General features: G+C 42.3%; 1 protein-coding gene and 1 non-coding gene across 6 annotated transcripts; both read left to right on the plus strand.

Annotated features, from left to right (window-relative positions):
- The first annotated feature begins 17,392 nt into the window (after window positions 1-17,392).
- Window positions 17,393-221,327, plus strand: LOC140731238 (SH2 domain-containing protein 3C-like). 5 transcript variants are annotated; one of them, XM_073052766.1, is made up of 14 exons: window positions 17,393-17,594; window positions 28,718-28,807; window positions 64,963-65,040; window positions 109,299-109,983; window positions 137,686-137,725; window positions 193,838-193,966; window positions 197,931-198,379; window positions 200,227-200,351; window positions 201,295-201,959; window positions 203,931-204,046; window positions 209,287-209,458; window positions 214,284-214,395; window positions 215,243-215,449; window positions 218,730-221,327. In XM_073052766.1, exons 2-14 carry the CDS (start codon window positions 28,765-28,767, stop codon window positions 218,903-218,905), a joined length of 2,997 nt encoding a protein of 998 aa, XP_072908867.1. In that variant the 5' UTR covers window positions 17,393-17,594; window positions 28,718-28,764; the 3' UTR covers window positions 218,906-221,327. The 5 variants fall into 5 exon arrangements, with proteins under 5 accessions (XP_072908867.1, XP_072908868.1, XP_072908869.1 ...); XM_073052767.1 differs by lacking the exons at window positions 17,393-17,594; window positions 28,718-28,807 and having other exon boundaries at window positions 64,763-65,040; XM_073052768.1 differs by lacking the exons at window positions 17,393-17,594; window positions 28,718-28,807; window positions 64,963-65,040; window positions 109,299-109,983 and adding an exon at window positions 120,798-120,980.
- LOC140731303 (U6 spliceosomal RNA) lies at window positions 187,395-187,501 on the plus strand. The gene has a single exon (XR_012099779.1). It is a non-coding gene; the product is annotated as a U6 spliceosomal RNA (small nuclear RNA).
- Window positions 221,328-265,278: the final 43,951 nt, after the last annotated feature.

The raw sequence follows: 265,278 nt of genomic DNA on the forward strand, positions 1-265,278 counted from the left end.
ATGGCGTAATTTTGCTTCAATGTCTTATGGTTTTATGGTCTCTGATGCAATTAAGTCAATCTGATTATAATCTAACATCCTGCCTTTACACCACAGAGTCATGGTATCATAGAACTCTGCTGCACAGAAGCAGGGCCTTTAAAACTACTGGCCAGGTACATCAATTAAAACTCAGGTTACCAACTGACAGCCAATGGATATGATGATAACTCTTTCAAAATAACACCGTGCTAGAGTATTCAGTATCAGTCAAAAGAAGGAAAGTGAAGGAGAAAACTAATTGAAAGAGACAACCAGACATAAGAATATTTTGAATACTAAAAGACATATGACATCTCATATTAATAAACAGCTATCTACATTATATTAAAAATAGAAGCAACCCTCATAGCCTCTCCATGTATCCTTTAAACTCAAACATCTGACAAAGTCTGAAATGTTCAGATTTATCAGCTGAACAAATATAGTGATAGGGACACAACTGGGACTTTCAAACATTGCTTCTCTTCCTGCCCCCTGCCTTGCTTTGGCATGGATTCCATATGATTTCCAGTGGGAGCACACTCACATGATAGAAATGTTTGTAATCAGACAGAATTAGTAAAGTCACTGAGGAAAAATGGCAAGAATGGCAGAAAGGCTGGGAATTGAGGCACAAAATGGAGCTTGACTTTGCATTTGGCTCTCAGGTAAGTGCTAAACACAAGAGATTTTGCAGATGCTGGAAATCCAGAGAAGGACATGCAAAATTGCTGGCAGTCCTGATGAATGCTGTCTGACCTGCTGAGTTCTTCCAGCATTTTGTGTGTGTTACTCAGGTAAGTGATGCATTTCTTGAACAGCCCTGGGCTTAGTTACTGTAACCAAGAACCTTCAAACCTAGTACAGCAAAATTAGAAAACAGTCACACTGGTCAACCTGTGAAGAGCACCTTATATTGTGCTCGTTTCCACTACTTTCTGGCTCTTCTCCCCTAACAATGCAGGATTGTGCTGGGAAAGGACCACAAATAATCATAGTTTTAATACTAGATGTTTAAAATCCAAATCCCAAAGGACTTCAAGGCGATATTTTCTTAATGAGTGGAAGACTCTTTAAGGCTTTATTCAAATTTCTGATCCAGATTTTGGATCTGGAGACAAAAATGATAGTATCCTCTCATTTTGTCAACCATCTTGCTATCTTAATAACTTTGTAAAGTACTGAAAGCTCAAAACAGCACTACACCCCAAACAGGAAGAGCTTGTGCATGTTGGATTCCAAGAACCCTGTCAGTTGATTGTTATCTGCATATTTCAATACCTTTGATAGATTCAACTTCAAACAGTTTCATTTCTGGTATGCATAGAAATTATGTTTCATCTCATTCGTGCTGCCTTCTCTGTTATTTTTTTCAGTAGTACACACTAGTCATTTAGTCTTTGTGACCTCATTGATCAAATATCAATCACCAATCTTTGCTATTTACTGAACTTTTAAAAAATATCTGTTCCATCTATTTCTCATGAAAAGTTAATTTTATTTCTGTTTCTGCTCTCCTAGTCTTCTTGGGTTCACTATCAGCCCATGTTTGTCCATCTCTCTAACCTTCTACATGGATACCACTGGCAGTTTAGCTCTCGATAGACTAGGACATCACATCATCGCAGGAGGAATTCTCTTGGAAGGATGAGGGTCAGAAATAGATTTGGGAAGCAAGAGTTTCTTTATCAAAGAATTTAGGCTTGGGGGGGGAGGGGAAGGTAATATTCCAGACAAACTGAAGTAAATTTTCAAATTAGTGTTTCAAGTTTAGAATTGTTCAACTGTGGTCCAAGGGCCAAATGTTCAACATTAGGAGATGAGAAGAAAATTAAGGGAGGAAATATAAATGGCTTTTAGATGAAGAGAGAAAGGGGTTTCTAGAGAGGAGACAGAGTGCAGAATATTTCAAGCATTAGCTGGAGTCCATCAATCTATGGTGCAGTTTAACCTGATGACCTTGTAGCTTGTATGGAAAACTAAGCATGTGTGAAATAGGTGCTGACTAAGTTTTCTTCTTAGGGAGTCTCTCAGGATTGCTTCTACTCCAGATCTGAGGAATGGAAGGTGCATGTGTGAAAATTCTTATAACTTGAGTGGCTGATGCTACTGCACAATCTTAACAGTATGAAGTCTTCGTCCAATGCGAGGAAGTCCAGGGCAGTCGATGGCCAGGCTTAGCTGCACACATGTAACATATGCATTCATGCCTGTTTTGAGGTTTTCTTCCTCAGCCCCCCCCCCCCCCACCCTGATGCCTTGCCTCATTCTGTCCCCATTCTTTAGTCTCCCTGCTTCTGTTCTCATTCCTGTAACCGGCTCCCCATAAGTTCACATCCTACCTCCACTTCAACTTGGCTCCTTCCCCTTTTAGCCCCTTTCCTCTCAATTATCCCTCTCTCCTCAGTCCCATTCCCCTCCAACACTCTGGCTGCTTACTCTTTCCAAAAGGAAGAATGACCACTCACCAATGTTGCTCTCCGATCACTGAGCAACCTTCTGTCCATTTCTATTCTCACCCTTCTCTCTAATGCCAGCTACTGTGCAAACCCCAGGAAAATCTCCAGCTGCCAACCAAACGGTGCATGCAGACAGATTGCCAGGTCCTAGAGTGTGACTTTCCAGCAGATTTCAGCAGAGTTCATCCTGTGGGATCTCACTCAGCCACCACCACCACTCAACTGTACAGCAATTCCAAACCAGTTAACCGGTGGTCAACTGGTCACTTTATGAAGGATCTCACCCACCCTGCTTATGGACTCTTTGTCCCACTCTCATCAGGGAAGAGACCATGCAATGCCCACACCAGGACCACCAGACTCATAAACAGCTACTTGCTCCAAGCCATCAAGCCAATCAAGAACTCCATCCATTAACACGCCCCACCAATCCCCACCACCACTACATACACATCACCTCACCTTATGTACCTACAATCAGTATATCTATTTAAGTTAATTGTACATTATGTTTTGTAGGATTTCTTTTATATTTATAATTATTGTTTTTCTATTGTGTTCTTTATGTTTATTTGGTTTTAAATGCTGCATTGGATCTAGAGTAACAATCATTTCCTTCCCCTTTACACTTGTGTACAGAAGAATGACAATAAACGATCTTAGTGCTTACAACGTTACAAGATTGTACACCAAGAGGACTGGTTTACAATTCAACCCTTTTTTCTCCCCCTCTGATCACAAGTAGCTCCTTCCCCTCAACAGCTTTCCTGTACAATAATCAAACTTCAGTTCAAAGTAAATTTTATTATCAAAGTACATATATATCACTGTATGCAACCCTGAGATTCCTTTTCTTGCGGGCATACTCAGCAAATCGATAGAATAGTAACTGTAACAGGATGAATGAAAGTTCAACCAGGGTGCAGAAGACAACAAAGTATGCAAATGAAAATATAAGTAAATAGCAATAAATAATGAGTACAAGAGATAAAGAGTTCTTAAAGTGAGAGCATTGGTTGTAGGAACGTCTCAATAATGGGGCAAGTGAGTGTAGTTGTCACCTTTTATTCAAGAGCCTGATGATTGAGGGGTAGTAACTGTTCTTGAATTGGGTGCTGTGAGTCCTGAGTCTCCTGTACCTTCTACCTGATGGCAGCAGCAAGAAGAGAGCATGACCTAGGTGCTGGGGATCTTTGATGCAATCATGAAGAAGGCACATCAGCAGCACCATTTTATTAGGAGTTTGAGGGAATATGGCAAGACTCCTGCTGATGTCCGGTGGAGAGCATTCTGACTGGTTGCATCACCACCTGGTAAGGAGGCTCCAAGGCACAGGATCGAATAAAGCTCCAGAGTGTTGTAGATTCAGCCAACTCCATCACAGGCACAACCATCAAGGACATCTTTAAGAGACGGTGCCTCGAGAAGGCAGCATCTGTCATTGTGGACCCACAGCACCCGAGATATGCCCTCCTCTCCATCAGGGATGAAGTACAGTAGCTTGAAGACCCACATTCAATGTTTTAGGAACAGCTTCTTCCCCTCCATCATCAGATACCGGAATGGTCCAGTGATATATTTTTGCCATATATAGCACTGATAAACCTGATTCTGATTTTAGAAAATGATCAATTTGTTTTTTTACCCTGCACTTTACCTCCTTCCATCATCTCCTCACTTCTCTTTTGAAGATGCAATATTCTCACGGGGATCATTTCCATAGGGTCAGATCACAAGTCTGACCACTGTTTGCAATTTCAGCTTTCTGCTCTGCTCGGGTGGCAGAGCTGAAACCCTTCATAAGGGTAGAAGATGAGAAGGATGAGAGTGAACTTTCTAAGAATCTAACATTCTCACAAATTCATCTCCACAGTTAGGTTACAACTTGCTGTGGGTAGCAGAATGAAACCTCCTCCATGGTTGGACTCCAACTAGATGACTCTTTAGTCTGGCCCAGAGAACAACCTTATAATATTTACTTCAGGAATGTAAGTGGATAAATATTTGGATAGAGAGTTTAAACACTGATAGCTTATCAGTATTTATCAGATTGGCAGAACCCTGTGTGATACCACAGGGAAGAAGAGTCACGACTGAGACAGAATAAAATATGCTTCGTAAAAGATTCCTTTTACAGGCATTTGCATTCCGTGCATCCGTGCCCATTGACCTGGGCTCAGTTCTTTTATTCTAGTTCATACTCAACCAACACCCCGGGATGCACAAAACCCTTCCTGGGTTCGCCAACTTGATGCTGATCTCACGTGATTCTTCTGAGGGCGCAGCTCCCACTCCCCACCCTTCCAGCCCACCTTCACGAAATATTACCCATGTCTGGAAATGTAAAGCTGCAGAAAGGCAGTTGCTTGCAAAACCTCATTTAAAATCAGTTCAAATAGACTTGGACTTGGACTGCAGTCGTACTGGGCGAACTTGCGAGCAGTCGAAGACTCCTCACTGTCTAGCATTGAAATTAGACCATAAGCCATAGGAACAGAATCAGGCCATTTTGGCCCCTCGAGTCTGCTCCTCCACTCCATGATGGCTGATTTATCATCCCTCTCAACCCCATTCCCCTGTCTTCTCCCCTTAATCTTTGATGCTTTCATGAATCAAGAGACTATCAACCTCCACTTTGAATATACCCAATGATTTGGCCTCCACAGCCATTTGTGGCAATGAGTTCCACAGATTCACCATCCTCTGGCTGAAGAAATCCCTCCTCACCTCTATTCTAAGTGGATGTCCTTCTATTCTGAGGCTGTGCCCTTTGGTCCTAGACTGGCCCAGCGGGAATTTGAGGGAGTGATGCAGGCAGGCTTCCTGCCTGCTGCCAGTTTTTAGCAGAGAATTCCTGAAAGGCGTGTCAGTAAGTTAAATCATTGTGTTACGCCAGTCCAGCAGGAAGGAATGTCAGGGTGGGAGGGGTTGGGGGGAAACCCACAGCCTGCCCTATCCGATGTGATTCAAACCTCAGAATAGCCGTTCCCCATTTCCACTCTGTCCCAATAAGGGCAGGGCTTGACAGTAGAGATGAAATAACCATGTTTGTAAGAACTCGATCTGCAGTGAATGAACAACATACATCAACAGTCTGAAAGGAGCAAACAAGTAATGCTGAATGTGATCAGAATCAGAATCAGGTTTAATATAGCTTGTATATGTCATGAAATGTGTTGTTTTGTGGCAGCAGTACATTGCAACACACAATAAGAAAAGCTGTAAATTACAGTGAGAAGTATACAGAGTCATAGAGAAGCACAGCACAGAAACAAGCCCTTTGGCCCATCTAGTCCATGCTGAAATAATTTAAACTGCCTACTCCCATCAACTGGCAGTGGGACCATAGCCGTCCATTCCCCTACCATTCATGTAGCTATCCAAACTTCTCTTAAGCATTGAAATCGAGCTCGCGTACACCACTTGTACTGGCAACTCATTCCACACGCTCACGACCCTCTGAGGGAAGAAGTTTTCCCCTCTATTTCCTTAAACTTCTCACCTTTCACTCTTAACCTATGACCTCTAGTCATAGTCCCACCCAACCTCAAGTGCCTGCTTGCATATATATAGTAAAAAGTTAAATTAAAAAAGGAGTGCAAAAAGAAAAAAAAAGTAATGTTCATGGATTTAGGTTTTCAAAAGTAACTTTTATGATATACAGGGTATTACAATTCTTCTTGCATTTTTGTGCACTATTAACTGATTGGATTAAAATTGATATGTGTGTTTTACAGTATGCTTTGTATTTCTGAAGTTATAATTATATTTAAATCAACTTATTTTAGTGCTGGAGACTCTTTTGGAAGAGGACAGCGAGGCTTTGAGAAGAAGTGTGGCGGCGGCCATTTTCAAATTGCTTCTCAGATCGGAGTTCTGAGAGGCGGGACTGCGCAGGCGCGTGAAGGAGGCCTGGGAAGGAGGGAAGATATAAAAAGAACGCAGCCTTAAGCAGTGGGCAGCTTCGTTTGCAGGCAGCGGAGTGAGCCGGGAGCAGAGTGTAGGGCTTGGGCTCAGAGGGCTTAGGCGGAAGAGGGCACAGTAGGCTTATCTTTTAGTTCTTGTTATTTTCAGTTATTCAGGAAGTATGAGTGTGAGGGCAGCTTGTTGTTCTCGTTGTCGGATGTGGGAGGTCCTGGAGTCTCCGAGCCTCCCGGACGTCCACATCTGCGCCAGGTGTGTCGAACTGCAGCTCCTGAGGGACCGAGTTAGGGAACTGGAGCAGCAGCTCGATGACCTTCGCCTGGTCAGGGAGAGTGAGGAGGTGATAGAGAGGAGTTACAGGCAGGTGGTCACTCCGGGGCCACGGGAGGCAGATAGGTGGGTCACGGTCAGGAAGGGGAAGGGGCAGGTACTAGAGAGTACCCCAGTGGCTGTACCCCTTGACAATAAGTACTCATGTTTGAGTACTGTTGGGGGGACAGCCTACCTGGAGGAAGTGACAGTGGCCGGGCCTCCAGCACAGAGGACTGCCCTGTAGCTCAGAAGGGTAGGGATAGAAGAAAGAGGACCATAGTAATAGGGGACTCGATAGTCAGGGGTTCAGACAGGCGGTTCTGTGGAGGTGATCGGGAGTCCTGGATGGTAGTTTGCCTCCCTGGTGCCAGGGTCCGGGACGTTTCTGATCGCGTCCAAGATATCCTGAAGTGGGAGGGTGAGGAGTTAGAGGTCGTGGTACATGTAGGTACCAATGACATAGGTAGGAAAGGGGAAGAGGTCCTGAAACAAGAGTATAGGGAGTTAGGAAGGCAGTTAAGAAGAAGGACCGCAAAGGTAGTAATCTCGGGATTACTGCCTGTGCCACATGACAGTGAGAGTAGGAATGGAATTAGGTGGAGGATGAATGCGTGGTTAAGGGATTGGAGCAGGGGGCAGGGATTCAAGTTTCTGGATCATTGGGACCTCTTCTGGGGCAGGCGTGACCTGTTCAAGAAGGACGGGTTACACTTGAATCCTGGGGGGACCAATATCCTAGCGGGGAGGTTTGCTAGGGCTACAGGACAGACTTTAAACTAGTAAGATGGGGGGGCGGAAATCAATTTGAGGAAACTATGGGAGAGGAGGTTAGTTCACCAGTAGAGCAAGTAAGTAGACAGTGTGTGAGGGAGGAAAGGCAGGTGATGGAGAAGGGATGCGCTCAGCCCGAAGTTGTAGGGGAGAAGAAAGAAAAGGATAATAAATTTGAATGCATTGCTAGGGATGAAAAGAGAGGAGGAGGTGGAGAGTATCTTAAATGTATCTATTTTAATGCTAGGAGCATTGTAAGAAAGGTGGATGAGCTTAAAGTGTGGATTGATACCTGGAATTATGATGTTGTAGCTATTAGTGAAACATGGTTGCAGGAAGGGTGTGATTGGCAACTAAATATTCCTGGATTTAGTTGCTTCAGGTGTGATAGAGTAGGAGGGGCCAGAGGAGGAGGTGTTGCATTGCTTGTCCGAGAAAATCTTATGGCGGTGCTTTGGAAGGATAGATTACAGAGCTCCTCTAGGGAGGCTATTTGGGTGGAATTGAGGAATGGGAAAGGTGTAGTAACACTGATAGGAGTGTATTATAGGCCACCTAATGGGGAGCGTGAGTTGGAAGAGCAAATGTGTAAGGAGATAGCAGATATTTGTAGTAAACACAAGGTGGTGATTGTGGGAGATTTTAATTTTCCGCACATAGATTGGGAAGCTCATTCTGTAAAAGGGCTGGATGGTTTAGAGTTTGTGAAATGTGTGCAGGATAGCTTTTTGCAACAATACATAGAAGTACCGACTAGAGATGGGGCAGTGTTGGATCTCCTGTTAGGGAATGCGATAGGTCAGCTGACAGATGTATGTGTTGGGGAGCACTTCGGGTCCAGTGATCACAATAGCATTAGCTTCAATATAATTATGGAGAAGGACAGGACTGGACCTAGAGTTGAGATTTTTGATTGGAGAAAGGCTAACTTTGAGGAGATGTGCAGGGATTTAGAGAGAGTGGATTGGGTCAAGTTGTTTTATGGGAAGGATGTAATAGAGAAATGGAGGTCATTTAAGGGTGAAATTATGAGGGTACAGAATCTTTATATTCCTGTTCGGTTGAAAGGAAAGGTTAAAGGTTTGAAAGCGCCATGGTTTTCAAGGGATATTAGAAACTTGGTTCGAAAAAAGAGGGATGTCTACAATAGATATAGGCAGCATGGAGTAAAGGAATTGCTCGAGGAATATAAAGAATGTAAAAGGAAACTTAAGAAAGAGATTAGAAAAGCTAAAAGAAGTTACGAGTTTGGTTTGGCAAATAAGGTGGAAGTAAATCCGAAAGGCTTCTACAGTTATATTAAAAGCAAGAGGATAGTGAGGGATAAAATTGGTCCCTTAGAGAATCAGGGTGGTCAGCTATGTGTGGAGCCGAGGGAGATGGGAGAGATTTTGAACGATTTCTTCTCTTCGGTATTCACTAAGGAGAAGGATATTGAATGGTGTAAGGTGTGGGAAACAAGTAAGGAAGTTATGGAACCTATGACAATTAAAGAGGTGAAAGTACTGGCGCTTTTAAGAAATTTAAAAGTGGATAAATCTCCGGGTCCTGACTGGATATTCCCCAGGACCTTGAGGGAAGTTTGTGTAGAGATAGCAGGAGCTCTGACGGAGATCTTTCAGATGTCATTAGAAACGGGGATTGTGCCAGAGGATTGGCGTATTGCTCATGTGGTTCCATTGTTTAAAAAGGGTTCTAGAAGTAAGCCTGGCAATTATAGACCTGTCAGTTTGACATCAGTGGTGGGTAAATTAATGGAAAGTATTCTTAGAGATAGTATTTATAATTATCTGGATAAACAGGATCTGATTAGGAGTAGCCAGCATGGATTTGTGCGTGGAAGGTCATGTTTGACAAACCTTATTGAATTTTTTGAAGTAGTTACGAGGAATGTTGACGAGGGTAAGGCAGTGGATGTGGTCTATATGGACTTCAGCAAGGCCTTTGACAAAGTTCCACATGGAAGGTTAGTTAAGAAGGTTCAGTCGTTAGGTATTAATGCTGGAGTAATAAAATGGATTCAACAGTGGCTAGATGGGAGATGCCAGAGAGTAGTGGTGGATAATTGTTTATCGGGATGGAGGCCGGTGACTAGCGGGGTGCCTCAGGGATCTGTTTTGGGCCCAATGTTGTTTGTAATATACATAAATGATCTGGATGATGGGGTGGTAAATTGGATTAGTAAGTATGCTGATGATACTAAGGTAGGAGGTGTTGTGGATAATGAGGTGGGTTTTCAAAGCTTGCAGGGAGATTTATGCCGGTTAGAAGAATGGGCTGAACGTTGGCAGATGGAGTTTAATGCTGAGAAGTGTGAGGTTCTACATTTTGGCAGGAATAATCCAAATAGAACATACAGGGTAAATGGTAGGGCATTGAGGAATGCAGTGGAACAGAGAGATCTAGGAATAACAGTGCATAGTTCCCTGAAGGTGGAGTCTCATGTAGATAGGGTGGTGAAGAAGGCTTTTGGAACGCTGGCCTTTATAAATCAGAGCATTGAGTACAGAAGTTGGGATGTAATGTTAAAATTGTACAAGGCATTGGTAAGGCCAAATTTGGAATATTGTGTACAGTTCTGGTCACCGAATTATAGGAAAGATATCAATAAATTAGAGAGAGTGCAGAGACGATTTACTAGGATGTTACCTGGGTTTCAGCACTTAGGTTACAGAGAAAGGTTGAACAAGTTAGGTCTCTATTCATTGGAGCGTAGAAGGTTGAGGGGGGATTTGATCGAGGTATTTAAAATGTTGAGAGGGATAGATAGAGTTGACGTGAATAGGCTGTTTCCATTGAGAGTAGGGGAGATTCAAACGAGAGGACATGATTTGAGAGTTAGGGGGCAAAAGTTTAAGGGAAACACGAGGGGGTATTTCTTTACTCAGAGTGTGATAGCTGTGTGGAATGAGCTTCCTGTAGAAGTAGTAGAGGCCAGTTCAGTTGTGTCATTTAAGGTAAAATTGGATAGGTATATGGACAGGAAAGGAGTGGAGGGTTATGGGCTGAGTGCGGGTAGGTGGGACTAGGTGAGATTAAGAGTTCAGCATGGACTAGGAGGACCGGAATGGCCTGTTTCCGTGCTGTGATTGTTATATGGTTATATATGGTTATAAGTAAGTAGGTATCTAAAATTAGATAAAGAAAAGATAATAATACTGTGGGAAGGTAATATCATCCTCTATTCATGGAGCTCCATATATTTTAGGTCGATCATCCAGGGAGTATTGGAGGCTGCGCGTCCTCAAGGCGATGAATCTGTGGAATTGATTGCCATAGATGCCTGTGCAGCCTAAGTCATTGGGTATATTTAGAGCAGAGGCTGGTATGATAAGGGTGTCAAACGTGACGGGAAGAAGGCAGGAGAATGGGGTTGAGAGGAAAAATGAATCAGCCATGATGAAATGGCAGAGCAGAATTGAAGGGTCAAATGGCCTAATTCTATTCCTATGTCTTGTAGTCTTAATCCTTATGTTATAAACTTTGCTGGATGATGAATTCAAAGTGCCAGTCTGAATGGAGACTTATCATGTTCCTGGACATGTATTCTCTGCTTGCTCGAACAACTCATGATTCTAATTTTGCAATACATGATAAATGTTGTTCAAACTTTGAAACCATACAAGCATGAACTGGTCACCTTACTTTGCCTTGGTCCCATTTAAAACCCCTTTCTAAATGTTTTTTCCCCCAACTTCAGTCTCTCTCCTGATTTATCCAGGGAGAGAACTTCAAGTTACCCATTCTAAAAGTTTGAGTTGAGCAGTCACTTTCAAGATATAATTCAACTGTAGATTTGTGATTCAACCACTAGTTTCCAGCAACACTGACTAATTCCAGTAAGTCCTGAGTCACAAGGCTTGTCTTGGCCACTAACATGGAAGGTCAATCTAAATTTTCCTCTATGAAGTGAGAGAAAGCTAGAATTGCTATTGTTTTCTATTCAATGATTACTGTTGGAAAATCTGTGGTATAGAGATATTAAGATTAAGCTTGCCTGATATGTCCATTGATTGGATTGTCTACCAAAATTAATTTTGCAGATCAAATGAAATAAACAATGGCCAATTGGGTGAGACATTCAGGGGCAACTGGAACCAATTGTAACTGTACAATGTATCTTCTCTGACAAATGTTACCTTGTGGTCGTGGAGAACCTCGTGAGTTCCTGAGGTCCCAAGAGTTTAGCCATCTGGTGCTTAGCTTTTGGTAGAGTCACCCATGGCAGTAAAGGCAAGGGGGGGAGCACAGGGAAGGGTGATCCAATCAAGGCCTCAATGGTGGAGCTGGCAGAAGATGAAAAATCACAATGGCAGTGAAGATGGAGGAAGGCTGCAGCACTGAAGGGTCTCCAGTCCATGCATTCCATGTCACTGGGCCAAGGACCGTTATGGTGACTATGCATCAACCTCCCCACGTTAAACAAAGTCACACACGTGCTCTCCATTAAGGGAATCCACCCTAACATCTCGGATTATGTGAATTCTGGATCGGCCACCACAGCTACCTGAAATCTCACCAATAGACAACCCCTCAGGAGAACATCATGCTCATCTCGAGTGATCGCACAGAATAGAGAGGAGAAAGTCTGGGATATGACATGGGATTTAAAAAAAAGAAAGACGGAAGTTAAAACTATGAACTTATAACCAATTGAGACACCTCAGGCAAATTAATAGGTAGCTTTCTGACTAATTACTGCTACAGAGTCCTATGTAAATGCTAATTACCACATTTTATTCAGCAGGCAGCCATGTAATGAGCATGAGAACTGAGGTGTTCATTTAAACACTTTCCTTGTGGATGTGTTACACTTTGGCTATGATAACCTGAGGCTAATTAACTCATGAAGGAGTATTAATTAAAGAGTAGAAGAATTTAACAACTGGAATTGTTAAACTTACTAATGAGAAGCTTAGACACATCCTGAAGATTTGGCTGATAGCTCAGGAGGTGGTGGGTGGGAAATTGCATTGGTGGTGGCATTGATGGTGATGGGGTTGTTGATTGAACATCTGACATTTGCACAGAAAGGGCACAAGACTGATCCACTCCCTACGATAAGTTAACTGACCTCAATGAACACAGCAAATGAAGAATTCAAAAATCTTCTCAGTTCCCTCGACTTCTCTAGAGCGTAGGAGAATGAGGGGAGATTTGATAGAGGTGTACAAAATTATGAGATAAGGTAAATGTCAGCCAGTTTTTTCCACTGAGGTTGGGTGAGACTAGAACTAGAGGTCCTAGGTGAAGAGTGAAAGCTGAAATATTTAAAGGGAACTTCTTCACTCAGAGGGTGGTGAGAATGTGGAGCAACCTGCCAGCATAAGTGGTGAATGTGGATTTGGGCAGCATGGTAGTGCAGTGTGGTTAGCACAATGCTTTACGGTACAGGCAGCTGGGGCTCAATTCCTGCTGCTGCCTGTAAGGAGTTTGTACATTCTCCCTGTGACCATGTGGATTTCCTCCGGGTGCTCCGGTTTCCTCCCACAGTCCAAAGACGTACCAATTGGTAGGTTAATCGGTCACTGTGAATTGTCCCATGGTTAGGTTAGCATTAAAGTTGGGGGACTGCTGGGCAGCATGTCTCAAGGGACCATTAGGGCCTAGTCGTGCTGTATCTCAATAAATATATAAATAAATAAGTTTCTCATTTAGAAACATAGAAAACCTACAGCACAATACAGGCCCTTCGGCCCACAAGGTTGTGCCGAACATGTCCCTACCCGAGAAATTACTAGGCTTACCTATAGTCCTCTATTTTTCTAAGCTCCATGTACCTATCTAAAAGTCTCTTAAAAGACCCTATCGTATCTGCCTTCATCACCTTTGCCGGCATCCCATTCCACGCACTCAACACACTCTGAGTAAAAAACTTACCCCTGACATCTCCTCTGTACCTACTCCCCAAGCACCTTAAAACTGTGCCCTATCGTGTTAGCCATTTCAACCCTGGGAAAAAGCCTCTGACTATCCACACGATCAATGCCTCTCATCACCTTGTACACCTCTATCAGGGCACCTCTCATCCTTCTTCACTCCAAGGTGAAAAGGCCAAGTTCACTCAACCTATCCTCATAGGACATGCTCCCCAATCCAGGCAACATTCTTGTAAATTTCCTCTGCACCCTTTCTATGGCTTCCACATCCTTCCTGTAGTGAGACGACCAAAACTGAGCACAGTACTCCAAGTGGAGTCTGACCAGGGTCCTATATAGCTGCAACATTACCTCTCGGCTCCTAAATTCAATTCCACGATTGATGAAGGCCAATACACCATACGCCTTCTTAACCACTGAGTCAACCTGCACAGCTGCTTTGAGCGTCCTATGGACTCGTACCCCAAGATCCCTCTGATCCTCCACACTGCCAGGACTCTTACCATTAATACTATATTCTGCCATCATATTTGACCTACCAAAATGAACCACTTCACACTTATCTGGGTTGAACTCCATCTCAAATTTAAGATAAATTTGGATAAGTACATAGGTGGAGAGGTGTGAAGAGCTATGGTTTAGGTGTGGGTTGATGGGATTAGGCAGAGTATTAGTTTAGCACAGACTAGATGGGTGAAAGGGTTTGCTTCTATGCTGTAGTGCTCTATAACAAGAAACTAGGTAAAAGCTCCACTTTTAGAATTCTCCCCGGAATTCTTACTTACGGATGCAGGTAAGGGCATGATTGGGTTTGGTTGTTCATGCTGTCTCCTGCCAAGCTTCACAAGAGTATAATGGATCTTTGGATGAGAAGCAGCCATAGACATTACCTTATTTGGAGACCATAGTCCTGGGATTCCTCAGGACTTGATCCTACGGCTTATGTTGGAGACGGGATGGGGAATGAGCACTCAACTAGTTGGGAGGAACTGCTCAGATGGAAATTCATCTATTTTCCTAGGGAGTCCATATCTTTTCAATCCCATTACCCTTGCCTTGCAAGAGACCAACAATGGCTGTGCCATTTGTGCAGTAGCTCTTAGAAATAAAAATGAGTCCTGGTGCATCCAAGTCACCACCATATTAGAGTCATAGAGGTGTACAAAATTATGAACAGTGTGGATAGGGTAAATTTTTGTTTGCATAGTAGGGGAATTAAAGTTTATGGGGAAAAGGCAGGTCGGTGGAGATGAATCCATGGCCAGATCAGCCATGATCTTATTGAATGGCAGAGCAGGCTTGATGGGCCAGATGGCCGACTCCTGCTCCTATTTCTTATGTTCTTATGAAAGCAGGCTTTTTCCACTGAGGTTGGATGAAACTAGAATTATAGTTCTAGAATGAAAACCATTCTGCGCAGAATTATTAATCTGCCTAGTCCCAGTGGCCTTCAACTGGAATATAGGTCACCATAACCCTCCCATTGATGTACTTACCCAAATTTCTCTTAAGTGTTGAAATTGAGCTACTTGCTACTTACTCGAAATACACCACTTGCAGTGGCAGCTTATTCCACATGCTCATGACCTTCTCAGTGAAGATCCCTTCATGCTCCCTATTAACATTTCACCTTTAACCCTTAACTCAGCATTAAGTTCCTTGGCATAAAATTCACCAAGGATCTCATGTGGTCTGGACATACTGGCTGTGTGGTGAAAAAGGCACAACAGTGCCTCTTTCACCTCAGACAGTTGAAGAAGTTTGGTATGGCCCCCCCAAATTCTAAGAACTTTCTACAGGGGCACAATTGAGAGCATGCTGACTGGCTGCATCACTGCCTGGCATGGGAACTGTACTTCCCTCAATCGCAGGATTCTGCAGAGAGTGGTGTGGACAGCCCAGCGCATCTGTAGATGTGAACTTCCCACTATTCAGGACATTTACAAAGACAGGTGTGTAAAAAGGGCCTGAAGGATCATTGGGGACCTGAGTCACCCCAACCGCAATCTATGCCAGCTGCTACCATCCAGGAAATGGTACCGCAGCATAAAAGCCAGAGCCAACAGGCTCCGGGACAGCTTCTTCCACCAGACCATCAGACTGCTTAATTCATGCTGATGTAACTGTATTTCTATGTCATATTGATTATCCTGTTGTAGATAGTATTTATAAATTACTATAATTGCACATCGCACATTTGAACAGAGATGTAACGTAAAGATTTTTACTTCTCATGTATATGAAGGATGTAAGTAATAAAGTCAATTCAATTCAATGAACTCTAGTTCTAGTCTTCCCCAACCTCAGTGATAAAAGCCTGCTTGCATTTACCCTATCCACACTCCACATAATTTTGTATACCTCTATCAAATCCCTCCCATTATCTTACACTGCAGGAAATAAGGTTTCCTGACATTCCCACGTGTTCCACAGGAGATGGAAGTGGAGCGGAGGCAGATGTTGGTGGCAAAACCCACCGAAATCCTCAAGGTATTGTGCGTTTCATTTTACTCAGAAGGTGAAAAGAAAATAAATTAGCAAAAATGCACTGATCCTTGAAGTCACAACATCCATTCTGAGGGATAAGCAATTCTTGTCTTCATGTTGGTGGTATTACTTACTTTGAACTAGTTATATTAGAGCAGCAAGAGTCAGAAATAATATAAATCCCCAATTTATGAAAAAATAGAGAAAGTAGACTTCTATTCAATTGATGCTAGATTGTCACCAACATTAGCCATTCTAACCTTTCCTTTACTGGCATTATCATTAATATTGTCACCAGTGACCTATGGCTGTGATAGCTAACCTCACCAACAATTTCTGTTATCTGAAGACTGCCTTTAGGAGGCCTGTACAAGAGAGCATTCATCCAGGATGTGGTAACCTGACTAAACAGAAAACTGGTAGAGCTCGTGTAGGTAGAAAAGCAGCCCTGAAAAATACTATATCAATATAATGGTTTAGGAAGAATTACTGTTCTTGGGTACATGACCAAAGTTTAAAGAAACTTGAAACAACTTAATTGATTTCTCATCAGAGTAGGTACAGAGGAGGCACAAAAGTGGAAATTCATGTTCAGAAATTTCCAGTTTTTGGTTTATCAACCTTGACATCAGTTGTCTTCATTTATCAAGTGATTTTCTCTGCCCAAGCCTACTGAACTGTGCTACCAAAAAACTTCAGAAGTTCTTAAATCTTTAGCAGTACAAGGTAAAGAAAAATCCAGTCCTGAAGAAAGGTCTTGGCCCAATATGTCAGCTGTTTACTCTTTCCCATAGATGCTGTCTGACCTGCTGAGTTCCTCTATAATTTTGTGTACGTTGCTTTGGATTTCCAGCATCTTCAGCCTTCCTCATCTTTAAAAAAAAAATTCTTGCTTCTCTAATCTTTCAGCACAAACTTAGAATGTTTCCCTCTGCTAAAATAGATGGGTCTACACTGCCAGTCTTGGTTTGTTTCGTCGGATTTCCAGAGGTTGCACTGTTCATTGTATTTCTGATTGTAAATATAAAGTGGAGGCAGAAGTTAAAATTTTACTGTTGGTTCTGGTTATTTCCACACCTTAATCTTTATGCCATTTATTTGCCTGCACAAACCTGGGTTATATTCTCATGGAAGAAAAGAAATACAGATTTACACACTGGGATTGCAAAGTCTGCACTTCCAAGAAAAAGACAGCTTTCTTGCAGTCCTGACTTATTTTTTTGTCACCACTAAATCTAATTCCTTCGTTTCGAAATAATTTCTTTCATGGGAATAAAGAGCCCAATTCAGGACAGAAATGGACATCCATCCCACCCCTCCCCATCCTTCCAAAATTACTATCTATATCTGATTGGCTGGATGGCCAGTTGCTTTAAAAATGTTGGTCCCTCCTTTACCCACAACAAGCCTTTACTGTGTGAGCTGTCCTCGGCTCCAGTCTGGTCTTGTCCCCTCTGACTGCAACATTCTATCTGGCTCCCTTCGGCATTCTTCTCATCACTTGACCTCTGCCCCTTGCAACGTCCAGAGTTCCTGCGGAGTGGCAGTGAGGGTCGGCTTATTCAGAGCTGAGACAAAGCACCCACTGTCCGTATCTGTCTGAGATACTCCAGTCACCTGAGAGCTGACTCTGCTAAACAGTGCAACCAGTTTTTAAGACAAGCAGAGAAGCTGGATGATTTTGAAAGCAACGGCACGGAGGAATTTGCTCCGCACCTGGGGCACGGAACCACAATCACAGGTACATTTAAGTAACCAACATCAATAGGTATAAACTAGCAACAAGCTGTAGAGTTTAATCTTTCTTTTAAAAATATTGTAAATGGTTTGTATGTCTCTCATGATATGTTCAACTAGTTTTAAGGGATGTAATCAATATTTATCTAACAAATCAATTTGAAGGCGATATAATTTTACTAAGTCAGCACTGGGAGAGCTGCTTCATTGATGAATAGGAATAAAGGGTGATCTATCTACCCAAGGCTCTCCTAATCATTAGGCCACAAGGGTCTCCTGATTTACTTTATTTTAATTATTTTTAAGTTGCTCTAATCTTCATCTGAAGGTACTGAGTCAACCTTATGTGAGGTGGCATGACTGTCAATGAAAGCCCACTCACTAAGGTCCCAGTTTCCACAATGTCAAACCCTGGCAACACTCAGAAATAAATTTTTACCAGTTGCTTACTGCATTGGATATGAGGGTTGTCTAACGATACGCTGCAGCTCCAGCCGTTCCTTGGATGAATTACAGGTTCGTTCTCAGTGCATTTTAAATGGAAATCAATACAGTTTATAGTAAAAAGGGGGCTCCCTGCTTTATGAGCCGAGTTCATGTACAGCTTCATATTGGATCCATTATGTGACAAATACTGCGCTATTGTTTCGTTATTCTGCCCCTAGTTGCAGTACATTAGGCTTAGTTGTAAGAAATTCAGCAGCTCCAATACTTCCTGTCATCTAATGGAGAAACACTTTCCCACATACAGTACCCACTATTCTTAAAGGAACAGTTGGACCATTGAAGAGCATGATTACTGGGATATATATATTACATAAGAACACTTAAGATCAGGGACAGGCCATGAGGTCCAATTATTCCTCTCTGTCTGATCTCTAAATCTGTGTTCTCCTTTGAATCCAGCTGCTTTTAGAATTTGCTAGCTTATTGCATCACTTTATTATCTGTGTGCAAAATAAAATTCCTCTTCTTAGAGTCATAGATTCATACAGCATAGAAAAGCCCTTAGGCCCATCTAGTCTGTGCCAAACTATTATTCTGAGTCGTCTCATTGACCCACACCCGGACTATAGCCTTCCATACCCCTCCCATCCACGTACCTATCCAACTTTCTCTTACATGTGTTGAAATTGAACCCGCATTCACTACTTCTACTGGCAGCTCATTCCACACTCTCAACACCTGAGTGAAGAAGATTGTCCTCATGTTTCCCTTAAACACTTCACCTTTCACCCTTAGTCCATGACCTCTGGTTGCAGTCTCACACAGCCTCAATGGAAAAAGCCTGCTTGCATTTACCCTATCTACACTCCTTAAAATTTTGTGTATCTCTTGTTCCTTGTTCCAAAATTTACATATTTTAGCTTGAGTCATTTGGTATCAGAATCCTCCATAATCTTTAATGCTCCATTCGGATCACCTCACTTTTCTTCCTTAACCTTGCTTTCTAATGACATTAATATCTAAATCTAGGAATACTTCCATTACTCAGCTCTATGTCCACCAAAGCCAAGCATGTCACTCCTAGTCAAAGATTTCCCAGATCTATTTACAGTACTTAAGGCACACCAGGTGACAACAATTTTCAATGTTTCATATAGCCAACTACTTTGTGAACTTAAACAACTGTTGTCATTCAGTACATACAGTATATATATCCAGATCATGCCTAACCTCAGGGGAATGCCAAAAAGAGAAGGGAGACTGTGAGCCTGATTATATTTTGTTTGCATCAATTTTCAGACAACTGTTTGTGTTTTTTCCCCTGCAAAACAAATGTGACAATACTTTCCCAATGTTTATTTGTGCTGAAATCTATTCAGACAACTTGAGGTCCTGGAATAGAATAAGTTACAAGATACCCTAATAATGGTTTGCAAGATGGCATGAGTGTATTCAATAAAAATCTAACATCTAAGTCAGCCTCAAAGAGCACCACAACCTTGTCGTTGGGTTTGGAGGCTTGCGTGCTTCAATGACCCAGAGATGGTGGCTGGAGTCAGGGCTTTATGCTTTTGCTCTTGGTAGGTTCACCCATGTCAAACAGGTCAAAGGGTAGAGGCCAGACTAAGAGTGGTCCACCAGTCCTCCAGGTTCAGGGGTTCAGCTCAGGGCTAACAACCCTGACTGGTAAAACAAAATTGTTATGGAAACAGCAATTTAAAACCTTTTATATCTGCGTGTGACGGTATTCCTGGGACTTGCATGACTGACAGTAATGAAAATGGAGAGGGAACTACTGACATGACGAAGGAAGCCCTGAACACCACCAGAGATGGAGAACCTTCATTGCTGCCCAAAACACCAGCGGCGTAACGGGCAGTAAATAATCTAAGTCAGACATTAGGACATCCCAAAATTATGATATAGGATGTACGTTCTGAGGGTTGTCTAAAAAGATAAAAATAAAAGGTTTACAGGGAATTTCAGAGCTTTCCAGAGTTTTGCACCCAATTTAGGGAAATAGGGAAATTAGGATCTTGTACCTGAAGACACAATGCCATTAATGAAGCAATTAAGATCATGGATCCCACAGAGTGCCAGTTTGGGAGGATGGAGTAGAGTATCGTCTATATTTCTGACTGGGTCAGAAACTACTTATGTCAGATTTTAATTCATTAGCAAAAGATCTGGAGAGAAGAGAATTCATTTCATTCTGACTTGTCGGGATCCAGTATACTTGTCCAGAAAAGACAATTGGATCTGCTGTCAGGGTCACAGGCAAATTAGATCTGAAATTGGTTCGATAGCAAGAAGTGGAAGGCAATGGTTGGCAGGGTTTTTTGTGACGGTAATGTTGCTTCCAGTATGATTCCAGGAAGCTTAGTACTTGTTCTCATGCTATTGGCAACATATAGTCATAATGTAGGCTGAAATATAGAGGAAGAGCAAAGAATGATTTAAAACAAATAGTCTGTATGTTTGATGATGGTGGGGGGGGTGGTACTTTAAACTGCTGGAGAACATTGGTGGTCTAGTCAGTTGGGCGCAAAAGTGGCAAATGGGATTCAATCTGGAGTTGTCTGAGATGGTGAATTTGCAGAGGGCGCAGCAAGGCAAAGGAATATACAGCATAATAAGTGGAAAGATACTGAGAGGTGTGGATAAACAGAGATACTTTGGAGTAGATGTCCACAGATCCTTCGTTAACAGGACAAATCAATATGATGTTTAAAAAGGCATATTGGATCCTTTCTTTAATGAACTGAGGCAAAGAATACAATGACATGGGAATTAAGCAGATAAACTAATTAGGCCCCAGATCAAATTTCACATATATTTGTAATTACTGCATTATAGAAATTATTTGATTGAGCCAGAGAAGGTGCAAAGGGCCTTTACAAGGATGTTACCAGAACCAGAAAGATGTTTCTTTCATGACCAACAAGTGCAAAATTGGACAGCATAGGGTTCTTCAGAAGGAACAGAGAAATCTAAGGTAGGGAGGTGAGCTTTAATAGAGATTTTCAAAATAATAGAAAGGGCAATATGGAAAGACCTATTTTTCTTATTAGCAGAAAGATCAAAAATCATTGAATACAATTGCTAATAATTGGTGGAAGGATTAGATGGGAAAATATTTTCACCCTTTGGGATGGCAGAAGTCTGCACCCCACTGCCTAAAAAAGATGACTGATATAGAAAGCTTCATCACATTGAATGTGTTCTTGAAGAATCCTGACCCGTGGGAACACAGAACTAGCTCTCAAAGTAGGGATTAGCCTGACTAGCACTTCTCCAATGGTCAATAGACTTGATGGGCTGAATGGCAGTTTTGTGTTGTCTGCTTTCTGCTGAAAAACAGATTTGCAAGCCTGGACCCTGACAGTGGTGCAGCATGGTAGTGTTGTGGTTAGCACTAAACTTTATACAGTACAGACAACCTGGGTTCAATTCCTGCTGCTGCCTGCAAGGAGTTGGAACATTCTCCCCGTGAGCATATGGGTTTCCTCCGGGTGCTCCGGTTTCCTCCCACAGTCCAAAGACGTACCGGTTGGTAGATTAATTGGTCACTATAAATTGTCCCGTGATTAGGCTAGGATTGAATTGGAGGATGCTGGGTGGCATGGCTCAAGGGGCTGGAAAGGCCGATTCCACAATGTATTTCAATAAATAAAAAGAAATAAGTAAGTGACTTCCTGACCAGGAAGTTTCCATGATTCCCTGAAAATGTTGTTTTGCTGGTTATGTGGCCAGAGGTTTGGGGAAAGGTAACAGTAAGGTGGTACCTGAACCATCTGCAATCAGCATTGGTGAAACCCTTCATGCAGGACACCTGCCTATTCCCTTGTGGTTGTGATGCTGTCTGTAATAATTATAGTTTAGCGTCTACAGAGGACCCTCAGGCTTTCATTTCCCCTGATTCATACATTTGTGTAATATGTGTTTAAAAGCAGTCACGCAGCTGCATTAAAATTTTGCAGGAATGAACTTTACATAATAAACATTAAACAGGGGAAATGAAACCTCCTTTTAAATCTTGAGCATTAATGCACAAGTTTACTTATTCAAAGCAATTTCTGACCATTTGAGTTCGGATAAGAACTCTGAATGGAATTTATCCCTGGACTGGTATTGCATAAACAGAAAATGTGGTCATTATCACATTGGTACTTGTGAAATCTATTTATGCACAAATTGACTCTGGTGTTTCTACCTGTGTCTGCACTGCATTACAACTGAAAGCACTTTGCAACATCTTGAACCTGTGAAAGGCACTGTGCAAACAGAAATGCTTTCTTGCTTTTAATTCTATATGTTGCTTTTTTTCTCCATGGCTTTTACAAGCTCTTTCCTAAAAGAGACCAAAGTATGTGCATTTCTGACAAGCCTAACTTCCAGCACAGCACTGTAATATTTTAATTGAATGCCTGTATACTATCGCCACAGCTGGGAAGAGCATTAACTTGCTGTGTGGCATCTTTTGTATATTTTAAGTCAGAGGTGTTGGTGCTGTGTGTAAAGAAATAAAAGCAGTGGGAACGTGCCCCCTCCAAGGGCTCAGAAGTGAGTTCACAGATCTGTACAATTTAGCCTTTGTGGCCTGAAAGCCTCAGTTAGTTTATGGGGCTGTTGTGCCCTTTCTGTTCTGAACTACCCATTGGTTGTCTTGGTAGTTCATTCTGAAAAGATGGATTGCACTGGTGCTGTGTGTCTGAGAGCTCTCATGGCCACCTTATCCTTATGCAGTGAATTTGGCTTCTTCCCCCTTATTTCTCAGTCCTGATGAAGGGGTCTTGGTCTGAATTATATTCCTTCCCATAGATGCTGCCTGACCCGCGGAGCTCCTCCAGCATTTTAAAGTTTTATTTTATTTATGATACTGTGTGGAGCAGGCCCTTCTGGCCTAAGGAGCCACACTGCCCAGTAACCCTAGCCCACTCACAGAACAATTGTACAATGACCAACTAACCTACTAATCGGTATGCATTTGGAATGTGGGAGGAAACTGGGGCAGCAGGAAGAAACCCATGTGCTCACAGGAAGGATGTATGATCTTTCTTACAAAGCGTCGGAACTGAAGTGCAAACTCTGACACCCTGAGCTGTAATAGTGTTGCGCTAACCTCTACACTACATGGCACCCTTGGGTGCGTGGCTCTGGATTTCCAGCATCTGCCGAATCTCTTGTGTTCATTACAGTACTTTTGTCCACTTTTTTTATAAGTAAAATTTATTATTGAAATATCAAATAAAGAAAACATCACTGGAAAATAACCTCCATTGCCTGACAACGAGTGGAAATCCAGAGACTCAAGTTGACTGTGATTCATAAGACATAGGAGAAGATTTGGACATCAGTCTGTTCTGACCTAAAAAGCCTCTGTTCTTCTTGCTGCCCCCTTCTTAATTCTTCGCTCATCATTCCCAGTTCCACAGAGAAGCAGCTGCTCATTTGAATACTTGGAAATTTGGGTCCGAAGTGTCTCAAGATCAGCTACAGTGGTGAAGCGTCCAGCTTCTCACAGGGGACGGCGTTGCAAAAAGCCTGCCTGCCGAATGTGGCTTATATCCAGATCCTTAATGTCAACAGAATTAGAGACCAGGGAGCGAAACTAATGCCATCCAAGTTAAATTTCTGTTCCACAAATGTCAGTTTTGGTATCTCAGCTGCAGTTCAAGTGGGATAACAATGAGATTACTCAGACTGTGTGTAACAAATTACATGTAACAGTGCTCAGTGCCTTGTGTAAGCCTTTGTTTATAAGGATAATGGGACAATGCTTGCATGATCTGCAAGTTGCTGGGTTGGTTTGTTGTAAATGTTAGTCACAGATTAAAGCCAGGATTGCACATGGATCATTTTACATTCAAGCCTCTCCGCGTGGGTGGATATTCCCACACTCGGGTCACTGCAGCCTCAGAGTTATGTAAACGACGGCTTCCCATATTTCCCACAATCGGAGAACAATTTTAACTTCTTATTTATATTTTAGATCCCAGCTGTTTCCAACTTTGCCCCACAGTGGCCACAACAGACTTATCGCCTCATGAGCGGCACTCAGGAGACATTCGATACAACAGCTAACCTAAAAGGCAGGAGCTGGGAACAATCTCAATGAGGAATTCTGGAAGTAGCGCCACATGACCCGTTCTGTCCTGCTCCAGAGAAGAAGAGCATGGATGTTTTCCAGAGCAGGACTAAATCAGTTTCTGTTCATTCTTAGTTGCCAAAACTAGTTGGAGATATTCCTAGAATTTTGATCATATGGTATTCTGATCCCAGTGCTTTCTATTCACAGACTATCAGATCATGTGATGTCTGCAAGTTTCTTTGCATTAACCTTATAAACATTAGTTCAGTATCATTGTAGGTTTCCCACCAGTACTATTAAAGGCAAACTTGACCTGCTATTTCAAAGTTCAATGTATATTTATTATCAAAGTATGTATACTTTATACAAGTTTAAGATTTGTCTCCTTCCTGGCAGCTACAAAACAAAGAAACCCAATAGAACCTATTAAAACAAACCAAGACCATCAAACACCCAATGTACAGAAAAAAACCCAGAAATTGCATAAACAATAAAGTAAGCAGATAGCTTTCAGAACTGAAGCCTCTCAAGATATAATTCAAAATCTTTCCGCTTTTCCCAACAAGTTTTCTACAGTGAATCCTGATCTCCCTGTTTCCCTGTAAATCACCACAGGTACAGTCTTACATCATTGATCCACTGACAGGGTCCCAGGTTGTGAGTACTTGCTGCTCTCCTGGTTCTCTAGCTAATACCTAAGCACTTACCATTCAAAGTTCAAAGTAAATTTATTATCAAAGTACATATATGTCACCATATACAACCCACATTTTCTTGTGGGCATTCACAATAGAACAAAAATACAATAGGATTAATGAAAAACTTCACATAAGCTAAGACTGACAAACAACCAACATGCAAATAAAAAGATACAAATAAATAAATAAATAGTTAGTTAGATAGATAGGTAAATGAATGAATGATTAGTTAATTAAGTAATGCTGAGAATATGAGTCCTTGGAAATGAGTGTATAGGTTGTGGAATCAGTTCAGCATTGAGGTGAGTGAAGTTATTCACGCTGGTTCAGGACCCTGGTGGTTAAAGGGTCTCACATCACCATGTTCCTGAATTTGGTGATGTGAGACCTCAGGCTCCTGAATTTCTTTCCGATGGTAGCAGTGAGAATTCAGTCTCCTTGCCTCTTCCTGCTGGAATCCACAACCTATGGCAGAGAGGGGAGTGATGCCCCAAAGCCAGTAGTTTCCTGTGGTGATGGACAGTGGAGTCACAAAGTTGGAGAGAAGGGGAGGGGGGATGCTCTTTCAGTATCAAATATAAAGAATGAAATGTGCCCAGTATCGTTGACCCATTCTGAAGACTTAAGGAAATCAACAAGGGCAGGGAGCCTGTATTCACTCCCATTTTGCAGAGTTGAGATGAGCTCCCATTTATTCTCAATCAAGTTTATCGTAGCCACACAGCAAGGCAACGGGCATTTCAAAGAAACATAACTCTGAGACCACAATGACCTAAATGTGGGAACTGGTCCCTGTGACCAAGATGCCGTTCCAAGCTGGTCCCATTTGTTTATGTTTAGTTCATATCCTTCTAAATCTTGTAAATCTTTTCTATCTTTTAAATATTGCAATCATACACACCTCTATAACTTTCTCAGGCAGCTTGTTCCACACTGCTTCTATCCCACTGTTAAAGATAACTGAAGAGACTCCTAGTACAATAAGATGAAATCTTGACCTCATAGTCTACCTTTTCATGATCTCCAGTGGGCCGAGGGTTTATCCTTTTACCACCCACTGGATCACTTGGTCTGGTCCGTAATATCAGGATTGGCAGTAAGAAGGCATGGGCAACTGTTCGGAAGCTCAACTCAGACAATGGACCACCACAGAGAATTGCTGCCATAACACCCAATCAGGTTGCCCACCAACTAATACTAAATGGTCGACCAGATAACAAGGAACGGAGGCAAAAGAAAAAGCAACATCAGGAGATGGAGTCAGCTCTCACAAATGGGAATAACAACTTCCCAACTTTCACCCTAGAAGAATTAAAGGATGAAGTATCACAGCTAAAATCCAACAAAGCTGCTGGCATAGATGGGATTCTTAATGAATTCCTTAAACACCTTGGACCTAAAGCACTCCACTGGCTTCTGTCCCTTTTTAACTGTTGCCTAAGATCATTAAAAATACCTAAAAAGTGGAGAAGAGCCAAAGTTGTTGCTGTCCTAAAACCCAATAAAGACGCCAACATTCCTAAAAATTATAGACCGATTCCCTTGCTCTGCACCCTCTATAAACTCTACGAGAGACTCATATGGAAAAGAATATCCTTAGTCGAAGATCTTCTAACACCAGACCAAGTTGGGTTCAGCCAAGGCCGCTCTTGCTGCAGTCAAGTCCTGAACTTAACCCAGTTTATTGAGGATTGCTTTGAAATGCGACAAATTACAGGGGCAGTATTCGTAGGACACTGTGAATCACAGAGGCCTTCTACTGAAATTATCTAAAATGTTAAAGAATGAAACCACTGACAAAGTAATAAGAAACCTCCTAGAAAATCATAGATTTTATGGAGAAATGAATGGAACTAAGAGTAGGTGGTATCCACAAAAGCACGGACTACCACAGGGAGAGAACCTGGCACCTTTACTATTTAATGTTGACACAAATGACCAACCAACCTTTCCTAACACACGCAGGTTTATCTATGCAGATGACCTATGCAGAGCAACACAAACTAACTCCTTCCAGGAAGTTGAAGTACAACTTACAGCAGTCCTCGAAACAATGAAGTAGTATTATGAAAAATGGTCTCTGAACCCAAATCCATCAAAAACTCAAGTGTGTGCATTCCATCTGAGGGATCGAGAAGCAGCTCAGAAACTCAAGATCTTCTGGTGTGCGAAGGAGCTTGAACACCATCCAAGTCCAGTTTACCTGGGAGTGACACTGGATAGGATGCTCTCATTTGCCACCCCCATCCAAAAACTCCAAGGGAAAGTTGGCTCTCTCAATTCTCTCTTGAAAAAATTAGCAGGCACGAAATGGGGAGCCAATGCTCACACACTTACATCAACTGCCCTAGCACTCTGCTATGCACCTACTGTGCACCTGTGTGGGGCAGATCAGCCTATGTGAAGAAAATAGACCCATTGCCTGCCGAATAATCACGGGCACACTGCGTCCCACACCCACTTACATCATTTACAGACTTGCAGGCATTGCTCCCCCAGAGATCCGAAGACAACACTACAACAAAATTTGAAAAAGTTAAACAGAACTCGGATCCACAGCACCCACTACATCATCGTGTGCCAGTTTCCAACCGCCTAAAATCGAGGAAAAGCTTTGCTACAGTGGAGGAACTACTGCACGGAACATCCCCCCAAACATACAAGGTTGACCTCTGGCAACAAACAGGAGCCAGAACCCCACCAAACAATACAGTGCAAAACCCCACAGAAATGTTGCCAGACGGGACACTGCTTGACCGACGGAAGTGGTGCACTCTCAACAGAGCGAGAGTGGAAGTTTGTAGGACGAGAGACAATATGGTGAAGTGGGGTTTAAAGACCAGCAAATCCTGTGAGTGTGGCGAAAGGGTGCAGAACTTTGAACAGGTTCTGCACAACTCCCCGCTCTCACCTGATTTAGCTGACACTGACCAGCTCAACATTAACCAAACAACACTAGAGTGGCTGGCTGTCTGGTGTGACAAGCTATGATGATGATAGTGTACCTCATTATGGCCTTGCCCCCTCACTGTCTGCTTGCACTGCACTTTCTCTGTGATACTTTATTTTGCATCCTGTTATTGCTTTCCCTTCCAGGTGTTCCCAATCCTTTTTATGCCTTGGACCGACACCATTAAGCAAAGGGTCTGTGGACCCCAGGCTGGAAACCCCTTATACAAACCTCAGTGCGCTGTTGTAATGACATGATGGATGGCATACTAAACAACATTTTTCTCTGCACCTCGTTATTGGATTGGAATTAGTCTACATGCGATAATAATAAGCCAAAATACCAATTTGCCCTCAGTGTGAAAAACTTCCCCTAAGGCCCCTTTTAAATCTTTCCCTCTCACCTTTACTCCTTGTCCTTGAGTTTTAGGTTTTTCTACCCTGGGAAAAAGACTGTGATCACCTAATTTATCAGCGCCTTTCAAAACTTTATGTACCTTTAGAAGGTTAACTCTCAACTTCCTACACTCCAGAGAAAACAAGTCCCAGCCTATTCATCCTTAACCTTATCACTCAAGCTCTACAGTCCTGGTGACATCTTTGTGAATGTTTTCTGCACCCTCTCTAACTTAATCACATTCTACAGCTGGGTAACCAGAACTGTGCACAATACCCAGTGTGTTTCTGTTCAAAGCTGCTCCCATTCACATGCACCAGATGGGCTGCCAGTACACTACACTTAATGCATTTTGCAGATTTTACATCCCACCAAGAACTTAGTGGGGTGATTACTTTTAGAAAAGTCTATGGCACTAGCACTCTGGAAGTGTGCAGGCACTTCTCACAATGAAAATATTTTGCCGTTGCTGGGTTGGGAATACTGTTGTCAACATCTTACAAGGATCTAATAATACAAGTTTCTTCAATTTGTTGCCTTCACAGACAACCTGCGCTGCCAATTTCTAAGAATCAGACAACATCCCTCAGCTATGTCCAGTGTTCAAATCTATCCCAGGCGTGACAAATATAGAGGTAAGCAAGTACCAGGGAATGGGGTCAGGATAATTCAGTGTTTTTAAACAACACAAGTTTCTCATAATGAGGCCAAGATGTAATTGTAAATGGTTAATGTACCTAAAATAATGTAAGATAGGATTCAAATCTGAATAAAAGGGCAGTAAATTTAACCTATTTGTGAGACAGAGATTGCATTTTTTAATAATGTGTTTCTTATCTCTAATGACAGAACAGGCAGTGACTAATGAAACACTATATGAAGGCCTTCCTGAAGAAGGTCCCGGCCTGAAACGTTGGCTGTTTATTAATTTCCATAGATGCTGTCCGGCCTGCTGATTTCCTCCAGTATTCTGTGCGTGTTGCTACTTTAGACCGCCAGACATGCATCAGTTAAAAAAAAACAGTAGGTGTACACACACATTTGCAGAAAGGATAATACAATAGATTCCAGTTAATCAGGACCAGTACATTTTGGCCCAATTAAGTGGCTGCCCCAATTGGCTGAACTTCCATGGAAATAGTTAAAAAGGTATAAAAAAGACAAACTGCAATTATATATTCAAATAAAATACAGAACAAATTAGAACATGATCAAAACTACTACAGAACTATAAAACCATGTATTAGTTCATAATTGTTATCAATGGAGGAATTCATCCAGTGCACCTGTATGCTGCCACATTGAGTGTCTGTAAATGAACAAAATCAGCACAGATAATGGACTGCCTTCATACGATGCTATTGACAATTGCACCCTCCGAATCTTCATTTTCATTGTAACATTCAAGATGATTGTGGACACCTTCAAATTCTCCACTGTTCCTAACTTGTTGAAGGAGTGAAATCGTTTAATTTTCCTTCTCAGCCGTTTCTGGCATTTCCAAGCCTCAATTCCTGAAACCGCAGAGAGTAAAACAGTACTGAATTGTCTAACTGCTTATTTCTCAACAACTATCAGTGACCAAAACCACTGCTTTTTGAACACAAAGGGCACACAACTGATGCTATTTAAAAACTGTTCTCTCCAGGCAAAGTGTTGTATCTAGTGGTCACACAAGTGCACATGCCTGATGCTAGTTAGAAACTGTTCATCAACATTCTCCTGTCCCAATTAAATAGCACAATGTCCCAAATAAACAAAGGGAATCCCAGCTGTTTTTTTTAAATTAGTTTTTGTTTTTTGAGTTGTCTCAAATAAGCAGCTGCCCCAATTAACTGGAAACCACTGTATATGGAGGAGGGAGTAGGGTTCAGAATGGAGGAACTTAGGAAATAGGATTATTCAAGAACACGAAGAAATACGATATCTTGTTCACATGATGCAAAGAGGGTTTCAAAAGGAATTCCAGGGACAAGTAAAGGAAATGGATTTTAACTATAATAAGCCAACATGACCAAGGTAGGCTTGGGATTCAGTTCCATGAGGTGAAAATAAGTTATGGCTCAACATCAGTCTTAAAATTTCCTTTCACCGTACTTTGTCAGTGGTGTCTACCTACCTTTGGCATTGTGCTTGCACCAGTTGGGAAGGGTAAATCACTGAAGGGACCTAAAATGGGTGTTAAATATGTAGAACTATTGCTCATTCCAATGCTTTGCCAAGGATGACTGAAAAATGAGGCATCACTATTGTGTGGGAGGCAATGCCATTGAGCTGGACCCAAGAAGGATTCACTTTCTACTCCTGTGATCAGCTGAGCTGTGTACAAAATCTCTGCAGTTCCTTGTGGTCACGGACAGAGTAGTTGCTGTACAAAGCCATGATGTGTCCGGATAGGATGCTTTCTCTGGTGCATCAATTAAAATTGGTGAGGGAATATGCCAAATTTCTTTAGCCTCCTAAGTAGAGGTGCTGGTGAGCTCTCTTGACTTTGGTGTTAATGTGATTGGATCAGGACAGGCTACTGGTGATGTTCACTCCAGGGGACCTGAAACTCAACCCTATGCAATGTGCTGGCATTGGAAAGAGTCCAGAGGAGGATCACAAAAATGATCCCGGGAATGAAAGGTTTAACTCAGGAGAGGCATTTGACAGCTCTGGTCCTGTACTTGCTGAAGTTTAGAAGAATGAAGAGGAATCTCATTGAAACCTATCGAATATTGAAAGGCCTAGATAGAGTGGATGTGGAGAGGATGCTTCCTATAATGGGGGAGTCTTGGGCCAGAGGGCAATGCTTCAGAATACAGGAACGTCCATTTAAACTGGAGATGAGGAGGAATTTCTTTATCCAGAGGGTGATGAATCTGTAGAATTCTTTGCTATAGACAGCTGTGGAGGCCAAGTTATTGGGTATATTTAGAGCAGAGGTTGATAGATTCTTGGTTAGTCAGGATGTCAAAGGTTACAGGGAGAAGGCAGGAAAATGGGGTCGAGAGGGATAATAAATCAGCCATGATGGAATGGGGAAGCAGACTTGATGGGCTGAATGGCCTAATTCTGCTCCTATATCTTATGGTCCTTCAACTTCAGTGTAATTTGTTGTCACAACACTATGTCATGAGGCTCTCTACCTCCTTTCTGGACTCTGACTCATCATTATTTGAGATATACCCCACTATGGTAGTATCATCTGCAAACTTGTAGATCAAATTCAAGCAAAATTTGACCACACAGTTATAAGTGTACAGGGAGTAGGAGGGCTGAGGAAGCAACCATGTACAGTACCATTGTTGAGGATAATCGTGATTACTGATTGCAGTCTGTTGGTCACAAAGTCAAGGATCCAATTGCAAAGGAAATTTTTGAATTCCAGGTTTAGGAATTTGGAGATGAGTTTGCTTGGAATTATATTACTGAGGGCAGAGCTGTAGATGTCTTATCTGTTTAGATAGTCCAGAGATGAGCGAAGAGCCGGGGAAACTGCATTCACTGTAGACCTTTATCGGTCGTAGTGAATTGCAGTAGGCTGAAGAGGCTGGAGTTAATCTGTGCCTTGACCAGCCTCCTGAAGCACTTCATGATGGATGTCAGAGCCACCAGGCAGTAATCATTAAGCCATGTTACCTTGTTTTGCTTAGGTACAGGGATGATAGAGTCCTTCTTAAAGCAGGTGGGAATCTTGGATTGAAGCAGGGAGAGGTTAAAATATCTGCAAATACTCCCACCAACTATTCTGCACAGGATCTAAGAACACCGCCGGGGCAACATCTAGGCCAATTGCTTTCCGCAGGTTCCTGCTCGGGAAGACTGATCATACATCCGCGATGATCACTGTGCATTAATAAGCACAATTTAGCTGTCAAGTTTCCTGTGTTACAACAATACTATCATCAAACAAATAACTGTTTAAATTCAAGAGAATCTGCAGATACTGGAAAACTTGAGCAACATGCACAAAATGCTGGAGGAACTCAGCAAGTCAGGCAGTATCTAATGGGGAGAATAAACCAGTCAGCATTTTGGGCCTAGACACTTCATCCAGTCTCAATGAAGGGTCTTGGTCCAAAACATCGATTGTTTATTCCCCCCTATAGATGCCGCCTGATTTGCTGAATTCTTCCAGCATTTTGTGCTTGTTGCTCGGTTTAAACTGTTTTGGAAATTCCAAGTTCCTGAGAGGTTTTTATAAAATTAAGTCTTCTCTTCTGCAAGCTATCCACTTGTGCTTTGGCTTCTGCTTGCTTTAAAAGAATGCCCAGCCATGCACAGAGGTGACAGGCAGGAGCTCACCTGACCTGCTCTTAGCAGAGAGGAGACCCATAAACCGACACAATGACAATTACATCTGTCATGTAGACAGTTTACCGAGCACTCATTCAAGAGCTTTGATGAAGATTTAAAGGGCTATGTGTAACTTGAATAAAGTGCAAACTTTCACACGGGGACACACTCCTGCCACTGGAACAGAGACCTGGAAACAAGGGATGGGGGTGGAAAGGGAATATTGGAGGTGACGGTGGTGGTTGGAGGGAAGTATTTAACTAAGCAAGGAGACAGATGATATACAGTACAAAAGTTTATTTAATTAAGGTATTAAGTTGTAACTCATGCAGGTTGGTTTGAGTGGAAAGTGTGCCAAATTGATATTGACGATGATAGATAGAACAGATGCTACAACACATGTTTTTTCTCTACCTCTGTGCAGTATTTTTAGTTCTCCACCCATTAGCACTTTTCAGAAAGAATAGAAGCAACTTTGGATTTTCATAGCAAAGTATCAAATTTTCACTGTTTTATGATCACTGGTTTAATGGTAAACCATATTCTCTCACTTTACCATATTTACTGCACCATCTGGGCCATCCTCTCTTCTTACTCCTGTCATTGGGCAGGAGGTACAGGAGCCTTAGGTCCCACAGCACCAGGTTCAGAAACAGTTACTACCCTACACCACTGGCCTAGACAACTTCACTCAGCACAACTCTGAAATGATTCTACACCTACAGATGCACCTTCAAGGACTCTACAACTTAAGTACTCAGTACTTTTTATTTACACAATTAGTCTTCTTTTGCACATTGGTTGTTTGACATTTATGTATATTTTTGTGTAAATTTTATTTATTTTTCTGTACAACCTGCAAGAAAATGAATCTCAAGGTGCGTAGTAACATTTACGCTCAGTGGCCACTTTAACGCAAATATCTAATCAGCCAATCAGGTGGCAGCAACTCAATGCATAAAAGCATGCAGACATGGTCCAGAGGTTCAGTTGTTCAGACCAAACATCAGAATGGGGAAGAAATGTGATCTAAGTGACTTTGACCATGGAATGATTGTTGGTGCCAGACAGTATGGTTTGCGTGTCTCAGAAACTGCTGATCTCCTGGGATCTTTACACACAACTGACTCTAGAGCTGGGGTTCCCAACCTTTTTATGCCATGGACCCCTACCATTAACTGAGGAACCCCACTCTAGAGTTTATAGAGAATGGTGCGAAAAACAAAAAAAAAATCCAGTGAGCAATTCTGTGGATGAAATTTTTGGTTTGAATTGTTGTTCACTTCAATTATTTGCACGATTTGTGTTTTTTCTTCCTCCTCTTGCGTATCAACTGTTGGTCTTTTATCTTTACTTTTTTTTTTAATTGGGTTCTTTCGGGTTTCTTGCTTTGTCGCTACCTGTGAGCAAACAAATCTCAAGGTTGATAATAATTGTACTTTGTATCTTTGAAAATGCCTTGTTAATGAAAGAGGTCAGAGGAGAAAGGCCAGACTAGTTCAAGTTGACTGTAAGACAACATTAACTCAAATAACCACTTGCTGCAACAGTGGCGTGTGGATGAGCATCTCTGAATGCCCAATGCATCAGACCTAGAAGTGGTTGGGGCAACAGCAGCAGAAGACCATGAATATACACACAATAGCCAGTTTATTGGGTACAGGAGATATCTAATAGAGTGGCTAGCGAGTATATAATTTGTTAATAAATTTACTTTGACTTTGATATTTTGTGTTTAAGTGAAGCAGGATTTCTCACCACAGTTAGATCCCATAAACAGCTAATGTTCAGGATTGTGCTACCGGCAATGCAATTGAAGCAGCAAAGATGGTCAAAACCTCTCGAGCATTCCCGATATTCTTGACATACTGCTTGCAGTTTTGAACAGACGGATGGGGTCATCAAACTAAAGACTCACTCACAATGTAGCCAGCTCAGACAATGCACTTTTCTCTCAGTATTACCCTAGCTCAGAGATCCCTACACCATGCTCTGTTTCACTTTAGAGATTTGGTTTGTTCTCCATTCCAAAAATAAAAGGAGGATGAAAGTTATTTACCTTCCAATTTTACCTTGCACTTCTGTGCCGTACGGTGACCATACAATGGTAAATCTAAAATTCTAAATTATATAATCAAACCAGGGGTGTGCATATAAACTCACAGTGTTCCAATTCAGAGGTGAAAATGTCACAAACCAGCCAAACTGTAACTGTTTAATGACGTGCTGAGTCATACAAACCAGCCAGGTCTGATTTAGCTCCTGCGTACAAATAAACGTCTGGTCATACTTGAGGTCACGGCAGAAAGAATTAAAGAGTGCTGTTGCCAGGTATGTGTGAGGGAGAATACGTTACAGATGTGTTGGGAAATAAAGGGCTCACCCATCAGTGGATCCAATAGCCTCTTTGTGTCCCATAAGGTTACAGATGGTTTCTCCACCCCAGAGCGAGTGAGAGGTTTTCCAGTTCGAACACTGAGCTGCGACTCTCTGTTGGAAATCAGTGGAATGCGTGCTGACCACCCATTCCTTTATAGCCAGACAGTATTTGTTGCAACACCACTCAACAGAATACTGGAGGAAGACCAGCATTTATGGAATTCTGTCCCAGTTTCTTTAGAAGAGAACAAATACTGGAGAATGGACAAATCCTACCCGTGGACCTACTTACACAGAGAGAGGAAGAGGGTGTAGGAGGGGTGTAATGAAAGGAAAAGGTGAGGGTTTACAACTTCCAGATTTAATCGCCATTTAATTATGATCACTTTCTCTACGGGTCGTAGTGTTTTTACGAGATAGGTTATTGTAGAGATAAAAATCCCTGTAAGAAATGGCACAATTTTTAGCAACACTCTTCATCTGTCGGGATACAATTCATTGGCTAATAAAGCAGAGAGCAAATGAAACTGCGCAGACCTGGAGCACTGGCTAAAGTAAACCTTCCGATGGAAAATGCTCATTCTTTCCTTTCCTTTGTTTCTGCAGCATTTAGACGTTCACGTGTTCTTGATTAGTTCCAGCCACAGGGCGCTGTCCTTTGACAGGCTTGCCAAGCGCTGTAATGAAACACAGAAACTTTTAACTGGGCTTTGTCATCTCCTCACAACCAGTACACAACGTGCCATATCATTGTTTAAAAGGAATAGAAATGGAGAGGGCTTTTAAATTTCAGATGGCAATTTGTATTTGGTACCACAATAAGCCATCTGGGCTGGGGTAGTAGTAATTGGAGAGAGCAAGAAAGGGAGGGGGTAGTTAGTGAGCATGTTTCCAACTCCTTATCCTTATTCAGCCACCCTTCTAAAGTGGTGCAGTGTGCAAAGGGAGGATTATTGTCCAGGTCAGGGCAAGGCCTTCAGGAAATTGTCATCCAAAGCAACCTACTTGTTTCACTCACATATCTCTGCCTTCTGCATGTAATCGTGCAGAAATCATGTGCTAGTTCCAAAGATGTGCTGAAACTCAAACTTCGCCACGTAACCTACCGTTGGAGTGGGTGGTCTTTTTGAAAATCACTGCTTCAAATCGAGCAGATCCCCCCCCCCCAACCCCTTGAGTGATGGGGGGATGATTTCAGAGATTACCGTGTATCCGATGCATTAATGAGCCCTTGGAGATGGCATTGTCAACATTCAGATCCCAACCAAAACTGTGAAGTTGATTTAAAAGGTCCTTTAAATTTCATTCACCAAATTAAGGCCTGCTCCTGCATTCAAGGCCTGGGTTGCCAGAGCAACAGAAATTCCATGTGACACCCTGATTGATGTCATTCCAAAGGCTTCTGCACTGAGGACAGTTCCAAAATTTCTCAAAATAGTGCCTACAGAGTTGATGGAGATCATTGTTAGCAATTACTGTTTAGAAATAAAATTATCACAAAGCTCTTGGAAATTTATATTGCTCAAAAAACCTACAGGTCCAATGTTTCAGATTTAGGAGTTTTTCACTGTGTGGTTACATTATCCAAAAGACATCCCTCCCACTCCCCGCCCCTCGCAAGCTCAAACAAGAAAATATTATTTGGGTGACTGTGGAATTAGATTTCAGACAGATTGAAATCTTGAAAGCTTTTCCAACGGCACCCATCCAATAGGTGTAAAACCATAGACTTGACAATTCAGTCAATATAGTTGAAGAAGCTTTAAGAACATGAACTGACCATGTAGAATTAGATCCATAATGGCCTTCAAGGGTAAACACAATAGTGTCATGTCCTTCAGAGATTGGGAAGCAGAACTATGTTGATCCATATCCCAATAAAGAACACCAACTTGCATTATGAAAGGATGCTTGCATTTATGTAGCACCTTTCACATACTCAGGGGATCCCACTTAACCTATGACCTCCATCCAATGAAAAACTTCTGTTTACTGTTGTAGAATGCAAATACTTATCACTTAAGAAGAATTCTTAGGGCCCTATATCGGGTGATTAATGAACAAAATTTGACTCTTATGTCTAAGAATATTAGGACAGTCGACCTTAAGCTTCTGGTTTCAATAAGGCAGACAACTTTTGGGAGGAAATTGTAGATCAGCAGCTGCAGGCAGGGCTGCTAGTGGTGGAGGTCAGAAGTGGAGAAGCACAGAAAAACAAACGGGGGGGGTGTTAGAGGAGAAAGGGCAAAAGCAGAACGTACAAGGAGTGTCTCCAATGACAGCAGAATGCACTGATATGTTTGAGATTATTGTCTCTGGAGATCTATTGACCAGTTCTGCAGAGCCTTCCCAAAACTATGTTGAAAAACTGCAGTTCTGCTACTCAAGAGATCAATTGATGCTGACAAAGCATATGAGAATGCCTCTCAGGTGAAGCACTGTTATTTCTTCACCAAATGTGTGAAAAACCACTATTTGTAGCAATTTCTTGTTTTTATCTACCTGTATATTAATGATTCAGAATCAGATGCAGTTACAGATTAATTTATTGTCATGTACAATTTGTCATGTGAAATTTCTTGCCCGCAGAGTAAACATTATATGTGGTGTTAAATAGAACAATAATTACAAGAACAAACACGAAACAGCAGTATGGTGCAAAGATTATAGTGCATGGTGGAGTAGTGGTTAGCATAACACTTTACAGTACCAAGGACCTGGGTTCAATTCCCGTCGCTGCCTGTAACAAGTTTGTACATTCTCCCTGTGACTGTGTGGGTTTCCTCTGCTGTTCTGGTTTCCTCCGACAGTCCAAAAGACGTTCTAGTTTGCAGGTTAATTGGCCATTGTAAACTGTCCCGTGATTAGGCTAGGATTAAAGTTTGCTGGGCAGCATGGTTCAAGGGGCCAGAAGGCCCTATTCTGCACTCTATCTCAATAGAATAAAACAAAACTTTAAAAAAATGCATAAAAACAATAGTTTCTAGATTTGAAGACAACTCAAAACAGAGTAGTATTGTAAACTTAGAAGAGCATAGTGATAAATTGCAGCAGGATTATATTTATAGGCTTGTTGAAAGGGCAAATGAGTGGCAGATGAAGTTTATTACAAAGAAACGTGAGGTGATTCTTCTTTGTAAAAAAAACAATAAGGAGATTGATCAGAGAATAAAGGACACTATTTCTAAAAGGAGTACAGAAGGAGAGGGGCCGGGGCAGGGTAGGTGTGCAAAATTGTTGAAAGCAACAGGGCAGCCTAAGTAAATGATAAATTAGGAATCAGAAATTCATGCAAAATTGCTGGAGGAACTCAACAAATCAGGAGCACATATGGTGGAGAATAAACAGTTGATGTTTCCAGCCGAGACCTAAGCATATCAAGCTTTATCAGAAGAGGTCTTGAGTATAAAAGTAGGGGAATTATGTAAACCTCAGCTGTTTTTGAATCTGGAAAATCATGTCATAGGAAAGATTTGATAGCAACAGAGAAAGTCCAGAAATATTTGTAAGAATGGTTCCTGGGGTGAAGAACAGCAGCAAAGGAGATATCAGAGAGGCAAGGGCTGGCTGAGGGAAGATTTTACGTGCTGAGGTGAGAATGGATAGAAGTATATAAAATGATTAGGAGTCTGGACTAGTGGATAGTGGAAAGATGTTCTCATTGTTGACAAGGTCAAAGGCCAGGCATCATAGTACAATGTAAAAGGGTGGAGAAGCATGAGGAAAAATTACTTCATGCAGAAAATACATGGACTCTGGCATGTCCTGCCTGCAGATGAGTTGGGTGCAGACTCCACTTACAGCAAACTGGAAATGGATGAGTAAATAATTGGCAAAACTTACAGGACTACTGAGAAGGAGATGATCAGTTGATACACAAAGTTGATGTGGTGGAGAGCTGGTGCAGGCAGGACGTGCTGAATAGCTTCCTTGTATGCTGTAAGCATTCTTCAATTCAATGATTTAATATATAAGGGAAACCCTTTATGACAATTCACATCCAGCCTCTGAAGCTTCATGGATCTCAAAATTCAAAGTAAACTTATTATCAAAGTACATCTATGTTACCATTCATTGTCTTGCGGGCATACACAGTAAATCCAACAACCATAATAGAATCGATGGAAGACCACACCAACAGGGCGGACAACCAGTGTGCAAAAGACAACAAACTGCAAGCACAAAAAGAAAGAAATAATAATAATAATAATAAATAAGCATTAAATATCAAGAACGAGATAAAGAAAGTGAGTCCATAGGTTGTGCAAACAGTTTAATGATGGGGCAAGTGAAGTTAAGTGGAATTATTACTTTTGGTTCAAGGGCCTAATGGTTGAAGGGTAATAACTGTTTCTGAACCTGTGTGAGTCCTGATGCTCCTGTACCTTCTTCCTGATGGCAGTGGTGAAAAGAAAGCATGACCTTGGTGGTGGGAGTCCTGATATTATTGGATGCTAGTTTCCTGCAACAACCGTGTAGATGTTGCTCACTGGTGGGGAGGGCTTTACCCATGATAGAATGGGCCATATCCACTACTTTTTGTAGGATTTTCTTTTCAAGGCCATTGGTGTTTCCATACCAGCTAGTGAATATACTCTGCAACACACATCTATATAAGTTTGTCAAAGTTTTAGATGTCATGTCAAATCTTTGCAAACTCTTTAGGAAGTAGAGATGCTACCATGCTTTCTTTGTAATTGCACTGAGGAATTTAGTTGCTGACCCTCTCCACCTCTGATACCCTGATGACGACTGGCTCATGGGTCTCTGGTTTCTCCTCCTGAAGTCAATAATCAGCTCCTTGGTCTTGTTGACATTGAGTAAGAGGTTGTGGCACCACTCAGCTAGATTTTCAATATGCAGATTCATCACCACCATTGATTTGGCATACACAGTGGTGCCCTCAGCAGACATGAATATGGCATTGGAGCTGTGCTTCACACAATCATAGGTGCAAAACGAGTAGATCAGGAGGTTAAGCACACAGCCTTGTGGTGCACCTGTGCTGATGGAGATTGTGGAGAAGTTTTTGCCAATTTGAACAGATTAGGGTCTGCCAGTGAGGAAATCGAGGATTCAATTGCACAAGGAGGTATTGGAAACAAGGTCTTGAAGCTTATTGATTAGTTTTGAGGGATGATAACATTGAATGCTGAGCTGCAGTCGATAAAACAAATGTATGCATCTGGACATCTCAATCACTACAGGAGTGAAGAGACAAAAGAGATGGCATCTGCTGTGGACCCTGTTGCTCTGGTGGGCAAATTGGAGTGAATCCAAGTCACTTCTCAGGCAGGAGTTGATGTGTTTCATCACCAACCTCTCAAAACACTTCATCACAGTGGATGTAAGTGTTACTGGAGGATAGTTGTTGAGGCAGATTACTATGTTCTTCTTAGGCACCAGTACAATTGAAGCCTGCTTGAAGCAGGTGGGTACCTCAAACTGCTGAAGTGAGAGGTTAAAGACCTCAGTGAACATTCTAACCAGTTGATCAGCACAGGTCTTCAGTGCCCCATCCGGGCCGGATGCTTTGTGTCAGTTTACCCTTGGGGGCTGTGGGAGTTTGTGATGCTTCCTCCATGTTTTGATGGTCAAAGCGAGCATAGAAAGCATTGAGCTCATCAGGGAGCGAAGGCCTGTTAACACCAATTCACTTGATTTCACTTTGCAAGAGGTGATAGCATTCAACCCTGTATTGATCACTGATTCAATGATCCTCCATTGATTAAAGTTTGGTCCGAAATTGCCACTTCTGGCTTAACATGGCTTTCTGGAGATCATACCTGGACCTCTTGTAACTTTCTTGATTGCCAGATTTGAGTGCATCTGAACTGGCCCTCAGCAGATTATGGATCTCGTGCTTCATCCTGGGCTTCTGGTTGGGGAATGATATTTTGGGGACATACTTATCTACAACTGTTTTTATAAAGTCCATGACAACCATGGTGTATCCATTCTGATCCACAGTTGAGTCCATGAACACACCTCAGTCCACTGACTTGAAGCAATCTTGTAGCATTCTCTGACTTCTCTGATTCCTGTGTCCAACTCTTTGTTGTCCTAATCTCTGGAGATTTGCTCTTCAGCCTCTGCTTGTATGCAGTTAGAAGAAGAATAGCTAACTGATCTGACTTACTGAAATACAGTCTGGGCCTGGAATGGTAGATATTTGTTATCTTAGTATAACAGTGGTCTAGTGTGTTGGGATCTCTGGTACTACAGGTCCTATGCTGATGGTAATTGGACAGGGATTTCTTCAAAAAAACAATTGAAATCCTCAACTATGATATAAAATGCATTGGAATGGACTGTTTATTGTTTGGTGACGGCATCATGGAGTATCTCAAGTGCTTGATTATCGTTGGTCATTGGTAGTGTGTAAACTGTGGTCAGGATCATGGAGGAAAACTCCCTTGGTAAATAGAATGGATGGCATTTGATCATTGGGTGTTCAAGGTTGGGGGGACTTGTGTATGACAAAACCACCACATCAGAAAATCATAGAGAGTTTATCATTAAACACACACCTCCATCTTCTGTCTTTTCCAAATCAGCGGTTCAGTCCAACCTGTGTAACTGGAAGCCTTTGGGTCTGATCACTGTATCTGGCATGCTGGGAGTTAGCCATGTGTCGCTAAAACACAGAGCACAACAATTTCTCATTTCCCCTTGATACAGTAATCTTGCCCTGTGGTCCTTAATTTTGTTTTCCAGTGACTGCACATTTACTAACAAGATACTGGGTAGAGGGGGTTTCCTTCCACTTTGTTTCAGCCTGGCTTGGAGTCTCCCCTCCTACTTCGCTTTCAGCCATGGCAATGAAACTTCATCTGTATCTGCTTGCATGAGAGTTAAGTCTACTGGAACTCCAATGGAATATTCATGAAAAGAGACCTTTGGTACTTCTAAAGAGCAAACATGAGGAAATCTGCAGATGCTGGAAATTCAAACAGCAACACACACAAAATGCTGGTAGAACACAGCAGGCTAGGCAGCATCTATAGGGAGAAGCGCTGTCGATGTTTCGGGCCGAGACCCTTCATCGTCGACAGCGCTTCTCCCTATAGATGCTGCCTAGCCTGCTGTGTTCTACCAGCATTTTGTGTGTGTTGCTCTTTGGTACTTCTGTTGCTTCTTCAAGACAGTGTTAGGAGAAGATACTTCTTGTCTTCCTTTTTACAAGACAAGTGATGGACTGGGGAAATATTGGTGAGATGCAGGACCAGGGATGAGAAAATTCCAGGGGGTCAAGGCTCAGGGCCTTGATGACAACTCACTTACCAGATGTGGCCTACACCAAGAGATAATCAACCTCCACAAAGCCACATTTGGGCAACAGGAAAAGGTTTTGGCTAGGAGGTCCTTTGAAGTCCTCATCTGCCATTACTCAGACATCTAGGTTCAAATAGGACACCATTTGGCAGTCAACAGCACAGGGGAAAGAATTAGCACAGAGTTCCACTGTCTTGCTCCAAAATCATCTCTATCTATTCCATATTATTATAAGGATCTTTTTAGAGATACAGCACAGTAACAGGCCTTTCTGGCCCAACAATTCTGAACTGCCCAATTATACCATGTGACCAATTCCTGGAAAAAAAACCGTGTGGTGTACAAATGAAGAATTGAGGCACAGGATGTTTGAGTACAAATAACACGACAACTTTATCAATCTTCTAGACTACAGTATGTTTAATTCCTCTTATACTGTGTTGTGGTATCAAATTAACTCATTTGAACATGAGGTTAAGGAAACATCTGTTTATTGAGACAGGCAGATCTTAACGGAAACTGAAAGCTCGATACAGCAATGTTGTAACCAGGAACTATGTGTAATTGTGTTTCAACAATCTTATAGCAGCAGTTACCTTTCCTCTCCTGCAAGACGTGATGTAACGCTAAACATTCTTGTAGTGATGAGGCACCATTTTGTTAATTTGGTTTCCTGCAGATGGGGTGGGACAATATCACATGGGAGCAGAATTAGGCCATTCGGCTCACTGAGGCTGATCTATTATCCCTCTCAACCCCATTCTCCTGCCTTCTCCTCGAAACCTTTGATACCCTTGATCTGCTTTAAATGTACTCCTTGACATGACCTTCACTGCCATCTGTGGCAATGAATTCCACAAATTCACCACCTTCAGGCTAAAAATATTCCTCCTCATCTCTGCTCAAAAGGGACGTCCTTGTATTCTGAGGCTGTCCTTCTAGTTTCCCCACTACAGGAAACATTCTTTCCACATCCATTCTATCTAGGCCTTTCAATATTCAATAGGACAAATATCTAAGCAATGCCATTTCTCCGAACACCACTCCCATTCCCTCAACTAACTGTTGGTCAGGTCAGTACTGGCACTGTGTGACTCCTCATGCTATAATCAGTTCACGAGATTGGTTAAAAGCAGCACCATTTTCCTAATCTGGGTGGAGTGCAGAGATTGGAATTAATTTGGTTTCACTCTCACTCATCTTTCTCAAAAAATTACTCTTTGCCTTCCCAAAAAGTTTTGTAGTGTTGATCTTTCCTGATGTAAATGTCTTTAGATTCCTCGAGTTGTGAGTATCTGTGATGTTCCCTCAGTCTGGGTGGCAGGCAACTCAGAAAGTACAGTGGTTTAATTAAATAAATATTTGTCAGGTAACTAGCAGGGAAAACCAACAATATGTGGTGGTAAATTTACATAAATATCTTGATGAAAGAGGACATCAATAACTTCATGAAAACTACATGGAACCAAAAGTCCATTGAATCAGAATAAGGTTTAATATCACCAGCATATGTCATGAAACTTCTTGTTATGCAACAGCAGTACATTGCAATACATTGTAATAAAAACTGTAAATTACAGTAAGAAGTATATATACATTTTTAAAAAGTTAAATGAAATTAGTAGTGCAAAAAAGAAAGAAAAGTAAAAGTAGTGAAATAGTATTCATGGGTTCAATGTCCATTCAGAAAGCGGATGGCAGAGGGGAAGAAGTTGTTAAGGGTGTGTCTTTAGACTCCTGTACCTCCACCCTGATGGTAGCAATGAGAAAAGGGCATGTCCTGGGTAATGGAGGTCATAGAAACATAGAAAATCTACAGCACGATACAGACCCTTCATCCCACAATGCTGTGCCGAACATGTACTTACTTTAGAAATTACCTAGGGTTACCCATAGCCCTCTATTTTTCTAAGCTCCATTTACCTATCCAGGAGTCTCTTAAAAGACCCTATCGTATCCACCTCCACCACCATCGATGGCAGCCCATTCCATGCACCCACCACTCTCTGCATCTCCTCTATACCTACTTCTGAGCACCTTAAAACTGTGCCTTCTCATGTTAGCCATTTCAGCCCTGGGAAAAAGCCTCCGACTATCCACACAATCAATGCCTCTCATTATCTTATACACCTCTGTCTGGTCACCTCTCATCCTCCGTTGCTCCAAGGAGAAAAGGCCAAGTTCACTCAACCTGTTCTCATAAGGCATGCTCCCCAATCCAGGCAACATCCTTGTAAATCTCCTCTGCACCATTTCTATAGTTTCCACATCCTTCCTGTAGTGAGGTGACCAGAACTGAGCACAGTACTCCAAGTGGGGTCTGACCAGGGTCCTATACAGCTGTAACATTACCTCTCAGCTCTTAAGCTCAATTCCATGGTTGATGAAGGCCAATGCACTGTATGCCTTCTTAACCACAGACTCGGATCCCAAGATCCCTCTGATCCTCCACACTGCCAAGAGTTTTACCATTAATACTACATTCTGCCATCATATTTGACATACCAAAATGAACCACCTCACACTTCTCTGGGTTGAACTCCATCTGCCACTTCTCAGCCCAGTTTTGCATCCTGTCGATGTCCCACTGTAACCTCTGACAGCCCTCCACACTATCCACAACACCCCCAACCTTTGTGTCATCGGCAAATTTACTAACCCATACCTCCACTTCCTCATCCAGGTCATTTATAAAAGTCACGAAGGGAAGGAGCCCCAGAACAGACCCCTGAGGCACACCACTGATCACCGACCTCCATGCAGAATATGACCCGTCTACAACCACACTTTGCCTTCTGGTGGCAAGCCAATTCTGGATCCACAAAGCAAGGTCCCCTTGGATCCCATGCCTCCTTACTTTCTCAATAAGCCTTGCATGGGGGACCTCATCAAATGCCTTGCTGAAATCCATATACACTACACCTACTGCTCTACCTTCATCAACGTGTTTAGTCACATCATCAAAAAAATTCAATCAGGCTCGTAAGGCACAACCTGCCTTTGACAAAGCCATGCTGACTATTCCTAATCATATTATGCCTCTCCAAATGTTCATAAATCCTGCCTCTCAGGATGTTCTCCATCAACTTACCAACCACTGAAGAAAGACTCACTGGTCCTTAATGATGGATGCTGCCTTTTTGAGGCATCACTCCTTGAAGATGTCCTCGATACCCATGATAGAGCTGATTGAATTCACAACTTTCTGCAGCTTATTTTGATCCTGTGCAGTGCCCCCCCCCCCCCATTCCAGACAGTAATGCAGTCAGTTAGAATGCTCACCATTATACATTTGTAGGAAGTTGGGAGTGTCTTTGGTGAAAGTGGTGAATTAAAAGAAATCAATATTAATGAATATAGTGCTGGAGAAATTGATAGTATTGGCAGCTGCAAAAACCCAGGTTTGGTAATCAGTATTCCAAACAGCCAGGGAAATAGTGAACGTTTTGGGTTTTCCAAATTCCACATCTTCCAAATTCTTTCTAATGTAGAACGGCTCCTTCAGAACTGGAGAATGGAAAATATAACTGCTTAAAAAAAAGGAGAGTCAGAAACAGGGGGAACTATAGACAAGTTATCTTAACATCAGTAGAAAATGCTGGGTGTGACAGCAAGATATTTAGGAATTATCAACAGGATGAGAAAACATCAACAGGATTTATGAAAGGAAATGTAGTTTTACGAATCTACTGGCTTTTTTTTTGAGGGTGTAACTGGGAGAATAGATAAGCCTGAACCAGTGGGGTATATTTGGTATTTCAGAAAGTCTTTTCAAAGCTCTACATAATAGTGGTAATTTTAAGTATATGGCATTGCAAGTAATATTTGGCCATGGATGGAAAATTAGGGACATAGAGTCATAGAGAAATACAGCACAGAAACAGGCCCTTCAGCCCATCTAGTCCATGCAAAAATCACTTAAACTGTCTATGCCCAACAACCTGCACCGGGATCATAGTCCTCCATGCCCCTACTATCCATGCACCTATCCAAACCTCTTAAACATTGAAATCAAGCTTGCATGCACCATTTGTACTGGCAGCTCATTCCACACTCTCAAGACCCTCTGAGTGAAGAATTTTCCCCTCATGTTCTGCTTAAACTTCTCAACTTTCACCCTTTACCCATGAATTCTGGTTGTCCCACCCAACCTCAGTGGAAAAAGCCTGCTTGCATTTATCCTATCTATACCACTCTTAATTTTGTATAGTTCTATCAAATCTCCTAGCTTCTGTTTAGAGCCTTTTTTAAAAGGCAGAACAACATTGGCTATCCTCCAATCCTCTGGAATCTTTCCTGTCGCTAAGGATAATTCAAGTATCTCTGCTAGGCCCCAACAAATTCTACACTTGTCTCCCTTTGGGTCCGAGGGAACACCTTGTCAGGCCCTGGGGATTTATCCACCCTGATTTGTCTCAGGGTGGAAAAAACCTCCTCCTCTATAATCTGTACAGGATCCATTAAGTTTATGCTGCTTTTTGCCTCACTTCTATAGACTCTGCATCCGTCTTCTGAGTAAGTATAGTGCAAGGAATTCATTTAAGATCTCCCCCAGGCGTTTTGGCTCCACACATGGGTTACCATTCTAGTCTTCCAGAGGACCAATTTTGTCCCTAGCAACCCTTTTGCTCTTAACATATCTGTAGAATTCCTTAGGATTCTCCTTCACCTTGTCTGCTAGAACAACTTCATGCCTTCTTTTAACTTTCCTGATATATTTTTATATGTTCATTTGTATTTCTTATACTCCATAAGCACCTAATTTATTCCTGCTTGCCTGTACCTGCTATGCACCTCTGATTTCCCTTAACCAGGGCTTCAATATCTCTTGAAAACCAAGGTTTCCTACATTTGTTACTTTACCTTTTATTCTGACAGGCACATACAAGCTTTGTGCTCTCAAAATTTCACTTTTGAGGGCCTCCCACCTACCAAATATACCTTTAACAGAAAACAGCCTGTCCCAATCCACACTTGCCAGATCCTTTCTGATACCATCAACACTGGTCTTCCTCCAATTTAGAATCTCAACCCCAGACCAGATCTATCGTTTTGCATATTTACTTTGAAACTAATGGCATGGGAAATGAAGTATAACATGATCACTGTGAAGTCATCCAATCTGGTAGGAAAAAATTAGAAAAGCATGAGTAATTATCTGAGTGGAGAATCACTAGGAAATTTGATGTTTTTGTACTTCTATCAAGTGCAGATGCAGCAAGATATTACGAATACTAGGCCAAGGATGTCTAATTATAATTATACAGGGATATGTTTCTACCACATCTGGAATGATGGGTGTAGTCCCGAGTCTCAAACCCTTTAAAAAAAGACACAATTGCCTTAGAGGGAGTGCAACAAAGATTCTCCAGACTAATTCCTGGTTTAGCAATTCTATCATATGAGGAGAGACGGGGCTTATGTGGCTTGTATTTACAAGAGTTTAGACCAGGGGTTCCCAACCTTTTTTATGCCAAGGACCCATACCATTAACCAAGGGTTCTGTGGACCTCAGGATGGGAATCCCTGGTTTAGAAGAATGAATGGAAATCGCTTTAAAATAAAACAAAGTTCCTGATTTGAAAGGCTGAATAGAAGGAGAATTTCTCCTGGCTGGTGAGCAGAATCAAAGGTGACAGTTTCATGGGCAACACACGCAAAATGCTGGAGGAACTCAGTAAATCAGGCACCATCAATGCAGGGGAATAAGGAGTTCCTCCAGCAGTTTGTGGGTGTTGCTGAAGATTTCCAGCATCTGCAGAATCTCTTGTGCTCACAGATTCTGGAATATTTAGGACTGAGATTTAGGGAGAATTTCTGCACTCTAAAGCTGTGAACCTGTGGAATTCTCTATGAGAGAAGGTTGTGGAGACAATGTCCCTGAATATATTTAAGCAGAAGAATCTCTAGACACAAAAGGAAGCAAGAGGTATTTGTTGAGTCCAGAATATGGAACTGAGATCAATAGGGGTGGGGTGGGGGCATAGGTTTCAACGAGGGAACTGAAGTTTCCCATTGAATACAAAGAAGTTTTGAAGCTATTAGGCAAGTGCAATGAGTGAATGGGCAAATCTACAGCAGATGCAGCATAACGCAAATAAATATGAACTAACCATCATCATATTGAATGGAGGAGCAGGCACTTGGGATTGAATTTCTTCTCTCCTGCAATTTTAAAAAATGGTTCTATTTAATGGGTGGATCTTGACAAAAGTGTTAAGAATAACGCTCCGCTGATCCCTGGCAGATGCACATCCACTTGAAATGCAGAACTGGGCAGTCTCAATAATTTCACAAGGTACAATCCCTGATTCAGTCATTTCTATTACAACATGTAGTGGTTAGGTTCCTTTTCATTAACTCTCAAGGTTGTGTTACAGGATGAATGTAATGTTTCAGTGCACAAGTCAAAACATTTTAACATGTGAAAAGGATATTGCTTATGCTGTGGGTTTTACAACAATCACTTGTCAATGCTTTAAACACTCCAAACATGGTGAATAAAAATCATGTCACATTGCACCTTGCACATTAGGAAATCCAAAATCCTATTTGTATAATCTTCTTATTTGTATTCAAAGTGAATTAATGATTTAAAAAATGGGTCAAAGGATTTACAAAATGCAACAGTTTAAATTATGGCTTCCAACATTCCTCATCCAAATATAATGCAGCCAGGTTTAGTATTACTTTGAGAAATAATTGTACTTGGCTTTGCTGGACTCATTGCTCAATAAGTTGGCTTTTTGTTAAAAAAACACTCTTACTTGCTACTTCAGTTTTACTTTTTCCTGCTTCCTCTTCAGAATGTGGGAGTGAGTGGAAATTCACTAGAATTCAGTAGGAGATGGGCCAGAGAGCACAGAGCCTTTCATAACTTTTTGGCAGGCTGCAATCTTTTAGGCACTCAGCAAGGGTCAATAAAAAGCGAGTTGTAAATAGAGCGGCAATTGTTGGAGTGGTCAGGCTTTGGCTCGACAGGCTTGGACGAGAACACATGCAGGTGAGAACTTAGAGGTATAAAAAGTGCCCAGACAGTGGAATGCTCCTCCTGTAAAATATGGGATTTCAGGGCACCTAATGGTCTCTATGATGACTACACCCGCAGGAAGTGCACTCAACTTCAGCTGCTGACTGACAAGGTCAAGAAATGAGCCAGAGCTGGATGTACTTAGAGATGAGACTTTTACTGAAGTAGTCACACCTAGAATGCAGACTTCAGATCATATGAGAGACAACCCGGAGAAGTAAGGGGAGTAAGCAATCAGTGCAAGGATGCCCTGTGGCCATTCCCCTCAGCAACAAGTAAATCAATTTGGATACTGCTGGGTGGTGGGGGGGGGGGGGGGGGGAGGACACAGCAGCACCTATTCAAGCGGCACTGTGGCTGGTTCCGAGGTTCACAGGGAAGGGTAACATCATGCAGAGTGATAGTGATAGGAGATTTGATAGATGGGGGAAGGGCAGCAGATTCTGTGGCTGTGAAGGAGAAGCCAGGATGGTGTATTACCTCTGTGGTGCTAGGGTCGAGGTTATTGCAAAGCAGCTGCAGAAGCTTCTCAAGAGGGAGGGTGAGCAGCCAGAGGTCGTGGTGCACATTGGCATCAATGACATAGGTAGAAAGAAGGAAGAGGTACTGTAAAGAGAATATAGGGATTTAGAGAAGAGGCTGATGAAGGCAACTTCTTAGGTAGTAATCTCTAGATTACCCCCAGTACCACCTGCTAGTCAGGGTGGGAAAATGGTGATAGTACAGATGAATGAATGGCTGAGAAAGTGGTGCAGGGGCAAGGTTTCAGATTTCTGGATCATTGGGATCTCTTCTGGGGTATGTATGACCTGTGCAAAAAGGATGGATTACACCTGAACCCGAGTGGGACTGATATTCCAGCAGGCAGATTTGCTAGAGTTGTTGTGGAGGATTAAAGTTAATTTGGCAAGAGGATGGGAGCCGGAGTGATAGTGCTGACGATGGGGCAATTGGTATACAAGTCGGTACATTGTGTAGTGAGACTGTGAGGAAGGACAGGCAGATGACAGGGCAAATTTGTAGTTAGTAGAATGAGGTGAAGTATTACATGGAGACAAAATTGAAAAGGGTGATAAATACAGGCCTGAAGGTGTTAAGTTTGAATACATGCAGTATATGGAATAAGGTAGATGATTTTGTAGTGTAGTAAGAGATGGCAAGTATAGCATTGTGAGTTATGGCTAAAAGATGATCATAGTTGGGAGACTAACATCCAAGGATACATACTGTATTGAAAGGACCAGATAGGTAGGCACAGGGGGTGCAGTAGCTATGTTGGTAAAAAAAAATCAAATCCTTAGGAAGAGGTGACATAGGATCAGAAGATTTAGAGTTCTTGTGGGTAGAGTTAAGAAACTGCAAGAGTAAAAAGACCCTGATGGGAGTTATATACAGGCCTCTGAACAGTAGCCAGGATGTGGGATATAAATTACAATAGAAGCAAGAAAAGGCAAGTCAAAAGGGCAATGTTACGATAGTCATAGGGGATTTCAATACGCAGGTAGATTGGGAAAAATCAGGATTCTGCTGGATCCCGAGAGATAATTTGTAGAATGCCAACGAGATTACTTTTTTACAGCAGTTTATGGTTGAGCCCACTAGGGAAAAGGCAATTCTGAATTAGATGTGTAATGAACCAGATTTGGTTAAGGAGCTTAAGGTACAGGAACCATTAAGAGCTATTGACCATAATATGATAGACTTCACTCTGCTGTTTAAGAAGAAGAAGCTAGAGTCAAATGTATCAGTATTACAGTGGAGTAAAGGGAATTATAGAGGCATGAGAGAGGAGCTGGCCAAAATTGATTGGAAGGGGACACTAGCAGGGACGCCGGCAGAGCACCACTGGCTGGAGTTTCTGGGGGCAATTTGTAAGGTGCAGATAGATACATCCCAAAGAAGAAGTATTATAAAGGGAGGATGAGGCAACCGTGACAGACAAGGGAAGTCAAAGACAGTGTGAAAGCAAATGAGAGGGGATACAATACAGTATAGCAAAAGTTAGTGGGAAGTTTGAGGATTGGGAAGCTCTTAAAAACATAAAGATAGAAAAGTTGAAATATGAAGGTAAGTTAGCCAATAACATCAAAGGGAATACTAAAAGTTTTTTCAGATATATAAAGAGTAAAAGGGAGGTGAGAGTGGATATTGAACAATTGGAAAATGATGCTGGTGTGTTAGTAATGGGGACAAAAAAATGGCGGACAAACTTAAGAAGTACTTTGTGTCAGTCTTCACTGTAGAAGACACTGGCAGTGGGCCAGAAGTTTGAGAGTGTCATGGGCAGAAGTTAGTATAGTTGTGATTACTAAGGAGAAGGTGCCTGAGAAGTTGAAAGGTCTGTAGATAGAAAAGTCACCTGCAGCAGGTGGACTATACCCCAGAGTTCTGAAAGAGGTAGCTAAAAAAATTGTGTAGGCATTAGTAATGATATTTCACTACTAATTGTGTAGGCATTAGTAATGATATTTCACTACTAATTGTGTAGGCATTAGTAATGAACCTAGATTCAGGAATGGTTCCGGAGGATTGGAAAAATGCAAATGTCACCCCACTTTTTAAGAAGGGAGAGAGGCAGATGAAAGGAAATTATAGGCCAGTTAGCAAGACTTCAGTGGTTGGGAAGATGTTGGAGTCTATTATTAAGGATGAAGTTTCAGGGTACTTGGAGGTGCATGATAAAGTAGACCAAAGTCAGCATGGTTTCCTTCAGGGGAAATCTTGCCTGACAAATCCATTGGAATTCTTTGAGAGAAAAACAAGCAAGATAGACAAAAGTTATTTGGATTTTCAGGAGGCCTTTGACAAGGTGAGGCTGCTTATAGAGGTAAGACCCCATGGTATTACAGGAAAGATACTAGCACGGATAGAAGATTGCCTGACTGGCAGGAGGCAAAGAGTGGGAATAAAGGGGACCTTTTATGGTTGGCTGATGGTGACTAGTGGTGTTCTGCAGTTGCCAGTATTGGAAACACTTCTTTTCATGCTATATACCAACAATTTGGATGACAGAATTGATGACTTTACAGCCACCTTTGCAAGTAATACAAAGATAGGTGGAGGGGCAGGCAGTATTGAGGAAGTTAGGTGTCTGCAGAAGGACTTAGTGTGCAGGATTCCCTAAAGTTTCAGATTGAGTTGGTGATGAGGAAGGTAAGTGCAGTGTTAGCATTCATTTCAAAAGAATTAGAATATAAGAGCGATGATGTGATGCTAAGGCTTTATAAGGCATTGGTCAGATTACACTTGGAGTATTGTGAGCAATTGTAGGCCCCTTATCTTAGAAAATATGTGCTGGCAATGGAGAGAGTCCAAAGACGGTTCACAAGAATGATTTCTGGAATTAAAGGGTTCATCTAGGAGGAGCATTTCATGGCTCTGGGCCTGTACTTGCTGGAGTTTAGAAGAATGGGGGTGGGGAATCTCATTGAAACCTATTAAATACTGAAAGGCCTACATAGAGCGGATGTGGAGGTGGTGTTTCCTATAGTGGGGAGTCTAGGACCAAAGGGCAGAGCCACAGAATAGGGGTTATCCATTTAGAACAGAGATGAGGAGGAATTTCTTTAGCCAGAGGGTGGTGAACCTGTGGAATCCATGGACAAGTCACTGAGTATATGTAAAGCAGAAGTTGATAGGTTCTTGATTAGTCAGGGAATCAAAGTTTATGGGGAGAAGGCAGGAGAATGGGGTTGAGAGGGATAATAAATCAGTGATGATGGAATGGCAGAGCAGACTTGATTGGCCGGGTGGCCTAATTCTGCTCCTATGTCTTATGGTATAAGCACAAGAGATTCTGCAGATGCTGGAAATCCAGAGTCAGACACACACACATACACAATTCTGGAAGAACTCAGCAGGTTAGGCAGCATCTATAGAGGGAAATTAACAGTTGACATTTCAGGGTGAAACTCTTTTGGCCTGAATCATTGTTTATTTCCCGCTATAGATGCTGCCTGACTGGTTGAGTAGAAAGTGGGTATTCTGTAGCAATATTGGAGAATACTTTGGGCTGAGATTCTCTCCCCTGAGTGCTTGCTTGTCTGCTGGTTTCTACAGTGCCATTGGCAAGGAGCAGGGACCAGGCTCCTACTGTGCTCTCAGTCTTGAGATGCTGTGATCAGTCTTTCTTGCAAATTACACTGATATCTCTTCTCTCAGGGCTTGGAGCTGAAACCCATTCAGGATTATCCTGAAGATTCCAAAATTAAGCATGATGCTGTTGGCCACTACCTGAAGCAACACAGGGGAAAACTGATGAGGACCTTAAGTTTATGTCCTTTTCCATGGAAAATGTTAACTGAACAAAGAGACTCTTTGAATTACAGAATGCTATATTGCAGCGGCAGGCTGCTTAGCTTAATGAGTACGCCCTGAGTTTTTGAAAGATCAATAATTGTACAGAATGCAATAGCTTTACTAGCAGTCAAAGTAAAGGTCCCATTGACCATGTAAAGATTAGATAAGTTTTATGTGTCACATATACATCGATACAGTGAAATGCATTGTTTTGCGGTCCAAGATGTGCCTGGGCAGCCCACAAGTGTCATCACATTTCCAGCACCCACATAGTATGCCTACAACTTGCTAACCCTCACCTGCAAGTCTTTGGAACTTGGGAGGAATCAGGAGCTCCCAGAGAAAACCCACACTGTCACAGTGGAATGAACAAACCCCTCACAGAAAGCATCATTTGTAAGACCTCGATCTTCCAGTTGGTGCTGTAAAGTATTTTGCTAACCGCTGCACTTCCAGAGTTTAATAACTCTACAAAAGCCCAGTTCCCTTTAGAAGGTTGTTTTTGCCTCTTATTTGTGCCACCACAGTTAATTGTTCTGAAAAATAATTACCATCGTGTTCTTTCCTTATGTCTTCCATTCCATGCCCTCAGGTTACCCTCTGTTCAGCCACTGCAACAACCTCTCTTACTTTTATGTAAATCTCTCATTGACCAAATAGATTTTCAAATGTCCCCTTGGCCCTCTCTGCTCCATGGAAAATAGACCTAACTTCCCAGGTCTTGCCATCCATGGTATTCATTCTGAAACTGTTGTAATGAACCTCCTCTGTATCCTCTAAAGAATTAACATACTTTCCGTTGTGGTAGCTGGAATGGGACACAACACTCCAGCTGGGGCTGAAATAATATGTAATAGGGTTCAGCAGAACTTCCTGGCCATTGTACACCGAGCATCTATTTGTAAACCCCAGGCTCCCTTAAACTTTATTAGTGCTTTGGTACCCTGTTCTGCCACTCTCTAAAGATGTGTGCAGAAACTCACTGAGGCACTGTACGTATATTCTTACACCCATGCAAATCTGATCGCTAAGACTTATCAATTGGGTAACAAAGAATCTGTCTACCTTCCAGTCAGTGTGGGAATTTAATTTATGGGAAGGTAGAGTTGGGGGATTATTGTGCAAGCCTGGGCACGGGTTGGTTCAAGGTCATGTGATGAATCTTCAGGATCCATCCAAGACTCAGGGGTTCCCAACCTCGGATCCACAGACTCTTTGCTTAATGATGTAGGTCCATGGCATAAAAAAGTTGGTCCAAGTAGAGTTGGCAATCCAATGTCAGGCAATGGTGACGATTAGAACAGGTGATGCATCTCAATAGCCATGTACTTTGCAGAAGTGTTTTAATATCTTCCGTCCTGTTTCTCCATTTCACATGAATCTCCAGCAATGTCATCGGCCATCAGACGCCGACTGACACCACAGATCACCTGTCTATTATCAAATTGCTGTTTCTGGATGCAATATTTTTCTTGAAGAGACTGAACTTTATAAGAGCTTCCCAGACTTTAAGTCTACTTGTGATAACACACTATTTAAATAATGCCTTGTTTCTGCCCAACCCTGCCCCACTGAACTCAGATGATTGTGTAACAATCCTTTACATGGATTTACCTATCACACCCCCCCCCCCACAACCGTCAACTCCAGATCCACCCAAACCCCACCCTTGAATACTGGCTATCCCCTCTCTTTCTTTCCAGTCCTGAAGGAGGACCTCAGCCCAGAATATTGATTGTCTCTTTCCCTCCATAAAAGCTGCCTGACTGCTGAGTTCCTCCAGCATATTGTGTGTTACTTCAGACTTCCAGCAGTTACAGACTCCATTGTCTCCATTTACACAATAAGACCATAAGATATAGGAGCAGAATTAGTCCATTTGGCCCATTGAATCTGCTCTGCCATTTTATCACAGTTGATCTATTTTCCCTTTCAGTCCCAGACTCCTGCCTTCTCCCCACATCCCTTTGTGCCCTGCCTAATGACGAATCTATCAACCTCTGGCTTAAATATATCCAACGGCTTGGTCTCCACAGCTGCCTGTGGTAACAAATTCCACAGATTCACCACTGTCTCGATAAAGTAAGTCCTCCTCATCTCCATTCTAGAAGGATGCTCCTTATTCTGAGGCTGTGTCTTCTGGTCTTAGACTCCCCCTCCATAGAAAATATCCTCCCTACATCCAGTCTATCAAGGCCTTTCAACACTCGATAGCTCTCAATGAGGTCACCCCATATATATCTGAATTCCAGTGAGTAGAGGCCCAGAGCCATCAAATGCTCCTCATACGACACCTTTCAATCCTGGTATCATTTTTGTGAACCTCCTTTGAACCCTCCCTTAACTGCATGTGTTCCTTATTTATTATTTCATTGGAAGGTTAATTGGACAGTTTACCAGTAGTTAAACAATAGGAATGTTTATTTCTGATGAATCTTTGTGTTTGAAAATGGACCATAGCCATGATTTGTCCTGGACAGATCTGATTTGGTACCAGGAGGGGAATATTGTATCTAACTGCAATGATATTTAAATTGAATAAAACCTTCTGAAAAGAATGTAAGCGTTTGTCCTTGGATAAGTTTTGGCATTCTTCTATCAGATACTGAATGAATTAAATCCACTGAATGAAGGCATTCATAACCATAAACAAATTGCTACTAATTTGGAATAGACTTGATGCTAAATTGACACTAATTATTCAGGAGAATGGCAAGGATCCATGCAAATGGATCAAAGCATTTTTGTCTGAAGCACAAAGCTGAGGCAGCAATTGAGGTGATCTAATTTGAATCAAAACAGTACTTAATCCAATTTATGCCACAGTCGCTGCTACAGCTTGGGGCTCTCTGGAGTCCACAGTTCAATTCCAGTGCTGTAAGCAGTCTGTACGTCCTCCCCATGGAATGTGCGGGCTTTCCCCACGAACTCGGTTTCCTCCCACAACTCAACGGTGCACTGGGTGGATTAACTGGTCATTGTAAATTATCCTGTGATTAGTTCAGGGTTAATCGGTGTTGTCAGGAGTTTCACAGCTTGGCTCAAAGGGCCGGATCGCAAAATGAAGTAAAATAAAATAACAAATAATTTAAATACATCATTTCCTCTTATCATTACATATCGAAAGCAACACATCACCAGTAATAAGATCATTAAAATATGATTACAATATGATAAATGGAACCCTTGAAGTACTGAGGATATTTTAAATATAGCTTGAATTAATAACTGCAAAAGGTTCCCTATCACGTTGTGTCCAGAGCCAATCTTCATGGTGTGCTTAAAATGTTACGATGCACAGCAATCAGAGCAAATCTCCTTGTCGCATTTACAATGTCCCGTTACAAATGTTTGCAGTGATGTTTACAATGCTATGAAACAGTGACTAGAGCAGGGCTTCCCAATCTGGGGTCCACGGACCCTCAGTTAATGGTAGTAGTCCGTGGCACAAAAAGGTTTGGGAACATCTGGACTAGAATCAGGTTTATTATCATCGGCATGTGTTGTGAAACTTGTTAACTTAGCAGCAGTAGTATAGTACAATACATAATATAGAAAGAATAAATAAATAAATAAATAACTCTATGTATGTATGTATATTGAATAGAATCATAGAAAAACTACAGCACAATACAGGCCCTTCAGCCCACAATGCTGTGCCGAACATGTACTTTAGAAATTACCTAGGGTTACCCATAGCCCTCTATTTTTCTGAGCTTCGTGTACCTATCCAGGAGTCTCTTAAAAACCCTATCGTATTCGCCTCCACCACCATCGCTGGCAGCCCATTCCACCACTCTCTGCGTAAAAAACTTACCCCTGCCATCTCCTCTGTAGCTACTTCCAAGCACCTTAAAACTGTGCTCTCTCATGATAGCCATTTCAGCCCTGGGAAAAAGCCTCTGACTTTCCACACGATCAACACGAATAGATTAAAAATAGCACAAAAACAGAAATAATATACATTAAAAAAGTAAGGCAGAGTTCATGGGTTCAATGTCCATTTAAGAATCATATAGCAGAGGGGAAGAAGCTATTCCTGAATCGCTCAGTGCGTGTCTTCAGGCTTCCGTACTTCCTTCCTGACACTAACAATGAGAATGGGGTTTCTTAATAATGGATGTCACCTTTCTGAGCACTGCTTCTTGAAGATGTCTTGGATACTATGCACATTAACACCCAAGATGGAGTCGACTAATTTTACAACTTTATGTAGCTTCTTTCAGTCTAGTGCAGTAGCCCCCCACCCCCCATAACTGAGAGTGATGCAGCCTGTTAGAATGCTCTGCATGATACATCTATAGACGTTTTCGTGTGTTTTCGTTGACAAACCAAATCTCTTCAAGGTCCTAACAAAATATAGCCGCTGTCATGCCTCCTTTACAGCTGCATCTACATGTTAGGTTCAGGTAAGATCTTCAGAGATTTTGACACCCAGGAACTTGAAACTGCTCACTCTCTCCACTTCTGAGGCCTCTATGAGGATTGGTTCGTGTCCCCTTGTCTTACCCTTCCTGAAGTCCACAATTAACTCTTTTGTCTTACTGACATTGAGTGCAAGGTTGTTACTGCAACACCACTCAGCTAGCTGGTATATCTGGCTCCTGTACGCCCTCTCATCTCCATCTAAGATTCTACCAACAATGGTTGTATCATCAGCAAATTTATAGATGGTGAAACCCCTTTATACTGGGCATCTCTAGAAACATAGCTGGTTAACCCCTCGCTAATAAGCCAATCGACTCAGCAGTGAGAAAACCACCTTTCTCGAACTCCGTATGTCTAGGGTCAAGACATACCCTCGATGCATTCTAGGGTTTGGAATGCCCCTAAACCCTCTCAGCTGGCATCTGTACTCAGTACATAAGGGAATTGGAGGCTTGCAAAGGCCAACACAGGTGCTTTAGCCAGCAGCTCCTTCAGCAACTCTTCACATTTTACATCACATCTTGCTCCAAAAGTCTCTGAAGGGCTAACATAAGCTTCACTATTGTCTCCTTTTGTCCTCCTCACTTTCTTTCCCAAGGGAGGGTAACTACATAGAAGCTGAATCAAAGGGTGGCTTACTTCACAAACCTCTGGTAGTACCCACAGAATCCAAGGAACAAGTGCAGAGCACTCATATTCTTAGACCTTGGCCATGTGGTCATGCCTCTATCTTGGATGGATCTGTAGCTGCTCCATCTCATGAGACTATGTGCCTGACGTAGTTGACAAGATTTCTTGCAGAACTGGCACTTCTCCAGTGACAGTTTTAATTCTTTAGCTTTTAGGTGGTCTAACGCCTTCGGTAGCCTTGTCTCCTGCTTTTCCAGGTTGGACCCGAACACTATAAGATCATCCAGGTACACCAATACCTCAAGCAAGTTCATGTCTCCAACAGTTTTCTCCATGACACATTGGAAAGTAGCTGGTGCTAATCATTGAAATTTTTCCTGAAAGGGGTGTGCTCTATCACTTGGATGGTGTGGTAAGTACTCTTGGAAACAACCCATGTCAAACTCGTCAGTAGAAAAGACATCCTCAAATTTTAATGTCTTCTCTGTGAGTCTCTCCTTTTCCAACGCTTGGGTACCGGGAAGTCACCAAAGTTGAATGACTTGGCTGTCAATTTTCCTGATCCAGAAGATTGTCTCTCCCCCAGCTAGACATTATGGTCACGGGGAAAAGATGTACTATCGGCATCCTTTGCCTGAGGGTGACCTCCCTCTCCGAGGTGTTCCTAACAATCACTGTCATCCTGTTTACCTACATAGCTGACGGTTTCTGCAGTTCAGGCCTCACCAGTACCCCAGCAGGTACGTGTGACTGCTCTTTGTGGTCCCCCAGAGCATCCACCAGGAGGGCCTCAGTATCAGGCGTTTTAGGAAATTTGGAAATTTAGGAAATCCTGTCACCCTAGCTACTTCCCCAGGCTGTAACACGACAGGTTTGGGCTGGCTGTACCACACAGTTCCTCGTTTGTGATCATCAGCCAGCCTTGGACATGCACACATTTTCTCAAAAACAGCTCTGAACACTGGGTGAATGGACAAGGTTTTCAGAAAACTCTCTCCAATTCTCCCCTTGCAGGTTCCCACTAGCCTTTTCACAATAGGAGTGAATGGAGGCTTCACCCTCCTCAGCCGAGTCCAGATAAACCAACACCAACATATCAAGGACCTCAGCTACTCCAAAACTCGTTTTGGAAAAAATCTGTTTCCAAAAACTCCAGCTTCAACAACAAGTAACCATCATATGGGTAGTCATCAGTATTAAGGCCTCAAAGCTCCGAGTGATTTCTAAATTACCAGTTGTAGAACTGTTACTCTGCTGTACAGATCTAGCCTGAAAACCTGCGCCAAGTATGGCTCTAGCATAAATACCTTCTATCCATATGGACACACTGGAGCTTGGCCACACTAAGCCTTCAGGAATAGGGTTTCACACTTGGATGTGTCCCTTGATAGATTGATTGGAATGTGTTCCCCCCAAGATGCCATTCCCACGCTGAGTCTCTCCAAAGTTTCCTGACTTTCTCTTCCGTTTCAGTAACCGTTGGTTCACTTTCCAAAGGTTTTCCTGTTCTTCACACTCCTGCTTGAAATGCCTATCCTCATCACAGTTGTAACAGAAAATACCGGTCACTCCCCTGGTCAGGGGACCCCACTCAGTAGCAACTCTCTGCTTAGTATGTCCCACCAGTGGGTCCAGCTCCCTATTGGCCTTGGTGGCAGCACCAGCTGATATCAACGGAGATACCTCAGTTCTAAAATCTTTCACAAAATCCTGCAAAGCCCCTGCTTGTGTGCCATCAGGGGTCGCTTCAACAACAGAGGTTCCTACTGAAGACTTGGCCCTGCTGACAGAGGCCACCCGTTCCTCCATCACCTTTTCCTCCCCTCTTACTTCCCTGATCAGCTCAACAAACGAGGGAGGGAGACACATCCATCCTATGAGACATTTGGAGTTTTAAAGCAAGCATGTCACATGACTGTGCGCCCTTCGCCACTTGGTCCATCCTTGATTGATTCATATCAGCCTATGGAATGGCCCTTTATTGGTGCAAGCAAAGCAGCTGCCTCTCTAGCCGAAAAATGTAGGCAGACAATTTCTCCCCTTTCTCCTGGAGCATGCCTCTGAATCTCATTATAAGCTCCGTTGGTCTGCCCCTTGTGCCAAAAACATTTTCTAACGTTTGCATGTAGCCCGGGGAAGTGCCAAATGGGTTCTCTGCCTTCACAAGGACCTCATCACCTCAGCAGCCGGAGCTTTCAGACTCTCTACCTGTCCCTGTCTTTTCATATTATCTGAGCACTGCTACTCACCCAGCAACTGAGATGTCTGCTCTGTCCAAGTCTCACATTCCTCCTTCCCCTTGGGGTGGACTTCAGTCCTGAGAACATTCTCAGCCTACAATAACTTTGGCTCTCCTCTGGTGCACTTTGGCAGGGAGGTAATTGCCAAAACCAACTCGGAGATTTCACCACCCGCTGAGGGACCTTTCACATCAGACAGCTCCTTCCCCTCACTCCACAGAAATGAAAGCAACTTGTCTTTAAAGTCTCTGTCCTCAGCTGCAGGAAACTTGTCTTCAAATTCTTCACCCTCAGTTATACTCCCCCCTTCTCTAAAAGCATGGACAGCCCACAGCCCCTCTTCTCCAGGTGCATCAAATCGTACCAGGCAGATCTACTCCCATCACGTCCTTGCCAGTCTGGACCAACACAATATCCTTACCAGCCAATTGATCAAAACACCATTCAACAGGGGTAACTTTCCCTAATATTTAACGGTACTTAAAACCATAATCAACAATTCGTCTAGGCTATGGATATCCACCCTGCTCAGAACACAAGCATTAGTTACAGGTAATCTCTTTGAATTGTGCCAAAGCCTCTGTGGCATCCATAATAAAGTATCTTAATCCTTTCCTGGGCACTAGTTTAAACACACAAACCACTTCATCAATTCTTACAGCAAATGCACAGGATCAGTGAATCAGATGCCAGACGAGCCCCCACAATGAAACCCCTTTTTACCAGGGGTCTCTGGAAATACAGCTGGTTAGCCCCTCGCTGATGCCAATGGGCTCCATGGTGAGAAAATCACCTTTCCCAAACTCCATATGACTTGGGTCCCAACAGTGGGAAAGCCAGGATATTTCAACCACCTGCACCCCTATCTGAGTGAATACTATGTAAATTCTTCCCACTTGCAATTACCCATCGGCAAAAAATAACAGATCATACACTGCATACAATTATAAGCAAGGTGTATTTATGAATGTCAACTTAATCAAAGTTATTAAAGAAGAAAGAAAAAAAAGAAAAAGAAAAAGGCCCAATATAATTTTAAAAGTCAAATGTGCATTGAGTTGGAGCTCAGATCTTTCAAAAGCTGGAGGTGTCCATGCATTCACGGCACCAACTCCTATTCACCGATCACCAACAGAACTTTCCATCTTGTACTCCATCAAATCACGCATTCTGGTTGAATCGAATCCTACCACCAATTCTCTTGATCTTCTTCTCCTTCCACCCCTTTAGTGTCCGTCACAGAAACCTCTCCACCCAGCATTCTCTAGAACCTTTCCCAATTCCACCACCCTGATTGGCTGACCTGACATTCCTGAGCTGAACATCACAACCTCTTATCTTTAACGGTAACCCAAACACAGTAAAACACAGTTTCTACAGAAAGCTATTAAATGAAATACCCCACAGCATTAGCAGTAAATGCTTAACCAGGATATTACAATAGTATTTGAGCTATACCTAGCCACATAGTCATGGGTATAGAGGGAGTAGAGCAGTGGGCTAAGCACACTCCCCTGAGCTGTGCCAGTGTTGATCATCAGGAAGGAAGAGATATGATCACCAATCTGCAATTCATCCTGCCACATTTACAGTACCACTAACATACAACAGCCAAAGGAAATTTTCATATCCTGTTTGCCATTTTGTTAATACACTAACCAAAAAAATTCATGCTAGATTGCTCGTGCTGTCACTTTGGATCTGCATGTATGGATCTTGTACACTCCCTCTTTGACAGGGTGGGGTTCCTTCCACATTACAAAGACCCCATTCTGGCACAACTCATGTACAGTAGGTGGACACAGGGATATTCCGGGAAAGTTAATGGGCATGTGTTGCTGGGAGGCACGATAGCGTGGTGGTTAGCATAATGACGCCAGCAATCCGAGTTCAATTCTGCTGCTGTCAGTAAGGAGTTTCTATATTCTCCCCGTGGCCACATGGGCTCCAGTTTCTTCCCACATTCTAAAGACGTACGGGTTAGTAGGTGAATTGATCGCATAGATGTAATTGGGCAGAGTGGGATCATTGGGCCAGTAGGGCCTGTTACTGTGCTATATCTCTAAATGAAATTTTTTAAAAAACTTAAAATGTGAGAGAATAAATTATGAGGAAATGGGACTGTTCTGAGATCTGGCATAGAATTGATGGGCCGAACAGACCTCTTCTAAGTCATGGGAAATGGGAATATGAAAATAAGGTACGGTGGCAGGAACAAGTTACTGTGCAATGAAAAGATCGCGCCTACAACAAATCTGCCATATTTTACATTAGAACATAAGAACATAAGAGATAGGAGCAGGAGTAGGCCAATCGGCCCCTCAAGCCTGCTCCGCCATTCAACAAGATCATGGCTGATCCAATCTTAACTCTAGTTTTCACCGAATCCCACAAGGCAAGATACAAGATTTTGTATCTTATGGAGAGGATGTTTCCTATAGTGGAGGTGTCTAGGACCAGAGGGCAGAGACTCAGAATAGTAAAAATGTCCCTTTAGAATAGAGATGAGGAGGAATTTCCTTAGACAGACGTTGGTGAATTTGTGGAATTCTTTGCCACTGTGGAGGCCAAGTCATTGGGTATTTAAAGAGGAGATTCTTGATTAGTAAAGGCATTAAAGGTTATGGAGAGAAGGCAGGAGAATGATGTTGAGAGCTAAGAAATCAGCCATGATGGAATAGTGGAGCAGGGAACAGACTTGATGGGCCAAATGGCCTAATTCTGCTCCTACAGTATGTCTAATAAACATGCAATCAGGGGAAATTTTCCCAAAAGGTCAAAGTCACTTATTGTCATATGTTCAAGTGCATGAAAAACGGTTGCAGCTGCATTGCAGGCACATAGCATTTGAGTTGCAATGTCACTAGCACAGCAAATCTCTTATCAGGCATTGATGCACAATGAGCACAGCAAAGCTTCCCAGTATATTTCAGATGCCACTTATACACTGTAAGCAAGGGAAATGTCTCCTGTGCAACAGTTCCCAGCCTGGTTATGCTACAGATGCCTACCATTGACCGAGGGGACTGGGGACCCCAGGTTGGCAACCCCTGCTCTTCCGTGTTTCCGGTATCACTATAGCACATATGTCAAACTCAAGGCCCGCGGGCCAAATCCGGCCCGCGGTGGAATTATCTTTGGCCCGCGAGATAATATCTAATTACTATTAAAGCTGGCCCCAGTAATCGAAGCGCCTATGGCGTATGATATGGCTAATGCTGAGTTTATTCAGGTACCAGGTTTTCAGGGTTTTTAGTGTTTATTCGGCAGTCTTCTTCATAAGAAACGGAATTTGTAAAGTGAAACACTTTGTAGTTATAGCAGAGACTGAGACACATGAGAGCAGGCTGAAAAAACAGAGGCAACGAAAGCTGCGTTCGCACGCGTCCGACTGATCCGGCCCGCATGAAGCTGCATTTTGCTCAATCCGGCCCGTGACCTAAAATGAGTTTGACACCCCTGCACTATAGCATAGCAACTAGCGCACATCTTCCCATTTGGTTTACAATGTCATATACAATGAGCAGAGCAAATTTTACTGGTGTATTTAATAAACAGTGGACAGAATAAATCTTTCTGGCATGTTTATGGTGCCTGTTAGATACATGGCAACGGCATCAAGTCTTCATGAGGCATTTACTGTGTCAATTGGGCATAGTGACCAAAGCAAACATCCCTGGAGTGCTAACGATAATACTAACATGCAATGGCCTTGTCATGATTACAATGTTATAAAGTCACAACAATCAGTTATTTCAGGTTTACAACAATGTTAAAATGCTATGGTCAGGGCAAATCTTGCTACGGGTAACTGAGTTAAGCAGATTATTATCTCTTTACCTTGACAAGCATAAAAATAAATAAAACAGAAACCACAACCCCCAATGGGTTAAAGGGAAACTCCTTAGAGAAATTTAATGAAATCAGATGTCTTGGCTAACGGTCAGAGACAAGCATTAGCGGCTAACTACACTCACATAGCAAAAACAGACGGCACACTCTAAGTAGGCAGTGAGACTGAGAGTTCAGAAAAGAGTTAGAAAACGTTACTTTAAAGATCCTCACAGAAGCAGAAAGTGACCTTGTCGCTTGCGAAGGCATTCGATAGTTCTCAGGAAGTGATTCAATGCAGTAGGCAGAAGGGGAGCTGCTGCTAATGCACTGGGAGATGTTGTAAAAGTCTCTGAGTGAGTGACAGAGAAGTCTGCTTCTTTTTTCTTCATAACAGTGCATCTACCGTCCTTCACCTCCTTTCCAAATGAGAGAAAACCTCTAACAGGAGTCAACATGAGCCTGAAGAAACTGAGTAAGTCACAAATGTTTACTATAAAAGCTGAGAAGGGCAACGTTGTGCAGATAAATGTCTCGAGCTCTTGTGCAATGGTTAACTGTCAGAAAGTTTAAAGGGAGAGATACTTGAATATAAGTTGTGTGTGGACCTTGTGATGTTATTCTTCAAACTCATTTGTGAGGTCTTTGTCTATGTGTCTGTGAGAGAGTCATAATGTTGATATAGGGAGTGTGAATAAGAGAACCGTGTATCTGTATGTGCTTTTGAGAACCAATGAAGCATGTGAGAATAGGGTATATTAATGATAAGTATTAGCAAGAGAGAGCAGTTGTACCCCGTGTGAGAAAGAGAGGTAGAATTAAGTGTATGAGAATGGGGGGTTTAAGTGTTTTGTATATGAGCAAGAGTACTTTGCATTTGTACGAGTCAGAATGATAGGTATGTGGGGAAGGAGGGGTGTAGGCAGTAGTATTTTAGGAGTGGTCTGGTTTTTTCAGATGTGCTTTTTGAAAAAAACAATTCATTACATCACTGAGCTATTTGGCAACAGTCTCCCTGAAAAGAGAACTCGGCTCTCATCTCTCTTTTTGTCAGATGAATCAGCTGTGACATTGCAAAGATGCAGGAAACTTTAAAATGGCGCATATTTTGTGGTTTAAGTGGTAATTAAAAACCGCTGGGCTTCTCAACATTATTTTGGTATTATTAGCTGTGAATACAGTGTACTGCTGATCTTGACGATGCATGAAAGAGACTTTTGCAAGGATTGAAATTTAGTTTAAAAATGCACTGGTAATTATTGACCTTATTTATGTAGGGTGAGTCAGAAAATACCTATTAAGATATTAACTACCTGCTTCATCTTCAATGTAATCATCAGAAGGGGGTTATAATCATATTGAGAAGCACACTTAGCTTTAGTTGAGAGCCTTTTACAAATTAACCATTCCTCCTCCTTCGCTAGCATTTTGTGTAGACTAAGCCTTTAAATTCTTCACAAATGTACTTCCTTCATGAGGAAGCACTTGAAGAAAAGGAAGGGTAGTACACCAGCACAGAGGTTAATGCTGCTATTTCACTGCTATACAGATCCAGGTTCCTTTCTCTCACCTGGGGTGCTATCTATGTGGAGTTTCCCTTTCTCTCCATCACTGGGAATTCTAGTTACTTCCCATATAACAAAGATGAGCTGGTAAATTAATTGGCTCCATATAGCCACTCCTGTATCTAACAAAGTGGCCACTTAATGTATATTGTGATCTTCTGTGCCGCTGCCCTCCCTCCACAGCAGATCTGATCACAACCTGGCCCTGCTAACACCCAGGTACATGCCTCTAGTCCAGCGGCAGCCTGTGTCAACAAGGATTATAAGGAGGTGGACTCAGGATGTTAATGAGGCACTGCAGGAATGCTTTCAGAGGACCGACTGGGATGTGTTATGCTGGCCACACAGGGAGGACGTTAACAAGATGACTGATTGTATCACAGACTATATATCAGATTCTATGAGAACACCATCTTGCCAGCCAGGACTGTACGCTGCTTCTACAGCAACAAGCGCTGGATCACCAGTGACCTGAAAGAACTTTTGAATATGAAGAAGAAAGCCTTCAGGTCTGGAGACAGACAAGTACTGAAGTGAGTACAGAGTGAACTGAGGGTAAAGCTGAGGAAGTGTAAAGCTCAAGTACAAGTTCCAGCAGAACAGCATAAGGGACGTGTGGTTGGACATGAATCAGATCACTGGCTTCAAGGTTAAGGAAAGAAAGATTGAGGGCTGCCTTGATAGGGCCAAACAATTGAACTTGTTTATCAACAGGTTCAGGACGGGACCTCCTGCTGTCCTCTTCCCCACTTGCCCAAACCACATACCCTCCCTGCCCTGAGAAGCCTTCTCCCTCCACTTTGGTGAGTGCTTGTGTTCCAAACCCCCAACTTTGGAGCATCCTGCCTCCATGGGGATAACCACCCTCCCTCACCTGACTGACTGCAGGTCAGGTTAAGAGGCAGCTGGAGAGATTATATCAAGGGAAGGCAGCTGGAGAGATTATATCAAGGGAAGGCTGCTGGACCAGACGGTATCAGCCCCAGGGTAGGCCTGTGCAAGGCAGCTCTCTGGTATTTTGCAGCACCTTTACAATCAGAGTCTGAGTCAGGAAAAGATACCAGTGCTATGGAAGACTTCCTGTTTGGTTCCTGTACCCAAGAAGGTGATGCCATCTGAACTTAAAGATTACAGACCAGTTTCCCTCACATCTCACGTGATTAAGATGCTGGAGAGGCTGGTCCTGACTTACTTTGGACTGCAGGTGAGATCTTCATTGGACCTTCTATGGTTTACCTACAACTTCATGTGGGAGTCTACCGGTTGCAGAGAGCCCACTCCCACCTGGAAGATGCTGATGGTATTGTGAGAATCACATTTTTTGATTTCTCTACTGCCTTCAATACAATCCAGCCACTTCTTCTGAGCGAGAAGTTGAAACGGATGGGCAAGACAAATCCACTATCTCTTGGATTACTATCTGACAGATAGACCCCAGTCTGAACGGCTGGGTAGTTCTCTGTCTGAGATGGAGGTGAATGGCACTGGAGTGCCACAAGGGACTGTCCTGTCTCTTGCTTCTGTTCACATTGTACACCTCAGACTTTCAGTACAAATCTGAGTCTTATCACTTGCAGAAGTTCGCTGGTGTCTCTGCAGTGGTTGGGTGTATCAGAGATGGGCAAGAATCGGAGCTTAGAGGACTGGTGGACAAGTTTGTGGAAGAAATCACCTGTTCATGAATGTGGCCAAAACAAGAGAGATGGACATTGATTTTAGGAGGAAGAGAACTGTGCCAAGTTCTGTATACATTCTGTGAGAAGAGGTTGTGAAGGTGGAGGAGTACAAACATGTGGCTGTTCACCTTGACAACAGGCTTGACTGGAAAACCAACACAAAGGCTGTTTACAAGAAGGGGATGAGCAGACTCTATTTTCTCAGGAAGCTGAGATCCTTCGATGTGTGCAGCGGGATGCTGGAGATCTTTTACCAGTCTGCTGTAGCGAGTGCAGTTTTCTTTGCTGCTTTATGTTGTGGAGGCAGCATCGGTGCTGGTGATGCAAAAAGATCATCAGAAACTCATCAGAGAGGCTGGATCCATCCTTGGCTACAACCCCGACACTTTTGAGTTAGTGATGGAGAGGAGGTCACTAAACAAACTGTTATCCATCATGGACAAACTGACACACCCTCTCCACGACCTACTGAATAAGCAGCTGAGCACCCTTTCAAACAGGCTCATTCAGCTCTGCTGTCACAAGGATTGTTACAGAAAATCTTTCCTACCTAACGCGACAAGCATAAACAACAGTTCATCCCTGTGCAACAGGAGAACACACATCATAGTACAATAGCCTCTTCTTTATTATTTTGTGCATTATTGCAGATTGGTAAAATATTATTGTGTATATTATTATTCTGTACTTTATTGTTAGTATTATTATATTCATTATTATTGCTAAGTGTATTTTTTAAATGTTGCTGCTGTAACAAAATAATTTCACACTCAGGATCAATAAAGTACTTATTGTTATTATTATTATAGCCCATCCACTTCAAGGTTTTACATGTTGTGCAATCAAAGATGCCATTTTTTGCTTCACTGTTGGAATGCATGGTTATTTGAGTTACTGTCATCTTCCTGTAGTCTTGAACCAGTCTGACCATTTTCCTCTGAACTCTCTCATTAACAAGAAATTTTCACCCACAGAACTGCCGCTCACTGGATGTTTTCTGTTTTTATACTATTCTCTGTAAACTTGAGAGATTGTTTTGTGTGAAAATCCCAGGAGATCAGAAGTTTCTGAGATACTCAAATCACTCCACCTGGTACCAACAATCATTCCACATTCGAAGTTACATAAATCACATTTTTCCCCCATTCTGATGTTTGGTTTCAAGAACAACTGAACCTCTTGACCATGTCTGCATGCTTTTATGCGCTGAGTTGCTGCCACGAGATTGGCTGATTAGATATTTGCATTAACGAGGCATGCATGTGCATCTAATAAAGTGGCCACAGAATGTAAATGAGAGAGAATAAGTTGTAGGGTCTCGAAGTCTGGTGTGAATGCCACTACACCACCGGCAAGCTAGAATTAATGCAAATGAGGGCTTAAAGTTTGATGCAGACCCAGTTGGCTGAAAGGCTTTGATCTATGCTGTATGAATAAGACTATAAAACCATAAAATATAGGAGCAGAATTAGGCCATTTGGCCCATCAAGTCTTATCTGCTATATCATCATGGCTGATCCATTTTCTTCTCTGCCCCATATCCTACATTCTCCCCGTATCCCTTCATGCCCTGACCATTGAAGAATCTATCAACCTCTACATTAAATATACATAAAGACCTCCACAACAACTGGTGGCAACGTATTCCACAGATTCACCTCTCTCTAGCTAAAGAAATCCCTCCTCATCTCCATTCTAAAATGATGCCCTTTCAGAATAGACTGGATTCCTCCTACAGCCACTGCAGAAGGAATCCAATCTGGAACATTCACTAATACACTGTACTGAATAACCAATGCATATGACCCAACTCACTAGCAGAGTGAGTAAACTATGGATCATATTTCATAAACCGTATACCCCTGAGGACTTTATTATACCTGATCACTATGCTTCTAAATATGGGAAATTAAATGGCCTGCAGTGGTATCTGAGTTTCCCATTTACCTTCCCATCCATGTTTTAAACTACACCTCCATGGGCAGAGTCATATCAGTTGCAGCTTGCCTCTGTGATCTTTATTTCCAAAACTGAATTCTCTAAGGTTGGAAGTAGATGCTCGGACCCAATTAGCCTCGATAGAATTCAGTGCTGAGAAATTGCTGCTGCACTCTGAAGTATGAGCTTTGAAAATAAATAATTTGGAGCTACAGAGAGATACAGCCTGGCAGCAGACCCTTCGGCCCATCAAGTGTGTGCAGACCATCAACCACCCACTTAGACTAATTCTGTACGTCCCATTCTCTCTACAATTCTGGTTGGTCCTGCAAAATGGGGAATGCACAGCAATGATTTTTCATGCAGCAGAAAATAACCTAATGCTAACAAATAAAATTCTCAAGTTGCCCTACACAGGAGTTCTCATCCTTTTTTATGCCATGGAGCCTTACCATTAAGCAAGGGATCCATAGACCCCGGGTTGGGAATCACTGCTCTGGTGCATGGCTGATTATATTTTATTAACTTGGGAACTGCAGATGTACACTCAGTGGCCACTTTATTAGGTAGCCCTGTACAGCTGCTCATTAACGCAAATATCTAATCAGTGATAACAACTTAATGCCTACAAGCAGGCAGACATGGTCAAGGAGTTCAGTTGTTGTTCAGACCAATCATTAGGATGGGGGAGAAAAATGATCCAAGTGACTTTGACCGTGGAAATATTTGTTGGTGTCAGACAGGGTGGTTTGAGTATCTCAGAAACTGCTGATCTTCTGGGATTTTCACGCACAAAAGTCTCTAGGGTTTATAGAGAATGGTGAGAGAAACAAAACACATCCAGTGAGCAGCAGTTCTATGGGTGAAAATGCCTTGTTAATGACCATACTGGTTGAAGCTGATGAGAAGGTGATAGTAACTCAAGTAACCATACATTGCAACTTTGGTGTACAGAGGGGCATCTCTCAACACATCAAACCTTGAAGTGGGTTGGTTACAGCAGCAGGAGACCACAAGCACACAACTCAGTGGCCACTTTACTAGTGCAGGAGGTATTTGCATCCACTGTCAGCTGGAGAAGCCTTACAGGAGAAATAGACCATAGGACGCAGAGGAAATCAATATGAAGCCTGCAGCACTTGAGACAGAATGTCAATACTACACCAACCTACTGCAAATTTTAATGGCAACCTGCATGATGTGGATGTTTGGTGGTTTCCAGCTGAATTGTCAGTCTTTCATTGAACTGTAGGACAAACGTTCAGGTCTGATAATCAATAAGCATAAACTGTGGTAATCAGTTTTATTCTTTCTCACTGTCTAATAAACAATTATCTTTCTCCAGGTTTAACCAGTAGCATACCAAGCAAACAAGGGGTGCTGCTAATGGAACTAGTAACTAGTAATAGTGGAATTAATAATGAGACCATTCAACGCATTGCACTTTTTCATTGAGTACTGAATTTGACCATGGCTAATCTACACTGTAACTCCATTTTCTTGCCTTTTCTCCAATGTCCCATGATCCACTTAATCAACAAAAATGTAGCATAATATAAAACAGTAGAAGGCAGTCTTAAGGGCCCCAAGCCTATTCCACCATTATGGTTAATCCATCTCATATCTTTCCATTTGCGCCCAGCACCCATGACCTTTTGCTTAAGGGCCCCAAGCCTATTCCACCACTATGGGTATTCCATTTCAGATTTTTCTGTTTGCCCCAAGCACCATGCCCTTTGCTTTGATTACGTTTAAAGTCCAAAGCAAATTAATTGTCTCCAGCCTTTAGAAACCAGGCATCATCATCCTGCTGCGGTAGAGAATTTCAAAGATTCAAAAAGCCCTCAGCTGAGAAATTTCTGCTGCAAATTATTATCCCCTTACCCTGAGATCAGAACTGTGATTAAAAAGATGGCATGAAGACATCAGAAGGAGGAGCTGGAGTAGGCCTGCTGGCTCCTTGAGCCAGTTCTGCCATTAAGAACATGGCTGATCTAATCTTGGCCTCGTGACTCTCTGAAAGAAGTAATTTTCCCCTCTATCTGAAAGTTGATGCACTACTCTGAAAGCATGCCCCTTAGCTCTAGAATATCCCACTAAGGAAAATTCCCCTCAGAATTCCATGTTACAATAGGATAAACTCTCATCCTCCGATAATGTAATGAGTAAAAGCCCTCCTCTTTTCATACATCGAGCCTTCATCCCATGAATTGACTTAGTGAACCTTCTGCTCCGTCATATCATCTATTTATCCTGACTTTCTCTTTTCTGTTCACCAGTCCCCTATCTATTTCAATACTTCACTCTTTCCATCCATAGCCGTTTGAGAAATCTCATCTAACAACAGTACAGAAGGCTATTGATTCCATTGGAAGCATTCTATCTCCCAACAAAACAATCACATTAGTCCCTTTTCCCTTCTGTTTACTTCCTTTCATTTCCGCTCACACACACGCCCATCAACTCTCCTTTGTTTCTTTTTTTTGCCATGAACCTACATTAAGAGGTCATTTATAGCAACCAATAGACCACCCACCCAAAGGAGAACATCATACTTGAATCAAGTGATCATATTACTGCTACAAATACAAAAAAATTTTTTAGGACAGAGGCAAAATCTACTGATAGTGTATGAATAAACTGCCATGTACAGAAGCTGCTTGCTGTGCCTCAAGTTTGCCTCTGGATTGGAGATGCCAATCTTTCTGCATTGCCCTGGAGTCTTCAGGATTTAAAGATTAATCTGGTGGAAGCTGACATATGCAATCGGGGGGAGAAAAACAGGAAATTTTTAAAAAGCGTTCCCTATAATTTCTGTGAGCATTTCAATTTATTGGTTGTAATCAAAATCCAAAATGGGGCAAAAGATTTGAGTGATTATCTGGACTAATCCAGTGGGAGAAAGAACAGGTTATCATCAGGATTGGGAAAGTGGTGCCCAGTCAAGATGGGATATCAGTGTGGCACAGGATCACAGTATAGGGTTCTCCTGCTACTGGACCGGGAGAGACCGGGTGGGTGAGGAAGCACTCAATTATTATAGTAGAGTATCATCCCATGGGGCCACATGAATGGCAACAGTTCTAGTGGATTTAAGGAATGTAACACTACTTATTGCATTGGCTAAATGAAAGCATGAAAAGGCATATTTTTCATTTAATCTTGTAAATGATTTTTATTATGAAGTTTTATTTTTATATTTTTAAAAACTCTGCACAGAGTGCAAACAAGGTTAAGATCAAATTTGTGTTCACTGTGCTGTAAACAGCTTTAATGTTGCCCCACTGTACAACTCCCACATTTCTGTTATGACTTGGGTAAAGAAAAAATGCTTAATTTCCCTGTGAGCTCTGACTTCATTATCTGAGGAAACAGTCATTCTGTATCCATCATATTCAATTCTTTCAAGGTATTAAGCTATTAATTTAGATGCTTATTCCAAGAGGCAACAGAGATAATTATAGGAAAAAGACACATCTAAAGCATTAAGTATATTCCTTTATTACACGGCTTAGAATAGCTCTTGAAGTCCTGGGATTGCAAAACTGTCTTGCCAAGAAGGTTAACTTAAACCGGTGCTATCCAGATTATCTAAACACTTGTACTGAAATAAATTGTTTATGGTTGGAGTTAAACCTAGACTTGTCACATAAAAGGTTTGATAGATGACCTATGCACTTATTTGATAACCTATGACAATGTGGGTGAAACTATGGTTGGATCTGTCCTTAGGAGTTTAAACAGATGGAATAGCTAGCAGAGGAAATTTTATTGCCTGAGAGAAAAATAGCATTTTTACTTAAAGGAGCTGACCACTCGAGCTATACTTCTCCAGACACCCACAGCCCTCTGCTACATTTCTACAACTTCAGGAAGCATCACAAGTGACATTAAACTTCATTTAATTTTCATATCCAGTCCTATATAGTTTCCAGTAAAATGCATGGTAGTGAATTAAAGTGGAAATCCCTGGTTTGCTTCGTATTTTCTGGTCTTTGGTGCTAAGGGTTATTTACAGGCTGCAAGAGATTGTGTCTGTACTATTCTGACATTTGATTGTTTAGCGAGAGCTTTTCCACTCCTCTTACACAGAACACTTCGAAAATTTGTCCTGCCACATTGGCTTCAAGCACCGCTCATTTTCAAGCTTAACCAGCTTTCTGCTGCCACAAAAACTAATCGGTTTATGATTCGCTTCACAATGCCAAAAGTCTTTTATTTCATAAACTCTAACTGTTTACAGGAGTTTATTGTGAGGGAATGTACTTTCCTGATACTTGAATCAATGGTGAAACATGGCTCGATTTGAATGTGAATAAAGCAGGTCAAATCACATTTACAGCCTATTTTTGCACGCCTTCTTTTCCACGAACAATTCTAACCCCTTCTATGTAATGACCTTCTGCAATCACCAGATGAGAAATGGAAAAAAATGAACTCCTAACTGGAAAGCATGTCTCACTTTAAGGGCTGCAGATCACATTGAAAGAATGTTCAAAGCAATATCTGAGACAATTGTACTTCAGATTTTTTTACAAAGTTGTCTGTTTCCTTACTGCAGACCAGTGCACACTGGAGGGGTGATGTCCTGGGCAGATCTCCTGAGGGGTCACTATGTCACTGCCCATTATGGTGCTGGACAGTGATGAAGGTCCTCCATCTCTGGTGGTGTTCAGAGTTTCCTTCATCATGTCAGTAGTTTCCTCTCCGTTTTCACTGCTGTCAGTCATACAAGTCCCAGGTGGAGACTCAGGAATACCATCACACGCAGATATAAAAGGTTTTAAATTGCTGTTTCCATAACAATTTTGCTTTACCAGTCAGGGTGGTTAGCTCTGAGCTGAACCCCTGAACCTGGAGGACCATTGGACCACTCTTAGTCTGGCCTCTACCCTTTGACCTGTTTGGCATGGGTGACCCTACCAAAAGCCAAAGCACGAAGCCCTGACTTCAGCCAACATAGCTGTCCGGGTCACTGAGGCACACAAGCCTCCAAACCCAATGGCAAGGTTATGGTCCTCTTGGAGGTGAGGGGCCACTGTGGATGGAAGGAAGTGCAAAGAGGCACCAAGCCTAAATGATCCACATTTCCCTGAGAGTCACTGAGATTGTCAGGCATCTGTCATTCCGGATGAGTCAGGTCCCTGCAGAATAAGGCAAAGCACCTTGTGCAGAGACAAGAAACAGAAAACTGTTAATCTGGCATAGGTGGGATTTCAGCAGTGCTGGATTGGCAAGCCTTCCAGACTTCATTTTACAGCTCAACAATCCTTACTGTTGCACAGTTTGATATTAAATATTCCAGTGTATAAATTAAATGAAAGGAAGCGTGAAATCCAGGAGTCCGTGATTGGGACGGGAGCATGGGAACTGGGATCTGGGTGAGTGGAAAGGAGCACAGGAACTGAGACACCAGTCAGTAGGAACCATTGCTGAGAATGCCTGCAGGAAAATGAATCTCGGGGTTGTATATGGTGACATATATGTATTCGGTAAATAAAATTTACTTTGAACTTTGAGAAAAAGTTGACTGTCAAGCCTGATGCTGAACCATTGGGAATTCTGAGTTATGGGGTACTGGTCTATTGGAACTTTATTAAAATTAGTGACAATTAGAATAGAATCAAATTGTTATGGCAGAGAACAAGAACATTTGGCACATCAAATTCAAGCTAACTCCTGTGCAGCAATCAATTCAATCCCATTCTATAGGTTTCAACAGGTGCATTTAATGTCAGAGAAACGTATACATATACATCCTGAAATTCTTTTTCTTTGCAAACATCCATGAAAACAGGAGTGTCCCAAAGAATGAAAGGCAGTTAAACGTTAGAACCCCAAAGCCCCCCCCCCACCCCAGGCTCTCCCTCCCACCACAAACAGCAGCAAGGCAACAACCTCCCCTCATCAGCAAAAATGCATCAGCAGCCTCCACCGAGCACTCAAACGTGCTTGCAGTGCCCCAAAGACTAATCGTTCACCTAGTAATTCAACACACCACAGCCCCCTCTCTCTCCCTAATAAGGGAAAAAGAGGTGTCCCCATTTCACAGCGAGAGGGAAGATATAACAAATAACTCACTGATTTATGGTGTTAAAAGTCTGTTGAGCTCAATGCCTAGAGAATCAGCCCCGGAAGGGCTCAGGTCTCTGGATACACAGCCGGGAGCTAACCCACTACTCCCGATGTTCCATGTTCTCCCGTGATGTCTCAGTCAGGGATATTGGCCTTGAATCCGCCCGTCTCCGAAGCCACAAAAATCCAGCACCCTGAAGGCGTGCTAGACTTCCAGGCCGCGTGCTTGGGAACCAAAAAGTGGCCGGTCGTGAGGCCCTGGGAGTGGGTCCCATTCCTGCAATGAACTGAAGTTAAAGTGTAACTTCAGGTCAGGGTCTTCAAAAGAACCTTGAAAAGGAAAAAAAAAGTATCAAAAATGGAAATAGAGCCGTTTCTGAAGATGCAAGCAAAGGAGTCGCCGTTTAGTGCCAACTTGACTGTAGTCCACCCTCCCAGGCCCTTTCCCCTCAGTCCCTCAAATTATTTTTGTTCATGTGCTTTCTAACTCCTGTTTGGAAGCCCTGATAATGATGTTTCCACCAGCTTTGCAGGAAGTGAGTTCTAGAACCTCACTACTCTGTACAATAAAGCTTTTTCCTCACATTCCCTCTGTATCTTTTGCCCTTTACTTTGATCCCATCTTTCTCCCACTACGTTGGGTGATTTCACAGCACCTCAAATATAAGAAGGCTGGAGAAGCTTCTGGAAGTTCTGGAAGTTGCAAAGAGAGTTCTCCTTATCCATGGAAAATATGGTCAGGGTGGCAGCTTACACCACATCTCATATGGTTCTATACTGACAGGGCTTATTAAGATTGTACAATTTGTCAGCATTTCAATAGCTGGAAAACCATGGGCAATGCACCTGTTATTTTCTTGAACTGGGCTTGTGGGGTGAAGCTGCACACCAGCAGTGTGAACATATCACTGGTGGGTTTATTTGCAGTTTAAGTTACCCCAAAGTCACTTTGCACTGCACCTCCAGAGGTCATTTTCACCAGCATAAAATGGTAAGACACCAGCTCAGCACCTCACTAAATGCATCCCCTGTCAGCTGTTTCCTTGGCAAGAGAAATAATGTGTTTAATGGACAACTGTGTTAATGTCCCTGATTTGTATGATAGTCTGAACTTACAATAATCACAAATGTGTATTCACACTTTTTCACATGGAATATCCAAGACCTTAACATCCAGTTTGCATTGAATAACAGGCCACATTGTGAAATGTCATCTCCAAACATATTTTGGAAAGATTTTCCAAACCAGTGTAATAAAAATGGAATTTACCTTATTCAGTCAAGGCTTTGGTCATGGGACTATTTGAGTTGGCTGTTTTGTTTTCCTCTCTTTATTGTATCTGGCCGTCCCTGTCAGTGAGTTTTCGGGTTGGCATGCATCAACTATTGGACAGTCTAATCCATCACGATGAAAAAAAAAGAGAAATACTTGCCATTATGTGTTAGATATCAAAAGCCATTTAGAGGTAGCAGAGGGGAAAATGGCAGCCAGGGTGCATAGCATGATCCCACAGATAGATTATGAGTATAAAATTTGTGCTGTTGAAGAGGGGCAATAGATAACATTGCCCAAGACAATGGGACAAGTCCAGACCTGGAGCATTTAGTGTAGGACAATCGGTCATAGTTAAACCTGCAGACTCAGAACTGTGAAACTCAGTCAAAAATCACCTTTACTAGTTGAGCCAAGCAAGCTGAACGTAAGAAAGAAGAATCGGAGCAGGGCAAGTGTCCTCTTGCTCTTACTGATCTTCAAGCTATCCCCTCCTCCTTTAATTCCCTATGTATCTTGATTCTCTCATGCAAGTTGGGTAAATGACTTACTCTAATTCTGCACTTCCCTGTAGAAAGACAGCTGGTATGGCATTGGGAAACTTAGCAGGGTACGACAGGAATTCTTTTCTGAGGCACAATTAAGGAAGCTGTTAATTCTTAGCAACACACACAACATGCTGGTGGAACTCAGCAGGTCAAGCAGCATCTATGGAAAGTTGACACCACTGCCCAAAACATTGACTGGTTCTTCTTTGCCACAGATGCTGCCTGGCCTACTGAGTTCCTCCAGCATCTTATGTGTTTTGCTTTTGATTTCCAACATCTGTAGACTTTCTCATGTTTCTGATTAGCTGTTAATTCTTGGTCATCGTTTTGCCCTCAATGGTTCTGATTCTTCTTGACTACAGTTCCAGGAGCACCACACGTAGAGTCTCATGTTCTTCATGTACAAGCACAATTTACACCAAACTAATCCAGTTCTCACTCAAAAGCATATTGGATAATCATCAGAAACTAGAACTCTTTGTGGCAATTTCTCCCCTTAATGACTAATGCTGAGTTCAATTGCAAAGCCCAACCAAAATCAGCTGGCTCCACTATCTAACTAAATGGAAATAACTCTGACCAATGACCTCACAAAGTCATCAAAGGACCAAATGATGCAATTTTTCTTTAGCGCCTTGCGGTCCTTTGAAGGAAATAATCCTTTTCTTCTCACACACACACAGTCTATTGTTACAAAGATGGCACTAACAATGGTGCTGTTATCCTGGCTACAGCTCTGAGAGGGAGAGTTGAGCAGTTTGAAAGAAGAATCTCTTACTTTGTCTGTCTTACTTCCTCTCACACATGCAGCTAAAGGAGGCCATGTGAAGATATGTATGGAGAGCGTAATTTAATATCTAAATTGTCAACCCTGTAATTTTCAGGACTTGGGCCTCGTAGTGCACCTTCCAATTAGAAAAAAAATCTTTTCAAGATGGAAAATGGAAGGCTAAAGCTTTCATTACTAGCAGGATGTTTTCAACAGCAGTCCATTTTTCTCTATCACTCCCTCTTGAATGAGTTCAGTATTTTCAAAAGGCATGAAAGATAGCAATCTTTGCTCAATAGAATTAACTATTTCTGTATTGACTGGCCAAAACCACAATACCCTTAGTTTATAAGTATCTAGGAATAGCTTCTGCTGAGATGAAGTCGGTTCAGCAAACCAGAAAGATCTATTTCCTTTTGTGCTCTTTAAGCTCAGCCAATTGTAGCTCTGTGGCTTTCCTTCATTCTGTCCTCTATTACTGAAATGTTCTATACTGCCGCCCCATAGAGAATGAGGCCTACAGCATGGACAGTGGTCCTTCAGCCCATTGAAGCCATACCAAAGGTCCAATGCCCACTGTATTCCTTCCACATTCCCTTCAATTCCACACAGATTCTGCTACTCACCAACATGCAAAGTATGATTAATCTTCAAACAAGAGAAAATCTGCAGATGCTGGAAATCCAAACAACACACACAAAATGCTGGAGGAACTCAGCAGGCCAGGCAGCATCTATGGAAAGGAGTATAGCCAATGTTTTAGAATGAGATCCTTCATCAGAACCTGATGAAAGATCTCAGCCTGAAACATCAACAGTACTCTTTTCCATAGATGCTGCCTGGCCTGGTGAGCTCCTCCAGCACTTTGGGTGTGTTGCTACGATTTATCTTGGTGGCTGTCCATCATGTCCAACGATGACAGGAAACCTGTGCCGGACAGTTTATAAAATGGAAAAACTGTTGCATTGGGACAGTTCCACTCTCTCAGCCCTGGAAATCCAGGTCCAGTGGTACGAACAAGTGTCACAAACTGGGGTCATCCTCAGTTGCAGTGGATGACCATGACATCTTCTGTGTCCTGTCATGCCCTTCCATCTTTGCGGAGCATTGCGTTACTGCTTTCCTGACCATTGGATCTCGCAGTAGATTCTCATCTGCCCAATCTGCCAGGGCTGACTTCACATGCTGGGACAGGTGTGTCCCTATCTCACTGCGGTATGAGGCCTGCCGTCTACCCTCACCTGCTTTAGCCCACCTGTCGAGGCAGTGTACCAGGGTGTGGCCACTGCCGTGTGCCAACAGCTACTTGGAGCCACAGGTGAGAGCTGAGTGTCTGATAGGGACCAAAGGTGAGTGACAAACCCCTTCATAGGAGGTGCTACCCCATCCTAGACACCCCGGTACAATTTATTATGGTTAATTAACCCATAAAAGTTGTGATGTCAGGGGAAACGAGAGCACCTGGAGTAAATCTCTATGATCACTGAGAGGATGTGTATGCACCACGTAGACAGCACCAGAGGCCACAGTTTTACCTAGGTCGCTGGGGCTATTAGGCAGCAGCAACAACTATACTACTGTGCTGCAATAAAATAACAGAGCATGACACATTTCAATGGGGTAGACGTGTCAGGTCCATGAACACAAGAGATTCTGCAGATGCTGGAAATCTTGTGCAACACACAAAGTGCTGGAGGAACTCAGCAAGTCAGGCAGCATCTACGGAGACAAGTAAATGTTTCGAGCTGAGACCCTTCAACAGTACTGGAAAAGAAGAGGGTAGAAGCCAGAAAAAGAAAGTGGGGAGGAGTGCTGCAAGGGAAGGGGTACGAGCTAGCAGCTGATAGGTGAGACCAGGTGAGGGGGGTAATAAAGTAAGAAGATGCGAGATGATATTTATTTTTATTATGTATTTAAAGATACAGTGCAGAACAGGTCCTTCCACTTCAACATGCTGCACCGCCCAGCAACCTATCTAACATGAGCCTAATCACAGGACAATTTACATCTTTGTAAATTGTAACTAGTACATCTTTGGACTGTGGTAGGAAACCAGAGTACCCGGAGGAAACCCGGGAGGGGGAGTCAAGAACACCCAGAGGAAACCCACACGTTCACGGGGAGATCATACAAACTCCTTACAGATGGCGGCAGACTTGAACTTCAAACTTCCCGAGTTGCAACAGTGTCAGTCTCACCGCTACACTACCAGGATGGAAGAGGTCAAGGGCTGAAGAAGGAATCTGATAGGAGAGGACAGTGGACCATGTAAGAAATGGGAGGAGGAGGGGAACCAAAGGGAGGTGATGGGCAGATGAGGAGAAGGGGTGAGTGGGCAACCATAATAAAGAACAGGAAAAGAGAGAAGTGGGGGGAGAGATTACCAATAGTTAGAGAAATGATGTTTATGCCATCAGGTAGGAGACTACCTGGAAAGAATATGAGATACTGTTCCTCCAACTTGAGCGTGCAGTAGAGAAGGCCGTGGACAGACATGTCTTAACAGGAGCAACACACGTCAGGACGAAGGGTCTTAGCCCAAAACATCGACAGTGCTTCTCCCTATAGATGCTGCCTGGCCTGTTGCGTTCCACCAGCATTTTGTATGTGTTGCTTGAATTTCCAGCATCTGCAGATTTCCTCATGTATGTCTTGATAGGAATGGGATGTCCACCTGAATGGGTAGCCATCAGCTGATACTGGCCCTTGCAGCAGACATTCAATCACACACTTATTTTAGCCTGACACTTCAGTACAGCCCTGAGGTAAGTACTGCACTGTTGGAGGTGTGATCTTTCGGATATTAAAACAAATCGGGTTTTTTTGTGTGGAAAAGTTCACAGGGCACCCCTTCGATGAAAACACAGAGTCCTAGAAAATCTAATAAGTAGCAAGATACTAGTTTATAGAGATTCTTTGTTAGACCGTTTGCGGGAAAAAAAAAGGATCATGCGCTTACTTTATTGTCCGTAAAATTTGCGATCTGCCTTCCAGCTCCGAGCTTAGAGCTGAGTTGGCTTCCCAAGGCGGTTGCTACCTCACTGGCTCATGTGGACAGTGTGGACGTTACCCACAACAGATGAGCGGCTTCAGCATAACGTTGTGCTGGACCAATCGCATGAACTTGGCTGAAGCCCACGGACTTCACTGCCGAGACTCGGCTTTAGATAGGTGCGTTTTAATTAAATAATTCAGCCTTTCGGCTCCATCTTCGCTCCAATCGTGACCGTTAGTCTCAATCTCTCGTCAGCTCCTGACCGCAGTGATTGATGGCTGCCCGATTTCGCCTCCACTCCACCCTGGGGTCTCGCCACTCCCTGCCCCTTGCACTCTCCAGCTTGGCCTTCACCACCACCGTTCTCACACGGTCTTAACCTTTGCGCCCACCACACCCCCGACGCTAGCTTGGGCTTCGCCCTCGCCCCCGCCATTTATCCACCTCCGCTGCCGTCTCCAGCCACAGATCGAAGCTACGACTGAAAAATTTCCGCTCGTTCCACACCAAACGGGTCAGGTCTGTTGTACGGGTCTGGTCTCGAGTCCAGTCGGGTTTTGCGGCGTATGGCGCAACTGGCGCCAAAGAACACCTGGGTCTGGATTTTTGTTGTCCCGGGCAACACGACTACTCGGGCCCACTTCACCAATACAGATTATCTGGTCCTAATCTATCTGTGGGGTCTTGGTATTATACACTGACTGCCATTCCCCCCCCCCCCCCTCCTTATTACTTCAAAGTGGCTTTTTGATGTCCAACACATACTGGCAAGTATTTGTTTTTTCAGCCTATGCTGGGTTGGATTATTCAATCCAGGTCTACCCTTTAGAGAGCGTGGTTATTTACACCATCATGCCCATGCTGGCCATTTAAACTCAAGTGGCTGCTTTTTACACGTTATAGTCAATAGGCTATGAACTATGAAAAGCATCATAATCCCATGCATCTTATTCTCTGAGAACTGGGGTGGAAAGAATTCAGGAGTGTCTTAATTATTGCACTCCCTCTTAAAGCTGTTGAGATTCACCCACCAAAGCTAACTTGACACAATTGTATTGGAAGTATTTCAAAACTGAGAGCCCAAGTGAATACTTTTCTTTGAAAGGTTGACTGTTTTTAAGGTGGAAAGCCGATTTCCTTTACTTTGATAACACTCTTGCGAAGTGTTGAGGTCGAGTAACAACAGAAAATGCTGGAGGAGCTCAGCAGGTCAGGTATCTATGGAAAGGAATAAACAGTCAATGTTTCAGGCTGAGATCTTTCAGTCCTGATTGTGGATCTTGGCCTAAACATTGACTGTTTATTCCTTTCCATAAAGCTGCCTCGCCTGCTGAGTTCATCCAGCATTTTGTATGTGTAACTCTGGATTTCCAGCATCTGCAAAATCTCTTAAGCTTATTAAGTTTTGATGCAGTTTCTATTACTTTATGCCCCTTAAGTTGTTACTACTCTCAAGATTTCTATCCTACAGAAATTAGAAGTTTGCAGAGAAGTTATCTCAGCAACAGTAGATGAGAAATATCCCACTGTAAAGTTGTTTTTGTCTTCTTATGTAATATGATAAAGATGGATTGTTTCAGGAATCCAATGCCACAGTAAGCTTTTATGTTCAGTTTAGGCTCTTTAAAATGTACTGTATCACTATAAATGGTTCCCATTTATATTACACAAAGTAATCTGTAGCTTTTCTTTCATATCAGCGGTGCAAATTTGTATAAGTGAGTGGCTTAATTTATTTGGGGTTGGAGGGGAAGCTCATAGATATTTCTAACTGTGGCTGCAGATCCTCTACATTCCATTCCATCAAAGGAAAGTCGCATCATGGCACAGAGCCTCAGAGGCTTACTGTGTCTGCCCTGGATTTCTATTTCACAGAGTTGCCAACATATTACAAACTTTGAAATCTTTGCTAAATATCCACAAGCCTTTCAGATCACCAGTTCTGTCTTCTTGTATATTTGTGATTTTAATTGCTCTTTTATTGTAGCCATGCCATGAGTTCTGGTTTCCCCAATTCCCACTCATCCTCTTGCAATTTACTCTTTACAATTTATCACTTTGCCACACTTTTGCTTAGCAGTGCCGTTGTGTCATTATAAGATGATATGATACTGACCAAGTCCTGCAAAGTACCCTGAGATGGTTTTGCTACATGAAGGCACTATATAAATAAGGCTGTTATGTTGATCCACTGAAAAGCCGATTGTTACATTTGATAGATATTTGCCTTGTGTAAATTGCCCTGAGTGTAGGTGGGATTCGGGGAGAATTGATGGGAATGTAAGCCGGCTGGTGGTGAAGTGGCATCTGTACTGGACTTTGAGATGAGTTGGCTCGGTTCGAGTCCAACTAGCTCCTTACATGCTTTCCATCTGTGCTGGGTTGAGTATCAGGTTAGCAACTCGGATCTCGTAAAAGAACATAAATGGGTAAAGAAATGGCAAGGTTCTGTCCGATGCACCACAGGCATGCAGAGGAACAACAACAACAAACAAACAAACAATGGGAATGTGGACATGATAAAATGAAATTATTAAAGAAAATGGGCGCATGATGGTCGGGGCGTAATCAGTGGGCTGATGGGTTGCTTTCATTGCTGTCTTGACTTTATGACTGAAATTCAGAATGGTGATGCCCACCTGATGATATAAAATGCTTCTCCAAGGATCGTCACCTTGTTGTGGTGGAGAGGCTTGTGAGTTCAGAGATCCCAACAGTGATGTCATTTGGCACTTAGTTCCCGGTAGGTCACCCATGGCGGTAAGGTCAAGGGGGAGATTCCAACCAAGACCACAGAGCTGGAGCTGGCTGAAGAGGATGACACAAAACATCTCTGACTGGTTTGGTGGGGGGGGGGGGGGGGGGTGCTACTGCACAGGTTCAAAATATGTTGCAGAGATTTGTAAGCTTAGTCAGCTCTGACATGACACTAGTCTTCTTAGTGAAGACACTAGTCTTCTTCTGGGACATGGTGTGGTGCCCACCATTAAGGACCCCCATCACCCAGTTCATGCCTTGTTCTCATTGCTTCCATCAGGAAGGGGATACAGAAGCCTGAAGGCACACACTCAACAATTCGGAACCAGCTTCTTCTACTCTGCCATCTGATTTCTGAATGGACATTGAATCCATGAACATTACCTCACTACTTTTTAACTTTTATTTTAGCACTCACTTAATGGCAGTGAAGGTAGAGAAAGGCAGCAGCAGTGAAGGGTCCCCAGTCATCTTGCACTCCAGACCACTGGACCCTGACCCTGATCTGTCAAGAACCCTGTGGTGGCTGCCCATCCACCAGCCTCCCTACGTTAAACAAAGTCACACGCAGGAGTCTGCATTAAGGGAATCTGCCCTAACATCTTGTGGTAATCAGCGGGTCATGAAGGGGGTAGGAGTGTGCTCTACAGCCACTTGAAGATCCAGCAACAGACAACCCTTTGGAGACTTGACTCCAGCGATCACATTACTACTACTAATACAAAATGGTTTTTAGGACAGAGGCAAAATCTACTGATAGTGTATGAATAAACTGCCATGTACAGAAGCTGCTTACTGTGCCTCAAGTTTGCCTTTGCATTGGAGATGCCAATCTTTTTGCATTGCCCTGGAGTCTTCAAGATTTAAGGATTAATATGGTGTAAACTGACATAAGCAATCGGGGGGAGAAAATGGGATGTTTTTTAAAGTGCCCTATAATTTTTGTGAGCACTTTAATTTATTGGTTGTAATCAAAATCAAATGTGGGGCAAAAGACTGACTGATGATGTGGACTAATCCAGTGGGAGAAAGAACAGGTTATCGACTGGACTGGGAAAATGGTGCTCAGCCAGGATGGGACACTGGCCTGGCGGTTGGAGACTGAAGTCAGTAAACCTTAAGGAATGAATGCAAGCAGGGTTGGCAATCCTGGGAGGGAATAGTTACAGCAAATCATAAACACAAGGGATTCTGCATATGCTGGAGATCCAGAGTAACACTTACAAATGCTGGAGGAACTCAGCAGGTCAGGCAGCATCTATTGAAAGGAATAGAGTCTTTGTCAACGTTTGATTCCTCTCCATTGATTCTGCCGGACCTGCTGAGCTTCCCCAGCATTTTGTGTGTGTAACTCTGTTACTCCACTTACAGGAAAGCAAGGAAATTGAAGATTGACTTTATTGGTCATCTGTACATCAACCATTGGGAAAAAGACACTTCAACACACACAAAATGCTGGAGGAACTCACCAGGCCAGCATCATCTAGGAAAAGAGTACAGTCGACATTTCAGGCCGAAACCCTTCGGTAGTGCGGCCCAACACATCAAATTTACTTCTTTTCTCAGATGCTGCCTGGCCTGCTGAGTTCCTCCAGCACTTTGTGTGGGTTCCGCCTTGCTCTGCTGGTTGAGAAGCTGACAATGATGCAGGTGGATGCTTCCCTGGTGTCATGGATTATTGATTACCTGACTGGCAGACCACAGTACGTGCGCTTGCAACAGTACTGGGGCTCCACAGGGGACTGTCCTGTCCCCCTTTCTCTTCACCATCTACACCTCAGACTTCAACTACAACACAGAGTCTTGCCATCTTCAGAAGTTTTCTGATGACTCTACCATAGTTGGATGCATCAGCAAGGGAGATGAGGCTGAGTACAGGGCTACGGTGGGAAACTTTATCACATGGTGTGAGCAGAGTCATCTGCAGCTTAATGTGAAAAAGACTAAGGAGCTGGTGGTGGACCTGAGGAGGGCTAAGGCACCGGTGACCCCTGTTTCCATCCAAGGGGTCAGTGTGGACATAGTGGCGGATTACAAATACCTGGGTATACGAATTGACAATAAACTGGACTGGTTAAAGAACACTGAGGCTGTCTACAAGAAGGTTCAGAGCCGTTTCTATTTCCTGAGGAGACTGAGGTCCTTTAACATCTGCCGGACGATGCTAAGGATGTTCTACAAGGCTGTGGTGGCCAGTGCTATCATGTTTGCTGTTGTGTGCTGGGGCAGCAGGCTGAGGGTAGCAGACACCAACAGAATCAACAAACTCATTCATAAGGCCAGTGATGTTGTGGGGGTGGAACTGGACTCTCTGACGGTGGTGTCTGAAAAGAGGATGCTGTCCAAGTTGCATGCCATCTTGGACAATGACTCCCATCCACTCCATAATGTGCTGGTTAGGAACAGGAGTACATTCAGCCAGAGTCTCATTCCACCGAGATGTAACACTGAGCATCATAGGAAGTCATCAAACTTTACAACTCCTCCCTCGGAGTGTCAGACACCCTGAGCCAATAGGCTGGTCCTGGACTTTTTTCCACTTGGCACGATTGACTTCTTATTATTCAATTATTTATGGTTTTATATTGCTATACTTCTTCACTATTCTTGGTTGGTGCGACTGTAATGAAACCCAATGTCCCTCGGGATCAATAAGGTATGTCTGTCTGTCTGGGTTGCTCAGATTTTCCAGCATCTGCAGATTTTCTCTTGTTTGTGGAAAAAAAGAACAGTGAAATGTGTTGTTTGTGTCAACAACCAACGTAGTCCGGGAGGAAGCCAGCATACCACGGGGAGAATGTATAAACTCCTTGCAGACGGGCGAGAATTGAACCCTGGTCGCTAGGTGCTGTAAAGTGTTACACTAGCCAATTGCTCAATTCTAGGGGAAGACCCAGGTGAAGGAGTTCAGAGCAGAGGCAGGGGGAGGGGTGGCAGATTGAAAGGATGGAGAAAAAGTGCCTTTGAAAAAGAACTATATCACATTTACTTTTTGGTCTGGAACAGGTCAGCAAACCCCAAGCTGCTCTGGACAGTGGTACTTGTTGAGGAGGAATTTTACATTTGGATGGCTTTGCCTTCTGCATAGATCTAAACATGGAAACAAGGCAGGGAAAGTGTGCAGCCAACAAAGACCAAAGCACAGCATTTGACACACCCTCAGCACAGCTCACTGCTTTCACCCACCTAGTCAGACCAATTTCTAAAATCATACATCACACAGCCTTAAATGAAGTGCAATGAGAGAACACTGAGAGAAAAAAAATAGCTTTCAACAATCAAGAATTTATTTTGTGTATCTGGATGGTCAGTCCCTTTGAAAAACATCTATGAATGCTATATTTTAAAGCATCAGATATCTTTTTTCATGTTTGCTTATGACATTTCAGCTGTTGAATTAATGCCTTGTGTATTGTGTATCAATTTGAACCGTCCACATATATAAATTAAAATTCACCAGGCCAGAGAGAATGTTGAGAGCTATTTCTAACTCACCTGCACCTCAATCCATGTACTGTATTGCTTTGAGACATTTTTCAAAGTTCAGAGTAATTTATTATCAAAGTACATATATGTCACCATATATAACCATGTGATCCATTTTCTTGCGGGCATACTCAATAAATCAATAATAAAATAATAACCAATGAAAGACCTCACCAACTGGGCATTCAACCAAACTGTGCAAATACAAAAAGAAAGGAATAATAATAATAAATAAGCAATAAATATTGACAACATGAGATGAAGAGTCTTTTACATGTGGCACTGCGGATGAGAATTCAGCTTCAAAATACCTCAAGTAATCTGTCATACAAGATGCAAAGTGACCAGTCAACAGAGGAAGAACCAATCTGATGGAAGAACTCAGTGGGATGAACAGCATGCTGTTTGACCTGCTGACCTCCTCCAACCCAGGGGTTCCCAACCTTTTTTATGCCATGGACTCCTACCATTAACCAAGAGGTTCATGGACTCCAAGCTGGGAACTGTTGCTCCCACCGATGGTTTATTGCTCATCATTCCGGAATCTACAATTTCTTTTGGAAGTTGATGGCATCAAATATAAACCCAATGCAAACAAAATAAACACAAGGACTTGAAACCTACCGGATGACTAGGTGTCAAATACACTGAATTGGAAACTGTATAGGCCGACAACAGAGAGACCATAGATGTTGGAATCTGGAGCGACAAGTAATCTGCTGGAGGAACTCAGCGGGTCGAGCAGCATATCTGCAGTCCTGTTGCAGGGTTTTGACCCAAAAGTTTTAATTTTTTTTTGCCCACAGATGCTGCTTGACTCATCGAGTTCCTCCAACACAAGGGATTCTGCAGATGCTGGAAACCTGGAGCAGCACACACAGAACGCTGCAGGAACTCAGCGAGGAAGGCGGCATCTATGGAGAGGAATAAACAGTCAACATTTCAGGCTGAGACCCTTCATCATTATCAGTAACAGGTCCTGATGAAGGATCTTGGCCCGAAATGTCAATTGTTTATTCCCCTCCACAGATGCTGCCTAACTTGCTGAGTTCTTCCAATATTTTGTGTGAGTTTGTTCAACAGACTGTTTGTTAGGCCAGCAATAGCCTGAGTTCAGTGACTGGCCAACATGGAATTAGCTGTTTCAGTCAGGCCAACATTATTGCATTTGGTGTCAGTATTCCTATACTGTTGTGGGGGGGGGGGGTGCTGGGGAGGTCGAACAGTCAGTTCAAAAGTTTCCTGATTGTCCATGGTTGCTGAGGTATCATGGAAGGCCCTCTTGACCCTGTGCCTCAAGTTTAATTTTTTTTCTCTGAGATTGGAATACAAATTCTTAAATGATTGTCAGGTGGGTTGATGTAAAAGTTCTATGCAGTGTTTTTCATAGAAATTTGAGAAAATCATAAAATTGAACAGCACAGGAATGGTGCTTTTGGTTCACCTTCCCGTGCCACCTATTTCCACTAATCCCATCTGCCTGCACTAGGCCTGTAGCCTTCTGTGGCTGTCCAAATACTATTCAAATCTTGTAGTAGTATCTGCTTCCACTACCTCCTCTGGTTGCTTGTTCCAGATGTTCACCAACCCCTGTGTGGAAAAACCCACCCCTCATATCACCTTTCAATTTCTCTCCGCTGATCTTAAACACGTGCATTCTAGTTCTAGTCTCCCTTGCCCTGGAGAAATGGATTCAGAATTGGAATCAGGGTTAATATCACCAGTATATGTCATGAAACTTGTTGACTTTGAGACAGCAGTACAATGCAGTGCGTAATAATAGAAAAAATGAATTACAATAAGTGTGTGAATATATAAAATAGTCAAACAAGTAGTGCAAAAAAAGAAATAAAAAGTAGTGAGGTAGTGTTCATGTGTTCAATGTGCATTCAGAAATCGGATGGCAGAGTGGAAGAGGCTGTTGAGTATATGCCTTCACGATTCTGTGCCTCATTCCAGATGGTAGCAAAGAGAACAAGACATGACCTGGGTAATGGCGGGGGGGTTCCTTAATGATGGATCCTGCCTTTTTGTGGCACCGCTCCTGGAAAAGCTTACCTATCACTTTCTCTGCTCATCATAATCTTATGATTATATGATATATATGTACAATGTCTGAAATACATCTTATAGAAATGTTTGTTTGATGATGAACTTCAATTAAAAAAATACAAAAAAAAAACTCTTTAAGGTCACCCCTCAGCCTTGTGGGTTCCAACAAGAATAAATCCAGCCTATCGAGGCCTTTCCCTATAAGTACGTACCTCTATTCCTGGTGATATCTTCTACACTCTTTCTATTGCTGCCACCCCCTTCCTGCAACGTGGCAACAAGAACCATGCACTGTAATCTAAGTGTGGTCCAACCAATGCTTTATACAGCTGCATTATGACATCCCAGCTCTTGTACTCAATGCTTCATTCTCAATGACTATAGTCTACAAGCCAGTTCTCATTAGAGGATCAGAGGTGGACAGGGTCAGTAAATGTAAATTATCAGAGCATCTGTCCTGGAACTTGCATGTAAGTACTAACACAACGAAGGCACGACAGGACCAGTACTTCTTAGAAGTTTGTGTTGATTCAACACGCCATCTAAAACTTTGACAAGCTTCTATAGATTCACAGAGGAGACTACCCTAACCGGTTGCATCAGCTGGTATGGAAACACCAATGCCCTGCCTACGTGAGGTGTTGGATGCAGCCCAGTACGTCACAGGCAAAGCCCTCCCCGCTATTGAGCATATCTACAAGGAGCACTGCCACAAGAAGGCAGCAACCATCATCAAGGATCCCCACCATTCCGGCCACGCTCTCTTCTTAATACTACCAATGGACAGGACACACCGGAGCCATAGGTCCCACACTACCAGGTTCAGGAACAGTCCTTCAACCATCAACCAGCATGGATAACTTCACTCGCCACATCTCTGAGTGATTCCACAACCTTAGATCACTTTCAAGAACTCTAGAACTCATGTTTTTATTATTTGAACAATTTGTCTTTTCAGTTTCAAGTTTATTGTCATTCAAACATACACATGTATACAGCTAAATGAAACATCAATACTCTGGGGCCAAGGTACACAACACAGTGCATGTACAGTAGTCATGGAGCACATAGAGTTAGGATCCAGCACATATCGTCACAAAATAATATTAGCTGCAATTTGCACGTTGGTCGTTTATAGTCTCAGATTAAGTACAGTTTTTCATAATTTCTATTGTATGTATCTCTTTATTTTCCTACGAATGCCCACAAAAAATTAATCTCAGGATAGTATATAGTGACATATACATACGTACTTTGATAACAAATTTACTTTGTCTTTGAGCCTGAGAAGGCAGGCATATCAGATACCTTCTTCACTACTCTTTCGACTTGTCTCACCACTTTCAGCAAGCTCTGGGCTTGCACCCCAGGTCTCTGTATGTCAGCACTCCTAACATCCCCACCTTTACATTTGATGCATTTCACTGTATGTTTTGATATACAGTGCATTGATAAATCAATGAATCTGGCATTTGGATCTGACTCTAAAAGTCCCATTAGAATTTGACTTCTGGAAGAGCATTCCCTCGTACTTGTCCAGATTAAATTCCATCCGCCACCGCACCCCTTTACTTTCCAGCCGATCTGTGTCCTACTGTAATCCAAGGCAAGGTTTGTTGCTCTCTAATATTCCACCAATTTTTTGTTGTAATCAGGCTGACTAATCACTCTCTGGCATCCTGGCTAATATTCATCTCTCAACCAGTACCACTTGAACACAGCACCACATTTTTGTGAGGGAGCTATCTGTGCAATTTGTCGACAATGTGCCACACCCCCTGTATTTCAACAGATAGGCACTTTAAGTCCAAGTGCTATATGAGATGCTCATTTTTCTTTCTGCTCTCAGTTTCCCCACTATCAATACTTTCAATACCAGCATTTTCAAAGGAGAAGAGTTCAAAGAGGTGGGGCAAGTAACAGTTTCAGCTCTAAATTTATATAGATGTTAAAAAAAATTTGCAGGCAACGGAAATCTGAAAAACAGACACCGCATTTGAGTGCTCAATCTGTTTAGTGTTGATGGGCGAAGCACAGTTTCCTGTCAGCGATACAAATAGCCTTCCCCTAAAGGGCTGACTACAAGTTGCAAAACACAGGCTGATATCCAAGCTGGGGGGAGGGAGGGGGGAGAGAGAGAGAGAGAGAGAATAGTGTTGTTCCACTTTGAATGGCTCAGCTGCAAGTCCCTGCACCGTGTGCTTTGAAAGCTTCTCTCTTACTGCATAGCCTTTCTCTGCACAGCACCATATAGCAAAACTCAAACCTGATCTTGTGGAGTCAATGTTTGAGGCCTTGTGCACTAATTTGGTGCAGAACCTGACACACCCCACCACTACTCCTCCCCACCCACCCCTGCACTGCTTTTCTATATTCCATCCTCAACTCCTCCATCATTGAGACTTTAGTAAAAAGTAAATTCCTGGTCAAGAAAGAGCAGGCAGAAATCATGATTTGTGTACAAGCTGTGGTGATGCCCCGGCAGGCAGAGACTGTTGTGATTAACAGGAGGAGGCAGCTTTATGGCAGGGTTTGTTTGCTAAAAAGTACAGTTAGCTGCTTGTCACATCACGGCGTTGCGAAGCAGTCAAGGCACTCTGAGATATTGGAAATTCCGCAGTGTTACAAAGTGAAACGTTCACACATCTGACACTGTGTTGGCTGATTTTACACTAGGGAATTCTGGTGATGAGGTTGTCTGGGAACAGCTGTTTGTGGAACAGACTGGGAGACTTATTAATGAGCAGTGCCCCCTATGCAAATTCCACATTTTTCAGGATTGTGGAAAATGTCAGCCACGAGGGGGAAGTACAAGAGTCTGAAGACCCACACTCAACATTTTAGGAACAGCATCTACCCTTCTGCCATCAGATTTCTGAATGTCGATGAACACTACTTCACAGTTTTTTTCCCTTTTTGCACTACTTAATTTTTATATTATTGTAACTTATGTTTTTTATGTATTACACTGTACTGCTGCTGCAAAACAACAAATTTCACAACATATGTCAGTGATTATAAACTGATTGTAATTCTTATGTAACCAAGTAAGGAAATTCTGTGATACTGCCTTGGCTCCTGCACCTCAAAGACTCCCACTGTGTGTAAAGCTTAAACCAGGAGAGATATGGGACCTATATACAGCCTCAACAGCCCAACAGTATTAATAAATACCTCCTGGTGCTCTGCCATGCTGCCACTGTATTGAAAGTGCAGAAGGCATTAACAACGAAAGCATTATCATCAGTGCCTTTGCAAAGAACCAATGGCCGTGATTCGAGGAATTGTAAAAGGAAAGCAGGTGCTTGGAGTAGATTATCCGGTCAACATGGTGCAAGCGAATAATGCTTTCTTGGGAGACGTCTTTCAGATATGCCATGGAACAGTTTATTTCATTTCTTCTACATCTTTATTTAAAATCTTAAGTGTGTTTCTGGATCTGTTGAGCCTGCGACTTAAAATTTGGAGATCGATTGAGTAATTTAGCACTTTGTTGTGCTGCTGTTTGCAAGATTTGTTTTTTGTGCATAGAGGGGAGGTATAGGTTGATGTTTTTCTTTGAACAACCTTCACGGTTTTCTTTGTTTTGTGGCTATCTGGCGAAGATGAATATCAGGGTTGTATACTGCATAAATACTTTGATAATAAATGAACCTTTGAACTTTTTTTTAGATTGCAGTGGGCAATGGTGCATTTTACCAGAAGCCTCTCCTTGCTTGTTCTGTTGATCTGGGAAGGTGCTGCCAATGACCTTTCAGAAACAGAACTTTGATAATAAATGTACTTTGAACTTTGAGGCATTATCCATAACTCCACCACTTGCAATTTTTTTATTTCTGATGGGTCCTGAGTAGCAAAGTCATAACATCCCTAAATCCCAATTTAAGTCACATGTCATCTCAATGCCACTATGCATTGCTATTATTGATAATTACTGGATTAAAATGATAGAATTGCTGCTGAACAGCAATGTGGGATATCCCCCTTCAGATGACAACTTTTCAATTACAAGGCCATCATTTAGAAAGATATATATTTATCCAGCATTTTAAGATCTCAGTCATTTCAAAGTGTTTTATTTTTATATGCTGATTATTTTAAGCATAGTCGTTGTAACAAATGGGTGGTGGTGTGGAGATCCATCTCTACCAAAGGAGGTGTAATCTGCTCCTTCCCTCCACTAGCCTGCAGGTCTCCCTTGGGCAAGGTGTAGAACCTGATTACCCCCACCCCCACCCTAGATCAGGGTCACATGAAGTTATGGGAGCAGAAGGGTGGATGGTCGTATGAACAGCCAGTGCATATCACAAGTCATGGTTATGCAGCCACTGACGCCAGGCTCTGAAGAGTATTGATTATGGCTGGGGTCACCTGTCTTGTAAAGACACTGCCCAGAAAAAGGCAATGGCAAAACACTTTGGTAGAAAAATTTGCCAAGAACAATCATAGTCATGAATAAGACCTTGATTGCCCACGTCATATGACACAACACATAATGATGATGTTGATTGTGTAACATATATAGCCAAGGTCCATAGTACAGCTCCTACAAAGAGGAATGCCATAACAACCAAATAATTTGTAATGCTGGTGAAGGGATAAGCTAATGGGGATATTTCATCTTCTAAATAATTCCATTTGACAGGACAGATGGGGTCTCTGTTTAACTTCTCTTTTTAAAGATCAGTACCTTTGCAAAGAATCAATGCCCATAATACGAGGAAATGTAAAAGAAAAGTGGATACTGGGAGTAGCTTGCAATGAGCGATGATGCATTTTCCTAGAAGCCTCTCCTTGCTTGTTCTGCTTTTCTGAGAAGGTGCTGATGGTGTTCCCTCAGAAACAGTACACTGTGTGGAAGTTTGGTAATACTGTAGAAAAGCTTATAGACTCTCTTGGCCTCCCAGCCTTAGAGGATATGTAGCTATAGAAAAGAAGAAATGCGGTGGGAAAACCCAAAAGGTCAATATACAAACAATAAAGTGAAGCTGTTTGTTAATTAAAATCAGTAGTGCATTCTGGTCAAAATGAAATGTCAAAGAATACTAAAATGGAATGCAAATATGAGCAAGAAGTACAGAAGTTTTGGTGTTTCCATTGTGAATTATTTAGTAATTAAAATGAAAATTGATCTAAAGCACACATGAGTTTGTTCTGGTATGGGAACTTCACAAAATTGTTGAGATCCTGAATGAAAATCTAAAAATAAGAGAGACAAGCTAAAGAACCAAAAACATGTTTGAGAGATAAGAAAATAAAAAGCCAAAACAGAGGGTCAGAGACAGAAGCTGGAACAGAAGGGGAGCCAGAGGCAAGAAGCGATGAACAGACAGATAGAGAAAAACAGAAAAATTGTCAAAAGCGCCAACAAGAGATTGATATCAAGACTGAGAGATTGATACGTAGCAACTGAGGCATCTTTGAGATTAGAATCTGTTACTCCAGTCCTCCCTGTGCTATTTTACCTCATGTTCCAACTTTCCACTAGTCCAGTATTTCAAGATTTTATTTTTAAGAGCAATTTAAGATGTACATTTTCTATGCTGTGCTGCAAGTCCCCTACTGAGTGTAGAAAAAAATAGAAAAACAGTGAAGTTTTAAAGATTAGCTTTATATGTCACATGTACATCAAAACATACAGTGAAATGTGTCAGTTGCATCTACAACCAACACAAGTCCAAGGATGTTCTGGGGGAAGTTCACATGTGTTACTATGCTTCTGACACCAACAAGGCATGCCCACAACTTACTAGCCCTTACCCATATATATTGGGAATGTGGGAGGAAACCGGAGCACTGGAGGAAACCCACACAGTCACAGGGAGAATGTTCAAACACCTTGCAGGTTGTAGGAATTGACCCTCATTACGCTAACTGCTTGCTAGCATGCCGTCCTTTTTTAAAATGGTATGATATTGAAAGGTGTTCATATAGACATGGAGATAGTGTAGAATTGTGTTACTGAGGTGAAATATCAACTGAGATCTTAGTGAATAACAGAGTAGACACAGGACGATGAATACTGAAATGTTGCTTCTATTCCTTACATTTCCTGGTTATTTCTGCCTTAACATGTGCTAACTGGCGCCATCTAGTGGACTACAGTACATTGCTCAGCATAGTACTTCAAGTTGTACCACTAGCGGAGATAAAATTTGACTTGGGCACTGAAGTAGGGTGCCTGCTGATAAATTGTAAAACTGTTTTAGACCAAGCACATTCTCATTCCAGTATATTTGATTTTCCGTTTGCACAATGGCTCAAAATTGCTCCAATAGATTGAAAACTTCAAATGAAAACACTTAGTGCTGGAAACACTCTGTGTGTCAGACTGCATCTGTAGAAAGAGAAATATAATTAATAGATTAACTCATCAGAATTGGGAAAGGGGAAGTCAAATTAGTTTTAAATTACACAGAGGGCGTGAAGGTGCTAAAATGAGTCTGGAGTTGATTCTGCTGTTTACACAATTGCCAGAAAACAAAAGGACGTGCAGAGGTGTGAGGTGCAGACACAGCTGCTGCTAGCACCTGAAACCAAATGAAGAGTTTTGGAAATGCCCATCAGATCAGACGCTGACTATGGAGAGTGAGAAAGACTTCATATTATAGAGGATAACCTTCCTCGACACTTCTATCTCATTACTCCACTGCTTCTTTCCTGAACAGGAACTAGACCAGTTCCCCTCTCTCAGCATGACTGTGGATGAATTTGCCCTCACATTAAAGAGTTACAGGCCCTCTCTAGGTCATGGACGCCCTTGTAGACAAATGAGCTCCTGTAATATTTAATTCAGAAGTTCGATGTATGTTCACACATTTGTTCCTATGAATAGAAGAAATTGTTTCTTCTCTGACACAAGAGGTACTGCGGATGCTGGAAATTTAGAGCAATACCCACAATGTGTTGGAGGAGCTCAGCAGGTCAGGCAGCATCTATGAATGGAAATAAGCAGCTGAGGTTACAGGCCAAAACTCTTCATCAGGTTTGGAAAGGAAGGGGGAAGAAGTCAGAATAAGAAGGTGGGGGGAGGGGAGGAAGGAGTACAAGGTGGCAGGTGATAGGTGAAACTGGGAGAGGGGGAGGGGTGAAGTGAAGCGCTGGGAAGTTGATTGGTGGAAGAGATAAAGGGTTGGAGAAGGGGGAATCTGATAGGAGAGAGTAGAAAGGAAGAGGAGGAGCACCAGAGGGATGGGTAGGTAAGGAGATAAGCTGAGGGAGAGAAACAGGAATGGGAATGGTGAAGGGGGGGTGGAATTACTTAAAGTTCAAGAAATCGATGTTCATACCATCAGGTTGGAGGCTACCTAGGCGAAATATAAGATGTTGCTCCTCCAAACTGTGTGTGGCCTATTGTGGCAGTAGAGGAGGCCATGGACTGACATGCCGGACTGGGAATAGGAAGTAGAGTTGAAATGGGTGGCCACCAGGAAATTCTGCTGTTTGTGGCGGATGGAGCAAAGGTGCTTGACAAAGCAGTCTCCCAATCTATGTTGAGTCTCATCGACATAGTTTTCCCTTCCCCCAATTTTGATAAATGGTCTTTCTTGACAGTTTTTATGTGTTTTATGCTACTCAGTACAATACTGTGGAGTTACAGTTACCATATCCAGTAATTTTTAACTTGTGGATAAAATTGACTTACGGCCAATTGTAGAAATGGAACTTGTTCCTTACTGGGGGACAACCTGTACTTCAAAACCAAGCAGTTCAGAAGTGTAAGCCATGGTAACATGTATGGAAAGGCTAAGTCTACCTCATTGTGGGATAAATGTAACAGATCCACTCAGGCCTCTATATTGCTGCTGCACCCAAACAAAGCTCAAACATTTAATAACATTTGCTGTCAATGTCTACCCTGTTCTCACTCCTACGTGGTTCAGTTCTGACTCTTGCCTTTTCTGGATTTTTCTAATTCTCTTGTCACTTGCACGGTGGTGCAGCAGGTAGTGCCATTGCTTCACGGTTCTGCGACCTAGGTTCAGTTGTGACCTCTGGTGATAGCACACACTGCCTGCAACCACATAGGTTTCCCCCATGTCTCTGGTTTCCTCCCACCGCTGGCTGGGTTGTAAACTGCTTACTGTAAATTATCCAAATATAAGTAGGTGGTAGGAGAATTAAGGTAGAGATGATGAGCATGTGGGGAAGAATAGGTCACAGGGAAATAACCTCTGGGGTATGAGGCTGATAGCCAAATGGCTTCCTTTATTGCTATAAACAAATATGAATAAGCAAGCACCCAGTATAGAGCCGCTGGCTTCCACAGCTACAGTGTTGTGCAAAACTCTTAGGCACCCTAGAGTTTTCAGATGGTTTCAGATGGGTTATTGCCCCCTGATCCCAACATTATCGAGGCTGTCTGGAGAGATTGAAGCAAGCGAGACAGCCAAAGTGGCAGATGAACTGTGACAAGTTCTCCAAGGTGCTTGGAACAACCTACCAGCCAATGTTCTTATAAAACTGCACAATAGTGTACCCAAGAGAATTGATGCAGTTTTAAAAGTGGTCACACCAAATATTGATTTGATTTAGTTTTTACTGCTCTTTATAGTAATTTTTTTATATTTAGAAACTTTTCATTATTTTTGAAAGCATCTTTGCTTTATTTAATTTTTGTGCATGTCTTTTGCACAGTTCTGTATGTTACTTATGCTTCCTCTCTTTCTGCACCCTGTGTGGACTTCATTCCATTTTTGCAGTTCCTCCATTTTCATCATATCTGTTCTGACGACGAGACTTTCCACACAGGTGTCCTTGAGGTAAACTTTACTGTGGCTTCCCCGTTACCCTAGTTGACAGAGTCTTTGACTGTCACTCATTTCACAGATGCTGCCTGACCTGCTGAATGCTATCAGCATTTTCTGATTTTTTTAAAAAAATGCACTAGTCTGTTATCTGTTGTCATTTAGGGGGAATGAGGAAAATAAAGTTAGGAATCCATCTGCTATGCAATGATAAAGCTGAGACCAGGTCTTAATGGCTGAGATTAGCTAACAGAGCTTGGATCAGTGATCAAATTTAGTGCTCACTCTAGCCTTATTAAAGAAAGTATACAGAATATCACTGATTATTGATAACGGTAGAATTGTGTTTAGGATTTCAGAACACCCAAAACAAATTGAACTGCCTAAATTGCTCACAGCAAGATCTGCAAACAGCAATGAAATACCATCTCTATTTTTAATGAGGTTGGTTGAAGGATATATATTGTCCCGGGAACGGGGAAGAGCTGTAGAATTCTTTATGTCTGATTAAGAAGGCAGATTGGGCCTCAGTTTAATATCTCAGGAAAACCTCCAACTGTACAGTTAGAATGTGATTTGCTTCCACCATCCAAGCCATGCTGTCTTCTCACTACTATCATCAGGCAGGAGTACATTAGCCACGTTCAGGAGCAGTACCATTCAACCATCTTGAACTGGCGTGGAAAACGTCACTCACCTCAACTCTGAGCTGATTCTACAGCTCAGAGACACTTTTAAGGACTCAACAATTCATGTTCTCAGTTCTTTTTTATTTGCTGATTTGTCGACCCGTGTAGTGATTATTATATATAGTTTTCCATAAATTCCGTTATATTACTTTACATTTCTGTAAATGCCTGCAAGAAAATGAACCTTAAGTTAGTATATGGTAACATATACATCCTTTGATAATAAATTTTACTTTGACTTTAAGGTCTGACAGGGTGAGAAAACACAATTACAAAGTGGAACAGAAGCCTTTGTCTTAAACAGCCAAACCCAGTAATTCCTCCTGGTTAGTTTACCCAATTATATTAGTTCCTCATGGTTGACCAAAAATAGTCAAAAGAAAATACAGTTAGAGGAAAAATGTAAAATTTTTGGAAATGCTTTTAATTGATATGAAATAGTTGGAGACACAAACATTTATGGACTGTTCTGTGGTGCAATGGTTGAGTTTTCTAATGCTGGCTGACTGTGCACTGTGAGGCAATGCACTGTTTTGTAAATGTGGTAAGTATGTCATTGGAATGTGTTTGCAGCTGTTTTGCAAGTAAAGAAATGTACTTGTGGTGATTACCCTGCTGGGGACAGCTGGTACCCAGAGAGGAAGAAAGACATCAGATAGATGGCGCTGGCCTCAAGGGCTTTCACCCTCTGCCAGCTTGGCCTCCCATATTTTGCAATCAAATTCCACTTCAATAACACTATGATGTCACTCATATCCCAAGAAAATGGGGAACAGGCACCTTCTATAATTGCAAATTATTTAGAACAAGTTACTTATTTTCATCTTTTCCCTCATAGTTTGAAGGGTCACTTTTAATTTATATCATGTACAATCATAATATGTGGTTATACAGTATACATTCTGCTGTTTTGTTTCTACCAGATTGTTAACACATCATGATGTTGTATGTCAGTGAATGGATATGACAGTCTAATAAATAATGCAGGAATGATACATGGGTTACATACCTGGGGACACAAATGCAATATCCAATGTTTTTGAGAAATGCGAATAATCTGTCAGTCATCAATAAACAATGTTCTGGAAGAACTCGAGCAACACACACACAATGCTGGAGGAACTCAGCAGACCTGGCAGCATCTATGGAAAAGAGTACAGTCGATGTTTCGGACCGAAACCCTTGGAAGAACTCAATGGGTTAAACGTCAACTGTGGGAGGAAAGGAATTGTCAATGTTTTGTGGTGAAGCCCTGTATCAGGATCTTTGACAATGCCTTTCTTCCTGCAGATAGAACCATAGAACATTACAGCACAGAAACAGGCCTTTTGGCCCTTCTTGGTAGTGCCGAACCATTTTTCTGCCTAGTCCCACTGACCTGCACCTAGACCATATCCCTCCATACACCTCTCATCCATGTACCTGTCCAAGTTTTTCTTAAATGTTAAAAGTGAGTGCTCAGTTACCACTTCATCTGGAAGCTCATTTCATACTCCCACCATTCTCTGCGTGAAGAAGCCCCCCTAATGTTCCCCTTAAACTTTTCCCCCTTCACCCTTAATCCATGTCCTCCAGTTTTTTTCTCCCCTAGCTTCAGTGGGAAAAAAGCCTGCTTGCATTCACTCTATCTGTACCATCATAATTTTATACACCTCTATCAAATCACCCCTCGTTCTTCTATGCTCTAGGAAATGAAGTCCTAACCTATTCAACCTTTCTCTGTAACTCAGTTTCTCAAGTCCTGGTAACATCCTTGTAAACCTTCTCTGCACTCTTTCAACCTTATTAATATCCTTCCTGTAATTCGGTGACCAAAACTGCAAACAATACTCCAAATTTGGCCTCACCAATGCCTTATACAACCTCACCATAACATTCCAACTCTTATACTCAATACTTTGATTTATAAAGGCCAATGTACCAAAAGCTCTCCTTACTACCCTGTCTACCTGTGACGCCACTTTTAGGGAATTCTGTATCTGTATTCCCAGATCCCTCTGTTCTTCTGCACTCCTCAGTGCCCTACCATTTACCTTGTATGTTCTTCCTTGGTTTTTCCTTCCAAAGTGCAATACTTCACACTTGTCTGTATTAAACTCCATCTGCCATTTTTCAGCCCAGATCCCTCTGCAAGCTTTGAAAACCTTCCTCACTGTCCACTACACCTCCAATCTTTGTATCATCAGCAAATTTGCTGATCCAATTTACTACATTAACATCCAGATCGTTGATATAGATGACAAATAACAATGGACCCAGCACTGATCCCTGTGGGACACCACTAGTCACAGGCCTCCACTCAGAGAAGCAATCCTCCACTACCACTCTCTGACTTCTCCCATTGAGCCAATGTCTAATCCAATTTACTACCTCACCATGTATACCTAGCGACTGAATCTTCCTAACTAATCTCCCATGCAGGACTTTGTCAAAGGCCTTACTGAAGTCCATGTAGACAACATTCACTGCCTTCACTTCATCCACTTTCCTTGTAACCTCCTCAAAAAACTCTTAATAGATTTGTTAAACATGACCTACCACACACAAAGCCGTGTTGACTCTCCCTAATAAGTCCCTGTCTATCTAAATACTTGTAGATCCTATCTCTTAGTACTCCTTCCAATAATTTACCTACTACTGACGTCAAACCTACCTGCCTATAATTTCCCAGATTACTTTTAGAGCCCTTTTTAAACAATGTAACAATGGAAGATACTGGTTAATCTGCTGAGGTCTTTCAGCAGATTGGGCTATGTTTATGGAGGGAAATAAGCAATGAACATTTCTGGTCAAGACCCTTATAGAGGGCCTCTAGAATGAGAGAAAACTGAATGGTGGTGACTGATGAGCTGTCACACCTGTGGTGGTTGTGAATTCCACCACCAGACACCCAGACACATCCTCCCCTCCACCCTTCTCCCCCACGCCCCTCTGCTTTCCTCAGGGATTGCTCTCTCCGTGATTCCCTGATCCACTCATCCCTTTCCACCGATCTCCCTCTTGGCATGTACCTTACAACTGTGACAAGAGCTCCACCTGCCCCTAGACCTCCTTCCTCGCCACCATTCAGGGCCGTAAACGTTCCTTCCATTTGAGGCGATGTGAGGTCAGCCAGGGTCATTTATTGTCTGTGGTGCTTCTGGTGCAGCCCCTGTACATCAGTGAGGCCCAGTGCAGACTGGGGGATTGCTTCATTGAGCACCTTCACTCTGTCCACTACAATAGCCAGGATCACCCGCTGGCCATCTGTTTCAATTCAGTTTCCCATTTCCACACTGACGTATCTGTCCACGGCCTCTCCTAATGCCACAATGAAACCAAATGTAGGATAGAGGAACAACACCTCATATTCATCTGAGTAGTCTCCAACCTGATGGCATGAACATTGATTTTTCTAACTTCCGATAATCGTTCCCCTCTGTTTCTCTCCCTTTTTTGTTTTCCCTTATTCTCGATGCCATCTCACCCCTTCTTTTCCTCCATCTTCATGATCTGCCTATCACCTGCCTCTAGTTCCCCATCTCCTTCCCTTTATTCCACAGTCCACTGTCCTTTCCTGTCAGATTCTTCCTCCTTTACCCCTTTACCTCTAACTAGCTTCTCGTATCATCTGCACTCACCCATCTTCCTCCTCACCTGGCCCCCCTATCACTAGCCAGCTTGTACTCCTCCCTCTTCATGTGCCTCCCCCCACCCCTTCTTTCTATTCTGGCTTCTGCCCCTTTTCTTTCCAGTCCTGATGAAAGATCTTGGCCCGAAACATCGACTGTTTATTTCCCTCCAGAAGCTGCCTGACTTGCTGAGTTCCAGCATTTTGTGTGTGTTGCTGAAGATTTCCAGCATCTGCAGAACCTCTTGTGTCTCTTCCAGTAGATTGTTCATTACTCCAGATTCCAGGATCTGCAGTCTCTTACGTCCCAGTATGTAAAAATACTGCTAGTACCAAGTAACTCAATAGAAACTTTGCCTAATGCAAAGGGTTTTAATGGAAAATATTACATTTTTATAGTTGTACTTTCTCAGTTTATTTTAATAACCATGTGGTTTTATTCAAACTATTAGATAATTTAAAATATTTAGACCAAAATAGATTCTTGATTAGTCAGAGCATGAAGGGAAATGGGGAGAAGGCAAGAGATTGGAACTGAGAGGGAAAATGGATCAGTCATGATGAAATGGTGGAGCGGACTCAATGGGCCAAATGGCCTAATTCTGTTCCTATATCTTATAGTCTTACAGTCTAACATAAGATATTACATTATCAGAAAAAGGCCATTTACTGCATTACTGAAGTCACCAACACAATTAGGTACTGTAGGATATGCTCAGCATGCAAAATTTCAAATATGGTTCCTCTTCGGTGAGTTGTAATATGCAAAAGGATATTACACTCCATAATCTATAATATGTAATAGGGCAGAATACACAACAGATGCAGAGAGTTGTAAAATTAGTCAACACCATCATGGGCACAAGCCTTCGTAATATCCAGGACTTCTTCACGAAGCGGTGCCTCAAAAAGGCGGCATCCATCATTAAGGACTCCCATCACCCAGGACATGCCCTCTTCTCACTGTTACCCTCAGGAAGGAGGTACAGAAGCCTGAAGACACACATTCAACGATTTAGAAATAGCTTCTTCCCTTCTGCCATCCGATTTCTGAATGGACTTTGAACCCATGAACACTACCTCACTACTTTTTTATTTCTCTCTTTTTTTGGCACTACTTATTTAATTTAACCATTTAATATATATCTTCATACTGCAATTCACAGGTTTCTGTTCCCATTATTATGTTTTGCATTGTACTGCTGCTGCAGAGTTAACAAATTTCATGACATATGCCTGTGATATTAAGCCTGCTTTTGATTCTGAGCCCATTACTTTATAACAACACACGCAGAATGCTGGAGGAACTCAGCAGGCCAGGCAGCATCTATGGAAAAAAGTGCAGTTGACATTTCGGGCTGAGATCCTTTGGCAGGACTGGAGAAACTAATTCTCATCTTTTTTTCTCCAGTCCTGTTGAAGAGTCTCGGCCCAAAACATCGACTGTACTTTTTTCCATAGATGCTGCCTGGCCTTCTGAGTTCCTCCAGCATTTTGTGTGTGTTGCTCAGATTTCCTCTTGTTTGTGATTCCATTACTTTATAGTATTACTTGCACTGGGACATTTCACTCCCTAATTCTCTGTGGTATAATATAGCCTACACTGGGACAGGACACCCCATAACCAAGTTTAACACAGGATGTTATCATCTAGTTATACACTCAAATATTAACCAGGAAACTTATTAAGAATGTAGTTGGTCATTCAAATATCTTAAACTTCCAGTTATAGTTCTAAAAGAAGTTAATTTCATTCACATTGAAATATTCCATTCTCTGGGCATTAAATATTAAAACATTTAGCTGCAATTTTTAACTCTGATTAGGTCTTGATTCATATTGTATAGTTAATATATGCATATTAAAAAGCAACCTGGGTCGTTATTTTCATACTATCCTGGGGACATTACAGATTTTATGAAGTTGATGCATGAGTAATATATCAAAAATTATTACTAAATGTACACAAAGTTATATGGCATAGCACACAAAGAACAGTTAATCAGTAAGCTGTCTCTCTAACCTATTTGTACCAAACAGATTGGTTGAATTTCAGATCAATATATTATTCTCTGTGAGGATTCAAGGAGCCTTAACTTAGACAAGAAAATCTGCAGATGCTTTAAATCCAAGCAACACACACAAAATGCTGGAGGGACTCAGCAGGCCAGGCAGCATCTCTAGAAAAGAGTAAACATTTGACATTTCATCAGTCCTGATGAAGGGTCTTGGTCCAAAACATTGACTGTTTACTCTTTTCCAGAGATGCTGCCTGGCCTGCTGAGTTCCTCCAGCAATTTTTGTGTGAGCCTTTACTAAAGCAGGGAATCTTAACTTTTCTTATGCCATAGACCCCTTAGGCAGTCCAGTGAATCCTATGGACCCCTTCTCAGAATAATGTATTTAAATATATAAAATAAAATACATAGGATTACAAAAGTGACAAAGTTCACAGCTACTGCTAATACCACTGTGGTACTACATTCATAATTGAAGGAAATGCTAAATTTCAGTTCGAGGTTAGAAAAAATAAAGATGCGAATTTTTTCCCATCCAAGTTCACGGACTCCCTGGGATCTATCCACGGACCCTAGGTTAAGAACCCTGGTGTAGAGTATCTGTTGTAATAGAGTAGTGAGCACCCCTGACTCAGAAAATTGGGACTGCAAGACTCATTCCTTGAAAACGTAATCTAGTTGATGCTTCTGCACAGAATTTTTGAATAAAGAACCAGACCTTTCAGGGAGATGTCCTACACAGTATGTGTGCCTCAAACCAAATTTCTGTTTGTATTAACACTGTGTTGTAATTAGGGGCTCATAGTATTATGCAGAGGCCAGCTGTCACATCTCTTGAATTATAATGCTTCATTGACTGAGAGGGTGTTTTGAATGGTCTGAAGATATAAATGATTTCATCTGGAAATCAGTAGATAAAAGATGCTGTATCAACTCGTCCTTTTTATATGTGTCGTTTTAATCATAATAGGGAGTGATACAGCAGCATTTTCTCTTCCCATTCCCTTTCCTTAATATACACAGATGTTTGATGGCTGTACACAGGGGACCCTGTTAGGGTTAATGAGAATGAGCTGGGAAAAACCTAACTTTGTCACAAGGTCCAGCACAAAAAAAATGTACAATTTACTGCAGCTTTCCAGTTTTAACCTCAAAGCTCATGATTAGAGGCAAACATAACATCATTCTTAAACTATATCATTTCCTTTAAGCAGGGGTTCCATAGACATTGTTATTTTAAGATGTCATTGAGTCATTGGACAGGCCAGGCCACTGATCTGCTCCAGGCATCCCATAACCAACACCACATGCTCTCTCGGAATGTGACTAGAAATAGCTGAGAGCCTTTGAATTCTCATCATTTCCCAAAAGGCTAGTCTAAACCCTGGGAAACTTCTACTGTTCTCTTCTCCCCCGCAAACATAGATGGTCGACGCTAGCTAATAACTGGATCCCCTGACCTTTTACTGGAGTGTCAGAATTTAAAATGCACTAAAGATAGTAGATGCACAGACTCCAGTCATTTTCCTTGCAAATGAGGAAACTCGGCTGAAATTTCACACAAAGGACGTTTAAAATAAAGGGAGGGGACGGGTTGTGCTATAGGGAAGTTTCTAGGTTCAGACGGTTTAAGGGGAACAATTTCAGTGAAAAGCCTGCAGATTGATCATTCAAAATTCAAAGCAAATTTATTATCAAGTAATTATCGAGTAAATTTATTATCAAACGAATTAATTCACACCATGTACTATACTGGAGATTTATTTTTCACGGGCATTCACAATAGAACAAGGTGGTTGGCATGGTAACTTAGTGGTTAGCTTTACAGTACTAGCAACCCAGGTTCAATTCCCGCCAACGCATTTAAGGAGTTTGGACGTTCTCACTGTGACCATATGGGCTTCTTCCGAGTGCTCCGGTTTCCTCCCACAGTCCAAAGATGCACCAGTTCATAGGTTAATTGGTCATTGTAAATTTCCCGTGATTAGGCTCAGATTAAATGCGGGGATTGCTGTGTGGGGCGGTTTGAAGGGCCGGAAGGATTTATTCTGCTCTGTTTCTCAGTAAATAAATAAACAATAAACAAAGAAGTGCAATATAATCAAAGGAAAACAACACTCAAACACTGACAAACAATGTGTGAAATAAGACAATCTATGCAAATAGAATAAAGCTAATAATAAATAAATAAACAAACAAACAAACAAACAAATAAATAAATAATGTTGTGGGCATGAGTTGTTGCGTCCTTGAAAGTGAGTTCTTTGGTGTGGATTCAGTTGGGAGTTGAGGTGAGTGGTGCTATCCTTGCCATAATCCCATAAATTACAGCTGAAATCCCTCTTGTTAAAAAGGGACATAAGATAATGTTTATGACGGGAAAAGAAGATAAAGTTGCTTTCTGCTATTGAATATCCAACAGGAACCCTTGGAATTGTGACTGCAGAGAATGTTGGTGTGTTTTAACAAATGCATTACCATCAGTTAGAGGCTATGCGGAATGCCTCCTCATGATGTTAAGGTCTTGAATTAATAGCACTGGGGCCCCGGCACATTACACAGGCAGCTCTATTGGAAAAGGCTGCATAACATCAAAAAGTTATAAATAGCCCCTGGTTTGGGATTCCATGTTTTCTGAAAGTGAGATTATGTGAAAAATATGCAGCAGTGTGATATGTTCTCACCCTGCTTGTCCTCAGGGTGTCATGCTTCTCCAGATTAATGCTCCTGGACTTGGGAGTTCTGCTGTCATTTTGTGAGAAACTGTTGTTTGTTTTGGGAATATATTTATTTTATTCTGGCCCTTCAAGCCTCAGCACCAAGCATTCCCCCAATTTAATCTGAGCCTAATCACGGGACAATTTACAATCACCAATTAACCTACCAGGCGGTATATCTTTGGACTGTGGTGGGGGGGGGGGGGGGGGACATGCAAATTCCTTACAGGCAGTGGCAGGGATTGAACCCTGGTTGCCTGGTACTGTGAAGTGTTGTGCTAACCACTACGCTACTGTGCTGCCCCAAATTTTACAATTCTATTTGTTTATTGATCGTACAGTTACATGGTGCAGAGGATGAGTGTCAAGACCCTACTGTAGCCAGATTCTTACCAGCCATGAGAGGGGTAAGCCAGGCTGGCATGGGGAAGCCCCTCACCAAAAAGTAAGTGTGCATAGTGTCAGAGGGGCAGAAAGCCTGTTCTGATGAAGAGACCTTGACTAGAAATGTTAACTCTTTCTCTCTCCACAGATGCTGCCTGACTTTCTGTGTTTATCTACAGGCTCTACTGTGAAAAAAAGGAGCATGCGATTCACAAATAAAAATCCTCAGTTTTACTGTAAATTGATCAAAATCCCTGGTTGTAATATTCATTTATGTGAACCAAGGGTTGGGGGCAGAATACTTTGTCAAAGCACTAGAGGGCACCCTGGAATCTGAAAGCTTTGGTGATATCCTTCCAGAGGAAGTGTTGGTGATATCTTTCCAGTGCTTGGAGGGGTATACGTAGGTAATCCAAGTCTCAGGTGCATATGGGACGACAGTGGTCACTGCTGCCTAATAGGTCATGAGTTTTATGCTGTGCTTGAGGTCTTGGTGTTCAAAAATCTTTCTTGTGTTGGCCATAGGATGTGCTGGTACACACTGAAGGTGATGGTGATTTCTGCCTTTGAGAGGAGGTGACTTGAAACTGTCAGGAGTGATCCCGTATTCCAGTGCCTTATTGTGGACTTTTGTTGATGGAGGACACTACTGTAAAAGCTATTATTTTGCTCTCATGGTGGGGTCAACAATGGCGTTGTGATAGGCATCCCAACCTGAGCATACGCAAAGGCCATCTGTATGCTACTGCTCAGTTATTGACATTGGAAGACCTTGGTTTTGGAGTAGAGGTGGCAAAGGTTGAATTGAGAGGAAAACAATTCCCTTTGCCCCTTTGAAGTAGTGGATATAGCACACATTTTCAGGATCAGCATTCAAAATAATGATTTTTAAAGAACAGTTTGGGTGGGAAAATCTTTACTAAAAATCTAGTTGTGCAGGTATGAAGTCCGTAGGGAGAGGACATGGAGGTTATTGTCCACAATGTGTGGCAGATTGGGAATGGAAAATGAAGGGGTGGAGGATTATGGTGGCTTGGTTAACTGACTTTAGGAAATCAGGAAACATTTATGTAACGTGGAACTCACAGCTCAGGAATAGGCCTTTGGGTTCAAATGCTCAGTGATGGTGTGTTGAAGCTTCCGTTTCATCTCAGCCAATCAGAACCCTCCTTTTTCATTGTTTACTTGTCATTCTCATTAATCTTTTTACTTAGTGGTTGTAAATTCATTTTCGTTCCCCATTCACTGCAGTTCTCAGCTGTTTCCATGTCTTCTGTGACTTCTTCCATAAAAGGTGGCACAAAATATTCCTTTAATTTCTCTGCTATTCCTTTGTTCCCAAATACTCCTGTTAGAGATGTTCATTTAATAATATCTTAAATCTTCTATACTTAGTACTGTCTTAACTAAGTATTTTTTTTCCATTTGTTTCAGAGTTGTTCAAGTTTAAGGGCTTCGGCAGCTTAACAAGCATCCCGCGATCTCTGTCGATCCGACGATTCTCAAGCGGTTCTGAAGGCAAGAAGAAAGATCTGGGAGAGTTCTCTCTGGGTCACCAGCTTGATAAAGAGGCAGTGCAGGAAACATTGGATGATTTGGAAACCCTGCCCAGGAGCCCTAGCTATGCCCGATCAAATGAAATGTATACCTACGTTGGCACAATGCCACGCCGGAACTCTAATAGAGTGGAGAAACCAAACAAAAAGCCAAGTGCTGCTGAGGGGCAGACCGGAGGAAGGAGTCGATTTGGGCCTTTGCCACCAGTGCCTGACAGTGACCAAAATGAGCCGTCGGATAAGGAAAAATCACTGGCTGAGGTGGCACAGCCAGACACGGAGGTTGGTGTGGCTGAGGCATGTCAGAGCTCGAGCCAGTTACAGCCAGCACTCTTTGACTCTAAATCACCATCGTCAGACACAACGACTTCCTCAACCCAGTCATCTCCTCATCAAAACGAGAATGATCAGAAGAGTCACGTTGAATCCCATCTTAAAGATATTCTGGGAAAATCAAATGAACTTGAAAATGGAGTACTTCAGGACAAAGCACTTGCTGCTGGACAAGTTGAATTTACAGGATCAGAAGTCATAGATGACAAGAGTGAGCTGAAAGATGACAGGTAGGATAACCTGTGGGCTTTCTTATCCATCAATTTGCATAACTTCAGCTACGTGTATTTTAAACTTATGGAAAAATTCAACAGCTAATTAATTCTCCTTTTATTGTACCCTTCATAAGCATTTTTAATAAGGGTTAAACTGAATCAATCTGGATTGGCAACTGATCAAAGAGAGCCCTGTATAAAACTGCTCTTAAGTAGCATTACTGAAATTTAATTATAAATAAATCTTGCATTTCATTTAGGAAATGTAATTCTTCTCTAATTTAATTCTTTAATAAAAATCTTGTTTCAGTTATGCAAGTTGGATATAATAAGGTGAGCTATAGAAAGACTTGCAGCCATTCAGTCTACCCAACCCAGTACTTCACACTCAGTGGCCATTTTGTGAGGTACAGGAGTGGTCTTCTGCTGTTGCAGCCACTCCACTTCAAGGTTTTGTCAATTGAAAAATGTTCTTCTGCACACCACTGTTGCAACGCGTGGTTATTTGAGTTACTGTCACTTTCCCATCGGCTTAAACCAGTCTGGCCATTCTCCTCTGACCTCTCTCATTAATAAGGTATTTTCACCCACAGAACTGCCACTCACTGGGTGGTTTTTGCTTTTCGTGCCACTCTCTGTAAATTCTAGATACTGCTGCATGTGAAAATTTCAGAGATCAGCGGTTTCTGAGATACTCAAACCACACCATCTGGCACCAACAATCACTCCCAAATTGTAACTTGTCCCGTGGTTAGGCGAAAGAGTTAAATCAGGGGTTGCTGGGCAGTGTGGGTCAAAGGACCAGGAGGACCTAATTCTACCCTGTGTCTCTAAATAATATAAAATTATATAAGTTCCACGGTCAAAGTCACTTAGATCACATTTCTTCCCCATTTTAATGTTCAGCTGAACCTCCTGACCATGTCTGCATGCTTTTATACAATGAGCTGCTGCCAGTGATTAGCTGATCAGATATTTGCATTAAAAAGCAGATATCAAGTGGCCACTGAGTGTATATGGATTCTCTCACAGATATTCCATACCCTGATGACAAACAGGCTGCAGATGATGTAGTCTGGAGTAGAAAACAGAACCCCAGGAAGCATTCAGGATCTGTGGAGGCAGCAGGTGTCAGTCAGCTTTTTAGCTCGATGCCCTTCATTGGGACTGAGAAGGAAGAAAAGCTTGCCAGTATGCAGTGCTAGAAGAAGTGCGGAAAGTGGGATACAGGCTGGTAGGTAATTGCTGAATCCAGATGGAGTGGGAATGATTGGCAGATGGAAGCAAGTAGAGGAAGGGGAAGGAAAGGTATACAGAGAGAAGGGGAATGCTAGATAGCAGGCAGATATACCAGGGGTGACTCATAAGTTTGTGGCCTAAGGTAGAAGGAGTCAATTTTGGAAAACCTAGCACATTTATTTTTCAACATAGTCCCTTCCTACATTTACACACTTAGTCCAGCGGTCGTGGAGCATACGGATCCCTTCTTTGTAGAAGTTGGCATCGGACCTCCAGAAGTGGTCCACAGGTGGGTGATTGATAAGTTCGTGGCCTAAGGTAGAAGGAGATGAGTTATTAACTTCAAACTTTTTGCATAATCACTCAAAGAGTTTAACTGCATGTGCATGTAATGAGGGCTGTATAACTCATCTCCTTCTAACTTAGGCCACGAACTTATCAATCACCCCTGCTGTGGACCACTTCTGGAGGTCCAAGATGCCGACTTCTACAAAGAAGGGATCCGTATGCTCCACGACCGCTGGACTAAGTGTGTAAATGTAGGAGGGGACTATGTTGAAAAATAAATGTGCTAGGTTTTCTAAAATTGACTCCTTCTACCTTAGGCCACGAACTTATCAATGTGGGAGAAGTATTCCAAAGGTGTGTGTTACCTGAAGTTAGATAATTCAGAGTTCATATCGTTGGACTGTAAGGTACTCAAGCTGAGTATGAGATGTTGTTCTTCCTGTTTGCATTTGGCCTCTGTAGCAATAGAGAAGGCCAGGCACAGACAGGTGAGTGTGGGAGTGGAAAGGGGAGTTAAAATAAGATGTAGTCGGAAGCTCAGGGAATTCCATTGAGGTCAGCACACATACTTTCCAAAATGGTTGCTTAATCTACACCTGGTTTCACCAGCACCATTTCCAGCCTGGTTCACTGCATTTGGTGCTCACGGTATGGCCTCCTCTACAACAGCGAAACCAAGCACAGGCTAGGCAACCATTTTGCAACTTGCCTGTGCTCTGTCTGTGCTTCCAGCTGTGTGTTACTTCAGCTCTCCTTCCCACAATGGCCTGTCTCTCCTCAACCTTTTCCATTTCTGCAGAGTAGCCAAATGCAAGTTCATGTTCTGCTTGGGTAGCCTGCACTGAATGTTCCAGCTTCAGATAATCTCCTGTGTTCTCCTACCATGCACATTCACCCATCCACCAAGTTTTATTCTCCCTGCTACTGTATCCAGTGCTCCTGGTGTGGCCTCCTGTATATCGGTGACACCCAACGTAGATCTACGCTCTGTCTGCCAGAAAAAGTGGGATCTCCCAGTGGCCACCCATTTTAATTCTACTTCCCATTCCCATTCCAACATGTCAGTCCATTGCCACCTCTAATGTTGTGATGAGGCCATGCTCAGGTTGGAGGAGCAACACCTTATACTCTGTCTGGGTAGCCTCCAACCAGATGGCATGAGCATCGATCCTTGAACTCCCGGTACCTGCTCTCCCCTACCCCCCACCGCCCCTCTTCTTCGCCATTCTGCATTCTCATTTCTTTCTCTCACCTTAACTCCTTACCTGCCCATCACCTCCCTCTGGTGCTCTTTCCCCTTTTCTTTCCTCTCCTGTCAGACTCCCCCTTTTCCAACCCTGTATCTCTTTCAGCAATCGGCTTCCGAGCTCTTGACTTCACCCCCACCCCTCTCCCGGTTTCACCAATCACCTTGTACTTCTTCTTTCCCTCCCCCACCTTCTCATCTTTTTTTCTCCTGTCCTGACGCAGGGTCCTCATCCAAAACACCGGCCTTTTACTCATTTCCATAGGTACAGCCTGGCCTGATGAGTTCCTCCAGCATTTTGTGAGTGTTGTTTGAATTTCCAGCATCTGCAGATTTTCTCTTGTTTGTTGTTCTCCCTTTGTTCACCTTTCCTGCCCTCTTCATCCCCCTATTTCCAACTGTTTCCTTTCTCCATCAGTTTCCAGCTTCCACCCACCAGTCTCTGTTCCACAACTACCCACCACCCCCACTCTTGCCTCCTGACACACCTTAGTATATAGTCTGGTAACATTCCTTTTCCTTCTCAGTTCTGATGTAGGATCTCGATCTGAAGCATTCACTGCAGCTTTTGCCTCTACAAATATTGCTCGACCTGCTGAGAGTTCTTCCAATTTTCTTTCTTTTTTCTGAAGAAGTAAGCCCTTAACTCCGAGTGGGGTCATCGGGACGCCGTCTTTTTTCAGCAGGCTTTCTATAATTTTATTTTATTTTATCTAATAAAATAAAATTCTTATTTTATTGAGGCTGAGTTGCTAGCTCGACGCTCAACCCATCACGGATGGAAAGGGAGCCAGCTGGATTCTAACTCCAGAGCCTTCGCTCCGAAGTCCAGTGCTGATGCCACTACACCACCAGCCGGCCATTTTCTTTTTCTACACCCTTGTTAATAGACACACGTAGAATATTCACCCTTTCCCCAGCAACTCTGGCCTGGATCACTGCACTCTAGCCGGCCTTTGGCCTTCAAGTTCCAGTGCATCCAAAAGGCTATAACAGAATGATATGCTATTATGGCACCAAAGACCACTGATTCGGAAAAGAACTCTGGACCTCAGGATCGGGTCAGCCTAGAGATGAAGTGTCAAAAAAGACAAATACGTTCGGATGCTGTTCATAGACTTCAGTTCAGCATTCAACACAATCATCCCTCAAAAACTGATTGGAAAGCTGAGCCTACTGGGCCTGAACACCTCTCTCTGCAACTGGATCCTAGACTTCCTGACTGGGAGACCTCAGTCAGTCCGTATCGGGAGCAGTATCTCCAACACCATCACACTGAGGACGGGCGCCCCCCCCCAGGGCTGTGTGCTCAGTCCACTGCTGTTCACTCTGATGACCCACGACTGTGCTGCAACACACAGCTTGAACCACATCATCAAGTTCGCCGATGACACGACTGTGGTGGATCTCATCAGCAAGAACGACGAGTCAGCTTACAGAGAGGAGGTGCAGCGCCTAATGGACCGGTGCAGAGCCAACAACCTGTCTCTTAATGTGAACAAAACAAAAGAGATGGTTGTGGACTTCAGCAGGGCACGGAGTGACCACTCCCCGCTGAACATCGATAGCTCCTCAGTAGAGATCGTTAAGAGCACCAAATTTCTTGGTGTTCACCTGGCGGAGAATCTCACTTGGTCCCTCAACACCAGCTCCATAGCAAAGAAAGCCCAGCAGCGTATCTACTTTTTGCGAAGGCTGAGGAAAGTCCATCTCCCACCCCCCATCCTCATCACATTCTACAGGGGTTGTACTGAGGCATCCTGAGCAGCTGCATCACTGCTTGGTTCGGAAATTGCACCATCTCAGATCACAAGACCCTGCAGCGGGTAGTGAGGTCAGCTGAGAAGACCATCGGGGTCTCTCTTCCTGCCATCATGGACATTTACACTACACACTTATAACAGCATGATGAAGGATCCCATGCACCCCTCATACAATCTCTTCTCCCTCCTGCCGTCTGGGAAAAGGCTCCGAAGCATTCGAGCTCTCACGACCAGACTATGTAACAGTTTCTTCCCCCAAGCTATCAGACTCCTCAATACCCAGACCCTGGACTGACACCTTGCCCTATTGTCCTGTTTATTGTTTATTGTAATGCCTGCACTGTTTTTGTGCACTTTACGCAGTCCTGTGTAGGTCTGTAGTCTAGTGTAGCTTTCTCTGTGTTGTTTTTTTTAATTATTACGTCGTTCAGTCTAGTTTTTGTACCATGTCATGGAACACCATGGTCCTGAAAAACGTCTCATTTTTACTATGCACTGTACCAGCAGTTATGGTCAAAATGACAATAAAAGTGACTTGACTTGACTTGAAGTAGTGAGGAATTCGGTCATTCCTGGAAAAATGTGATCCAGGAGCTCTGAAAGGAGAGCTGCACGGGGAATGATGGCAACCTGTGCACTCCGATGTGGAAGTTGATAAGTCCCGCGTGAAAAGGATTGTTTTGGTTTTTCACTTTGGGGGAAATAATTGACTTGAGTCACTTGGTAAATAATGCAAGAATTGGATCTCTTTACAACTGTGCCTTGAAGAGGCAAAACCTGTGGTACAATTCAGCATGATAGCAACAGAAACAAAACTGGCTGGCTGTAAGGGAATCTCAGGTTAACAAATTCCTTCCCAGATTATCATCATATTTCTCGGGAGCCACTGCTTCTAACCTGCAATTGATTGGTTGATGGTAGCCATGTGTTTCAAAGTTAAAATTTATTCTCAAAGTATTCTCAAAGCTGGCTGGTGGTATAGTGGCATCTGTACCGGACTTCGATGCAAGGGGTCCTGAGTTTGAATCTGACTGGCTCCTTGTACACTTTCCATCTGTGCTGGGTTGAGCGTCAAGCTAGCAACTCACCCTCGTAAAAAAAACCAGACAAATGCTAAAGAAACAGCAAGGTTTCCTCCCAGTACCGCACAACGTGCAGAGAGGAACAACAACGTGCATTCTATATACCATATAACTTTGAGATCCATCCTCTTGCAGGCACCCACAAAACAAAGCAACGTACTAGAACCTGCGAGAAACCACACAGAACAAAGACTGACTAATATCTGAGGTGCAAGTGAGGACAAATCATGCAAATAGTAAAAAAAGTAAAGAAATAATACATAGAACATGAGCTGCCGAGTTCCCAGGAGTCCACAGCTACGGAGGTAACTTAAAAAGACTCAAAAAGTCATTTGATTCAAAAAGAAGTAATACTTGTCTGAAGTTTTGGAAACTTTTATTTATATTCAACTATTAAGTCAAAATAAATTTATTATCAAACTACGTATATGTCCATATATGATCTGGAGATCAGTTTTCTTGCAGGCATTTGTAGCAAAAACAATAGAATTTATGAAAAAAAAACTATCCATAAGCAAAGACTGGCAAACAACCAATGTGCAAAGGAAGACAAATTGTATAATTTAAAATAAAAAATACACTGAGAACATGAATTGTAGAGTCCTTGAAAGTGAGACTGTAAGTTGTGGAATCAGTTCAGAGTTGAGGTGAGTGAAGTTATTCACTCTGGTTCAGGAGAGTGATGGTTGAGGAGTAATAACTTCTCACCTAAAGCTCTTGTATTGCTTGCCTGATGGCAGCAGTGAGAAGAGAGCATGCCCTGGATAGTGGGAGTCTTTGTTGCTTCGAAGCGCTCTTTGTAAATGTACTCAATGGTGGGGAAGGGTTTGCCTGTGATGATATGGTACTGTTCCCAGAGGGTGAAGGATGTGTGTACAAATTGGGAATCCTTCTCACTTTGCCTGTATCATTTCCGTGGCGCAGTGCCAGTTGAATGCTGACAAAATTGGCAGCCAGGGATCCTGAGAAAACATAGGGTTACAGAATCACATCCAGCTGACTTGACCCATGTGGTTCAGTGTCTGACAACACCACAGTGTTCTTGCCGTAGCAGTGTCTCAGGAGTTCAACTGCAGGCAATGCCCATGGAACTAATTTGGCAAATTTAAATTGCACTTAGCTGCAAAAGACAACCATGAGTTCGGTTTCCTGTTTGTGCAGAATTAACAGTCTCGGCCAAGAGTGCTTGGAAGGCTCCAGATGACTTCAGCACCCTTGGGAGGGCTAGAGGGAGTTTCCTCTGATTGTCTCCTGCTGACCCGAAGGTGCTGGGTCAGCAAGAGAGAGAGTCAGAGGAAACTAAAGAGCCCTGTTGCAGATTACACAAACTGTGAACATTGGATGAGCAGAAAATGGAACCAGGCCATGATATCTCCCATGTCACCAAGTCTGTAGACTGCTGGGTATCAACATAGGCTTCATTCCAGCTGTCAAACTACCATTCAGTCAGATCGTAGCTGATTTGTTTGTTGACTTTATCCACGGCCTTATTTTCTTTAACCTTTAGTAAACCATTATACTGTATCTGGTTGACCAGAAAGAACTCAGTCTACAAATCAGTGCTGATCAGTCTCAAATTTTCAGTTGAAGCTTACAGCATTTTGGAGAGAGTTCCTGTTTTTCACCACCCATAGTTCATGTTGAGGTACCTGAAACTGCCCAGAAACCAGGAAACTACATTCCACTGAGCAGGCCATGACTTCTGGAACTAGGTGCATTGGGGAGGAAGGAGCAGAAACTGTGTTTCCTGCATGGGTCAGTGCAAACCTTAACCCCTTTTGGAGGTGGAATTCCTCATCTTTTCCTTTAATGAAATGAAACTGCTGATTATGGGGAACTCAATTGTATGAATAAAGCTCTTCTGGAATTATCCTCCACTCCATTTGGTAGAGGAACACGTGTGCCTGAAAGGACACTGCATTAGGACCTCAGCTGCATAAAAGATCAAACAAGCCCGACGCTGTCTGAATGTACTCATAATGGCCCTGACCAACACTGATCCAGACGTGTTGGTGTTGGTTGACCACATTCAGATCAATTCACATCTGTGAAAAATTACATGGGTTTCTTCAGATTTTTATGTGTTGTCCCTAGATTAATATTTCTACACATATCTACTCAGACTCCCAGGTCAATCTAAGGATGTCCACATGACCCTGGAATTCTCAATCTCTGTACAGAATTTGAGTGGGGGTGGATATACGTCTCTACCACAAGGGGCGTAAGGTGCTACTTCCCTCTGCTAACCTGCAGGTCACCATTGGGCAAGGTGTAGCACCTGCTTAGCCCCTCAGTCAGATTCACGTGAAGCCATGTGGGCAGGTGGTCGATGCTCGTATAAGCAGCTGGTGCATATCACAAGTCCTGGTTATGCAACCACTGACACCTGGTGTCACATGTCTTGTAAAGGCACTGCCCAGAAGAAAGCAATGGCAAACCACTTCTGTAGAAAAATTTACCAAGAACAATCATAGTGATGGAAAGACCATGATCGCCCATGTCATATGACATGGCATATAACAAATACACAGAATTATCCAGATTTGCATAGATAGATGAGCTGTTTTGCCCAGACCTACACTGGAAAAATCTAGTTCTCCAATGTTCGCTCTTCCGGAACTCAGGAACAATTCTATGGGAATCTGTAACCATCAGCCTACTCATCAGTAGGAGTTGTGCATCTGTTTTCAAACTGCATTGTATTCTGTGTTGCACTTTTATTATGGTAGTTAGTCACGTGAGTGGGGGCGTGTGAAAGTGAAGAGATTAGAAGTTACATAATCACACATTGTTCTGGGTAGTTTGGAGCTGGGGACCAACGGATGCCACATCTTTTGTTGACCGCTTAGTTAGGCTTAGTTACACTTAATTATATTTAAGTTTCATTGCTTCAAAACGGTATGTTTTGCTAATTGCTAATAAAGGATCGAGTACATTTCATCGACTTTTGGAACATCATTACAGGAGTGATTGGAGGGTGCATCATACAAGGATAACAATCCATGAGAGTCAACAGCAGCAGCACTGGTTGTTTAGAATAGCTGCTAAGTCATCTAAATGGCCTTACATCAGTTTTAAGTTTACTTTGAAACATACAGAGAAATTTGTTCGTGTCAAATCAAATTGAGCGAGGATCTGGCTTTGCAGCCAGCAGGGGTCATTTCTATTCCGGTGCCAACATAGTATGCCCACATCTCACTAGCCCTAACTTCTCCGTCTTTAGAATGTGGGAGAAATCCGAAGCACCCAGAGGAAACCCACGTGGCAGGAACCCACATGGCTGACGCTGTGGAGCATTATGCTAACTGGTACGCTACCATGCCGCCCCATATTGATGTATTGGATGGGAGGATTGGTGAGGAGGATGACCTGTGAGTTCTCAATGGAGACTGGCTGGCTGCTGCTCACATGATGGAATGGCTGAAGATGTCAAACACAAGAAAATCTGCAGTTGCTGGAAATCCAAAGCAAAATGCTGGGGGAACTCAGCAGGTCAGGCAGCATCAATGAAAATCAGTAAATAAACCTGGGTAAAGGATCTTAACATGAGACATTGACTGTTTACTCTTTTCCATTATGGCTGAAGATTTACCTGACCTAATGATTTCCTCTCTTAATATCCTATCAATCCTTGTGCCTTACCACTTGTGGCATTGTGTTCACTTGGCTGGGTCCTGTGCTGTAGAATTCCCACCTAAAACCTTTTTCTCCAGTCTAATCATCTCCTTGACAAAGCAGCTCCTAACATTATCTTTGTGTTGGTCCAGTTTTTTTTCTAATGTACCCCGGTATATTTTAAATCCATATTGAAGAAACTGCATCAGTGCCATTTCCAGCTGCTGTTGATGACTTTGTATCAAGAATGAAGATATTGAAACTAACTTCAGCAGGCTGTTTGACTGTAGAAGGTGTTTTGGTCAAACCAGCAGCTGCAAGAAGATATCCATGCCTGTAGCTGTCAGAATTCAATGTACACTCTGTGGCCACTTTATTAGGTACACCTATACACCTGCTCATTAATGCAAATATCTATCAGCTAATCAGGTGGCAGCAACTCAATGCATTAAAGCATGTAGACATTGTCAAGAGGTTCAGTTGTTATTCAGATCAAACATCAGAATGGGGAAGAAATATGATCTAAGTGACTGCCCATGGAATGATTGTTGGTGCCAGCAGGGGTGGTTTGAGTATCTCAGAAACTACTGAACTCCTGGGATTTTCACACACAACAGTTTCTAGAGTTTACAGAGAATGGTGTGGAAAAAAATCCAGTGAGCGACAGTTCTGTGGGTGAAAGCACCTTGTTAATGAGGGAGGTCAGAGGAGAATGGCCAGGCTGTTTTAATCTGAAAGGAAGGTGACAGTAACTCAAATAACCACGCGTTACAATAGTGGTGTGCAGAAGAACATTTCTGAATGCACAACACGTCGTACCTTAAAGTAGATGGGCTACAGCAATAGAAGACCACACCAGTTTCCGTTCCTGCACTTAATAGAGTGGCCACTAAGTGCCGGTGCAGGCTCGAAGGGCTGAATGGTCTACTTCTGCACCTATTGTCTATTGTCAAAGTGTACGTCCTGAGCTTGAAATGACTCACCAAGAAGAGGCCATTGATATTGAATCATATTTGTAGGCGAGTAGATGAATCAATCTTTCAGCTCAAGGCTGATTCCTGTTTTCCTCTTTGGAGATTATTTTCTTTATTGGTAACTGAAATTTTATATTGCCTTTGCAACTTTTAGATTTTAAATTATTGAATCTAATAATAATTCTATTCATTAATGATAAGTTTTACTGAAAAAGAGTAATTGACCAACATTCCTCACACAATATTTAGAAAAATACAAATAGTCTTAAGCTTCAATAAGAGAGCTTACAGTTTAATTCTTCTATACAAGTAAAACACAGAGAAAAAGTAGGATAATGTGTGAGAAAGTAGCTGGAGATGGAGAAATTTCTTTCAACAAGACAGAGCCTTCATTCACTGTGAGGCAAGATGAGGCTTTAGTACAATCTTGTAATCCCATTCACAAGTTCTGAATATTAAACCTCATAAGTAATTTTATCAAATACTTTTTTTTAAATAAAGTTCAGCAGCCAAGCAAAAATAGGATTAAGTCCCTGCCCCCTCACTTGGCTGGATTGGTACATTCCATAAGTAGTTCTTTCCTTTCTCTCTCTCTCTCTACTCGGCACCCGCTTCTGAGAGTAGAAGCGGATTAGCCTCTGTGTGAGACTGTCAGTCAAGCCCTTACGGTGGGAGCTGAGTGCCTTAATAGTTGCTCAGCAGAGTGTAAGAGAAGAGTCACTCAGTCCTGTCGAAGGCATTAGTAAGATAGCGAGTGAGTACAGATGACAGAACTAGCTGGGGGAGGCTGGACCATGGGTCTGAGGTAGGTTGGATGTTTTTTCTAATCTTTTTTCTTTTCCCTCTTCTCCTATGCACTTCTCAGTTTGAAGTTAACCTAATCCAGCTGTTGCTTTGAACGAAATCTGCAGTTTCGAACTGGGCTGCAATTTTGGATTTATTGTTTGACTAGCTTTCAGCTTGGGGTTTCTCTTTGTTTCTCAGTTTCTTCCCCCCCCCCCACTGGAAGGGCTGGAGCGGCTGTAGAAACTCCATCAGTGTTGCAAGTGGAACACTGTTTTTAAGGGTAACAACTGCTAGGTTTGTTTAACCAGCCAAAGTCAAGGGTTCCTTTTGCCTCTTGGGGTGGTAAAACTTCAGGGGGCCCTGGGAAAGAAAGGGCAGATTGGAAGGAAGGCTGTCAAAAAATGAGAGATGGGCAGTTTGTTAAAGAGACCTCGAAAGGTAGGAGAGTCAGTGTGAGAATGTCGAATGCTGCTGACAATTGTGATGCCTGGGATCAGTGCTTAAGATCTATAGCACCTACACACTAGAGGGCAGATAGCAAAACACCTACATGGAGATGCTCAGAGAATGCAGGAAGAAACTTCAGAGAGGGTGAGTGAATGCAAGTGAGTGGATCATGCCAGGTGTGGGTAAAAGCATCAATTGAAAAGTTGAGGAATTCAAATGAAAGAGAGAATTCGTGAGAGAATTCTACTTTAAAGTGCTGTTTGCATTTAGTAACTGCTTTCTGAGAGGATTCTTTGTCTAATAGATTCTTCATATCAGGCCACCCACCAATAGAATATCCAATAGCACCTTAGTCTTCATCCTCTTCTTTAGAATGAACCATTTGACACTCTGCTCAATATATGATGTTTAATCGTGGTCTTTTTTCGACTGTCTGGTTTTAGCCTTAACAGAGTTGACTACATTGTTCAGAAGGGATCTGATCCACCAAAACTTCTGATTGGTAACTTGAGATTCCTGCTGAATGAGAATGGTGGCCGCCCAGCTAAGATGCTTCCTGTATGGTTAAGTAGCAATATTGGCTGAACAGAGGACATGGGCGAACTATATGGTATCAGATATTTCTGGAGCCTATGTTAACAGAACAAAGGGGTGGGTGTGGTGGCATGATTAGAGATTGGAAGGGTGGAGATGAAGATGGTGTTTTCTAGGGTGGAGAGAACTTCTGTTAAAATGCAATTTGGGAAGTGTTTTCAAATGATGAAAGAATAATTTTCAACAAAGGTAAATAAGGAATATTGTGTAATTTTAAAAAAAATTTAACTCTCGTGTGTTCAAGTCAATGAATGAAACATGTTTGTACAGTGTTTGTTTGGAATAAAAATATCACAAAACATTTCCAAGGAAGTTATGAGATCAAATTTGTCATCATCCACCTGGAGAAAGAAATATAAATGTTCAGTCAAAGTAGGTTTTGAGGAACTATATCAAAGAAACTGAAAGGCAGGGAGGCTTAGGCTAGGACTGTGGTGTAGAAGCAGGATTTTGTCCTGACCGAATAGTTTTTGTGTGAACTATCCACATTCTTCTGTGACTGCTGTGTTTTCTTTGGGTGATCCGGGTTCCTGCCATATCCTAAGGGCACCACCCAGAAAATGCTGGAGGAACTTAGCTGGTGAGACAGCATCAATGAAGAGGAATGAACAGTTGATGTTTCAGACCAAGACCCTTCATCATAACCAAAGGGGGAGGAAGAACCTGGAAAAGAAGGTGGGTGGAGAGGAATTAACACAAGATGGCAGGTGAAATCAAGTGAGGGGGGGAGGTGGGTGGGTGGAATGGATGAAGTAAGAAGCTGTGAGGTGATAGGTTGAAGAAGAGAAGGGCTGAAGAAGAAGAAATCTAATAGGAGAGGACAGTGAGCCATAGGATGAGAGGCACCAGAGGAAGATTCTGGGCAGATGAGGAGAAGAGGTAAAAGGGAGCCAGAATGGGGAATGCATGGAGAGAGGAAGGAGGAGGAGTGAGAAATTACTGGAAGGTAGAGAAATGGATGTTCAAAGGCACACTGCTTGACAACAGTAAGCTACGCGTACGGTAGGTGCGTGGCAGGAGAATCAAAGTGAATTTTGAGCATGAAGAGAGAATAAGTCACAGGGAAAGAGGTAAAGGAATGAGATTAGAGGGATTACTTTACGAGCTGGCACAGCTTTGATGGTCTCCTCCGAGAGAATTTCAAAGCTTGGAACCCAATGTATGACTGCCAGGTTGAAAATATTTAAATCTGGAATTGTGGATAAGGTCAGAATTGGAGGTATGCATGTATCCCAGAGGCTTGAAGGTCTGGAGGAGATTACAGAAGCACAGTTGTGGGGAGTTTGAACCAGAGGATGAAGTTTGCAAGTTGTCACTACACCACTTTATTACGCTGCTCCAAAGTTGCCTGGTGACCAGAATGGTTACAGGCCAAAGTTGCAAGGTGACCTTGGGGCTCGGGAGGGTCTGAAAGCTCAGCAAAACTTTCTTATAAAGCCCATGTGCCTTCATTCCAGAAAAGTACTTTATAAATTGTTGACGTATACGACATGCAGCATAAAGGAAGTCAGTCGGATGTTTGGAGCTTGACACCAGAGGATTTCCCTCTCACTGTTCGGACTTATAATTGTTTATGCATCATTTCCCTCAATAGTTTACCAGCAGGAGCTCTCATCTGTTTTCCTTTGTCCCTTCCTGAATTGTTATTGCAGACTTTAATGTGAAAGCCATCTTTCTGCATCATAGTGTCCTCATCGCATCCCTCAGTGGGAGGTAAATGAGCAGAGTCGAGATATCAGGCTGACAGTGCTTTTGGGGTTGGATTATACACTGCAAGGGGGTAGAGAGTGCAGTTAAAACAGAGCAAGACATTCCTTCTCCACTATTCTCCAATGTTAGGATCAGACAGCAGGTGATTTCTTCTATGTCAGAAGAAATGCAAGTTATCTAGATCATGATGGAAGAGTTCAGTAAGTTAGACATCATCTTTTAGAGAGAGAAAAACACAGTTTAGAACAGAACAAAGACATAGTGGACTCTCCTGTTATGTATGCTGGACTGGGTTGAATTAATTTGCACAAAGAAGCAAGTCCTGCTTTACGTTATTAACCACAAGCCCTGGTTTACATTATTAATCATTACTGATGGCAAACCCAGACCAAGACAAGCATCCAGGACCCCGGCAGCCTGGTGTATGAGTTCACATTCTACCACGAAAGGTGGGGATTTCGATTCAAGCAAGTAAATTACACAAAGGTTCTATCAGTAATGACGTCCGTGAAACTGATCACTTCACTAATGATCACACTGAAAGAAAAGAGGTTCACAACTATTTGTGAATCCAGACCCCACCAACAGTAGTTTAGTGGCACAGTAGCGTAACATTTAGCACAATCACTTTACAGTGCCGGTGATTACTGATCGGGGTTCAGTTCCCACTGTTGTCTCTAAGGGGTATGTACATTCTCCCTGTGACTGTGTGACTTTTCTGTGGGTGCTCCTTTTTCTTCTGACATTGTTGGAATTAGTAAGTTTTAAGCATGCTATACTGGCACCTGAAGTGTGGAGACACTTGCACATCATGGAAGAAAAAGATGATGTAAATGGCTCTTTTCACTGTACGCTTGGTATACATATCATAAATAACATTAATCCAATCTAATATAATCCTTATTTGACCTCTATAGTGATCTAAGGAAGTAGTAGGGATGTCCATGTTCGATAATTGATTACATTTAAAAACACTGTCTAGTCCAGTTGAACAAGCTCAAACAAAATGTCATCTGTCCATTTCCCTCTATCGATGTTGCCTGACCCATTAGGTTCCTCTTTTTTTTGGTCCAGATTCCAGAATCTGTAGTCTGTTGGTCTCCATTTAAAAACATTATTATCTATTTCATGCCTTTTTAAAAGACTTCTTTTCATGTGATCATCGTGTAAAAAGACATTGACAACTGTGAGCAGAAACCTTTATATTTTAAATGCTCAATACCAATAAAAAATGAGTTAGATACAAACTAAAATGTCTTCTGTTCTGCTCACACCCAGGAAACCAATCCTGGGCTCCTAGTGTAATTCTCTCTGATCATCCCAACTCTGCAAGCAACTAGAAAGCACTTCCCTCAATCAGGATAGATTTAGGTCATGATCTGTGAACATGAAAAGTTAAATAAAGATCTATAAGTTAATTCTAATCTGCCTTCTGAATCAATTGGGGTTTGATGAGAATTCATTTATAAAGGACCCTTTTTCTCAAAAATATATCTATCATTAAAATTTGCAATTATAGTATTCAGGACATCAATCTCTATTCATTGTCCCAAGCATGCCATTTGATTTGCTTGTAATATTTACATTATGTTAACGTGGCATTATTTTATAAAAATCTCAGCATTGCTTTGGTAATATGATGGAGAGCTTATACGCTGAGTTGGTCTCTCAGTGTCCAGTGGGATGGGGCTTTAAAGTGTGTCATTTCCACAGACTTTCCTGGTGACTTCATTGTGTTCCTCGGCATGTACTCCTGCACCTTGGAATGTGCCAGCATGCAGCATTCGGTTGTAGAAAAACTGGCATTGGAATGGCAAGTTTCAGGTAGTCAAAATCATGCCTTTCACTGAATATTGAGGTTGAGGTTGAATGTCGAGATTGAGAGAGTTGAAAGCTTCAGGTTCCTAGGTGTGAACATCCCCAGCAGCCTGTCCTCGTCTAACCATGTTAAAGACACAGCGAAGAAAGCTCACCAATGCCTCTACTTCGTCAGGAAACTAAAGAAATTGGGCATGTGCCAGTCAACTCTTACCAATTTCTATCGGTGCACTATAGAAAACATTAGTTCTGGATGCATAACAGTTTGGTATGGCAACTGCTCTGCCCGTGACTGCAAGAATTGCAAAGAGTTGTGGATGCAACTCAGCACATCACAGGAGCCAGTCTCCCCTCTGTGTCTATACTTCTTGCTACCTCAGTGAAGGTGCAGCATAATCAAAGACCCACCCCCTCCCCAGAAATTCTCTCTTCTCCCCTCTCCCATCGGGCAGAAGATACAAAAGTCTGAAGGCCCATACCTCCAGGCTAAAGAATATTAGCTGGCATATAAACTGTTCTCAGACTCTTGAACAGACCTCTTGTGCAATATGATGGACCCTTGATCTCTTGACCCATGTTGTACTTTATCATTTACATACCTGCACTGCTCTTTTTCTGTAGTTTTTACATGTTATTCTGCATTTTTATCATTTTACTTTATTCTGGCTCAATGCACTGTATAATGATTTGAGCTGTATGAACAATATGCAAGACAAGCTTTTCACTGTATCTTGGTACATGTGACAATAATAAACTAATTCTGGTACCAATATATGACATTTATCTCAGTGCTGCTGGGAACAACCCACAGAGTACAGAGGTCTGTATTACAAAGCTGCTCATGATGAACCTTGGCAAAGACAACTGCATCCCTTCCCTGCCCTCTTATCAAATATTTCAAAAAGTGACTGATAATGGCTTTACCCACATGAAGCACCTTGAGAGCTGTGTATAGTGGGATAGAGACTCTGGCTATGCACAAAAGATATGACAAGGAGAGCTGTTCTCAGCACTATGCAAGCAAGGTCTTAGTGCTTGCTTGATAGTCATAGTAGCACCATGGTCCTGAAAAACGTTGTCTCGTTTTTACTGTGTACTGTACCAGCAGTTATGGTCGAAACAACAATGAAAAGCAACTTGAACTTGAGGATTTCTTTGAAATGCTTTTGACTATTTGTTTGGGGAAACCATCCACCGTCTCATAGATCCTTGCAGATATTTCGGGAAGACCCATTGACTTGTGGTCAAAGAGGGATGGATGGTACAACACTACCCAATTGAAAGAAACTTTCTGCGGCAACATGAGCAAACCCATCCTTTGCAAAACTAGAGAAGTTATAACCTCAGCATATTGTGCCACTTGGAGTCAGGCTCCAAGCACAGCTTGATACGGCTATATGCAAAAAGGCGGCCATCAGAATGAGGGCCATATTGTTGTTGTCTACCCTGTTGAACCACCCACACTCTTCCTTGTACCCTCTCTGTGCCTCCCTCACTTGCAGCATTTCACACCTCAAAATCCAAAACCAAAACCAAACACAACCAGACCCGTGCTGTGCTGATGCCAGAAAGGAATTCAAGACTTTGAACAATGTATTTATACCCTGTCCTGCAATCACTTACAACATCTAAAAGCACGACACAGCCATAAAGTGAAAATGTGGTCACATGGAAATGCGGCAACCAATTTGTACACAGCAAGTACCACAAATAGCAAATAAGAAAATGTTTTGAATGATACTGGCTAAACGGGAACCAAAATATCAGGAAGGATTCCTTGGCCGCACACACACACAGAGGATTCCTCTGCTGTTTTGCAAATGCTATATGAGATATTTTACATCTCCCTGAGAGGATAGGATGAGAGATAGGCTTTAGTTTAATAACCCGTCCAATAGATAACATCTCTGACAATGGCCTGCTTCCCCAGTACTGCACCAAAATGTCAGCTAATATTCTTCTGTCAAAGTTCAGTCATATATGGGAAGGATCATGCAAGAATCTGACTCTGAGGTCTGAGTAATGTCGCTAGGTTTCAGGAAGTTTGCACATTCTTCCCTTGTGCGCGTGGGTTTCCTCCAGCTGCTCTGGTTTCCTCCCACAGTCCAAAGGCGTACCAGTTAGTGGGTTCATTAGTCATCATAAACTGTCCAGTGATTAAGCTAAGGTTAAATCAGTGGGTGTCTGGGTAGTGTGACACTGAGTCCTAAAACATAAATATAAAGTTTTGTGCTAGCAGTACAGAAAACGTGAGAAAGAAACATTTTAACGTAGAGAATATTTATGATCTATTTTGTCTGAGGGAGTGCAGGAAACAAATGGTGTTTCCAAGAGGGAATTGGGTAAAGTTTTATGATTACTTAGTACTGGGACTGATGGAGCTGAAGCAGCTGAATGGATTCATGCACCATAACAATTTATTTGCTTTATGATGCTAAGACACATTGTGAGGTATGGCAGTATTCCATGGAACGTTTGGGAATAGAACCCAATTTGACTGCAATAGTAGATTTATAGTTGTGACGCATGAGGAGTGTAACCAGGGGTAACACCTCTATCCCAGCCTATATAATACAGAGGAAACCAGGGGTCTCAGTGTCACCTTGACTTGATGCAGTCTTGTACAGCGATGCCCTTAGGGTCCAGTTAAAGACCGACTCCAGCATCAGCACAAGAAATCTTCCCTCCCTACTGCAGAGAAGTAGGGGGTAGACAGAAAAAATAACAAAGGACTGAATAAAAAAAAGTAAATGAGAGGTTATTTGGCTTTGATTGTAGTAATCTGTTGTCATAGAGACCAGACCAGAAGGAAACACATATCACAGGGTGATTGATGGTGGAACTAATCCAGAGTCAACAAGAGGATTGTTAAGAGCAACTGAGCACTATATTGTAGCTTGAAGCAGCCTGACCCACATATCTGATAACCCCTCTGAGGGTTCCAAATTAACAACAGAGGGTCTCCCTGCCATAAAATGTATAACATCCAAGGTGAATTATTCTGTAGTATCTCGGTTGGTTAATGCTGTTGAGCCAAATCAAACACATGAAGACCTCAGACTTGGTTGGCTGGAATGAAGCACACCTTGGTTTCTTAGGAGACGAGTGGGATTCCTGCTTCAACTGGAAGCTCCATGGGGGCATGGCTTTCAATTAGAGGGATCGATCCAGTCATTAACCACCCACAGTTCTTTGCCACCCATCAAGCAGATGGAATGGCTTCCATTAAACCGTCACAGAGCAAGATGACCATCTTCAGGAGACGAGGCGAAAAAACTTGCTAAAAACTTTTAAAAAGTGGCCCAGGCGCAAAGATGTTCCTCCTCATGATTGTGCTCTTATTGCCAAACTTATGAATGGGTTTCAGAAGCTTTACTTTAGCTTGGATGCAAAATGTTCTTTGACACTTTTTTTTTGAAGAGCAGAAAGAGTTCTATCTGGGATCCCCGCCAATATTTATCACTCTGTCAACATCACTAAGGCATACTATCTGATCAGGGTGACATTGGTGCTCGTGGGAGCTTGCTTTGCCAAAATTGGCAAACGTGCTCCCTATACTACACTTGTGAAAGTCCTAAATTCTTAAATGAGTAAAAGGCAGTATGTAAATATTAAGATTATGGCTTTGTTTTTAAAGCTGTTTAGGCCAATTCAAAGAGCTGGTGATTTTAAATTGAGGCTATTGTTTGCAGAATACGCTGCCTTGTAAACCTCTGCTCCATTCAGCACTTGTTGGGATGCTCCTGAAAACAGCTGCTTTTCAATTCGTAACTTGAGACTAGCAGTGAGCTGCATTCCTGACACTGGGCAGCCCTGTACACTCAGCACTTGTCTAAACATCTGTCAGTAAAATTCCCACCCGAACAGGGCTAAAAGCTCACACCTTACATCTGCCAATCAACAGCGAGACCTCTCTTCAATATCCCTTCCTAAAATTCATGCCTCTCTTTGCAGTAGTAGATTTGATAATGAATATGGCCATCACCACTGGAATTTCAATATGAAATGATTATTGAGGCCTCCCTGTAGGTTCATAAGCCATAGAGAGCAGGCAGAGCTCAAGTTTAATTCCTCCGGTGAGATGATCTCCCCACCATTGAGTACATTTATATGGAATGCTGCCACAAGAATGCAGCATCCATCATCAAAGACCCCGGTTACCCATGCCATGCTCTACCATTAGAATCAGGTGGTACCATTTACTTATTTATTCAGATAACAGCACGGAATAGACCCTTCCAGCCCTTTGAGCTGTGCTACACAGAACCCCCCCACCACCCAATTTATTCCTAGCCTTATCATGGGACAATTTACAATAACCAATTAACCTACCAACTGGTATGTCTTTGGACTGCGGAATGAAACTGGAGCACTTAGAGGAAACTCACATGACCATGGGGAGAATGTACTAAGCCCTTACTGGCACCAGCAGGAATTGAACCCATGACGCCTCTATTGTAAAGCACTGTGCTAACCACTACACCACTGTACTTAGTTCCAAGTTCAGGAAGTTGTTAACTAACAACCATCAGTTTCTGAACCAGTGTGGATAACATCACTGGCTACAACTCCAAACTGATTCCACAACACTACAGATTCACTTTCAAAGACTCTTTTACAACTCGTATTCTTGGTATTACTTCCATCAAATTTAAGAGACTACTAGACAGGTATATGGAGGAATTTAAGGTGGGGGGTTATATGGGAGGCAGGGTTTAAGGGTCGGCACAACATTGTGGGCCGAAGGGCCTGTACTGTGCTGTGCTATTCTATGTTCTATTATTTGTATGGTTTGTCTTGTCAACATTGGTTGTTCATCGGTCTTTGTTTACAAATGGTTTCTTGTAGATTCTATTGTATTTCTTTATTTTTCTTGTAAATGTCTGCAAAAAAGTGAATTTCAAGCTAGTATATGGTATTATATTAGTACTTAAATAATAAATTTACTTTGAACTTTGAGGTGGTAGTGCGGAGCATAGAAAAATTCTTTTCAACAGTTTATTCCTCTCCTTAGATACTGCTTGACTTGCTGAGTTCCGCCAGCATTTTGTGCAAATTACTTTCAATCCTCATGATTAGTGGGTATCAAGAACATCCAAGTTACCAGTCTTGGCTGCTATTTTGGGACTAAGATTTAAGTCTTTATGTGGAAGTCCATCATCATATTGAGACAGAAGTCAAGGCAAAAATGGACTAAAGCTCCACATTAGATTTTAAATAAAAAATGACTGAAATGAAGAGTTTACCAAATTTAATGAATAGCATCATTAGACAACCATTTATTGGTGCACTGTTACCATGTTTTATATCATGTTAATATCTTGTTAATGGGCACATTATTTCATAGCAATTGATTTTAATTGCTTCTTCAAATGCATGCCCTCCCCATTTAAAACAGAATATTATCCACATTGGGAAAAAGAAGACTGTGAAACAAAAAATTCTGCTGGTGCAGTTCACTACATCAAAGCATTCATTATTGGAAAGTGATCTCCACATTGTTTGGTTTTCCCAGTGTATTTTCCTCTTTAAATTAAAGTCTGAGGTTGAATCATTCACTTTCTACCAAAGGTCTTGATCTGGGAGTCTACAGTATAACTTTTATTGAACTTTACAAACTTCAGAGGTTTCCTGCACTACTTCCCACAAAAGAAGTGTCTAGCTGGTGAAGTATGAATGGTTTGTCTAGTTTCTAACCCACTCGCCTAATCAGTGGTTGCCTAACCTGGTACAGACTATGGAATGAAGCCATGACATTTCTGGTCTGGGAACAGGAGTAGTCTCCAGTGCTTATGTAGTCCATTATATACAATTGGGTTCTAAGAGGACTACTGTATACAAATATAAATGTAGTCATTGTACCAACCTCTTGTATGCATCCATTTAAAACATGCAAGTAATTTATCTTGAGATTGTTTTCCGAATTAATTCCTTCTCATTTGTGCACAATATGGCAGATTACTACCCATATTTTCTATGTTTCTATATTCCGTAATTAATTTTCTAATTTGGTTCCAATAATCATTAAAAAAGTCATTGTCTCACAGAGTAATGCAAAGTAGTGCATCTAAAATTTCAGTTAGATTTGAGAAAGGGAATGAAAGGGTTAAACTTCAGATTGCGGCCCTATTGCAAATGAGAGGATGCACATGTTCTGTTTGCAAGTTCCTGAGTTTAAGAAGAGCTGTCAGTTTGAGTGTCACAAGAACAGAGGTACTTCCACCACAGTGTACTTGATGTCCTTTTGAAAGAAATCTTAACTCTATCCTCACCCAATGTGGGAGAGGGGACCGGGGTCAGTATTAGCAGTGTCAGGCTGAGTGTTTTGCAGTTCAGATGAACTCAATCTGGACCGTGTTTCTTCCTTCTGGTTAGTGACCTTTCGCACTCCCACCGCTGTAAGGGGATGGACAAGGCCGCACACACAGTGTCACAGGGAAGCTATTTTTGAGGGCATTGGAAGAGGCCTCTCGTGCATCTTTTTACTGAGAGCTCCTTGTGCCTTTCAGGCCCAGAGTTTGTGAGATGACATCTTTATCCTTAACCATCTTCATAGCAAATGTGAGGATGTCATTGTTTCATTGAGTAGTAGGCACGATGTGGTGCTGGATTATATTGAAGTTGAATCAGGTTTATTATAGAGTGTGGGAGATGGAGGAGACAAGGGAAGCAAGAGTGATCGGGAACAGAGAGAGGTTGGTTTCTATGAGGGGAAGTGGTGGAAGCAAATACAATAGCAACATCAGCAGTTTGCATAATGCTACTACAGTGCAGGTGACCTGGGGAGAAGTTTCTACGTTCTTCCTGTGAACGTGTGAGTTTCCTGCAGGCATTCCAGTGTCCTTCTGCTTTCCAAAGGAGAATGGGTTAACTTCAGAACATAAGAAATAGGAGCAAGAGTAGGCCACCTGGCCTGTTGAGCCTGCTCTGCCATTCAATAAGATCATGGCTGATCGGGCCATGGACTCATCTCCTCCTACCTGCCTTTTCCCCATAACCCTTAATTCCCCCACTATGCAAAAACCTATCCAACCTTGTCTTAAATGTATTTACTGAGGTAGCCTCCACTGCTTTATTGGGCAGAGATTTCCACAGATTCACCACACTCTGGGTAAAACAGTTCCTCCTCATCTCTGTCCTAAATCTACTCCCCTGAATCGTGAGGCTATGTCCACTAGTTCCAGTCTCACATACCAGTGGAAACAACTTTCCTGCCTCCATCTATCTATCCCTTTCATAATTTTATATGTTTCTATAAGATCTCTTCTCTTTCTTCTGAATTCCAATGAGTAGATTAATACCATCAATCCATATAAACTGATTCCTGAGCTCCGGAACCTGGGTCTTAGCACTCAGATCTGCAGCTGGATTTTCAACTTCCTCACAGACAGGACCCAGGCTGTAAAAATAGGGGACAAGCTCTCCTCTACAATAGCTCTAAGCACCGGTGCCCCACAAGGCTGTGTACTCAGCTCCCTGCTGTACTCACTGTACACCCATGATTGTGTAGCCAAGTTTCCATCGAACTCAATATATAAGTTTGCTGATGACACAAATTTGTACGCTGTATCTTGGGTAATGATGAGTCTGAGTACAGAGAGGAAATTAAGAACCTGGTGGCATGGTGCGAAGACAGTAACCTATCCCTCAACGTCAACAAGACGAAGGAATTGGTTGTTGACTTCAGAAGGAGTAGCAGACCGCACAACCCTATCTACATCGGTGATGCGCAGGTGGAACAGGTCAAGAGCTTTAAGTTCCTCAGGGTGAATATCACAAATGACCTGACTTAGTCTAACCAAGCAGAGTCCACTGCCAAGAAGGCCCACCAGCGCCTTTACTTCCTGAGAAAGCTGAAGAAATTTGGCCTGTCCCCTAAAACCCTCCCTAATTTTTATAGATGCACTGTAGAAAACATTCTTCTAGGGTGCATCACAACCTGGTATGGAAGTTGTCCTGTCCAAGACCGGAAGAAGCTGCAGAAGATCGTGAACACAGCCCAGCACATCACACAAACCAATCTTCCGTCCTTGGACTCACTTTACACTGCACGCTGTCGGAGCAGTGCTGCCAGGATAATCAAGGACATGACCCACCCAGCCAACACACTTTTTGTCCCTTTTCCCTCCAGGAGAAGGTTCAGGAGTTTGAAGATTCATACGACCAGATTTGGGAACAGCTTCTTCCCAACTGTGATAAGACTGCTGAACGGATTCTGACCTGGATCTGGGCCATACCTTCCAAATATCCGGACCTGACTTGCACTACCTTACTTTCCCTTTTCTATTTTCTAATTATGATTTATAATTTAAATTTTTATTATATTTACTTTTATTTGTACTTCAGGAAGCGCGAAGCGCAGAATCAAATATCGCTGTGATGATTGTACGGTCCAGTATCAATTGTTTGGTGACAATAAAGTAAAGTAGAGTCCCAGGCGACTCAATCTCTCCTCATAGTCTAACCCCCTCATCTCTGGAATGAGCCTGGTGAACCTCCCTTGCATTTTCTCCAAAGCCAGTACATCCTTCCTCAAGTAAGGAGACCAGAACTGCACACAGTACTGCACACAGTACTCCAGTATCCTGTACAGTTGCAGCATAGCCTCCCTGCTCTTAAATTCAATCCATCTAGCAATGAAGGCCAACATCCCATTTGTCTTCTTGATAGCCTGCTGCACCTGCAAACCAACCTTTTGTGTTTCATGCAGAAAGTAGAATAGTTGATCAAATGAGTGTAATTTGGCAGTGCAGCCTCTTTGAGCTGGAAAGGCCTGTTACTGAACTATATCTCTAAATCAGGGGTTTCCAACCTCTTTTATGTCATGGACCCCAGGTTGGGGACCCACTCTGCTCTAAACAAATAAACAAATAAATAAATAAGTAATTTACATACGGTGTATCATGAAATTTGTTATTTTAGTTCAGCAGTGTTTTAAGAACACACTCTGTACAGTGCAATACATAAAATGTATGATAGATTACAACAAGAAATATATATGTAAAAAAAATTAGGTAAGAAGTGGAAAAAGAGGACAAAACTAGTGAGGTAAGTTCTTAGGTTCCTGAATCGTTCAGAAATCTGATATTGGAGGGGAAGAATTTGTTCTTAAAACACTGAGTGCGTGCCTTTGGGTTTCTGTATCTGCTTGCCGATGTTAGCAATGAGAAGAAGGCATGTCCTGCGTCCTGGGTCATGGGGTACCTAATGATGGATGACACTTTTTTTCAAGCGTTGCCTTTTGAAGACGTACTCAGTGGAGGGGAGTTTCATGCCATGATGGAGCTGGTTGAGTTTGCAAACTGCTGCAGCTTTTTCTGTTCCTGTGCTGTGGCCCCTCCGTGCCAGACGGTGATGCACCCAGTTGGAATGCTGCCCACAGTACACCTGCAGAAGTTTGCCAGAGTCTTTGGTGACAACCCTGAAGTATAGCCTCTGGCGTATCTTCTTTGTAATTGCATCAATATATTGGACCCAGGATGGATTGAAACAGGCTATTTGGCCCTACTGATCATTGTTGCTCTTTACATGTGTATGGACCTTCTCTAGCCCTTCTACTCTTTATCCTACCAATGTATCCATCTACTCCTTTTTCTTTCCTGTGCACTTCTAGACTGATGCTGCTCATCCCTACCAAGCCTTAAGGTAATGAATTCACTGATCTAGCCATTTTCTGGATAGGGAGATTTATCCCAAATTAGTGACTATTATATTTATGGCCTTTAGTTTCACTTCCAGTCCTTTCATAATTAATCAGGTCTCTGATAGTGTCATGTAAAACTCCCTACAGGGCTGAATGATTCCTTTAAGGTCTGGATTCCCCTTCATTGAAAGATGAGATCAGTAATCAGGCCAGGAAGCTCAGAAGGAAACAGTTCTGTCCAAATGCTGGTCGCAGGTTCCGTTCCCATATCAGAACTTGAATAGCTGGAAGTTCGAGTGTAACCCCAAGTGGATCATTAACAACTAAGCCTTTGCGTGGGCAAAGGTAGAATGAGCTGGGTCCTGCTACTTGTTTCTCGTGATTCATTGCGAATTTGCTACATTAGCTATTTCCAAAAACATTGTCTTTCAACTCTTTCGCCATTAGAGCCAAATCTTAAACAACTTGTGCCCAATTTCCGGAATAACTTGTTTTTAATACTGAGAAATCAAATGAAAGGCTGAGGAAGATGGCATGGAAAATGAAGGACTAGGAATCAGGCAAAGGTCAGTCAAGAAGCTGTGGTTGGGATGAAAAAGGATCTAGTGCTTTCCTCGTGAAGGAAGCCTTTGAAATAAAACTAGAGCTAAAGTATTTTAACAAAGGTGAAGGTCTTGCTCCAAGTAAGAGATTAATTTAATTGTCAACAAGGTGGGAGAGTGGAAACCTGATTGAATGAGGACTAACCAATCAGGAGGGATAGACGACGGGGGTATAAATACCACCAGTCTAGACATGCCCAGGCCTCATCCCTGATGAAAATGGCTGAGTTTGTCATTGAAACATTGGTTAAAATTGATACCTGTACCTGGCTGGAAGCCAAAGGAGAGTTTATTTGTCATGGTTGGGATAGTCATATATGTGTTATCTGTGGATGGGGGAGGGGGGGAAGAAAGGACAGGCCAGCACCAGAAGGAATTCAATGATTTTGAGATTCTGGGAAAATTAGCAGTGGGAGAAATCACTGTTGAGCTTGTTTCAACCTCTTCACAATGCAGGAAGAGAGAAGAAACTGCAATGACATTTTAAATGTTAATAGGGGGAGAAAAGCAGGAGAAGATGAAGGATGATGGACTATATGTAATGTGAAGTTATGCTATTTAAAGGGCTTTTGCAAACTGATTACATTCAGGAATTCTGGGTCAGTCAGGAGAGCAAAAATATTTGGATAAGAAAACAAAAGGATAATCTGCCCCCTACTTAAATGTTTTCATAGAGTCATAGAATCATATAAAATGGAAATGGGTCCATTGGTCCACTGAATTTTGACCTTTTGTCCATCTACACCTATCCCGTTTGCATGCTTTACAACCATATCCTTCTATGCCTTGCCTATTTAGGTGTTGGTCTACATTTCTCAATAACTATGTTTATATTGTGTCTAATTCCACTACCTCATGTGGCCATGCAATCCGGATTTCAACCACTTTCCATGCAAAGGGAAAAACAAATGGGAAAAGTTTGGATTGCGTGGGAGGTGATCTATGTGAAGTACAAACACCAGCTCAAGCTAATAGTGCAGTGTGGTCTTTTTATGTCACCATACCTTTATTTTAATTCTTTATACAGTTTAGTTCTGACTTGGTGTATGTTACCAGTTGGGAGGCTACAAACACTTACTTGCTTTGGCTGCTTACCCCTGGTGCAATGCCTAACATTGTCTGAACATCCCATCTGCTCCCTTCTCCTCCCCACAGGGCATTGTTCATTTGCTCATATGTTTGCTCAGTAGTAAGAGCATAAGTACAATAGAATTAGACTATTCGGGCTCTCATGCCTATTCCACCAATTAATAAGTTCACTTTCCTGCACAAACCTCATTTCTCTTAACTCCCTGGCTTCAGCACTCTCTTCAAATCAAATCAAATCAAATTTATTATCAAAGCATGAAGATGTTACCATGTACTATCTTGAGAAAGACAATAAAATTTATGCAAAAATTATACATAAACAAAGGCTGACTAACAACTAAACTGCAAAAGAAGACAAAAAGAAAAAATATTAATAAACAAATACATATTATACATACATAATACTGAGGACATAAGTTGTAGAGTTCTTGAAAGTGAATCTGTAGTTTGTGGATTCAATGCAGCGTCTACTCTTCAGCAGAGAATCCCAAAGAGTTACAACTATTTGGGTGAAGAGATTTCATGTCATCTCAGTCTTGATTACAGTAGTCATCCCTTGCCCTTGGTGCTGGACATGCCAGCCAGGGAAAACATCATCCCTGAAGAATTCTATCAAGTTCAAAAAGAGTTCTGTATGTTTCAATGAAATGTTCCTTCATAGTCTAGAAACTGTAGATTTGGTCTGCTTAATCTCTCCCCATTAGAATATTTCTCCACAGTGCCAAGAATCAAGTCTTACAAAGCTTTGTCATGATTATCATCTTCCCAATGCTGGTTGTGCTCAGATAATTGATTTTATTTTTATTTTTCTATCTCAACAGTAACCTGCAGAACATGGATTCCAAGTCAGAATATGTCAAGGTAAGTCCCTCTTTTGGTTTTCTGGTAAGTAACTACTGTTGCCTCTGAAATGTAGTTTGGTTACTGGCTGCTCCCTAACGTTCTTTCCAATCACAGTAGCAGAGTTTAGATTTCCTTCAAAAGCTATCCCAGCAGAGTATTCATTAAACAAGAAAGCTGGATGTTATCTTGTTGTCCCCTTTCCTTATACTGGATGTAACCCCCAGAGAGAAAATGTCCTAGGCTGCTGTCCAATGAGTCTGTTGATGTCAGTCAACTGAGCTCAACTTTGTTGAGTCACTTCTGCTCAGTGGCAGAGGAATAATGGGATTAGCCTTGGACTGGAGACTGAGGAGGGGAGGGGGGAAACTCAGGTGAGTCATATTTCCATGAGGTGTTGTCATAACTGAGAAACGATAGCTTTGGCTTCATGGAAAAATGACCATTCTGTTTTCTGTTAGTGTTGGAAGGCAAATCCACGGTAGTACCAAGTTTTAATAATTACACTAACTTAACAAGCAGATTCAAATTAACCCTTCCCACACTGTTTATCACATTTAACTGAGCAGGCGTAAGAAGATATTATTAACAGAGAATATAATTTATAATTTATACTGTTAATGTGAAGTATTCTTTGGGCTATTTTCTATTAAGAAAACAAATAATGATTATTTGCTGTGAACCTATACATAATCTCTAATGATAAAAAACAATCAGCTGAAAACCTTTATAAAATTTCTCGGTGTATGGTTTGCATTGACCCGTAAGAGTGGATGACTTTTTGTCAGCACAGACAGACACAGAACAAGTTTATTGACTTTTATGATGTTTGCTACGGAGCCGATATATCCTATGAATCTATGAGAAAAAGACTACCACAGTAAGAATGAATATTCATGCTAAATAGCAAACCTCAAAACCGGATGGTAACACTTCCTCTCCAATTCTTAGTTTACAATAGGTCCAGCTTGAATTTTTTGTTCATAACTTTTAAAGAACAAGTAAACCTCCCCAAATATCAATTTAAATTTATTTCACACTTTAAACTCAATGCCAGCAATAAGCCTGAATCATGCAGAAATTATAGGATTAATTTTGCTTTAGAAATGTGAATCCAGACATTTTGTACATTAATTTTACATTTTATTGTGCGTGTGTGTTTGTTCGTGTGTTGAGAGGGGAAAGGGCAGCATGCTCCTCCTTCCGAATGGACAAGATGAGTATTTTATTTTTTAGAACTAATTTTAATCTATCTGAAGATCAAAAGTAACAGAAGAGAAGTTTTATATCCTGCCTGGTGATTTCAAAGATGCTCATCTAGAGCAACCAGTCCCACTTCCAGGATGTGCTGTTTAGGGACGTGCAGTTAGTGACTCAGTAAATGGTGACAAATTTTAAATGGCTTATCTGAGTTTGAATGTGGATGTGTTGTAAGTCGTACCAATTTACATTTATTGCACTTTTTCAAGACTAAATGTTGAAGCACATCTCTTGAATGTTTTATTATTATTGGGAAATACCCAACTTTGATGAACTAGTGTTAACTTAAAACAGCCGTGAACTGAATCAAGCACGAAAACTAAAAATCTTGCGCTCTATTTATAGTCAAAGGCAGCATTATTGATTTTGTTATATTTAATGAATCATCCATTGTAGATGGTTCACCATCACACTTATGAGTTAATGTGAGAATTGAGAGATTAAATAAAAGAATAGAGAAAAGGCAAGAAGTGAGAAATGTGTACCAGCTACTTACACACATCCCGCTAGATTTGTGCCAAGGCAAAGTAAGCAATAGAAGGCTGTTACAATATTCATCACTGGTGCCCACCCAGTGCCATCCATTCACAGTAACATAGGGTAGAGTAGTGGATGGTATGGTAGCATAGTGGTTAGCATAGTGCTATCTGGTTCAAAAGTTCAAAGTACATTCATTATCAAAATACAACCTTGAAATTTGTCTCCTTACAGGCAGCCACAAAACAAGGAAACCCAACCTGGGTTCAATTCTCTCTGTCAAGGAAATTGTACGCTCTCCCCTTGACCGACTGAGTCTCCTCTGGGTGCCCTGGTTCCCTCCCACATTTGGAGGAAACATGTATGGGTTAGGTTTCGTAAGCTATGGGCATGCAATGTTGGCACCTGAAGCATGGCAGTATTTGTGGGCTGACCCAAGAACAATCTTGGACCGAGTTGACGCATTTCTCTGTATGCTTCAATGTTTTGATCAACAAATAATCTTTCATAGTCCAGCACCCTTGCCATTTTAAAGGGAAAGTTGTTGCAGTTGATAGAATAGCTAACAGCTGTAAATTACAATAGAATTCTCTGCCCTATGTACTGAATTGGGCAAAAGCAGTCTGTTGATTTAATCTGGTTTGTAACATCAGCAGCTGTTTCACCACAAGGATATCAACATCATGTCTCCTTTCATTGGTTGATATCATGATGGTGAATGGTTGCAAGTAAACAATCTCAGTGGAAGGTTTTTTTCTTTTGCTATTGAGCTACAAGTGTGTGCGTGCCAAAGAGCCATGACTGTCAATCAAATGAGTAATGTGTTTATAATGCTATCAGTGTGAATGAACTCTGCAGCTTGTCCCGTCAGAGAATCATAAAGTGATAGAGCACAGGAGGTGCCCATTTGTTCCACTATATCTATGGATTCTTTGAGGTATCGATTTAATCCCAGCCTCTGCTCTGTGCCCATTAATGCTGAGTTTCTTTTTCCCTCAAAGGCAATACGGTAGCGTAGTGGTTAGTGCAAAGCTTTATAGCTCCAGCATTTGGAAGATAAAGGTTCATTTCCTGCTGCTGTCTGTAAAGAGTTTGTATATTCTCCCCGTGACTGCACGGGTTTCCTCGGGGGGGGGGGGGGGGCTCTGGTTTCCCATATTCCAAAAGACATACAGGTTAAGGTTGGTTAGTAGTTGGTCTGCTTTGATGGCTCCAAAAGCATGGTGACACTTCTGGGCTGTCCCCGGCACATCCTCGGACTGCGTTAGCTGTTGACAGAAACTGTATGGCAGCTTGTACTCCTTCCCCTCATCCACCTTCTTATTCTGGCTTCTTCCCACTTCCTTTTCAGTCTTGGTGAAACGCCTTAGCCAGATATCTTGACTGTTTATTCCTCTCCATAGATTCTGCCTGACTTGCTGAGTTCCTCCAGCATTTTGCGTGTTTCACTATATGTTTCAATGTACGTGTGACAAGTAAAGGTAATCTTTCATTATTGCTTTTGAATCCACTTCCAAGAGAGTGGACCCTCCTCTTTGTGATTTTTATAAGTGACCTGGATGAAGAAGTAGAAGGGTGGGTTAGTAAGTTTGCTGATGACATAAAGGTTGCCAGTGTTGTGGACAGTCTGGAGGGTTGTCAGAGGTTACAGTGGGACATCTTTAAAATTAATTTAATTAAATTTACATTAAATTTAAGTTAAAGTGGGATGCAGAACTGGCTGAGAAGTGGCAGGTGAACTTCAACCCAGATAAGTATGAAGTGGTTCATTTTGGTAGGTCAACTTTGAAGGCAGAATATAATCTTAATAGTAAGGCTCTTGGTAGTGTGGAGGATCTGAGAGATCTTGAGGTCTGTGTCCATAGGACACTCAAAGCTGTTGCGCAGGTTGGCAGTGTTGTTAAGAAGGTGTATGCTGTGTTGCCCTCTTAGATAGTTACATGGAGCTCAGAAAAATAGGGCTACGTGCTAGGGAAACTCTAGGCAGTTTCTAGAGCAGGTTACATGGTTGGCACAACATTGTGGGCTGAAGGGCCTGTAATGTGCCTTAGATTTTTATATTCTATGTTCCATTGTTCATTCTGTGGTTATAATTCTATTTTTCTGGATAATGACCCTTCTGCCCCAGGAAACGGATTTTCTCTTGACAAAATCTTCTTGACCCTTTATCAAACCTCCTCTTAGCCCTCTCTGCTCTGAAAAATGGCAGGTTGTCCTTTTCCATAGAAGGGATCACTGGAGTCATTCTGCACCTTTATAAAGGTATCATAAACTGCGTTGCCCTCAATTGGTAAACAATTGTCCAGACCAGGAAGGTTTAACAAAACTTCTATGAAAGTACAGAAATAAGATAACTTTTCTTCAAGTGCAAACTTTCAAGTTGAATATAAAACAATCACGAATGTTTTAACAAATTCTTTTCCCAGTTGTGCTTTGAGATTTTCTTTTATCAGGCGTGTACAGTTTAAAGTTGAGCTCTTCCAAATATTGCATCAACTTTTTCTCTGAACTGAGACGCAAGAGACACAAGGAATGTAGAGCAACAAAGAGACTGCTGGAGTTACTCAGTGGGTTGAGCAGCATCTGTTGGAGGAAAGCAATTGTCAGCAATTCCATTCCCCCCACAGATGCTGCTTGACACGCTGAGCTTCTCCAACAGATTGCTTGTTGCATAAGACTCTGGAACTCCCTACCTAAGCTTCTCCACCAAGCACCTTTCAATCCTTTCTTTGAAACTGACCTTGCTTTTGACTGTCTGTGTAGTTACAAAACAAGGGGGTGGTCTTTTAGAACTGAAGTGAGTAGGAATTTTTTTCTTGCAGAGGGCAGTAAATCTCTGGAATACACAGTCTGGAGGGTTGTGGAGGCTGGATCATTGGGGCATCTTTGAAAGATAAGGGAATTGGGGGTTATGAAAGGGCAAATCAGGCTTGGGCAGCCTGAAGCACTGACTGCCTATTCCTGCTCCTATTCTCGTACTTTCTTGTGGCTAAGTAGCTCAACATTAAATTTTGTTTGATAACACTTTTCTGGAGGGCCTTGTGCTCCTGGTAAAAGTGGTAGGACAAATGCTGAATTGAAAAGATGAGGAACAAGGATAAGATAAATCAAGGGTGAGCTTGAGCTAAGGTTGAGGGTTGAAGGTTATTTCGAGGAGGATGACTAATGATGTTGCAGAGAATTTCATCCAAAAAAATCCATTACAAATGTCTTGATACAAATAGGCAAAACAGAGTAAAGAACCTCTATAGTTGCTTCTGTGAAGGGACGTGAGTAGTAAATTTAGAGAAATTCTGATGAATGTGGTATAAATAGACCAAAAACAACAGGAAAGTTAGTGGTGGATTAAAGGGATCGCCTGATTTGGGAGTTCCATCAATAGAAGCTGTGCAAGTATTGCTGAATCGCAAGAACAAATGTAATAGACCAAAGCCTTGGTTCGACTCAGTCCAAATGCAAACAAGAGAGAGCTTTGTGCTTAATATTTTGAAACCATTGGCAGTAGTTGGCTTTTCCTTGTTGTTTTTCCTTAACTCCAAGAATGAAGCTGTCTGGAGGAGGGGGTGGGGTAGTTTTATTCCTCCTTTACAACAGAAAGAATGGCAGAGGAAAAGAGAAGAGGCTTTTGTAAGTTTCCCGGCAAGGGAAGTATGAAGAGTTAGAACTCGGCACACAGTCAGCGATTGTTAGCACTTTGTCGCTTTCTAGCTGTCAACTGTGAGGGAACGTAGTGATCCGATGCCAATGTAAAAGACATTTGCTTAAAAGGGCAGGATCACTATTAGTCCACAGTGAATCCTGGCCAAACAAACTTTACAGTTAGTTTCCAAATTCAAGCAAGCTTGGTACAAAGCACATAGACTCCCTGCCTCAATGTCTGTTGAATCTTTTATGATCCCTCTTCTATGAAGAATTTTTAATTAACATTTTCTATGAAGCTACAGAACCTATTGCAAGACGTATTAAATCATTCTGGGTATTCAATGTGCAGAAACTTCTATAACATAATATTCAATGGCTAGTCATTGCAACTTCAAAGTGACCATAACGGGTAAATATAGGCAAAAGCAAACACTGAAGTCAACAAATATATCAGTTCTTCATCATGAGGTAATTACTGTCTTTAGAAAGGACACGCATTGGCTTTAGCTAAAGACCTAGTTTGGCTTTGGCTGCAAACAGTCCATCACTGAATGCGTTGATATACTTGCTATATATAGCATTTTATATCTATTTAATCTCCATGCTATAAAGTAACACAACCCATTTCTCAGCCTAACATAACTGTAACAATGTTGATGCTGAGCTGCACAAAGTGTTAGTAGAGCAAATGACAAAGAGTTTAGTCAAACAGTGAGGTTTCAGGTGGTACCTTCAAAGCACAGAGAGCAAGAGATCATAAACACAAAAAAGCACACAAAATGTTGGAGGAACTCAGCAGGTCAGGCAGCATCTACTGAGGGGAATAAGTAATTGATGTTTTGGATCAAGACCCTTCACCAGGATCAACAGGACTGAGAAGGAGTACAGCCTGACCTGCTGAGTGCCTGCAGCATCTCCTGTGTTGCTCTGGATTTCCAGCATCTGCAGAATCTCTTGTGCTTATAAATATGAGATTCTGCAGGTGCTGAAAATCTTGAGCAACACACACAAAATGCTGGAGGTACTCAGCAAGTCAGACAGAATATATGGAGGGGAATAGTTCTGGTGAAGGGCTTCAGCCCGAGACGTCAGCTGTTTATTCTCCTCCACAGATGCTGCCTGACTTGCTGAGATCCTCCAGTATCTTGTGTGTGTTGCACATACAGTAGAAGAATTGGGGAGGTTTTAGCAATGGAATTGGGAACCTAGGATCATCAGCATCTGAAGGCACCACTGAGGAAACATTCCTATTAAAAACAGCTACTTGGCTGAATCGGTGGAGAAAAATCAGTTATTGAGGAATGCCATCCCACTTTCAAAGACACTACCACTGAAGTTTTCAGTATTATTTATTTACTTATTTATTATACTATTTCTTTTTTTTTTGTATCTGCAAACTGTCCTATTTTGCACAGTTTGTCAGTCTTTGTGTGTAGTTTTTCATTGATTCTGTTGTAATTCTTTGTTCTGTGGATGCCTGCAAGAAAATGAAAATGGCGACATATACCAACCTTGACAATAAAATTACTTTGAACTTTGAACAAGAAGTGGCACCTTTGAAGTAAGAAGGAGGAAATGGTGTTAAAGAGAAATGGGGTCTCATGTATAGTTTCAGTATCTGTGCTGAGTGAAATGGAGACTTGCAGATAATAGGCGAACAAGAGAAAATCTGCAGATGCTGGAAGTCTGAGCAACAGACACAAAATACTGGAGGAACTCAGCAGGCCAGGCAGCTTCTATGGAAAAGAGTAAACAGTTGACGTTTTGAGCCAAAACCCTTCGACAGGACATACATAGGCGATTTGTGTAAGTGTTCTACCAAGTGAATTTGCATTTCCTTACCTTGCTTCAGTAAACTTTACTGTATATGTGGGCTAATGAAGTGTGAAGCATTTAACAGGGCCTTTGTCCTTTTTCCTCAGAACTACTAATAGACTTGTTGAATTTTAAACATACCTGTGAGCATTAGTATCTGAATGTAGTTAACATTTGGGGTCAAATTCAAAGTAATTTTATTATCAAAGTACAGCACATATATATCACTATATACAACCCTGAGATCCATCTTCTTGTTGGTTTACCCAATAAATCTATAGAATAATACTTACTTACATCTTGTTACACTGCTGGTGCTTAGGTGGTAATTAAGGTCCTCCATCTCATCTCTGGAGGTGTTCAGGGCTTCCTTCGTCATGTCATTAGCTTCTCGGTTTACTGTCAGTCATGCAAGTCCTGGGCGGAGGCTCAGGAATACCATCACACTCAGATGTAGGAGGATTCTTCATTGCTGTTTCTTTAACTGTTTCGTTTGACCAGTCAGGGTTGTTGGCCCTGAGCTGAACCCCCAAACCTGGAGGACTAGTGGTCCATTTTTTGTCTGGCCTCCACCCTTTGACCTGTTTGGCATGGGTGACCCTACCAAGAGCCAAAGCATAAAGCCCTGACTCCAGCCAACGCAGCTCTCCAGGTCTTTGAGGCAGGCAAGCTTCCAAACCCAACGACAAAGTTGTTGTCCTCATGGAGGATAGAATAATAACCATAGAAGAATCAACGAAAGACCACACCAGCTGAGAGATGCTAAGAAAAAGAGGAGTTGTTGCCAGTTGGAATGTGGAGGGGGGGGTGAACTTCATTAAAATATTCCAGACTGTGGGTACTTCCTTCATTCAGACATGGAGGAAGCATTGTAACATGACCATTTCAAGCAGCAGGGGAAAATTTGCTTTGGGTACTAAGTGCAATGTCATAAAATCTTGTCTTGATGCAGATATGGCCCACGAAAGTGTTCCTGATGTTTGAGGTAAGAGACACAGAATGAAGCAATTTGAGAGTCTGAATACAAGACTGCTGGCACAATGGGCATAAGACCTCTGCCAACTTGACCTGATACAGATAGCACACCCAAAGACATAAAACTTACCAATCCAGTTTCAGTGTCTAGCCAGCACCAAGAACACTATAGTCATCCTTATCATGGCAACAAGGAGCTCAATTCTGTGAGAGGTTAGCAGCAGTTCATGCTAGCCTGAACCTCTGAAATAGGAGGTGCATTGTGTTGGCAGTTGCAGAAGAGCCATCTTTGGGAAAGAGCAGATATTTGGGCACTGCACATGGACACTTGAGAGAAAGAAGTGGAAAGGAACTTCCTATCCTCCGGGCGTCCTCCTGCTGAAAGGCAGTGGAAAGAGAGAACTGTAGTCAATGTGTGGCAAAGATTTTAATGACCTTGCATGAGTCATCCATTTATTTTCTAATGTTCCATTATACCAACTGCACTACAGACCTCATCCTGGTGAAAGCACTGTATCCTCATCACTAACTTACCAATATCCTCTTGCCACAAGAGCCAAGCCTAAAGTTCTAGAGCACTGTAACCGATAATCCGGGCATTTCTGGTTGCACACAATGCTGGCACATCACCCAGACATGTTTTGTGGGTATTCAATAATATACTCCAAAAATAACAATTCAGTAGTATACTTCCTTCACTGTTACACAAGTGGTGTAAAACTATCTGTTAATAACTAACCAGCAGGGTACAGGCTTATCCCTTGGGTGTGGCATTTTATACCCAGCATTCCTTGTGATACTTCTTACTTGTTCCACCTGCTGCTTTCTGGCAAAGAGACAGACATGTACTCAGACCTGTTTGAATGGGGATGTCAGTAACCTGCTTTGTGCAATAGTGTTCACCATAGAGGGCCTTGTTGCGGATATCTCCAGCTCTAACCCAGAAAGTGTCTGATGCATCGATGTTCACAGCCATGATGAGTTGGCATCTTCTCTGCTGTTCCCTCTCTAATACAATTGCTCGCTTTACTCCATCTCCTACCACCATCAGCAACTTGTCCTTCCCTACATAAACTCAGCTTATTTGCCCATTCATCGTCTACTCTTGGAGGAAAGGCTACCAAAGTAGAATGTCAGGAAGCAGCTGGTCTTGAAGCTTTGAGGTCAAGACCAATTTTTGCAGCTCTTGTTCATCCCCCCCCCCCCCCCCCCCAGTGGCATTAGGATGTTTAGAGGCACTAGACACAAGACAGATCGAAACAATATTCAGTCAAGATCAATAAACAATTAAGAACCTAGTGGAGCCATTTAAATTGCAGTGGTGTGGGCCTCTGCTGCTGAATGCATGGAAGATCTGTACATGGCCTCAGCTGAATTGCTCAGTTTCGATGTGATAGCGCTGGTGTCAAATCAGCATTAGCCATGCGAGCATAGTCGTTAGTGCAATCTGCATTTACAGCACCAGTGGCGATCACCGATGGGGGTTTGATTCCCGACGCTCTCTGTCAGGAGCTTGTACGTTCTCCGCGTGACCACATGGGTTTCCTCCAGATGCTTCAGTTTCCTCCCATATTCCAAAGATGTGGGGGGTTAGGGGTTAGTGTATGTAATGCTGGCGTGGAATGCCTGCCGACACTCGCAGGCTGCCCCTATCCTTGGATGTGTTGGCTGTTAATGCAAACTCGATGCATTTCATTCTAAGTTTCAATGTTCATGAGATAAATAAATCTGAATCTGATCAAAATGCTGGTGGAACGCAGCAGGCCAGGCAGCATCTATAGGGAGAAGCTCTTTCGACGTTTCGGGCCGAGACCTTTCGTCAGGACTAACTGAAAGGAAAGATAGTAAGAGATTTGAAAGTAGGAGGCTAAGTTCACTATTTTGTAGAGAAAAACTATTAGGTGCTGAGTTTAGCAGTGAGTGGTCTTAATGTATTTTGTGAATCTGCTGAATACATTTATGGAAGCTACCCCAGAGGATAAGTAAGTGATCTTGGTTGTAGAATGAACCCCTTGAGTTTATTGAATTTGGTTAGTTGACATATGTGGATTTGAAAATCTCTTCAATAAACTCAAAGACAAAGACAATATTTGTTTTATTTACTTAGAGATACAGCATGGAATAGGCCCTTCTGGCCCTTTGAGTCGTGCCACCCAGCAACCCACTGATTTAACCCTAGTCTAATCATGGGACAATTTACAATGACCATTTAACCTACTCACTGGTGTGTCTTTAGACTGTGGGAGGAAACCAGAGGGAGCACTCACAGGAAACCCAACCATATGCATGCGGGAAGGAATGTACAAACTTGCTAATGGAGGGCACCAAAATTGAACTCTGAACTCCGATGTCCCAAGCTGTAATAGCATCGTGCTAACCACTGCACCCCCACAGTGCCTTAACCTTCTCACACATTAATCTTACTTTTTCACTGAATGGAATTAGCTTCTTAGTGGCATGGGGTATCACATATACTGCTCACCCACTGTTATCAGGCACTCCACATCTGTGGACAGAGATTTCCTGATGTTTGAATGAATGTAGAGACTCTTTTTCTGAAGAAAGTTAGGATAGTGGGTCTAATGTTAACACTGGAACGAGCTGTGGCAATGATGACTCTCTAGAACAAGTTGCATTTGCAATGTTGCACTGTATGGCAATAGAGATGACTGGCTGAGAAAAGGATCAGGCCACCAAGAGGTAACGGTCAGTTTGATTGACAGTTTATCCACCGCCTTTCCCATTCATTTGGCCAGCACTATTCTGGACCCAGTTGCAATGTCTTCCATCTACTTGGTGCACTTCAGCAGCTCCTTCAACAACAATTGCCAGACTCAATGCAGTCACCATTGGTGCAGCCACAGTAAGGAACTGTTACTCCGCTTCACACAGGAGGTCAGGCACCAGGCACCTTCTGACCTGCTATAAACACAAGAAATTCTGCAGATGATGGAGATCTTGAGCAACACACACAAAATGCTGGCGGAGTGTACTGTGGAAAGGAATGGAGAGTCGATGTTTTGGGGAAGGATCTTGGCCCTGAATGTTGACTGTTTATTCCACTATATAGCTGCTGTGTGATTTGTGGAGCGCCTCCAGCATTTTGTGTGCACCGCTTCTGACCCTCATGGTGTGAATTGGGATTCCTGTCACTTGATTTCTCACTTATCCCTTCCTACTTCCTGCCTCCTTGCTCCAATTCTAGGCAAGAGGCTGTTAATGGATTAAGATTTGCAATGGTCTTCCGATATATTATCATCATATTATGTACTGTCACAATGAAAAAGATCAGGTTTTTGTTTAGTTTTAGTTATTAATCAAACCACTCCATCTGGCATCAACAATCAGTCCACAGTCAAAGTCACTTAGATCACGTTTCTTCTCCCATCCTGATGTTTGGTCTGAACAACAACTGACCTCTTGACCACGTCTGCAATGAGTTGCTGCCGTATGACTGGCTGATTAGATATTTGCATTAATGAGCAGGTGGCCGCTGAGTATACGGTACTGTGCAAAAGCCTTAGGCACGTATATACAGCTGGGATGCCTCAGACTCCCTCACAACACTGTATTTGTCAATTTGGCAGGAACAAAGGATGTTGGGAATGGTGAGGGTGGAATGCCACAGGAGGGGCATGGGACGGGTGGCAGAGAAGAAATGTTGGGGTGGGAGTGGCACGGGTACAGTCACACCCAACCCTGAGACATCAAAGGTCATTTGATTCAAACTGGTTTATTGATCATTACAGAGTATCTCTCTGGTGCTTCCCACTCCTTCTCCTCTCCCTTCCCCTTTCTCATGATTCCCCTCTCCCTGCCCTCTTCCCTCTCTCAGTCCACAATAGAGACCCATATCGGAATCAGGATCATCGTCACTCACGCATGTCATGAAATTTGTTGGTTTTTTGCAGCAGCAGTAGAGTGCAATACATAAAATTACTACAGTACTGTGCAAAAGTCTTTGGCACCTTATCTATATATATCCGTGCCTAAGACTTTTGCGAAGTACTGTTTATATAATTAGTATAACTTATTTGCTTTTCTTTAGTTAAATTCATTTGATATTATTTATAGAATGAGATTTGAAGGTGCAATCCTGCTGCTCCAATAGAAATAGACTTCATAAAGAAGCAGAATCAACCTAAGAATCAAATGCCCCCAACGGAGTTCTCCATATTGCTTTTTCAATCAATTGACCTGTAGCTTATTTCAATGTCAGGGCTGGTACTGCCCCAAGATACTGGAACTGAAGAAGTTTGGAGAACCATGGGCAGAAGCAATGAAAACATAATCCAGAGTTTCTCCTGGAGCTGTCGTGCAGTTTTCTGTTCACACCACTGATGAACCTTAGATGCCAGTTCAGGTCTGCAATGAACATAGTGTACGTTCTTTTTGGTCTGGATCTGTCCAAAAACACACAATCATCACTCAGATCCAAACTCTGCCAACCAAGCAGTATTCTGGTCATTGCCTCTTTCAGAAATCCCCACGTGCTTCTGCCCAGGAGGTTCTGTGGGAAGTGCTTCACTCACTGTGTTACTTCACCTCATGGTCAGCTTTATCCTTTGGTCAAGACTGATCAATTCCCGAAGCTAGGACAACATTGAGCCCAGCTATGACCACTGAGCACCCAACCGCTGTTTAGGACATAACTGAATTAAGGCCACTTTTGTTAAGCTCTAGAGAGTCGGTGAGCCCTTTGGAGAATATAAGTACAACATTTTAAACATTGGTAATCTCAATGCCTGACACTAGTATCAACCATCAAAAGACTGCCACCTCCTGCCTAACTGTTCAAGCCTGTCATGGATCCAGTTGGACTCTTACTTTCTCCTTTATGCCTGGATACCTCCCACTGTGGACCATTCACAGTTGTACAGTCTTCCAGCTGGCGCGGTGGGTTGGCTGCGCCAGAACTAAAGTGTTTCCAAAATCAGTACTGGAGAGAGCTGAAGGGAGGGTTTTCCTCCCAGTTTGCTGCTGTCTGTACTAGTGTTGGTGGGGATAATTGAAAGTGCTCCCCTAATCTTGACTCCCCCAGTGGGGACAGACAGTGCAAAAGAGGCTGGGTGATTGCTGATAACTGCCCTACCTGCACATTCTGTCCAGAACTACTCAGATTCGGACAGGACAAAGCTGTGAAAAGAGGTTTGCGGCAGTCCCAGGCTGATGTGAGAGGGAAAGAGGGAGGGGGAGGAAGGGGCAGTAAGTGTTGTGAAAGAGGCTGAGTGGTCTCTGATGCCACCTGGTGGATTTGGGGGGGGCAGTACTGGAATTTCACCTCCCTAGCAGCAGAGCAAATAGATCATAAGGTAGGGCTTTGTTAACATGAAAAGAAATAGTGTGGGGGCAAGCAAAAAATCTATTTCAATCCTGCTTCAACAGAACTACAAAATGGCAGCTGGCACTGAGGAGCAGGTGAGGAGGCAGCTATGATCTCAGCCCGATATAGCCATTGATGCACATAAAGAAATACCAAGTCATAGAACACTACAGCACAGAAACAGACCCTTTAGCCCATCTAATCTGTGCCAAACATTAATCTGACTAGTCCCATTGACCTGCATCCATGCCCTTCCCATCCATGTATTGTACCTATCCAAATTTCTCTAAAGTGTTGACATCAAACTCACATCCACTGTTTCCATTGACAGTTCATTCCACATCCTAACCACCCTCTGAGTGAAGAGAATCCCCTTAAATATTTCACCTTTCACCCTTAGCCCATGACCTCTAGTTCTAATCTCACCCACCCTCAGGTGAACCAGGGAAAAGATTTATCACCACACCAGGACGGACCACCCACCTTAACTCACAAAGAGGTGGATTTCCTGATTTAGTGAGCACAGAATCATGCTTCTCCTAACACAGGCTGCACTTTGCAGATGAAGTCACAAATCCATGTCAGAGCAAATGCTAATTTAAAACAAAACCCTTACAGTGCAATAGTGTCACCATTTCCCAGGTCAGGTGGGTCAATAGTGAGAGATGGGTTAACACTGTAAACTAATTAGTATTACAAACACAGTCAGAAAGCGGCAAGGAAACAGATTGCCTCAGTAAATGAGCCTTGTAGAGCACAGATGTGCTGACTCCATCTCATCAGCTGTCCAAGTGGAAGTCCTTGTTGATGCAGTGGATTAGGTAAACACTCAGTGGCCACTGATAGTATGTTCATGGTCTAATGCTGATGTAGCCCGATCACTTCAAGATTCGACGTGTCGTGCGTTCAGAGATTCTCTTCTGCACACTGCTGTTGTAATGCATGGTTACTTGAGTTACTGTCACCTCCCTGTCAGCTTGAACCAGTCTGGCCATTCTCCTCTGGCCTCTCTCATTTACAAGGCGTTTTTACCCACAGAGCTGTTGCTCATTGGATGTTTTTTTGTTTTCCGCACCATTCGCTATAAACTCTAGAAACTGTTGTATTTGAAAATCCGGGGAGATCAGCAGTTTCTGAGATACACAAACCACCTCGTCTGGCACTAACAATCATTCCACAGTCAAAATCACTTCAATCATATTTCTTCCACATTCTGATGTTTGGTCTGACCGTGTCTGCATGCTTTTATGCATTGAGTTGCTGCCACATGATTGGCTGATTAGATACTATATCAACATGCAGGTGTACCTAATAAAGTGGCCACTGAGAGTAGGTCCATCAACTCCAGGAGTTGCGTCTGAATCCAGGCCACTAGAAAGAATATCAGTCCTGTATTCCAGCCCATGTTGATAAGCACTAATATAAATTTATAGTAACTGGCAGGATGACTCTGGGCACAGGGTGGCTGCCATGAGCAGTTAAATATATTTGTCTAATACCTTGTGAGGTGCGAGCTATACTGTGCTACACTGTTTACAATGTATGTAGACAGGATCTAAATCTCACCTGGCCAGGCAAGTCCTTGTAATACAGAACCGTGCAAAGTCTGAGGCACAGATATATATATATATATATATATAGTAAGGGTGCCTAAAACTTTTGCACAGTACTGTATTTGTCAATGTTTGTAAATCTGGTGGGAGCAAAGGATGTTGGGTATGGTGAAGGTGGAGCACTGCAGGAGGTGTGTGGGATAGGTGGCAGAGAAGGAGTGCCAGAGGCAGAGGGTAGGGAATGGCATGGGTGCAGATACACCCAGCCCTGAGACACCAGGCAAGATCATTTGATTCCTAACAATTGGTTTATTGATTATTACAATAAATTGATGCCTCCCTCTCCCTTCCCCTTTCCCAACCATGAAGCCCCTCTTCCTGTCCCCTTCCCATTCTCAGTCCACAACAGAGACACATATCAGAATCAAGTTCATCATCACTCACATGTGGCTCCAGTGACATTCCTTCTCATTCTTTCATGAGGGGTACATGGATAATATGGAGTAGGTCATACCAAGAAGGAGGAGGGGATAAGGGAACATTTGCAACACATAAAGGTAACAAATCACCAGAGATCTATCCCAGGTTGCTGTGAGAAACCAGGGAGGAGAAAGCTGGTGCCCTGATGTAGCTCTTTACATCCTCATTAACCATGGGTGAAGTGCCAGAAGACTGGAGGATAGCTAACATTGTTCATTTCAGATGGGCAGCTGCAACAAGCCAGATAACAAGAAGTTGGTAAACATCACATCGGTGCTAAGGGAACTATTAAATCTTTAACATTTTCAATCAAGGGTTGATCGAAAATAGTCAGCACATGGCTTTGTGCAAAGTAAATCCTGCTTCATTACTAGGGGTCGCTGCCCGAAACATTGACTGTACTCTTTTCCATTGATGCTGCCTGGCCTGCTGAGTTCCTCCAGCATTTTGTGTGTGTTGCTCTGGATTTCCAGCATCTGCAGATTTTCTTTTGCTTGTCATTACTTCCACTGAGTTTTCTTTTGAGGAGGTAACTAAGAAAAATGATAAAGATAAGGTGATAGAGAAAGATTAGCTTTATTTAACACGTGCATTGAAACTACAGTGAAATGTGTCATTTATGTCAATGACCAACACAGTCGAAATATGTGCTGGGCGCAGCTCGCAAGTGTCACCACACTTCTGGCACTGAAGCATGCTCACAGCTTGCTAACCTGTGAGTCTTTGGGATTTTGGAGGAATCCGGAGCACCCAGAGGAAACCCAAACACAAATCACCGGGAGAATGTACAAACTCCTTACAAACAGCAGCAGAATTGAACCTAGGTCTCTAGCACTGTAATAGTTCTATGCTAATTGCAACTGTACAGTGCTGCCCATCCTGAATGTGGTATAGATATTGTCTACATCTAGACAAGGCATTTAGAATTCAAGTTGAAGTTTAATTGACATTCAACCAACATGAATACCCATGAACCCAAACAAAACAGATTTACTCCAGGGCCCCTGGGAACAAAACACAAAACCAGCAATCATATACAGCATATAAGACAGCACAGGGTCTTGCGTGAACTGACAAAATCTGACCCAAAACGGGCTTAGCAAAAGGGGGCAGATGTTCATGGTGGAAAGGTGTTTTTCTGATTGGAAGTCTGTGAGCACCACAGAAATTCGTGCTTAAACCTTTGTTATTTCTGATAACCCAGATGTGAATGTAGGAGGCATGATTAGAAGGCTTGTGAATGGCATGAAAGTTGATGGTGTTGTGGATTGTGACAAAGTTTGTCTAAAGCCTAAACAGGTTATTATAGATCATATGGAAAGCTGGGCAGAGCCTTTGAAGGTGGAATTTAATCCTGACAAGTGCGAGGAGATGTACTTTGGAGAGACAGACAGGGGTAGGACGGATACAGTAAATGGCAGGGTGTTAAAGAATGTAGATGAATAGGGGGACATAGTGAATTCAGTCCATAGTTCTCTGAAGGTGACAGCACAGGTAGATCAGGTGGGTAAAGAAGGTGTACAGTACACTTGTCTTCTTAGATCGGGACATAGAATATAAAAGTTAGCCCTGGCTAGACCACTCTTGAAGTACTGTGTGCAGGTCTGATTGCCCCACTCCAGGAAGAATGTGGTTGCACAAGAGAGGGTGCAGAATTGATTCACCAGGCTGTTTCCTTTAATTATGGGGGAAAATTGGATAGGCTTGGTTTGTTTTCCCTGGACTTTACAATGCCGAGAAATGACCTGAGGGGCTTATTAAATTAAAATCTCCATAACTAGGGTAGAGAGTCAGAATCTTTCTTTCCTCATGTTGTTAGGGGCATCAAAAACAAGAGGGCACAGGTTTGAAGTTGAGAGGAAGGAATTTTAAAGGCAATTTGAGGGATTTTTTGAAACAGAGTAGCTGATATTTAGAACCCACTGCCAGAGAAGTTTGTGGAGTCTTGTACAATTAGAATGTTTAAGGAACATTTAACCAGGCATTTAAATAGGTGTGGCATATAAGGCTGTGGTGTTCGTGCAGGTAACTGAGACTGGGGTAGATAGGGAAAGTGGTGAACATGGATGTGGTGAGCTAAAGATCTTCTTTCTGTGCTGTGCAGCTCTCTGACTCATCTCTCCTTCACACAACATCTGCTGTAAGCGAACTTGCTGAAGGGAAAGAAATCCTTTCCTATGAAAACAATTCTCTGGTACAGTGTGTGTGATCATTATATTAAAAAAAATAGCAAAAGGAAGCATCTTCCTTCTGTGGTGTGACATCTCCACAAGTTCATCTGGCTTATTGTAATCCTCTTTTTTATTGTACCGGGAATCTAGACAACACTTCTTGTTGGTTTATTGCTCTTAGATTGAACATGGCATCTTGAATAGGACTGTAAATGATGTTCAGAATGGTTTTAGTTTAAGAGCCAGCTCAACAGTGAGTCAGGACTGCAGGGAGAGTGATTACATTGGGAATCGGCCTCATGACATGGTCCTATCTCCTAGTCTGCACATACCTAGTGTTTAAATTCAATTATTTAAATCCTTTTCAACACAGAACAGTCTGCTCATCTGTTTTGTAATGCACTACTGTCAAAGGAGGACCTCAGCCATTGAATTGAATAGACGGAATTTTATTTTCTGGCCTTGGCAACATCAGGCTTTTTTATTCTGTGGAGAGAGAATTTGCTGAATAAACTGAATAGAAAAAGGGAGAATTTTATTTCGCTAACCTTGACACATTTTGCCGGAGCGTAGTTTTTGCATTAGTGTTTCTGGGAACCATTAACCCCTTTCTCAATCTGAGCATGCCCCTGTATCTGCCTTGTTTGTGCTAGTTGTGTAGTGGCATCTGCACTGGACTTCAGGGTGAGGTCCCAGGTTCGAATCCAGCTGGCTCCTTGCATGAGTTCCACCCCTGCTGGGTGGAGTGTCAAGCTAGCAACTTGGCCTCGTAAAACAGACAAATGCTAAAGAAACAGAAAAGTTGCCACCCAATGTGCCAAATGAGCTGTGAGGGGTGTTTTACCTTTTTTTTAATCTCGGCCTTGTGACTACTTCATCTCAGTAGGGCCCATGGTAATTGTGAAGTTACCTCTTGAGCCAGGTGCATTGAGTGCATAGGTGAAGGAACACTACCTCACCATTTTGTTCTCTTTTTTCACTATTTATTTTTAAATATATTCTTGTAGTAACTTATAGTAATTTCTATGTATTGCACTGTACTGCTGTTATGTAACAACAAATTTCACAACATACTGTATATCAGTGAAAATAATTCTGAAGAAGTACTGCACTGTTGGTGAGGCAGAGGGTGCAAGTAAATTAAAAACCTGACTACTTTTACAGCGATGTGTTAAACACAGGCACATGATACTCCATGGCAGTGGGCTGTCACCTCCGCAATGCCACTCCCTTGTTGGATGAAACAGATACCACAACATGAAGGAGTTATTCCTGTGTCCTGGCCAAGATCCTTTCACCACTACTATCATGAAAATGTGGTAATTAGTCAGAGTTATATTGTTGATACGAGATTGCGAGATGCTGGAATTTAGCACAACAAGCAAGATGCTGGAGGAACACGGGGATAAGGCAGCATCTGTGGAGGAAAATGGACAGTGAATATTTTGGGCCAAGACCATCTCCGGGACTGTTGAATGTGTCCATTTCCCTCCACTGACACTGCCTGACTTGGGGCTTAGTTGTATTAGATTGCTGACTCTGAGAAGTTGCAGCGCGCATATCGGCTGCTTTATTACAATAGTGACCATGCGTGCTGCTTCTGAAGATGAAAGTTCAAAGTCAATTTATCATCATAATGCATATATGTTGACAGCCAGTGGTGTAGAGGCATCCATATTGGACTTTGAGGTGAGTGGTCTCGAGTTGGAATCAGGCTGGCTCCTTGCACACTTTCCATCCATACTGCGTTGAGCATTGAGCTAGCAACTTTGCCTGTTAAAACAGACAAATGCTAAAGAGATGGTAAGGTTGCTGCCCGATGCGCCACAAAGCAAGGAAAGAAACAACATATCTGTCACCATTTACCACCCCGAGATTCATTTTCTTGCAGGTGTACTCAATAAATCCTTAACAGAATAATAACCATTATAGAATCAATGAAAGACTGCACCAACTTGGGCATTCAACCAGTTTGCAAAAGACAGCCAACTGTGCAAATACAAAAAGAGGAAATAATGACAATAAATAAATATCAAGAACATGGGATAAAGAGTCCTTGAAAGTGAGTCCATAGGTTGTGGCTGTAGAGGTCTTGTCTTGCAGCCATAATGCTGTTCATAGAATATATAGGCCATAAACCGGAACTAACCAAACCTGAACCAGCAACAGTTAAAAACAAAGCAATCTCACCAATTCCATTATTCTCTTTTTCTTTCAGATTTTCGGTGTTGCAATACTTTGCTTTCTGGTCCTCTACAAACAAGTGACTACTTGTTGATTAAACTTGTTCTCACCCAGTAAAAAGAAAACTGAAAGATGGCTCATTAAGAACAAGGGGAAATTTTTTTAAAAACTGAAAATGCTGGAAATTATCAGCAAATCAGCCAGCATTTTGTGTGTGTGTGTGTGTGTGTGTGTGTGTGTGTGTGTGTGTGTGTGTGTGTGTGTGTGTGTGTGTGTGTGTGTGTGTGTGTGTGTGTGTGTGTGTGTGTGTGTGTGTGTGTGTGTGTGTGAGAGAGAGAGTGTTAACCCTTTAGCTTTGGTTAATAATTTAGGCTACAAGGTAACTGTGTCAATGTAGGAAACTCAGCACTCATTTGGTGTACAGCAAGCTTGTACAACGGTTAATCAAATAACTTGCATTAGTACGTGTTTTGTATTGAAAGGACACATCATGTACCTCCACCTGAGAAGGTAGCATAATGCTTTAGAATACCCATGATATAGGTTCAATCCCTGCCACTATCTGTAAGGAGTTTGTGCGTTCTCCCCATGACCTCCTGCATTCCTAAAACACGTGGGGCAGGGTCAGTAAATTATGGGCATGCTATATTCGGGAGTTCCTGTACTAATCAACTTGTATACCAAATACTGTTGTCCATGGAGGCAAAAATAGGCAATAATCAGTTTCATCTTTTAACTGTGTGTTTAGATAGTACATTGTAGATTTAGGATATCTCCTAAGGGAGGCACTGAGCAAAGTTGAATTGGTCCTACTCAGGGGCCAGCTGGTGGCATAGTGATATCAGTGCCGGACTCCGGAACAGAGGTTCCCGGGTTCGAATCCAGTCGGACCGTTCCCGAGTACGCTTTCCATCCGTGCCAGGTTGAGTGCTGAGCTCACAACTCGACCTTGTAAAGTAAATACTGCGAAAATGTCTGTGTGAGGAGTGGTGCGCCACACAGTCTTTCGTTCCGCGCCTTGTAAGGCATGAAAATGCCCGACGCTGGCCTGAGTCGATGTCATCATCATCATCATACACAGAGAATAGGCGGAATGAACATTTCTTCCACCATACTCACGATCAGTGGGACTGCAGCATCGGCCACATCTTATCCCCAAAACAGATAACTTCACTCAACTTCACTAGCTCCATCATTGAAATGTCCCCACAATCACTGGACTCACTTTCAAGGACTCTTCATCTCATGTTCTTGATATTTATTATAATTTCTTTTTTTTGTATTTGCACAGTTCATTGTCTTTTGCACACTGGTTAAATGTCCAAGTTGGTGCAATCTTTCATTGATTCTATTATGGTTATTATTCTATTATGGATTTATTGATTATGCCTGCAAGGAAATAAATCTCAGGTTGTATATGGTGACATATATGTACCTTGATAATAAATTTACTTTGAATTTTGGACTGTCAGTTCTCAGTTGGCACAAAAAAATAAAGGGTAGAAAGTAAATTTTATTTGGGACAATTGAACAGATCTGCATCAACAACATCAGTTGACACTCACCAGTTGAGGGACGAAAAGTCTTTTCCAACCACTTCCGTTCACTATAAAATTTGGTGATGCTTTTTGCTGGAAATTTTATTTTCACTTTGTTTGTTGGAAAAAATAGATTTATTGACTTAGAACAATGAACTAATCACTAAACTGCAGTTCACAATACAATTGTGCAACAGGCTATCCATTACTGGACAATAATGAATGCATTTATCCACTGAGGAGCTGTTCAGTTTCAAACCATGAAATAGTTAATGTCCTTCTAATTAATTTGACATGTTGAACAACTAACATCGACCTCTAATATGCTGAGTGATGGATCACTTTGCGTTCCAAAACCACGCAAAAACACCCTCAAAAGCTTAGCTGGTTAACGAGTGATTATCACATCCACTCAGACCAGAGCAGAGGTAGTGCACTCCTTAATTCTGTTCAGAGGAGGTTGGAGTCACAGAGAGATACAGGACAGAAACTGACCTGTTGGCTTACTGAGTCCAGTCCAGCCAACACCGGCTAATTTACATTAATCCCATTGGACTCTCCCTACATTCCCAACAACTCCAAATTCCATCACTCCGCTACACATTAGAGGCAATTAACAGTGACTAATTAACCTACCAACGTGCACATTTTTGGTATGTGTGAAGTAACTGGTGTATCCAGAATAAACCCACATTGTCACAGGAAGAACTTGCAAACTCCACACAGACAGAAGTTGGGATTGACCCCGACTCGAAATGTCTTGACACAGGGTCTTTGGCACTGCAAGCCAGCATCGCTATTAGCTGCAGCACTGTGCTGCCCTATATTAAGTAGATCATCTCCAGAAATCCTCCAGGAGGACCACAATCTTGTCATTGGGTTTGGAGGCTACCTGCCTCAATTACCCAGAGAGCTATGTTGGTTTGAGTCATGGCTTTATGCTTTGGCTCTTGGTAGACTCACCCATGCTAAACAGGTCAAAGGGTAGAGGTCAGTCTAAGAGTTGTCCACCTGTCCTCCAAGTTCAGGGGGTTCAGGTCAGGGGCTACCAACCCTGACTGGTAAACAAAATTGTGACAGAAACAGCAATGAAGAATCCTTCTGCATCTGAGTGTGATGGTATTCCCGAGCCTCCATCTGGGACTTGCTTGACTGACAGTGGTGAAAACCAAAAGGAAGCTATTGACATGATAAAAGAAGCCATGAGTACTGCCAAAGATGGAGGACCTACATTGCTGCCGTAAAAACCAGTGGCATAATGGCCAGTACGTAAGTATCTCCAGGAATGAAGAATTAATCTCCAGATCTTTGCTGCCAGTGTCCCAGAGAATCCAGAAAAAATTAGAATGGCATTTTATTATGTGTTTTTGTCCACTTTCTTTGAAGACTTCTTCTGTAAACTATTACTATATTGCAGATAGTAAACAAACATTAAAAATGAATTGGAGCTGGAAATTCTCATGTTGAGCAAATGGAAATACCAAGGTTCCCTTTCCCATGATACTCAGAGTAGTAAGGAAACATCTGAGTAAAATCTAGCCTTGATCCTCAAAAAGAGGGTGAGACTTGTAAGTACAGATTAATCCAAGACTTCTTCCAACAGTCTGAAAACCCAGTTGACAGCCAGCTGAAGAAAACTTACAGAACTGTTAACCTGTTCATGAACTCTTATTGTAGAATTCCATTTGTTTAGAAAACAAGATTTGTTTTTATTCAGTCTGGTCTGAGACTCCATAGGACAACTGTTATTCAGTAATCTTCCTGTGAAATGTCTTGAACCATATGTTGCATTGAAGGAGCTATATATCTTCAAGATATAATTTAGAAAGGTTAAAATATGATCAAGGGGTCTGTAAAATGGATAAAATGGGCTTCTGGTCCAGTCAGTGTTCTGGAATTGGGTCAAAATGCCTGGCTTACACTTTGTCTGATGTTATGATCTAATTTTAGGAGAAATATTGTGGGGACAGAACCAAAAATGTAGAACAGGGCCATGGGTTGGCATGGACCAGATGGGCTGAAGGGCCTGTTTCCAGGCTGCATGACTCAATGACAATTGAGGACGATGGAAAACTGGCACAGAAAAGGAGATAAGGTCTAGGGAAGAGCACTGAATGTAAGAACTGGCTTCAGTAATATGTTCCTGTTTCTGTGTCCTTATGTTCTTTTCTCTGTGAGTTTTGTGTTAATCATCGCTCATTTGCTACTTTATACATTGTACCATTTTGAAAAGTAAAGACCATTTGTACTTACTCCTAGTTGTCCTAGAATAGATCTTAGTCATGTTCAATGAATCTTGGAGTCATGTGAACCTGGCGAGGTTAAGTTTCTGTGAAGGAATCACTTTTATTTTACAGCAAATTCTTATTATTTTCTAGACCCAGCTCTCAACAGGCAAGGGTAGGATTTGAATGATGAACTCCTAGCTGTAATTACTGTTGAGCTACGAAGACTGTCAATGCTTGTTTTGCTTCCAAGAGCAAGCTGATTCTCAAAGTAAAAAGTTGACATTTTAAGAAGGTCAACACAAGAAACTGGTGAAAGTTGGTGAAGAAAGTTCAGTTGAAAATACTTACTTTAATTTTAGGATGAAGTAACTGCCCCTTGAGAATAGATTGAGCAGAGTGGCACAAACTATGGAGTTTGGAAAATTAGGAAGTGATTTTAATTAAATAACTTTTTGAGGAGGATGGATAGGGTAGATGCTACAAGGATATTTCCTTAAACACAAAGTACACTGCAGATGCTGGGGTCAAAGCAACACGTGCAACACGCTGGAGGAACTCAGCAGGTCGGGCAGCATCCACGGAAACGAGCAGTTGACATCTCAGGCCGAGACCCTTCGTCAGGACGACAAAGGATATTTCCCGTACTGAATGGCACCAGAATTGGTGGAATATAGTTTCAGGATAAGATAAGTGATTGACCATTTAAAACTGAGATGAGGTGAGCAATGGATGAGTCTGAGGATGGTGCAGGGAAGTGGAACAAAGACCAAAGGGCAGATCAGCCATGGTTTTTTTGAAGAGGCTTGCTGACCTAACAGGCTCCATAGACTATCCAGCAGCTATATCTAGTGTTCTTATGAGGAATGACAAAATGCAGTATTATGTTCCTTGGAACTGACATAATTATAAAGGAATACAATAATTATATAGAAGAATTTCACTGTATAATTATAGAATAAAATTCTATAATTTTATAATGAAATTCTTCTATAATTATGGTTGGCACGGTAACATAGTCATTAACATAACACTTTACAGCATTGGGGTTCAGTTCCCGCCACTGTATGTAAAGGCCTTGTATGTTCTCTCCACGACTGTGTGGGTTTCCTCCAGGTGCTCCAGTTTCCTCCCACAATCTAAAAATGTACTTTTAGGGTTAGTGAGTTCTGAGCATGCTGTGTTAGTGCCGGACTTGTTACAACAATCGCTGGTTACCCAGCACAATCCTCGCTGATTTGATTTGATGCATCTCACTCTATGTTTCAATGTACATGTGACAAATAAAGCTGATATTTAATTTTTATATACGTATCTACAATTACATGTCTCTTAAAGGTGACTGTGAGTTTCTAAATACACTCAGTGGCCACTTTATTAGGTACACCTATACAGCTGTGCGTTAATGCAAATATCTAATCAGGCAATCATGTGGCAGCAACTCAATGCATAAGAGCATGCAGACATGGTCAGGAAGTTCAGTTGTTGTTCAGACCAAACATCAGAATGGGGAAGAAATGTGATCTAAGTCAGTGGTCCCCAACCACCGGGCCACGGACTGGTACCGGGCCGCGAGGAAACAATATGGTTTGGCAATATGAAACGATATAAGTCAGCTGCAATTTTCCTCATTCCCTGTCACGCCCACTGTTGAACTTGAACGCACGCAAGGTCATTACCCACATGAGGTCATCAGTCGCCTAAACGCAGTGATACCCTCGTGCCAGGGATCACTGGTTGGCCTTGGATTATCAGCCGCCTCACGCGGCCGCTGAGAAGTACCGTTGCTACTGGCCTGGAGTGCGGACAGATGGGAGCCACCTCTAAACCTGTTTAGCACACCAAATGTTCGTGGGGAATCCAGTGCTAAAATATTTGCAGACGACCTAATTCGGGCTCAGGGTTTTGTAAGTAGCAGAGCAGCTACCTCGCTGCGATCTACTGAAAGTCATCCCTTGAGCCAAACTTTTGTCGGCCGATAGATCCTACCTACCTACACAGGGGGTGGGGGGGGCGGGCACGCGCCCTGTCACTCTCTTTGTTCGGTTGGTTGCTCTCTCCGGACTGCGACCGCCGCAGCCCCGGCACGGGGGACCTCTGGCCCTTACCTTGTCCTCTCACCCCACCCACGACCAGCTGCACCTGGCCAAGACATCTGGCGGTGGGCGGGCAGGCGGGAAGCAGGTGTTCGGGCCCAGAGGCTGTCTAATGAGGCAATGAAGCCCTCAAAACTGCTTCGGTACCTTTAAGCACCCTGCACTTAAAGACAAACACGTTGAGTTTTTTGAGCAGAAAAAATGTGAGCAAGCGGAACAGAAGCAAGTGCTGAGAGCCACGAAAACTAAATTGCGGAATAGACTGGACATAAGGAACCCCTTTCGAGTACCGCTGTCTCCCGTCACCCCTTGATGGGACTGTCTTGTTGCAGGGAAACAAGCCCAAGGCTCCCTCTGATTTCAGCGATATTGATGAGTTGCAATGATTTTATATGTTCATATGAGGAAAATATGCGCTGTGTGCTTAATATTAAATTCATTAGATAAACCCTTTTGGAAATGAAATTGAGTGTATTAGCCACTTATAAGTGACTTATAGTTGACTTATCACCTATATTCCGGTTGTGATTAACGCTCCCCCCTCCCCTGTCAGCCGGTCCACAAGAATATTGTCAATATTAAACCGGTCCGCAGTGCAAAAAAGGTTGGTGACCCCTGATCTAAGTGACTGTGACCATGGAATGAACGTTGGTGCCAAAAGAGTTGGTTTGAGTATCTCAGAAACTGCTGATCTCCTGGGATCTTCATACACAACAGTTTCTAGGGTTTACAGAGAATGGTGTGAAAAACAAAAAAAAACATCTAGTGAGTGGCAGTTCTGTGGGCAAAAATGCCTTGTTAATGAGAGAGGCGGCAGTAACTGAAATAACCGCACGTTACAACAGTGGTTTGCTGAAGAGCATCTTTGAATACACAACACGTTGAACCTTGAAGTGGATGGCTACAGCAGCAGAAAATCACACAGGGCTCTACTTTTGTACCTAATAAAGTGGCCACTGAGTGGAGATATTGCTGAATTCTCAATGGCTTTTGCAGTGATGATGTAATTGTTTGAAGCACTCTCATTGCATCAACTTCATTTAGGCATCATCCAGCAGAATAATTAACCTGAAATAATTTATCAGAGCAATAAGGATTACGGGGCAGCATCACCATAACAAGTTTTCCAAATCTTGTTCAAAGAACCTATTAGATTTCAAGTCTTCAAAGGTGAGCTGTTGATTGGTTGCCTTTAACACTAGCTACATGGAATAGGGTGTAACTTGTGGTTACAATACTGGCAGTTTATTTGAGGATCTTGGATCGCAAAATAAACTGACTTGCAAATATTGGACATTACATTTAAAAGGATTGAATTCACCAACAACAATCTGCTGTTATCAATAATACAAACAGTTACGCTCTGGAATTGCCACTGAGGACAGCAGTGATTGGCAGGGTCTTGCCCATTACTGAATTATTTGACCTTAGCTAAAGTGCTAATGGATGGACTGTTACAAGCAAGCGGCAAGTCCTACATGTATTAAAGAGACAATAGCAAACAGTATAATGAGGAAAGAAAAGTAGTGCATGTGTACCATTCGGGCCCATTTCAGTCCCTTTTCTGCACTAAGCAAGCTAACCATTTGTATAATTACCAAGAAGACCCACTGTCTTTTGAGAGAAAGCAGCAATTTCCAATGATTTCAGCTGACATCAAATCATAAAATGAAATTGTGTTGGCTATCCTAGGGAAGAATAACATTCCCCTGTGCATATTACAGTAAAATGAAATGGTCTTGTGTTTATAGTGCAATTTTTGCAGGACGCACATAACCAGGCACTGAACTTAAGTACGTAAACATAGTATCCAGGTTCTACAGAAGCTCTTGCAAATAGCAATGAGATGAATCGGAGTCAGGTTTATTGCAACTGACATGTCACAAAATTTGTTGTCTTGTGGCAGCAGTGCACCGCAGGCATAACAAATTGCTGTAAATTACAATAAATAAGGTTAGATAAGTAAGTGAATAGTGAGGTCAAAAATATGATGGCAGAAGAGAAGAGACTGTTCCTAAAACACTGAATGTGGGTCTGCAGGCTCCTGTACTTCCTCACTGATGGTAGCAACGAGAGGAGGTCCTGGATGGTGAGAATCCAAAATGATGGATTCAGCCTTCTTGAGGAACTGCTGTTTAGAAGATGTTCTCGCTAGTGGGGAGGTTGTGCCCGTGGTGGAGCTGGATGAGTTCACATCCCCCGAAGCCTCTACGATCCATACCAGGTAGTGATGCAGTCAGATCGACCCTCCATGGTAGATCTGAAGAAATTTTCTAGAGTCTTTGGTGACATACCAAATCTCCACGAACTGCTAATGAAGTATAGCTGCTTGCATGCCTTCATTATGACTGCATCAATAAGTCAAGATGATAAAGTCAAGTGAGTACCTTTTTCATGGTGTTGGTAAGGGAGAAATGAACTCTGTTCTTCCAAACAACAATGCCACGTTTTTTTAAATCACCTAACAGACAAGATTTTAAAAAAGCGCTCTGGCCATCGTAGCACTCTTACAGAGCTGCAGCAAGAGATCACTCTTGAACATGTGCTGTACTTACAGAATAATATTTTCCTTCTTGAAATGAATAGTATCATCCTGCAGGCATTACAGGAATAACCTACTATATTCAGAGAAAATGGAATGTGTTTTTATTTATATCAGGGTATTGCTGCAATTATTGCACAGGAATAGAGCAATCATATACCATGCATAAGTGCTAGTTCCATGTATTAAATCATATACACAAAATACTGAAGGAACCCTGCAAGTCAGGTAGCATCTATGGAGCAGAATAAACAGTCAACATTTTGGAACTCCGATGATGGTCTCATTTCAAAATGTCAATGGAGTCCGGATGGATAAACATTGACTGTTTATTCCCCTCCATAGATGCTACCTAACTTACCAAGTTCCTCCTGCATTTTGTGTGTTTTGTTCAAGATTTCAAGCTTTTGCAGAATCTCAGGTATATGATATACATGGAACAGATTGCCCTGTAGATATTAGAGAATCGCAGTGTGCTACTTTGAAAATTAACACTTTCTTCAATACATGATAAAAGGTGAATTCACCCTGTATGTATTACTGGAACACTGCTCCCTGAGAACATACTGTATTACACAATTTATATGATGGAAAGTTACACACTTTTATATTTTGTGGAGAATTAGAACTCTCTATGTATATTATTGAAGATGCAACACACTTTTATGTTGTTACGTCCTGTTGTTTCCGTATCCAATTATCAGGATAACCTGCTGATAAACTTACTATTATCCTCAGCTTGTCTCTTGGAATCATGTTTATGCTACAGTCATGTTCACTGGATGCTCTCCTCTTCCCTGCTCTGGTTCACTCACCATTGCCAGACTGAGTAGTGAGTTCTCCCTCTCTGTGTACTGGGAAGGAAGGATGTCCTCTACACTTTGTAGGAATTCTATTTCCTTATCCCCTTTATCTACCTCTTCCACCAGTTAGCTTCAGTGTAGTTGAAATCCCCTGTGATTCTTACTTTAGATTTCAGGTAGTTATTGATCCTTAAATATCTTCATCTCTTCACGTTTAGATGGTATTTCTGACTTTCTGGCAGCTGCATTGCTTTTTAATAGCATTATGTTACCTCATTTTTCTTCATATACTTCACTTTTCCTGCTTTCTGGTATCTATTCTATTTTATTAAATCCTACAATGTTTGATTCAAGCAAATAATCTGAATCCGCCAAGTTTATTAATCTTTCCAGTTCCCATTTTATTATAAACTTGGCGTATTGTAGTATATGGTCGATTTGATGCTTTTAATAGAGTTCCTCTTATTTTATTTTAACCATCCCTTTACATATATTTTTATAACCCTACTTATTCCTGATCTGTTTATGAACAATATGTTTTATAGATAGAATAGCACATCTTATATATATATTAAAGAATAATTCAGGCTGATGATATATTTACACATTACATAGTAGAGTAGTAAATTTTACAGCGAACCCAGTGAGTTTGAACGGAGAGAGAAATACACAAGAACTCTTTAGCTCTTCTCCAGCCACAAATTTGCTTAATATCTGAAATTTGCTTGGAAATTAACAGAAATAACACCCAATAGTCTAGAAAACCTACCAGTCGGGCACCATCAAAGTTCCGAAGATGCTAGATATTACTGTATAGTAATAAGGATATTCCACACTGCATGAGAGGATAAACCTGACTCTGATTATGAATATTGTATGAAAAGCAAGAATATTGGAAGAAGCTGGAAACTTGAACTAAAAGTAGAACATTTTGGAAAAACTCAACAGGTCATATAATATTTAAAAAATGAAATGGGCCTGGAAATGGGAATTTTGACCCATATTGTCCATTTCAACCATGATGTCCATTTATATAAATCTCATTTGCTTACCTGTGTTAGGCCCACATCCCTCTACTCCTTTCCTATCCTGGTGCCTATCCAATGTACAACGCTATCATAGTATCTGCTTCCAATGCCTTAATTCCAGATAGTTACCAACCTCTGTGTGAAAAGCTTACCCTTCACATATCCGTTAAATTCCGCTCCTTTCACCTTAACCCTATGTCTTCCCCCTTCCTTTTCAGTCCCGAAGAAGGGTCTCAGCCCGGAATGTCAGCTGTTTATTCATTTCCATAGATGCTGCCTGATCTGCTGAGTTCCTCCAGCATTTTGTGTGTGTCACCTTAAACCTGCGCCCTCTAGTTCTAGACTCTCTGACACTAGGTAGTAGTAATGCGATCACTCAAGCCGAGTATCATGTTCTCTTAAGGAGTTGTCTATTAGTGGGTCTTCAGGCAGATCCAGGATTCACATGTTCTAGTAGGGTGGATTCCCTTCATGGAGAATGCTCGTGTGTGACTCTGTTTAATGTGGGGAAGCTGATGAATGGGCAGCCACCACATAGTCCTTGACAGATTGGGGCCAGGGTCCAGTGGCATAGAATGTAAAACAACGGGGGACCCTTCATCGCTGCAGCCTTCTTCTACCTTCATTGCTGCAGCCTTCCTTCGCCTTCACTGCCATTGTGATGTGTCATCATCTTCCACCCGCTCCACTACTGAGGTCTTGGTTGGATCGCTGTTTGTCGGGAACCTCCCCTTTGACCTTACCAGTATGGATGACCTTGTCAGGAACCTCCCCTTTGACCTTACCAGTATGGGTGACCTTGCCTGGAACTCAATGCCAGATGGCTAAACTCCAGACGGCATCATTCTCTGGATCTCAGGAACTCACAAGTCTCTCCACCATAACAAGGTGACAATCCTTGAGAAGATTTCCTACACTCGGAAAATGATTCTGGCTATCTATCCTTTCTAGGCCCCACGTTATTCTATTAACCTCCATGAGGCCAGACAACATCTGTTGGGAGAGAAGCAGAGTTAATGTTCTTTGGACGAGGATCTTTTATCAGAGTTGGGAAAAATTTGGATATCAGATGTTTTGCATTGCAGAGAAGCTGAAGGGGCACAGAGAACAGAGAGAATGCATGTGATAGGATGCTGAATGATGGGGGTGATGATGCAGAATGAGAGCGAGAGAGGTGAAGACTTGTTAATCAGCTGGTCTAACCATAGCAGATGGCATTGGAAGAACTGAATGAAAATAGTAGAAGTGAAAGAGAGAGAGAGTGGGAGGAAACTGAGAGATATAAAATACTGCAGATGTCGGAAAGCTGAAATAGAGAATGCTGGAAATAGCGGATCAGACAACATCAGTGTGGGAGAAATCACATTACAGGTTGATGAGTTTCCATCAAAACTGACCAGGCTGGTCAACAGAAATTGGGGAATTTTGTCCTAAGGGCTTTAATATGGTTTGTTGAAAGGTGAGAATGGAAATCAAAGTCAGTGTGCAGATGAGGATTCTGAAATAAAAATTGATAATGCTGGAAATACTCAGCAGGTTAAGTGAGCATCAGTAGAAACAGAATCATTGACCTGGAATGTTAACACTCATTTTTTTCTCTAAAGATATTCACTGACCTGTTACTTCCAGCATTTTCTGTTCTTCTGGCATCCTGTAAATATTGTTGTAGAGAATATTACCAGTTGCACAGAACTGAACACAATGAAGTGTGGCTGGGAATTGAAATTACAACTTTATTAAACCTGGAGAAAGGTGTGTAGTTCTGGTCACAATGTTAAAGGAAGGATACAAGTGTGCTGGAGGAGGGAGGAGGGGCGATTCACCAGGATGTTGTGGGGAATGAAACAAGGAAGGAGTTGCTAAGTTGGCATTTTCTCTTTCCAGCTGAAGAGACTGAGGGGTGAACAGTATATAAAATGTATAAAATGAGGGGGGTGGATAAAGGAGATCAGTTAGATCTTCTTACTCATGATGGAGGAAGGGGACTAAGACAAGATGACAGAGGTGAGAGATGGGAGGTTTAGAGGGAGGCGATGGGTAATATTTTCACACACAGTTGGAGGTGTTGGATGCAGATATTCTTATAACATTTAGGAAGCATCTATACAAATACCTGAACTAGAAAAGCATAGAACCCTATCGTCTTAATGTGGATTGACGGGATTGGTGTAGGTGAATGGAAACAGGTAGAATACACATAGTGGGCCGAATGGCCTGTTTCTCCGCTGCCTCTGTGGTGGGTGCATTGCAAGAAAAAAATATTTATGTTAATTCTAACCAACTCCATCTCCCCACTCCCACAATCTGCGCTTGTATCATAATATGGGAGCACACCAGTAGTCCTGGGTGTACGCAGATAACCGGCGGGACGGAGCTCCTCTCCTGGCAATGAGACGGGGTGTATTTTAATGCCGCTTATGGGACAAAACAGAGTGGGGATGAATTGGGTCTCACTGAAAGTGTTACAACGAAAGCAATTTTACAAGGAAGTAGGGACGATACCCGCTGTGTTTGCACAGACCCTGGCTGCTTCTTGGGATAATTAAAAGCTGTGTGAACGGCTGGCTGCTCGCTCGCAGAAGCTCCAACCAACCTGCAGCGCCTGAATCTGTCTGCACCGCGGGCTGCGAGCCTGCTTGTCCAGAAAGCGGCTATTTTTAATATATATTGTCTTTTTTTCTGCCCTTTTTATTTCCCACTTTCCTCTCCCCCCAGGAGAATTCCGAGAGCCTGCTTCTTGGCGTCGGCTAATGTGGTTTGTACGAGGCAGAAGGACTTAACATCTCGGCACAAGTGTTTTAGCCAGGAGTGGGTGGGTTGGTGGGGGGGGGGGCGTGAGGTGGAGGCGGGGGTGCAGGGCTGAGGTGGATTCGTTCATCCTTCCCCACGCATCCCCTCTCTCCACTACCAGCTCCCCATCAATTCCCGCTGGACTTGATTGCATTTTCATGAGCTGGGAGGCAGCTCCTGACAGTCATTGGCGAATCGTGGCAGAGCCGCCGAATGTCAGGAGGAGAGGCGAACAGGAGGGTGATGCTCTTGTGCCCCGCACCATCTCTGGGATTGCACCAGAACCCCCTAAACCCACATCCTGAACCGCGAGGTATCAGGCAGTAATTTAAACCGAAGGGGTGGGAGAGCCCCGGGTCAGTTTCTTGTTAAAATCCTGGATTACAGTCATTCACATAGACATCTTTGGAAGAAGTGAAAATGACCGACAAGTGCAGTCTGTGGAGCGCGATCTCTGCGGCGGCTTGCTGCTTCTACCGAGGTTCCTTCATGCAGGTTCAGGTAAGGGGAGGATCCGGCATTAAGTATCCCGCCTGGCTGTGTGCGCCGTCCTCACACGGAGGAGATACGAGGTTGCAGCACACACTGCCAGCGTTCTGCAGATCACTACTTTATGAATGAGATTTGCAAGTAGTAATTGTAAACTGTTTCATCCAACCCCACAGCGCTAGCATCTTGCTTTCTGTCGCGGAAAGGTTGGTCGATTTTGAAATTCCTTAAGTAATCGCGTTAGCTTTGTATTCTTCCACAGGTAGCGTCTAAACTGAGAACACTAAATCTGTATATATTATGTAGTTGCGTATATATTATCTGTAGTTATGGATGTGATATAGTTATGTATATATTAAATACACAGTTAAGTGTGAATGTATCAGTGAATTACAGTTAAATTAATGGCGTTAAAGGGTTTGATTTAAAAATTTTCTGGCGGGTAGGTTTTACAGAGAACAGTGCAATGGTGTTAAACTAATCCAAAGAAAAATACACTTTTTGACAATCACACTCAGGGTGTGTGTGTGTGTGTGTGTGTGTGTGTGTGTGTGTGTGTGTGTGTGTGTGTGTGTGTGTGTGTGTGTGTGTGTGTGTGTGTGTGTGTGTGTGTGTGTGTGTGTGTGTGTGTGTGTGTGTGTGTGTGTGTGTGAGAGAGAGAGAGAGAGAGTGTGTGTCACGCAGAGAGGATCGATCCAGAGGAACAATACTATTCAGAGAGATAGCCACAACCGATACAAAGAGAAGGGAAAGATTCATTTCCAATGAGAAATGAGACATAACAATAGGGAAGAAGACAGACGGGAAGAGACAGAAAGCTCATAGATACTCTGGTGTAATACAGAAAGAGATGCGCTCAGACACACAGTGAGACAAAGCTAAAGAGGAGACTCTCGGGGAAACACAAAGACGCACACTTATAGGTTTAGAACAGCACACATACTTCTGGAGTCACAAGGACGAGGGACAGGTGGATCGTGACTGCCCTGTTCCAGTGTGCGCTGAATCTGTTGATCGTTGGTTCTCTCAATGATGTAATGCTGTGACCCTCCTTCATGTCGTCACTGAGTTCCTCTGGAATTTGAAACGTGACCCCGTGGACCACGCTTGTAGTTTGTAACAGTCAATGTCCTCGTCACTTTCTTGCCTCGGGCCTGAGGCAGGTTGGTATCTGGGCAGGGATGAGTAAAGTCTAGGTTTCTCATGCGGGGGTAGCTCCTGGGCGCGTCGTTCCTTCAGTAGTAGCCGAGATGGCAATGAATAATAATGAATTTAGCAAAGTGGGAGGAATTTTGAACACCTACCTCACACCTGCCACCCCCTTTACCTCCTAACCTCCGATTTATCAAAGTGGAAGTGGGCGAAGGGGAATTTTAAATGTGTCATCTCGGATTATCTGACAGATTTTTCTCTCTGTCTCTCTCACACACACACACAAACATAATAAAATCTGCAGAAACTGGAAATCCAAAGCAACACACTCAAATGCTGCAGGGCAGGCAGTATCTACAGTCGACGTTTCGGGCCGAGACCCTTTTTCACACACACACACACACACACACACATACACACACACACACACACACACACACACACACACACACACACACACACACACACACACACACACACACACACACACACACACAGCAGGGTGCCGGCAATAAGCAGGAGACCCACCGGTTGTATCCTCCCCACTCCCGGTGACCGAGTGGGGAAACTGTGAGCCAGGCCCACACACACGCCTGGCAAAGAGATGAGAATTGGAGGGAATAGCTGGAAGCAGGTCCATTGAGGCAGCCCGCATCACATCTGGAGATGCCGCCAGGGCGCGCAAAAAGCTCCCTCACGCTGAGAAATGAATACAGGATGTGTGTTTTAGCTTGTTTTTGTATGTAATAACAAGTGTAGTGAAAGGAAAGCGAGGAGCAGATGAACGAGTGGCCTCTCTTTAGCATGGAGGAGCTGTTGACGGTGTTGGTCATCTGGAGAACAAAGACTCTGAGTGTTCAGTGACTCATTTCCTTCTCCTAACGGCGGAGTACTCAACATCCAAAGGACGTTAAATGCATTATTTTCATTTTATTGACGACTCTTGATGGGATTGACCTTCAATTATTGATAAATCATAACGCCCTATAGTCATCTTTGGAGTGGCCAACTGCGTAACCCTGAAAATTCTTACAGACATAGAAAACCTACAGCACGATACAGGCCCTTCGGCCCACGATGCTGTGCCAAACATACTTATTTTAGAAATTTCGCGTTGATTGAATTCACGGAGATTTACCTTAAATCTACGGAAGAGCGGATTTGGAGTACCGCTGTTTACCCAGTTCCTTGCCAAGTTAGCCCACCCACAAACCCGCCTACCTCTTGCATTGACCCCCTTTTCCATGACCAATCCCTCTTAAGCGATGTGAGTGTTTATAGCGGGCTGTTCCACCACAGGTGTGTCACGGCTTTATTTAGTGCTCTTCATCCGACATGTTCTCAAGCGAGGACCAGTGGCGAGACAGCAAGTCTTTCGGCTTCCCTTCTTCAAAGCACCAGCATCGCAATCACACCCCAACTCTCCTGAGGAACTGAACGCGGACATTTGTGTCTGAACGGTTCCGTTCCACTAGTAAGTAATATATATGCCTCGAGAGAAGGTGGGAGAAGATGTAAAGTAAATTAACACACCGACTTTACAATCACTTTCTGTCTAAGTGTGGTCTTTATAATTGCAGCTTACGTTATACACTTTCTGCTCAGGAAATCATTATCCGATGTAGCGATCAAATATTTAAACACAGCCACATGGCCCCATACGCGCCATTTTAAGGTTCGATCAGAAACCGGACGCTGGGGGAGGGGGGATGGGGGTCGCTGTATCTCAGCCTGCGGCCTCACAGGAGCAAGTTTTTTTTTAATTTCCAGAATTTGACATGCACACTAACAACGCGAGATTAATGTATCTGTAAACTGAAAGGGAAATATGAGAATTCTATTGGAAATACAGGGTCAGGGTGACGGGCCCATTAATATAACATTTCTATTTCATCGCCAGCAACCTGGAGTCAATTCATTTGGAATACTGTTAGGGGGGATGCTAATTTCATTTTTATTTTATGTCGGTCGGAGCTTCAAAGCATCAATGCAGGGGCTACTTAAGTTAGCCGACGGAACACTATACTGTTCCCAATTTTAAATATACTGGAAAGTACTAGAAGAGAAGTAGTTTCTAAGTTTGGAGACAGTGAGTGGCAGAACTGATATGTGTTTCTGTCAGGGAGAGAAAATATCCTACCAGAAACTGCCTTTTAAACCATTACATAGCTAAAAAATTCCGGTTTAAATCCCGCGTAAATTGCAGGGATACAAACCCATTAAAATAACAGACTATCACCCCTGTGGAAATAACGATGGAAAACGGCAAATGGCATACATCCGAATTACTGGTAATAATCCCTAATCTAACATTGATTTAAACCCTTCAAAATCAGCCATGATGGAATAGCGCAGCAGACTTGACGGGCCGGATGGCCTAATCCAGTCCCTCATGTATTGTGGAATGTGCTGCGGTTATGTAAAGAGATTCAGTGGCAACTTTCTAAAGGGATTGTGACAAATACTCAAGGTGGGAGAGAATTTTCGGGATGGGGCAATTGGAGAGAGGAAATAAATTGGATAGAGCTAATAGCCTATTTTGTTGTAAAATTTGTTGACGGGGGGGGGGGGGGGCGGTCTCTTTTCATTTCTCTAATCCCTGGATGCCTCTTTGGTGATTTCCCCAAATCGGTACGGTTATTGGTCTGTCAGCTCCCGTTAGGTAAACAGTGACTGTCACACCCAAAATCTGAAAGAACAGTTTCTAATATATTGGATCCAAACTGCGATTGTAGCGAAAAAAGGGCCTTTAAAATGTTGGGGGTAATCAGTTTTCCATCATCATGCTATTGTCTTCTGCTTGTTACAGGCATTCTTTATCTGAACAAGCTGTTCGGGAAATTAAGAAGGAAAAGCTCACACGCTGCAGGAATGACATTTAAGGTCTCAGCAAGCAGCTGTACCGTGTTGTCCCTAGACCAATGGGAGTCTTTCCTTTGTGGTAGAGGTGACATCATTTCTAGCCAATAGTAGCTCTTCTAGATGACATCCAGAGAAGAAAGAGCCCGCTGACAGAGGGAGAGAGAATCCTTAACCTTTTCAGCACCAGAGCTTCACCTTCCCTTCCCATCTCCAGTAGCCCGACTGCGGTTAGAACAAAAACATTCAACATTACAGCGCAATACAGGCCCACCATGTGTGCCGATCTTATAACCTACTCTAAAATCAATCTCACCCTTCTCTACTATCTAGCCCTCTATTTTTCTATCAGTTTGCTATCCAGTTCAAATTACACCCCAATTCATGAACCCTCAAAATAGTGCGATATATTCAAATGCAGAAGGCATCATTGTCGAGCCTATTCTGTCCTTTTTTCCGGCAAATAGCCACTGCCACAGAGATAAACATAGAGTGAGCTGCAGATTGGAAGTAATTGCTTTAGAATTCACCCACAACAGGGAGAATTCTTTGGTTTATAGCTGTGGATTGAGTTTGTGATTATTACCCTGACAGTTCAGGATTTTGGTTTTTTTTGCACCTTGAAGTTTAAAGTGACGAGACTGGGTTTTGAGACTATTCTTTATGCTGGTGCAGTGGTGCCAGTCTCTGCGCTCCCATTGGCTACTGAGCTGTGACGTCTGCGCCGGAGGATTAATTGCTCCTGCACCAGGGTTGCAGATTTATGAAGAAATTATGCGCAGCTCATTACCGGGAACTTCAGAGTCCCAGGCATAATCAATTTGGTTAATCATTCCTCCCATTTTTTCAGCATTTTCCTGCTGCCGCCTGAAGTACATAGAACGTAGAACCTTACGGCACAGTACAGGCCCTTCAGCCCACAATGCTGTGCTGACTATTTAACTAATCTATAAGCAATCTTCTTTCCCGCTTACATAATCCATTTCCTATCACCCATGTGCCTAACTAAGTTTGTTAAATGCCCTTAGTGTATCTGCCTCTTCCACCACCCCTGGCAGGACATTCCATGCACCCACCACTCTGTGTAAAGAACTTACCTCTTACCTGCTCCCCATACTTTCCACCAATCATCTTAAACTTATGCCCCCTCCTATTAGCTATTTCCAGCTTAGGGAAAAAAGTCACTGGCTGTCCACTCCATCGACACCTTTTATCATTTTGTACACCTCTATCAAGTCATCTCTCATTCTTTTTCACTCCAAAGAGAAAAGTCCTAGCTTGCTCAACCTTACTTTATAAGACATGCCTTCTAGTCCAGGCAGCATCTTGGTAAATCTCCTCTGCACCCACTCTAAAATGTCCACATTCTTCCTATAATGAGGTGACCAAAACTGAACATAATATTCCAAGTGTGGTAAGGCAAGGGTTGCAACATTACCCCATGACTCTTCTTTTTGAGCACCTCATCATCTCTTCAATGGTCCTCTCACTCCCACCCTGCAGTCTCGTTTCCTTTTGACTGCCTCAGTTACTACCCCCTTGCACAGCCCATGCCTCAGAGACCCGGGTTTGGGGTCAGGAATGCTACAAGAAAATCGTACATAAACCAGGGACCCGTTTGGTGGGTGGATGTGGACTATGCGTGCCAATGATCTGTGTTGACAATTCATTTCTGAGGAAGTGCAGCAAAGCCCATCCTTCAGATGAGAAAGTAAACCAAGAAAGTCATAAAAGATGCTTTCATTCTTTAAGATGAAGTTCAAGATAATTCCCAGGTGTGCTGGGCAGCATTGGAATGGCATGTTCATGCAGCGGTTAGTGTAATGCTATTACAGCGCCAGTGACCCAGGTTCAATTCCGCTGCTGTCTGCAAGGAGTTTGGACATTCTCCCCATGACCTCATGGGGTTTTTTTGGGTATCCGGTTTCCAAAGATCAGAATCAGCTTTAATATCACCAGCATATTTGCGAAATTTGTTAGCTTTGCAGCAGTAGTACTATACAATACATGATAAAAGAGAAGCTGAATTACAGTAAATATATATATGTATGTTAAATAGTTAAGTAAGTAGTGCAAAAACAGAAATAATAAAAGTCTTGAGGTAGTGTTCATGAGTTCAATGCCCATTTAGAAATTGGATGTCAGAGGTGAAGAAGCTGTTCCTGAATCACTGAGTGTGTGCCTTCAGTCTTATGTACCTCCTTCCTGATGGTAACAGCGAGAAGAGGGCATGTCCTGGTGGTGGGGGTCCTTAATGATGGATGCCGCCATCCTGAGGCACCGTCCTTGAAGATGTCTTGGATACTCTATAATGGAGCTGATTAATTTTACAACTTGCAACTTACTTCGACGTGCGAGTTAGTAGGTTAATTTGTCACACAGGTAGTCATTGCAGACTCATTGAATTGGGAGGTCCTGTTTCTGTGCTGTATCTCTAAATAATAATAAAAATAAATAAATTTGTCCCTCAGCCAACATAACATCACAAACAATCTGCTGGAGGAACTCGGTGGGCTGAGCAGTTCTGGGGGTGCGGGGAGGAACTGGCAATGTTTTATGAGAATGGAGCAGATAGATGGCCGGTATAAGTAGTGGGAGACGAGCCCAGCGTGATTAGTGGACTGAGGAGGGGTGGCTTATCTGCAGCTCCAGGTTCCAGCATTAGCACTCTTGTGTGTCTCAATGTCCAATCACGTTCTGGTTTCTGGGAATGTGCAAATTTCCTGCTTTACGGTTTGAGAGATGCAGAGGTTGTAAAGGCCCTCATATATCCACATCTTTCTTTGAAAAAGGACATAACTTTCAGGAAAGGGGAATGTTTAAAGGCTAGTTTTTTTTTACTCTGGGAATGGTCAGTGCCTGGAACATGCTGCTAAGGCAGCACTGAAAGCAGGCAGTAACATTGAAGAGGCATTTGGACAAACATATGAACAGGCGGAGAATGGAGAGATATACACCAATTACAGGCAGATGGGATTGGTTAAAATTGTCACGGTTGGCACAAATACTTGTGGGTCTTATACCAGGTGATTTCTCTCCAATGTATTTTCTCTGAGCTGTCAAAAATGGTGGTGAACCTGCTCATAGCTAAGCATTTCTCGTCTTCTCACAATAAAACTAATAGAATTGGAATTCTTCAGGGAGCAGGGGGGCTCTGATCCGGCCTCTGACCCCATTAACTGTCCCGTCTCAGGTCAGTCAGGGTCGAAGGCAGCACCAGAAAGGTCACAACGAGAAAACCAGGTTTGTCATCTGTTTCCTGGTTACTGCTTAGGTCAATATTAATCTGTTCACGTTCCAGAGAATCACACCGTGCAATGTGTAAAGATTGTTTGTATTGGTTAGAAAAGGTCACAACCTTCATTTCAACCAATACTGTGACTGAAGAAAGCCAAACAGAATCATCTCTTAGAAATATAAAAGTGATTATTCTGGGCTCTATGAATTTGACTTATTGAATTGTGCTAGCTAGTCTTTTTAATCCTAGTAGCACCCAGACATGTAACCAAGCACTTTATCTTAAAAGTAAAATTCTCATTTTTCTAATGGGGAGCCCTTTATATTTATCATGCAGTGTTGTAATTGATAGTCTTATTATCAGAGTGAGCTGCATAAGACTGTTAGAACTATGAACCTTACGATCATAACAGGTGTCACAATCGTGTTAAAAGTAGGAACTTTATTATCAGCATGGGGTGTAGCAAGCACTGTTATATCTGAGAGTTCTTACTATCAGTGCAGTGCAGCAGTGTTATTGCTGAGAGTCCTGCAGTAGAAGTGAGAACATTGGCCTAGTAGTGTGCTAATGGGATACGGCAGACATTTTAACTCTGTGGATGCAGGGAGTATTTGAATGGATACCTGCCTTTCATCATACACTGGCAAGTGTGACTGGCTTGGTGGGCATCTTGGTCAGCATGAAGCAGAATCAGAATCAGGTTTATTATCACTGGCATATGTCATGAAATTTGTTGTTTTGCTGCAGAAATACAGTGCAATACATAAATATATGACAAGTTACAATAAGAAATATATATAAAAGTAAATATGTAGTGCAAAAGGAGAGCTAAAGTAGTGAGGCGGTGATCATGGGATCATGGACTGTTCGGAATTCTGATGGTAGAGGAATAGAAACTGTTCCTAAAACTCTGAGTGTGAACATTCAGGCTCCTGTGCCTCCTCCCTGATGCCAGTAATGAGAAGAGGACATGTCCTGGGTGGTGGGTATCCTAATCATGTATACCACTTTCTTGATGCATCAGTATTTGAAGACATCCCTAATGGCGGGGATGGAGCTGGTTGAGTTTACAACCCTCTGTAGCTTTTTCCGATCCTGTGCAGTGGCCCCTCCATGTCACACAGTGATGCAAATGCTGTCCATGGTACAGAGAACAGTTTGGCAGGAATGGCCTGAATTCGTGCTGAATGACTTTGAGCAACTGGGCAATATTGAGCAATATGTAATAGTCCATCTCCATCAGCTTGAAAAGTCAGTGTAGCCTCTTCCGCCTAAACTAAAATGTGATCTTTGCCGATGTTGTTTGTCACTAATTCATCATTCAAGTGGGCACCTTTCTTCCTGGATTTTAGATAGTGAACACCATCAGGAGGTGAGGTTTTGTCAAACTGAATCCAGTGATATCTTCACATTAAGTCTAACCATTCAAACTTCCCACAAGTGAGTTTCTGTATTCTGAAGCAGGAATGTGACCACTTCCTTCAATCTCTCCACTAATCTCTCTTCCCCTTCCTGCTCTTCTCATCTCATCTCATCCCAACTCAGGACATCATCATTATCTCTATGTACTGTATGGTATGATGTAGGTGATCATGGTCTTTCCATGACCATGATTGTTCTTGGCAAATTTTTCTACAGAAGTGGTTTGCCATCGCCTTCTTCTGGGCAGTGTCTTTACAAGATGGGTGACCCCAGCCGTTATCAATACTCCTCAAAGATTGTCTGCCTGGTGTCAGTGGTCACATAACCAGGTTTTGTGATATAGACCAGTTGCTCATACAACCTTCCACCACCAGCTCCCATGGCTTCACGTGACCCTGAATGGGAGGTCAAGCAAGTGCCACGCCTTGCCCAAGGGTGACTTGCAGGCTAGCAGAGGGAAGGAGCGCCTTATACCCCCTTTGGTACAGATGTATCTCTACCCTGTCATCCCAGGACTGTAGTGGTAAACAGAGCTCTTTCATTTACCCCCCTTAGGGCATTTAGCAACAGTTGGATGTACTAAAATTTGGGTCTGGAACCTTTCTGCGTGCAGGCAATACACTGTGGCTCTGTTACGTTTTTGTCATTCCACTTAACAAATCGGTGAAACAGAACAGCACTGCATAAGAACAAGCCCTTTGGCCCACAATGTCTGTGCTGAACACAGTGCCAAATTAAGCTCAATCTCATCTGCCTGTGCATGACTCATACTCCTTTAATTCCCTGCGTATCCATGTGTTTATCTAACAACCTCTCAAATAAATACCTTTATCGTATCTGCTTCCACCACTACATTCAGGGTACCTACCACTCTGTGCATAGAGAATTTTGTCCCACACATCTCACTTAGTCTTGCCCTCCCACCCCCACCACACACCTTAAATTCATGTCCTCTAGAAATAATATTTACCCTGGACTGGTGCTTTAACTTGGAAGCTGTAGCTTAAATAGATAATGGGAATTTTTGAATTATTTGTTGTCTGTGCTGACACCCTTGTTCTTTACCAACTGTACTGAAGCAATGCATTGAAATGCAGCTGGTAAATCACATTCCAAAACCACCTTTAACATGTTTTATAGACTGGTTATTATGCTTCACCTTCCACCATCTTTAGCTTGAACTTTGTCAATGCCAGGTACAAGGAGGGAAGTTTTTGTCTCAAATCAAACATAACTTTATGGCTAAGTATCGTCAATGAGGTGGTACGGTGGAGATATGTCTCTACTGAAGGCACTCCTTTCCTCCACTAACCTGCAGGTTGCTCTTGAGCATGGTGTAGCTCCTGCTTAGCCATTAACCCCCCCCCCCCCCCCAACTGACTCAGGATAATGTGAAGCCTTGGGAGCAGGTGGTGGATGGTTGTAGGTAGCTGGTGGATATCACAAGTTCAGATTATGTGACCGTTGACGCCATGCAATCTCTGAAGAGTATTGATAATGGCTGGGGTCACCCGCCTAGTAAAGACACTGCCCAGAAGAAGGCAATGGCAAACCACTTCTGTGAAAAATTTGCCAAGAACAATCATGGTCACGGAAAGACTGCAATTCCTCATGTCATATGACAAGACACAGAGCGAATGAGCAATCATGAATAGTCCAAAAGGAAGAAGGTATAATTACACCTGTTTGTGGGATGAAAGACCAGTAAAGTACCTTTTAGGAGAGATTAGAGTTAGGTACTGAATGAGGACAGTTGCAAGTAATACAGGAAATTTATAATACAATTTTGAGCCTAATGGGCACATCATAGATTATTGAAGAAAGTGCTGCTGGAGTACAGCAGAACTCAGGCATAAAGAACACGAGCTACTTACATTTCAGTGAGTGACTCACCACTGATGCATCAAAAACATTTCCCGTAAACCATACACTACCAGTAGTGCCATTATGCACGTTCTATTAACAGGTTATTGATCTTTGTGCTGTTTTCAGAGGGCAGTTCACTGGAGCAGAAGGGCAATAAGAGAAAACTATGTCCATTGGTAAAATAATCTGCAAGTGTCAGGAAGGTTTTGTTAATGCAGCACCTCACGTTCTTGCTGCTTCCCTGGTGCTCCTGGTCCTCAGTCCCCATGTCTTGTTCCCAGCTGGGCCCCAGTTCTTGCATCCATCTCATTCACCCTGGCTCCCTATTTTCTTCCTCCACATCTCAGCTCAGCCCCCCCCCAACACCACCATGTTCATCTGCCACTGCATCTTTGCCCTCCACCATCCACACTAACTCTACACCTATGCTCATAAGACCAAAAGACATGGGAGCAGAATTAGGTCATTTGGTCCATTGAGTCTGCTCCACAATTTGATTATGGCTGATTTATTGTCACTCTTACCCTATTCTCCTGTCTCTCCTAGTAACTTTTGATACCCTTACTAATCAAGAACCTATCAATTTCTGCTTTAACTATACCCAGCAACTTGGCATTCACAGCCATCTGTGAATTCCACAGGCTCATCACCCTCAGGATAAAGAAATTCCTCCTGATCTCTGTTCTAAAAGAGCATCCTTCTATTCTGAAGCTGTGCCCTTTGGTCCTAAACTCTCCCATGATTTGAAACATCCACTCTGTCTAGGCCAGGAGTTTGCAACCTGACGTCCACGGACCCCTTAGTTAATGGTAGAGTTCTATGGCATACAACCCATTCCCACCTCTTCAGTTCCATATATTTACTCAGTTTTTCAGCCTTTGCCTCATCTCCAGAGTCAGTGCTGCTTCCTGTATCCTTACTTCCCATGTTGTCCCCATACACTTGCTCCTCAACCACGTGCTGACCCTCTGCCCCCCTCCACATGTTTTTTACTCCTTTATGTCTCATGTTGTCTTTCTGCTACCTTCCACTGTTGCTAACTCCAGATTATCTTGGTTACCCCACCCCAACCCCCATGTTATTCCCTGCTTCATGCTCTTCTTCCCACAATTTCTTGCTCCTGACCCCACCCTATGTTCTTGTTGCCCACCACCCCATGGCTTCCCACTGCGTGGCTTCCCGGTGCCTCTTGCTGCCATCTGAAACGCCCATTCTCTCCTGCAGAGTGGATGAATTAGCTGGAGGCAAATTCAAGAAGGTTCAGAATCGATAGTTTATCTAGGCTGATTGGTTTGCTCTACGTAAGATAAGGATTTATTTATTCGAGAGGATATCAAAACATATAGTAAAATGTGGCATTTGTGTTAAAAACCAAGGCTGTGCTGGGGAGCAGCCCACAATGTTCAACACAACATGTTAAATGCAAAGGTAACAAACAAGATAAGACAACAACAGGAAAGCAAGCCTCTTTCTCACCCTCCCACTCACTCACACACAGAAAGGGGCCTCCAATCCTGGCAGTCATTGGCTTTAGACATTGGGCCTCCAATCTTTAGACCCTGGCCCAGATTCACAGACATTGAGTCATCCATCCTCCAGACATGCCAATTGAGAGGCTTCAACCTAAGGCTCCGGACTTGCCAACTTTGGTCTTTGACCTTTGGGCTTTGCCAACTTCTGGGTTTCGACCCCAGGACTTGCCGATCATGGAACTTTGACCTCTGGGTCTTGACTTCCAGACTCACTGACCTCTGGCTATTGACCCCAGAGATTTGATAATTATGGGACCTTGTAACATCTCACATCCACCCATGTTTAAATCTGGGTTTAACATTAGTAAAGTGCTGTGTGGTTGATCACTTTTCAGTTTTTGAAAAGAACTTGTTGAGTGGTGGGGGAGATTAGCACTGTGACCTCTGTAGTTGGATAAGGAGAAGTGGACGGTCAGGTACCTGGCTACATGTTGGACCAACTTATATCACCATACCATATTGTACACCGCAGTCGTACCACCCCACTTGCTGTGTCACTATAGATTCTAGCAAATTTCTGTAGATGTACTGTGGAGAGCATCCTGACTGGTTCCATCACCGTCTGGTATTGAAGGGCCACCACAGAGGATTGAAATAAAGCTACAGAGGGACATAAACTCAGCCAGCTCCATCATGGGCACAAGACTCCCATCGAATACATCTTCAAAAGGCCATGGCTCAAGAAGGCAGCATCCATCACTAAGGACCCACACCGTCCAGAACATCCACCTCTTCTCATTACTGCCGTCAGAGAGGAGACACAGGAGCCTGAAGATATACACTCAACATTTTAAGAAATGCTTCTTCCCCTCCGCCATGAGATTTTTGAACAGACCATGAACACTACCTCACTTTTTGCCCCTTTTTCACTACTTATTTTTATATATATTTCTTATTGTAACATAGTAACTTTTTAGGCATGGCACTGTGTTCCTCCCGCAAAACACATCTTTCACTGCATATGTCAGTGATATTGAACTGGTCCTGATTCTGCAGTAGTATTTGTGGATCCCGTGAAGAATGCACATCTGTCAATGCAGAACATAAAACAAGTTCAGAGAGACAAGGGACCTCTGATGTTGAAACCTGGAGCAGCAAACAAGAAGCTGGAGGAAGTCAGGGTGGGTCAGGCAGCATCTCGGAGAGCAATGGACAGTCAACGTTTTGGGTCCAGACCCTTTTTTGGATGTATGAAGGGTCTCAATCTGAAATGTCACCTGTCCATTTCCCTCCGGAGACGCAGCCTGCCTCCCTGAGTCATCCTTGGTTCCCAGGGAGCTGCCTGCAAAGACACAGCATCTCCTGCCTTAGGTGGAAATCTGACTAAATTCACCTGCATAATTACTCACTGTGAGGCTCAGGCACGAAGGAGGCTGGAATGGATGAGGGAGTGGAAAATTGACGAGATGATAAAGAAACATCTTTCTCCTTTAATTTGTTTGCAGCCTGCAACTTGCTCCTGGCAGTACATTCCATTCCATGCATTATGCAGTAAAGTATTAGATGCAATATTATTTTTAACATTGTAGTTTAAAGTAAAAACATGACAAAACTGCAGTTATTGGCGAGAAGCCAAAGCGGTCATTCAGCTTTAGAATGATGTTGAATTCCGTGCCTGTTCCTTAATAGAATGTGCTGACTCTGTGGGGTTTGCTTCCCTCTTCCTGTGTACGGTGTTGGTACGTGTAGTGTACACACCGCAAGTCACCATGGCCTGTATGCTTTACAGTAACTTCCTGCTAGGGTCAGAGGTCTTGCTTTGTGTATGTATCTCTTTCTCTTGTAGAATACACAGACACATGTAGATAAACAAACACACACATATAAATGCATCTGTAGCTGTACATTTGCATTACACCTGTATATACTGTACTTCGTAAATATATATAGATTGGTGCCTAAGACTTTTGCACAGTACTGTATGTTATGTCTTTCCAATTACAAAACAACACTTAATAGTACTGAGCTAATATAAAGCTAAGTAATCTTATTTCTGTTTCCCAACCACCTTCCTATTTTAACCAATAAACAGTAATGCACAAACATCCTAGGCATATAATAAACACAGGAAATTCTGCAGATGCTGGAAACTCAAAGCAATATGTATGACCCTAATGATATATATCTATATCTGTGTGTAGATATAGATACATGTCTAAGACTTCTGCACAGTACTGTAATATATGAGTCCGTTACGCATCATTTTCCACAATTCAGTGCAATTTGCCAAAGAATGCTCAGTTCTACATCTTCAAGCTCAGTTACCAAGGCATTTGAGCATTTTCTTGCCCGTTTCTCACCCTGTGCCTTGCTGTATTTTAGTGGTGGCGGTGAGCAAGGTGGAGGTGAGGTGTGTGCAAAGGAGAGACAGGAAACTGCCCGCTGAAAGCTTGCAGTGAAGCGCATTGTGAGGAGATGCAGCTGAACCAGACATTACCTCATCTTCCTGTAGCCTCGCAGGCACTGTGCAGTGGGGGAGGGGCAGGGAGAGAGCTGCATGAATCCAGCCTGCGTCAGGTGCCCGGGTGTTAATGAAAACTCATCTCATTCAATCGACGTGATTAATATTCCAATCAGCAGAAAACTTAATAATACACTCTCTACATTATTCAACGCTATTTTTCCTCCAGAATTTATGTTCAGTGTTTCTTAAAATATTTGCTATAAATGAAAAATGTAAATAAGCAGTTATAAATAAGCAAGGAACAAAGAATGAAACTGAGAGAGATTTCAAACATTTAAAGTAAATTGATTGTTGTCCTGCTGTAATGTTTGTTACAAGGCAGGAATATAGTTTCTTTCCTGTTTCCTTTGGCCTATCCCTTCTGTTCCTTCCTAGTGGACTCCATGGTAGCATAGTGTTTGGTGTGACACTATTACAGCTCGGAGCAGTCCGGAGTTTAAAGTTCAATTCTGGAACCATCTGTAAGGAGTCTGTACGTACTCCCTGTAAACTGAATGGATTTCTTCTGGGTGCTCCAGTTTCCTCCCACAGTTTAAAGACCTATCAATTAGTAGGTTAATTGGTCATCGTAGCTTGTCCTATCTTGACTACATCTCTTCCCACCATGTCTCCTGTAAAAATGCTATTTCCTTCTCTCAGTTCCTTCAGCTTCACTGCATCTGTTCCTAGGATGAGGCTTTCCTTTCCAGGACATCAGAGATGTCCTCCTTCTTCAAAGAATGGGGGTTCCCTTCCTCCACCATTAATTCTGCCCTCACCTACACCTCCTCCATTTCCCCAACATCCACAATAACCCCATCTTCCTGCCGCCTTAACAGTGACAGAGTTTCTCTTGTCCTTATCTACCACCTCATGAGTCTCCGCATCCAACATTAGGGTTCTTCTCAACTTCTGCCATCTCCAAAGAGATCCTACCACAAAACACATGTTTATCTCCCCCACCACCCCCAACTCTTCACTTTCCACAGGGATCCTTGATTCCCTTGTCCATTCGTCCTTCCCCACTAATCTCCCTCCAGGTATTTATCCCTACAAGAGGACAAAATGCTACACCTACCCATTTACCTCCACCCTTACCTTCATTCAGGGTCCCAAACATTCCTCCCAGGTGTAGTAACACTTCTTCTGTGAATCTGCTGGGGACGTCTGATGTATCTGGTGCTCCCGATGCGGCCAACTCTACATTAGGGAGACTTGTCATAAATTGGAGGACCACTTTGTCGAGCTCCTCTATCCATTTGTAAGAAGCAGAGCTTTCTGGTGGCCAAGCATTTTAATTCTGATTCCCAATCCCATTCTGACATGTTGGTCCATGGCTTCCTTTTGTGCCATGATGGGGTGACTCTCAGGGTAGAGGGATAACACCTCATATTCTGTCTAGGTAATAAACAATAGACAATAGGTGCAGGAGTAGGCCATTTGGCCCTTCGAGCCAGCACCGCCATTCAATGTGATCATAGCTGATCATCCACAATCAGTACCCCGTTCCTGCCTTCTCCCCATATCCCTTGACTCTGCTATCTTTAAGAGCCCTATCTAACTCTTTCTTGAAAGCATCCAGAGAATTGGCCTCCACTGCCTTCTGAGGGTCCACTCTCCTCTCCTATCAGATTCCTTCCTCTCTAGCCCTTTACATCTTCACCCACCTGGCTTCATCTATCACCTTCTAACTGTCCTCTTTCCTCTCCCCTCCCAACACACCTTTTTATTCTGGCCCCCCTTCCTTTCCACTCCTGAAGAAGTGTCTCAGCTTGAAACATTGACTGGTGCTCGCTTCGGCAGCACATATACTAAAATTGGAACGATACAGAGAAGATTAGCATGGCCCCTGCGCAAGGATGACACGCAAATTCGTGAAGCGTTCCATATTTTAAAAAAAACATTGACTGTTTATTAATTTCTACTGACCCGCTGGGTTCCTCCAACATTTTGCGTCTATGGCTTTGGATTTCCAGCATGTGCAGAATTTCTTGTATCTTGTGATTAGCCTAAGTCTGAATAGTTGGGTTGCTGAGCTGAGCAGAGCCTGTTCCGGACTGAATCTCTAAATAAATACCTAAAATAAAGAAGTTAACCTTCAACAAGATCACTAAAATAGTCCTTATCATTGTTTATGGAAATTAGGTACTCAGTTTGTCTGCCTTACAATAAAGGCAGCACTTTGAAAATATTTTGTTGACTGAATGGGCACATTCAAATAAAAGTTTCTTTCAGCAGGCACCATCTCAGTGCTGTCAGAGGAAGGAATAACATTCCTCTATACCCTTAACTAACAGGTTCTGGTCCCACCTCCCATATGTTTCCATTAGCTATGAATTAGAGCGGTGTTTTATATGGTAATGAATGGCTGAATTGAAACCGCACATCATTAATCAGGGCATGTAATTATCAGTATTGTGTTCTCTTATTTAGGCTTGCCCCTGATTGTGAAGAGCATCGGCAGAGGCAAGCTGATAAACAATTAATTAGAGTTTACAATTAAAAGCACCAGGAATATTAAAGCTGCTCAAATATGTTACCGGGGAGGTAGCAGTTAATAGCATCAGCCAGAGATCATTAAACGCTGATCCTTTCAAACCAGGACAGTTTAAAAGGGTGGATGGGGGGGGGGGGGGTTCTGCAGTTGTAAATTCACAGTTCTGTCCTGCCTCACAGCCTGGGTGGGCATGTCACAAAGATGATACAGAGCTGGGTGATGGTGATGCACAGAGGCAGCAGGGGCTTTGGGAAGATAAGTGAAAGGGCAAGGACGTGGAATAGAGTGTGAAGTCATCCATGTCAACATAGAATATAAAAAATGTATTAAGAGGTGAGAGACTGAAAGGGGAGATGTTCTGAAGGATCTGCGTGTCCTTGTACATGAAAATTGCCTTGTTGTATAGAAACCAAGCAGGCATCCTTGTTCCTGCACTATGTACAGATCCATACATCTGTACATTACATCTAGATCCTCCCAGGTTACAGCAGGGTTCCATGTTAACTGTTTGTAATCTGAACAGTTTGCATGTTGGAAGTGTAACCACAAACTGAGTTCCTGGACTCCAGAAGATAAGACCATAAAACATAGGAGCAGTATTAGACCATTTGGCCCATTGAGTCTAATTCGCCATTCAATCCTGGCTAATTTATTTTCCTTCTCAACCCCATTCTCCCGTCTTGTCCCTATAATCTTTGACACTTACTTATCAAGAACCTATCAACTTTAAATCACTTTAAATGATTTGGCCTCCACAGACATCTGTGGCAATGAATTCCAGAGATTCACCAGCCTCCTGGTTCTTGGCAAATCTTTCTACAAAACTGGTTTGCCATTGCCTTCTTCTGGGCAGTGTCTTTACATGACAGGTGACCCCAGCCATTTATCAATAGTCTTCAGAGATTGTCTGCCTGGCGTCAGTGGTCGCATAACCAGCTACTTAAATGCATGGCTTCACGTGACCCTGATCAGGGTGGGGGGGGGGGCGGTGGTGTGGGTCCAAGAGTGACTTTCAGGGTAGCAGAGGGAAGAAGCACGTTACATCTCCTTTGGTAGAGATGTACCTCCACCCACCACTTTTTGGTGCGGACACAGTGAGCCAAGTTGCCTGCTTTTGTCCTGTTTGACCCTAAAACCCAGCAGGGCAAATGGAACTCAGCTGCTCTCAGCACTGTGGAATGCCAGTAAAACTTTCTCCATGTTGCTGCTCTCTTTAAACTATGGGGTTGCTTCTTTTCACTGATCCACTTATGCTTTATCTGGACTGTTGCCAGGTTCTATCAATTCTGACCCGCGGGCAGCAGTCTGAAAGGCTTTGAGCGTGACGTCACGCAGAGTAATGGATAAAATGTCAGTGCCCATGGCTATTTCCATCCTGCTCCCAAGGCAGGTGTCACCAGCGACTACAGTGGTGATGTCTGTACTGTAGCATCTGGCCACACTCTATATAAATGAGTAATACACACACTATGTTGGAGGTGCTCAGTAAGTCAGGCAGCATCTAAGGTTGGGAATAAAGAGTTGACATTTTGGGCCAAGACCCTTCATCAGGACGGAGATTTCCAGCATCTGCAGTACCGTTTCGATGTGTGTGTGTTTATGTGTGTATGGCACTTGGAACTTAAGTAATACCAGGCATCATTTTATATATAATTTTATTGTTCAGAAACCATGCTTCTACCATTGGCTTCCCCCGAGCTGGCCTTGCACAGCTGGCTGTCGGCCAAAAGTAAGGCTGCTGGGAAGATTAGTTTTTAGTGAAAAATAGCAGCAATCAGCCCTGACTTGGCACTTTCAACCACATTGCACCTTTAATGTAATAAAGTCTCCCAAAGGAGCACAATCAGACAAAATACTGAGCCAAGGGGCAGTGACCAACAGCCTAGGCAAAGAGGTAGCTTTAAGTAGTTTCTTGAATGAGGAAAGAAAGGTGGAAGCGGAAACGTGTTGAATTTCAAATCCTAGGAAAAAAGCAGAGCAGTTTATCAGAGGGTTGCAGGAATTGATTGCATTAGAAGGCAGAGGTGGAGAAATGCTTCCTCGGAGAGCTGGAGGACGCTGTGCTATTAAAGTGGGGTAAATCTTAGACCAAGGGTTCCCAGCCTTTTCTATGCCATGGACCACTACCATTAACTGAGGGGCCCATGGACCTTGACTTTGAAGGATTTGTATATAGGATGACGGTTTTAAAACTGAGCTGAGTGACTTGCTTTCAATCCTATGCTTGGGGCAGCACGGTAGTGTAGTGGTTAGCGTAATGCTGTTACAGTGCCAGTGAGCTGGGTTTATTCTGCCACTGTCTGTAAGGAGTTTGTATGTTTTCTCCTTGACCGCATGGGTTTCCTCCGGGTTTCCATCTTCCTCCCACCTTCTAAAGATGTTTGGGTCGGTAGGTTAATTGGTCACATGGGTGTATTTGGGCCAGAAATGTTACCATACTGCGTCTCTAAGTAAAACATAAAACAATTCCAGCACTGAACTAAAACACAAAAATCTGAAACTACTTAGCAGGACAAGCACCATCCACATTATAAACTTCTATTTTTATTTTGTTATTTTTCCTGCCCCTGAAATATTTTGCCTTTGAAGTTTCTTAGTGGATTTGTTTAGTTCCCAGTCAGTTTCTAGGACAGGAGCACTTGCCAATAAACTCCCAGTTGTGTTGCAATGAGATTTACGCTGGAGGGTTAGTGTTACCAACCTAATGTATTTTTAAACCATTTCCCCCATCCCTTTCTGTTTCGTCTATTTGCTCCTGCCCTCTCTAGAAAGTGTCAACTCCAGTTTGAGTTAGGTCTGTAAGAAGAGACCAGAGGGAATGAACTGGGTTGACTGTCTCCTTCCAGTAATTATTACTTTGCCTAACTCCATGATGACTTTACAAATGTAGTTTTGGTATGATTTTATATTCATGATACATGTAATACTTAGAACGTAAAATGTTACTGCACAATACAGGCTCTTCAGCCCACAATATTGTACTGACCTATTACCCTACTCTAAGGTCAGTTTAACCCTTCCCTCCTACATAGCCTTCTATTTCTCTATCATCATTTTGCCTATCTAAGAGCTTATTAAATGTCCGTAATGTTAATGCCTCTGTCACCATCCCTGGTGACATGGCGTTCCATGTACTCACTAATCTCTGTGTAAAAAACCTTATCTTTAACATCTCCACTATACTTTCCTTCAATCACCTTAAAATTATGCTTCCTCCCCCCCCCCCACTTCCCCATTAGCCATTTCCATCCTGGGAAGAAAAGCCGCTGGCTATCCGATCGATCTCTTCTTGTATACCTCTATAAGTCACCTCTCATCCTCCTTCACTCCAGAGAGAAAAGCCCTCTCCCACTGTTGGCTTGCCCTTGCCCCTGTCCTGTTTCTTCCTTATTTTGTCTTTCTTTTGTTTAACTAGCCGTTCTCCCACACACCATTTCTCTCTGTCTCTCTCTCTTTGTCTTCCTCTCTGTGGGTCCTGCAGTTTGAAACCTTACCTTTTAACCAGGAACCCTCGGGAATCACAAGGAGCAGAAGAGCGGAGTATAAATACAAGATTACATCACCCGCGGACCTGCATCTGCACCAGTGCCTGTGTATTTGCAGTCACACAGTAGCAGACACACATCAAATTAACACAAAGGAATCAAAAGCAATTTCACACAGGCAAACCCTCCAGGGTCAGCTGGTAAATCAGGAGCAAACAGAGAGTGAGTTTGGAAAAAAGCTATCATCGGGATCATGCCGGAGTGAATTATATGAACATCTTAAACATAATTATAGAATATTACAGCACAAGTACAGGGCCTTTGGTCCATGATATTGTGCTGACCTTTTAACCTACTTTAAGATCAATCTAACCCTCCATTTCTCTATCATCCATGTCGCTATCTAACAGTCTTTTAAATGTCCCTAATTTGTCACCACCCCTGGCAGGGCGTTCCATGCACCCACCACTGTCTGTGTAAAGAACTTATCTCTGACATCCCCCCTATACTTTCCTTCAATCACCATAAAATTATGCCTCCCTTCTATTAGCCATTTCAGCCCTGGGAAAAGGTCCCTGGTTACTCACTCTATCTCTGCCTTTTGTCATCTTGTACACCTCTATCAAATGACCTCCCATCCTTCATAACTTTGGTATTTATATGAATCTCCCGCTAAACCTCAGACATATACGCAGCACTGTCCTCATTTCACCACCATCTCATATTCCACACCTCTCGTCATAACATAGTTTAATTCAGCACACTTATTCTGTGAAACACGTGCTTCATCATACCGCCCGATGTACCATGTCTCCACTTACACTGTAGCCTCTGTTCCTGCCACTGTCTGTAGAGTTTGTATGTTCTCCCCATGGCTGCTTGGGTCTCCTGTTTCCTCCCACGGTCCAAAGACGTACCAATTGGGAGGTTAATTGGTCGTTGTAAATTGCCCTGTGATTAGCCAGGGTTAAACTGGGGGTTGCTGGGTGGCGCAGATCGAAGGGCCAGGAAGGCCTATTCCACACTATATCTCAATAAATTAACAAACAAAACAAACAACTAAAAAAAATTTAAAAAGCCACGCTTGTTGTGACAAGCACATATGTAATACTACATGGCTAATTCAGATGAGAAAATTGAACAAATATTGTCCATGAGACACACTCTCTTGTTCCCACAAAAGCTATTTCATGATCTAATTTCCCTGAGGTCGAAGAAAGATAGCTTCCACTGAGGTGCTCTTTTTTGAGAATGTTCCTTGTTACTTGTGATTACTAGGTTGAACAGTTTTCGGTTTAAAAACAACAGTTTAAACATGTTACAGATACTGGGGAATATTCATCTCTCTCTGCCCTTTTTCAGCTTGTTATGTAGGAACTATACAAGGCCTTTCTATAAATGCTAATAACCCATGGGGTTGTCACCTCCTCCTGTATCTGACTCACAAAGAAGTGCTGAGGGATCTTTAGTAACATTGACACTCATATTACATGATTGTGTGAGCTTCCTGTGCATTAATTGGGTGCTAGGTTTCCTAACTTACAGTAGTGAGTACAACACAAATGTACTCCATTGGCTCTTAAGCATTTAGGGATAACCTCCGATCATTAAAAACAGTATCTTTTGAAATTTGAGTTGATGTGTATTGTGTTTAACATCAGAGAATTAAGAGTAGGTTTTGGTTTGACAATGCACAATTTGGTAGCTTCAGTCCTTTAATTTCAGTCGCATTTGTTTCCAAAACAAAAACTGGTAAAATAATGGTTGCCACCATGAGAAGGTACCAGAGCATTAGTATTGGAATATAGGTATCTGGAAGCCTGAAGCCTTTCCAGCTATGAGGAATTCTTGAATATCAGAAATGCCTAATGTCAGACTAATTTAAAGAACCTCAGTGGAAGTTAGATAAAATTTGGAGATTACCATGTCCAGTTCAGGCATTTGGCAATCTTGATATTTACTTGATGTAGAAAATCTAGAATACATGACGTACCCACTTTTGGGAGTCTCTCAATGTTTGTGTATACAATGCCTATCCACTTCAGGCAGTCATCTGCAGTGCAGTTCGAGGTAATTGTCCAGGAGCTCTGAGCAGTAAGAAATCTTTGGGACATGTTGGTACAATTTACTGCGTCAAACACATGTTCCAATCCAGATTCTGGGATGCGTTGGGGAAAATGAAACATCAGAGGCAAAAGAGATGCCAGTTATTGATTTTGCTAACATCCATTTTTTCTAATTCCTCCAGTTTTCAAAGGACAAATATATCCTGGATTCCAGCCCTGAGAAGTTGCACAAGGAGTTGGAGGAGGAGCTGAAACTGAGCAGCACAGACCTACGGAGTCACGCCTGGTACCATGGGCGTATCCCACGTGAGGTAATGGAAAACTGGCACTTCACTTTGTTTCTCAGTTAACAAGGGAGGAAGGCTGGGGAGGGGTGTTTGAGAAAGAGGTTATCAACATAAGCCTTGCATTATGTATTGGAATAAACAGCATATTGGGAACATTTTCCCAAGTGTGCTACGTACATTGCAAACTGTACTATTAAAGGGTATGGCCATGTGTAAATACGACTGTGGTGTAAAGGTGTTATAGTTATGTTATATCGGTAGAAGTTTTTTTTATTGAGGTGCAGCAAAGAAGTGACCCTTCAAGTTCTTTGACCCATGCTGCACAACAATCCTCCAATTTAACCCTAGCCTAATCACAGGACAATTTACAAGACCAATTAATTTACCAACCAGTACCTCTTTGAACTGTGGGAGGAAGCCAGAGCGCCAGGAGGAAACCCGCGCGGTCACAGAGAGAACGAATCAACCCCTTACAGACAGCGATGGGAATTGAACCCATGGCGCCGGTACTGCGAAGTGTTGCACTAACTACTACGCTACCGTGCCGCCCCAAGATGGAATCGTCATGCTGTTTATTGGGCACAATATTCCTCAAATGCTCCAAATAGAAAATCCCGAAGGCTCCCAAATCCCAAAGGCACAAATGCTTTGTGTCAATGGCACAATACAAAGTTAGTGCGGAGAAAAAACCATCCCCTTCCTTTCGTGTCGTTGTTTGGAGAACTGCCAATCACTGAATGCTCTGCCTCCCTCTGTGGAGCAGATATGGTTGCAGGAGTGGATGCCAAAGTTAACACTGAAGTATAACAGCCAGCAGATATTGTGAATTTTTAGATTATAATTAGATTATAACAATCACTGATACATTTTTATCGCTTTTTAAAGATTGCTTGGGAGTTTGGCTTGCTGTGAAATCCCTGGCATTTTAATTTTGTTTGCTGGTACCCAAGGGAAATGAGTTTATTTCCCTTGCGTACCAGCAAACAACATTAAAACAACATTTGAAAACCTGCCTATTAACTCCTGGGTATTTATGTGGCATGCTGGTATGCACAGCAAACTTACAAACTAAAAACTATTTTAATTCTGTCAAAAGGTTTCCAATTTTAGTTTATTGACGTGAAATCAGTGCAATATTTTACCCTCTTATTAGCTCAGATCTTCTCCAGGATCTTTGCCTGGATTTTCTGTCCAGATTGGGTGACTGACGCTCTGCGGCCAGTCGTCCACAGTATTATCTTGTGTGAGGTTCACTGCTGAACCTGAGCAATAGGCTTCAGCAAATAATCCACAGAAGAGATGGTTTTTTTTGTTCCTCTCTTTAGCAATATATAATAGCAGAATAGGAAAATATTTTAGAGTCTTTGAAGAAATTTTTGGAAAATGAAGTGACTTCATCAGTGGAAATGAATCTAATAGTTGTCTTCAGCTGTATTTTGGCCAAACGTAAGAATGGTTAACATGGATATTTCTCTGGCTTCTCTTCCACAATAAGTTGGCTATTACCTCTCATAAAGTCGTGGACCGAAGAATGCATGTTTTGTGCCTTATGTTCAGACATTTACATTGAAGCCAGTTCCTGTCGTCAAAGCCCGTGGTTCAGTCATTGTTTCGAGGTGTTTGTGGGAGCACTTGACAAAGAAAACAGACAGTCAGTTGCCAGAAATGAATCTGATTTGAAAGCAAATTGAAATGTCAAGGTGATAGCTCCCCCATGTATTTCCATGAATAAGAATTGAGTGATCGAGAGATACAGTCACCTACAGTAAAAGCTGAGAAATGGCTACAATATATCTTCTGCTTTTTCCTCTTTGCAGGAAAAAGACCTGACATTTTTACTGCTATAAACATTAGAGACGTAAATATACACCACAGCACAGTTGGTTGTGCAGCTGACACCCTGATACATAGACTGTAGCTTCTCGGTGTCAACCACAGCATGCCATTTATGTCACCACATCTTTTCTTCTGAAGACTTTATGCTTGGCTCGGTGAGGTGAAGAATATTTGGTGGTCTTTGTTTTCAGGTGTGCTCAGTGACATGACTGGCAGATCAGGCCTCGCAGTCAGAAGCACAGTGAATCACTTTTCACTTGGCTTCGCCAGGTGCCTCAGCTGCAGCCCCAGAGGCCACACAGATGGCTGGGAAGTGATATTGTTTCACCTTGGCTAATTTTGAAGGGTGACACTCCTAACGGGTGAGAAACTGTCGGTCAGTGTTTGGGATCGCTGATCTCGCTGATTAAAGTATCGAGCAAGATTGAAATCAACAAGGACGAGAGTGGAAGGCGAGCGGGTGTTCAGCATCGTCTGCCTGCGTTTGACCGGTCTCCTTTCTCCCTCTCCTTACTGATGCCAGAGGAAGGTGCAGGAGTCTTGGGTCTCGGACGAGGTTTGATTGGCAACGTTTGTGGATTGGACTCATTTTTAGAGGACTCTGCACTTCATGTTATATGTGTTTCTGGTTCCTGGTTACACCATTTTTATTGCTATTGTGGGTGATTTTGTTTGGGCCTCTTTGACACAGACAGGCCTGCAGTTAACGGGCGACACAGTGCTGAATTGAAATGAACTGAACTGAACTACACTGAGCATTCCTAGACTGCTTCAAGGATTCTGTAGTTTGATCTTCAATGCTCTGTTATTAACTCGTTTTTTTGCCAGTTGAGTGACTAGTTTTTTTTTGTGTGTTGGGTGTTTGATGCTTTCTTTGAAGGGGTTCCATGGTGTTTCCTTGTTTCGTGGCTGCCTGTGGGAGGACAAATCTCGGGGTTGTACACTGCATACATACTTTGATAATAAACGTACATTGACTTTGAGGAACATAATGTGATTTTATCCAAGGTACAGTCCATGAATGTCAGGGCCAATGTCAGTATAGTATAGACTTCAGATGGCCTGGGACTCCTCATTTAAAGATTAGATTTATTTGTCACATGTACATTGAAGCATTCAGTGAAATGTATCAAATCAGTGAGGTTGTACTTGCTGCAGTCATGGGGCAGCCCCACACTTCCAGCATGCTTGCAACTTTCTAATCCTACCCGTATGTCTTTGGAACGTGAGAGGAAACCAGAGCACCCGGAGGAAACCCACTCAATCATGGGGAGAACATACAGACTCCTCACAGAGAGCGGCGGGAATCGAACCCCAATCTGTGATTGCTGGTGCTGTGAAGCAATGCGCTAACGCCTACATTACCCTGCCGCTTCAGTATCTGAGTGACTAAGAATCTGTCTAGGAAACGGATGCTGACGGATTGGCCATCAGCCCATCTCGAGGTATGGCAACTGCTCTGCACACGACTGTGAGAAACTGCATTGTTGTGGACACAGCTCAGCACATCACCGAAACCAGGCTCCCCTCTATTTACCCTGTCTACTCTCCTTGCTGCTTTGGCAAAGCCTAATGAAAGACACCACTTACCACGGACAGTCTCCCTTCTCCCCCCTCCCATCGGGGAGGAGAGATAAAAGCCTGCAAGTTCGTACTATGAGGCTCAAAGACGGCACCTACTATAAGACTATTTAATGTTTCCCTTATATGATAAGATGCGCTCTTGACCTCACAATCTACCTCATTGTGACCTGCACTTTCTAACTAACACTTTATTTGGCACTCTGTTATTTTATCTCAATGTTTGGATGTAATTAATTGATTGGTATAGACAGTATGCAAGATCAATTTTTCACTTTATTGTGAAAATCTAATTGAGGTTGGAAACACAGTATGAAGTTACAAAGCTGAAGCACTTCTTCAAAAAATCTGTTTTGTACCTGGGGTGTGGAGGAAGCTGAAAAATTCAACACTATTATTTATAGATATTTATTGAAGCAACTGAATGAAGAGGTTTAGAATTATGAAATGTGAAAGGATTACAAGATAGATCGATCATTATCCAACTGAATGAATAAAGAGGCTTGCAAGGACAAATCTTGTGTCTATTTTCCCCAACATTCTTTTTAAGATTCAGATTTTTACTTTTCAGGTTTCTGAGAATCTAATGCAGAAAAATGGTGATTTTCTCATCCGTGATTCCCTCACGTCTGTCGGTGATTACGTGCTGACCTGCCAGTGGAGAAACGAACCTCTCCACTTCAAGATTAACAAGGTGATGATCAAACCCAATGAGGCCTTCACCCGCATCCAGTATCTGTTCGAGAGGGAGAGCTTCGACAACATCCCCGCCCTGGTCCGGTTTTATATTGGGAACCGTAAGCCTGTTTCTGAGCAGAGTGGAGCCATCATCTACTGTCCAATCAACCGCACCCTTCCCCTCCGGTACCTGGAGGCCAGCTATGGGTTGTCCACTGGGAAGCATGGGCTAGCTCATCCCTCAGCCAATCAGAAGGGTGGATACATTAAGAGGCGGAGTGTAACCATGACCGATGGTCTGACATCTGATAAGATCATCCGAAGTGATAGTTGTGGCAACAGGTAAGTGTTGCTTTTTGGAGGGTTAAAGGGACTCAGTTTCCCTGTGCAATAGAAAAATGTTTCTGGTCATCGGACACCAAACAAAGGTGTTTTTGCATATGCACAGGTTGAGTACAGAATCAGGCTTAGTGATGATCCATGCAAGTGCTACTCCTGCCCATTCACCTCCTCCATTCAGGGCCCCATACAGTCCTCCCAGGTGAGGCAACGCTGCCCTGCAAATCTGTTGGGGTTGTTTATGGTGTCCAGTGCTCCCAATGTGGTCTCCTCTACAATGGGAAGGCCCACTGTAAGTTATGGGACAGCGTCAAGCTCCTGTGCTCCATCTGCCAAAAGCAGAACTTCCCGCTGGCCAAACATTTTAATTCTGATTTCCATTCCCGTTCCGTTGTCGGCCCATGGAATCTTCTTGTGCCATGATGAGGCCACCCTCGGGGTGGAGGAGCAACACCTTATATTCCGTCTGGGTAGCCTCAAGCCTGATGGCTTGAATATAAATTTCTCCTTCTGGTTAAAAAAAATTCCCTCCCCCTCCCTTCTTCCTCTATTCCCCACTCTGGCCTTTTACCTTTTCTCACCTGCCTGTCACGTTCCCCCTGGGTCCCTTCCTCCTTCCCTTTCTCCCATGGTCCACTCTCCACTCATATGAGATTCTTCCTCTCCAGCCCTTTACCTTTCCCACGCACCCGGCTTCACCTATCACCTTCTAGCTATCCTCCTTCCCTTACCCCACCTTTTTATTCTGGTATCTTCCCCCTTCTTAGTCCTGAAGAAGGGTCCCTGCCTGAAACGTCATTTCCATAGATACCGCCTGAACGGCTGACTTCCTCCAGCATTTTGTGTGTGTTGCTTTGGATTTCCAGCATCAACAGACTTCCTTGTATTTTGTTATGATTTCCCTGCATTAGTTTCCCATTATTTCATTGTCCAAGAAGAGACACGTGATTGTAACAAACACTTAATGCTGTATCCTTCTGCTTTAAAGGGCTATGGGGAAGGTTGTGGGTGGGGGAAGCATTTAAGAAAATGGGCTGTATTTTGGTGTGCCTAGGGTGTCAGTGCCTTCCTTGAAAACAAGGAAAAAGCTCCCCACTCTCCTCACAGCAAGTAGGGAGAAAGTCAGCCGACCCGGAATTTCAGCAGTATTGGGTTGGCGAGCTGACTTTTGGAACAAGAGAGGATCATGGAGTGGCAGCTTTGCTTCCGTAGGCTTTTGGTGCCTCGAAGAGGCTTCACAGTGAGCTAGTGAGGCCACTTTAACTCTCAGTGGTCTAAATTCTGATTGCCATTTCAATACTGAGTTACTTGGAATTCACGTCAACTTACTGATGAGGTGAGTTTCTGTTCCGTTTGTAAACCAGATGAATTGCTCCTGCTCCCAGACCCAGATATGTGGTCCCTGTCTCTATCCTTGCTGACCAATACCACCATGGTTAGGAGCAACGTGGCAGTCTCCAGGAATATCTCATCCCTGGCTGTATCCAACTGGCCCAGTGTCATGGGGTATATTTAAAGCAGAGCTTGACAGGTTGTTGATTAGTCAAGGCAGCAAAGGTTAGGGGAGAAGGCCAGAGAATAGGGTCACTGGGGAGAATAAATCAGCCATGATGGAATGGTAGAATAGTGGGCTGGATGTCCAAATTTACTCCAACGTCTTATGGTCTTTGGTCTTGTGTAAATGAAATCTGGCCCTCAAAGTAGACCAGGCTTTGCCATCTACCCAAATTCCACTCTATAGACATTGATGTATTTTGACATCTTGAGAGTGTGTTATGACCTGTTAGTAGTTAAGCGATGAGTGACAGTACAAAGGAGCTTTCATTCAACAGTTACTTACCTTCCTTCAGCATTCCGTCAACACATCACAAGGAACCAATCCGCAATTTTGCTCTGAGCATGGATCAAATCAAGGACATTCGGCACGGGATGTCTCCAGTGAGCGAGATCCCTCTCTCTCCAGAATACAGCACAAGTAAGTGACATCGGGATAATACTGTAATGGCCTTCAAGTGATATTTTATGATTTTACACTAACAAAACATTTCATAAAGATCAAAGCAGACAGTAATTAGAATTTTAAAATCAATAACATTTATAAAACATCCTTGAGCATTTAGAAGTACTTTGTTCTACTGGTGAGATGGAATAACATTCAGATTCTTATTCGTAATCACCATTAGGAAGGTCACTTTAGTAGGTGAAAACTGTTAATGAATCTCACACCCAGGACTTGATTTGACCTATAGTTCAATCTCAGGCACTGGATTTACAGCCTAACAATACACTCAGTGGCCACTTTATTAGATTTCTGCGGTACCTAATAAAGTGGCCACTGGGTGTATACTTGTGATCTTCTGCTGCTGTAGCCCATTCACTTAAAGGTTTGAGTGTTGTGTGTTCAGAGATGCTCTTCTGCACGCCACTTTTGTAACTTGTGGATATTTGAGCTACTGCCACCTTTCTATCAGTTTGAACTAATCTGGCCATTCTCCTCTGACCTTTCTCATTAAAATGGCATTTTCACCCATTGAAATTTGTTTCTCACACCATTCTCTGTAAACTCTAGAGACTGTAGTGCATGAAAATCCCAGGACACCAGCAGTCTCTGAGATACTCAAACCACCCCATCTGGCACCAACTATCATTCCACGGTCAAAGTCACTTAGATCAAATTTGTTCCCCATTCTGATGCTTGGTCAATTAAACCAGTTGACCATGTCTGCATGCTTTAATGAACTGAGTTGCTGCCATAACTGATCGGCTAGTTGGATATTTGTATTAGTGAGCAGGCGTACGCTAGTAAACTGGCCACTGATTGTACGTCAGCTTTATCAGAAAAACAAAAGGGCTGGAGGTGACTGAGGGGAGGATACAAATACGATATTTGCATTAATGCTGTGTAACATCTTCCTCAGGTTTGAAGCACAAAAGCCATCTCGGTCGGGTAGCAAGAATGACACCATCATCACCAGTACTTCGGCGGTCCAGTGAGCCACAGCTTAGCCCACCGATTGGTAACAGACTGTGTCAGGAGCCTAACAAAGAAAAGCCCAAGGAGGCTTCAAGCGGACCTCATTGTAACAGCACACATTCCACCCTGTCAAATAGCTCCGTGCAGTCAGACCAGAGAGTGGCTTCAGAGAACTGTAGAGAATCAGAACACAGCCACTACTGTGAACTGCGGCCCTCATCGCCGCTTGACTGGGAGAGGCAGCAGTTGGAACTCGCCCTCAAGCAGAGTCAGCTGATGGCAAAGAGCTACGTGGAAAGGTTGAAAGTTGAGGAGAACCCCAACATATCCAGCTGGCAGTCTGAGACGAACTTTGGGATCCTGGAAACGGAGGCATACCTCAGTCGAATGCCCAGCTGCACAGAAGAGGGAGAGGGGCTGCAGTGTGAACCGTTCACAGCCCCGGTCATTGAACAGGTGTCCTCCTTTAAGCTGGGCGGGTATCAGTCACTGCTCATTCCCTTGGAGAATAAGCCGCTTGAGATGACTATACTAAAGAAAGTTAAGGAACTGTTGGCTGAGAAGGATGCAAAAACGATTGCCAAGCACATCACGAAAGTAGACTGCACGGTGAGGAAATCCAGTTTGCAATGGATACATCTAAATCGGATTTTCATTTTTGTGCCGAGTTGTGGAAGTGGTTGGCTTTCCTTATGAACGCCGCCTTGTTCAAAGCACTGTCTAACCATCTGGTGCTGTGAAGTATTTTCATTCCCATCTTGTCTTTTTGCATCTTCTGGAAAATCTCTAGTAATTAACTTGTCGTCATTCTAATCGGTTCTAAAATGGCAGTCACTTGTCACTAGTTAGCTCCCCCAAACACTAGTGGAAGGAAGAACATGTTAATCTGTATTGATATTTGTCATTAATCATTGAATGTTGGGCTGCACAGCCTGGGAGAATTCCTGCTTTCTTAGCCCCTTGATGTTGTCTACTAGAATAGCTAGAACTTCAGATTCAGTTCTCATCCAAATCACAGTGTTTTCAATCATGCAGCACTCCCACAGCACAGCACCAAAGTGCCAGCTCACATTAGGCATTTAAATACATTGTGAATAAGACCATAAGACATAGTAGCAGATCTAGACCATTCAGTCCATCGAATCTGCTCTCATTTGATCATGGTGAATTTATTACACCTTCTCAACCCCACTCAAATGCCTTCTCCTTGTAACCTTTGACACCCTCTCTAACCTCCACTTTAAATTTACCCAATGACTTGTCCTCCTCAGCTGTTTGTATCGAAGAATTCCACAGACTCCCCACCCTCTGGCTAAAGAAATTCCTCCTCGTCTCTGTTCTAAATGGACGACCTTGTAATCTCCCAAGCTCTGTGTAGTCCAGCATTCAACGATCAACCACAAAAATGACTAAAGAAAAGAAAATGAAGTACAGTGTTGTGCAAAAGTCTTAGATATAGCTTGGGTGCCTGAGGCTTCTGCCGGTACTGTACTTGTCAACGTGGAGCAGAGAGTGGGTTTGTAAATCTGGCAGGAGCAAAGGATGTTGGGAACGGTGACAGTGAAGTGCCACAAGAGGGGATGTGTGACAGGTGGTAGTAAAGGAATGCCATGGGTGCAGACACACCCAACCCTAAGACACCAGACAAGGTTATTTGATTCCAAACAATTGATTTACTGATCAGTACAGAATGCCTCTCTAGTGCTTCCTTCTCCCTCCCCTCTCCCTTCCCTTTTTCCCCAACCATGATTCCCCTCTCCCTGCCCCCTTCCCACTCTCAGTCCACAACAGGGACCCATATCGGAATCAGGTTTATCGTCACTCACATACGTCGTGAAATTAGGTTTTTTTTGAGGCAGCAGTACAGTGCAATACATAAAATTACTATAGTACTGTGCAAAAGTCTTAGTCCTCCAGCTATATATTTGTGTGCACAGTACTGTAGCCACTGAGCAAAAGGGGCTTTCGAAACCTCACGGAATACGGTGTTGGGCAATCCGCGACAGGTTGCAAGCTGAAACAGGCCTGTTGATTTCCACACAGTGGATCTAGGGGAAGGACATTATCCTGTTTGCTTTCTAAAGATTGTTATCGCATCGGTCACCATACTGGATTGTGGATGCCTGGCAAGGACAGGACCTGTCCCAGTGATGATACCAGATGGAGCTGAATATATCATAGCTCTCATACTGACCATGCCCTCCTAAATGAGACAGCAGAAGCTGACTGAGTCCTTAGGTGAAGAATCCAAAAACTAGTGAGCTCAGAAGAGGAAATGAAATTGGTCTTGAGTTTACTAGATTTATTCATCTCAAGCAATGTAGTTGGCACCTTATCAGCCTGTTAAGACTAAAACCAAGTTAAAAATCTTTCAGTATATGGATCCATAGTTACCTTGTCCAATCCTGTGAGAGAAACGTATATCCCCAGCAGTTAATTGGGAACCTTGATGTTTCACGCAAAGCCAGTTACTGGAGATGCTTTTGATAAACAGATCGATATTCAGAGGGTGAAGCCTTGAGGCCTTGTAATTACCAAGAGCGCAAGTTGATTAATCTTTTTTATATCCTGTCTCCACAGGTTGCTAGGATACTGGCTGTTTCCAAGGAACTGCAGAAGCAGATGGGGGTGAGCTCAGGGCTGGAGTTACTCACTCTTCCCCACGGGCACCAGCTTCGACTCGACTTGCTGGAACGGTGAGAGGCAAAGTCGTGGTGCAACTCACGTCCTGTGGTCCTGTGTTCTTGACCAGGTTGCAGCTCAGCTTCTTTGAAACAGGATGGCTTATAGGAGAAATTGCATAGAGGTTTCGGCATCAATTTGTAAAGATTGGGATAATGTCACTGCTTTTGAGCCAAGCTGCATGCTGAATTCAGAAGGCCTATCTCCTGCGGCAAATATTTGCACAAAATATTTTCATTACATGATTACATGGTCAACACAACATTGTGGGCAAAAGGCCTGTAATGTGCTGTAGATTTTCTATGTTTCTATTTTATTTATTTTTCTTTCCGAGAAGGAAAATGATGATAATTTTTTCCTCTCCTAAAGGTGTGGCCTACAGCGTTGCTTTGTTAGGTTCGATTTACAGAAAATGAGGGCAAACAGGCTATTTTACAGCAAGGGGCATCCAAATAAGAATCTGGAGCAGGAACGTGTGGTGTATAAGTTGATTTTTAGGTCAAATTTATTTTTTTGTAGGTCAGGAAAGTAAATGCTAGTTCTGGCGTTCCAGCCCACACGTTAGTCAGCTATATCAATGCAGCACTGGTTTGTGGTTCAAATTCCAGTCCAGAATCGACAGCAGCTTTGTGGCCACACATAGAGCAACACTGAGCAAGTGCTTCACTCTGATGTAACACACACAAAATGCTGGAGGAACTCAGCAGATCAGGCAGAATCAATGGAGGGCAACAATGCTGAGCTCCTCCAGTATTTTGTATGTATTGCTCTGGACTTCCAGCATCTGCAAAATCACTTGTGTTTATGATTTGAACACTCTGATGTACCATATTTTGGGTAGAAATCAAAGTATGGCTGAAGCTGCTGTCCAAGATGTTTGTAGTTTAAGATTCCACATCCCACTATTTTAAGAAAAGCAAGGAGTATACCCTCGTGTTCTGACTGTAGTCTATCTCACATTCAAAAGCATTAAATAGAGAATTTCTGCAGATGCTGGAAATCAGCACTGTGGGTGTACCTACACCTCAGGGACTGCAGCGGTTCAAGAAGGCAGTTTATCACCACCTTCTCAAGGGCAACTAAGGATGGGCAATAAATGTTGGATTAGCTGGCGACGCCCACATCTCATAAATGAGATGTCTGGAGACCGGGGGGCTTACAGCTCAGCCAGAGCCAACCTGAGGAGGGGAATTCCTCAGGCTAAACACATATACAAACAGAGAATCGAGGAGCATTTCAACTCCTCGGACCCCTGGCGCATGTGGCATGGCATACAGGTCATTACAGACTCCAAACCACCTAGTACTGTGCCCCCTTCCAGCTCTTCTTCCCTCCCTGATGAGCCCAATTACTTCTACGCTCGCTTTGACTGAGAGAACAAGGAGGTCATCCTCAAAGTGGACCTCCTACCTGGTGAACTGCCTCTCTCACTTTCCACCTCCGATGTTTGTGCCACCCTGAGCAGGGTGAATGTACGAAAAGCGGCTGGTCGGGATGGAATACCTGGCCGTGTGCTCAGAGTCTGTGCAGGGCAGTTGGCCGGGGTCTTCACGAACATTTTCAATCTGTCCCTGGCCCAGGCAGTTGTCCCCACAAGCTTCAAGATCACCACCATCGTGACAGTGCCGAAGCATTCCACTGCCACGGGCCTGAATGACTTCCGCCCAGTTGCATTCACCCCCATCATTGCAAAGTGCTTTGAGAGACTGGTTCTATCACATCTGAAATCCTGTCTGCCCACTACACTGGACTCCCATCAATTTGCCTTTCGCACCGACAGGTCAACAGAGGATGCTGTCTCCACGGCACTTCACTCTGCCCTGACCCACCTGGACAGCCCCAACTCTTACGTCAGAATGCTGTTCACTGACTTTAGTTCGGCATTCAATACTGTGACCCTCTCCAAGCTGATCGCCAAACTTCACCAGCCTGGTATCAGCTCATCCCTCTGCAATTGGACTTTGGACCTTTTGACTAACAGACCCCAATCTGTTAAGTTAGGCAACCTCTTCTCCTCCACTGTCACCCAGAACACCGGCATGCCTCAAGGCTGTGTGCTGAGCCCACTTCTGTACTCCCTTTTCACCTACGACTGCATTCCTGTACATGGTTCTAACTCCATAATCAAGTTCGCAGATGACACCACGGTGATTGGCTTGATCAGAGGGGATGATGAGATGGCCTACAGGGACAAGGTCCAGCTCCTGGCCACATGGTGTGCCGACAACACCCAGAAGACCAAGGAGATCATTGTGGACTTCAGGCATGCTAGGAGCCACACTCACGTCCCCATCTACATCAACGGAGCTGTAGTGGAGCATGTATCAAGCTTCAAATAGATAGATAGATACTTTATTCATCCCCATGGGGAAATTCAACTTTTTTTCCAATGTCCCATACACTTGTTGTAGCAAAACTAATTACATACAATACTTAACTCAGTAAAAAAAAATATGATATGCATCTAAATCACTATCTCAAAAAGCATTAATAATAGCTTTTAAAAAGTTCTTAAGTCCTGGCGGTAGAATTGTAAAGCCTAATGGCATTGGGGAGTATTGACCTCTTCATCCTGTCTGAGGAGCATTGCATCGATAGTAACCTGTCGCTGAAACTGCTTCTCTGTCTCTGGATGGTGCTATGTAGAGGATGTTCAGAGTTATCCATAATTGACCGTAGCCTACTCAGCACCCTTCGCTCAGCTACCGATGTTAAACCCTCCAGTACTTTGCCCACGACAGAGCCCGCCTTCCTTACCAGCTTATTAAGACGTGAGGCGTCCCTCTTCTTAATGCTTCCTCCCCAACACGCCACCACAAAGAAGAGGGCGCTCTCCACAACTGACCTATAGAACATCTTCAGCATCTCACTACAGACATTGAATGACGCCAACCTTCTTAGGAAGTACAGTCGACTCTGTGCCTTCCTGCACAAGGCATCTGTGTTGGCAGTCCAGTCTAGCTTCTCGTCTAACTGTACTCCCAGATACTTGTAGGTCTTAACCTGCTCCACACATTCTCCATTAATGATCACTGGCTCCATATGAGGCCTAGATCTCCTAAAGTCCACCACCATCTCCTTGGTCTTGGTGATATTGAGACGCAGGTAGTTTGAGTTGCACCATATCACAAAGTCCTGTATCAGTTTCCTATACTCCTCCTCCTGTCCATTCCTGACACACCCCACTATAAATTCCTAGGTGTCCACATTTCCGAGGATCTCGCCTGGTCCCTGAACTCCCCCATCCTGATCAAAAAAGCGCAACAGCACCTTTATTTCCTACAGAGCATCAAAAATCTCACCTCTGTCCCAAGATATTGACGGACTTTAACTGCTGTACCATTGAGAGCATACTCACCAACTGCATCTCACCGTGCTATGGCAATTGTCCCGTATCGGACTGCAAAGCACTCCAGCGTGTGGTGAAAATTTCCCAGTGGATTATCGGCACCCAATTGCCCGCCATTGAGAATATCTACCATAAACGCTGCCTGGACAGGGTGAAAAGCATTATCAAGGATGCATCTCACCCTAACCATGGACTTTTTACTCTCCTCACATCCGGTAGGCGCTACAGGAGCCTCCACTCCCACACCAGCAGGTACAGGAAGAGCTTCTTCCCTGAGGCTGTGACCCTGCTGAACCTCACATGACAGCACTGAGCAGTATTGCACTCATATTGGACTGTCTCAGTACTTTTATATCTGTGTGCTGTAGCACTTACTTGTTATTTGCAGTTATTTTGTAAATAACACTACTCTTTGCATTTCTGGTTAGATGCTAACTGCATTTCATTGGCTTTGTATCTGTACTCGGCACATTGACAATGAAGTTGAATCTGATCTAATCTAATCTAATAAATTAATAAATGATCCTGCTGAGGGGTATTGGCCCGAAACATCGACTGTACTCTTTTCCATAGATGCTGTCTGGCTTGCTGAGTTCCTCCAGCATTTTATATGTGTTGGTTGGAATAGAGAATTTGTTTACATTCCTACTACTGTTTGCCTACACTGTACATAAACATACCATAACCTTAAAACGGTTTCACCTCATTCAGCAATAATTACCTCAAATCTTTCCAGATTTTTTTTAGATGGCAATGATTATCTGTGATTTTCAAAGACAGTGTTTGAATCTGGTTTTACCTGCTGGCAATTTTAAAGATTAATTTGAAGAACCTGTAGACTCCGGGGACTGCTAACTCTATTAAAAGATTCGCGGCTGCTCTGTGTGGTACCATGACTACACAGGTCTTGCTGGGTGCTGAAAATTAATATTCATCCAGCTGGCAGGTAAAGTTGGTGCACAGCAGCGCTGTATACATTTAAAGCGACAAATAATAATATGTGAGATTCAATGGCAGACCTGATCAACAATCTGGACAGTTCGTAAGTCAGTAAAAGTGCGTAACGGGCACTGAGGTAATGGAAATAAGAGAAAATCTGCAGGTGCTGAAAATCCAAAGCAACACACACTAAATGCTGGAGGAACTCAGCAGGTCAGGCAGCAACCACGGAAACGAATAAACAGTCGGCATTTTGGCCCGAGACCCTTCTTCAGGGCTGGAAAGGAAGGGGGAAGATGTCAGAAAAGGGAGGGGAAGGAGGATAGGTGAGGCCGGGTGGGTGGGAAAGATAAAGGGCTGGAGAAGGAGGAGTTTGATGGGAGGGGAGAATGGACCATAGGAGAAAGGAAAGGAAGAGGGGACCCGGGGGAGGTGAGAAGAGATAAGAGGCCAGTGTGGAGAATAGAGGGAAATATTTTTTTTACTGGAAGGAGCAATCTATGTTCATGCCATCAGGTTGGAGGCCACCCAGACAGAATATAAGGTGTTGCTCCTCCACCCTGAGGGTAGCCTCGTCATGAGGAAGCCATGGAATTAAAATGGAGTGTGAACATTCATTCAAAGTTTGGAGGCAGTTTAATGGACTAATTGTGACTGTATACTTCTTGCTGTGAACAGTTGTTCACGAATGCTGCAGGGAATTTCGACAGTCAGTACTAGGTACAACTCTGAGTGTCTGTCCGTAGAGAGTTCCTCAGGGCAGTTTTACTTACGGGACTAATCAGAGTGAGGTTGAAGCTACAGTGAAAACAGTCAGGGTCTGGAAGATGTTCAGCTCTTCTCTCCAGTGGGAAGTTCCAACAAAAGGTCATTGATCTGAAATGTCTGTTTTCTTTCAGTCTGAATGATGCTGTGTTTTCCCAGCGTTTTCTGTGCTAACTCCAGCTCCTTTCCCTGTTCTTGTAGGTTTAATACTATGTCAATCATGATGGCAGTGGATATTCTAGGCTGCACCGGCAGCTCCGAGGAGCGAGCCGCCCTACTCCATAAAACTATACAGTTGGCTGCTGAACTGAAGAGCAATATGGGGAATATGTTTGGATTTGCTGCTGTAATGAAAGCTTTGGAGATGCCTCAGGTAGGTGCCACAAGCAAGGAGGTAATCCTCAGTTTCTTATCCTCATTCCCCTACATTGTTGTCATCTTGTTTATTTGTCTATTTATTTATTGTGATACAGCACAGAACAGGCCCTTCGGCCCTTCGAGCTGTGCCGTCCAGCCACCCCTGCTTTAACCCTAGCCTAATCACGGGACAATGTACAATGACTAATAAACCTAGCAACTGGTCTGTCTTTGGACTGTGGGAGGAAACCGGAGCACCCGGAGGAAACCCACCTGGTCACAGGGAGAAGGCACAAACCTCTGAGTTAAAGTGGGTTCTCTAGTCCTGGACCCCACCCCTAAACACTCCAGTCTGACTTCCCCTCCTGCCACGTAACGAAGAACTCTATATTCACTGCTTCCTCACGAGGGAGATAGTTAAACACTCAACAGCTGAGGACTGGGTTAGCAGGGAGTTTAGATTAGATACTCTCCAGTGGCTCAGTCTTTCAGTTACACCCATTAGCAGTTGTTTCTTTGGTCTTTGAGGGGGGTGTAAGTCACATTCAAAACGACAGAGGGACCATGATAAATAATTGATTGTGTTGTTCATAGTCAGCATCATTATTCTAAAAGTAACCACAGGGTAAAAACATCAGTAGTAGTGCTTTAGCAGACTACAGTTGTCATCCCATTAAGTACATTCATCCATCACTGTTGATACTATATTGATTAAAACTCAATTAGCTAGAAATATGAGAGAGGTATATCCAGTAAATGTGTTCTGCTACTTTTCTGATTACTATTGAGATGGCAGTTAATCCGGAAACATTGCATTTTTTTATCATTGATAGGCCATGCCTATGGTTTTATTCTTGTTGGAAAATAGTTTTGTTCTGTTGCATCACCATATCTTGTTTGATGGCAATGATTAGGGAATTTGCCTGTATGGATTCAAACCCAGTACTTCTTTGCTTCATTCCTCGTGGTTAAAAAGTGATTCGCAATAGGCATTGCTTAAATTGCTCCAGGTGAAAGAGAGCTTTGTTTCCGGACCTTCTTACTGAACTTCTCAGCCTCCTGTACTCTGGTCGTTTATTATATCAGAATCAGAATCAGGTTTAATGTCACCGGCATATGTTGAGAAATTTATTAACTTTGTAGCAGCAGTGCAATGCAATACCTGATAAATAAAGAAAAAAAGACTGAATTACAGTAAATATATATTTATATATGTATATTAGCTAGTTGAATTAAAATAAGTAGTGCAAAAACAGAATTTTTAAAAAAGTAGTGAGGTGGTGTTCATGGGTCCAATGTCCATTTAGAAATCAGATAGCAGAGAGGAAGAAGCTGTTCCTGAATCACCTAGCGTGTGTCTTCAGGCATCTGTGCTTCCTTCCTGCTGATAACAATGAGAAGAGGGCATGCCCTGGGTGATGGGGGACCCTAATGAAAGACACCTCCATTCTGAGGCACCGCTGCTTGAGGATGTCTTAGAATCTATGGAGGCTAGTACCCATGATGGAGCTGAGTGATCTTACAATGCTCTGCAGCTTACTTCAATCCTGGTAGCTCCCTCACGACCATACCAGCTGGTGCTGCAGCCAGTCAGAATGCTCTCCACAGTACATCTGTAGAAGTTTGAGTGTTTTAGGACAATTGACAATTAATTAATTATTGACTATAATAGGACAATTGATAAACAGAGGTGAAGAAACAACATTTGCAGTGAACAACATTCTGGGGATTTTCTCTGGTGCACTCGGGATTAAATTTCACAATTTGTTCCATTATTCTGTAAAGTCTACAGAATCAATATCCTTTAGAATTACTGAAGCTTGGAGTAGAAGGGCTACGCCCACCTTATGTTCTTCAAACACTTATCTAACTGCCTCTTTAAAGTTACAATGGAAATGTTATACCACTTCCAGCCTCCTTTACACAAGACGATCCTGCATAATTAAGAATATGTCTGTAAAGTTCTCCCTTAAACTTCACTACTTTTAAGAAGAATCAGAGAAAATCTTTGAAACAGGAATAGACCCATTGACCCAGCATTCTGTCTGGACAAGAGGACACATATCCTAATCCCATGTCCTAGCCAGAGGACAAAAGCCTTGCAGGTCACAATTTTCCCAAATAAGCATCCAAGAACACTTTAAAACACTTTCTGCATTTACCATATTTTTAGTTTGTGAATTCTAGACATCTGAAATCTTTGGGATCAGAACCAGGTTTGTTATCGCTGTCTTACATGATGTGTAATTTGTTCTGCAGTAACAGTGCAGAGCAAAGACATAAAATTACTATAAATGAATAAACAGATGATGTGAAAGGGAAGGAATAATGAGGTATTCATGGTCCATTCAGAAATCTGATGGTGGAGGGGAAGAGCTGTATCTGAATCATTGAGTGTGCACCTTGAGGCTCCTGATGGTAGCAATGAGAAAGGGCATGTCCCTGATGGTGAGGGTCCTTAATGATGGACGCAACCATCTTGAGGTACAACCTCTTGAAGATATCCTCAGTGGTGGGTAGGGTTATGCCTGTGATGAAGCTATCTGTATCTGCAACCCTCAGCAGCCTCTCACCATCCTGTGCATTAGAATCTCCATATAGGCTGTGATGCAACTAATCATAATGCTCGCTACAATACATCTATAGAAATTTGTAGACATCTTTGGTGAAAATCTCTTGCTCATCTCCCCTGTTATTTTCTACCAATTCCTTTAAATCTTTACATTCATATTTTAACATCTCTGGTCTTTTCTATTTACCCCATTCCAGGTCCTTTATACATCCTGCATCTTCCTTTGCATCTTCCATTCCAAAGAACGTTAGCTGATCCAATATCTCCCTCATAGCTAAATTTTTCTGGCCCTAACAATGTTCTCATTGATCTCCATTGCATCCACTCCACCTTCAAGGTAATATGGTAACTAGAACTAAACAGAGTACTCAAACTGTTGTTCCAGAATAACATCCTTGCATTCACAATCTGTAACTCTGCTAATAAAGGATAGCTCCAATGAACTCTTTCAGCCTGCTCACTGATTTGTCCTTCTGACTCTGAGGATTTGTGGACATGTAAACTAAGGTTTTCTTATCCCTACACACCATTCAGAATCCTCCCATTTACTGTATATTTTCCTTTTAGCACTTTTCTGCCCTCCCCAATATTTATCTGGATTAAGTTCCATTTGCTACTTTCCTGCCAATCAGAGCTCTCTCCCTCACTGTTAACCAAATGGCCAATTTTCCAGTTGTTTGCATCTTGCTTCTAATTGTTTAATTAATATATTTACAAACTCTCAAATAATCCCAACTTTCCCAGTCTTCACCTAGATAGTCCCTCATTACTGGTATTAACTTGATAAACCCCTCTGCTCCCCTTCCAGTATTACAACATCTTTCCTTTCGTAATGTGCGCAAGAGTGTAAGCATTGCTCCATCTGAATCTGTCAGTGATCTGAAAAGTTCAAGTGTGGCTTCCTTACTTTTATTTTTATATTCTGACTTTTTATTAATTGTCACAACAACATTTCCTGACACCTTCACAATGTGCAAAATGTCATCCCGGAATCCTCCACTCTTTCACTGTACCAACTCTTCAAAAGAGTAGTATTTGGTTTTTATTTCCTTTCCATGTCTTTTTTTTCTCTAAGATTCTCACTTCAAACTTAGCCCAATTGAATCTGTCATGTCTGCCCCAATGTTCCCTCTAATTTTTTTTTACAGCTGCGTGGACCAACCATTGCTTTCAACAGGACATTTTTACATGACCTGAAACTGCAGGGCACTTTAAATGTTGTCTCTTTTGTAATATGAAAATCAAATAAACACAAACCACAATTCACAACACAAGTAAGTGTCAGTCAGTCAAACCAACTGACAAGCACAACGGCAAAAATAAAATGTTTTGACCAAGCAGAGTGGGTGTTCAGCGGGCCATTGGTTTATTAACAATGAGCTACCAACTTCCCTTCTGTGTTAATTGTTACAATTTGTAACAGTGTTGTAAGTTGAAACACTGCCAATGTAAATATGTTGAAGCTCTAAAATGTTTCAAAGTAATGGTTGTGGTACATTTATTATTTAGAAAATTTATGGATTATATTCATTAATACAATTAATTACAGGGTATTTCCACAATTATATTAACATATATTTCAAAATTATATTAACATTATATAAAAGAAAGTTCCAGCTGTGCAGCTACAAAGGTTATGCATGCAGGAGCATTTCAGACACTGCATGGCCGCACACCTGCACGGCTTAGACGAAACAGTGGTCTGCCCACATCTTCAGTCTTTGTCCTCTTGAATTCTGCTGCTAATCTGTCTACTATCTTAACAAGATTTTTATTACCCTAAACTTCAACATTAAACATATTAAACCCAACTTCAAGTTGTACAGTAATTGTAATGTAACCCCCAAGGGACCCTACTGCATACTTCCCTGCAGTCAGAAAAATATCTGTTCAGTGCTACCCTTTGCTGCTAACTATTTGCCAATAATGTATTTAAGGCACTACCAATTCAAAAACCAAGTGCTTCTACTTTGTGAATTAGTCTGTAATGTGCTACTTAAATATTATGCGCTATTTAAATAATCAAATATCTTTTTAAAGTTACACCAATGTATCTATTGCACCACATATCTTCCACCCATTTACTTCAATAGAGAATTCAATCATGGCAAATAACAAAACTAAGTAACCTGTATCAAATTCCCTTTTGTGACACAACAAAGCAGTTGTACAGGTGAATACTACAGTTTTACCCTGAGATAGTGCATTTCATGTTAAATCTGTACCTCTCCTAGTTACAACGTTCATTCACCCCAGGTTTTCATTGTAGATTTCAAGGCTCGAGCAGACATGGATAACTCTTCGTCAACGACACACGGAGGGAGCGATTCTCTATGAGAAGAAGCTGAAACCCTTCATGAGAAACATGAATGAAGGAAAAGGTAACGCACACTGTTTCAGCCTACATACAGATATATTATTGTTTTCCTATACTAGGAAAGAGGAAAAGATGAGGTGAGACAACACACCTCCAAACTCTATTTCTGGTGGCACATTGAACCCTTCTGGGATAAATGTCTAATGCCTCCTTGATGCTCAGGTGAGATTGGGAAGAAGTTCATAGATTTGAATAAAATATCTAATATTAATAAATTAGGAGGAATGTCTCTTAATATGAAAAAGAGGCTACCACATGAAGGTTTATGAAATAAATACCTTCATAAACAATCTCTGCAGTCAACTTCTTGAAAAATAAGTTCTTGGTGATATAGGAATAGGAACCGAGTACTAAGATGAAGTATTCCACAGTGCTTGTGAGATAACAAGAAATAAGTCAGGCGTGGGGGGAGGGGGTTGTTGATAAAAGAAGTTTGCAGGGTCAAAAGGCTAAAATAAAAATAGACCAATAATTTGGAATCTTTCTTCATTGCTTTTGGGAGTCAGAGAGTACTTACCAAGAATTAACCCTCAAATGATTCAGCAGATGAAGTAGCGATCTGAAGTAGCGATCTGAAGTAGAGATCTGAAGTAGCGATCTGAAGTAGAGATCTAAAGTAGAGATCTAAAGTAGAGATCTGAAGTAGAGATCTGAAGTAGCGATCTGAAGTAGAGATCTGAAGTAGAGATCTGAAGTAGAGATCTGAAGTAGAGATCTGAAGTGGAGATCTGAAGTAGCGATCTGAAGTAGCGATCTCAAGTGGGTAGATAATCTGTGGAAAGAGCAAGGTTGATAGCCTTTTTCATTCAGCAATTCTGACTTTTTTTCCAAAAATGTTTTGTATCTTGCAGAAGCATCGCCACTGACCAACACAACCTTTCCTCATGTGGTTCCTCTCATCACTTTGCTTGAACGTAACTTGGCAACTACCGACAACATTGAGTCCTGGGAGGTCAGCGATAGTGGTGTGGAGGTGGTTATGTCACACCTGGAGGCTGCAAGAACAATTGCACATCATGGGGGACTGTATAAAACCAATGCAGAAATGAAACTACAAGGCAAGTACAGAGAAACCCCCCCCCCCCACTCGTTTTACCAGTGAATAGTTGAATTTGACATTGTTGAATGATTTCTCACCTCCCAAAGGTCTCCTCCTTGGTCTGAAGCCCGGAGACACATTTCATAGGTTCAGGCCACACTCCCACCCAGGTAGAAAATCCAGTTTTTATACTTGAACTTTGACAGTGACTGCTAGCTGTTTGATCACTGCATTACCATGAGCTAGTCTCATCATCATCATTATGTGCTGAGTTGTATGATGTCGACGATCATGGTCTTCCATCTGTTGACCATGATTTTTCTTGGGAAATTTTTCTACAGAAGTGGTTTGCCATTGTCTTCATCTGGGAAATGTCCCCAACCATTATCAATGCTCTTTAGAAATTGTCTGCCTGGCATCAGTGGTCACACAACCAGGACTTGTGATATGCACCGGCTGCTCATACAAACATTCACCAGCTGCATCATGTGACCCAGATCGGGGGGCTTGCACAAGAATGACGTGCAGGCTAGTGGAGGGAAGGAGCACCTTACACCACCTTTGGTAGAGACGTATCTCCACCCCACCACCCTCAGCTAGTCTAGTCCTTTTCCAGCTTCGGTCACTAACAGGCACCCAGGTCAAATTCCCTTTTAAACTGTTTTAACTCGGGATTACCAAAGCCAGTGAAGTACAACCATCGTCAGTCTGCTGGAGGTCAGCTCATAAGCCATATGCCAGAGACACAAACTGAGACCTCATTGACCCATTTAGTTCAAAACACATTTGAAGGAAAAAAAGGAACTGGACAATGGCATAATATGACATGACTACCAGCTCATGAATATCCCTGACTGTTTCTGTGCATTGGTCCAGTATGGGAGGAAAACAGATGGTAGTTATTTTGTCATGTAAAAGGAAGGAAATCCCTATCGAAAGTTTATCCTGCACAAGCCATTTAGATGGTTACAAAACATCATTGGCGTGAAGCCAAGAGTAATTTGCTTGTCTGGATTTGGAAAAAAAATTGGAGCTGAAGGGGAATTTACAAATAAGGAATTATGCTTACTTTTTACTATTCTGTTGTTGGTATCAATACCTTCTTTCTCTTCTGGGTGTGGACATAGTCCAGGCTGATGGGTTTAGTACTAGTGATAAGCATCACTATTTATGTGAGCTATCTATCCAGAGCATAGGGAATGCACTTAGTTCAGCAGAGGAAGCTGGACGTCGTTGTTGGAGATCGATCCCCATCCCAGCCTCCGGGCAGTGTCCTTGGCCATGTCATCTTCACCGGCTTCGCAAATGACCTTCATTGCACCCTGAAGTCAGAGGGGGCAGGAGGATGGGAGGAATATGGGGGCATTTACTGATGCCTGTATAAAGTTCCAGTCCATCTGCAACTCTTCATTGAAGGAAACAGTCTTACTTGCATTCTGCAAGACCAATCCAACATTCTTCCGTGAGCTGCTGAGAGGCAATTACCGCTGGTGTTACAAAATGCCGTTAAATGTCAATTTCCAATAAGAGACAGTATAATCATGTAGACATTCAATGTCATTACCACTTTGAGATCTCCATCTTCAATGCAGCTGGGGCCACCAAGAACTGGAAACTTGACTGCACTTACCATTTCAATAATATAGCTTCAAAAACTACATTACAAAGCTACAAAGGCTGGTTATCCTGTGGAAAGTGACTCATCATCTGACAAGACAATGCCTGTACGCCATGTACAGAGCACATTCAGAGCATGGTGGAACACACTTACCCGATCGAGCGGCACTCTGACAACACTCAGGAAGCTGAGTGGCATCCGGAAAATTCTGGGACGTTTCACCCAACACCTGCCAACTTGTACTCCTTCCCCTCCCTCCACCCCCCCCCCCCCACACCTTCTTAGTCTAGCTTCTTCTCCAGTCCTAATGAAGGGCCGAAATGCCGACTGTATATCCTTCTCCACTGGTGCTATCTGACCTGCTGAGCTCCTCCAGCACTTTGTGTATGCGTGTGTTTCTCCATCTTAAATACCACAGACTAGTCATGCCCAGGCATCATTCCTGAAGAAGATGGCAGAGTTCATCATCGAAACGTCAGTTATAATTGATACCTCTACCCGGCTAGAAGCCCGAGAAGAGTTTATTCATTATATATGCCAAGAAAGCACTGGACCCCTTTTTCCTCAATCTTACTCAGAGAGGCTCCAAGGATGTCTGATGTCAGAGGTAGAAATACCTTGTGGGCGAAGTAGGATGGTCTCTGTGGACATAGAAACAAAGTGAAGTGATTGGGACAATGTAGGAAAGCACCACACTACATCTCAGTCAATCCTGTGCCAGCTGTTCAGGAAACTTTCCCAAATGTTTGCTGCAATCCTGTAATTTCCCAACTTCCAGTATTTACCTAATTCTGTTTTCAAAAGTTAATGAATTTGCTTTCATAATCCTTTCAAAATGGTATTCCAGATCACATAACAGTCTGTTAAAAAAATTCTTTGATAATCAATAACAGCTAGGTTGACAGGTATAAAGTAACAAAGAAATGGGAACATCTCTAGAATAAAGATACACATGTGGTGCATTGGCCTTCATTAACTGTGGGGTTGAGTTTAGGAGCCGAGAGGTAATGTTGCAGCTATATAGGACCCTGGTCAGACCCCACTTGGAGTACTGTACTCAGTTCTGGTCACCTCACTATAGGAAGGATGTGGAAACCATAGAAAGGATGCAGAGGAGATTTACAAGGATGTTGCCTGGATTGGGGAGCATGCCTTATGAGAATAGGTTGAGTGAACTTGGCCTTTTCTCCTTGGAGCGATGGAGGTTGAGAGGTGACCTGACAGAGGTGTATAAGATGATGAGAGACATTGATCGTGTGGATAGTCAGAGGCTTTTTCTCAGGGCTGAAAGGGCAACACAAGAGGGCACAGTTTTAACGTGCTTGGAAGGAGGTACAGAGGAGATGTCAGGGGTAAGTTTTTTACGCAGAGAGTGGTGAGTGCGTGGAATGGGCTGCCAGTGATGGTGGTGGAGGCAGATATGATAGGGTCTTTTAAGAGACTCCTGGACAGGTACATGGAGCTCAGAAAAACCGAGGGCTAAGGGTAACCCTAGGTAATTTCTAAGGTAAAGACACGTTCAGTACAGGTTTGTGGGCCAAAGGGCTTGTATTGTGCTGTAGGTTTTCTATGTTTCTAGAGATGGGGGAAAAGAAGATGTTCATTCAATCTTAACTCTGAATTTTGGTTTCAAAGCAAGTTCACAGTGTGGTGTGACACTATTTCCCTTTTCAACCCGCAGGTTTTCAGGAAAATGAACAAGTCCTTGAAGTCTTCAAGACAGAATTCCAAATGCGGTTGCTGTGGGGGAGCCGAGGAGCAGGGGGCCACCAAGCTGAGCGATATGAAAAGTTTGACAAGGTCCTATGTGCACTGTCAAATAAGCTGGAGCCTCCAGTTCATCACAGTGAATTGTAACTTGAAGGGGATATAATTAACTTACAAGTTTGGTTAAAGGGATTGGTAACAGGAATTTCCAAGTATTGAGTTTTTTTCTTTTAATTTAATTTTTTTTCAAAATCCCTTCTGTTTAATGACAAAGCACTATTGTAATAGTCATTGGTAATTCACAAGCAGGTGTATGCACAAAATCATACAGAGATTGGAAGAATGGGTGCAGAGGGATGGGTTTCAAATGTCAACTATTTTTGATCAAGAAACCATAATGATCCCTGAACTGAAAGAGAGTTTTAATAAAACTCTAACCCATTTATTGCCGAGCTGTACAGATGAGAATAGTCTACAGTAAAAGTACGTGCAGACAATCTCGTCTCATTCGGATGAGCAGTGTGGTGCTACATATGGCATCAGGGAATTTATCTTAGACTGGAGAAGTGGAGAGAAAAATCGGCTGTAGTTGTTATCTAGAGAGTCATGCTGGAAAGTGGACCTGCAGTTAAGCTTGGATTAAACCAAAAATGCTACTGGTTTATTGAGGCTGACTCTCAAACTTGTACTGAACAACCTTACTGTGGACAAGCTTCTGGAGTCGGAAACTACATTCCAGCAGGTACCAGCACCTTTTAAAATAAAAACTTAAGAACTAGTGGAGACATTTTATAAACCTTTCAAAAGATGACCAAACCTGAGAGGATTTGCACTTTTCAAAAAAAATCTCACCAAAAATATTGCAACAACGTGCATTTATCTAGCACCTTCAGTGTGGAAAAATGATACCTGTATAAGCAATCGCATTCCGCTGCAGAAGTCAGACTTATCTACTGCTCTGTCTTGGAGGTCTAAGGAAAAGTCTCAAAAATCAACCAAGTCACATTGAAAGAAGTTTGGGACAAAACTCTTACAGAGCGGAACTAAAGATGAACCTGGTGTTGTTTGGTTTGTAACCCATAAAATGACAAGTCTGACTGTCTCACTGTGAAGTTACTGTACAGTAGAATTTTATTCTCATACTCGAAGATAATTTGGGAGTAAAATTGCACATTAGCATTAAATACCCAATGTGAAAATATCATCTTTGCTGTATCGGTGGGAAGGGAAGTCCCAGACTGATCAACGTGTTACCTGGCTGGATAAGCTCAAGAGTGGTTTCAAAAACATCCTGTGTGTGTACCAAGCCATCTTTGGTGAAGAGTGAGGCAGGGCATCTCATCTAGAGAGAACTGTATGCACAGGGAAAAGCAAGGCTGATCAACAGATGATACAAATCCACACAGCTTCTACCCATTCCCTGAGTAGTTAAGAAGCAAAATGTTGTGTTTCCGATCATTATTGAGCGACCTTCCTCACAGATGAAACATTGGATGCAGCTGGCATGGTATCTATTCCTTTATAACTGGACTCATTTGAATTAAGCTACTTTGAAGAAAGTGAAGCGCAAGGAAATAGACACACGAGCGTCCTCAAAAGATGAGAAAGAAGAAAGGTGGCCAGGCAGGGAGGGAGTGGAGAGTGATGGTGCACAGTGCTCTTTTACAAAAAAAAAGAGTAAATGTGCTCCAAGTAACCTTGCATCAGAAAACTAATCTCACCTTCAGTCCTGTAGCTCTCCTGCATATCAAACTGAAGAAGTGGAAAAATGTGACAATCAGGAATAGACTTGGTCTTCTGTAGCTTATTTAGTGTATTAAAGGAATACAGAAATTGAGTTCAAAATATGTCATTACTGATGTACTTGAATGTATTGACCATGTTGGTAAATACAAGTACAGAAAGACAGTATATCTACTACTAAAGCCGATGAACTTTGCATAGAACCCAAGTACCTGCCTTCACCACAGTGCTAATGTTTACTGTTATTCCCAGAGTGTTTCTTCAGAGTGGACTTTTAAGGAGGCAGCATTATTGTATTTCAGATGGACAGATGTTGCCAAAACTACACTCTCCAATCGCTTACAAGAAAACAGATGTTCCATCCAGCACACGCCACGTTAAGTGGTTTAACACACAAGATTTCAGATGCACAGGTCCAAACATTTAGCTACATCGCACCAGTAATGAATATGTTTTCAATACCAATCCTGTATTAGCCAGGAAAGGAGAGTACCTTGTGTGAGTACTGGGTCCTGGCGTGCTCTTCAAGTCACATAATTTCATTTGTGTTCAACCACAAAACTCTTCAGTGTTCTGCTTTGCAACTATGGCACAGTGTAAATAAACAGATGTATATAATTCTATGTTCTTGCATAAAAATGTCCTCTTGGTTAAAGAATATAATCCTGGTTGTTTATGAATGTATTCATTTCTATTAAGATATGTATGAAGGAGAAAAGTGATTGTGTGTCATTTCTGACTTCATTTGTGCAATTAAAATGATTTTTTAAATGTGCAAGTTAATTAAAAGTTGATAAAATGCTAATAAACTGAAAAAAATGAGGAGAAAGCAATAGTTTCTGGAGTTTATTTGTAAATAATTAATACTTAGGTTGAAGATTTCCATCCAGTTTAACTCCACAACTGTGCTAAATTATGTAATCTTGGAGCATTGATTATCTTGGGAATAACTGACAAATTTAAACTGATCAATTGATGCACTTTGAAAACTATATCCAAGAATGAGTCGCTACTCTCAGTGGGAAATGGAATCAGTAATGAACACTGACAGTGGTAAGAGTACAGGTACCATATATACATGTACTCTTCCCAATCTTTTCTATGCCATGGAGCTTTACCATTAACCGAGGGGTCTGTGGACCTCTGGTTCAGAACCCCTGCTCTATACCATTTATGATCATGTGGCAATTCATTAAATAATGTCATTGCCATGTTTAGTCAAGTCAAGTCAAGTCAACTTTTATTGTCATTTTGACCATAACTGCTGGTACAGTGCATAGTAAAAACGAGACAACGTTTTTCAGGATCATGGTTTACATGACACAGTACAAAAAACTAGACTGAACTACGCAATAAAAAAAACACAGAGAAAGCTACACTAGACTACAGACCTACACTGGACTGCATAAAATGCACAAAAACAGTACCGGCATTACAATAAATTATAAACAGGACAGTAGGGCAAGGTGTCAGTCCAGGCTTTGGGTATTGAGGAGTCTGATAGCTTGGGGGAAGAAACTGTTATATAGTCTGGTCATAAGAGCCCGAATGCTTCGGAGTCTTTTCCCAGATGGCAGGAGGGAGAAGAGATCATATAAGGGGTGCATGGGGTCCTTCATAATGCTGTTTCCTTTAATTACTGTTTCAGTTTTCAGAAGCATTGTAGTGGAAACTGTCCTGCAGAAGCGACAATACATCTCGGCATCTTCTGATAAGAGCATTATTTTACAGGCTGATCTCTTTAAGAAATTCCAGTGTATCTCTTTGACTCAAGCTATTAACCTTTATCTGTTTGCAAACACAAGAACGTGCAAGGCTCCCAGAAGGTTAATTTACAGGTTGAGTCTGTGGTCAGGAAAGCAAATGCAATGTTGGCATTTATTTCAAGGGGAAAAGCAAAGAGATAATGCTGAGCCCTTCTTTATAAGACAGTAGTCAGGCTGCACTTGGAGTATTGTCAACAGTTTTGGGCCTCATATGTCAGAAAGAATGTGTTGTCATTGGAGAGGGTCACGAGAATGATTCCGAGAATGAAGGGGTTAACATACGAAGAGCATTTGGCAGCTTTGGGCCTGTACTCACTGAAATTTAGAAAAATGCAGGGGGATCTCATTGAAACCTACCAAATGTGGAGGGGATGTTTGCTATGGTGGGGGTATCCAGGACTAGAGGGCACAGCCTCAAAATTGAGGGGAGACCTTTTAGAACAGAGATAAGGAGGATTTTTTTTTTAGCCAGAGAGTAGTAAATCTGTGGAATGCTCTGCCACAGACTGAGGTGGAGGCCAAGTCCATGCGTGTTTTTAAGGCAGAATTTGATCATTTCCTGATCGGTCAGGGCATCAATATTATGGCGAGAAGGCAGGTGTGTGGGGTTGAGTGGGATCTGGGATCAGCCACGATGGAATGGCAGAGCAGATGATGGGCTGAATGGCCTAATTCTGCTCCTATGTCCTAACATCTGCTGATGCTGGAAATCCAAAGCAACTCACACAAAATCCTCCAACATTTTGTGGGTGTAACCTTGATCTGTTGACAATATTTGAGTTTGATGGTGGGGGAGGGCGTGCTTCATTACACTGGCTGTCTGCAGCCACTTTTAAATTTATCTTTCAGTGTTGATCATAGTGGTAGATATTAGTGCAGAGCAACACAATGCTGTGCCCATCTTGCTAACCTACCTTCAGTGCTACCTACTGCCTGTTATTCTGCTGGCGGCAGTGAAGGCCCTCATCCCCACCAATGTTCAGGGTTTCCTTCATCCCATCGGCAGCTCGGTTTTCATTACTGTCAGTCATGCCAGTCCCCGGTGAAGACTCAGGAATACCATCATGCGCAGACATAGAAGGATTCTTCATTGCGGTTTTGTTTTGCTTGGCAGGGTTGTTGGCCCTGAGCTGAACCCCCAAACCTGGAGGACTGGTGGACCATTCTTAGTCTGTCCTCTACCCTTTGACCTGTTTGGCATGGGTGACCCTACCAAGTGCCAAAGCGTAAAGCCCTGACTCCAGCTCTCGGGGTCATTGAGGTACGCGAGCCTCCAAACCCTATGACAAGGTTGTGGTCCTCTTGGACAGCCTTCAGCACTAAGTGCTCTCAAATCACGTGCAGCACAGGTCAGCCTCAGAGCAAAACTCTGTTTCAAAAGCCTTAATCTCCAGCCTCAATTGTTCCTTGAATTGTATCGTGGTGGCATTTTAAATATTTCACACTGCACGCCCTGTGGTCACTCCAAGTGTGATAAATGTGTGTGGTGGTGATATGCACACACAAGAATGGAGGGAAAAAAATCATTCTCCAATTCCAGTCTTGAAATTTACTTTTGATATTTTTTCTTAGCCCATCTTCAAGATAACCTTCAGATTGCAGATCAACGGCCTCTTGCAAGATGTGCATGATTTAGCCCCTGCAGATATTAGTGCAGAAATTGTGACGCTCAATCCAAAATGTACAGCCGTCTCGTTAGACGACCTGATTAACAGTTTTCTATGGAGTAGTAAGAGCTGGAATGTACTACATATGGTTTCAATATGCTTCTAACCAAAGATACAGAACTTAAAATACTTCAGTGCTGGCATCATCACTGAACAAATTAAGTCAAATAAACAGACAGCACCCCCCCCCCCCCCCACCCCAAGTACCACAGAGAATGTGCTGGAGCATAATGTGATGTTTTGGTCACTAATCTTGGGGAAAAATACCAACTTTACTTAGGGCTCTTTTCTATCCAAGCTCTCTTTTTTTTAAGATTAAAGAGCATGATTAATCCTATATCGGTGATTTATTGATCCCACCATTGGGAAACTAATACGCATAGCCATGTCCTTGAAAGGGCAGTCAATCCTGGGTAGTAATACCATTATAAATTGGGCCAAACCCATTTCTGTCCTAAGACTACATCGAACTATTCCGTATAGTGAGTGCCTAGTATTGCAAACAAGTGTAATTCTCGGTTAACACCATCATAAGACATGCAAAGGTGAACAGAGCAATGCTGAGTTCAGTTTGTACAGATTTATTTATTAATCACATGTACAGTGAAACATAAAGTGAACTGCATCATCTGTTTTAACAACGAACACAATTTGAGGATGTGCAAATGTCACCGCACATTCCAGAGCCAAACCAGCACGCCCACAATATTCAGCTGAACAGCATCCAGTCAGCAGACAACAAGCAACATCAGCAAAACTAACTCTGCTGAGTATTGCATACAGTTCTGTTTGGCCCTCTATAGGAAGGATGTTGTGGATTTGGAGAGGGTGCAGAAGAGGTTTACCAGGATACTGTCTGGTTTAGAGGGTACGTGCTACACAAGAGGCTGGATAAACTTGGGTTGTTTTCTCTGGTGTCCCAGAGGCTGAGGGGCGATCTGATAGAGGTTTATAAGGTTATGAGAGGCAGAGATAGAGTTGACAGGGAGTATCTATTTCCCAGGGTTGAAATATCTAATACCAGAGGGCATGCATTGAAGGTGAGAGGGGCGAGGTTTAAGGGGGATGTGAGGGGTAAGTTTTTTACTCAGAGAGTTCTGAATGACTGGAATGCACTGCCTGGTATGGTGCTAGAGGCAAATACATTAGAGGCTTCAAAGAGACGTTTAGATAGGCACATGGATGCAAGAAAGACAAAGGGCTGTGGGCATGGTGTACGTAGGATGGATTAGTGTTTGGAAGATTTTGATTTGCTTTTTAGCTGGTCAGCACAACATTGCGGGCCAAATGGCCTGTTCCAGAGCTGTACTATGTCCTATGCTCTAAACCGGTGGTCCCCAACCACCGGGCTGCAAAGCATGTGCTACTGGGCCGCGAGGAAACGATATGATTTGGCAGTATGAAGCGATATGAGAGAGCTGCACATGCTTTGCGGCCCGGTGGTTGGGGACCGCTGCTCTAAACCCCTTTCCCAGGCCACCACCCATACTCACAGAGAGATCTCTAACCCCAGGACAGACGGCCTCTAGGCCTCCAACCTCCAGACCATGGCCCCAGAATCACGGATACCTGGCTTCTATCCTCCAGGCTCGCCGATCTAGGGCTTTTAGAACTATATTTCAAGCCCAGAAACTGGTTGCATAAAGAGATGATGTCCTCTACAATTTTGAATGAACTTAAGCCAATGTCTAAGCAGTGATAGGAAGAGGCACAACATGCAACAGTCAGCCTCTGTATGTTATCAGCCATTGGGGTGCATTTAAATGATTAGCCTCTTCACCTTTACAGACACTCAGGTTCTGAGCCATGTGCTTTTAGTCACGGGAAACAGTGGGTGAACAGTAATGAACATACAAGAAACATTAATTTCTGTGCTTGAGCATGTAAAGTAAAGATAGCACTCGTATTTTATCAAAATATTGACTTTAAAACATTCCACATTACAAACTTAAAATTGAAATTCAGAGATCAACATTAAAATTATAACCTGCAGTTATTTTCCATCAGAAGCTGATAATGACTCTATCAATAAAAATATTGCACCAAATATAATCTCAGTAGCTCAAAGCTTTACTGGAGCAAAAGGAGATAAACGTCTTTCATTATTACATTAGATTAGCAAATCTACAGTACATTACATTTTTTATCAAGAAGAGAAGAATAGTCCTTAACTGGGCAGTGGAGTTATCGGGGCACTGTCTTTTGACGGTGTTTCCGTACGAGCTATTCTTGTTTTTACAAGGCCGAGTTGCTAGCTCGACGCTCAACCCGATTTGGATTCGAACTCGGGAACCTTCGCTCCGGAGACCGGCGCTGATATTATTGCGCCACCAAGCGGGACATTTTGTTTCATCAACATGTGTCAATATTGGGTGAAGTTGACTTATGTTTAGTCATTTACACCTTCAAAAACCATTGTGATGTCCTTACATTCCCAGAAGCTTTTACTGAGATAACGATTTTTCTGAAATGTTAGAAGGGCGTTTTCTTTATCTGGGAAGCCGAGAACTGGAATGTTATGTCAGCCCTCAGGGCAGTTTACTGGGTCCAAGCATTTTCATTAATGATCCTTCTTCCTTCCATTATTAAATCAAAATGGGAATGTATACTGGTGATTTCATAATGTTCGATTTCATTCACAACTCAGTGTTTAAAGCAGTTCATACTTGCTTGTAGCAAGGCTTCAAACAACATTCAGCCCATGGGCTGGTAAGTGCCATTGACTATTTGTGCCACTAAGGGTCAAGTAATCAGCATCTCCAATAAGGCAGTCTGCTACCAATCCTTGCCATTCAATGGCATTATGATCACCAACCTCCCTACCAATAATGTTCTAGAGCAAGGACTCCTGACCTATTTTTATGCCATGGACTCCTTCCATTAACCGAGGGGTCCCTGGACCCTTCTTCTCGAGGTTGACCAGAAACTCAACTAACTTGCCAGAGAAATACTGCAGCTACAAGAGGGCAGTTAGCGCAATGTTATTACACCGCCAGTGACCTGGGTTAGGGTTTCAAATCTCTTACTATCTTTTCTTTCAGTTAGTCCTGATGAAGGGTCTCGGCCCGAAACGTCGACTGTACTTCTTCCTATAGATGCTGCCTGGCCTGCTGCATTCCACCAGCATTTTGTGTGTGTAACATAATAGAATCAATGGAAGACTGCATCCAGTGAGATGGGCTCCAGTTACTCACCAAAGTGATAGTGAGAGCTTCTCTCGTGTCTACTGGATAGGCCATCAAGCACATGGGAACATCATCTCCTGCAAGTTGCCCTTTAAGTCACATATGATCCTGGCAGGAAATTGTATTATCATTGTTACTCAGACCCTTCATCTTACACGTGAGAGCATTTGCGCTAGAAGGATTGCAATGATTCGAGAGGCTCACCAATATTGAATTAAGGCATTAGCTACTTCGATCCGAGAAAAGAAGCTTCTTCATGGGGATTGCAGCAAATCGTTTGAAATCTCTACCGAAATGCTTCAGATGTTGAGTTACTGAATAAACTCAAGCGTGACACTGATAGATTTTTGGGCACTAAAGAAACCAGGGGACTGTAAATGAGATAGAAAAGTAATGATATAGATAGAATATCTACAATGATTTGAATGAATTGTGAAACAAGCTCAAAGGTAGTGTGTGGTTTATAATTCCTCCAATTTAGGTTTTGCATGCTAATTGGACTTGAATTCATGGTGCACTGCCCTTCACTGCTCTGCTCTGGTCAAGATGGTACCAGGCTGTGAAATCTATCGAGAGCTCAGAATGTTTTTTAAGTTTGTGGGAGACAGTGTGGGTATTTAAAGGTGAGGTTAGGGTTTAGGACAGGGATGATGGAGAGTTGAGGATCAGGGGCAGGAGCTGGTGTTCGGAGTCCAGGTCAGTGATCCTGGAAGACTGGTTGGCAGGCGCTGGGAATGGAGATCGGCATTCCCCAGGTAGGCGAGATCCAGGCTAGTGAACCTCCCAGATCACCAGAGTCAGTGCGTGCAAGTCTGCAGACTGAGGCCTAAAGGTCAAACCCTTGATTGGCGAGTCCTGGGGTCAAGACCCAAAGGTCAAAATCCCACGATCAGTGAGACTCAGAACTCAGTGAAGACTGGTAGATGAAGTCAAGGGTCAAAATCCAGAGGTCGGTGAGTCAGAAGGCCCGATTGTGTGTGTGTGAATGGCTCTTATTTTGCTGTTGTTGTTCCTGCTGTTTGTATTGGTCTGCTGAGCATTGTGGGCAGGCTATGTCTGCACCAGAATGTGTGGTGACACTTGTGGGCGGCCCCCAGCACATCCTTGGGGTGTGATGGTTGCTAACTCAAACAACGCATTTCACTGTGCGTCCAGTGTACGTGTCACAAATAAGTCTGACCCTGAAGTATAAACAAACAACAATTTCAAGAGTCCTAAGCAATTTAGTTAGGATACATCCTGTAGTTAGGATTTCCCCTCCCCCACCTTCTTACTCTGACTTCTCCTCTTCCTTTCCAATCCTGCTGAGGGGTCAGCCCAAAATGTTGACTGTTTACTCTTTTCCATAGATACTGCCTGACCTGCTGAGTTCCTCCAGTATTTTGTGTGTGTTGCTCTAGATTTCCAGCATTTGCAGATTTTCTTGTGTTTGGGGTACATCTTACCTGTTTACCTTTGCACATTTACAGGCAGAACTAATGCAACCTGTGTGCATCAATTAAGGTTTCTTTCAGCTTGTTTACCAAGCAATGATTGAAAAAAACACACATTGGCAGCATTCTAAATTCAAATCCAATTACTTGTGTCAAACACCCAAAAATAACACAGAAGCAGATGGAAAATATCACTTCAGGAGAGGTTTGAGCGAATCCTTCACACAGATTAAATCCACGGTGGTTGAAGAGTCACACTTCACTCTTTAATTTAAGGTGAACCTCAAATAAGCAACAACTTGGTTCCATTCCAATTGGCGATCCAATATTGATTAATGATCTAATTAAAACAATGTATCATTTTTCTTTCCCATTCTTACATATTATCCATTCCCACAGAAGCTGACAGCTGGCCAAGCATTGCCAAAAGACGGCCATCTTCCTCGTGCAGACTGGCTGGAGCACCCCGTCCATAGAAAACCATCTGAGCTGTAGCTCAGTGGGAGCCAGAAGTGAAAACATTGACAGAGCCCTTCCCCTTCCAAACCGTGAACACCAAAGCAAAGTACATCCCACCTATCTTGAATTTAGATTTCCATCGATCTCATCTTAGCATCATAAGGATTTGCCAAGTCACATTGTGTTAGAGTTCTGAGCAACGTTGACTATTCTGTGAACATAGAAGCTTTTGCATATGCTAATTTTTTGATTACAGTAAATAGTTAATTAAATGATACTGTTTTGACACTGATTTTGAATTAAAGCTGTTTTTTGACAACTGGAATGGCACCTGGAATCAAAAAAACTGGAACGCCGTGGAATATCGGAACGCGGGTGAGTCAGAGGCCTCTGCACTCGGGTGATCACTCTCTTGATTGACGGTGGTGGAGGGGGAGAGTCTGTCAGGGTGGCACGGTTAGCGTAGTGGTCAGCACAACACCTTACAGTACAGGCGACCCGGGTTCAATTCCCATTTGTACATTTTCCCCCGTGACTGCGTGGGTTTCCTCCGGGTGCTCCAGTTTCCTCTCACAGTCCAAAGATGTACTGATTCTTAGTTTAATTGGTCATTGTAAATTGCCCCATTATTAGGCTCAGATTAAAGCAGGGAGCTGCTGGGCAGCATCCGTGCTGTATCCCAATAAATAAATAAATTAACTACGGTCGACTCTCGAGTTGGGTGAACTTGAATTAGCACCGCTTCAAATTGAAACAGCAATCTGCTGGTTTCCCTCTCCCTTTGGAAAGACTGTCCCTTGTCAGAGAGGGAGGGTCTGTGGCCGGTCGAAGTGCTGGTTTCTTTTTGTTGAACTGCAGATCATGGCCTCTTTCTGGGGGATTTGCTACTGCTTGCTTGGTGGGTGGTGGGTGCTTCGGGGGCAAGTGGGGGGGTGGTGAAGGTTGATGCTTTGCTGCTGCTTGAGTGCAGGAGGAGGTGGGGGGCTTTGGAATTCTAATGTTTTTCTGTCTTTCATCTTTTGGCTTTTTCTACTGTTTCGTGGATGTCTGTGAAGAGTAAGAATTTCAGGTTGTATACTGATATTAATTAAACCTTGTTGAAAACAATCTGGGCCTAAACTGCATCTTTTTAAATGAAGACAAGAATTTTTATTTCCATATCATTGCACAGTGCATTTAGCTCTGGTTTTTAATATAGCATCCAATTTTCAATGAAAAATTTCAGCTCATTACTATAATACTGAATTTTCTACACCTTTTAAGGTGTAGCTTATTTAGTAAAGTCAATTCATGAAAGCAGGCCATATAGGAGAGGAAGGAGCCAGTTGGATCTACAATTAATGCTGTTATTTAATGTGGAAGGTGGGTGCTACAATTGGCCTTAGCCTGTTAGATATGGTCAGGGAAAAATTAGCCAAGGTTCCTCCCGTTATCTAGAGGCCCTACTGGAAAGAGTGAGCAGGTAAATATTGGGTGAGGGAACTACTGCATCATGAGACAGTTATAAACAGCCATAAATTTCCCTGTCACTAAAGCAGGGGTTCTCAACCTTTTTTATGCCTTGGACACCTCCCGTTAACCAAGGGGTCCATAGACCCCAGGTTGGGAACCCCTGCTCTAACTTAAAGTTAGTAAGTCAGTAAGTCAGTGACACACAGTGGCACAATGGTATTACAGTGTCAGTGACCCAGCTCCCGTTCCACCGCATTCTCTGTGGGATTTGTAGGTTCGCCCCGTGACCCTACGGGTTTCCTCTGGGTGCTTCAGCTTCCTCCCACATTAGTAGGATAACTGGTCACGTGGGTGTAGTTGGGTGGCGTGGGCCCGCTGGACGGGCCTCTTGCATGCGGTGTCTCTGAATGGACTGCAGCGACAATTTCCCAGGAGGCCTGGAACAGAGATAAGCACCCTAGCTGCAGCAAGATTAAAGAGAGGAAGTGAGTAAGCAAAGATAACTTAACAACATTTAACAAAGAAGCCAGCAGACTTGTCCGGAGTTCAGTGACACTTATACCACTTGTCAGAGATCGGGTAGTTTACTCATCTACTCTGTTTCCTGGTACGTCCTTCACCACCGCCTTCCCCAATCCACATGGATATTCTTGTCATCCAGTTCTTTCACCTCCCCTCTCTGCTGCTAATGCTGCCTCTCTCTCTCAGCTGATCCTGTGACCTTGGGCTCATCAGTAAATTACAAGATCAGGAATTCTCGTTTTTGGAAACTGTGAATCCCTGTAACTGCTGCCAAATGAGGAGAGGTTGAGAGGAGTGACCAAATGGGTTATGACACAACTTAATCTTTTTACCATATCTACACTGACCATAATCCCAATCTAAATAATTGCATTTGCCTGCACAAAGTCTCTACCCCTCCATTCCCTGCCTGTTCACGGGCCTGTGCAAAAGCCTCGTAAATGTTGTTATTCCATCTGCTTCTACCACCTCCCTTGGCAGCTTGTTCCAGGCACCTACCCCTCTCTGTACACAAAACCTGCCTCGTTCCTTTCCATTAGTTTGTAATTAGCTTTCTCCCAATTTAGCACTTTCACCTGAGGACCAGTCTTATGCTTTCCACAACTATCTCAAAATTTAGAATTATGATCACTGTTCCCCACTTAAACTTTGAACACCTGACCATGCTCATTTCCAAGTACAAGGTCTGGAATACTTCTTCCCTTGTGTATTCTTTCTGGATGTAGCTAACACATTCTCCCCATCTAAGCCCCTGGCACTAAGGGAGGCTCAGTCCATTTTTCTACAGAGGTGGTTTGCCATTGTCTTCTTCTGGGCCGTGTCTTTACAAAACGGGCGACCCCAGCCATTATCGATACTCTTCAGAGATTGTCTGCCTGGCGTCAGTGTCACACAACCAGGACTTGTGATATGCACCAATTGCTTATATGACTGTCTCATGACTTCATGTAACCCTGATCAGGGGGCTAAGCAGGTGCTACACCTTGCCCAAGGGTGACCTGCAGGCTAGTGGAGGGAAGGAGCACCTCACACCTCCTTTGGTAGAGACGTATCTCCACTCTGCCACCCTCAGTCACGATTAAGGAACTACAACAATCCTGATTTTACACCTTTCCTATATATCTGTTCCTCTGTCTCCTGCTGCCTATTGAGATATACGAGGTATGGAGATGATATGAAGACCAGTGGTAGTGTGGACACCGCAGGAGACTGGTAAAGGATATAATTGAATACGTAGTAGGTACAATACTGTGCAAAAGTCTTAGGCGCGTATGTGTACAGCTAGGGAGCCTGAGGCTTTTGCACGGTACTGTATTTGTCAATGAGGCGTGGAGAGCGGGTTTGTACATCTGGCAGGACCGAGGGATGTTGGGTATAGTGAGGGTGGAGTGTTGCGGGAAGGGTGTGGGACAGGTGGCGGAGAAGGAGTGGTGAGGCTGAGATGGCTGTGTGTTTCTTCAATCCATACAATAGGGTTGATGCACCATCAATAACTCTCCGAGATGTGAGGCGAGATATAGGCTTTTATTGGCTGGAAGAAAGAGCAAGCAGCAATTGACCACCACACTGCATCCTGGAGACTGAGGCCGGGGCGGTGTCCCCAATCGCCTTTATACCGGGGTCTGTGGGAGGAGCCACAGGAGCAGTCAGCAGGGGGGGGGGGGGGGGCGTGTCCAGACGGGTATATGTAGTTCACCACAAGGGTTATGAACTGAACATGGACAACTGGGACCAACAGCGTGGATCCGTTAGTTTGAAGGGCCTGTTTGTACGTTGTATTATCCAATGGCTCGATAACCCATCCAAAGCAGCTCTGTTCCATCTGGGGTGTTGGAGTCAAGCCGGAACCTCCTCTTCCACTCCTACCAAATCCCTCCCAGGAAGGTAACTGGGCCAACGTTTGAGTGTGCAGTTCTTTACATAGTGAGCTCCTAGTGTCTGTGACATCACGGGGAGAGCAGAGAGATGAACTATGGCCAGTTTCCTTCACAGGACACACAGAACGAGGGAATGACCTCCCCCAGCCTGTCCACCTATTTAACATGCTGCGAGCTGATTGCCAACGGCCAGGGACAACACAGCAAATGCTCGCGTGGACTGGCTCGATTGTCTGCAGTGAATGATGGAGCAGAGAGCGGGAAGCAAAACAGAGGAGCGCGTGGCACAGCAGTTTAAATGAATGAAATCGAAGACATAAAAAATGAGGATTCGACTGATGCTTATGGGAAGAAGCTGAGTAGATGATTGCAAGATAAATTGTTGTGACAGGTGCAGTCATTACATCTGTCAGTTCTTCTGGGAGTGTTAGTCTGTGATAAATCATTAAAGAAAGGTTTGTATTGAAAGGGTCGTGTAATTGCTGGGAGGCGGGGCTGTCAGGATTAGATCCAAGCACAGACACTACCCTCTCAAACAGACCGTACTGTAAATTTGAAGCTGTTTTAGAGAGGAAACTAAAGATTTATAGGTAGATTAGCAATTTCTCTTGAAGCCTTCTGTAAATGGTTCTTTGGGTGTTAATTATCTGGTAGTGCTTCATCCAATTGGTCAATTTTTGCTTTCAGAAGAAAAAACTTCACTGGAAAATGAGACAGGGAGCTCTGATGTTGTCAAATGGGATAAAGATAATAAGTAACGTAGAAGGATCTTACCTCAAAAACTCAAGAAGAATCACTTTTTAAAACATTTATTGAGATATGATGTGGAACAGGCCCTTCTGGTCCTTCGAGCCGTGCTGGCCAGCAACCCCTGATTTAACCCCAGCCTAATCACAGGACAGTTTACAACAAAACATCAACCAATCAACTGCTACGTCTTAGGAATGTGGGAGGAAACCGCAGCACCCGGAAGAAACCCATGCGCTCACAGGAAGAATGTACAGACAGCGACAGGAATTGAACCTGGGTCACTGGTACTGTAAAGTGTTGTGCTAACCACTATGCTACCATTCCACTAAAAAGAATAAAAGCAAACTACAGGAAACATTGAGGAGTTGTATTTAACTGCCACAAAATAATGGCAAGACAATAGTGGCAAAGTAGTGGTATAAATTGGGAGGTTAAAGGCATGTGTAAAAGGATACTATAATAATCATGAGAAAATAAGAATTTATAATGCAGACAAGGCAAAGGAGGATAAATTCAAAGGGATTATAAAGTAGTTCTCTGGATTGGCATGTTATAAATGATAACCTATTAGTTAAAGCATCTTTAGGAAACAATAATCATTACATGATAGAATTTTATACAAATAATAAACTTGTAGTTTAAATATAAATAAAGCAAACAATAAAATTGGCAACATAAATTGTGAAATTGCATTAAAATCTGATAGTAAACAAGCAGTGCTTAATATTTAAATAATGCATACATAGTTTACAAGAAATATACTTCCCTTTAAGGCAAACTGAATAGCAAAAGAGGCCTGAGCTAATTAGAAGATAAGTTTGCAATCAAATCAAAATGTTGTCAGAAAGTCCTGAAGACCAGGAAAAGTTAAGAATTCAGAATAACCAGAACAATAATAAGGAAAAGAGGAAGAGAATACAATAGGCAAACACGAGGAAATCTGCAGACGCTGGAAATTCAAGCAACACACACAAAATGCTGGTGGAACACAGATGCTGCCTGGCCTGCTGCGTTCCACCAGCATTTTGTGTGTGTTAAGAGATACAATAACCCAGAAGAAAGACAAAAAGATTGCAGGAGTTCCTACAGATATAGTATAAACAGGGAGGAATAGCTTAAGCTTTTGCAGATTGCAACAGGAGAAATTTTAGCAGAAAATAAGGAAATTTCACAAGTATTTTCACAAGGACATCAGAAATCCTCTTGGACAAGGGTCCAATTAAATTAACGTTAGTATAAAATTAGTAGGGGGGGATCTTGGGACTGAAAGATGATATATCCACAGGATCTGATAACCCCAAACCCTTTGGAGGGACAACCATCATCTTCCAAAGTTCTATAGATCCCAGAACAGTTCCCACAGATCGGAATTCAGCAAAAGCTAATATTTAAGAAAGTAGTGAGTATGAAAATAGGAACTGTAGGTCAGTTAGCTTGGCATCAATACTGGTATCTCTCATTAAGGAAGTGGTAACAGAGCATTGAAAATAATGAAAGGAGTCCAGGAAGGCTTATTTATTTCTTTACTGAGATACCGTGTGGATTAGGCACAACCGGCCCTTCGAGCCACACTGCCCAGCAGCCCCCGACTTAATCCCAGCCTAATCACGAACAAGTTACAATGACCAATTAACCTACCAACCGGTACGACTTTGGCCTGTGGGAGGAAACCAGAGCACCTGGAGGAAAACCATGCGGTCACGGGGAGAACGTACAAACTCCTTACAGGCAGCAGTGGGATTTATGAAAGGAAAAATCATGCTTGATAAAACCACTGGAATTATGAGGTTATCATTTTCAGCAAGTCTGTCATATAGTAATTCTTAAAAATGAGACTGTAGAGTATTGGGGGTATGGATTGAGGATTGGTTGGCAGGACCAAAATAATGGGTAACTTTTAGACTGGGAAGCTGTGAGTGAACTGTGGTTCCTGCAAGTACTGGGATTGGTCTTTCCTCATAACTGAAATGTTCCATCCCAGTCAACACTAGGTGACTCCCCTCTGCACCCTCTCCAATCGGTTCATATTCTTCCTGTGCTGAGGAGACGGGAACAACACAGAGCTTCAGCCAAGGCCCAACCAAAGTTTTTTATAAAACTGTACCCCCAGCTCTTATACTCTGTGCCCTGGTTACAGATGGTAAGTATTCCATATGCCTTCTCAGGGATCCTTGGACACGTTTCCTCTGTTTCCTGATGCTCTCTCGCTGTAGCATTAATTATGTGACCCTTATAGTGCTCACATTTGTTGGAGCTAAATCCCATCTGTTATCTTACTGTCGGCATGTTACCCAAGACCAGCCTCCTCACTATCAGCAACATGCTATCTGAGAAACTTCTTAGAATCTTACCCCAATCACAAATCCAAAAAGGAGTGTGCAGGTCCCACTGACACAAGACTTTTTCCACAGTCAAATACGTGCACTGCTTCAATGAAGATAAATTCATCAAGTGATCCTGAAAACAAATCATAATTGTGCACTTGGCCTCAAAGCAGGATGAAAATATTCAGATCACATTTATCCCTGTCCAACGAGTTTCTTCTCTTCTTAATCTCCCTTTAAGTTTCTTATTTCCTCCTCTTTAAAGTTTCTTTCAGTTCCAGCTTTGTTCTTCATTTTGTTACCCTTGTTCCTTCACCCTGCAGAGCCGCCATCGTCTCCCAGTGGTGGTCCCATGGCATATCAGCCATTGCTTAAATTAAAACCTTTAAACAGGGATATCAAACTCGATTATTGTCAAAATACACTGACTATTCAGAAAACACAAATCGATGCTATGCTGATAATCACATGTAAGTTAACAATATAGTGACAAACTAGATATTAATACTTGATTTACTGTCCATATTTATGTTGAAGCCTACTGGAGAATTCAGAAGGTGCACGCTTATTTATTTGGAGAACAAAGGTCTGGCTAATCTGGACTGAATGACCACCTCCCCTCCTCCCTCCAGCCCCTCACCCCTCAACAGATGCTGGTCCTGCTGTTACCCTCATCAGTCACAGAGGACAATGGTGATGCCCTCCTGTCTGCAGCTGCCAATCGGATTCCAAAAGTCATTGTGTGGTGGAATTGCTGGGGGATCCCCGTTGTTCTCACATTGGCTTCACATGGGGGAATTTATTGCAATGTGCCACATGAGCATAGGACGGCTGGAGACATACTTCTACTTGTCAGTTCAGGATTACTCCCACTACAGCAGATGGGGGCAGAATAACAACCAGCTCTCCAAGCTGCTCTCCTGCCGGTTCAATGGATAAATATATCATGCTCCATGTAAGAATTAACATCACCTCCAAGTTATACGCCATCTTGAAAAAACGCACCTATTCACTTGCTTAAACAAGCCATTATCATCATTAATTCAATATTCAGAAATCCTTTAGCACCGTTAAAAGAAAATCACTCTCAGCGCCAAAGTAATTCAAAGAAACTCTCTATTTGCCTTTTCACATAGAAGCAAAAATAAGTATTGATGTGTCCTTTCCAGAACTACTGATATCCCAACTAAATATCTGCTTTATATTAATAGCTGATCTGAACTCAGTTGGCACATATTCATTCTGTACTAGAAATGAGCTGCAGAGAGTTGTGAAATTAGTTATCTCCATCATGAGCCCTAGCCTCCATAGTATCCAGGACGTCTTCAAGGAGTGGAGTCTCGAAAAGGTGGTGTCCATCATTAAGGACCCCCACCACCCAGGTCATGCCTTGTTCTCATTACTTCCATCAGGAAGGAGGTACAGGAGCCTGAAGGCACACACTCAACAATGCAGGAACAGCTTCTTCCCCTCTGCCATCTGATTTCTGAATGGACATTGAACCCATGAACACTACCTCACTACTTTTTAATTTCTATGTTTGCACTACTTATTGTACTTAGCTGTTTAATCTATATATATATTTTCTCTGGAACTCACGGTTTTTTCTCTATTATTTTGTATTTAATTGTGCTGGCGCCACAAAGTCAAATTCCACACAGACGTCAGCAATATTAAACCTGATTCTGATTCAAATTAAAGATCCTGCTGATGCATCAAGTGTTTGAAGTATCTCAGGTCCATATGTGTTAACATAATAACATAACCATTATTCTGGTGTACAATGTTCAAGACTCTTCAGCTGTCAAAATAATGATAACCGCGTTTCACAATTCTACAATCTCACTGCACACAAACTGAAACTCCCCCCTCTCTGGAAAGAAGGAGGATGAGTGGGTGACTCGATAAGAGAGACGTGTACAAGATGTTCAGAGGCATAGATCATGTGGACAGCCAGAGATTTTTTTTTCCAAAAGCGGAAATGGCTAACATGAGGGGACATAATTTTAGGCTGTCGGCAGGAAGTACAGGGGCGGGGGATGTTAGAGGTAGTTTTTTTTACACAGAGAGTGTGGGTGCATGGAACGCGTTACCAGGGATGGTGTTAGAGGCAGATACATTACGGACATTTAAGAGATTTTTAAATAGGCACATCGGAGGGCAATGTAGAAGGGAAGGGTTAGATTGATCTTGGAAAAGATTAAGGGTTCAGCTCATCATCGTGGGCCAAAGGTCCCGTACTGCACTGTATTGTTGATGCACCATCAATAACTCACTCTGAGACGTAAGAAGCGAGATATCGGCTTTTATTGACTGGAAGAATGAACAACACTACATCCTGGAGAATGAGGCCGGGCTCAGGCCTCAATCGCCTTTATACAGGAGCAGTCCAGACAGGTATATGTAGTTCACCACAATTGTTCTATGTTCCTATACAGTATTCTCACATGGCAAACTGCGAGTTTTTAATTCTCTCCTAATCTTAATCTGCTTTGTATCCTGTACCTTAGGCTATGGTCTCTGAAGTTTGAAATAAAAGACCTTAACTTTATTGGTACTCTAAGTCAGCAGTCTGTCAGGTGTGTAATTATGACATGCTAGAATGGTGATATACCTGTGTTGGGCTGAGCGTCAAGCTAGTAACTCAGCCTCGTAAAACAGACAACGGCTAAAGAAGTAGCAAAGTTGCCACCCAATGTTCCAAATGAGGCACAGGAGGATTATTATGGGTCTTAGCTATGCCTGACTTTTTGCTGGCCACATGGAACAGTGTACATTCCAAACCTACATCAGTATCACTCCCAAACTTACATCAGTATCACTCCCAAACCTACATCAGTATCACTCCTAAACCTACATCAGTATCACTCCCAAACCTACATCAGTATCACTCCTAAACCTACATCAGTATCACTCCCAAACCTACATCAGAATCACTCCCAAACCTACATCAGTATCACTCCCAAACCTACATCAGTATCACTCCTAAACCTACATCAGTATCACTCCCAAACCTACATCAGTATCACTCCTAAACCTACATCAGTATCACTCCCAAACCTACATCAGTATCACCCCCCAACTTTTCCAACGCTACGTCAATGACTACATTGCTGCTGCTTCCTGCACCTATGCTGAGCTTGTCGACTTCATCGACTTTGTCTCCAACTTCCACCCTGCCCTCAAATTTACCTGCTCCATTTCCGACCCTTCCCTTCCCATTCTCGATCTCTCCGTCTCTGTCACTGGAAACAGTTTATCTACTGACATCTTTTATAATCCCATGGATTCTCACAGCTACCTGGACTAAACCTCTTTCAACCCTGTCACTTATAAAATGCCATTGCTTCCCTCATTTCCCCCGTCTCCGCTGCATCTGCTCTCAGGATGAGGCTTTTCATTCCAGAAACTAATGAGACGTCCTCCTTCTTCAAAGAAAGGGGTTTTTCTTCCTCCACCATCAACACCATCCTCACCCACATCTCTTCCATTTCATGCACATCTACCCTCACCCCATCCCCCCGCCACCCCAACAGTAATAGAGTTTCTCATGTCCTCACCTACCACCCCACCAGCCTCCACATCCAGCACATAATGCTCCAGAACCTCCGCCATCTCCAATGGGACCCACCACCAAGCACATCTTCACCACCCCCCCAGCCCCACCATTTTCTACTTTCCACAGGGATCATTCCCTACACTACTTCCTTCTCCATTCGTCTCTCCCCACTGATCTCCCTCCTGGCACTTCTCCTTGCAAGCAGAACAAGTGCTACACCTGCCCCTACACCTCCGCCCTCACTACCATTCAGGGCCCTAAACAGTCCTTCCAAGTGAGGCGACACTTCCACCTGTGAGTCTGTTGAGGTCATCCACTCTGCTCCCGGTGAGGCCTCCTGTATACAGAATGAGTGAGGCCCTACGTAGATTGGGAGACGGCTTCACCAAGCACCTACCAGTGGCCACCCATTTCAATTCTACTTCCCATTCCCATTCTGACATGTCAGTCCATGGCCTCCTCTACTGTTGTGATGAGGCCACACTCAGGTTGGAGGAGCAACACCCTACATAGCAACTGTTTAGCCTCCAACCTGGTGGCATGAACTTTCAGGAATTGCTCTCCCCCCTCTCCTTCACCTTTCTCCATTCCCATTTCCCTCTCTCAACATACCTCCTTACCTATCCATCTTCCCCAGGCCTTTATCTCTTTCAGCAATCAAGCTCCCTGCCCTTCGCTTCACCACCCACCCTCCTGGTTTCACCTGTCACCTTGTACTTCTTCTTCCCCTCCTCCCATCTTCTTATAGACAGACAGACATACTTTATTGATCCCGAGGGAAATTGGGTTTTGTTACAGCCGCACCAACCAAGAATAGTGAAGAAATATAGCAATATAAAACCATAAATAATTAAATAATAATAAGTTAATCATGCCAAGTGGAAATCAGTCCAGAACCAGCCTATTGGCTCAGGGTGTCTGACACTCTGAGGGAGGAGTTGTAAAGTTTGATGGCCACAGGCAGGAATGACTTCCTATGATGCTCAGTGTTGCATCTCGGTGGAATGAGTCTCTGGCTGAATGTACTCCTGTGCCTAACCAGTACATTATGGAGTGGATGGGAGACATTGTCCAAGATGGCATGCAACTTGGACAGCATCCTCTTTTCAGACACCACCGTCAGAGAGTCCAGTTCCACCCCCACAACATCACTGGCCTTACGAATGAGTTTGTTGATTCTGTTGGTGTCTGCTACCCTCAGCCTGCTGCCCCAGCACACAACAGCAAACATGATAGCACTGGCCACCACAGACTCGTAGAACATCCTCAGCATCGTCCGGCAGATGTTAAAGGACCTCAGTCTCTTCAGGAAGTAGAGACGGCTCTGACCCTTCTTATAGACTCTGACTTCTCGCTTTTTTTCCAACCCTGATGAAGGGTCTCGGCTTGAAATGTTGACTGTTTACTCTTTTCCATAGATGCTGCCTGGCCTGCTGAGCTCCTCGAGCATTTTGTGAGAGAGGGAAATAGTTTGGTTGCACCTTCTTTTGAAGGACAATGACCCAGATGCTTTGTAAATCTTAGACAGGTCATAATCATAAACAAAAACGAAGTAACGTATTTCCTTCTTGCTAAGTACAGTTAAGGATGCAGTTTTGCAGGTACTTCAGAGTTACGCTGTTTCTGAAATCAAACTGTGATCAGTATGCAATGGATTCGATTCTTTCCTGTTGTTCTTTCAAATATTTTTATTTGAAATACAGTTCAGCTTAAGTAACATGGAGCAAATGAACCAAGAAGGGCCACATAACTACAACGAGCCCTCACCTTCCACATTAGAGAAGAATATGGGTATAATTGGTCTGCGGAAGGGATTATGGGGGCAGTGGGGTTGGTCGTATGGACAAGAGATTCTGCAGATGCTGTAAATCTTGTGCAATGCTGACAAAATGCTGGAGGAACTCAGCAAGCCAGGCAGCATCCGTGGAGGGGAATAAACAGCTGATGTTTCGGGAGCGGTCATATGGAAGTTGGCATAGATAATCAGCCATCTCCTGGCCATTATACACTGAGAACGGAGCTCGTCCGTGCCACACTGCAACTCCGCCATGGACGGATCCAAGCCCAGCTGTGAAAGGAGGAGGGTTGGACAACGTGAAAGACTGGGACCCTGGCGAGCTGTTGTAGGTGGCCTGTGCCCCAGTCGGGAGCAAAAGGCTTAACTTAGTAAGTGGTGCATTCTGTGGCTGAATAGCCAAATGACAATCACTTCCTAGGTTTGCAAATTAATTAGCCTCGTTGGCGAAGTCACTCATGGAATTATATTCCAGTAAGCATCCATCCGTGGCTGCCAGGGAAAAGGGGCAAAATAACAGCATACCTTATTTAAGTCCCCACTTTATTATCATTTTCTTTTATTTAATGTATCATTTAAGCATGAAGTCTCTAGTAAAATCTTTCCTTCAGGGTATCTGATGCCTGCAATGAATTGGATGTGAGTTTCATGTCGTGATTCACTGCAGAACCATCTGTCCATCACAGCTGCATCTTTGCAGTTTAAAGGTCTGAGGTCTGTTGAAGAGCAATACATTCATGTCCGACATGTCAGCAGAACACTTCGAGACTGCAGTTACAAATGGGTAAAAGGTATTCTCAACAACAGATGTGCTATGCTAACAGTACCTTAACAAGAGAAGACCTGCAGATGCTGGAAATCAAAGCAACACACACAAAATACTGGAAGAACTCAGCAGGCCAGGCAGCGTCTATAGAAAAGAGTAAACAGTCAACGTTTCGAGCAAAGACCCTTCACGAGGATTGTCAGAATGTCCCGATGAAGGGTCTCGGCTCGAAATGGCAACTGTTTACTCTTTTCCACAGTTGCTGCCTGGCCTGCCGAGTTCCTCCAGCATTTTGTGTGTGTTGCCTAACAAATAACTACCTGGTATGTTTTGCATATTGCGTCCAGGTTCAACACAATTGACCTAAAAACCAAAAAAATGGCTCCAATGTATTTCTCATCTTCTCTTTGCTTATCAAGGTCTAGAGTGCTCTTGGAGCTGTCCAGTTGAAGAAGAGCATCAGAGTAATTAGTTTAAGCCAGTCAACCCGACCGCCACTTGATAAGATTATGCTTGTTTTGAGCCTCCATTTTCTTACTCTTTATCCATATACTTTACTGCATTACCACCAAACAATTGATACTAGAGCAGACAATCATCACAGTGATATTTGTTTCTGCGCTTCACACTCCCTGAAGTACAAATCGAAATCAATATAATAAAAATTGAAATTATAAATCATAATTAGAAAATAGAAAGGGGAAAATAAGGTCGTGCAAGTCAGGTCCGGATATTTGGAGGGTACGGCCCAGATCCAGGTCAGAATCCGTTCAGCAGTCTTATCACAGTTGGAAAGAAACTGTTCCCAAATCTGGCCGTACAAATCTTCAAGCTCCTGAACCATCTCCAGGAGGGAAGAGGGACAAAAAGTGTGTTGGCTGGGTGGGACTTATCCTTGATTATCCTGGCAGCACTGCTCCGACAGCGTGTGGTGTAAAGTGAGTCCAAGGATGGAAGATTGGCTTATGTGATGTGCTGGGCTATGTTCACGATCTCCTGCAGTTTCTCCTGGTCTTGAACAGGACAACTTCCATACCAGGTTGTGATGCACCCTAGAAGAATGTTTTCTACGGTGCATCTATAAAAATTAGTGAGAGTTTTAGGGGACAGGCCAAATTTCTTCAGCTTTCTCAGGAAGTAAAGGCACTGGTGGGTCTTCTTGGCAGTGGACTCTGCTTGGTTAGACCAAGTCAGGTCATTTGTGATATTCACCCCGAGGAACTTAAAGCTCTTGACCTGTTCCACCTGTTCACCACCGATGTAGATGGGGTCGTGCGGTCTGCTACTCCTTCTGAAGTCAACAACCAATTCCTTCGTCTTGTTGACGTTGAGGGATAGGTTACTGTTTTCGCACCATGCCACCAGGTTCGTAATTTCCTCCCTGTACTCAGACTCATCATTACCCAAGACAGGGCCGACAATTGCGGTGTCATCAGCTAACTTATATATTGAGTTCGATGGAAACTTGGCTACACAATCATGGGTGTACAGTGAGTACAGCGGGGGGCTGAGTACACAGCCTTGTGGGGCACCGGTGCTCAGAGTGATTGTAGAGGAGAGCTTGTCCCCTATTTTTACAGCCTGGGTCTTGTCTGTGAGGAAGTTGAAGATCCAGCTGCAGATCTCCTGCCACCCTTACCTCACAAAAACTATCTATAGCTGTCAGTATAGACAGCAAAAGGTTTCCACGAAGAACACTTTTGGGAGAATTTTGCTCACAAGTGGCCTTGTTGTTAAATTGTTAAATTGTTTTGCTGAATCTACCTCACCAAATTCTTTTTAACATTGTATTGTGTTTTTCGCCCGATATTTCTCAGTTTTTTTTGTGCGGGGAGGGGGATTTGGGGGTTGATGGGTCTGTTCTGCTTTTGTTTGTTTATTTTGTGCAGGGAGGGGGATTTGGGGGTTGATGGGTCTGTTCTGTTTCTGTTTGTTTATTTTGTGCGGGGAGGGGGATTTGGGGGTTGATGGGTCTGTTCTGTTTTTGTTTGTTTATTTTGTGCGGGGAGGGGGATTTGGGGGTTGATGGGTCTGTTCTGTTTTTGTTTGTTTATTTTGTGCGGGGAGGGGGATTTGGGGGTTGATGGGTCTGTTTTTGTTTGTTTATTTTGTGCGGGGAGGGGGATTTGGGGGTTGATGGGTCTGTTCTGTTTTTGTTTGTTTATTTTGTGCGGGGAGGGGGATTTGGGGGTTGATGGGTCTGTTTTTGTTTGTTTATTTTGTGCGGGGAGGGGGATTTGGGGGTTGATGGGTCTGTTCTGTTTTTGTTTGTTTATTTTGTGCGGGGAGGGGGATTTGGGGGTTGATGGGTCTGTTTTTGTTTGTTTATTTTGTGCGGGGAGGGGGATTTGGGGGTTGATGGGTCTGTTCTGTTTTTGTTTGTTTATTTTGTGCGGGGAGGGGGATTTGGGGGTTGATGGGTCTGTTCTGCTTTTGTTTGTTTATTTTGTGCGGGGAAGGGGATTTGGGGGTTGATGGGTCTGTTCTGCTTTTGTTTGTTTATTTTGTGCAGGGAGGGGGATTTGGGGGTTGATGGGTCTGTTCTGCTTTTGTTTGTTTATTTTGTGCAGGGGAGGGGGATTTGGGGGTTGGTGGGTCTGTTCTGTTTTTGTTTGTTTATTTTGTGCAGGGAGGGGGATTTGGGGGTTGATGGGTCTGTTCTGTTTTTGTTTGTTTATTTTGTGCGGGGAGGGGGATTTGGGGGTTGGTGGGTCTGTTCTGTTTTTGTTTATTTTGTGCGGGGAGGGGGATTTGGGGGTTGATGGGTCTGTTCTGCTTTTGTTTGTTTATTTTGTGCAGGGAGGGGGATTTGGGGGTTGATGGGTCTGTTCTGCTTTTGTTTGTTTATTTTGTGCAGGGGAGGGGGATTTGGGGGTTGATGGGTCTGTTCTGTTTTTGTTTGTTTATTTTGTGCGGGGAGGGGGATTTGGGGGTTGATGGGTCTGTTTTTGTTTGTTTATTTTGTGCAGGGGAGGGGGATTTGGGGGTTGATGGGTCTGTTTTTGTTTGTTTATTTTGTGCGGGAAGGGGGATTTGGGGGTTGATGGGTCTGTTCTGTTTCTGTTTGTTTATTTTGTGCGGGGAGGGGGATTTGGGGGTTGATGGGTATGTTCTGTTTTTGTTTGTTTATTTTGTGCGGGGAGGGGGATTTGGGGGTTGATGGGTCTGTTCTGTTTTTGTTTGTTTATTTTGTGCAGGGAGGGGGATTTGGGGGTTGATGGGTCTGTTCTGTTTTTGTTTGTTTATTTTGTGCGGGGAGGGGGATTTGGGGGTTGATGGGTCTGTTCTGTTTTTGTTTGTTTATTTTGTGCGGGGAGGGGGATTTGGGGGTTGATGGGTCTGTTCTGTTTTTGTTTGTTTATTTTGTGCGGGGAGGGGGATTTGGGGGTTGATGGGTCTGTTCTGTTTTTGTTTGTTTATTTTGTGCGGGGAGGGGGATTTGGGGGTTGATGGGTCTGTTCTGTTTTTGTTTGTTTATTTTGTGCGGGGAGGGGGATTTGGGGGTTGATGGGTCTGTTCTGTTTTTGTTTGTTTATTTTGTGCGGGGAGGGGGATTTGGGGGTTGATGGGTCTGTTCTGCTTTTGTTTGTTTATTTTGTGCGGGGAAGGGGATTTGGGGGTTGATGGGTCTGTTCTGTTTTTGTTTGTTTATTTTGTGCGGGGAGGGGGATTTGGGGGTTGATGGGTCTGTTCTGTTTTTGTTTGTTTATTTTGTGCGGGGAGGGGGATTTGGGGGTTGATGGGTCTGTTCTGTTTTTGTTTGTTTATTTTGTGCGGGGAGGGGGATTTGGGGGTTGATGGGTCTGTTCTGTTTTTGTTTGTTTATTTTGTGCGGGGAGGGGGATTTGGGGGTTGATGGGTCTGTTCTGTTTTTGTTTGTTTATTTTGTGCGGGGAGGGGGATTTGGGGGTTGATGGGTCTGTTCTGTTTCTGTTTGTTTATTTTGTGCGGGGAGGGGGATTTGGGGGTTGATGGGTCTGTTTTTGTTTGTTTATTTTGTGTGGGGAGGGGGATTTGGGGGTTGATGGGTCTGTTCTGTTTTTGTTTGTTTATTTTGTGCGGGGAGGGGGATTTGGGGGTTGATGGGTCTGTTCTGTTTTTGTTTGTTTATTTTGTGCGGGGAGGGGGATTTGGGGGTTGATGACCGTGCTGGCTTTCTTTTCATTCTTGGTTTTGTGGCCCTCTGCAGAAGAAGAATTTCAGAGTTGTAAACTTTGATAATGAATCTTTGAGTTTTCAATCATCACTTTCTACCTCTCTTCATCTTCTGAGCCACAGAAATCCTGTGTTATCAGTCAGAAAAGTGACCTCTTAATGATTTCCCTTCCCTGACACCAATGTCCTCCTGTTGAAAGCGGCGTATTAACAGTCATTCCTGAACATCGCAGATACTACTGAATTGAACTCCTAACCTTTAACAAGGTCAATGTAGCCTTTATAGATTTCATTACCAAGTGTCATCACAGGCTATATTATATATTTATTATGCCAGACATTGCCATTTAGTTTTATTGCACAAAATTAGCTACAATAGTACTGTATATACTAAAATCCCACGATCCATTCAGCATCAGATATGTACAAAATGTAATGTTCTGCTTCAGAAATTGTTTTCTGTTGTCTATTTCGGACCTTGTCTCAGGGAAACCCATTCAGCGTGGGATGGGTTTTCTCCTGTTGTAAGGTGTGTGCTTCTTCAATAAAAGTGAGGCTCAATTATGAAACTTCGCTATTTCATTCAGAACGTTACTCAAGCAAATTTGCAAATGCACATCGTTCCCATTGAAACCGAGTTCAATGTAAATTTGTTATCAAACTACATACCTGATGTCATTTTCTTGTGGGCATTCATATTAATTACATCATACCAGATTTGCGGTCACACTTATAATTTGAGGAATACGTACGGTTGAGGCACAGACCAGAACAGTGATCTTAAAGCAAATGGACTTGACTTTCTAGAGCCAAACTCTGAACGGAAAACCATTTTAATTTACTGAAGGTTGCAAAACACTACACCGGTTTTGTTCTTGCAGTGTTAAGCTAAGTGTCACAGATTTTAAAACTCAGAACCAAGTGACCTACATCCAGTTAAAACAAACTGGAAACAGAAAGCTAAACATCTGAGGAAGTGACCATGAAGACAGCAGATCGGCATAAACACATGTGTCTTTTTGAGAAGCATCCCTACCTTCCTTACTTGGCCTGGTCTATTTATGTCTCCACACCACCACCATTGACTCTTTAACTGTCTTCTGACACTCTTCTTAGACAACAGGAAGAAAAACAAAGACATTAACCTTAACAACCAGGAAAAGACCAGAATTGTGAGAAATATTAAATCAAGAAGCAATTAAATGGATATTTCAGATGAGTACATTTTGCCACCAACTCAACCCAAGACACTGCTGAGAATTTGTACCTCTATAAATGTTGGACTTCTTGTTTCATTATGTAGAAATCTGGAATGTTAGACCGTAAGTCATTGGAGTAGAATTAGGTCACTTGGCCCATTGAATCTGGTCCACCATTCCATCATGGCTGATTTATTATTCCTCTCAACCCCATTCTCCCGCCTTCTTCCCATAACGTTCAACACCCTGAATAATCAAGAACCTATCACCTCTGCTTTAAGTATACTCAGTGACCTGGTCTCCACCTCTGTCTGTGGCAATGAATTCCACAGGTTCACCACCCCCTGGCTAAAGAAATTCCTCCTGATCTCTGTTCTGAATGGACATCCCACTATTCTGGGACTGTGTCCTCTGGTCCGGGACTCCCCGTTATAAGAAATATCTTCTGAACAACCACTCTTTCCAATATTCGACAGGTTTCAATGAGATTCGCCCCACCTCCTCTTTCTTCTAAACTCCAGTGAGTACAGGCCCAAAGCCCTCAAACACTCCTCATACGTTAACCCTTTTGTTCCCAAAAGCATTCTTGTCAACTTCCTCTGGTCCCTCTCCAATGCCAACACAGCTTTTCTTTGATAAGGGGTCCAAAACTGCTCACAATAGTCCGTGTGGTCTAACCAATGCCTTTAAGCACCAGCGTCACATCCTCACCCTTATATTCCGGTCGTCTTGAAATGAATACTAACATTGCAGTCGCCTTCCTTACCACCACCTCAACCTGCAAGTTATTCTTTAGGGAATTCTGTATGAGGACTTCCAAGTCCCTTTGCACCTTTGATTTTTGAAAGTTCTCCATTTAGTCTACACCTTTATTTCTTCTACCAAAGTGCATGACCATACTCTTCTCTACACTGTATTCCATCTGCTGCTCCTTTGCCCATTCTCCTAACATGTCCGAGTCCTTCTGCAGACTCTCTGCTCCCTCAACCCTACCTGCACCTCCATCTATCTTTGTATCATCTGCAAACTTGGCAAAAAAACAGTAACTCCACCATGCAAATTGTTGATGGATAATGTGGAAAGAAGTGGTCCCAATGCCACTACTTACTGCAGCTAACCAGAACAGGCCCCCTTTGTTCCCACTCTTTGCTTTCTGCCAATCAGCCAATTTTCTGTCCCATGCTAGTATCTTTCCTGTAATACCATGGGCTCCTGTTTTGTAAAGCAGCCTCATATGCAGCATCTTATCAATGGCCATCTGAAAATCCAAGTAAACAACATCCACTGACTGCCCTTTGTCTGTCATATAACCATATAACAATTACAGCACAGAAACAGGCCATCCCGGCCCTTCTAGCCCATGCCGAATGCTTACTCTCACCTAGTCCCACTGACCCGCACTCAGCCCATAACCCTCCATTCCTTTCCTGTCCATATACCTATCCAATTTGTTTTTAAATGACATCCTGTCTGTTATTTCCTCAAATAATTCCAACAGATCTATCAGTCAAGCTTCCCCTTAAAGAAACCATGCTGATTTTGGCCTACTTTATCACGCACCTCCAGGCACTCTGAAATTTCACCCTTAATAATTGACTCCAATATATTTGCAACCATTGAAGTCAGGCTAACTGGCCTTTAATTTCCTTTCTTCTTCCTCCCTCCCTTCTTAAAGAGTGGAGTGACATTTGCAATTGTCCATTCCTCTGGAACCATTCCAGAATCTAGTGATTCTTGAGAGATTATTACTAATGCTTCCACAATCTTTTCAGCTATATCTTTCAGAACCCTGGTGTGTAGCCCATCTGGTCCAGGTGACTCTCATCCACCTTCACACCCTTCAGCTTCCCAAGCAACTTTTCCATAGTACTAGAAACTGCACTCAGTTCTGCCCCTGACACTCTTGAAATTCCGGCAAACTACAGTGAAGACTGACGGAAAATACTTGTCAAGTTCATCCACCATTTCATTGTCCCCCATTACTATATCTCCAGAGTAATTTTCCAGTGGTCCAATATCCACTCTTGACTTTTATTCTTTATATATCTGGAAAAAACATTTGGTATCCTTTTTTATATTATTGGCTAGCTTACCTTCATATTTCATCTTTTCTATCACATTTTTTTGATGCCTTCCGTTTGATTTTAAACACTTCCCAATGCTCCAACTACCCACTAATTTTTGCTGTATTATATGCCCTCTCTTTTGCTTTTATATTGGCTGTGATTTCTCTTGACAGCCATGGTCATATCATCCTGCCTTTAGAATATTTCTTCTTCTTTGGGAAGTATTTATCCTGCACCTTCCAAATTATTCCCAGAAACTCCAGCCATTGTTATTCTGTCATCATCCCTGATAGTACCCCCTTACAAATAATTTCGGCCAGCTCTTCTCTCATAAATCTGTAATTCCCTTTTATTCTACTAAAATACTGTAACTTTATCTTCTCCCTCGCAATCTGCAGGATGAAGTGTATCATATTATGATCACTGTCTCCCAAGGATTCCTTTACCTTAAGCTCTCTAATCAAGCTATCCTAAGCTACACCGCACCAAATCTGGAATTGCCTTTCCCCCAATGGGCTCAACCACAAGCTGCTCTAACAAACCATCCCGTTGGCATTCTACAAATTCCCTCTCTTGGTATCCAGTACCAATATGATTTTCCCAATTTACCTGTATATTGGTTCCTCAGGGTTGTCACTGTGGGGGGAGTAGTGGAGATAAGCTCCCACTACCTATTAGATGCTCCCAATAGCATGGGTCTCAAATAGCCTCTGATAATCAAGCCCAGCTCCTGCCTTAGCAACTAAGCCTGGCAGAACTGTTTCTACAGACAGGAGAAGGGGCAAATACAGGTTACAGGTGTCTTAACTCCAGTCGCCTTGGTCAGATGGGGCTCATCAGCCATGATTGGCAGCTCATCTAAGAGAAGGAAAACTGATTTCAAACCTCCACTGCCCTGCAAATATACCCACTCACAGAGTAGGCTTTGGGAGTACACTCCGAGGGAAAATCCAGAGCTGGAGTGTCCAAGGCAGCCCTACGTTGAGTTCAACATTAACTGGCAACTCTTGTGCTGCTGCTAGCACCAAACTTTCTCTATCGGTCTCTGTTTCTCCTTTGGATTTCTCAGCTGCGCAGTGAGGAGGAGCCTTCCCGTATGGGCAACAGATTGCTCTCCCATCCTACTGCCCTGGATAACATCGACGGCTATGATGCAACATCATTGGTCAACGGAAGGCCTACTACCTGCATATTGAAATCCACCATGACTACTGCCCTTATTACATGCCGTTTCTATCTCCTGTTGTAATTTACATCCTACATCCTGACTACTGTTCAGGGGCCTGTATATATCTCCCATCAGGGTCTTTTCACCCTTGCAGTTTCTTAGGTATTCTACATCTTCCGATTCTTTGTCACCTCTTTCTAAGGATTTGATTTCAACTTTCATCAACAGAGTCACCGCAACTCTGCCTCCCTTTCTATACAATGTTTATCCTTAGATGTTAAGCTTCCAGCTGTGATCTTCTTTTAGCCATGACTTGGAGATACCCTCAACGTCATACCTGCCAATCTCTAACTACGCTGCAGTATCATCTACCTTATTCCGTATACTGCCTGTACTCCAATGTTACACCTACAATCCTGTATTCTTCAAATCTGCCCCCATGTTACACTTCAACTCATCCCACTGTCTGCAGCTTGGCCCTGTCCTTCCTCATTGTCTCACTGGAATTAGACCTGAATCAATAGAACATTTATTTCATGAAGCCTAAAACTGAATTCATTTGCATATTTTATCCATATATTTTGTACATATCTACTGGTCCAATTAGGATTACTGCAAACAACGTCATAACTAAATTGTCACCCTTCCAGTTTGGCTCTGGATATTTGAGTCTTGGTGCTTACCGGGCCTTTGACTGCAGTTGTGCACATTCCTCACGCTTGCTTTATTACAATTTCATCATACCAAATTTGTCCTAAGCCTAATTTTTCCCTTCTATGATCTTCCTATTTCCTTGCTGGTCATCAAAAGTAAAAAAATTAAAGTCAAATTTCAAAAACTTTAGAATTGGTCATGGGTGAATCAACAAAACTAACAGCACCAAGGATTCATAACCTCCAATAAAGTCCACATGGAATTTATAAAATATTTTATGCTTATATTGTATTTTATGTAATAGATGGAATGGAGGACGAATAGATCAGAGTATTGGATCGATGAAGTTAAGAGCAGATGGATATGTAAAACTGAGAGGAGTCAACATGAATTATTCATTTTCTGCACCTTTTATTCCACAACCATTTAACATTTATAAAAGATCACAACACAGAAAACAACCAGAGTGTTAACTGTTGTAATTTAAAAACGTTTTGCAACATTTGTTTGTCATCCTTCCCCTCTGTGTTATTCTTTATGCAATAAGAGCTTTACGTTTCCTACTTTACTTTGCTCACCAGGGGTCATCAGTTAGTGCTTGGTTACTGACCAAAATACTTTAGTAATGAATGTGTATTACAATGCAAGGTTTGAACACAAAATTCAGAATATAAATTTAAGATTCTATGAACATTTTTCCCTCGCATGCCCTCCATGGAATCTTTAATGGATCAATACCGCCATCTGGTGGTAATAACGGGTCACTGCTACACCAACTCACCATTCTCAATTGTCGTTAACTGCACCACACATCGAGAAACACGATTGGATGAAAGCCAATTCCACATTGTCTGACATCAGACTTCCGATACAACACTGAGCTTGCAAATGAACATAAAGTACCTAACTAAAGTAGCAAAATAGTTGTTATGTTACCGACAACGTCACCCCGGCAACATATTTAAGGTTGGAGCAACTATTTTGTGTTCACTTGTTCAGTCAGGTTATTGGGATATTTGGTGACATTTAAGGCCAGCGAGGTTTGCTCTCGTTCAAAAGGCTTAGAAATTATGGCTGAGGAGGGCAAATACAGGAATAAAGTCAATGGTGACTCGAGTATGCGCCATTGATCAAAGATGAACTCTTCTATCCCTCACAGACATTACTGAGAAGTTCTTTACCGGATGATCTACCGCTTCCGGACCACTTCGGACTGGGTGAAATTACCATATATAGCACAGCATTCTCCTTTCCGCCATTAAATAATGGTGAAGAACAGAGTGCAAAAGCAACGCAAGAGATATGTCCTATTTGGAACCTCTTCTAGTACGTATCGGCAACAATGTCTCTTGATCTTTAGCAGAATGCAAAACATTTCACGGTTGAATGTTCTTATTAGGTCCAGTAATTTGATATCTGCATGTTCTTTACACTTCAAAGGAAAATCTCAGCTGCCACTTAAACTGCACCCTAATATATATTCTAATCCATCTCCAGGAACTGTTTGGGAAATTCACCTTAGATTTAGAAGATTTTAAACCTTGTTACCTTTCAATCAAGAACATAGTTCTGGCTTACAAACAGCTTTCAAGTGCGTAGTTTGACTGCTTTTCAGTTGCCATGGCAAACAGAGCCAACAGCACCAGTCTGTATGTAAGTCGCATTATATGATGTTCACATCAGCACATCTCTGGCTGGAAACATTGATGGTTTATTCCTCTCCATGGATGCTGACTGACCTGCTGAGATCGTCCAGCATTTTGTGTGTGTTTGTGAGTGTAAATCAAAGTTTAAAGTTCGAAGTAAATTTATTACCCAAGTACATATATGTCACCATATACATCCCAGAGATTCGTTTTCTTGCGGGCATACTCAGTAAGTCCAAGAACCATAATAGAATCAATGAAAGCTGCACCCAGCAGGGTGGACAGTCAGTGTGCAAAAGACAAATGTGCAAACACAAAAGAAAGTAGTAATAATAAATAAATAAACAATAAATATCAAGAACATGAGGTGAGGAGTCCTTGAAAGTGAGTCCATAGGTTGTGGGAGCAGTTCCATGATGGGAGAAGTGATGTTATCCCCACTGGTTCGAGAACTTGATGGCTGAGGGGTAGTAACTATTTCTGAACCTGGTGGGATGAGTCCTGAGGCTCCTGTACCTTACTCCTGATAGCATCAGTGAGAAGAGAGCCTGGCCTGGGTGACATGGGTCCCCAATGATGGATGCTGTTTTCCTGTAACAACATTCCATGTAGATGTGCTCAGTGGTAGGGAGAGTTTTACTGGTGATGGACTGGGCCTTATCCACTACTTTTTGTAGAAATTTCCATTCAAGGGCATTGGTGTTTCCATACCAGGTCGTGATGCAACCAGTCAATATACTCTCCACAACACATCTACAGAAGTTTGTCAGTTTTCATTACCATGCTGTAGCTTTAATTTGCACTTTGTTTTTTGGTGTTGGAGGACTGTTCTCATCTCAGACAGCATTTCCAGTCATACTTATGGACAATCTCACAGGATTTGCAAGTTCACTAGGTACTCCAGAGATCTAGGCAAGTTGCACCCCTTGGAATATAAACGTCTGATGGTGATAAAGGAAGTGAAGAGACATGAAGAGCAGGGTAGCTCAGGAGACTCTATGAGAGTCTGTACTGACCTCACTTCCAAACTGGTGACTGTAACCTACTTTAGGATGATGAATCTGTTCTCTGCTGTTCCTACTGACTGTATAATCCATAACAAAGTGATCAGAATGATCACTATTAAATAATACACAATTATAATTTTAAAAATTAATAAACAAATGCAGTGCTAATTAGCCTGCTCTATACAAGTGAAATGTATTTTAAAATTAAATTGTTTGCCTTTCCAAACTATTATATCTGGACAGTTAATAGGAATGTATTTGGCAAAATCCATGTCATTTCTTCAATGACGAGCTTTGCCTCTTTTAACTTAGTATGGCTAAGATTTTTTTAAAACTTTAAATACAATGATTGATTGCAAGCTAATTGGATTAATCATCTGATCTTATGTAAGCCAAAACGTATACAGCTAGATAAAGGAGTGGGTAAATTATATTGGATTTCTAATGCATGCCTCTAGATGTGTGTACTAAATATTATATAGTATAGAAATTGTAATCTCACATATGTAATCTTCCTCTTAAAATGTGCTGCATATATTTGTTCACATTTGTCCCATATCTTTCAAGGAATCTTCAAATATTGTGAGAAACATTTTTTATTTTATATAGACAATATTCCAGGTGCGTTGAGGGAAGCTACAAGATCAACCTATAACAATGCTGTACTGAAACTGCCTTAGCCTTAAACACATTTCAATTCTTGAACAGAATTAAACTAAAGCATGCATTGGCAAAAGGCTGAAACTTTTAATTATCAAAACTTAGTTAAATATTATCATGGCATTGTGAACTTCTTAAAAACAGTTTATAACACAATTTTCAATTAGATAATATTCAACCTTTCCCTCCCTTCATTTCTACAACACAAAAATGGCTCATTTTTCCACTATCAGAACATAAAACAATGCAACACAGGAAGAGGCCCTTCAGCCCACAATGTTGTGCTGAACCAATTAAATTAGTAATCAGATGGCCAACTAATCTCTTCTGCCTTCACAATATCCATATCCTCCCAATTTCCTGGCATTTATGTCCCTATCCAAACGTCTCCTAAAAGTCCTGAATGTATCTGCATCTACGACTATCCCAAGTAATGTATTCCAGGCACCAAACTCTGTGGGGGAAAAAAAACTTGTTTCTCACATCTCCTCTCACCTTAAACACCTCTGGTATTAGACACTCCAATTCTGAGAAAAAGATACTGTCTACTCTATCTAAGCCTCTCATAATCTTATAAACCTCCCCTCACCCTCCGCCACTCCAGAGAAAACAACCCAAGTTTGTTCAAACTCGTGTTGTAGCACACATGCTCTCTAATCCAGGCAGCATCCTGGTGTGGGAAACCTCTCCCTCTCCAAGGCCTTGACATCCTTCCTATAATGGGGCAGCCAGAACCGTTTGTCAGTCTTAGAATTACAGGATACCCATTTAAAACAGAGATCAGAAGTTTTTTCAGCCAGAGGGTTGTGGATTTATGGAATTCGTTGCCACATACAGCTGTGGAGGCCTGATCATTGAGGATTTTTAAGGAGGAGATTGACAGGTAACTAATTAGTCAGGGTATCAAGAGATATGGGAAAAAAGCCAGAAATTGGAACTGGACGGGAGAATAGTTTAGCTCATGGTGGAGTGGCGGAGTGGACTAGATGGGCCGAATGGCCTACTTCTGCTCCTTTGTCTTGTGATCTTGCTGACCTTTGAACTCAGTGCCTTGACGAACGTAGGCAAGTGTGCCATATGCCTTCTTAACCACTTTCATGGAGCTATGAACTTGGATCCCAAGATCCTTCTGCTCATAAACACTGTTAAAGGTCTTGCCTTTAACAATGTACTATATCTTTATGTTTGACTTACCAAGGTGCAATTCTTCATATTTAGCCAGATTAAACCCCATCTGCCATTTCTCCGCCAATATCTGCAACTTATCTATATCCCACTGTATTCTATGTCCGTTTTATTTGTTAGTAGTTTTTCATCATGCCAACTTACCTAGGATTATTAGTTTCACAAATTAGGTCTTTCTTCTTCTCTCCCGATTTGTACAAACATTACATGCACAGTTCATCTTTACAATAAAATATGTTCAAAGGAAGGATTTTTACTAATAAGCTCATATGAAATGATAAAGTTTTCAATTTTTCTAAATGTAAAATAGTTATTCATAATTAAATTTTTATATTACATAGCAATTGCATAGGATTGTCTGCAAGTTTCCCCACTTCCCTCAGTTCTGGTCATGCAGCAATAGGTTCTAGTTCAGTAACAAGAAATTAAGTCCACACAGTTGGTCTTTACATGTTCAAATAAGCTGTTTAATTAAACTTTCACTTTATTTCAAGCCAAGATTTGTTCATTTAAACCTTTAGAAAGGGAAATGAAAGACGTTGATCTCATATTTGGCAAACTCAACGAATAACAAAAGAACATTTTGTTAAATCACAAGCTGAATGCAAGCTTTCTGCTATCACAGAATGAAATATCTACTTCTTTATATTTCGCATTTCCTCCCATGAAGGATTGCTGATGCTTTATAATTCAGTTTTGTCCCATCTTTTGAGATGCTGATAAGCATTCTGGTCTTCCACTGGCGCTTTGGTCTTGTTCCATATGCTCATGTTGCTCGCTAGCAGCATTGATAAGATTTTTAAAATAAACTCATAAATTTCATTCATAATATCTGTAGTCACAAGTTCAGAGGCTGCCACTCGTTACCAAATCCAAAGTCAGATGATGACACAAACATAATGACTTTGGTTCCCACGATTTCTTTGTTGATGAGGACAAAAATTAACATCCTATGATCTTAAAATGCAGAAATTTTCAGGTAAAATAACAACTTACGCTATTGTTTTAAAGATTAATTATCAAACTGACATTTAGAAATTTCTAGATGCTTATTTTAGAAGCAGTTGGGTGACAACAGAGAGACAGTGTTTTATAAAACTGTTAACATTTCAAATACAGTATTTTATGCAAAAAATATATATCTACAAATGCTTTAATAGTATACTGGCCCCATCCTTATAAACATTTTTTTAGTTCTTTCCTATTAATGCTTTAATAGGCTGAAGTCTCTGAAGTTGGCACACTAGCTCCTCATTCACCTCCAAGAATCACGACAAATCTGGTTCCTTAAGAATTCCAGTGAGAATCTGGAGTCCTGTCGATATCCGTCCAGAGTTGGCATAGATTTTGAAATCCTTTCAGTATTTTTTTCTTTACCAATTTGCTTATCTTAAAAAATATAATGTAATTTTTCTCAATGCAATTTTATTAAAATAAAATTCATGTTTACAGGTGCTCCGTTGTATTTGGAATGTTACCATGCTTTACTCACACTGTTACTCATTCTGTACCTTAGGCAGTGAAGTTCAAAGACATTAGCATTCCCTGTTTACGGCCCCTTTAAACAGGGTGTTTTTCCCCATCAGCTCAGTGATATAAAAACATGTTAAATTTATACAGTGAGACAAAAAGACATCTGCCCTTACAACTCCACATTGCATGCATTTAACCTTTAGGCCACGTGAACGAATTTCAAACTGGGGATGGTAAAACATTATACCAGTCTCTTTTCCTCAGAAAAGAAATAAAAATTACTGTAAGCAAATGCTCAGTTCAAGTTAAATTTGGACTGCGTACAAATAATTCCACTTCACACACCTATCCCAGTTTTATCTTACTTTATTTCCTTCGTCAGGCTTGAGGAATATCTGTAATGAGTTTTCCTGAAAAAAAATCACATTATCAAAGGACAGCCAGTTTTGCTGAAAAATTTGTCCATCTGTCTCATTCGGAAATAAATCAGCATCTTCTGCTCTTATTTCAGATTTCCAACATTTGTGTATTACTTTTAAAATTGATTCCTATAATATAGTTTACATGTGGGTTGGGTATAGGGTAAGTTGGGGAGTGGGCTTTGACAATATTCACTAAAACAGCACAGCATTAAATTGCATAAACTGGAACTTCCATATTGGCACATTTTACAGGGTAAAATAATCTAAAAACAAAAATAACTCAGTGCTCAGAAACAAAGCATAACAAAAGTGCACAAAATTATAATATTTTTGTAGATATAATTGTATATAAAAAATTTTTAAATCAGGGTATTATTACTGGAGGTCAAAGGTGACAAAGAAGAAAGTTACACTATATAAAAACAGCAAATACAATTTTTATGTCTAACCAACAAACAACGTTTGTAATTTTCAATTAACAATAACAGAAACAACTTTTTCAGATGGCTTTTTTTCATTTAAAGAAAGTGTTACCACTTTGCTCCAAAATATTCACACAATGAAAGGGAATAAAAGTCAATAAGATGCTAATTGTAACATTCCTATTTCTGGCTCATTTTATATGGCATACAAGATTTTGAAGGCAAAAGCAAAATGATTCATGATGTTGCTGTGACAGAGCAGCACAACCAACTTCTGATGCCAGCTTACTCAATAAACATAAGTTCCTTGAACTCATCAGCAAAGTCAAAGCAGTCATATCTATAACATTCTACTTCATAGGCTCCTCACATACCATCACAGTTTAAGAATATTACAAGGAAAATTTGATTTACAATACCATACAGTCCATAGAGATTTACATTATGAAATCCCTCTCATTTATTATCAGTTAACCATAATAATCCTCCTTAAATGGAAAATTATGATTTCAAATACCTCCAGAACAAAGAAAGGAAACTGGATAACTGCTTGTTTTATAGTGCATTATAAATTTTGTGGCAGCTTGTGAAAAGCAGTTTCTCTGTAAACATGAGCTGACAGCCATTTGATCCAATTCTCAATACTTGCCATCTTTCCTGAGTTTTTGTATCATAAGATCCATAATCAGGGAGTGGGGGTGGGATTAATCATTTTGGAATGGAACATTTTTTGTCCTTTTCTGGTGCATCATTTGATCAAGCCAGATAACTGTACTTAGTTATGCACTGAATTATGTTATAATGTCAACACGAGTGATTCTGCAGATGCTGGAAATAAATAAAAAACACAAAATGCTGGCAGAACTCAGCAGGCCAGACAGCATCAATGGGAGGAGGCAGTGACGACGTTTCGGGCCGAAACCCTTCATCAGGAGGGTTTCATCACTCCTGATGAAGGGTTTCAGCCCGAAACGTCGTCACTGCCTCCTCCCATAGATGCTGTCTGGCCTGCTGAGTTCTGCCAGCATTTTGTGTTTTTATATGTTATAATGTGCTTGGTTGCTTATTTGTTTATGCATGTATTAATGTTTACAGTATTTTATTTTTCTGAATACACTGTTAAGCTGAGAACTTTAATCGAGTGGTTACAAACAAGCTTCTGGATTAGCACTGGACTTCTTGCAGCTTACTCTCAACTTCTGTCTTGAGATTAACTTATAACGTGATACAGAAAGTGATATGAGAAGTCAACAAGTAAATTGCAATTCAAAGATGAACACTTAAACATTGTACATAAAAATCTTACTTAAAATAGGAAACAAAACCAATTAAGATATCTCTATAAATGATATGTATTGTACAGTGCTAATAAGTTCTCAATTTTGTGCATTAATTACAAATAAATACATTAGTAACCACAGTCTATAAAATAATCTAGCAGAGTTTATCATATAGAGTGTGCAATACAGTTTAAACAGACAAGACAATTAAAGAGATTTGAGTCATCTTTAATCCTTGGATGACATATCTCTATAAAGGCAATTAAAGGAAAATATTCTGTATTAAAAACACTTTTTATGCAAAGTGCTGAGAAACCAGAGGATAGAGTTCAATAGGCTGATAATGGGTGATAGAAGTTAAAAAAACAGTAAAGCAAAAACACGCAATTGGCTTATTATAGTAATAGTAAACTGCAGGAGATGCAGAACAAATTAACTTAGCAAAAGCAAATAGAGCGAGTAGCTTTGGATTGCTAAAAGGCAATCTGAAGTTGACCTAACTATATTCCTTTAATGTATAAGTTGGGCATGTGCAGCTTTTAGAAACTTACTGAAGAAATTTACTAAATTAACTGTATTTGCATTGGACCAAACTCACTGCAGAATGCTTTCATTTTTTGTACTTTACGGAAATAGCTTCAGGCTCTGTTAGAGAGCAGGTAGGTGGAGTATCAGCTTTATTAACAGCATCTATAGTAACTTAAAAATGTAAACAAATATTCAAAATTAAATCTTGTAACTCCTCAAGCTAACTGTGAGCATCCTAAATGCCAAATTTTACTAACAAGCATCATTTTAATCATACAGTTGCAGTCATTAAGGCAAAATAAGGACTGACTTCTTCACTGAACCATCACCTGTGCCGTAACTAAATTGTATCGCAGCTAACTCTGAGTGAAAATTTACTTAAAAATTAAGCATGTTTATATGAAACTTTCTAATGCAGCATTATTGTGCACTATATCTGAATTGCAGATGTATATTTATTTGTATAGCTATTTTAAAAAAATTGAAATGTATAAAAGAGTGACCTTAACAGTGACGTATAAACACTGCTAAGATTAGGACAATATTTGCTTAGGAAAGCTGGCAAGTATAGATCCGTAGATTGCAGGGTAGAAATAATCAAACAAGTCTACGTTGAACAAAGAAAAATCATACAAAGTGAATTAAAGACATTCTAAAACAATGTGCTTTTACTTCCTTTTCAGTTTTGGCTCTCCTGCCCAACAGTGTAATACCTAGTTAGGCCTGGTCCATTTCCATGACTGTTTTATTTTCAATAATGATTTTGAATTGGTTCACACAATTACTTAATCTATTTCTCTGATAAGTAACAGCACTGCATGTCTGAAGGAAACCCAACACTTTACTCCATTCCAACAGAACAAACAGTGTGTGAAACTGATGTGCTCCTGCAAACATGCTTCCTCCAGTTACTTTCACCTTGAAGCAAAGCCCTCAGGTGATTCAGGAAAGCTCATTTAAAAAACACCCAAATACACCGGGAACAATAGCAAGATTATCTTCAACTCAATAAACAAATCTACAGGAAAAAATCTCACAAGCAATGGCACTTGAATTGAACTTTTGTTAATAAATTAATGATATATTAATTTTAAAATTACTATTAAAATCAGAACATGAACCCTTGCATTTGACTGGGATAGGCAAAGCCAAAACCAAAAAGCAAAAATCACAGCATATGGAGAGGACAGAGCTAGTCCAGAAACAGAGAAATAAAAAAAAACAATTGCAACCTTTTAAAAAAAACAATAGTTGCAAAGAGTGACCACAATATAAAGAAAAATGTTCAGATACTTGTTTTTGGTCCCTTCGTGTGCATTATTTCTTCAGTAAGTTCATTAGGATTTACTGTTGCTCCTTTGATTCCAACCACTTGACTTTGAGTAAATTTTTTGTCATTTCTGACTACTGTAAAACTACAATTCAACAGTTTGGTAGGTACTGTCAACTATATTTAGTTCCTTCTTTATTCACTGCATTTAATACATGACTGCTATGGACCCATTCTGGACGTGCAAACAGTTTGAGGTTTTCTTTCATCTTCCAATGCCGAGGCCGAACTAGCAAGTAGCAAAACAAGTCGTCACTGGGTCCACATAAGGGAAGCTAATAGTCACTTTCATTTGGTCAATTTAGTTTTACAGAGATCGAACTAAGTTCTTTTTAAAAACTTTCTTCTACTGCCAAACTCCATCATGCTGAGATGTTCCATCCCAAATAATCCACAACTTCCATACTCTTTATTCCTAATTGATGACAATCAATTTTTCTAAACATAAGACTTAATAAACATTACATTACTGCGATTAGGATCTAAATACTTATCAAATCTCTACAGTGAATAACAAGGAAACAAAACAATATCTAATATCCAAGGGCTGAGTTAACAACATATTGCACCGTTATGATCTGTGTATAGAACAAAAATAAAAAGGGGAATTGTGGAGGATAGGGATCCCTGGGTAAATGTTCGTTAATTGACAGAATGAACGAGGAACCTCACACTCTCCCAAATCAATAGTTCCATCCAACAGCTGACTCTAGATTTTACACTCAATTCCTATTTCTCTTACACTACTAGAATAAGGTCAAGTCTATTTTTCATGGAAAAATTGAACTATCCACTGGGACACTTCTGAGGAAATACTCAAGATGGCCTATCTACACAACCTTTGTTCAATAGGATATGGATAACGCTTGGCTATGTGCAGTGGCCTTCAACACATTTTGAAAGAGGAATTTCAAAAGCAACTGCATTGTTTTAGCTCAAGATAAAAATTCTTCCATGGGAAAAGAAAATGAGAGCTAAATTCTGAAAAATTTTACCAAATAATGTACCCAACCCTCCAAAATCAACTTAACATTCTATTCACCTTCTTGTGATGACAAGACAGTAAACTATAATTATGATAATAGTTAAATTTGGGTGCTTTGAATTCTTAGCTTCTCCTGGATATTCTTCAACATGTCTCTACAGTCTATACACTGGAACACTGAGACACTACAGCTGCACTAGTTAAGTGCAGTTAGCCATCAAGACAAAGGTTCCTCAAGAATGCATTACAATAAAATGCAAAGAAACAATAAACCCTGATGATTGTAGATTAACTAAAGAAAAAATACACACTTGGAAGGAGTAAAATAGAAGGCTGTGTAATGAAAATCCAAGGAGGACTCCTGTCTTTTAAAGAAATCAATGAGGTATTTACATTTTTTGCAACTCTTGTATTTATAATACTGATATAAAACACAGGGTTTCAGCTGACTTTTATAAAAAAGCGCTCTACTGTGAAAATGTAGTTAGCTATTTTTAAATTAATTTAGGATTATATACGAGGGTAGCCTCTTAGGACTATATATGAGCTTTTTCTGCTTCATAATTGGTCTTGACAGAATAAATTATGCATTTTGGTAAAATCTGCACCTTAAAAGCAGCTTCCCATTGTAATTCTAATTATCAATGAGAGGAATTATAAATATCAAAAAAGTCTGAATAGTTTTAACCCAAACAACGCTTCCTATTGGTATCTGCAAGGAATTACTTTCGCACAATGTGAGGATTTTTTAAAAATATATTTTTAATATCAATCAATACAGCCCTGCTAGAAAGAGCCAGACACACAGTGAACCTCCTGTATGTGCATTTCCAATCTCAATTATTCACCAAGAGGATGATAATTAGTAAAGATACATCTCTACTGGAGGTGAAAACAGAGTGCTAGTATGGCTCTTAGTGCTAAGTTGCAGAAAATAACTGGCATGTATTTGAGAGTAGGTGGCCCATTTGACCTCAGATGGAATAATACCACACTGTCCTTTCTCCCATATCCTTTATTACCAATTCAACTTTGTTTTGATCTAGTCTAGGATAATAATGGAACTAGAGATTTAGTGCTGTCTCTTTAAGGTGCAGTTTACTACCAGTGAAACAGCAATTCTTAGTTTAAAAAATGATTGATCAAACAATGGGCAAATCCTTGCAGAAATGGAAACCAAATGCAAGATGCTTCCCTGGATCCCTCATTCCCGGCTCTATACGCACTGTTAATGTAAACTATTTAGCAAACTATTTCTTCACATTTTCACTCTGATTTTCAGTGGAGAAGTAATTACAAACAGCTGAAACCCCGGTAGTTTAGCAGACAGTGGTTTGTAGGCAGCTTTAAGGAGAGCAGCTACTGTTCAGCAGAAACTCCAACAAATACACAGGTGAACATGCAAGAAAATAAAAAGTGTCACATGACCTCGTAAAGCCAACAAAATAACAATGCAGAAATATGTGCTGAGTCACAGGCAGTGACTTTAATTAAGGTGGGCACAGGTAGAGCATCAGGGCGAGCATGCAGACTAGAAAAGATGAACTGAAGTTTGATGTTGGGCAGTGCTATAACCAAAATGATAATGATGATGTGATGGTAACAAAGAACTCTACCATATACCAGATACATGTACCGCATGACCATAAATGCACTTGGCTAGCTGAATTCTGTCATCCCAATTACTGCAGATTTTGACAATTAATTTAAACAACCAAATTCACACTAAAAATAGCAGTTACAAAAAAAACAGTTCAGTGTTTCTACTTGGCTAAAGGCTTACAAGTAAATAGGGACTCAGGGAACTTCTTTGCATATTAAATAACTTTAGGAAGCTGCTCTATTTTACCAGGCTACCTTGGCTGGAGATGTTTGTAAGTTCAGAAGAGGTAGAAAAAAAATCAAATATTGAACTTATTTACAAACTCAGTAGAGGTGAGGAGGAATGAAAATTAACTGCATTTTAGTTAATGTTTAATTACATGATTTTTACAGCTTCCAATCACTCCATGCAGTTTCATCTTTTGTAACTAAATATGAGGGTTTCCAATGTGAGCGTGTGCAGTAATCATGAGTAATGTTAGAAGGCAATGCTCAAGGCAAGCATGAATTGATATAATTAGAATTTTGACAGCTCTAGTATTTAGGTGAAATTATTTCTATGAACACTGTAAAGATTTGTGGCAACTCTAGATGATCCTTTAAGTTGTAATATAGAACAAAATGAAATTAAGTTGTCAGTTTGTTTAATTTTACTATTTGCCCCCAAACATTAAATACCTTCAGCCTGGCTCTATTAATGAGCTCATGAACAATAGCTGCCCAAACCCTGGGCAGTTACTGCTGTGGTAATGAAGTACATGTATTCTGTTAAGTAGATTTCAAAATTTATGTCAGGTTTTTTTTAGATGGGCAAAATTTTAAACAGTGGCATGCATCAAAGAATTGTTTTTTTCCCGTCATTTAAAGAGTATCCAGGTTAATTAGAATAGATGGCATGCCATAAAATAATATCAAGCACTTGCACCTTATGATCATATCATTTTTTCTCTCTCTCTGGTTTTGCTTTTGATTATTAAAAACTAAACCAGGCAAAAAATCTATATAGTCTTCCATTTTTAATATTGTTAAGCAGAAGAACCGTGTCCTTGCATACCAGCTCGCCCCGTGATTCATGGACCAGCACACCACCTTAGGTACCTAGAGTCCAGGGGGGGAAGAAAGGGACACATGTTAGTAACATGGACAACGTTAAGGACAATCAGAAATTTCATAGGTTGTGCAATTTGAGGAAGAAAATTACCAGAATGAATTCAAGAAAAATGAAGCACTGAACCTATCGATTCCATTTCTTGGATTAGCAGCTAGACTCTATGGTGCTTAACAAACGGAAGGCATAAGCAAACAACACTAAGTATCTTAACAAAATTTTTAAAAATCACAGAAATGTTCAAAATTTTAATCAGAGTACAGAACAAGCAGAAATATAACATGGCCAATTTTAATAAAAAGTGAAAATATTCTCGTGCAGGGGTACCCAATCTG

This window comes from Hemitrygon akajei, chromosome 7 (assembly GCF_048418815.1).
Source record: "Hemitrygon akajei chromosome 7, sHemAka1.3, whole genome shotgun sequence".
Classification (NCBI taxonomy): Eukaryota; Metazoa; Chordata; class Chondrichthyes; order Myliobatiformes; family Dasyatidae; genus Hemitrygon; species Hemitrygon akajei.

Excerpts from the sequence above, each read along its gene's own strand:
- LOC140731238 (XM_073052766.1), top strand. The coding sequence starts at position 28,765 with ATGTCCAGTGTTCAAATCTATCCCAGGCGTGACAAATATAGAG. Across the intron at positions 65,041-109,298 it reads CATGAGCCTGAAGAAACTGA|AGTTGTTCAAGTTTAAGGGC; the intron begins GTAAGTCACAAA and ends CATTTGTTTCAG. Across the intron at positions 209,459-214,283 it reads AAGCTTTGGAGATGCCTCAG|ATTTCAAGGCTCGAGCAGAC; the intron begins GTAGGTGCCACA and ends TTTTCATTGTAG.